The sequence below is a fragment of the Enoplosus armatus genome, chromosome 14, assembly GCF_043641665.1.
Source record: "Enoplosus armatus isolate fEnoArm2 chromosome 14, fEnoArm2.hap1, whole genome shotgun sequence".
In the NCBI taxonomy this organism is placed as follows: domain Eukaryota; kingdom Metazoa; phylum Chordata; class Actinopteri; order Centrarchiformes; family Enoplosidae; genus Enoplosus; species Enoplosus armatus.
In genome coordinates, this window is record NC_092193.1 from 6,054,744 (window position 1) to 6,307,132 (window position 252,389).

A 252,389-nucleotide genomic window follows, 5' to 3' on the forward strand; every position below is an offset into this window, starting at 1 on the left:
ACACTTTTATGAGTTATAAACTGGTGTTTTCTACTATTTACTGATGAAAAACCACAACAATTGCAGTCATATTATTAACAATTGAGGACAAAGTTGCTGGTGCTGTATTTATCTCGCGAAATCTGGTTCAGTTTGGCGTCTAGTGGATAAAACAAGCAGCTGGTGTTCAGTTGGAGACGGAGAAATCTTTTAGGACAAATTTCCTAAGTTATACAAAGTGCTATCCCTAATATAAAGGTAGGTTTTTAAACACAAATGCAAAAGAATCCTCACTGCTCTTCACGCCTGCCTCTGACATGTTCACAGTAGAGAGAAGCTCAAACTGAATGCAACATTAATCTTTAAGGGCTTCCCACCAACAAGTTAAGTGCACAATGACGACCACGTGAGCACAATCTCGTATTTTCTCCAACTGGAACGCTTGGACTGTGGGACTGTGCAATATTGAGCTCTTGTTCCTTCAAGTTTTCAGAGGATGTGGACCGAGGAAAAACTGACAAATAAACATGAACACAAAGAACCACCTTTTCTTTTTTGTTTTTTAAACGTCAGAGGCCACATGGGCAGAAAACATTATCAGACAATCTTTACTTGCCTTATTTTGTTTGTATGAGAAAAACTGAAACTCTTATCAACTACATATCTTTCTCAGGAAGAGCTGTTTTCACAGATATTCATCGTATGAGTTATATGTTACAATATGTAGGCTTTGTTGGATGTAAAAGAATATGAGATTGTAGAAAAGAAGAAAACTATTTAAATGGCATGAAATTTAACGTGGATATTGTTCCGACGGACTGATACCGAGTACTGTATGTTTACTGCACAGGGAAACAGTTGAAGGCTGCATTAAGAAAGTTAATGCATCGCTGTGGACTGTTTTCCTCACAGAGAAGGAGATTAATTGCCAATCATTCATGTTCCGAATCATCTACAGGTTGGCTAGAGTCGAGACCAGCAGAGGGCTGTTTCTGAATCAGGGTAACTTGCATTAGGTGGCAGAATCATGCGCATCACTTGCGAGCCTCTCGCTGTTTTTAACATTCATACTCATGAACACATTCAGTCGTCAAGGAGGGAACGAGCAGACACAAAAAAAAGATTCCTCACGTGAAGGGCTGAAACACGAAGCCCTTTGGTCCAAACTATGCATTAGAGGACATTGTAGCATGATAGAAAAACTTCATTATTGTCATGATTAATTTTCAGTACATGTACATACAAGTTTAAGGGGACGGGTCAGGGTGGAATGAAATGAAAATGAAATGTGAAATTGTACCTGTATGTTAAGACCATGTGGTATGATAGAGGTCCAGAGATCTGCAAATAAAACGTCTGGAAAGGTGTCGAGTTTTTGCATTCAGCTGCTGTTTGCTTGTGGAAGAGAACGGCGAGTGAGCAGGTGGAGAATCTGTGTGTCGGTCGGAAGAGTTTCAACTGGATTTTGATGGAAAACATCTGCAGCTGACTGAACCAGGAAGATGGCCTCCACCACCAACCAAACCTACTGCATCAACCCCACCTCTTTAACTTAGATTTTATTTTGATTTTAGCATCTTATACAATGTAGTACAATTTTATTTTTTCACATGAGAAAGACCTGAGAAAGGTGTGAATGGGTGAGAAAGGAGGAGAGTAAAAGAAAGACCAAGTGAATTAGGAAAATTAATAAAATAACTATTTATAATAAAAGGAATAAAAGTAAGGATAATTGTAATGGACTAATCACAAATATTGAGTGTCAATGAATGTGGCTTTAGGGCTGCAAATCTCCATCATCGATCAATCTGTCAATAGACCTTTTTCGCAGCAGACATTTTTGTTTGTCGTAACAGGAAAAGCTCAGTGTTTGATCTCAATATTAGGAAACATCTGGCATGTACGCGGTTTAAGAGAGTGAAGAAGGGGATGTATTGCATTGACAGGATGATTACAGAACTCCTTTGTGCATTATGTTTTTGCTCCGTCTCATTAAGTTCTTATACTTTGTGAATCCATATGTTGTATGAGGAAGGGTCAGGTTTCCGCCACCTAACTGACACCATTAATAGAGGCCACTAAAAGGAATTGTAACAAATAGATTTTCCACTCAAGGCCTTCGAGAAAGGACGCCTCAGCTCTATTTTTATCATATTATTATGAACTATTATAAAGTACTGCACAATGTCAGCTGCCCCCCCCCCCCCCCCCCCATTTAATGAAGTGTTAATAATCATACAAGGAAGTTTTGATTTTGCTTATGCACATATGCATCTGCAGTGTCATTAGCAAAAGGAGGGCATCACAACAGTAGCAGGAATGTGTCCGCATTAAATACCGCATTCGCCTCATCAAAGATAAAGAGGTCTTAGGAAGCTACACGCTCATTACACGTCTGTCAGGAGCCATTTTGGTGCAGACGTCTGCGGACTCCGTTAGTCTCACTGATGTGGAAAACTGCCTGATAACTTATTTAAGAAAATATACAAAGACCATAAAATGCCACACAATGGAAATGTTTATTGATGCATGTGCAAACTCCGGAAATATGCTTTTTTTTTTTAGGAATATACAATAAGTGGGCAACAGCATAAATAAAAAAAATTGTAAACAATCCCTTTATCACCTTTAGTTATGTGGTATCAGAATAATTTGAATTGGCATGTAAATGATCTTGTCCTAATATAAAGGGTTTCTGACATTTACAGTATGAGCAATAAGCTAAATCACAAGTACACAAATTCAGCCTGAAGAAGGAAATCAATGGGGAAAATGCAGAGAGCATCACTGCATGGTCCCTTTTTTCATGTTTTAGTGGCTTTAATTCGAGGATTGTACTGTGGAAATTGGAATAAAGACACACTACATTTTAGTTTAAGGTGGAAGATAACACACACCTCGAGGTAGACAAATAAAAACAGTCTACAAGTGGCAACAACCTGCGCCATCAGGAGCTGTACTGCTCTATTAAGTTTCTTTAATAACTTGAATAAGCACATATGCTGAAGACATTAGTGCCAATCATTTTAAAGCATCAATATTCACAAATTCATAGCTTTGATTTTGACATTGCATTATTCCAAACATGCATTAACAAACTGACTGCATGTTGTTCTGCTAACAGGCCGGAGCCACGAATACTGAATAAATTAACTCTGTACAAATGAACACCTATACATTGATTAACCCATTAGATATATTTAGAGTGTTTCTGATTAGAATATACCTATAGCAATCTTAAGACTCTACGCTACAAACAATAACAGCAGAATTTACAGCTCCACAGATACAAGAAATAATAGAACATTTACATACAACAGGCTTTCATACATTATTGAACATTGAAGGTTTTTCATTACACTGAAGATCCACCTCAAAGAAACAAATTAAAAGGCTGCTAAAACTCGACTCTTCTCCAACACCTGCTGTAACTGCTGGGGTTTTCTTATCTTTTCAAAATAAAAAGGTCAAACAGCCACACATCTGGGCTTCAGAGCTGAAGGGGGTTTGTCAAGGTTTTTAACTTGCACACAGAGGGTGTAGTGGTGGAGCGGCAGATGGGAAGAGTCGGCACTCTGGAGGCTGAAGGCTAACACAGCCCTCCCTCATAGTCATCCTCGTCCTCTGCGGCAGCTGGCGGCCCACTAGCGCCGCCTTGTGGAGCGGCAGCAGCCTTCTTCTTCTTTCCTCCTCCTCCAGGTACCCTCAGGGAAATGGACAGCTTGGCATACTGAGAGGCAGCGGGGAATAAAACGTGTCATCAGACCTGAGAAAACTTTATCAATCAGCTTCTTACTGTGATCGATGGGGTCCTGCATGAAGTTAGAACTGTTTGGGTTATTTCGTATGAGAGATTTCTGTTGGTTTGAAACAGGCGGGTCTCTGTTGAAAAAAGGAGACGGCAGATTTCTGCGCACCCATCACGTCACCAGTTGAGTTAAAAAACGCTTGAATCAAAATGTGATGACAGGCGTGGAGTCGTTTGTTTATGTTACCAAGCCACTGTTGATCTGACCGAGCCACAACCACACAGTCCTGATGAAGCAGATTAGTTTCTGGCTGTTAAACCCTTAATATATAATAACTAAAGCCGTGTTCGGACTGGATACATTTCTCTGGGGTGATTACCTGCGCTGGTATGTGGAAGAGGAAGAGCAGCGTTTACTTCTGCTTTATTTATAAACTCAGTGTGAAATTTGTTTTCGGGGACTTGCTCTCTAAAAAAGTAGATGCACAAGATAATAAATTGTTATTGCCATTGTTTTTGGTGTTATTTTTGCACTCAAATACTAAGTATCATAACACAAAAGGACAAAAGCAGACACAGCTTGCTCAAAGAAGTCCAATTCAGCAAATCATAAATAAAAGACAGTCAATACTGTCAAAGCAAAAAATACAGCTTTAAATAAAATACCACAGGATTCTACTGAGGCTGGAAGTCAAAGAACATAAACTTTAGTGCATCATCAAACTGAAACTAAAGGACTGAGATGCTGTTGGCTGAATAAGAAGCACACGAGTATATATTTATATATATCTTCACATATATGTGTAATTATGTATCAATAGTACTCACATCATTGTCCATGTACTTCAGTAAAGGTGAGTTGCACACGCGGTAGACCTGGTCCTCGTCCTGCTCGTCATAGCCCTGCAGTAGCGTCTCCATGGCAATGCTATCTTCACTTCCACTGTAGCCGGGCAGACTGGTGGAGACCAAGCAGCACTTCATGTAATGATCCTTAAGTTTAAGTGTTAAATGTGAGGTAATGCCAAGGGTAAGTAAGAGTCAAGAGAGCCCTCCCAACTTCTGACTGTGAAACAGGAAGGTTTCCTGTTTGACTACAAGAACTTAATTGTCAGCTGGGGGAGTTTTAATGCCTTGCTGAAGGACACCTTGTCTCCTTGTAGTTCCAGCGGACCACAGATTAGAGAAACGACAGAATGTGATAAAACATACCTGTAACTTTCTCTGACACATTTATCAGCGGCCACGTAGTCTCCTCTATGAAGATGAACCAGCACTTGAGCAGTTGTTTTCTAAAGAATGAAAAGCACAGACCAACATGCATGATTAATAGGCACTTAATAAATAATATGTTCTATTGTATTTTGATGAGTTTCCATTCATAGGAGGTCAGGGGTCAGGGTGAGATACAGAACATCTGGAAGGGACTGCTGCTCATTTTTACTGTTATCAAATATTCCCCTTAAGAGACCACACCAACAATGAATATATCCTACGAACAACTACAGCCACATAATATGTTCAATTTATTTAGTTTATACTGAAACAACAGTTTTGTGTTTACGCTGCTGTGGTATATTGATCCTGCAGAGACACCACAACATATATAACCTATGCTGGAAATTAAATTCTACAGACTGTGGTGATATATTAAGTTTGATTAAGGTGCAACCTTGAAGCACATGGGGAAGTTCTCAATCTCTTTGTACATGTTCTTCTCTTTCTGCAGAGCGACTGCTGCTTCATCCAACCTGGTTAGAAGGACGAGAACAGAGTGAGGAATGATGAGGAGCAGGTACTGTAGTTTAACCTTAGTTATAGAAACAGATAAACAGCTTTGGGGTTGTTGTGTCCATTTGTCGCAGTGGCAGAATCCAAATATGTGAATGCATTATTACTGATTGGAATAGAAATCTATAGCGATGACATGAACACAGCCATCAGGTTTAACACCTTTATTTATGGGAGAAATCTAAGTGAGTTTTCTGAATCAAAGTTCTGTGGTAAGTCCATCTCTTTCTACATCAGCATTTGCAAAGGACAGCTATAACTGATCCTGTGTGTTATCAAAAACCACCACCTACAATTCAGTGGCACAGGTGATTAGTGTCCACCTTCAACATCATGTCCTTTACCTTTTTAACCTGACCAGAAGTCTCGAGGCTTTTCCCAGCAGTTCAACTGCCTGACGCAGGCGGTCCTCATTCTACAGAGAGAAAACATGTAAGTGAAAAGACATAAAATAGAGCATCAATCAAGTTATTCACTCAGGTTCAGTTTCACCTCAAACACGCCAGCTGCCTTCTGATACAGGTCCACAGCTTTCTCTAGGTTTATAGGCTCTATCAGTCTGGGAATAATGAAAGAAAATGTTTTTAGATTAAAGACATATCTACATTTTTGTTCCCTTTTTAGTCGCAGGATTTTCATTAGAACTAAGAGGTACAGTGCCAGATAATAACAGGGCTGATTAACAAACACATTAATAAGCAATATATGGATAAGAACATGTGAGAAAATAAGGTGATATTTTTACTTTCCAGCCCGGTCCAGAGCCATGGCAGCAGTGTCAGGAGTCCCATTCTCCATGTACATCATACAGGCTTTCTCGATGTACTGGATGGCCTCCGGCATCTTCTTTTGTTCCTGTTGCAGAGCAAAAACAGCAAAGTTACACACCTGCTGCAGCACTTTCTGCACTTACATGAGTTTAACATTTAAACCATGGCTGCACTCACCTTCATCATCATACCCGCCTGTTCAATAGCCCTGAGGAAAAGGAGGGGAGGTTGAAATAAGACATGTGGGTTTTTATGTTTGCTGCTGACTCATTACTGGCGTTATAACGCAAGATACTTACTTTGCAGCATGGAAAAGCCTGTAGGACAAGTTAAGGAAATTACACAATAGCAGTAAACGACAGCAGTGTCGTGTCATGTCATGCTACTCTGGACAGAGTACAGAGAGGATACGTCTTGTTTTCTGTGTGATATTCAGCTTCCTTCAGATAAGCATCCTTTGCTTGGTCATACTGCTTCGCATTCTTGAAGCACACAGCTGGAAACAGGTCGCAGGCAGTCAGTTAGCAGCAAAATGTAGGACATCTGTTAGTGACTTAAGATATATCAAGGAAATAATGTTGACTTTAGGTTACCTGCTTTGGCGTACTCTGATGCAGCACTGTCATAATCAGGCTTCCACTTTGTCAGACTTGTCTTTAAGCTACAAAAAAACACGATGACGAGCAAATTATAAACGGCTGAAGCGAGCAGAATCAGCTAAAATCATCAGTTTATTGACAATTACAGCACAAGAAAGAATCACGGATCATTTATTGTCTATTAAATCCAGCTATAATGAATTGACGATATATATATATACTGTCTATTTATGTCGCATAACCCCTGGAGAAAATGCCACAGTGGCCTTCATAGCTAGCTTCCCTCAGTAGTAAAACAAACTGTTTCCTGGGCAGAGAAGAGACGAGATTTTTTTTATCGTAACTCACCATTTTTCAGCTTTCGCTATGTGCTCATGAGCTTCGTTTATCTTCTGAGCAGCCATGTTGTTAATTAACTGATGAGGTATAATGAATTTGTTATCGATAAATTGCTATGGTTGTTTCGTCGATGTTTGGATTAACAGGAACTCCTCCTCGGGCGCAACGTCATCTGGTGTCGCAGGCTACGGGTGCCGTCGAGGACAAAAGAGACGTGCAATGCGAAGCAGCGGCTGCAGTGCAAGTGCAGTGGGAAGTAGTGTTTGTGTTTTAGTGTACATAAATAAAACTTACTTGACAGAATAGTGGTACTGTTTCAAGACAAAGCGGCCAAAGTGGTTTGAAATCATTTATTTATTATTTTATAAATTTTACGTTTATCGGTTTGGGAATTTGCAGCACTAAAATCACACCATCAGAATCAAGTTTATTGCCAAGTAGACTTCACCATAGACTTTGATTTTCACATACAAGGACTTTCCCTTGGTACGTTGGTGCATGTCAATAAACATAGTAAGTAGAACATATAAAGATAGATAAAGCAAGTACTGCAAGTCAAGAAGCATACATTTAAAATATAAAACTGACAATAACGTACCATAAAAAATGCACAATATACCATAGCAACTGACATAACTGACATGATGAGGGCCTTAATGTTAGTCCTGCTGTGTTGCCTGTGTCAAAAGCTAACTTCAAAAGCTTAATTTTTTTCAGTTTTGTGGTTACATGTTGCATTGTCTTAAATAAATTACCACAAATTACTAAACGGCAAGAATATGAAGATATAAACAGGTAAATCAAAGATGTGATTAATCTGCACAGATGGATGGGGGGGTGATGTGCAGTCATTATAGTGGCTGGTATTGAGTTTAATAGCTCCTCGCAGCTCATTGGTTCCAAAATCACTGCAAACCACAAATCTTTGTTTTAGAAAAAAATGAAAAGTTAGAAAATTATAGAGAAGCGACGGAACCGGAAATGTGTTGCAGTGTGGTTAATGACGTCATCAAGGCTGCGGTCTCTAATGGCTGAACAACAACAACTGTCGGCGAGTGACAAACTTTCCAAAACTTCTACAGAGACAAAAGAAAGTTGGAAATAGCTAATTGTTTCGGTTGTATAACAGTTTAGTCGCGTTTGTTTGTTTGTCTTGTAATTACAAATGTGGAATTACTGATGGATCTGAGATATGACATACCGCGGAGGGCCGCCGGTGGCGGCGGGGGCTCCGCGAACTCGTCCCCCGCTCTGGGGGCGCAGTCGCGCCGCAGGAAGATGCCTCCCAGGCCCGCTGATTTTAAACTTCAAATTATCATTATTGGCTCCCGTGGTGTTGGTAAAACGAGCATCATGGAGAGATTTACCGACGACACTTTCTGCGAAGCTTGCAAGTCGACCGTAGGTGAGGACAGGAGGCGTTTACGGGACTCGTTTTTGTCAACTTTTTATTGACAGCATTTAGCCGGGCTCTGTCTATTTACTGGAACAAATATACTGACACTGCCGTGGGCTGGACGATGTAAACATATTGTCTCCTACTTTACTGTGTAATGGGATTGAACAGAGGTTACACTACTGGCTGTAGCTAGCTAACCTAAGCTAACGGTAACAACAACACAGTTCTAGCTAACTTATGTTGCTAGGAAGTAAGTAGACAAACACACGTTAGAGGCTTGGGACAGTGTTTTGGATGGCTGTTGCAGCATGGATTTCATTGCCCAACACAGTAAGGAAAAGACTGGGTGACTTATTACCTCGATAGCATTGATCTTCAGCAATCCTGTAATTAATTACTTTAATTGATTTATTACTGGTAAGCCTGTTTTGTTTATTTACACGAGGCTATAGTGTTATTCCATCGAGTTTGATCTCAATATCTGAACAGCAGTTTTTCATATTTCTACATAAAGAACTGACACATTATACATTTATACATAAAAACACAATCAACATCAAAACTGAGGGATCACTGGTATTTTATCGGGAATAAAAGCAACTTGTGACACATTGTTGTACCATGTTTTTAGATGCTGCCAACTCAGAATTGGGTAAACAGTCCTGTGACCAATACAACAGTCAGCCATAGTGTCCAATTCCCAAAATAGTCGCACACAAGCAGCTGCTATGGCAGAGCTCCATTTTGTACCCTGTGACACAGCTTGTCACTAATGTTATGTTTGATCACAGAGACTGACACAGAGGAGTTTGACACTCAAGTGTGGCTGAAGATTTGATTTTCTAATCTCACAATTTCTTTGTTGTCCGAAGATTACTATGACCGTGCACAGTTTTTAAAAGTATGACAGATATAACCACCTTACTCATTGTTTTGCAGCTATCATCCAAGGAAACCTGCTATTAAATAGAAATATTATTTAACCAGACATAATCAGACCATTTTTTTTATCCAGCTTGTTCAAAAACCAACCAACCAACTAACTGAAATTATAACTACATAAAGCCAAAACATCTCTGGATATTCTGGTATTTGTACATGTCCATATGTGTGTTTCTCATTCCCCTTGTAGGAGTTGACTTCAAAATCAAGACAGTGGAGCTGAGAGGGAAGAAGATCAGACTACAGATCTGGTGAGTAACTGGACAGAAGTTTCCAGTTCCTTTAGTCCTCTGCATGGTGCATTTCCTGTCTGTGCTGTTACCCTGCAGGCTGCTCTAACAAAAACCACTGGTGGCTTACTGGGTGCGTCTCAGCTTTTCTGCAAATAAGATTTCCTAAAAATGACGCTATTGCATGTTTTGGATTGCCAAAACATGGTTTGTCAACCATTAACATGCCATGAAGTATTTTTTTATCCAAAGTCACATATTAAAAATCTGTGGCTCCAGTGGGAATATAACTTTTAACTTCATGTGGAGCAGCACATGATCTTACTCACCATGTTGTTGTCAAAGTTGGCAATCCCTTTATTTCTTGGCAAAATCAGGTATTATTGCTGTTACCTTTACATTTTGTATTTTCCCCTTCTTTGTATTAATGACTTACAAGTACACGCATATATATATGAACACACAGAATAATAGAAAAAGACTTTTACACGGTTCACCAAACCACACACCTGATCCCTGCTCTGATTTCAAGGTTTAACACTTTTATTCTAATACAGTTAAACCTTTAAAAGTAAAACCGAGGCAAAGGGTCAAAACATTTTGGTAACATTGCAGAGACCCTGTTCAAACTCCGGCAGTGGCACTTGCGACTTGGTTGGGCGTTTGAGCCACTGCAGTTTTTAGTGCTGTTTGCGAGTGGGAAGTCATTGCGGGATCATGTCCTTGTTGCTGCTCTAGCAGCTGCTACTGGTTGGTCACGACAGCGTGAACCTCTGTATGCGATATGACCTCCTGATGAAGCTCCTTGCTGGCAGTTATCATTGTATGTATAAGTGTACACCCAAATTTGAATATTCACTTATATTTACGTATTTTTGGAAACTACACTGTGCATCAAAGCCAACCCCATTTTTACCAACCCTCTGCAGAATTGATTGTCACGTCCAAAATTAGCACTAACACCCTTCACATAGTCTTTTTGAAGTACTAATATGTAGTCGTAGTTTGATTTTGGTTTTGTTGGATTTAATATCAGATTCCTCTAAAAATCGTGTTGCTGTAACACTAACAAGAAGATACCCTAAGAGAAATATCCATCTTTTGTTACAGTGCCCTTATCAATTAGTTAGTGATACGTTTGATACTTTAAAATGTCACTGAATAGCTGAGTGTATAGCAACTTTCCACTGGAGACATACAATGTTATTGTAGCTTGATAATCAGACTGAATTGCCATTTTGTTTCACTTCATTATTCTGGCATATTATTTGAATTATTGTAAAAATGTGACGTGGGAAGTGATTCAGAGGTCTTGAACCACAAGTGTTATTGCTCAAATAGACCACCAGTGACAGGGAGGAAGTTATTTCAGTGGTTTGATTGTATTATGAGCTTTTGTACATACTGAGTATATTACTGCATTGATTGTGTGTGACGCTAAAATGTGGGAACTCCATCGCTTATATCATTAAACGCATCTGTCCTGTTCACTAACACCCCATCCACCCTCCCACCTCCACATCACAGCTACCCTTTATCACGTCCCGTTTTATCCCCGTTCCTCTGCCCGCCCTCGTCCTGTCCGTTGGGGATGGCCGTCCTCAGTGTGTCTCGTCTCTCATGTTGAACCGCTCACATCAAGCCGTCATTGCTGCGCCCGGCCTTACCTAACCCCGCCATTGTGCTGCTGTGTCTCTGTCCGCTCTTCTGCTCATAAGCCTGACTGTGACTCACATGGGGAACAGGGAGAGACTAGCTGGCTGAAGGTACAGTAACTCTGCACTGTGAGTGGAGCTCAAACTGCTTATCATGATGCTAACCCAGACTCAGATCAGCTGGATCATAACCTAAAGTGAATCCACACGTGCATCTGAAAATAACTTTTACAATGAAGAGTTAATTTCCAAAATGCAATGTCTGTTGTTCTTATTGATCGACCTGTAATAGCTGCTATATCTTTAAAAAGACTATAATTTAAAGTTTGAGTTAATGGTGCACTTTTAGCATTTATAAGCAGTATATATCATTTAATAAATAAATACAGTACTGTAGTTGTAAGCAGATATAAGGACTGATTTAAAGTATTCCTTAATTATAACTTCTCCTCTGAAGACATATTTTACATTATTACAACATTGTTATACTATATTGTCTTTCATTATCTGTTTGTACAGCAACCTCTGTTTATGGGTGCCCACAGGAGGAGTTGACACCTATATTAGTAAATACTTATATCTGCTTACAACTACATTATAGTGTGTTATATGCTGCTTATGAAAGCTAAATGGCTAAAGTAAAGTAGAGAGTTAACATTAACTGAATAACTGTTACCTTTCCTGAAATTGTACAAAACTCTTCAGATGTCAATTTGTTTTAGCTAGATACTAGATGATGACGTGGATACCATATTTAGAGATTTGCCCACACAGAGAGTAATTCAGTGTTTTAAAGTGAATGATATACTAATTATTTGAATGTAGTGTTTTCATTATTGATTAATGACATTGAATTGATTATGAAACTGATTCTTCCGAACCCAGTTCTTTGATCTTAGTTTTTCTTTTTTTAAACTTTGCCCTATTAGTCATGGTCATCTTGGAATGATAAGTACCTTGGATCAAATCAATCAGCTGTTTGGTATTCTGACAAGTCTTTGTGACCCCCTACTCACTGCACAGACATTTGATTATACAGAGTTTCATTAATCTCATCCAGGGACACTGCTGGCCAGGAGAGGTTCAACAGCATCACGTCAGCCTACTACAGAAGTGCCAAGGGAATAGTGCTAGTGTACGACATCACAAAGCAGGAGACCTTTGACGACCTGCCCAAATGGATGAAAATGATAGACAAGGTAAACAAACTGACTGGAACCGATTAGATTACATTTTCCGTGTGTTCTTCTGCTATTATTATTTACCAGACAGGTCAGAAAGTGTGTTACAACTCTTTTATCTTGTACAGTGATGGAACAGTTCTGTGGATTCTGTCATTCATCTGGCAGTAAGGTCTACATAACAATTTAATCCAATAAAACTGCCAAACCAGGCTTACCTCCCCTGATAGTCACTCCTCAGTTCCACTGTTGTCTTTAAGCTCACTGGCTCTGGCAGCAGTTAGTGGTGTTTTTGAAGGTGTCATTTTGCAGAAACACAATTAGATTATTAATTATATTATTGTTGATTATAGCTGATGTTGATGTTTGAGGGTTTAAAGAGTCTGATTATGATATATCGACCAATATTAATTTTCTTTAATCAACCCATGACGTAGTGTTCCCTTGTCAAATTCATTTTATAAACAATTGCAACCAAGAAATGTACTTGGAAGGGCATTTTATAGCAGAATGGTGACACTCAAAACATATCTTTGGCATTTCTGTACTTCAGTTTCTTTTTATTTAGTGGCTGATATACAGACTTATCTACAATGAGCTATTATAGGCCCGCTCCAGTTTCAATTGGCAGAACTTATATTCCCAGGTGGCTTGAATTCATTCATTTTGAAGGTACATGTACATGTGTGTGGTAGATGTGATGACTCCTAACTCTGTGACAGCCATTTATATGTTTATATTAATATTCTATATTTATTGCAGGACCCACCTTAGCAGAACAAACAGTGAAGCACATCATAGCCCTTTCACTGTAGCTTTATAAGTAAATTCACCAGAGACGTTCCCAAAAAAAGAGCACTGCAAAAATCACATTGTATAGAATAGCTGACAAACCTCGTGTAAGAAGATGTAGTTTTTTAAGAAAAACCTCCTCAATGTGTCATTTTCGTGAAGTTCGTATTAAATTGCTGTACTACAGAACCACTTTTCATGGTGACAGTGTGCGTAACAGATTTCCTTGCAGCAATCTGGTTTGACATTCTGTGAAATGGGAGGCTGGTGATGTCCTGATGTGTCTCCTCTCTGCTCTCTGTTTTGTGTCAGTACGCCTCAGAAGAAGCTGAGCTTCTCCTGGTCGGGAACAAGCTGGACTGTGAGACTGATCGGATCATCTCCAGACAGCAGGGAGAGAGGGTGGGTCCAACACACAAGTGCTCCCATTCACATCACACCACAAAACCACGTCTTCAGTTTCTAGAAATCTGAACAGATCAAAGCCTCTGAAAGAAGATGCAGTGGTACAAACAGTAGATGCACTGATGTGTATTATGAGCAGAACATCTTGAAAGTTCAGTCACAAACAATAGCAGGGAAATTTGAAAAGAAATCCTAAATAATGCAGAAAGTAGTGCAGATGGATACTTTCAATATGCCAGTGGATTGTCTTTGAACATCAGACACACTGATAACACTGATGCACTCCTCCAGAAACTGACGTTATGTGTAGCATAGCAGCATTTTCATGAAGTTTCCAGTTGTTGATGAAGTTCAGCTTCATTTCTCCTCCTGTGGAATGAATCAGTTGTTCTTTGCTGACTATCAGCTAATTTAACTCTGTTTGTGTTGCAGTTTGCCTCTCGAATAAGTGGAATGCGCTTCTGCGAAGCTAGTGCTAAGGATAATTTCAATGTCGACGAGATCTTCCTGAAGCTTGTGGATGACATCCTGAGCAAGGTTGGTGTGTTGTCGGTAGATCCTGACCAAAACTGTTGAAAACCTTTAAGTACTTCCTGGTGGACAAACTACGAAATGCCGACACTGTTTGTAAATGACTGCAAACATATTTTTGGCATTTCTGTGCTGCAGTTTCTTGTCACTTCGGCTGACATATGTATTGATACTGATATATATGTGATAAGCTAATATCAGCCGATAATACTGACATTTACTCACGTTGTGTGGTCAAAAGCAGGCGGGGCAGGCAGTGAATTTAAATGTTTTTAATATTTCTTTTCAGAGCATTTCTCTGTTTCATAAACCTCATACAGTCACAGGTTTCATTCCCTGTTATCTTTCTTTTCCACAAATGGAGTCTTATTCACTCACACTGCCTAAATGTTAAATGCATTAACTGCGTGTTTTCTGACGTGTCTTTTGTTCCTGATGCAACAGATGCCGCTGGAAGTTCCCAACAATGAGCTTTCCAACAGTGTCCTGTCTTTGCAGCCTGAACCGGAAGTGCCTCCGGAGTTGCCGCCTCCCCGCATGCGCTGTTGCTGAGAGTCAGAGTGGCCCCCCCATCTCACACACACACACACACACTCACACACGCACACATGCAGAGTACCAATTTGGCCACCAGGGGGCAGCAAACAGCAGCAGTTTGAAGTTACTGACTGCTGATGTGAGACGTGTGGACTCTCTCAATAAGCAGTATTATCCTCCCCTGTTTCTTCTCCTGTTCTGTAACTGTACACTATGACATGTACTACACTAACACTTAGGCCGGTGAATCACCCACTTCCTACCACCCGTCTGTCTACACTTGACCCGGACTACCTCATTCCTCCGACCGTTAGGCTAGCCGTGCCCCGCAGGTGCCTTCGAGGTAGAGAGCCCTCTGGTAGCAGTTGCAGATTTACAAGGAGGGGGATTATTGAGGGCCTTACAGCTTGTTCTCTTCCTGTTTTCTTTTAAAAAAAGAAAGAAAAAAGTTTGACATTGTCTGAGTTGCCCCCGACGGTCTGTTATCTCTGCATCGTCAAGCTTACAGAAAAGGGATAACAATATCTCACATCTCTTCAGAGTAGTTTCACTTCTGGGTCTAGGTACAGTAGTTTTCTATTCTTATTAATAGGTATTATTACCAAGCGACGAGTTGACTTGAGGTAAACATAAAAGCACATGATGTAAATATGGTGTTTTGCTGTAATGACTGGACAAGGTGCAGGGTTTTTGTGGCCAGCAGTAGGTGGTTGTGTGGTGGAGATCATATCAGTTTGTATTCCTTTGCCTTTAGGCATTAAAGCAGCTGGAACGGCTCATTTCACATTTGTATAAATTGTAATGTTTTGCACTACAATCCATCTGAACTAGTGACACTGACATGCAGAAAGAAAAAGTACACAACTTGTAGTTTAGCCCTAGTGAAGATCAGCGTAGCCTCTGTAGTGGCCGCACTGAGCCCTTCCACACCCTGTTAAAGTGGGACGGAGATGCAAGGAGAGATGGGTAATGTAGGCTTTGAGGGATTGGTGTTTTCACAAGGGCATTCTCCATGTGTGTTGCTGGCTTTTTTTTCGAGGAGCTAGAGACATTAGGTAGCTAGTGCACAAACGCACACACATGGTTTTAGCCTTTGTTTTGGTTTTGTTACTAATATTGCAAAGTGTTTTCTTGTCGATGTTTTTCCTCTGAATTCAGATGCGGCTTACAGAAGAATGTTTGAGTCTCTCTCTTTTATGGGGGGGAAAAGTGCAGGAAAGTTTGTGTAGTATTTGAGTGACTCAGGAAACTTTGATCGGCTCATAACGGCTCATTCTGACAGGCTTTTAATGCAGACGTAGAGTTTTATAGCAAATAAATAAACATCTTCAAAAAAGTCCTGCTTGAAGGGGACGTATGTTTTTTTTTTAGAGGAGGTCTGCTGTTAGTTACAGATCAGTATGGGGGATATCCCGTTACTTGCACATTTAAAAAAAAAAAAACTAGGCTATGCATGTTAAGCCCTCCTGCGTTCATAGACATTAATAATCATTTAATTCTTCCGTCTTTTTTTGGTAAATTAATGCAATATTAGCGATGTAGCACTGTGGGTGTTTCTGTTTTGTTTTTTTATGTTGAATGAAGTAAAAGTCTGAGGAAGGACGAGCCCATTCAAAAGACCTGATTTTAAAATGACTTAAACTGATTTGCTGTTGGTTAATTTTCTTTTTTTGTTTGAAGTTTTATGTTGAGGTCGAGCTTTTGTGGACTTTTAACGGCACATTATGTATTCTAACAAATGAATAGTTTCATACCAAAACAAAAAAATGTTGAAAATGTGAGACCTTTGCTAACAAGACAGTCACTGACATCCAAGCACATCTTATCTCGCAATAAGATCATCAGCCAGGAAACCACCTGCTCATACAAATTACCTGCAACTTTCTCACCTGTGTTTTGAAATGACAAACCTTTCATTTCCCCCCCTGACTTTTAGCATTTGGCACTAACCCTGTGGTCTTTCGTTTTAATAGCCAAGCCTTATACTACTCAGTGTTTTAAATATGCATTTTAAACAATGATTTTATTTGAAATGTGTATCCTTTAAGATGGAAGACTGTACTTTGTATTAAACCTGTTATAAGTCTTTGAAAAGTTTTGGCATGTTTAAAGCTGATTTGTGGTATTTATAACTTGTGGCATTCTTGAACTAATGAAATGCAATTAAAGATATCTATATTTATTACCAGATTATAGTCTTGATTTTAGTGTGTGACTGCGTTTGTGTCTTTCCATAAGGAGGATCTGTGGCGTCCCAGAGGTCCTTGAGTGGATTCCAGGAACACCAAAATGAGCATTTGCTCAATTTCAGCTGCATTTCTTTCACTGCAGAGGTTCAAGTCATTGAAAGATGCTGTAGAAGTGTTGTGTTTACTTCATAGTGCAGATCAGACATTTTAGATTGCGGTCTTGGGGATAATAAAACCTTGACTTGAGGATGTGATTTGGATGGACTGACGTGTAAGATTTTCCACAGGAAGAGGTGATATCTCCTGCATCCATCTTTGCACCTCATGTGGAGGTGTTCAGTATTCAGTAGTGTGTGTGTGTGTGTGTGTGTGTGTGTGTGTGTGTGTGTGTGTGTGTGTGTGTGTGTGTGTGTGTGTGTGTGTGTGTGTGTGTGTGTGTGTGTGTGTGTGTGTGTCATTAGGGCATGCGCACCAAGGCGTGTCAGCCCCGGTCCCAGAGAAAATAAGGGGTGTGCTTTGCTGCTCGTGAGGCAACAGCGCATGCGCCCCGCAGAAAATCACGGGCGTCGAGCCTCGCACCGCAGCGATTGCAGATCTTACATGACAGATAGGAGGGAGTGGGAAGGGGTACGAGACACGGGGCCCCCCAACACTCACAGCCCGGTGTAACAGTGGGATGAAGACCCGATCTGAAGAAGAAGAGGGGCTGATGTGACTCCGAGTGACTCTTTGCTTTACAACTTGAGCCTTACGAGCCCTGTCTGCAGATGCAACCTGTCTGTCATCCCACCCGTCCCAGTAATCCCGTTTTTATTGCAGCGTTTCCTCCAAGGGGGCGACAGGCAGAGGGGACTACAATGACAACCTGGTGAATGCAGACGAGATGGAGTACAACATCTAGCACAACGCAGGATGCGCATCTCCAGCCCGACAAGGAAGAAGGTAGAGAAGCCTGGCTGTTTTTCTGGTGTCGCATGTCAGAGATTTTCCGCGGTGTTGTGGGTTGATCGTTTGCTTCATCGCCCTCCTGCTGCCGGTGTCGGTGTATAATGGAGAGCTCCAATGGCTCTGGCAGCGACACCAAACCGCAGAACCACCAGTTGGAGAAGAAGAGACTGAACCGAGCGCCTTCCCCGGCCAGACCTTTCCTCAAGGATGTGCACTCCCGCTCCACCAAACCGCCTCCCATCGTACCTAAATCCCCCAAACTCAACAAGCAGCAGCAGTCCGCCACACTGCCCTTGGCCCATCCGAACCGCAGCTCCAGACGCAGCCCAGCCGGGGCGAAGGAGAAACCAGCCGCGGCCAAAAGTAACACCAAGTCTGCGGCGAAGAAGCCGTCAAAGGTGCCCCAGCATGCAGCAGCAGAGCCCAAAGCCGCCAGCATCAAACCGGACAGCACCAGCAGTCCGATCCTCGCCAAAAGCAAGAAAGGGAAACTAGCTTCGGGGTCCCCTGGCCCTCCCAGTCATGGATCCCCGATCCGGGTACCGACCGGAGCGCCTCTCGGGCGGGTCAGCCAGACCGACAGCAGCTCAGACCTGTCAGACTGCCCGTCAGAGCCGCTGTCAGACGAGCAGAGGCTGGCGGCGGCCGCTAGTAGCGACGCCGAGTCCGGTACCGGCTCCAGTGACCGGGATCAGCTGGGAGGCGATAATCCGCTGCGGGCAGAAGCGACCGGAGCGGCTGCTCCGTTGCGCACAACCGAGGCTTCCGCCGCCAAGGGAAGCATGTCTCAGGCTCAGCCCGCTCCGGGGGCGCACGGAGAGAAACACAAGCAGGAGAAACCCTCATCCAGCGCACAATTCAGACTGCCAGGCACCAAGGACGTGACTGAGGAGGACCTGCTGCGGGAGGTGGAGGATTTGAGATCCGAAAACGACTACCTCAAGGTATGGCGGTGTTATCTCAACAAGTCCCAGAGCAGACAAACGTGGCTACTATGTTTACGTGTTGCATATGCTTTATAGAAACACCCAATTCAAAAGGTGTATTTATAAAGCCCACATTTTATTGCTGGATCATTTAATCTGCAGTCCAGAAGCAGCTGATTCCCAAAGAGGATCCGGTCCTGTCTCTTTACAGGACGTCACGGGTTCGATCCCCGCCATCACCTGCCTTTTTTTTTTAAGTGTCCTTGAGCAACTTCCACCTGCTCACTAATTGAAACATAATCTAAATGTATAAATTATTATAATCTTTTCCTTTAATGGCCAGCTGTCTCCCTCATGAAGCCCCTCTGTCTGCTCTCCATCCATCATGTAGTCTTTTTAACCTTCCCAGGTTTCCCTGGGGATTTGACCTTTATTGGTGGGAGTTATATTCATAGTGGCTTCATTCTAGTGCATCCATAGACTTTCAGTTTTTTATGTTGTTGCTGTCAACTTTCAGTTTCTTATGTTGTTGCCTCAACTGATTCTGATTTTGTCTCCCTCTCTGGACACACAGAGTGACATCGTCTACATGCAATCATGTGAACAGATTGTCCTCAGGGATGCCCAGTAGTTTTTTAATCAGGGTTTTGTTTTGCCAACGTTTCAGCGTTTTTGCATGAGGATCCTGCTCCTCATACAGATATCATACAGGATCCCCCTCCCCCCCTTCTTTAAGTAGGCTATCCCCGTAAGTTGGGGAGGGGAGGCAAACAGATAATGCGGCAAACAATCTTGCAGTTTTTTTTATTTTTTAGATGTGAGGAGACAGGTTTATTTGCATGTTACTCGGAGTACTGTGTCTCTCTCTCTCTGGCTCGGTGGAAACACAAGAGAGTTAATCAGCTTTACTGGCTCGGGCTGTAATGGCTTTATCCCACAGGACTTGATAACAGTCAGATGTCCCATGTGTGTGGGGTTCAAACGCCCTCCTGCCTGGCTGTCAGTCTGCCAGCTGGGACTCTGAGGTGAACTCTTCTACCTCCCCCACCACAAAATGTCTGGGAGTCCCCGCCACTGGCAAAACACGTTCATCACGTTTGTTTTATTTTGACGCCTCTCAGTTTTACTCTAGATTATATTTCACGTGTTTTTGCTTATTTTGATTGCATGGAGAGAAAAGGGAGAGGGACTTCAACATGGATACAGCAGGATAACACCAAGAAACTGAGTTTTAGAGCTGCAATGATCAGTCAATTAATCAATCAGTCCATTGAGTCATTGTTCAAGTAGAAATGCAAAACATTTGCTTCTCAAATGTAACAATTTGCTTCTATTCTCTATTTGATGTCATTGTAAATTGAAGGTCTTTGGGTTTTAGACTGTTGGTCTGACAAAACAAGACATTTCAATATGTCACTCTCACATCTGGGAGCTTGTGATGAGCATTTTTAACGTTTTATAGAAAACAATTAATCGATGAATCGAGAAAAGAATAGTCAGATCGATAATGAAAGTAATCGTTAGTTGCTGCCCAAATTGTGTAAATTGTTGAAGCTTGGATTTTCTCTAAATCTAGAGACTTACCGTTTCATTTCTGATGGTTTTTAAAAGTCTGTGTCTACAGTTTAGTTAATTATTAATTAGTTGATTGACAGAAAATGTATTTGCATATATTTTGATAAGTGATTAATTGTTGCATTTTTGCATGAACATCTGCTGAGTCCAGCCTCTCAAACGTGAGGATTTGCAGCTTCTCTTTGTTCAAATTGATGATCTTTGTTTTGTACTGTTGGTTGGTTAAAACAGCGTATATGAAGAAGTCTTCTTGGGTTGTGAGAAATTGTGACTAAAAGAAAGACAAATCAATAATTCAAATAATCATGAGCTGCAGGTCTACCTATGTCCTGCTACGAATTAAGTCGGAGTTCAGGAGCAAAAATGTACATTTTCTAATTAATTTCAGCAGCTGCTCAGTACAGATTAAGTACTGGTGAAGACTCTCCATGAACATCAGTGATGTTCTGTAAATACACCTGCTCCCAGGATGCTGTTCTGCCTCTGGCTCTGCTTTTAACCTGGCCATCGATTGGGCCGAGGTCATTAGTTCCCTCCTGCAGGGTCCTCCTCAGATAACAATGGGCTCCCTGTTTTTCCAAATGAGGATAGATTTAGTTTTCATTAATTGACACACTCTTCCCTGACCCCCCCCTTCAGTATCCAATTGACTTTCCATCAGGTACCAGTCAAAACCTTGGACTATCCATCCCAGGGGAAATCTACTGAGCAAACTGATTCCTCAGGATGGAGACAAACACATACCCTCGAGGTTACCAAACAAACTATCTCAGTACTACAGATACATCTTCCTCTTTTTTCCTGCTATTGAAGTCCGGGATGTTTCATGTTGATAGGAATCTGATGGGCAGTGTGAATACATCCAGTCCAAGAGATAAGATGCTTAGAGCCAGCTCGTGAAGTTACATCATCAGCACAAAGAGTACTTGCACTACTACAACTCACATGTAATCATATGAAAGTATTAGCATATACCAAAGGTACATTGTCCTTCTTTATAATGAAACGCCTAAAAGTCCTTGTTGTTGCATTGGAAAAATGTAAGCACCTTACGTAGTCCCTCTGCTATTATTGAAAATGTGTATATCAGTGTTTGAGCAGACTGTAAACAGTGCCCGAGTGCTTCTGCAATGTCCCCAGTTTTGTCTGTCCTCTTACTTTATGAAAGTCACTGTCAATAAAGGCTAAAAATGGCAAAGAAATATGTTATATCAGTATTTCTGACATATCCATGGCCATTCTTAGACCCCAGCGGTTGTTACATCAGTTAGCCTGTCTGTTCTTCCAACAGAAAGATATACTACAATCATTTATTGTCCAGCATCACTGTCAGGTCAGATTTTCCTCTTAACTCTCTCTTGCTCGCCTATAAAACTAACGGCTGGATTCCCATGCTGTATATTTGAGGATATTTGGTGACACCCTGGCCTTTCCTCTAAAGGCACCTCAAGTCAAAACATCAGCTTGTGCAGAGGACATATTAAAATCTAATGGGCAGATTGCCATGAAATGGTAATGAGCACATTCATACTCTTTAGAAGCTGGACATTTGGGACACTCCATTAGCTTTCCTCTTGCAACAACGTCAAATACATCAAATACATTTTTTAATGCATAAAGCAAATACGAAGACATCCTTTCTATCCTTTTATCCCTTTTGAAGTTGTTGAACCTGTGGCCTTTTCTGTAACCCCCCCCTCTTTTTGACCCACTTCTGGTTTGGCTCTGGGAATATCAGCATCATCAGTCTGTTAAAACATCGTCAGTCAGTCTGCTTAAGACATTTGGTTCTCTTTTATTCCAAAACTGCTTCACAAATACAAAGATTTTGGAGCAGCTAAACAATATTTGTCTTGTGTACCAACAAGTATTGTTGCTGTAGAATTGGACAGTACATCATTCACAGTGATAGCATTTAAAGGTATATTTCCTGTAAACATAAAGCCAAGTCATTACCTTTGACCTTTACACACAAAAAGTACTTGCAGAATGAAAACATTAAAACAGCACAATAATGAGAGTCAACACAACTTTCATTGGTGTTAAAAAAGAAAACATGAACCAACACAGATGTTGGATATCAACATTATTATGGATTATCGTAGTGTGGAAGTGATCTGTATCTGTATTCCTCTGTGTGTCTCTCAGGATGAAGTGGACGAGCTGCGGGCGGAGATGGAGGAGATACGAGACAGCTACCTGGAGGAGGAGGTCTACCAGCTGCAGGAGCTGCGGAGGGAACTGGACCGCTCCAACAAGAACTGCCGCATCCTGCAGTACCGCCTGCGGAAGGCCGAGCAGAAGAGCCTGCGGGTCGCGCAGACCGGCCACGTGGACGGAGAGCTGCTCCGTAGTCTGGAGCAGGACCTGAAGGTCTGTGAGAATCTGTATTTGTGTTAAGCTTTGATCAACACTGCCAGCTGCTTTGTGCTTTCATTCAGTGTTTTTTTTTTATTTGTCCTTCAGTCCATAAAATGCCAAAAATAAAGAAAATTGTTTTTATTACAAGTTTTACAATTATTGACGAATCATTTCAGCACTACACTGTTTTAGTATAGGAATCAAATCAGCTGTGGATGACAGGATTGTGATTTCGTGCTTCACACATATCTGCTTGATATATTGGTCTAATCCTGGCGTGTGTGTATGTGTGTTGGTGTTCAGACGTGAGCCCAGATATAAATATATAAGTGGTGTATCGTGTGTGTGAGTGTGAGTGTGTTAAAGGCACATATTATAAAATATGAACGTACCCGTTTTGTCTTATCTGTTTGAATTGTCTGTCGGATCGCAGGTGGCCAAAGACGTGTCGGTGCGTTTGCACAACGAGTTGGAGAGCGTGGAGGACAAACGCAGCAGAGCTGAGGACGAGAACGAGCTGCTCCGACAGAAGATCATCGAGGTGGAGATCTCCAAACAGGCGCTGCACAACGAGCTGGAGAGGACCAAAGAGGTGAGAGGATAATACTGGAGAGGCTTTTTGATTTTGGGAGAACATTTGCTTTCACGCGCACAAAGCTGTACTTTTATCTCAATTGATGCTAATTGTCTATTACACTTATTACACACTGAGATATACACAGAAATAAGATCATCTTGAGAATCTGTTTGGGCCTGGTGATGAATGAGTGATGATACCATCAGACAGTATTGAGAGTGAGTTGTGGTCGTCATCAGAAAAGCGGTGAAAATGAATAAAACGTGGTGGATGTGATGTTGGTGGCTAAGCTGTTGTGGCCTCTTAACCACCTGCATATAAACGAGAAATCCCAGTTAACGTGATGCTGTTTCAGATCAGTGGCGATCGCTGGCCTGATCAGCAGGGTCGCTGCAGTGAATTAATTTCATCAATCACTAAACAGCTCCCGTTCAAAACAAGTGCTTTGTGGAATGATGCACAAACTATCTGAGCGACTTTATGCATCCACACTTCGAAGCTCCTGAATACTACAAGAATACTACTGATATTCAGATAGAGCTACAGTACTACTCAGTACTACCTGAGGGTGCAATCATTCCCTTTATTTACAGGCTTATAGCATTACCAGTACATGTCTCAGCCACTGTAGACATGTCATATATTGTTATTTTCAGAGTAAGGCTGCTAAGAAATCAATTGACCATTAATTAGTATCTCAGTGGTATGAAGTAAAGATCCATGCAGTTTAAAATTGTTTGGGTTTTTTGTCTGTAAGTCAAACAGACAACACGCAGCAAATTAATTTAATGGACAGAAGGGAATGTCAGTGTTTCTGAGATATAAGAACCATTTTGATGGGACATTTTCTTGGATTTCTTCACTTTTATTGTATTTATTTTTTTCAGTTTCCAATTTTGATGAATGTGTTTTGAGTTTCGGGACTACAGCTCCCATCCTGCTTTGGGTGATGTTAACAGGAAGTATAATGTTACTGTAGAGTCATAAAGTTAGCTATGGGATACACCTGAGCACCATTTTTAGTCTTATTTGTTTATTTGTTTACATTTTCATCATAGAAAGTCATCAGCTACTAGCAGTTTCACTGTAACTATGGATGTAAGGACACACTTCCAATTCATGTAGTTTTTAATCAGCCAAACATTTCAGATTTGTTCAGTTGGCATTAGAATCTCCACTACATGCATCATGAGGTATTTGCAGTCCTATTTTACTATTGTAGCTATAGAATTCAGACTTTTGTCTATGAAGTTTTGTATCATTGTTAGTCTCATGTTGCTCAGTGGGGAGAGTATTTGTTTTGATAGCAGTGCAGTAAGGCTCTTCTTGCAGGTAATAAGATGAGCGGAGGCTATTCTCAGTGCTGCTTCGGTTCAGCTGCTTAGACTAATCGATTTTGACAACAGCAGGTAACATGCCGTCTGGCAGCAAAGAGAAAGTAGGCTAATGCCAGACCAGTCAGTGTGGAGATGTGACTTTCTTTTGGCAACTGGATGACACTTTCTCTTTTACTGTCGTCACGTGAGCTGCTGGTTTGATTCCCAGCTTGTGCCAAAATGACTCTGTCTGTTTCCTCTGTAGGACTTCCACTGGTTGAAAATCTATATTCTCAAGCAGTGTATGACCTTAACTATCTGTGTTTGCAACGCTGTTGTTTTTAAAGGCAAGTTATCCGCTCTTCACTGAGCTGCATGTGCTTGGACGAAGACAGAAAATCCATGTCTAGTGTGGATTAATGCAAACTCCAGTTTTAGTTTGACGTTGTTTGACTCTGGTAACCTTTTGGAAGAAAATGATTGGTGAACAGTGAGAGAGAAGCGAGAGGATGCGCCACATGAGGAGTTTTTTAAATTGGCACAGCAGTTACATTGTTGGTGGTGGCTCCATACCCTAAACTCTGAGCTGTATTGCGACCACAGGATGACACAGACTGACTTGTACACAGAGAAAAAGGCGAAGGAGTAGGAGAGAAGCTGAGACAGCGGCCGCTCCAAATTATTGCAGATTTTTTTTTTGAGTTCCCCCGAGGTTTGTCCCAGAAAAACACAAGCCGTCTCTGGATCTGCACTTTTACATCACGTGACGCCATGCCCCCCCCCCCCCCCCCCCCCCCCACCTGAGGCGTGCGTTTACAATGCAGCACCCCGATATTTCCACAGAAAGTCTTTAATTCTCGTGAAATTCATGAAGCACAGCGGGTGACCCATTTATTCTTTTTATTGTTGATAGCAGGGGATAATGAGAGTGTCTACAAACATTTAGTTCGTGATGGATTTAAATGAATGAAGTGAAGAATCTGCGCTCTGCTCTTGGAGTTGCAGAGATAAATCTCAGTGACAGAGGAGCCCTCTTTACTGGTAAGAATGTGGTTCGACTGGACTGAAAGTTTGTTCCTTTCCCTGTCTGCTGTCATTAGACACAGGTGTAATGTAACGCAGTGAAAAGCTATGCTGGTTTTTAGAAACAGAGGCACCTGTTTCTTCTTCTTAAATCTTCAATTATATTTTGTTTTATTTCTTTTACTACTAAAGTGAAGTGGTAACATACTTTTAGAATACAAACAAAGCTGCGTCAGTTACTTTTCCTGTCAGACTTTCTCACCCCAGTGGTAAAAGGGCAACTGACCCCAGATAGTTTGGGCGTCTCTGGCCTTTGAAGCCCGTCTTCTATTTTCGCTGTGCCCATTCTCTGCTATCAGAGGCTACACAGTGTGACTCTGGCCCAGAGATTGGCACCCCTGCATGGATTAATCCAACAAGAAGGCCTGTTATAAAACAGCCTGGCGTGTTTCGGTACACTGATAGGAGGGGAGAGCGAGAGAGAAAAAGACAAAGAGACAGAGAGGCAGAGAATGGCTGTAATCAGATGGCTGTAGGTCCTGTCTGCCTGCGATACGACCACAGCTCCACAGACCTGATATTAAACCGTTTAGGGGGCTGGTTGACGGGACTGCTCTGTTGTTACAGTATTGGCCCGAGGAGCAAATCGCTGCTGCTGCTTCTGTGTGGTCAATATGAAGGCGAACAGCGATTGGTCGGGAGATTTTTCATTCCTCTGACATTTGAAGAAAGGCCCACTGATACGTGTAATGAAATGGAACTAATGAAATGTCAATGTGCATAACAGGAGTGTCAGGTGATTTATTAGGTGTTCTGCCCCCCCCCCCCCCCCCTTACGATAAGTTCATCTTTCATTACGCCAAAATGATAATCTTTTGTGCTGCGCTTTTCCTCCTCAGTGAGCACCAGCTATGTCTCATGTCAGATTGGTTGACACACAGAAGCACTGACTTGACATCAGATCTCACGAGGACAGCACACAATGAAAAAAATCTACATATTTTAACACATTTTGGAGGCACTCTCCCGCAATGGAGGTGTTGGAAGTATTTTATTGCGTTAACCCATTTTAACACCACACTCTGATTATACAAGTGAGATAATGCTCCTCTTTGGAGTTGGTGTAATTGGGTTATTACATATGGAGTACCCTCATTTTGCACTCAGAACGTGTTTACATTCAAATTCAATTTTTTCATGTACCTCTTGTGGTGTCTAGCCGTGCAGCTTTCATAGCGACAATTTCTTCTGTAAAAAGTAGTGCCAATGAAAACCTCAGAGTCTGCGGATTATTGAGTAACGAAGACTTTGTCTCTGGAAACCCACTTTATTAATTTAATGGCTTATAAATTATTTTTATAACTTTTTGTGCAGAATAATTTCCAGATCCACCTTCCCAAAACAGGTTTGTTGCTTTTCTTATTTTAATGGCTTTGGGATAATCGGACAAAATGAGCAATTTCAAGATTCCACCTTGGGCTCTGACATTTTTTAGACTAAACGATAATCATAATTGATCATTGAAAATATCATTGATAGATTAATCAATAATGGAAATGTTGCTGCCCTAAAACAGAAAAGCATGAAATCATCACATTTGAGAAGCTTGAACCCGGGAATGGGTTTTTAAAAAACGTTTAATTGATTTTAAACAAATTAGTTGCCAATTTATATTCTGTCGATCGATTAATTGATTAATCAACTAATCGTTGCAGCTTTAATCGATACCATTCTCATGTCTGTACAGTAAACATAAAGCCTCACCTAGCAGCTTGTTAGCCTCTCTAGTTAGCACCTGTAGTGTGAAGTAGCCATCCTGTAAACGTGAAACATCAACGAGCACTCTTGTCTTAATCAGTTGTATTGTGTTGGCAGTATTTGCATTTTTTTTTGCATGCATATAAAAACAGGAATCTCCAAGAGTTGCTCCAACCTTGATTCTTTTGTTGCTGTGTTTCATTACTACAAAGGAACGAGAGGGGAATGCCTGCATTCTTAACAAGTCGCATCAACAACGTCTGAGTGAAAGTCACTGCAGACTTTATTTGTTTCATGTCGGCAGCCGCCTCGTGGCTTTGAAGACTCTCCTGATTCTCCTCTTCTCATCTCTGCTTCTCGCTTCTCCATCATGTCTTCCCCTCTCCTCCCCTCTGCTGTGGTTCCTGTTGGAAGAGTGTGAGGGAATCTCATTGACCCAGTTAATATCTTGTGTCTGACTCCACCAATGGGAAGGAGAGCAGGCGTGAGGAGAGGAGTAGTGTAGGGACTCTGCTGTAAGTCGAAATCTGCTGCAGTGACACGCGTCCATATAAAGCTCACCGTCTCACCGCGGCTGTGCAGCTTTCTCGATTTCACCATTTCCATATTTGACAGGAGAAGGTTTACTTACAGGCTTCACGTATAAGCTATTACTGTAATTCAGGTAGAGATCTCTAAAATTCAAAGTTTAAAAGGTCACACCTGTGCTGTAAAAATGAGGCTGTTCTTGATTCACGAAAAGGGTTTGAACTTGATGACAGTAATGTATATGTTTATCTCAAATTTAACGACATTGGAAGTCGCCTGAACCCGCACGGTGAGTCGCAAAGCAGTTTAAAAGCAGTGACACTGGTACCCTAAAGGCAAACTACCACCGACACAAAGCAAATAGGGAAATCATGAATTCTGCATGAAACCCTGGAGTGATGTGTTATAATTCTGACGCGCTGTCCTTTGAAGTCTAAAAGCCTTGAAAAATGAAATTCCTCCTCCGTTATGAACGTGTTTCGCAAGTGTTTTAATTTACAGAAGTATCAAGGCTGCCACTTCATAATCATAAACCATCCTGAAGCATTCGCTGTGGCAGCCACCAGAAAGTGTCTTTAAATGACACATCAAGGGCATTTCTAAAACACGTTTCTCACAAACTATCTTCAGAAAATCTAGAGACATGACTCGTCTTTCACATTTAATTTTAAAACACCAGTTAAAGCTTCTAAAAAACTTCTATGCCCGTTAGACTTTTTGTAGAAAACCAGTCAGGATATTTGTCTTTAAGTAGTAATAATATGATAACATGCTAAATGCTGCCTGACCCCATAGATATTTCGGAGATACATATTTGCTGCGGGAAGATGAAACATATTTGAAAAGAAAAATTCAAAAACTAATTTATCGTGGAAACCTCTCCAAACAGAGATGTTGCAACAGACACCTCGTCAAAATACAGGTGTGGTGATCAAATGTAGTAAGAAAACAGTCTGAATCAGTCAGAGTCAGCTTTATTGGCCAGGTACGTGTATACATACAAGGAATCTTTTCGTTGAACAGGACGAAGAGTCTACAGCCATGCTCGCGGCTCTGTGAGGCTCTACTTTGACACAGTGGTGCTTTGAGCCAAATGACAGTGCTAACATACAGATGGTAAGCAGGTATAATGTTCACCATGTTCACCGTCTTTGTTTAGCGTGTTAGCATGCTAACCCTAAACATTAGCACTAAACACAAAGTCATCAAAGTCCTCATTTGTGGCGCTAGATGAGAAATTGGGATTAAAATTCCACCGTCTGGATAAAATTTCATGGCAATTTATCCAGTAGTTGTTGAGATGTTTCAGTCTGGACCAACGTGGTGGACCAACCGACAGACAGACAGACACTGCTAACATGGCTGAAAAGCATTATCTCATCATCCTGCAGTACACTGCTCAGCTTAACCCAGATCTGCAAACAGCAGAACATACACAGTGCCCATCCAGGGTTGGTTTCTTGGATGCTTCTCCCCTCCACTGTAACAAATGGTATTAGCAGTTATATTTAGGGAGGCTGACAGCAGCTTGGCAGGCTGTAAGTCAGACTGAGTCATTGTGTTTCTCACCTCTCCTCCAAACACAAGGAACAGACAGGCCATCAGGGAAATAGAGCTCCCAATAGTATGTTGGGGGCCGTAGCCCTGAGTGAAATATAGTCTTCAACAGAACAGGTTTTGGCCTCGTCCAAAGGCTGCAGAGAGTGAAGACGTCGGTTTTGATCTGAGTTATGCAGCTGAGTTTTATACAGTATGAGGAACGATTGTGGAATCACTTGTGGGCTCTTTCTACGAATGGGGGGAAAAGGGGAAATATGTTAGGGGGGACCCATCCCTAATAAAGCTCTGTTATTAATATTTTTAGTTTAACAATGGATCAGATTACTTTGTGTAATGTGGAAAGGGTCACTTGTAGACAAACCCACCGAGAATTATCACCCAACTCTCTCAAATGGCAGACAGACAAAGTTAGCAACTATAGCTGGTGAACATTTAGCAGCTAAAGAGAGAGATCTTGTTTCTCAGGAGTTGGTGGAGTGAATATTGGACTTAAATTCATCAGGTGGACACACAGCTGACTCTAGTAAGTGTTGAAATTGGAATTAGTAAATACTTTCATTATTAAATAATCTGCTGAAATGTTTGGCGATTTATTGAATAATTAGTAGTTAATAGTTATATTAAAATGTCAGAAAATACTGAAAAATGCCGACAGAAGAGCTCAAGGTAACTTGTTTAAACTGATTGTTTTATACGAACAAATGATCAAAAACCAAAGAAATTCAATTTACCATAATTTAAGACAAAGTAAACAGGTAATATTTGCATTTGAGGGGCAAAAAGGAAATTTTGGGCATCTCTTTTTGTAAGAATTGTATGTCAGATGCGATGATGACCAAGTGTTTCATCTTGTCTGGAGGCCTCGGAACTAAAAGCAGCACTCCTTTAAATCAAAACTACGATGATGAAAGCTCCAGTTCTCATTTGTTTTACTCTCTAAATAATCCAAGTCCGATCACATGTTCAGTGTGCACCCACGGCTCTCCGTGTCAAAAACTGTGGGTACCCCTGTTTATAGATGAGACCACAGGGCGTGTGTGGAGTCAGTGAGGTCCACTGTGGTCTGATGGACTAAAAGAGTTCATTTGATGTGGCAGGGGTCAGAGACTGTCTGAGTCGCAGAGGGTTGTCACCACGTTCAGGCCAACAGCAGCAGGGTGATACAGGGCTGCGTCAACAGGCTGCCTAGTTCGGAAGAATATCACATCCTCTGTCATGAGAAAGACTTGGAAACAAGACATCAGACGTTCAGTCGGGGCGGATTTCAAACCTCAAAACCTTTTTTGTACAAAGCAAAATGTGTATTAAAAAAGTATTAAAAAACGGTACCGAGCTGCCAATCATCAGGAGGAACACGCACATCCGTACAGTCTTTGCAGGTTCTGGTTAAGAAATCAAAAATACCCACACACTGCTTTCTCATTCCCAATAAGTTCCAGAAAACTGACGTTGAATGCTTCCACATATTCAACTGTTCTTAGTTTGATCCGACACTTTTATATTTAAATTGAGTCAACTTCAGACTGTATTTCGTTCTCAAGCAATAACACTGGCGTATTATCAAGTCATAAAATGTACCCATCCAGCAGACACGTCACAAAGAAACATCAGCATTCATTCATTGGCATCATTGTTTCCGGCCTCTTATTTCTGGTCTCTACCAACCCCTGAAGGCAATATGTGGCTCTTTAGCTGCTAAACCAGCTAGTTTCTAACATTGTCATCTTTTGCAGTGGGTTTTTAGAGCTTTCTTGCTGAGAAGAGGTTGATGAGAAAGGTGACGGTGAACCAAAACAGTAAAGTTGCGAGCCAGAAAACCAAAACAATGAGCTGAAAGACGCTAAAATCGATCGATTCTGATCATGTCAACTTTTCACCAAGCAGAACTATTTATTTTCAACAACAACTCATCATGCTTTTGACTTTCTTACAATCCAAGAACACATAAGCTCCCCAGAAAAGTACAGAGCTGTGCTTGGTCAAGCTTGCAGTATCCCTGTGAGTCCTCCATCATGTTCAAAGTGCTCTATTTTGGGAAACACACTGGTCTTGGAAGCTGCATTGGCAAAAGCCCCTGAGCATTTTCTCCATAGAAGTAGATGTAGCCGTATGTATCTGAGCATCGAGTGGAAACCTATAGATTCGTGCCTTCGTTTGAAGTGAAGTGCGCTCGTTATAGAAGATGAGAGGAAGTGGAAGACCGGGGAGGCAGACAGATGCTGACACTCCCATCCCTCTGGGGTTGTATGTAGCATGCAGTCATGATTAAATGATGACTTCAGCAATAAAGACAGAGACCTGCCTACGTGGCTTGTTACACTCCAGGGCAAGACTTCATCAAAAGCTGTGACATCTCAGTGAATCTTATCCTCCATCCACCTCTTATACTTGCTCTCAATAGCTCTTCTTTTGAAAAATAACCCCCTCTTCCTGTCTTTCTGCTATACTATTATACAATTTATAAAAAAAAAAATCCCTTGTCCTGCCACTTCTCACTGAAGCGATCATTCATCGGTCACATGGGAGTTTATTAGTGTAGCTTTCGTCCTGCGTCTCATTATGACACTAAGCAGTAGAATTTCATCTAAATTAAAAACATAGTTTGCATTATGCAGACATGTAAAACTCCTGAAATTAATATTAAAACTTTTTTGTTTTATGTTTTGCAGACATGAGCTGTGTCCTCTCCTCATCATCACCAGTTTTTCAATAATGTAGAATTCCTGCTACTTCCGACAGGATTTGTGTAATCCCCATTCCTTACCGTGGCTAATAACACATGTCAGAATGCTGTAAAATACATATAATCATGATACAGAATTACTAGCTTGAGGTTTTGCATGTTGAACTGCATTAACACAGAAATTGATAAAAAGGTTGTCACTCCATAAAACCGTATATGTACGTACATATAGTTTCATAAAATCCTCCATATCTATACTGTTTATCCATCTAACGTAAAACACCTGATTAGCAAACATTTCTGTGAACATTTCACTGATTATTATAGTAAACTGGAATACTATAATTCTCTTTTGCCTTTAAAAATGTCTTTCACCTTTAAAGTAACAGTTTAGTGGACGATTTTATCTAAATCAATCTATAGTACTGAAAGTATGACCCGCAGAGAATCAAACCCTGGCATTGATCCATAAATGATTGGTTCTTTTATTTTGAAACATTTTTTATTGAAACTTGGTACATTAGACATATGTCAAGTATTTAAAAAACTAAAAACCTGGAGAGAGAGGACTGAACAAAAACATTTCCAAAAGTAATATAAAAAGGTGTTGTTTTTCATGATGTACCAAATATAAAAACAAAACAATAGCTTATATAGTGAAGCACACAGCACAAAAAAAGATAAAGTGACATAATAGAGAACATCCAACTCACTTAAAGATCCTGCATTAGCATAAAGATTGACATTTAAATTCCAAGGGCAGACTACATCTATTGACTCTGAAGTTTTTTTGTCCAAATGTTAAGTTCCAGGAAAACATTTCAATCTGATTATTCTAAAGGTATTTTCTTCTTCTCTCTGTTTCCATTGAACTGAACCACCTTTCCATGTTGGATTCGTCCTTATATTTTCCTAATGATAATCAGTTCTGCAGCAAGAAGGTCAACCGTGGCTGCAATCTCCTGAGATTCCTCTCGAGAATTGTGAGAAAAACTGAACAACAAGCTCAGCTGAGGGAGGAAAACCTCCATAGCTTCAGAAAAACGTAATAACTCCACTTTAGCTGGTAGCTGCCGCACCTACAGACACAAACCCTATGATATGAACCTGAATCTGGGTTGATAACAAGTCCAGGACCCTCTAGATTACTGTGGGCCTCTGCTGCCACCTGAGCTCCGAGTTCGTTATCTTTTACAATGTTGTGTGGTGGCTCGGTGGTCCGCTGGGATTTGGTTATAACACTCACTTTCCTCCTTTATTGGCTCCCCTCCTACCAGTTTCAAGCCACAAAGACAGCATGTGTGCAGAAGTGAAGGCCCCTCCCTCTTATTACCAAACTATTGTGAACCTTTTGACACGCACAAGGGGGACAGTGAAGTACTGGGTGGCGGAAAGTGGCGCGGGGGTGAGGACGACCTCATTATCAGCCAGCTGGACAAACCCTCCGGCCACTCATGCCCCCCCCCCTTTTAACCCTCCAACCCTCCTCCCATCCAAGCTCCTGTCACAAATGAGAATAACGCTCTGTTGTCTGCTTCCCATTAGTGAGCAGAAGAAACATGGCTGGAGCCCAGAGGGACAGACAGAGACAGAGTCCCAGATAGACCGATAGGAGTTCATGATCGTACGGTCATAAGGTTTTATATAGATATATATATCTGTGCCTTATTACCATAGACACACACGTGATGATCACTGAATGAAGACCTAGACTACTGAAAAACAGCTTGGCTCATGCTAATTATGAATAGTAGATGATCTTAGAAATGGCTCCAGTCCCTTGCTAGATGATAATCACGGGCTGAAGGATAATAAGCTGCTGATAGAGGCTTAATTAAAGCCCGGCAGCCATCTTAATGAGGCTGTTTACAGAAACAATCAGATATAGCACCAACTAAATAGGCTTATTGTGTTTTTCACCGTTACACTGGAACAAGATTTGATGCAGTGAATTCAATTGTCTGATTGTCTTTGTGTTCCTATCAAGGTATTTTCTATTAGTTGGTTGGTTGGTTTTTTGGCATTTTTTGACAATAATAAAAAACATAAAACACCAATAAATATATAAACATAAATAAGCAAATGAGGATGCTACTGTTCTGCAATGCCACTTGGAAATGTTCAAAATCAATCTGCTATGTTCAAAGTGGGTCGGCGGAGAAAGGCAATGCAACAGGCTACCAATGATCACTCGGATTCTATTATACTGATCGAATTTAAATCTTCAAATTATATTCATGGTTGTTGGGTTTTTTTGTGGGATTTGTTGATAGCAACAAAGAGAATCGAGATACAAAGAGATTTGTATGTCGCTTTGGACAAATCGTCTGTCAAGCGAGTAACTTTGAAGATAGAATAACAGCAGATTTATCCTTAAAGTCTCCTTTTGAAAGAGACATTCCTAACCGCAGCCGAACCTACTGGTTCAAGACAGGTTACATAAAAAAGTGTAAGAGTTGATCCCTTTTCTTTACATGTCTGAGCCGGTGATATTTGTTATGGCAGGAACAGCATGGGAAATGCAGTATCTCTTTCCGCTTGTGATTAGTCAGCATTATTTTGCCTGGGGGCTCCAGGCGAGGCTAACTCTCCCGTCTTATCCGTCTCCTCCGCACATCATGATGAAGGCAGAGCGACGTTCGCCTCCCCTGCCCTCTCCACATGGCTCTCTCTATCTCTGCACATTACACACCGCTGGCACGCTGCCAGTCTGCCGTCCCAGAATACTCTGCGGACCTGCTGAGGAGTTTGCAGGCGGACGACATGGCAGCTCCTCCCTCCTCCTGGCCTGCCTGAGCCACAGTGTCATTTATAGCTGTTAGTGTTGCTCCACAAACGGGATGACTCTTGTGACACTTTGAATTTGTTTTTTTTATAGCCTCTGCTTAAAGTCATGGTTGTAAACTGTTGAGTTTTTTTTTTTTTTTTTACATCAGATGTGCTTTAGATGACCTCCAGTCAGAGCAGTTAATGCCTTTCAGATATATTGGTCTCTTTTCGTCACCTGCGTCTCCCTTGGGAAGGGTTTTTGCTTAGTCTGCATGCTCTTTTAAAGCACCGACCTGCAGCTCATTCATAGTTACACACATTCCCACCTGGGAGCAGCCCACTACAGTCCCATGGCTTCACCAGGGGCTTGATTTCATCATTCTTTTACCTTTAGTCTATTGTTGCCACCTACACTTTGCTTTTATCGTTATTTTGAACTCGTAAAATGACTCGACTAGTAAAATGAATGACAATACCACACCTTTGTCTGATGGGGTTAATCTTTCTTGTTTTTGTTTATCTAACTTGAGAGCCAGACAAACAGGATTTTCCAGCCAAGAAATAGCTCCAGCATGTCTATCCCCATGAAACAACACATTTAGTTTTTACATGTGTCAATTAGTGAGATTTAGAGGTGTCGGTAGCCGTATTTTTCAGAAAAGCCAGGCTAGTTGTTTCCACCTGCTTTCAGTCTTTATGCTAAGCTAGGCTAATTGGCTTAATCTCTTTATCTCTATATAGACATAAAAATTATATTGATCTTTTTATCTAAATCTTGGCAAGAAAGCAAATAAGCTTCTTTCTAGTCTGTTACACCTGCTTCAGCCTGCAAAACCCTCCTTAAAGAAGTTTTTTGTGTTTGTTTTGGTTTTATCTGGTTTTCTCAGCGCTGTTACAGATGCTTTTCCATCCTGTAAATAGCTAAATTCTAGGCGAAACGTATGTTTTAGATTTTTTTTTGCCATGAAAATTCAAATCAATTCAAATATTTAAAAGTTCTCCAAACATGTTCAGCAGTTTAACAGTTTATAGGACATTTATCTTCAAACACCCATAGAAATCAGTTTACTTCATCCCTTTTTGAAGATGTATTCAGTGCTAGTAGTATTTAAAAGTCCATTTAGTCTGATTTTCTGTCACAGTACAGGAAACTCCACCTATGCAATACAACAAACACTTATACAAATATAATAAGAGCTGTTTGGAAATACTTCTTGTCTCAGGGCTGAAAATCTGTTCAAAATGTACTTGTTCACTGATGTCGGTTCCCGACTGTCTCTTCCTGTCCCTTTTATAACAGAAATATCAATCACCACTTCCCCCTTCTGGCCTCTAGCAGTCGGGGACCTGTCTCCCTGTTAGACTCCACCACCAGCCAGCTCTCTCGCACAGCCACGGGGGGTTGGGGTGGTGGTGGTGGGGGGGTTAGGGTCCACATCAGCGAAAGGGCTAAATCAGGCCTACAACAGCTCACTGTTTATCACGGCTGCATCTAGTCTGTCACTTTGTTCTTTAAAGCCACAGTGTTTGATGAAAAATTCAAGGCATCCCACCGTCTAAAGATTCCATTTTATGGGACAATATATTGCATACAGTTAAAAGATGATGAATAATAGCACAAACAGGGATTGATTAGATTCTAATTAAATTGTCTGAGTAGTGATCACAACCTGCCAAAAGTCAGGTCTGAGATCTAATTGCCTAAAACAGAAGGCCATGGATTACAAAAGAAGTTTCAAAATAATTTTGTGTAAAGCTACAGTGTATTATTTGATGTACTCCAATATTAATTTATTGCTTTTTTTTAGCCTTTTTGAAACCAAAAAAACAGGAGCAAAAGTATGAGGAATGGATTCGACAGTGTGTTTATCGGGTCTAACGTAAGCTGCAATAGTTAGCATGTCCAACTAATTAGCTTACTACATACAGTTGTAACCAAGAATGACTTCCAAGGCCAAGGACGATCATCAACATTAGACTGTGGGTTTACAGGTTACTTTAAAATAAAGTCCAGTTCATGACTAGTACATCCAATGTGTAGTATTTCTCCACTGTGAGGGTAGGCTAACGTTAGCAGCCCCGTCCTGCTCTTTAAAGTATTTGGGGAAGTTAACGCTCCGGCAACACCGGCGAACGTTACTCTACATAGAGTTATGTTTGGCAAACACATCAGTCAGCCCTCATCCTAAAAGCTTTTTCTCTTGTAACGTTACCAGTGAAAACATACTGTTTGAAAATAGGAACGAGTATATAAGCTAAGCAGCCAAATCAAAAGCATATTTAAGATACAGGATTCTCATTTTAAAATGAGTCAAATGGAAGCCTTAAAAACAAAAGCGTTTTCAGCCAACCGTTTAATTAGCTAGCTCGCTAAAGCTGATAAAATCTGCCAGCGACAGTTGTCATTTCATCCGGCATACATTTCCTGCCAGAAATGAGAAGCCTGTTTTTATCTACCTCTGAAACTAAAGACTGTTTCTAAAATTACTGAGAATTCTGCCGTCGTTATCTTTGCAAACTGCCGAGCGAGAACTGAAAGCTCGACTAGCTGAGCGAAGTGGTAAACAGTTTTTTGGTGTGAAATTGGTTGTTCTGGTGTTCTTTACTCCCACTTAACAGACAACATCTGTCAATCAAAGTGCTGTAGAATTGTTTTTCCTCGGATTTTCTGCAAATTAAGTTGTAGTTGAGTTCTGTGTCTGTTTAACCACAATTGGTCCTTCTGTTCATCGCAAACACACGAATGTGGCTGCTGCAGGCATGAAAACTTCCCCCCAAGATATATTTATTTGTAGAATATCAAGAGCAGTAAGTGTTAATGTCGTTGTAACACTTCAAATTGAACTGTATCCATTATATTGAATCAATTCTCTGTGTTAAAGAAGCCCCCCGTTCCTCGTCTCAGTCCTTCTATTTCCAGGTCGGATTTTTCGATTTGCCCATCTTAAACCATCCATTACCATGGCAGCCAGAGACGGACAGCGCAGCCAGGCGATGGGTCATTAATTACTGTGAGAAGATTTCCCGGCTTTACTACTGTTCACAAGGCAACCAACCAGTGTAGCTTCTGACTGAGAGCCAGCAGAGACATCGTTACCATTAATTATTAGAGTTCAAAGAGTTCAAAAGCATTTGTATTTAATTAATACACAGTTTTCTTTTGGATAATATACAGTAGTCTACTTAATTGGTGTTAAAGTACACACAGCATCCTGTACGACTGAACACGAAGAAAGCAAGAAAACAATAGAAGTAAACAATAGTGAGAAGTGCAAATGTCAAGGGATTGCAAGAAGATGAAGGAGAAAAATCTGACGAAAAGAAAACCTGAGGGTTATGATTATAAGAGGCTTGTCACACATTTCTTTTCCTTACAGGTGTAGGCTCAGTTATATGTACAGGTCGCACCTTCAAGAGGTTGATATAAGAAGGCTCTACATGCCCTCCCTCTTATCTGTCTTCCCCTGGCCTAATATACTGTTATCTTGACAAAGATAACACCGGATCTTCACTGCCTCTCTCTTTTTTCTTTATTTAATCCCTTTTTTTTCTACCGCTTATCATTAAAGGGTCCCAAATATATCGCTAAAGCGCTGTGATGCAGAGCTGCTGCTTTCCTCTTCATTTGCTTACGTACAGCATATGCAGATCACTTTACTGTACGAGCTTCAGCTTAAAAGACAGAATAAGAATGAAGCTGGCCAGTCTGTGTGTCATGAAGGGACCTTGAGGTGGAGCTGATTGTAATTACACATTTCAGAGAAGCTCAACCTGCTAATGGGAGCGCTCACTGAAGTGTAGCCTCTCCTCTCCCCTTGCTCCCTCCTTACCGTGGGATCTGCTGATTCAGCAACTCGAGGCATTTGAGAACCAGTTCTCCAGCAAGTCAATGTGTCAAGCATGCAACACACACACACACACATAATGACTAATCACAAGGCTGATCTTGTGTTATGTTGTTAAACGAGGAACACATTTAGCTTGTGCTAAATTGTTTAGTCCTCATCATCTAATCAAGAAATTATTATTGGCAGCTAATTACCGTATCCTGTCGTTTTGTTTCAAATCAGCACGAAACAACAGCACTGCTCTGTTCTCCACAAGGGATTAGTAGAAAAACTCACTACTTATTTCTCCTAAAAGTTGTCTCAACCTTGTGTCTTTGGTTTGCGCCAGTTGGCATCACGTCTTCTGCGAGCAGCATGCCAGGCTGTCGGGTTGCTCTGGGAGGTTTGTAAAGCGTGAGTGAAAGCGGAGTGACACGCCCCATAAAAGCTCTATTGTGCTGCTCTTTAATGCATGTCGGGTCTCAGACTGAGGTCAGGGCCGGCTTAGTGGAGAGGAGCAGTATGGGAGTGACCCTCCGCTGCTCACACGCGACCTCCTGCAGACACACACATACACAAACATTAAATTACACACACACACACACAGGTCGGCATATTGTGCTCATGTTGCACCACAGGATGATATATGCCCTGTCAGCATAGGTCGCTATAGCTACCAGTGTCGATTCCTAGGAGCATTCGTGTTTTCTCAGTCTGGTGTAGGACCTACGTCTCTAGTGGGAAACCAGGAATAGCAGCCCTGTTGACACCTCATATAACACGCCTTTATTGCCACAGGTTTATTGCAAAAGCAGCAGTAAGCTGTGTTGGAAATTACAATGCAAATGTGCTTCTTACCGCAGGTCTCGTTTTTATGTTCATCAACAAGGTTAGGCAGTTCTGTTTTCACCCCTCTTCGTGTGTTATCAAGATATCTTCAAAAAGTAATAATTCAGTTTGTTTGAAATATGGTTGACAGATCCAATAATCAGTTAATTTGATTTCCGCCATGATACGGATCAGGGATTTCCTGTATCATCCGATTATCACATTTCAGCCATAAATATTGTGCTGCATTCAAGGACTAGAAGAACGAGCTGACATCTTCTTCTTAATCAGCGGCTAAATATCATCAAACTATTTCTTTTCATCAGAAATATTAATCTGAACAACAAATGATAAAAAGGTTGTTCAACAGCGCAGATTTGGGCTCTACTGAGAGTGCATTAAGTTTTCTAAATGTATAAAACTTTATGTGGTTGAGTATCTTAAAACACATAAGCCAGCACATTCACCATGGCTGGGAACACTCTCCACACTCTGCTATTGAGAAATGTTGAAATGGAATTCATAAATAGACTGTAGACAGCAGGCCGAGTTCGTTTCACGGTCTACCTGCTGAATGGCAGAGATGTGTTTCCATGTTCCCGCTCAACTCGAAAATCCTTCGTTTTTGTTATTTGAAAAGAACTAAATAACAATATGAAGGTTTTTGAAAACAGAATCACAATATATCTATCAACCAAAAGTCAGAAATATGCTTCAACTTTCTGCTGTCTCCCCCAAAAAAATGAATGAGCACTTCAGATGCTGCAAGGCACACTGTGGTGGACACTTAAACATAGCTATGATGTCTTTACTTAGAGCATATTATCACCATATTAAGTTGATATGGCGAACGTGTTACTTATCTACACAGCCAACAGACACAGAGCAACATTAGTATTCACTTGGAGTTGTGTTTGTGTCCATCTGACAAATGTGAGTCCAATATTCAGCTCTGTCTTTGGTCTTCACCAACTCCTGAGGGAAATATCTATCTCTTGAGCTGCTCTATGTTCTGCACTATGTCCACCAGCTGTTTGGTGCTGAGCAGGTAGTGTACAGTGGGTTGTAGAGCTGAGGGGGACCGCAGCGTTGGATGATAATTCTCAGTGATTTTGTGACTACAAGTGACCCCCTTTCACATTACATATAGTCATTTGATCCATTGTTATATATAAACAACCTTTATGCCAAAACACGCCTGTTTTGAATGTCACCAAATAAACAACATTTTGTAATGTTCTTAAATTTGATGTGTGGGAAGTGAGATGTGCAGTCTCATGCCTGGCATCCTCTCCAAAGCTCTGCTCCTGCATGCAAAAGTGTAATTCTCTTGGTTCTGACATTAAGGATTTCACATTCACCACAGTGGTGGAGAGCAACCTCTTGGCAGCTATTGATGTTGAGATGCAAGGACCGATAGTGAGGCCGGAGTCTGTTTACAAGATGCTCACATCCGCTGGGGATGGCCTGACATTGGAATGACCTCAGTGAGTGCTGCAGTCAGCCTGTCTCGCTGCCAAACATACGCACACACTGGCAGATGTATATAAACCCACAGTCCTGCTCGGCCTCATACACACACGCAGCAGGAAAGATAAAACAGGCGCGCACTGACAGAAGCACAAAAACATGCACCCACACGTTCTCAGACACATGTGGGAGACTGATGACTGCAGATATACACGCGTGTGCAGAGAAGCACACGTGTGCACATCGGCAGAGCAGCGCACTCTACTGGATTACCTTAATTCAGTTAGCTTTGATTGGTTTAGGGCTTTTTGAAATATCACTGCCACAGATATTCACAGTAGCCTCACTGTAGCCACTGTTTGTGCCCCATTTTCAACGGCACATTGAATTCCAATGGGCTGCATGGTTCATATTTAGCTGATGGAGCATATCCAGATGCCGTATATTTAGACTGTATAGGCCTACTGCAGGTGCTACAAGCCACAGATTGATCGTCCTTATAAAAATAACACAGCGCTGTAAATCACGGTGTAGCAGGAGCTTTAAAACACTTGAGCGTCAGAATGTGTCCTTGGATGGAGAAAAATTAAATTAAACGATAAAACCAGAACATGTCCATGCATTCATTCAAGTGTGTGCGCTGTATTAATTAATTTATTGAAACGGATTACAGTCCAGATTGAGCGCTCATTCATCCAGATCTCACTAATATAATCTGCCTCCAAACATTTCATAGCGACTTATCTCTCTGAGCTCTCCCGCCGGGTGAGCGATATTTATTCTGTTGTGTTGGAGTCTTAGGCTCCTCTGTCAGGCCTGAGAAGGGGGTTTATCTGCATCCAGAGGCCGTCGCAGCTCCTTTTGTGCTCGACTCCCCCACTCCCCCTGCCAGCCCGCCATCCCGCCCCGTTTCGCTGGTCACACCACACTTCCTGTTAAATCCCATTACCAGAGCCAGACGCCGCACTCTGCACTGTGTTACAGTCTTTGAGCAAAATCATAAATAGGCCAAGCTGTTGAGTACAGATGCTGCTGAAAATACACTTGCTGTGTTCCCATTCTTACTCATCCTCCACCCCCAAAATATCTTCTCCTCCTTACACTGGGATTTTTTGGTGATGTCACCACAGAGCTCCTCTTCCAAAAACTGCCTCGGTGTCTTACGCAAACAGGCGTGTCGGAGTACACAATATTCTGCTTTTCCCTTGTGAACACACCAGTTTTTCCAGGATTATGTAGTAAGATTGTCGCTTCACTGAGCAAATGTTACCTAGTGAACGATGTTGAATATTTCCCCCTGAGACCTGGAGTGACACTAATGGATGCCAGAATTACTCCCACATCTACAAACACACACTGTACAGTAATAGCGACTTGTGACCCTTCAGTAATTGTGGAGTGCAGCAATGCTGGAAGTAATTGTTGAACATAAACACACTGTCACACACATGCAGGCATACACATACATCTGTGTAACTGGCTTTCTGGGGACCAACAAGTATTGTTCAAGCTTTAACCCCAAACTCAAAGCTGGACCTTCATCCTGACGTGCCTCAACTCAATCCTTGTGTCGTCTTTAACCTAACCCAACCTCTTACCTTCAATTTAAAGACAAGTCCTTACCCTGATTTTACCTTAAATGCAACCCTACTCCAACAAAATCCTAATTCAGAGAGATGGGGAACGACATACTGTGCCACAAAAGCCGCGAACTTGTCACATCATGATAAAACCACCACCAGGATGACCCCCTTTGCAGGTTTTGTTTTTAATGCAGTGCTGTTTTTGGTCTGACCCCTAACTAACTTAAATGTTCACCATTGAATGCCTACACTTAAACCATACTCTGACCTAAACCTTGTCCTAACTTTAGCATTCATCTTAAAATCAAATCCAAAGCTTAAATATACCTCACCCTCAACCCTGCTTTAAACTTAATCAAATCTTAACCCTCAACCATCCTTACCACAAATGAGGCCTTTGAAGATGGGGTTTTTTTTTCGGTGGCTGCAATGAGCTCACTTTGATGTTCATAACTGTCTCTCAGAAGGATAGAACAACACACTAGTGAGCGCTCACACACACAAACACACACACATCATTAGTCACCCCCCCTCTACGTTTCAGATGTCCGTCACGGTGACATGTGCAAGGCCAGAACTAGTCAGCATGGGGATGTAAACAGCGAGGGGGGGGGGTAAGACCAAGTAGAAAGGGTCCAGGACGGAGGTACAGGACAGTCAGTCAGTCAGTCAGTCAGTCAGTCTGTCAGGGCCCACAGCGCCTGGTTCATTCAGTCCCAGCAGGGTAACGACTGTGTAACTACAATTGCTAATCCTGCAGGCTGGCAGGGGCCCAGGGGAGTAAAACCAGCCGCACCAGTACTACAGCCAGCTCCCACACCAGCTGGAGCTGCCTGCCAGCCTGCATGACTGCATGACTGGCTGCCTCTAACCCATGCTAACAGGCTTGTGAGAGCAGTGCATTCAGATGATGATGAAGAGGGATGTCTGTGTGTTTGTGTCTGTGGTGTGCAGAGGTGCAGTTGTGTGTTTAAGTGGAAGAAATGCGGTCACACAAAGAACAAGGAAGTGTGTGTGTGTGTGTGTGTGTGTGTGTGTGTGTGTGTGTGTGTGTGTATTGCAGATTTGGGTTTTGCAACAAACACTCAGAGGCAGGGCTGCTCAGGAGGCAAAAATAATTTCTGGTTGAGTCAAATTTCAATATGCGGAGCAGAAGTCGTGCACAATGTTTTGAAATTAGGGCTGCAACTGACGAGTATACAATTATCTTCATCTAATTTTTATATTTTATTTATTTTATCACTTGGGTAATGTCTGAATGGCCATCACAATTACCCATAATTACCATAATTTATACCACAATTAATTAGTTATTAAAAATAAAAAAGAAGTAAAAGGAGAGGAAGGAAACAATACAAATGGATATATCATAGAGCAAAGTCAGAGAGTGGTGGTGACTCAGGAGGAGGTTTAGTGTTTATCTCTCAGGTACTTCAGTATGAAGAGATGCACCATCTGTAACCCTGCACTTATGACCTCTCTGTCGCACCTCTGTATCTCCTATAGCTCTGTTTATCTGACCCGGCTTCGTGAAGTGCTAATCTTGTCGATCCTGTACTGCACGATTAGGATTGTGGGTGTATAAGTGGGTTACTCTACTAAACCTCAAGTCTTTTACATTCATCACCAAACCCATTGAAGGACCGTGAGAAATATGATCCCAGTAGCATAACTGACAGTGCTAGCAGCTTGCTTTCAACAACTTGTCTAATTTGAAGTTTTTAGGTGTAGCCATAGCTGATGCTTAAGACCATTAGGAGAGAACATGATATGCTTGGCGTTCAAGCGGTTTAAGTTGGGACAATACTGTTGCAAAGTGGCTGACAACAGAAATTGGCGTTACCTTGTTCTATTTTCAACTATGTCCAAGGATTTTGTGTGTTTTCTGAATATTAGTGTGTTTCAAAAAACAACAAAAGGGGGAGACAACAGACGTAATTAAAAAAAAACATTAAGAAGGTAACTTCCATGAGCTTCCTGTAAATTCAAATCATATTTCTAACATAATAAGAATATTAAACAGATATTCATTGGCATTTGATAATGAATAGTAACCCATATTTAAAGGTCAGACTGAGTTTACGCTGTTACTTTTACAAGTAATCGGCTCAGACAAACTGTTTGATCAGAGTTCTTTACTCTCTGATCACACTGTTGTTTCCCCGAGCCTCAAACTGACTTCTGCATACAGTAAACAGGGATCCCTGGTTGTCTGCGGTTCTGAGGAGCTTTGCACAAGATGCCGTCTAATCCGCTGTCTCCCCGGAGAGATTAGCTCTGTCACCAGGGCTGGGAATTAAACCACAACTGGTGTTGGAGATACTGACACAGACACAAAGCTGAGACTGGACCAGGGGGGAGGGGAGGGGAGCAGAGCTGCGACGGGCGTGGATTCACACGTAAATAAATAACTAGAGTAAACCATGAATTACAGTCTGTCATCGTCAAATAAAAACAATTATAGTCTTGAAGGGGATTCCTGAGGCTGAAGTGGGTTAAATGGACCAATCTGGATGGGGAGGATTATAGGAAAAGATGAGCAGAGGTGCAGTTTGCTGTGAGGTAAACAACGGCAGGGTGTCATCACTCCCTGTCATTTTGACATGTAACTATTCGGGACACCTAGAAAATTGAATTTGACAAGTTAAATATGGGAATAAACAAATCTGTTTACCTTCCTTTGAAGGGAAAACCAGACAGTTTGAGCCGTGACAAGATCAAACAACATGTCTAACACATCATGTAATTGATGCCAGGCAAGGGTTGCCCCAACAATCTCCACGTACGATCAGGACGGAGTGCACCAGCACAGAGGTTGAGTTTAGATCAGACGCAGAAACTTCAAAAGAGACTGTGAAGGCAACAACAGGGCACACGGAGAAGCTTGAAACTTTTGTGTCAGAAATTCAGTGACATGTTGATGAAAGACTTAAAATATGCACAAAATATTGATCAGGAAACCCAGCTTAGCAGAGAACTATGTGGTGGAGGTCTTTTGAGCAGCAAAAGAAAGCCGTCTTCAATCTGTCTCATTTAAATCGTACGCATACAGTACATTTGGTTCAGTGCTTCAGGGAATTCATCATCAAACAATCCAAGGTCAAATATGCTACAGGACTAGGCACAATGTTCAGTTCACAAAACATACACAAAGTATGAGGCAGAAATGTCTTTCTGTAACTATGGCTGCCCACACTATGATTATGTTCATGTTTTGGTGCTGTTTCTAAGTGGGCGCTCCCTTCCTGTCGCAGAGCCAGCGACTGAGTCAAGGTCCGTCCCTGCTCCGGGCAAAACAGGTTCACCCTCACACTTTCCATCCGTCTGGCCATGAATGATTCATACTGTCCTACTGGTCTATTTAGGCTGGCAACAGAGCTCGTACAGTCAAGGGTTTGCTTTATATAAAGTAAAAATGAGAGAGAAGTAGAAGAGGGCCATTGTATACTTATACAGCAGCCGCTGAAACACTGATGAATAATTTTCTGTTCACTGACTTCGGTCTTAACTGGGGAAAATTTTCAGTTCATTCACACGAATAAAAACAGGCGAAATAAAGTCTTAAAGTACAAAATATGATTATGTAAAAAAGAAGAAATACACAAGGGTTAATGGCTGTGGCCAATCTATAGCTGGCCAGCAGTATCCAACACCCCAAAGGCACATTATGTCAAAAGTGTAAGTGCATTTATCAATCAATACAGTAAACAGACCATGTCTTGTACCACAGCAGTTTACACGTCCTCCATCTGGCATGTGTCGAGTCATTAGCCCCTTTCAAAGGCTCCCCTTTATGGGAATCTGATGGCAATTTAACATGTAGGTCTCATGTCTTGAGTCAGGAGGGCCATCTTACAAGGTCAGACCTTGTAACATTTCTATAACGCTTCAAACATGACAAACCAATCACGATGTCATAACAATCATGTGCCTTTTTGAGGACTTCAGAATTAATCTCTTCAAGGGATCTCTGGGGTTAACGACACCTTGCAGTTATTTTTCCTCTTGACAAAGGGACATAAACCAGCTAAAAAATGAAAATACTTTAAATAAAAGAGATGTAAAACGTTGTTAATATTCGCTGATCTTCACATTCACTGCTTCTGGCTCCTCAAATGTGATGATTTGCGGATTTTCTCTGTTTTATATCAATGTAAATTAAATACATGTGTGTTTTGGACTGTTGGTCAAACATAACAAGACATCTGAAGACGTCAACATTTATGTTGTAGACTAAACAATTAATCCAAAAACATTATATATAAGAAATAATCATTCACTGCAGCCTTAGTGAAATTTATCACAAATGATTTGTGGCTGTTCTGCGTGACTTAAGTAGGAGAACACTGAAATATGATTGCGACCCTGAGATCGGAAATATTAATATCAAGTTATGCTTCCTAGAAAGGAGCCTAGCTTAACTGATCACCAGAGCCTTTAAATAACTCTGCCGGGGCTGCAATCTGTTCCTGGAAAAAAGAAAAGGTTCACACTTGATAGCTCTGCACTCTGCATGTATAGAGGGGGTTTCTTCCTCTCCCTCCGTCTTCATTTCCTCTGTCTTTCCTTTCTCTCTGTGTTTGTCGATCTTGTCTGATGGAGCTGCAGGAGTACAGATTTGATAAAAAAAAAGAATGATTTTATTAGTCGGTAAGGCTAAGCTGGCGTGCAGAAGGCCCTGTTTTTATCCAGGCTTTGCGTGCGATGCCTAGTATTAGCTACAGGACAGATTTCACCACTGGACAGGCAGATGCTTTCCCCCACAGCGTTGTGGAAGCGCCATGTGTCGCTGAATCTGAGCCGGGATAAGACGTCTGTCACACTGAGCTCTGTACGGGATCTGCAGCACCCTGGCGCATCAAAAGACACGACAGAACATCCTTATCATCTGTACTTTGGAGTTTTTTCTGAGCTTAATACTGAGCAGAATTGTCTGAAGTGACGATTTACTTTACAGCATGTAGCGTCCACTCACTCGCTCACAGTGAGACTGACATGGTCACCAGATGTTGGCCTTTGATATTACCGTTTCTATGTGCGTGAATCACGACACAGTAATCATGTCATGTGATCTGCAGTCTGCGTTAGAGTAAATACTTTCTTATTAGACTTAGCTCTGACCTGATGATGGAAATGTTATGTAAGATGACCACATAGTTAATGTTCTTCTGGCCTTCTGCAGAGTCTGCTTCACATTAGGGGAGTTGGCGTACATGTTAGCAAACACATTCGTTCCACTGCATTGATGTTATGCAGCGCCATCATTACTGTGAGTGTCAGTTATTGCGCATGTCTGCATAAACACTGGATATATGGAAATATCAATAGCATCTTAAAACTGCAGAGATCCTCACTATCGAATTCACAAAGCCTCTTTTATTGCTTTTTTTCTATGTGCTGTGTTGATTTATATAATGTTCTGTTTCCCTCTTGCAGCACCGCTCAATGTTGGAGGAATATTTTAATATTGGTTCGTTGTATATGATTACACATTTTACATCCATCTTCTTTGTTCTTTTACAGACTGCACTGAGGAGACGAGGAAGCAGGGAAACATTTAAAGACAAGAAATCCACCAGTCAGGTAAAAAAAACAACAGCAAAAAAAAACCAATCAAAATATGTTATAGGCATTAAAGGATACGTTTGGTTATATTCTAGTTTTCTTATTGTGAACACATCTCATGAAAAGACCAAAACCAACAATACATTGATCCTACTAACAAGTATTACCTGTGTAGCCAAAGCCTGATATGTCTTATTCCTCTGTGCCATAAAGCATCATTGTTGTCCAACACACATCAATGAGCCAAATCATTGCACTGGGTGACATCTTCATTCATTACAATGAACAGACACACTGAAGTTTATTTTGAGTGAACTGCACACACACCATTCTGCTGCTGTAAATACTCACGAGAGCACCAAATGATGCTGAAAATAGTCCCCAACAAATGCACTTTTTACACCTGTTTGAAAAATGTTTGCTTAAAAACTACAGTGACCAGCTGTTTTAGTAAATGATTTAGCCTTTTTTAAAAATGAAGCTATATCGTCATGACCTGTTTCTGAAGATTTATATCTTCATTAATGTGCCACAGACAGGGTAGGGAAAGTTTTTAGAGATAGACTAACGCATTGCTGGTTTTGGTCTTTTCAGGGGATTTGTTGATAACAAACAAAAGCTTTATCCTTTAAAATTGTTAAAATTTCCTCATCCTTGTCACTCTGCTAGGAGGACAGTGCAGACCTCAGGTGCCAGCTCCAGTTTTCCAAGGAGGAGTCCAGCCTGATGAGAAAAAAGATGGCAAAGCTGGGCCGGGAGAAGGACGAACTGGAGCAAGAGCTGCAGAAGTACAAGTCGGTTTACGGAGACGTGGACAGTCCCCTTCCCCTGGCCGAGTGCTCCGGTGGTGGTCCTCACACCACTCGAGAGGCTGAGCTGCGATTACGGCTCAAGCTGGTGGAGGAGGAGGCTAACATTCTGGGCAGAAAGATTGTGGAGCTGGAAGTGGAGAACCGCAGCCTGCGGGCAGAAAACGAAGACATCCGCTGTCAGTATGAAAGAGACTGCTTCGGGCGGGAACCCTTCTCCAGCATGCCCTCGTCGCCATACGGTGGTGATGCGCTGGAGTCGGCAAGTGAGCTGCGTCGCCATCTACAATTTGTGGAAGAGGAGGCTGAGCTGCTGCGCCGCTCCATCTCAGAGATTGAGGACCACAACAGGCAGCTGACATCTGAACTCAATCGCTTCAAGTTCGGCCCCAGCAGCAGCTCTGGGCCTGTTGGCGAGGAGGGTAGTGAGGGAGGATTATTTAAACCTGGTAATGGGGGGAACGGTAATGGCTCCAGCAGCGGGATGATGATGGAGGAACTTAAATCAGCCAGGATGCAGATCAATGAGCTGAGTGGAAAGGTGATGAAGCTGCAGTACGAGAACCGAGTCCTCATGTCCAACGTCCAGCGCTGCGACCTGGCTGCACACCTGGGTATGCGCACCGGCAGCCCTCGAGACAGCGATGCAGAGAGTGACGCAGGCCGGCGAGAAGCCGCTGAGGACGAGGAGGCAGGGCGACTTCTTCTCCTCCACCCCAAGAGGGAGGGCCCTATTGGGGGCGAGAGCGACTCTGAAGACCTGTTTGAGAAAACAACCACCTCAGGGTTCGGAAGCATGAAACCCTCAGATGGCAGTGAGCTCAGCGCCACTGAACTGGCCAACCGCAGGAGGGAAGAACGGGAGTCATTCACTAACGTGAAACGTGAGGCGGAAAGGCTCGGGAAGACCGTGGACCGTCTGATCACGGACACTGACAGTCTGATCTTTGAGGGCAGGCTGCTGGTGACGACAGGAGAGAGCCTGGAAGGAGGGGAGGCGTCTGGTAACAAGCCAGACACCCAAGTCCTGGACACCATCAACACTCGCATGAAGGCTTTCCGCACTGAGCTGCACATCTTCGTGGAGAAGCTGGACCATATAGGGGAGGGGCTGAGAGAAAGGACAGACGATCTGTCACCCATGCCAAACCTCACAGAGTCCAGCAGCTTCCTGTCCACAGTCACCTCCATGTCCCGTGACTCTCCCATTGGCACCTTTGGAAGAGACCTGGTGACGGACTTCCAGGTAAGTTCAGTGGACAGACTTCCTGCGACCTCTCCTACTGTTTTTAAGGTGACATCTCTCAGCACATTTAGATGTTTTTTTTTCTGTGGCTGCTTTGTTCTTTTGCAAAAAGAGAAATAGCAATAATAAGGGGGAAGGTAGTCACGATAGGGAAAAAGTCAATACTTTAGATTTTCTTAAGACTGTTGCAAACAAAAAGCTCTTTTAAAATCTTGCATAGGAACATTGATTAGCATCCCACCTGGTTGTCGCAGGGAAGAAAGGCTGACGACGAGATCACACCAGATGGCTTCATTGCTTTAAAACAGCAGTAGACAAAAATATTCAGTCTGCAAAATCACGTCGAATAGCTGACAGAATCCAGATATAAAGATATCCATGAGACAACCCACTGGTGTGTGAGAATTCATTTAGGTTTGATTTAAGTGGCCCTAAGTGTGCAGTCATTAGTAGAGCATTTAAGGCCAAAATAAACTAAATGAGATCCTAAGTCAGCACAGTGTGCAAAAGAAATCAGCTCTAATTAACGACAGTGGTAGTGCCGTACATCTTTGGCAGAACCAATACTATCCACAGCCATGCCTGTCAATGGGAATCTCATTAAGTTGTTGGCAAACATAGATTTGAGGGTAGGTTTGGATTTTTTCAAGTCTATCTTAATGCAATATTCACATGCACATATGTACATTGAGAGAGTTATGGGTCACTGTAATCATTCCTTTTCTCCATAGTGGCAGAAGTGCGACTCCACTGTAAGAAATAGGGGAGAAAACAGTCCACAGTCCTCTTTCCATGCAAAAATATATGTATGTATGTTTCTCTAAATGTGCGCCAATTTTACACATCTGTTAAGAGGTCTTGGAGAGTACTACTTTTTTGTGTACTCCAGAGGGAGCTGCATGAAGTCTGATAGATTGTTTCAAGTGATGTCATTTGAGTCAGTGTCGGTTGGACTACAAGTTTGAAAATGAAAATAATTTGGGTTTGTGGAGTTAGAAAGAAGTGAGCTTAGCTCTGTAGTCTGCTCCTAAGCTAATACATGGCTTTAGCAGTCTGAGTTAACTGAACTGAGTGGGTATCTTCCAAAACTCATGGTCTTTTTGTATAAAATTCCCTGTTTGTCTTTCCCTGGACAGTGTTTCCTTGCTGACATGTGGTGGAGGGATATGTCTTACCAGGACAAAGTTGCCGACTTAATTTGACTAACTCAGACTGCTGAAGTCACACGTTAAGCTTGGCTGAATTTAAGAATGCATTTTTGCAAGCACTGTGGATTTTGTCTCCTGTCTCTTACTGTGGAGACGCGCTACAACAGGTGGGGAGTTTGACTTGGGTGGTGCAATTATCAAATGGTAACACAGCAGAAGGGCAAAAGCTGGCTCGTGGTGGACAAGCGTTGGATTGGGAAAGTGAGCTGAGATTAGATCATCATGAGACAGTTTAGATAGACTTGACAAAATCCGAGCCTATCATTTAAAACCTCAAGAGGAAATAGACGTTTAGAGACTCTTTAGACCCCCTCAGACCTCCGGTGCCAGCACAAGGGGACATAAAAGGACCCCTGCTCCAACATGAGCCACCCAGCTCTACCACACTGGCACCACCGCCACCGCCACCCCTCCCCTGACCCACCGCCACCACCATCGCTTCCTGCTGCTGCCACATTCACATCTGCATCTTCATGCACATCCTCATAGCCAGTAGCCCTGCCTGCCTCTTTCTCCCTGCACTCACTGTCTGCAGCTGCCCTGCTTCCAGTCAGCCAGGGCCAAGGGTGCTTAGGAGGGTGCTTGAAAGGGTGCTTGGTATGAATGGAGTAAGTACTAAAGGAGTTGTGGCAGCTTCTTCCATTTGGCTCAATTCTAAGCTTTTCCTGACATAGTGAATTGTTGCATGATGTTTAGTTTAGTAAATATTTTTCTCTCTACAGCTTTGCTACACCATGCTATCATTTGTATGACTCATTATGACAAATAAATGGTGTAGCTATTATGTTTGCACAACATATCATCACACACACACATACAGACACACGTGGGATTGGTTACTCCATGGTGTTGCCAAGGAGACGAATCATAAAAATGTGTGCACTGTCTAAAATAACCTCTGTTCAATAAAAAAAAGAAGAGTAAAGCAGGGTTGCATGGCGGTGTGTGAGTTGCCTGTGGAAGAACCTCGCTGGCTGGCATCCTGCTTTCTGTCCTTGTCTTATTGCAGCTCAGTCAACATGTCAACATACTGTGTACTCTTCCAAAGCAGGTTCATTATCTCTGTGCTGCATGATCAGGCAGACATCTTGAATGTCTTTTCTAATCAGCCAGACTGTCGTATGGTACAAAACAAACAGCTCTTCAAATATTTCTCACTTCGAGGACCCAATCTGCTTCGTAGAGATAATAGACTGAAGCTGCCTCCATACTCATTCTGTCCAATGACTTGTTTCTGCTTTGCTCCTCTGCCTGTAGGACTCGCTGGTTAGTCTGGGTGAAGCTGGGTGGTTTAGTCAAAGCTAACCACTGTTCTAACAACTCGCACCTGTTCAGAGCAATAAGGCCTTCGTCCACTGAGAGTTGTTCAAGATGATCAAAGTTGTAGAATTGAGGAGTTTTAAATGTAATAGACAACGGAGCAAAAAATGGTCACTGCAGCAGCAAAGAGTCAGGAATACTGTGAATGTATATATAGTACATTTTAGAAATTAGATACAGGTACAATAGTGCATTCACCAGAGAAACAAAATGGAGATGTTTTCTTACGATTATTGCTTCCTATAATTTTATTAAGTTTATCTCATAAGATCCATGTGTTGTAATTACATGAATTATCATTATTATAATTATCTTGTTGGAAATGTTTTCTTGTAAGTATGACATTCGTATCTCTTGCACTCACTTTAATGATGTTTCAGCGCCCAGACCTTCAGACCATCAAGTAAAATCAGGATATTGTGATTATGAGATCTTTACAATATAATTATGAGATACACAAGATCATAGTTTCTCACAAGTACAAGATGTTTATCTCTGAATCTTGTTCGTCTTGTAATTATCTTCTAAAGTGTTGGAAATGTGTTCTGGTAATTATGACTTCTGTCCCGTGTAATTATGACAAAACTCATTGCATAATTACAAAATGCTGATCGTGAAGAAACCAAAGAATCTCGCACACTTAATACAATTGCAATTATGACTTCTGTATCTCATAAATATGACGTAGCATCTCGTGAATCGTAACAAAACTCATGAACCTGTCGAACACTTGTACTCACGTTATTTTTTATTATTATGAGATAACAGTGTTGTAAACACGGGATAGTCATAATTACAAGAAATGGAAGTCATAATTATGAGAATATGTCTCCTATTTTTTCCTTTGGTGAATGCTTCTGGTGAAACACTTCTGTAGATACCGATTTGGTACCATAGTATGAAGTTCCTGCTTGCTAGGAATAATCCCCACTTACAGAAATAAAATGTGGGCTCTGCTACAAAAGGGGGCAACTAGCATGGCACTGCCTTAAAGCTCAACTGAAGCCTCAAATGCCTCCAGTGTATTTTAAATGCTGTAATGTATGAAAACAATGTGCATCATACAGGCTCAAGACGCAACTTTCCTTAGCTGACTGCTTCTACAACACACTCGGCTGTGCACTGACCGGCATGTGTTGAAAACCTTTAGCGTGCTAGCTCTCGCTCTGCAGTTTGCCGTGGTATCTCTCAGCTGTTGGTTTGGACTCATGTATCCCTCATTGCATGCGCTTCATAACAAGTGTTTTGCATTCTTTTCCCCCCCGACTCCCTCTCTTTGTTCCTCTTTGTGTTCCCGCCAGATGTTTCAGCCCATGATTTTGTTCATCCTCATTCTCGTTCTCTTCTCATCTCTCTCATACGCCGTCATCTTTAAGTTGGTCTTTCTCTTTGCGCTTTTCTTCGTACTCTAGTCCGTTTGTTTTTCTCCACACCGTGTAGTCTGTTAGTTAATTTCCCCCCTCTGCTTATATTCTTTACCCATTTTCTGTTTTATTTTTGTTTGTTTTCCCCTCCCGCTTTCTTTCCTCGTCCCCTCACCCCGCTTGTTGTCTTCTGTCTGTTTTTGTCCACAATCCACCTCACACATCTCCCCCAATACCACCACCTCCACTACCTGCACCCCTGTATCCTGCACCTGTCACCCATCCCCCTAACCCCTTACACCCACCGTCCACACCCCCTTTCCCTCCCCTTCCCCACCCCACGTCACTCACAGTCCGGTCAGAGGGATGAGCTGGAGTGGCGTCTAGGACAGGAGCGAGGCGTGGAGCCCCAGAGCCAGAGCCAGGGTGGGGGCCAGGCCCAGAGCAGGGGAGCCACGGGACTCACTAGGTACCACAGGTCCCTGGCTTTAAGAGCAGAGGTCAGTGCCTCCTCCCTCCTCCATCTCCCTTCCACCTGTGGGACTGAGTTGACACTGGCTCCACCATGAGCCCCGTACACGGGCCTTCTGTCGACCTGGATCTGGTTTAAATTGATTCAAAGACAAATCTGGTTTGGTTTCTTATCTGTAAAGTGACTAGATCTTTCTTTCCCATGGTGAGCTGTTGTGAAACACGGCTCTGCAGGGCCTGTAGATGCTCCAAAACTACCCAAAGCATGTCATTTTTATTTGTATTTAATATTTTTATTTTGCATAACTGACATAGGAGACATGCAGGCAAATATAAGAACGAAAATAATCTATAGTCATGACATCATGGTCAAACCTAAAATGAAATAGAGTGAATGCTGGTTCAGACTATATATATATATATATATATATATATATATATATATATATATATATATATATGTCACTATATAGAAAAATACATGGTTTGGGTGCTTCTGGGTGTCTGCTGGTCTGAGAAGCAGTGCACCATGGCAATAAAGACTTAATTGATTTGCCCTACAGTAAAGCACTTCATAACATTTTACAGGTACAGGCCAATTCTGAGGAGTTTTACTTCTTTACTGAAGACAGAAAAACTGAAAAAAGACCAAACATGTCCAATTACTTCACCAAAGTATAACAAGTTTATCTACTGTACTTCCATATATATATATATATATATATATATATATATATATTTAAAGTCAATTCTGAAAATGACATTCTCGCCATAAGGAGCGTTCTCACATAACAACTAAAATATATAAAGTGTTTCCGAGCACTATAAACTATACATTTGGCTGATTTTGAATTACAGGGGGATCAAATTTTCACAAATGGCTTGTTATGATCAGAAGGCCGCTCAGTCCAGCATGTCTAGTGACACTCCAGCCACAGTCAACGTTTTGATGCTGAACACGATTTCACTTCATTCACTCACTCAACTTTCACACTAAATATTCACTCCTACAGCCACTGATCTTTATTCTTTCTTTGTTCTTACTCTTTCTGTTTGGCATTTTCTTATTGCTTTTTAAATTCTTACCATTTGCCCCTGGACATTTTGTGACACACATAGTACTCAAAAGTTAACTTTAATTTATTGCACCACATTTGTAGATTGTGCTCTAAAAAGTGTATCTGCTGGTGGACAGTTTGTTGCCCTCTAAATCAGTGTAGACAGCAGCCATGCACAGCTACACTACATTGACTTGTTAGGCGTATGTATGCACTCAGTGTATCACGGCTGAGTCTGCACACAGGGCACTCTGCGGTGACCGGTTCATCACTACCGGCTGCACTGTCATGACTCAACTCAGCAAATTAAACGTATGTAAAAGTGCAGCCTACACAGAAGTGTCACAATACACTTTAAACACACACACACACTGAGAAAATCAAAAAGCGCAATCAAAGAGGCGAGCGGTAACGTTGCATCAGCTCAGGATCTGTTAAATCCTTCAGTGACTCGGCTGTTCAATAAACCGGCTGAGTAATCGCAGGACACTGGGAGTCATAATCGCTGCCTCATGCTTGCGTTCATAGAGAAATTGCCCGTTGTTATGTAATGCAGAGTACTGGCAGCGCTGATGTGACACATTACTATTACAGTCACAGTTATAGCACATTCGTGTGGATTTCTTTGTGTCCCTGTGCTTTCTGCCGCAGTGTAATCTGTGAGGTGGAATGAATGAATGGGAAAGCGGCTTGGATATGGCAGGATTAGCACTGCACTGTCGGCCTGTGTGATTTGCATTTGACATTGGGCTGACAGGGAGGTGATCCAGGGTCAGTACACACTGAACAGCTCAACTTACTGTCGGAGGGTGCAGCCAACGCCCGCGCACAGAATAGAAGAAAGAAATCACATTATAAACCACTGCAATTTCCAAATTGTCAGTCTTTTTTTTTTTTTAAGAAGGACAGACAGACAAGGATGTCTCGCAAACGAGTTTAAGACTGAAGAAGAATCATTACATTCAAAACCATAAACATAAGCATCTCATTTCCCTATGAGCATTTTTCCACCTGTAGTTAAAAAAAATCAAACCTCACACGCATTCAGTTTCTATTGTGTTTGCTGTGTTTGGCATATAAGATTTTAGAGGTTTTAAGAAGTGCATTTTTAATACCCTAATAACACTTTAGTAATGTTTTATTTAGGTAATAGGAACCATGACTTAGATGAAGCTATGTTTTCGAGCGACAGTGAACTGATGTTTTGTCAGTGTCATGCAGAGGACATTCACTGTGTTAATATACAGTATTTATACAGTGAGTATCATATTCTATTAAGTCTAAAGTAATTTTTTGATAATGGCCTGTGAGTTAGAAATTGTTCAACATTTTGGGAAATGGCTTTATTGCCGAGAGTTGGACGAGAAGATCGATATCACTCTCATATCTCTACGGTAGATATGAAGTTAAAGCTAGCAGCTCAGCTTTAGCTTAGCATAAAGACTGGAACCCGGGTGAAACAGGTAGCTTAGCATGAAACAGCTAACGTAGCTCTGTCCTGTAGCTCTTATGTGGGGGTTACGTGCCGGACTATTTCTTTGCGGGGAGCAGTGACTTCCTGGATGACTTTACTGGTTGCCTGGCAACCTCACAGTGGCGTCAAACCTACGAAAGTTGACTTTTACACTTTGGTTTTTAGAGGTGCTGGTAGGCTGTTTTTTTTTTTAGCTTTTGACAGATCCAGGCTTACTGTTCCCCCCTGTTTTCAGTCTTTATGCTAAGCTAAGCTAAGCAGCTGCCAGATGTTCATATTTACCGGACAGACGTGAGAGTGCTATCGATCTTCTCATCTAACTTTCAGCAAGAAAGTGAATAAGCATATTTCCCCAAATGTGGGACTATTACTTCAAGATTTATACACTTCCGTTTGAGGTTTTTATCAAAAAGCTTTGATGTTGCTAGATGAAGAAATATGTAGTCCAGCTCAAAGTGTGCAGCATTAAATTATAATAATTTCCTGAGACGTTGCTGAAGAAGCTTTTATGATTTTCTACTTGTGTGAAAGTCAGATCTCATTTGAGGTTTTTCAGTTTCAGATCTGCTCAGTGAATTTTTGTTTTGCAGTGGAAACTGAAGAGAGAGCAAATATAATCAAGCGTAATTATCTCAAATATAGCTTTACAAACAGAATGATAGTGAGATATCAATATGTGATGTGGTTTATCCAAAGTGTTGGTAAAGTAAACTGTGTGCTGTGCTGTTGTGGGTTCAGCTCCGGGACACGCCTGCTTCTGACATCCAGTTTCGTCTGGATCATGAACGAAGGCTGAGAGCCGCGACGGAGGAACGGGAGGCCGTCGTCTGTCTGCCTCAGGTACAATGATGCAGTCAGTCACGCCACGTTTGAATGCCTTTAGATGATGAACATGAACATAAGAACACCGGTATCACACTTCACTTGCTCTGCTATCTTTGCTGAAATTTGAACATCATATTAATTAAACGTGTCCACTGGAGAGGGAAGAAAGTTTTAGATCTCAATATCTGTACCTGCATTTTGTTTTAGACTGAGATTGACGTGACGCTGTCTTCAGTGTGAAACATGCAATTTCCACTAAATCCCTTTTTTGTACTTGTAACATGTCAACCTGACTTCATTCACAAAGACATGACATCTACTCGAACAAAATGATCTTTTTAATCAAACTTTTTTTTTAAAAATACAAAAATGGAGGCATCTATGTTTTAAAATAGAAGCTTTTTATTATTTTAACAAAAACATACAGCATCATTTAGAGCTGAAACTATTAGTCCATTAAGTCATTTTTTAAGATGAAAATGCCAAAAATTCTCTGCTTCTTGCTTCTCAAATGTAAATATTTTCCTAGTTTTCTTAATCCTCTGACATTAAACTAAATATCTTTGAGTTTTGTACGGTTGGTCGGCCAAAAAAATCTATTTGAATATCTCAACTTGGACATTTGGAATTGTGATTGCATTTTTTGGACCAATTTTTTATAAAATATATTTATTTTTGAAATGAAAACGGATAAATATCTGGCAAAGTCCCTCTCAAACCGATTGATAAAATGATGGAGAAAAATGACTGGATACTCACATGTCACTTACTCACTTACCATTAAAAAGTATTGAATGTGATTTGATTTGTGTATTTTTAGTCAATTGACATTGACTATGTGAATCAATCTTTTCCCTGATTTCTTCTACTGCAGGAAGATGAGCGCTTGCGTCTGGAGGCCCAGCGTGGAGGTCTGGAGCTGCAGGGACTTCAGAGCCACGAGGTGCCCTGGACTCAGGAGAGAGCCATGCTGCAACAAGAGGTCCGCCTCTTCAGACGCAACACCATCGTCTTCTACATGAAGCTCAGGTGGATCCTTATGCACTGGAGGCTCGGCCGCAAGGACGACTCCGAAGAGGAGACGGTGCACCCAGAGGTGAGTCAGAGGTTTGATACGTTGGGTTGGAGGCACATTTAGGCTTTTCCTAATTACCTGATTGTGTGCTGTGTTTTCCTGCATCTTTCCTCTTACTTTCCATTTTATACTACGTTATGCTTGTTCTCCACTACAGTTCAGAGGGAAATATTGTACTTTTTACTCCACTACATTTATCTGATGTCTTTAGTTGCTAGTTCCTTCGCAGATTCAGACATATAATTAAGGTTATGACCCTTAAAACCAAAGATGTTGCAGACACAGTACATGGTACAGTACAGTTCTTAATCCACAAAGCACTAAAGCATACCAGGTTGTGGTTCGAGTCGATCATTCAGAACGAGACGGTGAAAATGGCAACAAACAAGTGACTCATCCTGAATCACTTTCAGTCCTGTACCACTCTGAGGTGCGTACTTCCCACCAGGATGCAGGTACTCCTGCAGGACTGATTGATAGTCTGGTTAATTGGTTGCCCGGCTGATCGAACGGACTCCATTTGTTGTTCAGCTTGTTGATTCGCCGGTCGATGCTTTACTTTTTCTTGTTATCGTCTCGGGCTCCTGGCTGATTAAACTCGTAATTTGTGAGATTCACGTTTTTGCTGTTTTTGTTTTGTTTTTCGTTTGAAAGTTCACGTGACGAGCATTCATAGCTCTGCGCCGCACTTCCCCCAGAGATCACAGAGCAGTCTGGCCAGCACTCTGAAGACTTTTTCCATACATTTTCATTTGATAGAGATTCTTCCAATTACTGATTTTTTTCTCAGCTGTGCTGCTTACATTGTCCACCCAGTTCCTCCTGTTTATACTGAACAAACTATATTTGTGGTCGTCATTAACATAATACACATCACTTTGCTTTGTTGTGTAATATTTCTTACGTTTTATTCTATCTTGGGTTGGGTACTTTTTATGTAATTCTACATAAATGAATTTAATTTCTCTTGACTATCCTGACTCATCAGTTCATTCATGCAGCACCTTGCCATGAAACCTAATTTGCGCCTACAGATGGTGCAGCAGTGAGGAGCCAACATGTACCTTACTGTTTACCTCCTTGACTCAACACTGAGTCCCGACAGAACATTTTCTCAAGTCAAGCTTATTTTTAAAGCCCTTAATCACGGTTACAGTTTCAAAGTGCTTCACAGTGCTCACAATAGTAAAAATATATTGCAAACCAGGTGGAAACAAGAAGGAATGGCCCAGTTTCAATCCCTTATAGACTCACAGACTTTGATGCTTGTTCCAGATTAGTCATCAAGGGTTCAGGACTGTCCCACTGTGTTATGGACGCTCTTGAAGTCTTGAAACTTTTCTTCACTCTTGCCACAAATCTGCTGAGGAATTACCAGCGTGTTCTGATGTGAAACGCGGTGGCAGAGGAAATCCAAAATCATAAAAAACACACACAGAAAAAAGGTGAAAAAAGCCGCCAAGAACAAGTTTACTTTCATTCACTCAACCTTAATTTATTAGATAACACTAAAACTTTCACAGCCGCAGATAAAAGATACGGATAAATTGGTGAAATGGTCAACAAAAAGTGAATCAATATGGGTAATATAAGATAAAACCATTGCAGGTACTGGAATAAGTCAATGGGTGACGTGATCCAACTTTAATGCCTGCTGCAGTTTATTCTATCATAGTGGAGAAAAACATTTAAAAGCCTCGTAAATCAGGGAGTTTGCTTATACTACAGAAGAGATGCAAGATATAGAGGCTGTTTTCGTACAGCGTGGCTTACCAGTGTCTCTTTAAAGACATATTAGGAGCAACTTTATTGTCTCACAGGGAGTATCCAGTTATCCAGTTTTGTATCAAGACCTAACTGTGGGTTAGTTTATCCTTAAGAAACACAAACTAAATAAAATGTGGCTGTAATTGTCCACAGGTATGAATGTGAATGTGATGTATTAGGCCTGTGATGGACCGGTGAAAGTTTCTCTGCCTTCTACTCATTGCATGCTGGCAAAGCCTCAGCGACCGTGAGCCTCAAACAGAATGTGTTGGTACAGAAAAATTAGTGGCTTTTCATGGCTGCATCATCTGTTCCAGTTTGAGAAGTTGGAGGGCGTCCCAGAGTTGGGAGTGATAATGGAGCAGTCGGAGGGGGAGTCAGATCGAGACGACAGACTGTGTTTACAGCAAACTCCAGGGGACGTCCTCGACCCCCCGACCGCCATCCCTCTGCTGTCACCTGATCGACACCTGCAGCATCAAAGACAGGTACTCAGGCACATTTACACCTCCTTCACTGGTTTTTATTGTGACAAAATTAGGAGAAACTCCAGCGACTCCACTGTCTACTTTTGTTTGGGGAATGGGGAACTTAACTTTAATTAAGTTTTGAGTTCATCAGTGATCTAGAAGCCTTCAGGCAGATAAACTCATAATAACCTGATGGTGAAAAATAAAACACAGCGGAGATAAGAGGGTTCATATAATTTTCTAACAGCTTCAAATTAGCTCAGTAATTTCCTGAACCAGTCAAGTTAAAGTCCAGCCTGCCCCCATGTGAGTGCTGCCATTGCTTTAGAAACAAAGATATTTGATTTATTTGATTGAGTCGACGCATCAGTTCTTGGCTGACCTAAATTCAAAGGGATGCCCATAAATTTGCATTACTGTACTGACTGAGGGCATCCCCCCAAAATGTCATACAAATCTAGCATTACATTTAAATCGTTTTTAAAGATTTGGCCAATCCAGTGCCCCTGGATATGTAGGACCCCTGTGCATTAGTCCACGCCAGAATACATGGCTATTTACACCCCCGTTTCTGGTCTTTGGCTGAAGTGGATTTGACCGAATTAGAAAACTACAACTCGGTGAGTTGGAGAATGTAGAAATTGATAGATAGATAGATGATTCTTTAACATGTAAATCATCAAATTAAAGTGAAAACATTAGACTCAATCAAAAACCTCATATTCATTTAACTTTTAAAGTATTTGTCTCTAACTGCGATGTTATGGTAACTAACAACATTAGTTAAAGGTTTATTATTGAACTTTATTGCACAGTTGCAGAATGCAGTTGTAGCTCCTCCGTACTCCACACATGGAAAATGTATAAATAAGATCTAAAAATATATTAAAATAGAAAAGAAATTGTAAAATATAATAGCAATAGTTCAGCAATAGTAGCATGGAAGTATACTATACTATAGAAGATATGATAACAAGTTACATATATACATATATGAACACACTGAACAATATAACTGTAAAGTTGTAGTGCAAAGAAATGAACTAGAAGGACTTATTTTCTCTAGTAAATTTGTTTTTGGACATTTGTTGCAGCCTTTTATTATTTTTCTCATTCATTTTTAATTGTGTTCAGATGAATGTTTGGCAGCCGTTCATTAGAGCTGTTTGGCATGGTATGCAGATGAGAAATTTGGCCTAGATAGACTAGTTGGAGGCAGTAATTATTTTGAGTACACCCAGTTTTAGGCGAATTGTTCAAACAAAAACATGGACTCTCAGTTACATGCTTGGGAGACAAAAGGAGCTGTGTTCTTCAGGCTGACGAATATTTCGGAGGAGAACATTTTACCCAAACATAGCGTGTGTTGAGATCTGCTTTCAGTACGTCTGTCGACCACTCTGCCCCTCTGTAAAAGCAAAGAAAGTACGTTTTAGGCTGGATGCATTATTAAGCAGCCCTAAGTGCTCTACTTTGTCCTGCGTTTTGATTTTTCCACAACATCATAAAAATGGTTCGTACAGTGATCTGACTTTGTTGCTTTTCTCTGTGAGCGTTTAGTTGTCCAGTTTTAACAAGCGTGCCCAGAAGACCATATTAAGCTTCACGCATGAGAGCAGAAATGCAGGTTTGCTTTAGTAAGCATCTGCACACACAGCTACTACAGCAGAGCAGAGCGGATGATAAGCAGCCAGAGTGAGATAATAGCATGTTGAGCCGTAAAGAGGTCATTGAAAGTTTTCAGTGAAGACTTTGACATAATTTAGGCAGCTTGGTGAGGGAAAAATCCTGATTCATTCATTCCTCTGGCACTGCTAATGTCTGATACTGTTGAAGTACTTAAGGATATATAAATACTGTGAATACTGTAGATGACAGTAGTAGCATGTATTGCTGTGTGTCTTTTCTGATGCCACCAATGGGTGCCAAAATTGTAAATCTTCAAACTCTGCATGTAATGGCTTTGAATTAAAGGTTCCCAGTGGACCCTTTGACCACTAGTGGTGCTAATAAGCAATGTTGTACAATAATGTAACACTCACAGAAGAAGCCTGCTCGCTGGTTGGGGCATCCTGCTGGTCCAAGTGGTTAAGACTCGTACCATAATGTAAACTGGTTCAGTTCTCTCCCCACTTCCACTCTCCTTGCTCTTGTCATCTGTAAAGTAATAAAGGCGGAACACCTTTGCTACTGCTAGCTAGCAAACATGGATGTAAACAGTGTAGGTCGTAAAAAAAATATTTGGAAATCTGCTTAGCAAATGATTCATGAAGAAGGAAACGTGTTTGTCAGGCCTCAAAGATACACCCAAGTGCATTCTGGTGAGAAATACTGTAAACTTAACTGTGTTTATTTAAAAGTAAACTCCACGGGGTACATTTAACTTGAAATAAGCTAAATAGCTTGTAAGCTTCCTAGCTACCAAGCTAAACTACTGGTAGCAAGCTGTTAGCTGCTAGAGTATAAGCGTCTATAATTTTTTTAGATCTTTTCTTCAAATATGTTTTCATCAGGAAATCCATTAAATGAAAATGTTTTTCTGTTGCTCGTATGTTAGGTATTTAGATACACAACAGTTGAACAATAAGAGTAATAAAGTCTGTTGAGGTTGGAATAATTCATGTGAGTTCCACTTTTTTCCCGGTTATTCTTAGACTGGATTTAAGTGCAGTGGCCTTTTATCACCTGAGCTCATATCGTGTTCTCAGCCGCGGCTGGCAGAGCCGGCGGTGCTGTAGCGATACCTCCAGTTGATGTTTTACTCACACAGTCCTTTGTGCTTCGCTGCCTCCTGCCAAGACCCGAAGACTCTCCACAGCAAGACCACCAGAGGCAAACAGCTCTCTGAGCAGACACTTCAGGAATAGCATGCTGTTCTCTTCACCGTGACCCAGTGGATGTCATTGCTCATATAGCCTGAGGTCCTTCTAATCCCAAAAGCAGATTTTAAATGGGACTGTCTAAACTTTCTCAAAGCTCCTGCATCATATTTGGACTAAAGTAAATCAGCATTGTTCTGTAATTGTCCAACAGGTTTTTGTTGCAGCTTTAATTACTGCGCTAATCAGAGGTTCCTAAGGATTTCACTTAACTTAAATTGATCAGTTAGTAGGATTTTTTGAGTGCAACCTTATTTTTACACATATCCGTGTGTACAAATTTTAGTTCTTTAACAGCGGGAGTCAAGAAAGGAAAGATGTGAAAGGACAAAGACTAAAAAATATATATAAAAAAAGAAGAGGACAAGGAGACAGATGGAGAAGTTCAAGTCAAATTAATTTAGAAAGCACTTACAAAGCAAGCTTGTCCCAAAGTGCTTTAAAGAGAAACAAAAGGACACAGGCTCAGATAAAAGACAAGAGACGGATAAAGACGGAACTTGCTGAACTTGCCATCTTCATGTGTGTCTGAGTGTGCTGGATTAACCTTTTCTAAATGTGTGTTTTTGCTGACTGCTTTATCCGAATTCCCTCTGCGCAGTTTGGGGAGAACCGGCAAGTCCTGCAGGCCCTGCGGACGCTGCTGGAGGAGTTTCGAGAGGAGCTGCGGGAGGAGGAGACGCGGCGATGCCAACTGCAGCAGTCCTACGCCAATGACAAAGCCGCCTGGGAGGTCAAGTGGGCAGAGATGAAGTGCCAGGTCGCCCAGGTACAGATGGCGTCTCAGCGCCCACCTTAAAGGGACAGGACACAATCTGGTGTAGAAAACTAGTGGTGCATTCAATAAGCTGCAAGGCGACAGTAAACATGTTGTCTTCTCCACGGATGAAATCCCACTCGGGGTGAACCGTTAACAAGACGAAAAACAACAAATCTTTTTATTCTTTGACCTGTCATTTTAGCCACCTCCCCTTGAGCCAATCAGTGCCATTTTGAAAGTGCAGCAGTGAAATGAATAATAGCCCAAAGTTGTGTCATAAGCCATATCACAAATGGACAGAATCCAATTCATAAGCACCCGTCAACAATTAAATTAAAACAGGGAGGACAGCTTCCAATAAGATGTGTAGAAAATGATGAGTCACTTGCTTGGCACTATGTAATGAGTATACTCTGTCATTGTGCAAACTAATTCATTCAGCATTGAGCCTAATTGTTTGATGTGCCTCTAAGCATTTCTTACTGAACTCAAGACAGCTGTTAAAGTGCTGTCATATATTCCTAATGGGAGTGTAAATACTTTGAGGAACAGACTGATTTGAGCACATGAAAGCTGGCATCAGTCATTTTGTACGGAGGCTGCTGATACATGATTTTTTTTGTCAATATCAAAAATATTCAAATTTGAAATTACAGCAAAGGCCTCCAGGATTGCAATTGTTCTTTGTTTCTTCCAAACTGTGCTTATAAAACAGTATTTACAACGATGTAGGACATTAAATCTCTTCACTGACACCCAAAAATAATATTTCTTAAGGTGTTTCCATTAAAAACACACACAAGGGGCTGAGATAATGAAATACAGTTTCAGTTGGAGGATTTATCAGATGCCTGAAACGCTACAACTCTAAACTAAACAGTTGAATAACCCTGTTACAAATTAAGCTACCTGTTTGCAGAAATATGAGACAATCCTGGTGAAAATTGGTGCAGTGTATATTTTGCTTTCAGCCCATCTCAGGTCAGATTCGTGGGGGGACCGGGGTGTTAGCAGTGTGCATTCCCATCTGCCACTGTGTCTCTTTTGACTTAAGATTTGAATGCCATTGCAGGTATAGACTGTTTCTAGGCAGTTGTGTTCAGGACCACATGTTATCTGTGTTGCGTTTGAATGTCTTCTTAGATCAGTGAGAGGAAGTGAATTCGTTGTTAAGGTGCAACAGTGTGGCACAGAGGGATGTTGTTTTGAAGAGTGTGTTTCGTGGTACAGATGGGCTGCGCGGTCGGAGCCTCGTTGTCTGCTGTGTCCGGTTTACACTCGAGATTTTCTTTCCCTTTGAGAGGCAGAGCACGACCAAAGCCAACAGTGTGGTGGGGGGAAGAAAAAAAACCCAGTTTCTGATCAATTTGAGGATATTGAATATGTTGTTTCTTGACCACTGTGTTGCAAGATTTGAAACGAACAGTGTCTTTTCTCTGCTATCTATCTATCTGATAAAGAAAGTCAACTGCAGCTTTGGGAGCCAATTAAGCCGTTTGAGTTATAGGAGGGAGATTATCTTTTTTAAACTCTGTACAGCTGTTACATGGTTTATATCCGTCCACAGAGCAGAGGTCGCTGAGGGCCTCAACGAGAACTAATTTACTTAGTTTCCTCTGATAACACCATGTTGAGCTCTTTTCTTGCTCCACTGTGCTTCGCCCTGATTAAGACTTCAGAAATATCCCCCTAAACTGCTTTTTTTTATTCATGATTATTACACAGCCCAGCAGAGCAGAGCAGAATTGGAAATTACCCTCATCTGTGCATTTATATGTGGATGTAGGTATTTTTACAGCCACTGTTACTAGATATTAATGTGGTTGCTCCGGCTGGCTCAGGTTTCATACTCTGGTTTGGTCACCGGCACAGTATGAAGCCTCCCAAATAACTGTCTATATTTACAACGTCTTACATCTTGGCTCTTAGCATTCAGTCGGCTGCTATTACTGTCCACGATATCCTCTCCAGTTTGTAATCAGACCGTTTTAAAACGGCAATATAAAAGTATACAAGACAAATATTTGTGAATGGGAGTTATGTAAGCTGGTGATTGAAGGCAGCCTTGACTCGCTCTTCACACAGCTCCAGTGCTGGTTTGTACCAATACGTTGCGGGATCAAAGCCCGTCTGAAGATTACAAAGCTCTGTTCAGCCCAGAGAAGAGAAGCTTCCAGTCGCTCTGCAGCTTTGAAGATTTCTGCAGTACATCTGAATCCTCAGTTCATGGCCCCCCCCCCGACCAGCGAGTGGTTTGAAATATAAATTTGGGAGTGCAGCCGGCGCTCAAGTTTTGAACAGTGCGTCCTTGTGGTGCTTTGTGATACTTTGTTGTTATGTCATTGCGTTTCTTTTTGAAAAGGAGAAATTTAGGTTCAGTGGTTTATTCTGTATTAGTGTCCATTCAGACTGAACGCAGGGGAAGATCCAGGAAGTCCAGTTTAAGTAACAGATCCAGACATTTGAGGGTGGCTCATCCATCGCCAAAACAGTGCACAAGACAGAATATTTTTACAGCTCAAGAAAGTTTTCACAGTGGCAATTATTTTATCTTTTCTCGCAATAATTGCGAAGTTAACAGAAGAAATACGCCTACTTACAATAAAAGCTGATCCTGGTTAAACCTCTTTACCGGACGACCCTGCGTTGACACTGTGAATGAGGTTTTTCCACGCGGAGTCGGTCTGAAGGCAGCCGAAGCATTTCATTTTGTTCTCTTTGTAATTTGAAATCATGAGAAGGCTACACATTTTTGGCTTTGACACTAATTTAATATTTTGTAGCTGTGTGAGAATCATTGTTTTATTTTGTTAAACTCAAAGACTAAAAAAAGATCAAGAAGTAAAGATCAAGAAGTAAAGATCAAAAGAGCAAAAGATTGTTCGTCCGTATGTCATGTACAATATCTCAGACACAACTGATTTTTACAAACCTTTGAGAAACGATGCATCTCACCACTTTGAAAACGTATTGATCCATGAGTGTGTGTGTGTGGGGGGGCAACAACAACGCATCAAAAGCAGTTTGGTAGAGGCTTTTTTTATCGTCCGTAAAATTCGTCATCTTTTTTCTTTCTTTTGAAAGTTTTTGTGCCTTCAAATTAAAGCAGAGGTTCAACCAACAAACATATTTCCTCACATACCTCCAGCGTCACGCAGATAGTTTTGGTTTTATTTGCCCACGTCTTGAGAATGAATATGTCATTTGGGTGAATTACTGGTCCAGATTATATGTTCATTATTGTGGTATTTCCTAATAAGACTGCTCTTCATTATTTCTTTGCATACATACTGTACAGCTTAATAATGACTTAATAATGACTAATCAACCCTGTGTCTTTGCTCTTTGACCAGCTGGAGGAGGAGGCACAAGGCAAGGTGCGAGGCGAAGCTCAGGGAGGTGAAGGGGGACCCGATGGAGACCCAGAGTGGGTCTTGACGCAGGAGCGCGAGGAGCACAGGCGTCTGCTGGCCGAGAGCCACAGCACCTCCCTGGACCTCCGCTGGAAGCTACAGCACGGAGAGAAGAGGTGGGGCCGCGAGAGGACCGAACTGCTGGAGCACTTCGACCGGGAGCGGCAGGAGTGGAGCGGCAGCATGAGGGAGCTCCACCGCAAGATGGAGAGGGTGAGAGGAGGGAGGAGGTGGAAGGGGACGGAGGGAAGAAGAGTTATAATACAACAAAAGAGAGAGGGAAAAGACAAGGTTGGGATAAAGAGGTGGAGTTTGCCCAGTTGTCATGGAGTTGTAAATGTTCAAATTTCCATTTTCTGAGCACTTTTAAGGACTTCTCGTCTATGTTGGCTTAAAAGGTGAGACTGAAAATTGATTCTTAAACCTTGGAAACAGCAGTTGACAAAACAAACCTTGCACATGGTCCATTAAGTAGCTATATCGATCATATCCGTTTCCAAGGTCAAGAATCAACTTTTGGGCCAACGTCGACAAGAAGTGTTCAGAAACTATTGAGATTTGAACATTTACGCTTCCATGACAACCTGGCGACTCCATCTGCTGAGGAGGATTGTGTCGTGACGTACGACCAGAAGCTCCAGTCAACTGTTTCCAAGGTCAAGAATGAACTTTCACTCGCAACAGCATTGTTGATAATCAAGCAAAAATGCCTAACGATTTTTATTACCAATGATCTATCTAATATACCTTTTCCTATTAATAGATTAAAACTGTGCTCATCACAATTTCTCATCTCGGTCTTCATGGTACTTGTTATGTCTGATTAACAGCCTGAAACCCAAAGATATTCATTTTACAATCACATATTAACTTAATAGAAAAAGCAGAAAATCTTGACATACGAGAAGCTGAAACCAGCAAATGTTTGTCTTTTTTGCTTGTAAATAGTCTTTTTTTCAGTATTTTCACATCTTATCGAAAAATAATCAACAAAATAATGGATAATAACGAATAATCTGTAGTTGCATCCCCTAAAACCACTTTAAACTTCACAAACTTTACAGATGGAGCTGGAAAAACACACCACAACTTGAGGATCTGAAGCCGTTGCTTGTTAAGGAATGTGTGAGTGTAGATACGAGAGGGAGCAGCAGTGACGAAGCACCCAAGGCGATTATCTTCTCTGTTGTTTGGTGCTGTAGAAGAGTCAAAGCTAGATACAAGAAATACTGGGGATCACTGAATAATTGATGTCCTTTGTGAGATTTAATTAGACGAAGCGAGTGTGAGCATATTAACATATAAAGCAGGGACTGGAATAATAACAACAGGAACACACTCTGAAAACAGCTCACTTTTACCGGCTCAAAAAAAAAACAAACTGCTGATGCACCGCTGAATAGAGACACAGAGCAGGAAGCTGAGATGCATTATTCAGCGATGTTGCAGCAAACTATAAAGCACAGGTCAACTGAACTGCTCGGACTGGCAGCGTGAAAGTGAATGAGCGACGGGGCCGTTCGTCTTTAACCTCGAGCCTGAAGAAAAGCACTTAACCCCAAATGTTGCAGGTGGATTACTCAGTGGATTACAGTGGAGGAACACACACAAACTTACTGTAAATTTAAAGGACTATACCAGCTACACTGATAAATCACCTGGATCAATATATCAGGTGATATTTCTTCATTGTAGATATATCTGTATCTCTCTCCCCTATTTCATGTCCCTCTGCAGGCTATCACTATCCAATAAAGGCAAAAATTCCCTCGATAATATTTTTATATAAAAAAAAGAAATGCACTTTTTGTCGAGAGTTATGTAAGACGATTGACACCACTTTTTCACTAAATATGAAGCTACAGCCAGCAGCTGATTAGCCTAGCTTAGCACAAAGGCTGGAAGCAGCCGGCCTGGCTAGCTGTTTCCCCCTGTTTTGCCCGTCTTTATGCTAAGCTAAGCTCTTTGGCAGCTCTCAATAGGTTTATATTTAGCATCAATCTTCTCCTCTACAATCTACAACAATAGAAGATGGAAGAAAGCGAATAAGCCAGTCAGAATCAAGTAAAATATCACACCCAGAGACGATCTAAAGTGGCATCTTGAAGACGGCCTCAGAGCAGTCCAAAAACGTCAAATAAATAAATAAATGTTACCTTAAACTATCAAATAATAAATGAATAAGACCACCACTCAGTTTTTGAACTCTGAATATATTCCTAACATGGGCAGTTAGAGGAATAAGCATAAAACATAGAGACATGTATTTCTGCAATTTTAAACCTTTTAAAATCAGACTTGTTACATTTTTGTATGTTCTAAAGTTAGTTTCCTCTGATTATAACACATCTACGCTCCCGTCTTTAAATACCATCAGACTGATCACCTCATACTTGTATGTCATTCTGTGTGCAGATGCAGAGAGAGCTGAACACCCAGCGAGGCGAGGGCATAGACGTGAATGATGGCGGCTCGGGACACAGAGGTGTGTTCTCCCCTCAGGACAGTCCCTGCAACGCCCCCCGGTCACCTCGCTCCCCACGCTCCCCCCGTACATCCACCACACCTGTCCCTGTCACCCCCATGCGCTCCCACTCTGACTCTGAGGCCATGCTCGAGGAGCAGGGGGCTGCGATGAGGCTGAAAGGCCCGACGGAGAACCTGTTCCTGGACGCGCTGTCTCTGGACCCCCTCAGTGGCCTGGAGGTCCCACCGCCCTCCAGACTGGAAAGTGAGAAGAAGTTCCCCTGCATGAAGGAGGTAACACACACACCAGTCAAGTCAAGAAACGTCAAGAGGGGCGCCCCGGTAGCGTACCATGTATCAAGGCTGAGTCCTTACCGCAGGCCCTTTGCTGCATGCCATCCCCTCTCTCTCCCCTGCTTTTCCTGTTTCTCTCCAGCTATCACTATCACAATGAAGCACTTTATTAATGTAGCACGAAAATTTGGGTGTGATGGAAATAAGAGTGCAGTTAAAACTAGAGCTGAAATGATTGACCAACAGATGGCATCGTCGATCACTTTGGTCCGGACTGAAATATTATATATATATATAATATTATAACTATTAAATGGATTGAAAATGTTTGTACAGACATTCATGATCCTCAAATTAATAACTTTCCCATCAGCCTCAGCTTTACGTTGTGTTTACTGCCAGTTAGCAAATATTAGCATGCTAACAATCTAATCTAAGTTGGTGAACATGGTTAACATTATAGCTGCTAAACAGCAGCATGTTATCATTGTCATTGTGAGAATGTTAGCTTGTTGACATTAGCATTTAGCTCAAAGCACAGCTGTGCCTAGATGGTAAATTCAAACCAAATTTGCCGTTTCCAGTTTCTCAAATGTAAGAATTTGATGCTCTTCTTTGTCATTCATGAAAGAAAACGCACTATCTTTGGGTTTTGGACTGTTGTGCAGATAAAAAGAGCATTTTGAAAGCATCACTTGGGCTCTGTTCGTTGTCCATTGTCCGATGGCCACTAGACCAAGTGTTTTGTATCCAAACAGTTCAGAGTACTAGCTGCTCACGTGGAAGACTCTTATTCTTAATAGAAATTCATCCAAATCATCTTTGGAACAAACCCCTTGTACCATGTTTTAATTTTAGCTGAGAGACATATCTTCATTACTGATTGTGGAGGTAATATATATAACTGGTTAATTTCTCCTCTTTTTATTTTCATTATACTTTATTGCACCTAAAACATTTACTAGAATCTATTAACATCAAGTAAGACTTTAAGTAGTTATATTAAAAAGTTTAAAATCTGGGCCACATAATAATCAATCTCTCAAATTAATTATTCAGTATCTGTATGCTATTAACATCCAAAAGAAAATGTATATTTAGCATTTTGTATGTAAATTACTTCTAAATTCCTGACAGATATTCACTAATTTTAGAATATATTACCACCTACTGCTACTTTCTATAAATCATCTCACACTGAACCGTTTTGCACACGATTTCATTGTGTTTCAGGCTCTGAATGAGATTTCGGAGAGAGAAGGTGATCCCGAGTACGCAGAGGAGGAGATGGGCGGTGGGAGTCTGCTCAGGTAACCCTCGTGACAAAGCTCAAAGAGTGTTTTAACGGGCAAACTGTTCTTTAAAAGCTGATGCATTTTCATAGACGTCAACAGTAAATACATCAACAAGAGCTGGTGAGACCGGCTGCAGATTATTATTCAGCCTCCTGCTGCATTTTTGTCGCTCATACATACGCATGGATCGGTGGTTGATTCTATTAACTGTTACTTGAAGTGACAGTGAGTTTCCCCCTGGTGATCTTTCTGTGAAAGTTTCTCTTATGGCGAGGAAGTGATCCAGCTCACTATGCTGTTAAATAATTCAGACAGTTTTAAAACATTGAAAGATATTAAGTTTCTTTTTAAAAAAAAAACATACACACATATTTAGGATTTGTTTTCTGCAGCGGGAATTTAAAGGAGATGAGATCATGATGTTTGTTGTGATGTTTGGTTTCAGTGTCCCAGCTGAAGTTAATGTTAATGAACTCTGTGTGTGTGTGTGTGTGTGTGTGTGTGTCCTGTCCAGAGCCAAGTCTGTGTGCTCCATGAGTGACTTCCAGCGGTTAATGGACAGCTCGCCGTTCCTCCCCGACAAGACTCGCCACGGTGATCAGGGCGAAGACGACGTCACCCCGCCTCTGTCCCCGGACGACCTCAAGTACATTGAGGAGTTCAACAATAAGGGCTGGGACTTCCCATCATCCACCTCTGGCCCGGGTCCTGCCCTGGAAGTATGGACAGACAAACCCCCCGAGGCCCGGGGAGGGGAGTCCGTTCTTGATCCATTCCAGCCAGCCTCCTGGTTCCTCACCACCAGCGCCACTCTGACCACCAGCACCCTGAGCAGCCCTGAGCACTGCCACAAGTCCCCGCTGAGGGGCAACGGAGCAGGGGCGGCAGGGGTGGGAGTGGATCACTGTGGGGTTCACATCCTCCACAGCCCCACCAGATCCGGGGCAGCTGAGCGCCTTACTGCCCAAGACCCGGACTTCCTGTACGCCAAAGGGACCAAAGCCGGGGGCGGAGGAGAGGCGGCGATGGGAGCCAGCGGGCCAGATGAGGTCTTCGGCAGTGGAAGGTGGCCATGTGGGCTTCTGGAGGGTGGGGGGTTGAGGACTTCTCCTAACCAGTCTCCTATCTGCCCCACAGTGGGCTACACCTCCTCTCTGGAGCTTCAGCTCTCCAGAAACATGAGTGATGACATGAAGGAGGTGGCCATCTCTGTGAGGAACGCCATCCGCTCTCCGCCAGGGCCAATCGTCCGGGACACCGCCTGCCAGACCAACGGATACACCACCCGAGGCACTCAGACCACCCAGACCATCAGTGTGGGTCTACAAACGGACCTGCTGAGGAACCTGACCAGCAGCCCCCACCGCTGCCTCACCCCGAAAGGTGGCAGCACGCCTATTTCTTCCCCGTCACGCAGCCTGAGGAAGGTGCAGTACTCTCCTGTCGTCCAGAGCAAGTTTGAGCGACCCTGCTGCTCACCAAAGTACGGCTCACCCAAGCTTCAGCGCAAACTGTCCACATCCAACAAGGCCGATCTACCCAACACCAGCCGTGCTCCCACCCCCACCACCCCGCAGAAGGGCAACAACGAGTCGGCGTGGGCCCGCTCCACCACCACTCGCGACAGCCCCGTCCACACCACCATCAACGACGGCCTCTCCAGCCTCTTCAACATCATCGACCACACCCCCGTCGTCTACGACTCCATGCAGAAGTTCAACAAGTCCCCTAGTCGCTCCCGCCCCACCCCTCCCTCCACCGCCGAGCCCAACCCTGCGCAAGGGGCTCTCGCCTCGGACCCCAGGAACGCGCAGGAGTGCTTGCGGACTGCTCGTGGGCGCTCGCCCAGCCCCGTGCAGCTGATAGTGGAGACACAGGGAGACAAAAACCTGGAGGTGGTGAGCATACGGCAAGACCTCTCAGCCCCGCCGGGCTACACGCTGGCTGAAAACGCTGCCCGCATCCTTAATAAGAAGCTGCAGGAGCAGAGCTTTAGAGAGGAGAGGAGGCTGCAGGCTGGAGGACAGAGCAGCCACAGCAAAGACAGCAGCAGGCAGGCCGACTCAGACAGAGGACAGTCTGGATGTATGGAGGTAAATATACAGACGCACTGGATTCATCGCTTCATCACTCATTTGATCTGGGGCCCATGTTTTATGATGCAAAGATATTTATGACTTTGCCTTGGATTTTCCTTGTAATGATTGAAGACAAACTTTAAGGCATCTGTGGTTAATGAGAGAAAAAGATAATCGACCACGTTATAATATCACTAAAAATATTAATGTTTTTTTCTCAGATCGAAAGCACAGACTGATGCAATGGTAATGTCAAAATATTTGACCCTCTTCAGTAATACATTGATGTATGTAGACACTCTTTAAGGTTTCTTCCTCTTCTGTACTTTCTTCTTCACTGTAGTCACTTTCTTGTAGTGTGGCTTTTATTTCTTTGCTTTAACTATCACTGAGGCCCGACCGAAACCTGATTAATGTGTCTGATAACTGGAGATAAGTGAAATTAATGATCTCACAGTAATGATCTAAGTGGGATCATAGTTAGAAAGTTACATAATTAATCTTTATCAGCACTCTCCAATTAAACGTTCAACCAGAATCACTTTTTGGAGCGATTTGATCTTCCCTATGCCAAACTAAACCAAGAAAAGCGCTGATTTTACTCCATGAAATCAGCGCTCTGACACGTCGGTCGGGCCCTTTTCACCACCCATTCAGCTGGAAAAAATAAATAACAGACAGAAAACCATCGTTCTCGTCATGTTTAAATGATGAAACAGAAAGAAAAAAATGCATTAAGTTTACTATATGTACTGGCACGCCTCTCACTTAGCTCTGCATAGATTAAAAAAAACGTCAGATAAGTAGATCACGCTGTATTAAAGATGTACATTAAAACAATGTACCAAAGACAAACTGTATATTTGAAACCATAACATGAACAGTGAGCAACATAATCCCACATAAGGTTTCACCAGCTGTTTCACAGACGATTAGAGTCTGATACGTGATGTTATGGATGATAGAGGAGAGTGTGTTTTCCTGCAGTCATTCACTAAGTGATGCCGTGACTTCTGTGGATGGCGGTCACAGCTCCAACAGAGCTGTGTAATAATGGGATTGCGACGGTACTTAAAGCACGCAGTATGTCAATATTGTAATATAGACCTGGATATGAATCATATGTTGCTGGGGGGGTTTTCTGTGCTTCAAATGGATAGACAAAGAGAAGTGGGGGGGAAGGGAAATATTTATATTTACATTTAAAATATCCACCTGTAAACCAAATTGAAACGTCAGTGTGGGGATGGACGATACAGATACAATTCACAATTCATGGTACAATTTAATATTGTGATAGTTATATGTGTCGAGAAATTGTGAATTCACTGAAAAAGTACGTTTTCTATTTTAAAATGTTTGCTTTTAGCTGATTAGGACTGCAAGTAATGAGTGTTTTCAATTAATTGTTTAATAGTTTAGTCTATAAAGTCTTCAAGTCCTCAAACAGCTTGTTTTGTGTAACCAACATTCAAAAACTGAAACATATTCAGTGATATAAAACAGAGACAGTAACCAGCAAATCATTTTTGCTTGATAAATGACAACATTGATCCTGGATGTGTATCATATATGACATTTAGATGATATTAGATGAAATAACCAGACTTGAATTTTTGCCTTTAGCTAACCCGATGAATTACGGCTGCAACAATTATTTTAGATTATTTATTAATCATCTAATAAATAATGAGAACAGTCCATCAAAATGTCCCAGAGCCCAAGGTGTAGATATTCAATATACAACGATAGAATATAAAACTGAGAAAAACAGCAAATTCTCACAATTTGAGAAGCTGAAATTCTCAAAAGTTTCATATAGTTTATTTATCAGTCGGTCGATTCTGTCAATCGACTGATAAATTGACTGAACGTTTCAGCCATACTGTGACTGAAATACCTGTCAGATGAAGTTAATTCATCACATTGAGGGGAAAAGTCCTTAAATCCAATATTGCTACAAAGCATTCCTGCTCATTGATTTGCAGCCATGCCTGCAGTGGTCTAATATAACCAGAATTATTAGAGTTAGCGATGTTGGAAAATCTCTCCCGATAGACCAAAACCTTATCGCCTCGCGGTGTGTGTTGTCACTCAGCCCCAGTTTGTTTTATTGTTGAATGTTTGGTTATTCCCAGCTCCCTGTGTGTTTTTTCCAGGTCTAAAGTGAATGGGTGTGTGTTCACTGCTGTCTGTGTGGTCTGCAGGCTGAAATCAGCCACCTTGTTTCTCCTGGTCGACCTCTCTGTCTTTGATATGCCAAACTTATCGTGTATCTCCTTTTCCTCTTTGCCTCGATTTTACCGATTAACATTTCCCGCTCTATCTTCCCCCCTCCTCCTCCTCCTCCTCCTCCCCCCTCTCTCTCCTCCCCCTCTGGGTTTTTATCTCTCCCTCCTCCTCCCTGTCCACTGTGCTCTGATCCAGAACCACCCTGTCATACTAACAACTCCTTGGGGACTCTAACTCTGCTTGTCTCCGTGATGTAAGTTCCTCTTCCTCCTCCTCTTCCTCTACAACCTTTGGCGGTGGGTTCACCGGCCACACGGACCTCTCACCTCACGCCCTGTGCTGACCTCCCCCTCCTCACCCTCTTCATTAATGCATGCTTCACAGGACAGCAGAGTGACAGTGTGTGAAGCCATCGCAGTGGTGACGAAAGTTGTGCGACGGCCATCCATCTGTTTCTTCGTCTTAATGCACGCATGCTCGGTTTCTTTGGTATAGATCATCTGTTTTTTTAAAGGACCATAATGGTGTTTTTGCATGTTTTAGTCCATTAACCATAAATCACATGTACTGTTTTCCAAAACCATACTACCATACATTTTTAGATTATTAGATTTAAATACATTTTTCTGCCAGTACGGTATGAAAATCAACTTTAGGAGACTTGCATGAGATATCAATTACAGCGAACGTTTATTAAGCTGTATTTGTATCTGTGAAATCCATCGCAGCCGAGAGCAACTGATCTGATAAATCTACTTGTTGCTGACAGGACAGCTTCATAATGCTACCTGTTGACACAAAGGATATTAGCTGTGTCTGAAATCCATTCACTTCTCACGACTCACAATACAGAAAGTCACGTTAAAAAACATAGCTAACTTTGACATTAGCCAGCATGCGTTAGCTGAGCTGACCACTTGCTAACGTAGGCCGCTGACATTAGCTAAGGCTACTTCTTAGAGACAAATCTGGAAGACAATAATATGCAAACATCAATACAGAAGAAAATTGTCTTGTATTGTTTTTTTGCGTTCACAACGCATGGTGCAGTCTAAATCCTGGTTAGTGACTTTCAATGATGAACCTCTTTTTACGCTGCATTTTGGGATAATTTCAGTCCACTAAAGGGATTAACAATTCTCACTAAGCGACACTACAGAACGGGAAACACACTATAGTTTACTAAATTTCAGTCTGTTTATAGAAATTATTCCAAGTAAACACTCACATCTAGTGAGCTAGCATTGACCTAGCCCAGAAACTGAAAGTCGCACACAATTTTAAAAAGAATATTTGGACAAATGTGCGGTAACATTAACATTAGCTCCTGTTATTGTCAAATACTGGCACATAGGCCGCTTGCTTGCTTGCTTGCTTAGGTTAGTTAAACTAATACTCAGGGTAAATAAATTAATGTGGGTAGACAGATGATCAAAAAAAAACATAGCTAACGTTGACGCTAGCCAGCTAGTGTTACCTGAGCTGGCGTGTAAATGTTAACTACCAGCTAACGTTGGTTCTTAGAGACAAACGAACAACAATAATGTGAATCTGAGTTTCATGTAATCAAAGACATTTTCCAGATTTTTCAGTACAGTTCCTGCTCTCTGCACCAGATTAGTATGTGATGGCAACATTACTTGTATCTAAATCAGCTTTTAAGTTTCAGAGAGTTGATTGTCATACCATACAGATAAGAAATTAAATGTAAATTATGTATGATTTGCCATTAAACGGATAAATCCTGCAAAACCGCCGGTATGGTCCTTTAAAGCAAACTCACAGACTCAGTCCACGTGACTCAAAGTGTCATCAGATTGTGTCTTGATTACTGATCACACAAAGTTTTGGTAAATTTTGTGTGAATCACTAAACATGACATACACAAAAACAAGACGACTCTTTCACACATTCCTCAGCGCAGGTTGTTTCTTGTCTTTTGGGACCCTTTACGGCTTTATCTGGATTATTCTAACATTGTGTTTCTACCAGGTCCTCCTCCTCTTTGTGTCACCATGTGTGCGACTGGATGGACTGTGATGTTTTCTCGTGATGTTTTACTTTTTTCACCCTTTTGTCCATACAGTGTTTTCTTTCCCTCCTTCCCTCTTACAGTTCCCCCAGCCATCTCCTCTCACACTAACAAATCCTCCAAAGACTAACTGAAGAAGGCAGCTGCTAACACTCGTCGCTCTCTGTACTCGCATCGCCTGTCGGGTTTGTGTTTTGATGCCCGCTGGATATTAACCGGTTACTCTGATCCATTTTGCATGCTTAAAGGAAAGATCCACCATCAGATAATCTTACGCTGTTATTCAATATATTATCAGCCCGTTTTTTTTATGATGAAATTTAGTTTCCCCACTTTTCCTCAACCTCCTTTGCCCACTTGTTATTCAGTTAGTGATGTCCTACATTACACAAACTAGCTCTGAAAAACAAAATATGCGTTTAGAGGTGGTGGGTGGCTGCAGCAAAGAGTTTTTCTGGACTCTTGACATCTCTCCTCGTTGATGAGCTCAAGTGTTGGAAGAAGCTTTGAGCATTAAAACTTGTTAAAGCTGTCAGGAAGACAAACTTCAGAGACAAACAGTATGAAATAGCATGGATAATGTAAATGTCAACAAAAATAAAAAGACAACATTTGGTTCTGTTGCTATCGAAGTCTCGTGATGTACTCGCTTGCTTGTAATAGTTTGTACGCGCAATGCAGGCGTCTTTGTTCACATACTTCCCTTCCTAATTTGTGTGTACCTGGAGAGAAAGTACATCCATTAGCCTGCAAATGAACGAATAATCCCTTGTCAACAGAATATAATCGAATATCTTCCTTGAGAACTGTAGATTCTGCACAATGTAAGCATAACTGAACATGGTGACACTGAAAGAGTTTATTTGACTGTTGATGTGATCACAGCAGAAAAAGCATCAGCGGCTCTTTTAGTTTCTCTAAAACTTTCTGTCATTGTTGTCTTTACTTCACATCCTGATATTCTGACCGTTTATGTGCTTAATTGGCAGCTAGCAGACGCTTATAACAGTTGATGCAAAGTGGTCAGTCCAGAAGGAAACTCTTTGTCTCAGACTCACCAAACCTGACATTTAACAGTGACTTTCCTTTATTTTATTTTATTCTATTTGTTTATTCGACAGGGACGAAGCTCCTTGATCAACAGAAAAAAAAGGATTGTAAATTTTCATCTGTTCATCTTTGGCCAAAAGTATTCAGATGTTTTCGAAAGCCGGAATATTTTCCACTGTAGCTGCAGTAAAATCTTGCTCTCTACATTAAGTATCCATGGTGACAAACATAATTCAGTCACATCATCTGTTTTTAACAGTGTCAAAGTGTTTTAAGGTGGATTTCTCCTTTAAGGTTGAAGCATCTACTGAGAAGTCAGGGCTGATGTGAAGTTGCTCACGTTGCTGTTTTCAGTAGCCACTGATCTACGCTGACTTCCTGTTCACATCACTGGTGCATGATCTGTCGTGTGATCTGGTGTATTAGCATCACGTAGGAAATCTTGTATTAACCCACAAGCCGCTCACAAAACAACGGCTTGTCTTGTATTTCCGGTGTGTCCACAATCCATCAGATATATATTCATGAACAAATTATTCATTGATGGAGACATCTATTTGCTGCCTGTCCATCTCTGTGACTTGTTTTCCCGCCTGTTCATCAGGACTTCCTGCAGGTTGTGTAACACATCATCACTCTCTGGGCGGATCTATCTTTTCATCCATCTGACTTATTTTTCCTTCAGTTCATCCTCTCACGCCACCGCAGCCTCACTGTATTTTTAGCAGAACTAGATTGTTGCTTAGCGGGCTCGATGTCCCGCCATCCTTCAGCTGAAATCTTAACGCCTGGAGATGAGCTATATATAAACCAGGCCAGTGGTGTGATGTCCCGGTGTGATCATTCACCCAATCACACCCTGACATCATTCTGAGGGGGAGAAGAACTCACCCACAGTCTCTTTTCTCTCTTCTTATTTCCTCACCTCTTCTTTGTCGTCCAGGGGACAGATGCATAAAAGTTTTGTCTTTCACATGACTCCAGCAGTGTCCTTTAACAGCACTAAAGCAGCTTGTGTGTCCCTGCACACCTGTATGTGAGCACGTCGACAGAAAAGTGTTGCTGTAGTTCAGGTATTATATCATGAACAGGCAGCTTCCTTCACGTTTCAGTGAGGGCACAAACATGATCCACGCAAGTATGTGAATGCAGGCGCTTCGAGCTACGCAAGATCAGCTCTCAAGTGAGCCGCCTGGAAATTTTTAACGCAACGGTCTTAGCGTTGCAGCTAGGGGGCGCTAGAGCGTGAAACAACGAGAGAAAGCTGAGCTCCTTGTTTGGAGTCAGTTAGGTGAGGCTGTGGACTTCACTTTTCTTCAGTTGCATCACATCATCCCTTCATATGGGCTATCAGCACCGTCTCTAATCTTTTGTCCCTCATTCACATACATGAGGGCAGCAGAACATTAGACATACGTCCGACCATCATTCACTGCAGCCCCTGAAGTTACCGCTAAATGTTGATTTGAAGGTCAAAAGGTGTAACTGTAAATATGTGAATATGATAAAACGGGGATCAATTTGTTTGCTTGTTCCTTCCTAAAAACCTTTAATTAATATAATAACCTTTAATTTATCAGTTAAACACACTGAAACCTAGTTGATGTAGACAGTTTCCTCCTTCCTTGACCTTGGAAACAGCAGCTGACAAAACAGTCTCAACTCAAGGTCCACTTACTCGTTTGTTGTGGAGCTTTCGGCCATATGACACAACCCTCATCGGGATCTACTGCAGGATTAGATTGTACAGGTGTACCTAATAAACTGGTCTTCCACTGATGCTTTTAGAAAGAGTGGAAACACACAAACAGCAGAAATATAAAGACAATGATCGCCTGAAAAAATAACGGTTCCTAATAAAATGGCATTAATCATCTTTGTGACACATCCTCCTTTTTTTGTTTAAAGTGAAACATTCATCACTTTATTTTTTTGTAAACATTTATACATCTGCCCCCTCCTCACTCTTCTCTCACTTTATTTATGTTTCTCAGTTTAAATCTGTTCACTTCCTGTTTCTTTCGGCGCCGACGAGCCGCAGACGCCTCGTTGCTCTCCCCCCTCTCTGACAGCTCCTTGTCATTGGCAGGACCTGCCTCGCTCTCCGGTGGCTCCACCCCTGGACTCCTGCTTTCTGAGACCGGCCCGCCCGGCCAACCGCCGACCCCCCTCGCGCTGGGCCGCCCGCTCCCCCTCCTCCTCCCCCAAGTGGAGCGAGGGCTCGAAGAGGAGGTTCACCTTCCCGCCGCCGGGACACCGGACAACCATCCTGGAGGGCGAGGAGCCAGCATGAGGCCGTCCTCTACCTCCTCTCACCCTCCTCCACCTCAGCCTAAAAGACCCAGTACCTCAGAAACCCCCCCAAATCTAGAGACTCCCAAAACACGGAGCTTGAAGGGGGGGTTGGATCCACCCAGTAGCACCAGCTGACCATCGAGGAACCAGAACTTCTTTTTAGAAGAACCTGGAGTGTACTGTAATATCATCAAAAAAGAGACCTAAAACTACATTTCCATAAGAGGTGCCTGCACACACTTGAGTTACTCATCACCCCACATGTGTGTATATATGTATTTAATACATATATGTAATTTTAGTCACAATTCTGAACCTTTTTTTCAGGTGAAAGTCAGCTGTTGCATTTGTATGAAGTTTACGCCATTTTTTCTCATCAGTTTACACTTTTCTTCTTTCTTTTTTTTTTTACATGAAAATGTCTTTTTACGTTGTCCTGCACCAATTCTTGTTCAAACTGTCTTTTCAATAAGAGCGTACCTTCATTTTGTTTTCTGTTGCCAACCTTTGAAGCTTGACTTTTCTGCTTAGTTTCAAGGAGAGGAAAAACAACACAAGCAAACAAACAAACAAAAAAAAACACCTTCTGCTTCATCGGGTCTGAAGCAGAGACACATGATGTCATTTCTGATGCTAATGTATTTATTTATTTTTACGTTGGGATGAATGTTTGGCTCTGTAAACATGTAGAAGAGGGGTGACGACAAACTGAATAACCTTATGCATATTTGGAAGGCAGTTGTACAAATATCAGTCAAATATTTGCATGCCTTTTGAACACTAGCACTTTAGTGCATGTACATACGAGCTCTAGTCATTTGTGATCACTCGGCTCCGCTGTGGGGAAAAAGAAAAAAATGTCGTGATGGGAACTTCTTGAGCTGTAGTTTTTTTTTTGTTGTCACATGATTTGCATTGACTAAAATAAGAAGAATTTTTAAGTGAATTATTGTACCTACAAGGCTGTCTTTGTACAGTTGTTACTATTGGATATGAATTACTTTTTCTTTTGACAGGAAAAAGGGATTGTGAAAAAAAAATATGAATGTTTTAAATGAAAAAGTCTATGTCAAAAAGTCTAACGATCTATAGTCTTATGTAAATAATAAATGGTAATAAACATGAATGTGTATTTACAAGACCTCCTCCTCTGCGTTTGCTCATGTTTTATATATTTATCTCTCCATGATAAAGGTTAGACACAGCTCATGATAGATTATACGCTCTTTCATTAGACCTGAGTTTGTGCTCTTGGCAGAGACTCATCCTGAACTCTGTGTGTGTGTGTGTGTGTGTGTGTGTGTGTGTGTGTGTGTGTGTGTGTGTGTGTGTGTGTGTGTGTGTGTGTGTGTGTGTGTGTGTGTGTGTGTGTGTGTGTGTGTGGATTACAGTTGCAGACCACAGGATTACAGTGGGTCAGGGGGGACAGACACACACACACACACACACACAGAATGTGAATAAGAAGATTGTGTCCTCCCAGAAGTCAAATCCTCTTGCATCACGGTCATACATGTGCCACCTTACTCATGTTACTCAGCTTGTCACGCAAGATAAAGACCAGTAATGTGAACCTGGACTATATACAAATTATATTTTATATAATATTTTTGGTTTTATATGCCTATATTTTGAGGTATCTGCCTCTGAAATAGTCATTTTGGCTCTGTTGTATTCAGGTGTCCCAGTAAGTCATGACAGCGAGCCAGCATGCACAATACCAGTACCCTGAAACTGGAGCAGCTAAATGGAATTCAGCCGTCATTCATTTTACATTATATCTTTTATATCATAGTTTTATTTTTATTTTGTGAAAAGCTGAAAGTAATTGCGTTTGTGCTCAAGCCCCTCAGAAACAATTTCTTTTTCATTTGCACAACCACAAGTTGTTTGGAAAACGTAAAGTTCAAAAAACGACCAGCGCTATCGTTTTTCTGGTGACGACAGACTGAAAGACTGAAAAACTTGACATTCAAAGAGCTCTACAGCAACATGTCTTTCTGGAAACAGCATCCAGGAATATCACAGACGTCACGGACCGGAAATAAAAGTTGCTGTTGAGTTTTTCAGATGCAATGAGTCAACACTTCACAACCTCACAAACAACATTGTGTTTACTTCCACAAATCTCATGTTTTTTGTACAAACTGACTTTAATTTTAGGTCCATAACCTGATAATTTTGAATTTTGTTTTACTTTACAACTACAGGAAAAAAGCATAACTATAGATCCTTTTCATCAGAATCAGAATCAGAATCAGAAATACTTTATTGATCCCTGGGGGGAAATTTTACAGTACTGGTGCTCCCATTCAAGATTCATCTCTTTTCCCAGTATATGTCATTACTGTGCGTGCAATCTGTCTGTTACAATGATGTGTTTTAGGCAGTTTTAGATTTGTTTTTACAGCCTCCATTGGCTCTGCAGGGCTGTATTTATAAAAGGTTGGTATGGTCGAGAACCTGGACCAGGTTGACCACCTTGAGTTTGAATCAACTTTAAATCAAAGAGGTTTGTCAACTCAGTCCAAAAGGTATCTCAATACCTGGACGAATAAAACCCAAAACCAATCTTTTCATGTCTGAGCAGAAAATACGGCACAAGAATTAAACCTGTAAATTAAAAAAAAAAAAAAAAAAAAAAAGGGCTGGCTTTTACTGGAGATCTCCAAGATTTTATTGGCTCCGAGGGAGAGCAGCTGATTGTAGGAGAGAGTAGAACAGGGAGTGATAAAGAGGGAGAGGCAGAGAGCTGAAGGCCTCCGTATACCTTTCACAGAGTGATAACGATGAATAATTAATGCGGCCCAGCTGCACTCTGGGAGCTGCTGATGGCACCGAGCGGGTCAGCGGAGGGAAGAAGAAGACGCTCTGCTTTTACTTCCATCCGCCCTGAGAGAAACCCACCACTGCTGAATAATTTACTGCAGCCCTGAAGTCCCTGCACACACACACACACACACACACACACAAACACTGGACTCTGCTTTAATGTGTAATGTCAGCTGCAGCAAGAAGGGTGTGACCTCTGTGAAACAGAAGTCGCACCCAAGTACAGTAGATATCCTGAGGCAAATATGGAGAAGGACGAGTTTTAAAGTACTTTAAACTGAATTTTCATAAAGTGAAGTTTGAGTTTCTGTAGGTGGCACTCAGGTCCTCACATACGCAGCTCATTACAAACAAACCTCTGCAGCTGTTTCTGACTAAAACCTTCCAGCTTTCAATCTTTCATGTGTTGAAACAGCCTGCTGGAGGACCAGAGGGGAGCTGAAAGTGTTTACATTTTTTTAAATTAAACTTGTGTTTTGTGGCCAGCATTGGATTTTTGTCTTTTATTGGATCTCTTTTGTTTTAAAAATAAGGCTGGCATTATTCTATGTTTTTGTTTTTGTAAACAAATCCTATGAAAAGAAACCAGCAATGAAAAAGTCTTTCTATCAATGCTTTTGAGCTTTGCAACAATATTTGTGGCACTTCAAGTCCATTCATTCCCACTGAAGACGTACATCTTTACAAACAAATATTTGGGGTTTTATTTCCAAAAGAAACTCAGTAATTCCCTGAAACAGCTGGGCTCTGTAGCTTTTAGCAAACGTTACTCAAACTGGTGTAAATGGAGCATTTGGTGCTCTGGAGAGTATTTCCAGCAGCAGGACAGCGTGTGTGTGAGATTGACTCAAAATAAACTACAGTGTGTGTGTGTGTGTGATCATGGTAATGTAGAAATATGTCACCCAGGGCAACAGTATGGCTCATTAATGTGTTTTTGGACAAAAATAGAGCACAGAGGAATAAGAGCACAGTATACAGTAGGATGATCAATTTAATGTCGGTTTCTTATGGGATTTGTTCACGATAAGAAAACTCTCCAGAAGTACTTTTTCATTGTTTGTATTTGATTTTAGTCATCATTTTCAAATTTTAAATCTCGTGCGCAAATGTGCAAGTTCAGTTTTTTCATGCTGTTGTTCGGTCGGTCCTTTTCCCCAAACTTATTATACATCTCACAATATGTGCTGCTTGAATAAAGGATCAATACAAAATAAAGTATTGACATCTTTGTTGAACTGGTTTTCAGCTTAAAGCCATCCTCTTCATTATGTACATATCTTGTTTCTGAATTGAGATATTACACAGTGGCACAAAAGAAGGATCGTGTTCGTGATTTTAACGTCTGACATCGGCTCACAGTTTATTCTCTGAAATGACAAACTACTTTACAAAGTCACTGATCCAATTAACTGATAAGAAAAATAAATGAGGCATCAGGAAGGCCACTGGATGTTTGTCAGGACATTCAGCGACAAACATCTGCTGATATTGTGTCTTTGACAGGACACACCAGCTATCTAAATGACAAAAGTCCCATCGTCTTATGAAAGACTTTCAGACCTGTAAACACTTTCTGATGGGTCGCTGTGTTCTTTACCGCCTTGATCATGTGGAGCCAAAAGCTTGAAATCCCCAAAAAATGCTGACCCATGAATAAATCAAACCTGCGGGACAAGATCTGATTTCATTGGTGGGAAAACTTCTGACAGAATAATCACTATGACAGACAGTTCAGGTGGGCTTTTGAAGTATACTGTGAGTGTCTACCACCACGTCTTTAAATGAAGCTGCTTTTGAATATTTGCTCTGACATTTGACTGTGATTGAAAAAGATAAAAAAGAGCGATGTCTTCCTCTCCGGCCGTGATGAATAATGCAGCGGCGGCTGTCTGCACGTCTCTGTCAGATTGTTTAGAGCAGTTTCCCCCTCGTGTTCCCAAATCTTTGTGTCTTTGACTAAACAGATGAGACGAGCCTCTCGTTTTCCTCTTGCGCCTTGTTTTGTGGAGTTTGCAGCTGCTGTCTGAGGACTCAGCTGACAGTTAAATCTGATCACTGGGGATCAATGTGTGGGGTTGAAGTCCGGTGGACGTCACGCAGATGTAAAAGTAGACAGATGTGCTTCTTTTTCAGATAAATGTGTTTGTTTAAAAGCTGCAGAAAGAAGGATTCTTATGTAGATTAAACTAACCACAAAGTGAGACTGCAGCTGAGAAGAGTGTCCCATCAAGTCTTATTAGGACTTCCTGACACCAAAATATCTGGTTGGAGATTTTCACCACAAACATTTTGGTCTTGAACAGCAGAACCCTCCACACCAAACACAAAGACAGTCACCCAGCTGTGTAACTGTGTCATGTCCACACTGACTCCCCCGACGCCAAACTCTACATTTTCATGGACCACACCTGTCAACCCGTCACCCTCACAGATTTTCCCGCCTTTGCGAGTCACCTGACGCTGTTCCTCCCTTCACACCTGCTCCTCATCGCCCCATTAGCCCCACATTACACATACAGGTGCCTGGTTACTCTGGTCACTGGTCAGATTGTCAGTATTGCTTTACTGCCATTGTGTCCCAGCTCCTGTCTGTTCCTGTGTTTTTGACCTGTTTTAGTCTGTGACCTACTTGGCCCTTGTGGATTTGTTCTCTTAGGACTGCCCGCATGCTGCCGAACTGTAAAGGTACGGTCATGTTCATTTCATTTCATTTGCTCTGCACTCCAATCTGAAACAGGATGTAATATCATAGTTCTGGTGTGGTAACAACATTGACATGTCATCACCTTTGAAGTTGATGTGGTGAACTTGTTAGCAAACAGTTGCTTATTTACCCAACCAGCAGTTACGGAGCAACTTTATAATTCACTGGGAGTCGTGTTTGTGACCCCCTTGATGAATTTAAGTCCAATATTCACTCCATTAGTTCTGTTTTTGGTCCATCTTTTAGAGCTTTATTGCTGAAAAAAAACGCTATGAGGGCGTTAAAAGTGATCCAGAACAGTAAACGGCTAAACAGTGAGCCGAGACTCACTTTAAAGCCCCATTAAGCTGATCAAAATATTGATTATAGCTGCTTTGACCCTGTTTTTTGACCATAGTTTCAAGTAGAGTACCTTTTAACTAAAGTGTCTGAGCCCTAAGAAATTGCCTTGGTGCTCTCTTAATTACAACGGCACCATTTGAATTAGTTTGGCCAAATCTTGAGACTTAAAAATTGCTGCTCTGTTTAAGACAATTGGTAGGTTTTTAAGTTGTAACAGCTTTATTAATGTTGATAAATCATTTACTAATGCTTTGTAGATCAGTAATATTTGTACGTAAGGGTTTGGGGTTGCCAGGTTGTGAAAGCTTTGTCTTTATATTTAGCTCTTTAATTCAACCGGAGGAGGATTTTCACAACCAAAGCTTATTAATGGCTTTTTCTAAAGCGCTGTGCTGTAAACATTAATACATATTTATTGACCATTTATAAACAATGGTAACAACTCGTACACCCTTTATAATGTATACCTTCCTAGAAAATTTTACCAAAATATCAAGATTACTCTCTGAATAGTGAATGAATCAGTGCCTTTATTCACAGTTTAAATGTATTTAAAATATGGTGTGACCTGCTGTCCAGGCAGTTAAATAGCAGCATGTAGAATCTGACATGGATAAAGACGCATTTTAATCAATTTTACTAAACTGCCGTCGTCCTCCATGTGTCCTGCTGACAGAATTAACCTTTCTGAGGCTCCACGCTGCCTCGTTCAGCATGCAATCTGTCAAAAATTGGACCCCAAATTGCACATGCCTGCAGCTGTGTGTGAAGGCCTTAAACAGACAATGAGCGGCACAATGGGCCTGGCTTGTGCCATTAGGCGAGAGGTTGTCATGCCAACGCTACAAAAAAGCCCCATGCTCGACGCAGGCAAAAGGTTTGGCCCTGAGGAGAACTCATATTGAGCGAGAGCTTTGCCTGGAGGCCCTTCACTTCTCCTCACTTTCTGTTACATCATTATTCATGTGAGCTCCAGTCGAGGCCCCGCAGACCACAGCGACGGCAGCTACCAGTGTGTTCAAGCTGGGGAAACAGCGTGGCGGAGGCTGGGTGTCAAGTTTTGTTGAGGGGGATTTTAGCTCCACAAGAAATGCACTATTGTACGAGTGAACAGACCGTCCCATTGTGCTGAAGAGTGTGACAGCCGCTTGAACCCTGAGCTAAACCGGCAGGACCGTCGCTCAGGCTGGCCTGGAATCAGAAACAATATGTCCAGCAAGGAAAACATTTCAAGAAAACAAGAAAAGCAGCTGAACAAGAGACGAGAAACATGGCAGAATACATTTATGACTGAATAGTGGAGTACTCAGATCCTTGAGTAAAACTTCCAACACAACAGTCTAGAAAATACTCCATGACAAGTAAAAGTCCTGCATTTAGAATTCTAAAAGTACAGTATTATCAGTAAAATGTACTTAAAAATCTGATTTGTTTACAGGTCTTGGGGAGAACTACTGCATATGTGAAGAGTTGCATAAAGTGTTTTGTTGCTGAAGACTACATCATTGTGGGTAATGTAGGCACAAGGAAGCTGAATGAATGGCTTTTATTTTGCTTTTTTAAACTGCCCATCATGACACAATGTTTTAGGAGTGTAGTGTTAGATCAGTGGAGTACTATTTTAAAGTATTCACAGTAAAAGTAAATAACTGACTAATATACTATTATGTGGTTTGGCCCCTCGTAAGATAAATCTAAGGGGTCGTGAGATTCTGCTCCACAAACTCTTTTTCAGCTTTTAACTCTTGGGGCCTCGAACAGAAACCATCACAAGTTTAAACTCCACAGATTTAGCTTTGCACTCTTATAACATAGTCAGACTCACAATAGACCATTAAAAAAAAATAAAAAAATAAAAAAAATAAAAATCGATGCAGCAGAACCAGAGATATTCTTTGTTTTTTTTATTCCACACATTTTTCTCCCTTGTCAAAAGTTGTTGCCTACATTACCCACAATGCAACTTGATCACTGACAGTTCTGCTAGAGATCCGGGTGTGTTTTTTCTAGTAGCAGCTAATGTAGCCTCCAGCAGGCTACAGAGGTCTGGTAAACTCACTTCTTTCTAACTCCACACCTTCAGACTTTGTTTTATTTTCAAACTCGTAGTCTTCGGGCCCAACCAGCGCTGACTCAAGTGACATCACTTCATTTATCAAGCTTGGCACAGCTCTAACTGGAGCCACAAAAGGCTTTATACAACTTTTTTTAACATATGCATTAGTAATCCCCAAAACCCGTAAACACACTTTGAAGTGTGAAATTGGTGGAGTTCCCCCTTTAGAGGCAAAATGTCTCTTTGGTGGAACTGCTAACAACTAATGGACATCTGAAATGTGACAAGGGGCCCCACCAGACACTGCTTGTTTGTAAGGGGTTTGAGAGCCAAAAAGGTTGGCAGCCACTGGTTTAGTCTTTACAATGCATTGTATTTTATATCTTATAAACTCATATTTTGTTATGTAACTATAGGTGCCAAATAAATATAGAGTAAAAAGTACAGTGTTTCCTTTTTGAAATGTAGTGGAAAAGAAGTAGCATAGAATGTAAAAAAAAAAAATATATATATATATATATATAGACGTATACAAGAAATGTGCCATGTGCATTTGTTGCACTCTGTTCAGTATTAAAACTTGCACACTTTAACCAGTACAAGCTCTGGCAGATCTTTGACCTGCGATTGACCTCCACCAGGTTACCTCAAAGCCTCCTCTTCAACATACAGTTCCATTTCAAAATAAGAAATGTCCAGCAGGCTTCAAGTTCAGTTAGACCATCTGTCTGTCTTTTGAAGAGCAAAAACAAAAAGACGCCATTCATTTGGTGCCTCCCTGTTTCCTCTTTTGTCTGTGTAATTTGCTTTGGACGTGTCCAGTCTCTCTCTCTCACACACACACACACCGAGCTCACATCTTTGTGCCACTCACAGTGGGGCACTGCCACTGCACAGGCCGGGATGTGTAGTGGTGAAACCTCCCGGGTCCCACAACATCTGAGGCTGAGTCTCTCTCTGAGCCAGCGTGATACCACATCAAAAACAATGACGAGGGATTGTGGGCCGTAATCCTCCAGCGGCTCGGGGTTGAGGAAGGTTGGCGAGAAGTTACAGTGGCTCACACACAATACATGTGAATTTGTTCTCCATATGTATTGTTGTATGTTACATAGAATGTGTTCCAACACTCTTGTGCTAAAATGGTCATTAAAAAAGAATCTTGTTAATGTCATTGCTCGCGCTCACACTTTTGTAGGCACTAGCGAGCATCCTGGGCATTGGCCAAAACAGTGAAGTGACACACACCAGACTGATTTACTGTGATTAACAGTCATATTTAGAATAACGTTACTATCTGTAATGTTGCTATATTTTATTTGGCTATTAGCTCTATGAAACTAGCTTGCCATTTGTAAATTATTTTATCAGCTAACACAACAAAGCAACGCCAGATCCATGCAGCGTAGCTAAGTTACAGCTAGCTGGCTAACCTTACCTTAGCTTAAGTTACAGTTAGCTAGTTGTCCACCCTGCCTTGCATCGCTCTTGGCTAGTAGAAAGCGATCGTTAGTTATACACCTTTGCTTTGTACTGTTACATCACTTATTGTTGGCTAAAATCTTTTTTTTTTGTTTGTCATACATCAGTTAGTATCATGGATCACGTTAGCTGGTGAAGTAATTTGGCAAGCTAGCTAACTAACAGATCCACTCAGATAGTATTTTGCAATCAATAATGTTCGTGAACAAGCAAGCTTAGCCAGCTATTCGTCTGGCAATGGTTGCTTCATAACGTTTGCTGATAAAGTAATTTGCAAATGGCAAGCTAGCCAATTAACCAGCAAACCACCATTATCCACAAAAGGCAGTATTTTGCTACATTAGCTAGCTAGCAATTCATCTGCGTTAGCAAGCTATGTGGACTATTAGCGTTAGCAAACAAGCTACATGGTTTTTGTGTTGGACTGTATGTTTCGGAGGGGTGCCGATCATTTGTTGTCATTAGCTGGCTCCATTTCTAAGCTAACGTTAGCTAGTGTCGCACACAGGCTGCTATAGGCAACCGAGAAAGTCAGGGTAGGTCACAAGTTATGTTCCAATTTGTTAACACATTGAACAATAACAGGTGATTAATACATGTAAATTGTTACATCTCATAGCATCTTTACTGCACCATTTTATTAAGTTTGCTAATCTAAAACTCATCTATAAATGACTACATAACCAGGCTTCCCAGGCGCTCAGTGACCTTGTAGTTCCACTCAGAGCTTCAGGCTCAGTAATGTAGTCATGAATGATCTGGTGCTTCTTGTTTTATGGTGCTTTACTGTATTAGTTTGTCTTGTGAAGTCTTTTGTCTGTATTTGTTTTTAATGTAAGCACCTATTTTTGAGTTTGTTTTGTTTTGTAGTATTTTAAAGGCCCATCTAGGGATGGGACATAAATCACACATTTACATTGTGGGGACTCGCCTTCTTCGCCAAAACACAGGTTCCCATAATGTAAATTCTACATTAATGTAAACCCAGGTCATCCTCGTCAGGTTACAGAACATCTGCAGACTGCTGTTGTGGTCAGAGGAGGAAGAAGTGGGGCTGGGGGGTGGGGGCCTGAAGAAGTGGAGGGTTGAAGAGGTTGTCATGGTAACCACTCCTCTGCTGCTGGGGGTGATGATGTAATATCGCCCATTGCTGTGTTTCTGGGCTCCTTTATTATCCTCGTCCTCCACACACACACACACACACACACACACAGCATGTGAGATGGAGTGGTGTAGAGGAGACAACAAAGGAAGTCCACAGACTGTACATGACCCAACATTAACAGTAAGATAAGAGAGTCCCTCTGAGCTACTTTCATAACAACCTGCTGCAATCTAATCTCTTAAAATAACAGATTATCGTTTTTTTCTTTTTTTGAGACCACCGATGCTTGTAATTTCCAAAGAAACCACTTAGAATAAAACAGCCCTCTCTTGTCTTCTTCCCTCCATCCGTCAATCTTTCTGTCCCCCCCCCCCATAATCGCTGCTCCCTGCTGCACTTCACATCATCAAAGCCGTGTGTGTGTGTGTGTGTGTGTGTTGCTCCGTGCATCATTAAACTACAAAAGGAGTAGTAAGCCTTGGCAGGAGAGTGAAAAGGCTTTTACGGTGGACCATCAGATTGCAGCTGTAGAGGACGATTCCTGCCACATGAGGGCATCAATCAGCTGCTGAGCTCAAAGGTAAAAGGACAAAGGGAACAAACCTGTTAAACACTTTATTCTAAAGTCATAGAAATATATCACAGATTGAAAATATACATCAGTCGTCAGTCAAAAACAAGCTGTGCAAAGCTGACTTTTCTATTGTTATGTTACGGAACTAAAAGACTTTTAGGAAAATATAAAACTAGTAATTCTGTGTCCAGTTTGTTTGACATTTTGGCCCAAACGCAAAGCAACAAAACCCCCGTATTAGTACTTCTACATAATAGCACCAATGACATTTCACTTTTCCAATTGTTTTCTATTTTCTTTTGCTCCACATAAAACAACAATTTAAAAGCGTCTCAATGTAAGCGGTGTAAATTTTCTGACCCCAGCCCCTTCATTCAGTCCCAAAGAGTGCACGCAAACACCCAGACGCTGATCTAGAACCAGCAGTTTGTGATTGTCTTCATCTGCTCCGATGCACAGCATGAAGACAGAGAGGGAGGCATTTGTTCAGGCTGCAGCTTCACATCTCTGGCTAAACAGCACCTCCACCACCTTCGGGTCGGCCAGGGTCGAAAGGTCGCCCAGGTCCTTCTCGTTGCGGGCGATCTGCCGGAGGATTCGCCTCATGATCTTCCCTAAATGGATCGGAGTCAGAGGAAGAGGAGACAAATGTTACAAAGGAGGAGGGTGGAGGAGGAGCAGGAGGAGGATTTTGATTTAAAGAGGTGTTACCTGAGCGAGTTTTCGGGAGCGCTGGAGCATTTTGGATGAAGTCTGGCGTGGCGATTGGTCCGATTTTCTCTCTCACTGACAAAAAGAATACAGAAAAGGAATCAGTGCAGTGCAGAATAAAGCTTGTCTGGACTCAAATATAAAAAATACATATAAAAAAAAATCTTTTAACTGCCTTGTGGACTTTATTTTGTACATTATTTATACATATTTCTCACTCAAAAAGCCAAAAACTGACCTTCTTTTAAAGGTGTTTGTATGGGCATGTCGGCTAGTTTGTGAACAATCTGTAAACTTTATTTTGCACAAATTACATTTTTTAAATTGTGTATAGTTACACATTTACAAAGCATTTACATATAAATGTGTCAAAGATACTATAATATAAGATGTAGGTTGTAAATGAGATAAAGTGATATTCCCTCTATATATATATAATATTTCCCACTTGGGATCAATGAAGTTTTATCTTATGTTGTCTTATCAAAAACATCTGAAGAAAAACAGAAACATCCAAAACACAGGAAGGGTCTACTGTACGTACACACAAGAAGTTAAAAAGATAAATAAATAAAACAAGATAAAACAAAACATTAAGCCAGAGAGAGAGAGAAATGAGAAAACAGGGAATGAGGGGATGAGGATAACTGAAAGGGAAAATCATTTACCACCATTTATTCAAAACGTATCAATAACGGCCCATAGTATTATCATAGTATTACATTTTTGTGAGAATAAGAAAACACACCTTAAAGCACCTTATTTGAATTGAAATACTTATGGATCTACAAGTCATATTTGATGGAAGGGTTTGTTCAAAGAAAGAACACAACATTTGGCACTAATACTATTTAAAACCCAAATTTACATCATTTTGAGTGGATTTTTCCTCTCATGTAGCCTCACCCAGTCTCTTGAGCTCCTCCGCCAGCGTGTGGTTGAACTCCCTGCTGCCTTTGAGGGTGACGAAGCAGTAGAGACACTCGCCCTTCACCTTGTGAGGCCGACTCACCACAGCGGCCTCCGCCACGGCCGGGTGCTCCGTCAGAGCCGCCTCCACCTCCGCTGTGCTCATCAGGTGGCCTGAAAGACACCAAAAAAATACAGAACTCATCAGTTACAAAACATACAGCGTAAGGTTTCTGGAGAGGAAAATGAAAATGCTCCCAAAAGGCTGCAACGTGTTTAAGATCATCATTTGAAGTTATTGTCATAATGTGTGATTTTGATGTTGTAATAACCTTTTTTGAAGGTTCTGAGAAGCAGCTGTGTTATCAGAGAGTGACACCTCGCAGTACAGTACCTGACACATTCAGCATGTCGTCTATTCTTCCTGTGATCCAGTAATAGCCGTCTTTATCTCGCCTGCAGCCTGAGAGAGGAGGAAACAAGTTGCATAACCCCCAAAAGAGTTTTTACAGCATATTTTTTTCTCCCTCAAGAGGCTTTCTGGTATTTCAGTGAGAAATCAAGACATACATTTTTGATATTTAGACTTTTGCTGAATCCAGGGTGACATACAATCTTTTTTTGTGACAGTCAGAGCGCCCCGACAGGCGATGTAATATCTTTTTTTTTTGTGGCTCACCGTCACCGGTTACATAGAAGCCTGGGAATTTCTTGAAGTAGGTGTTCTCAAAGCGTTCGTGGTTTCTGTACACGGTGCGCATTATTCCAGGCCAGGGCCTCCTGAATACCTGTGACAAAACACAGAAGATACATATAAAACATGAGAGAGGTATGACTGTTACTATTGCTACCAATTGACCAATTAATCAATCAATTTATCGTTATCCCGGAGGTCTAACGATAGAGGGTGTCGCATGCTGTGCTGATAAAATAAAATTGACTTGACGGCACATTTTAAAACAAAGTTACAGAGTGCTGAGCATCAGGCAACTACAGACGACGCAATAAAATAAAATACACCAAAACAAAATAACATAATGAGAGCAAAAAAATCTAAAAAGTATATAAAACAGATAAGAATTACTACTTATAGTAGTGCAATCGCATTAATAATTAGTATTAAAGTGAATATAATACAAATACTTCTTAAAACTGTTTTAAAAGTGCTTCAAACTGACAAACTACTAATAAAACTCACAAGAAAAGAACAAAGTAAAAAATGCAAAGATACTCAGGCAACAAAACTAATGGTTGACGAGCCAATAATAACTGAAACTGTGGTGTTACGGTGAATTTATCATTTATAGTTAATTATTAATGTATTACCAGTTCCACATCTAGCACATATAGTTGGAATGATTTGTGATTAACAGTATTGTTCATTCCTTCCTATCTACTGTCTGTGTATCTGTTGATCTGGACGCAGAGCTGCTGCATACAATCGCCCTTGCAGGGATAAATGAAGTCGTACAGAATTGAATCGAAACTTACCAGATAACCCTCAGCCTCACCTTCCAGTTCCTCCCCGTGTTCGTTGAGGATTGTGGGCTCTACCCCGAAGAAAGGAAAGGTCTGAAATACGAAATACATTCATTAAACGTCTCCTGTGTGGCTACAGATCATAATCTGGATCATAATCTACACGTGGAAAAGCCAAATATGAAATTTAAATGGAAAAAAAGGTGCTTTGGTTTAGCAAAAAACACTGATTGATCTATTCTCACATACAGAGGTCCAACCCTTCCTTATCAGCATGATTTGTATTGATGAAACTCGCCGCATGTGTTTTAAGATTTACATAAAAATGTCAGAGACAACTGGTGTCAAAAGGCGTGTTGTCACTTACAGCAGAGCCTGGTTTCAGCGGTGTGGCAGCAGGCAGAGGAGTCAGAACATGACCTCCCTGTAGAGATAAGTGATGTTTAAAGGCGCAGGAAACTAAAAGTCGTAAATTTGCAGCTTACAAGGTGTTAATTATATATGTTGTCTTGCCATCAACTCTTAGAAATGACACAATTTGCTGTAAATCAGTTGCAGGGTTTTAAGCCTGTTTGGCTCTGTTTGGTCACATATATTTGTTGCCTACCTAATAATGAGTGCAATGCACAGAGTGTTTTGTCATTTTTGGGGGGTTGTTGAGTGAATTTGTGTATTGATATCCGGGTTATTGATAATCTGTCTTTGGTTTGTGAATTGTGAGAATAAAATAAAAATCAATGGTGACTTTTACAGATGTCCGGCACTTACAGTCTCGGTCTGCCAGAAAGTGTCGACCACGGGACATCTGCCCTGACCGACCGCCTCGTGGTACCACAGCCACGCCTCCGGGTTGATCGGCTCGCCTACAGTACCCAGAATCCTCAGGCTGGAGAGGTCATACCTGGCAGAGGCGAGTGAGAAAATGTCCCTCAGATATATTCCATCATTATGTGGTACAGATCACTGCTCTAGATGTTTATCTATTTGTTGTTTGAGTGGATTGTTAGCTGCCAACACATCAGTACAAAATGATGCTCTTTTATTCATTTATTATCACTCCTTGACCGGTGATGTTTTATATGCTTAGTGGTGATGTTTTAGCTTAGCTCTCAACAAAATTCCTTCTACCAGCACCTTTTAAAGCCCAGTAGTTTACACTTTATACCCCGTAATCTGTACAAAACTGTGCCGAACTACTTCTTGGCCGGGTGCAGTGACTTCCTGGCGTCTTGTCGGAGAACCAGGCCAGCTGTTTTCCCCTGTTTCCAGTTTCTATGCTAAGTTAAGCTAACTAAGCTGCTGACTCCAGGTTCATATTTAGCGTACAGGCATGAGAGTGGTATCAATCTGCTCATCTGACGCTCGGCAAGAAAGAGAGTGAGCATGTTTCCCAAAATGTCAAACTGTTCCTTTCAGTTTTCTGCCATAAAACTAAGAAATATAAACTGGAAAATAAGCACAACAGATTCAGAAAAGGAAGATAAACAATCAGTGTCTGTTTTAAAGCTGTGTTAAAGTGTTTCAGGGTTGTTTTCTTCTTCTTTCTTCTTCTCACGTTTGGAGTGAGTGTTTACAGATCAAGAAATTTAATCTTTTTTGACGCATAACACTATGTTGGGTTTCGGGATTCCTGGGACTTTAGTGTTAAAAAACTGCATGAAAAAGGCTTGTTCACACAGTGTCACTTGCATCATTATTCATACAGATTTGCTTTGTTCGCCTCACCACTGAGGGGTCTGTCACAAAAGAGACAGACCCCGTGAGAAGAGAGAAGGGGGTCTTTCAAAGTTAAAAGGTGGAAATTTTCATATGAAAGCTGGGAAACACTGTTGCAAAAATACACTCGGACCATCCGTCAGGTCAAGCTGTGGTTTGAAAGACTCCTGCTGTAGCTTCTGGAAAATATGTTTTTTAAAAAATCAGGATTTTTCTGAGCTGCTGTGACATTCAGAGGACGCAGGCTCTTACTTCTGCAGCGGCTCGCGTCCGTACTTCATCAGCAGGCGGATGGCTGTAGGAGCTGTGTAGAACTTGGTCACTTTGTACTTCTCAATAATCTCCCAGAACCGGCCCACATGAGGGTGAACTGGAATACCTTCAAACTGGAGGAAACGCACACCATGGTTTGGTTTTTTAGCTCCTATTAGGGGCCTCTATGCTGAAATGTGTCTTCTGATTTTTGGTAAAAATAAAAGGAACAAAGTCTCTTTCAGACTCACCAGAACACTTGTAGCGCCGTTGGCGAGGGGGCCGTAGGTGATGTAGGAGTGGCCGGTGATCCAGCCGATGTCGGCGGTGCACCAGTACACGTCGTCATGGTGATGATCGAACACGTACTTGAAGGTCAGCGACGTGTAGAGCAGATACCCGGCGACAGTGTGGAGAACACCCTGTAGCGTACACGAGGACAGAAACACGAATGAAGAGATAATTGGTCACCACAGAAACAGCAGACTGTAAAAACAAGGGGGTTCTCGATGCTGGCAGAAGAGACATGTATGCAGGTGTGTGTGTGTGTGTGTGTGTTTTGTGTAATAATGACACACGAAACACTTCCTAGGGTTGCATTTATGCCTCTCAGCATTAGAAAACCAGCATTTCTCACTATTTCACAGCAGAGATAGCAGATGTAAAGACGTAAAAGCCAGCAAGGTTAACACCATTACAGGCTTATTAAAGTAGAAAATAGATGCTGTGTGTGTTTTCTCAGAAGCAGAAAATGAGCAGCTACTCTGTGTTTCTACTATAAAACTGGCTTCCACATACACCTGTGTCTCACCTTGGGTTTGCCGGTGGAGCCGCTGGTGTAGAGGATAAACAGCGGGTCCTCGGCGTCCAGCCACTCGGGTTCACACTCTTCGGGAGAGTCTCTCATCGCCTCGTCCCACCACACATCGCACTCTGAGTCCCAGGGGGTCTGAGCGCACCAGAACAACAGGGAACAAATGCAACATATAAAAACTCCTCATTACATCTGCTCAACAACGTGCACCAAGAGCACAGGCAGCGACGCACCGTGTCAATTTTGAACCGAGTGTAATTTACTGGGCTCCTTGGAGGCATATCCTGAATCCTAAATTGGAAGAGAACATGTTTTTTTTGTTTTAGCCTCGGGTGAAAGATCACATGATTCTTTGTGGGTGGTGGAGTTATGGGAAAATCTGGGCCTCGTACATATGCAGCTTCAGTGGGCCCCGTTTTTTAATTCATGCTTTGTCACACCTGCACAAATAACTAGTTCAGCCATCTTCCCTCCATGTCCTGTAATTACTGTGTGACGCTTTCACTGTGGGGTTTTTAGATCTTCATTGGCTGTTTCTCAAACTGAAAGCTAAGCTGTTTCATTTTCTCAAGAGACACGTTAAATACGATATTAAACCTTCTGAAAAGCTGCTAGCAAAGTGTGTTTACAAGAATTTCTTCATCAGCTGCTTTCCCTCTGTTGTTTTTCGTCTTTTGTCTTCGGGTAGTCTGATTTTACTGATTTCTTTTCTTTATGACATGATGGCTTCAAAGTTCACCTGATCTCTTCAGCAAGATGTAAAATTTTAAAAATCCCAGACTTTTTGAGGGCCCTCCCCAGAGCCCTGGTAGAAATGAAGGTATTTTCTGAGTTATTACACCTTCATCTCAACGTTATGTCACACTACTCGTCACAGATACAGTCACCCTTTTTGTCACAGCTTAGTTTGAAGAATACATCAGTTCACCAAAACATTAGGTGGTAAAGTTTTAAAACATATCTACCTGCATTTTTATTTTTTCATTATTTAGATTTTTTTTTTCCGAAACATTTCAGTACAAAACATACTTTTCAGGAGGTAGTCTACAGGTGACAAAATACCTGTAGTTTGTTGCATGTAGCGCCGCTTTTTGTCCTGAGTGCTTGGTGCTTGACGACAAGGCATTTAGTGACACTAGATGACGCTCTGTGAGGAAGTAAAAGGCATCTCGTGAAAGTTTTCACATGTGAACATTTCAATTTGCATTGTTTTATTTCTCCATCTCATCTTTTTCCATATGTTTCACCCACACTTGTTAATTTCATTATATAGACGAAATATTTGTCTCAAAACAGGACACCCTCTATCCTTTGACCCTTGATTCATATAAGATAAAACCTCAGGAAGAGGATCCCTCTTAAAACAGACAGTAGCAGAAGTGCAATATGGAGTTGATAAATAATTAAGTACATACAAGGTCATAATATGATAGAATGTTACTAGAAAATATAATTAGAGTTGAGGTAAATTCGGCAAACTCTCTGTTTCGTATGAAAAATCTGAGATTTTGAGTCAAAATGAGTTCAAATTTTGTTTTGACACAAGGCTTTGGTAAAACCAACAATATCACTATACATTTTATTTAGAAATGATACCCCTAAACACGTCTGCACACTGATACCCCCCCCACACACCAAATAGCCATTCCCAGCATGCTGTGTTTCTCAGCTCTCATCCCTCCCAGGTCATGTTGCCATGGAGGGGACGAGCAGCTTGGACCTCCCTGATGAATCTCAGCGATGTTGCCCGGCAACCTTGTAATGTGGAAACCAGGCAGTGTGTTTCCTCAACGTCCCTGATAACAGCTGATAGGGCTGAGTCCCATCACCAGCAGCTAGTGTAAATAAGGGCGGTTGCTGAGAACAGAGGAACAGTTGGCCTCGTCAGCAGCACTTACTTTTCCCTGCACTTCTCCAGAGCCTCGTCCGCAATCTGTTTCAGGTTGATCAGCTTCTCTCCTCTGTAAACACCATCTGCATATTACAAAGGGATGGAAATTGAGGGAGAGGTAGGTGGAGAGACAGATGATGAAGTGTATGAACCAGCAGGGAGAAGATATTTAAACACAGAGTCACTTTACAACTTGATAACCATCTTTACAGTCCCTGAGTGCCACCACAGATCACATCCTGGTGCTGCCATGTTGGCTGCCGGACCTACCTGCTGTCACCAGGATGCTGCTCTGGGCGTCCATAATCCTCTCACACAGAGACTCAGAGGAGAAACCTGCAAACTGCACATGCGAAGAGAAAGACAAGACAGAGAGGTGGGGAAAGCTGAAAGGAGGAGATGTTGTAGCATGACGTCTTAATGGATACTTCTGGTTTACTACAATGTGGGTCTTATTATCATAGTTATGTCCATCATTTCTGTTGGTCATGATAACGTTGTACTCATCAAAGTATTTGCAGAGATCTGGGAACACGACAACATGGGCGACACACAACAAAATCCAACGGCGGAAGAAACATGAGAGCTTGTGACCATCCAACAGTCTATCCAAATGATCTAAACCACTTTATTTGGAGATCAAACCAAAAGTGAAAGCTGCCAATAATCCCTCATTGCACAGGAAACACGTGGGCACACAATCAGAAAATCAGTCTGTAAACTGTGATGAATGTTCACAACGGATAGTTTGGGTAATTTTATCATTTGATCTTCAAAAAAAATTTAACTAACATGTTGTGAAAAAAAAAACCCTGTTTGATCCTCTAACTTCTCATGTTTCTCGTCATTTTTTGCAGCGCTGTTGCATTCCTGGATCTCTGCCATTAACTTTGTTAGTACAATGTTGTATTATTAATGACAGGAATGATGGCCAGAACTACAAAACAGAGCCCCAAGTTGTAATTGACTTTAAAAGTTTTAAATGTTCACACTTGAGTAAAGCAACCTTACTTGGTCTGGTATGACCAGTAGCATATGGTGGTTTATATTAGCTAATGTTAGCAAACTTCAGGTAGCTATTGATGTGTAAGACATGTATGACATTACCAAACCAGCTCACAGACTTCATGGCTCTGCTTGTGCTTTTGTTACACTATGTTTTAGCTTTTAGTAATATTCCTTAATTGTTACTTGAGGCCACAAATACATAAATACGTATTAAAGTGCAACAGACAGTCTGATGCATGCTGTTCCCTCTCGTTACCATGTATAGAGGGGTCACCTTGTTCAATCTTACATAATGAACCAGACATTTATAATTATTCTTTAATATGATTGTCATTTGTGGCGTCCCCCGCCAGACGCTCGTGTTCTGGCCAAGGTTAATAGTTCACAGAGTATAATGTTTCAGTGTTGATGACAGCATTATGAATCAGCTCACTGAGGACTCTGGACTCAGCAAAATGTCACTGCATGAGTGGTGCTGGCTGTGCTGGCTGTGCTGTCTGGCTCCATCTATGATTGAATTTTATGCCAAGCTAATTTGTGATTAACATTAACAGTCACATGAGAATCCAAGGTGCTGGCACCATCGCAAACATCCTTATGTTGCTATGTGATGTTTATATAAAATAAGATGAAAGAGTTGGAAAATGTACAACAATGACCAAGCACAGACAAGGTCACTTACACTCGAGTCTGCCAAAAACAGGCTTTTGCAAGTCATGAAATGAACCCACTTTGGAGCAGCCTGGAGATATTTTTAACAAGGCTACTAACCTTTGCACAGATGGGGAGGGTTGAAAAACTAAAATAGAGTTGGCTTGCTTGCAAAATTGGGAAGACTCTGATGCCTTCCCAAGGTGGATACAGCCGGTAAATGTCTGACCCATATGTTGAGCGCAGGTGCTGCCAGTGTTGTGTTCACACAGAGAATAGCTGATAACTACAGGGGCAGGGCTGGACCAATAGAAGCAAGTGATGCTTAATCGTGGAAATGTGGTCAAAGCAGCAAACCCTGCTAACCTAAATGTTGACTGTCTACAAAAACGACTTCATTTGAACTGAGATGAAATGAGGAGAAACTTTCCTTCACACAGATTGGAACTCGTGCATGCAACATTTATGTTAGATAATACCATAAAATGGTTACTGACATCTGCTTGGAGCACCAGAGAAGGTGAACGATCTCACAGATGTGGAGCGTCAGAAGATAAAATCTTGTATACTTTGTTAAAATGCTGACATTAAATGACGCTACATCTTTATTTAGCAAACCTCACTCATTTGCTTCTCCAAAATGGGTGAAACCAAGGCCAAACATCCATCATACTACTTACCACAATGGAGTGAACAGCGCCTATCCTTGCACAGGCCAACATAGTGTAGACCAGCTCTGGGATCATGGGAAGGTAGATAGACACCCTGTCTCCCTTTTTTACACCTTGAACAAAGAAACACGCAGACGTGAGGTTTTGGATAACACAAATCACATCTGGGCCTGATCTGGGCTACTTGTTAACTCAAAACAGCAATGGCAAAGTGGCTTTAGGGTGAGTTTCAGCATGTTGGGTATGGACCACATAATGTACTGTATGTCAGATATGCAACAAGTGCATTGGGCATACCGCATGGAGCCATATCTGGTGAGCTGCGGCATGCCGGTTATGGGCCAAATGACAATGCCAACATTGTCCCTGTTAGCAATATTGTTTGGATGTAAGATACAATTTTAGTTTCTCACCCATTTGCTTGAGGACGTTAGCACAGCGGCAGACCTGGCTCAGCAGCTGGCGGTAGGTGATGGTCATTTGGTGGTCAGGTGAGTTCCCCTCCCTGAGAGGACCACATACAAGAGTAGAAACACAACCCAGATCTGTTAGTGTAATGCACAACCTGTCTCAGATTGCACGAAGCTCTGTCTGCATGTGATGATTACATGGAGCTTCGTGATGGACACAAAACCCCTCCAGATCCACAGTTTCCTCCAAAAGTACCTTCTCAGACAACATGACGTTGTCCTGTGAGTTCTGTGAGTTCACAGAGGAGATAACCTGTTCCCGTTGTTGCTGGGTCTATATTGGGTTTGGACGTTTGTCAGTTGGAAAACTATGTGGCACAATGTTTCACAGGCCTGCAGACAGCATGGTGGCAAGCCTCTGGTGCGGGACAGAAGCCAAAACACTGCAACAACCTAACATCAGCCTTTCGCCAGGCTGACGACAGTGAAATAATTGATTACAGTGATGAAACTCTGCAATGATAAATGCAACAGCTATTGATAAAGTGACCTGAACTCTGTTCTGTTCTGGATAATTTTGGATCATCTCAGCATGAAAAAAAGCCCACATATTTGATTTGATTGTCTACTTTGTGCCTATTGGCAAATACGCATCAGAGCAAACCAAATCTAATGTGGAGTTCCACAGGGGTTAATCAATGGATCTCTTTAATTCAACTACTAAATGCTCCTGTTAGCTCTGAATGTGCACTGAGCAAAGCAAGAATTGGATGTGTCAAAAACTCATTACATTTAAATAAGGATAAAACTGCATTTCTATTTTTTTGTGCTGAAGATGTCTGAAAGTCGTGTTCATCATTATTGCTGCTGAAAACTAAAGTGAGTAATCTTGGTGTGGGCAAGGAATCAGACCTAAATTTTAATGGCCATGTCAGGACAATAACAAAATAGCCTATTACCACCTTAAAATGTAGCATGAATTAGAGAATTCATTGGAAACCTAATCCACGCCTTTATCTCTGGTCGGCTGGGCTGCTGTAATAGGATTTTCCCAGGTCTAAAAAAGCTCTTTGACTGCCGTCGCTTGTTCACAATGCTGCCACTTAAGATTTAACAAAGACCAAGGTTGAGCACATTACTCCAGTTCTCAAATCTCTGCACTGTCAGATCATTTCTAACTAATGCTACTCTTTTATAAATCACCAAATGATTTATGAGCAAAATACTTCTGCTAAAGTATTGACCCACCTCTCTGAGGTCGTCAGCTATAAAATCCAAACATGGTGAGAATACACTGTATGTTTACCACTTGGTTCAGTTGCCAATTCTGTTTTAGTCTCAAGGTCTTATGTAATGCGCTTGTCCTCAGTATACTTTCAGAGAAAAAAGAAAATGACACTGAGACAAACCTGACATTGAGATATCTCATTTTGTCTGCAACTTACAGTTAGAAGCTGAAACCGTTTCTTACAAACACTTGAAAGGGTTAAGAAACTCCCTCTTTGTTAAAAACAATGTTTGTTCAAAGGGCAACACCTCAGCCACTGGGAACCTGTCATCACAGAGCATTGACACTGTTGGTGCCTTTAATTGTTGATATGATTGGGTAAATACTGTAAGCGTAACGTTTGTGCTTTTGAAATGCAAACACTGATCCGATGGTATCAGCTTGTGTTATCTAGTAGACTCTAGTAGCTATAAATAATAGATGCAGTAACAAGTAAAGTCAAATAAAAGGACACACGTTTGACTTTTAAATACTTTTTGATGTCTAATTTTTTGCAGTGTCCTACCATTTGAGTTCGTTTTGCGAATGCTGCTTGGACAAGGTGTGAGTGAAGGTCATGTAAGTGTTTAACAGGTCAAAACAAACCATCTGGTCGCTGCTCAAATATAAACACGGTAATAACAAAGCTGGTGCACTGTATCCTCCTCATATGGTGTGCTGAAACTGGCATGGCAAACACTCGAGCAGATATATTACATAAGTCCTTTGATGTAGTGCAAACAGTGTTAAGACACTTGTGTGGGTGATGGCTGGTCTTCACTGTGCCCAGTTCCACTGAACCCCTATCACTGCTGAGCTTGCACCACTATTTATTGTTTGTTAAGCCTCTTCTGTTGACAGAGCAAATATGTGCCATAGCATAAAGTCAAAACAACATAAAGTCTTTATGGTGAGGCTTTACTGTAAGCAGCAAGTTACTGTAAGTTAAAAAGTAATTTAAAGAGTTTAGTGGAAGTCAGGAGCTTGAAAGAGTTTATGAGTTTACATGTAAAAACCTGAAAACCAGCGTATTCTGAAAACAATCCATTAGATTCTTACTGGAGTTTTCTTTTTGGACGATTCTGAACAAAACACCTAAAACACCACAAACTCGTCTTACAGGACTCTACTGTAACGCTAGATTGCACAATGTGTTTTTACCAAAATAAGATGAAATCTGGAACACTTCTGCAACAAATCCTATTAAACGTTCACTGTTGATTCAGAGGGTTGAATCACTGAAGCACTGACACTGAGTTGTACTAGCTGAGGTTTGCTTTGGTGCACTGGGGTCGGCACAGGGGACACAGCAGTTGCTTTTGACTGGAATACCTGACATAACTCCGGGCAGTATTTCCCATCAAAGCCGTCATTCATCCCAGACAGACACTGTTGCTTACCAGTAATAGGCAACCTTTTCACCAAGATTCCTCTCCCTCACAAGCCTGTCCAGGACATTATAGCACATGTTGGTTTTGGCCCCTTCCACACATTTGACATAAATGTTCCCTTTTGTCACATCAAAGTTGTACTGCATCATTGGTCCTGTTGCCGGCTTCTTCCAAAAGAACTCGTCAGCTATCTCCTTCCAGAAAGCTGAAACAAAGTGATACTTTCTGTCAGTGCTACAGGCTGCAGACAGGGCAGATAAACACAGTGAGATACTGTGTGCAGACAGGCTCAGATGGAGGTGAAATGCAAGGAAACACTGCAAGCACTGCACTAAAAATACAGACACGTTTGACCTACCTTCGGGATTCTCAAGAGATTTCCTGTACAGTGCTAGATAGGAGTTAAAATCAGGCACATGAGCGTCCCTCTTCATGTCATCGGGAGCGTGGTACATTTTGTCCTGAGATTCAGGAACAACCATTGTGCACTGACAGATGCAGACGGGCCTTTAGCATCAGAGGGTGAGTCAGAAAATGGGTTAATCTGGAGTCACTGCTGATCTGTCTGGATCCTCCTGGGTAAGGTAAGAACACTACCAGGCTTCCTGTTCTGAAGCAACACAATTCAACATGCATAAGACCAACCTCTAATCCCTGAGCTGCAAGCACTCTCCCAGTCTGCTTAGGGCCAGGGCAGCCAATCGGCTCACAGGGTTCGGCACTCCCACTTTTTCATTGGATGAGCCCCCCCTGGCCTGTCTATGGCATTATTTTTCCAAGCAAGGAGGAGGAGGAGGTGTGCTGCAGGATGAATGCTGAGGATTCAGGCAGGCACAGGGAGGTTTGATTTGACAGGGAGGATGATGGGAACTCTGACAAAAGAGAGAGAGAGTGAGTGAGTGAATGACATTTTGTTCACTGACAGCCAGTAAACAAAATCCCAGATCCTCAAGGCATTGTCACTAAATGCTCTTGGAATAGTAATATAATAGTATTTTTTAGGTTCATATTTATTTGCATGATATTCAGCAGGTTTTATTCTTTGACCTACCTATGTCACTTTTGTTGTTGTTTTTTATCTTTTACCTTTTTTTGTGTGTGTGACAGATTTTGGTTTTGTCACATTGTGTTTCACCAATAACAAAAAAAATGCATGACAGAAATGAGAACATTTAATTGCACTGACAAAACTAGACTAACTAAACTCAAATATATACTGCCTCAGTCTATGAAGTCAATAAATAAATTGTTTACATTTAATGCAATTTTATGTCCACTAAATATCCACATATCAATATTCTCCTCACTGATTGCAATATGCTGTATTTATGTTAATTAGCATCTAGTTTTTAGCTTTTACAATTTGGATTTTATCCTTGCTTTACTAAGAAGAACTTTGTAGCATTGTTACATGTTGTTCAAAGTGTTAAATAAAAGTTATTATTATTTCATGTTCATTTGGAATATTTGTCCCCAGTAAACATGCAACGTGAACTATCATTCAGGTTACATAACTTAGCTCAGATGAAATATCCAAATGGCCCGTTGGCATCATTTGTTTTTGATCTCAAATTTCAATCTGGGATCGATTCAGTTGCGCCTCGACCTCACCGACGTAGCGTCTGACGCTAGACCCTCTTAATCGAGGCAGAGCGCTTCTGTTGATGTCGGCCGCTGCTGTCCCGTCCATTTGCTAACGCACCGGGACCAAACTTCAAGCTACAAGATGTTTTTGTCTGCTGCTGTTCGCTCTGCAGTATCGCAGACGGTATGGTTGTGATATTCTTTATTGTTCTGGGTAATAATTTAAGTGCCCCTTACGATAATTTGGAGAGAAGGTTCTGTGACTTCTCACAAGGGCAAGCAGTGGAGGCCGCTAAGCTAACTGACGTTGGGTAACATTAGCATGCTAGCTAATTTAGCTTTCTGCTGTCAAACGTTTACAAGGTGATCTTTGGACAAAATTAGCAATGCAAAGAAACGTGTACTCTGGACATGAGCAATCACGTATTTGATTTTATTTTGCACGACATTTGATTTCAGATAAAACAAATGAAAGTGTGAGTTCGCTTGAAACACGTAACTCACCTTAATGTTAGCTGTGTGTGTGTGTGTGTGTGTGTGTGTGTGTGCGCTGATATTGTAGTTGTACAACATGGAAAAGCACTGGTTTGACTGAGACCCCCAAGCCTTCTAAACATTTAAGTCAATACACTAAAGATCTCACTTCTTTTAATGTACGACCTGTATTTATACCCATGAAATGTGGAAATTGTGTGGCTCATTTATTTAGGCATATATACATTTTGAAGTCAAATACAACTAGTGCTCGATTTTGTGATGACATCCCATGTTGTGATGGTTTAAGCTTTTTACGGTTAAATAGTTGACCATGAGGACAACAGTCAGATTTCTATCTTTTTAACTGACCTGGCAATTATGATATGATTCATCAGAAGAATTTAGAGAATGTTGATTTTTCTGTCTGTATCTTTTAAGAATTATGGAAAGTGAAGGACTTTACACAGCTTGTTTCTGTGACAGACAATGATAACATCACCAGTTTCTTTTTAACTTTTCCATTTACTAGTCCTTTCTGATAGTTTCTTGTCTGGAGCAAGACATACTAAAGTGTCTCTCTTAGGAAGATACATTACCAGGTTTCTTATCTGTCTTTTTTCTCTCTGTATTTGCAGGCCAGACAGGTCAGGAGTCTACATCAGTCTGCTGCCCGCGCTGGAGCTGGTGGCATCTTTGTGGTGAGTTACAGTTTCTTTGCCAAAGTGAGGAGATGTGCAGAAGAAGTTGGATACAGAGTAGCCATCAGGCTTAATTGTTTGTTTGTTGTACACCTCACAATAAGCTTTCATTGTTGAGCTGGACAAAGTGGGTTACATGTGAATTACTGCAAGAATTGATTGTCATGTTGCTTTAGCCAGAATATGTGAGATGAATGGCCTGACAGTTTGAAAGATTACTTTCAAAGATTAAAGACCAGGTAGAACAGAAATCAACACAGAAGGACCACTGAAATACACAATCAGATTTTTCTTGGTGGTGCTCAAAACATTCAAAATAATCGTCAATATTGTCTAGATCTGTGTCACGGTTAATTGTTCGCATTACTGACATCTATGGCCTTGTATCACTGTGGTCAGTGCGGCTGTAATAGAGTCCATGCACATAATAATGGACACCAATACTTTGTATTATATCAAAGCATCAGTCCATTAGTACTTTATTTTTATGACCTTACAGTGTGGGGTATGTTCATATACTTTGTTGCAACATTTCATATATGGTTTGCAAATAAATTATTTACATTTATTTTAATTAATTGTTAGTTAATTATTTAAGTTAATGCATTATAAATTAGTAAAGAAAACAGATGTGGGGCTGGGATCTCATGAAACAGGATTAAAAAACAAGAGTAAATCAAAATCTGTGTACTTTCCTTCATTCCGTGTTCCACATTTAGGAGATCTTAATTGTCCATCTGACTTAATTATTTTTTATAAATAGGCCTGTTTTACTCAAGTGTTTACACATAGTACCACTATAAACAATACAAGTCTGTTGAGTGTCTTTATAAACTGTATTTACAGGTGGTCATATTATTTGTATCTGTTTCTAAATTAATTAAATATAACTAATGTGAAAATGTGATCAATGCATAACACATATGTACAATATGTGTATGCTTCCATTTTTGCTGAAATAATCCCAAAGGAATCAGTTTTCCAAAAGCTCTTAATTTATCCAGGGACCTGCCTTGAGAGCCAACCAGAGCCACGCTTTGCAACAAAAACATCCCACGTGATATTCGCATGTAATGGAAACATACCATGGTTTCAAGGTCCCTTGATGTTAAAGATGTTCTTGGTCTGTGATTGGGGATAATTCGGTTTGGATGAATTGTCTTTGAACCTTTCCTCTTCAATCAGGAATGTTGTTTTTGACATCTTTAACGTCAAACACCATTAAATTTTAAGTGTTTCTTTTTCTTAATTGTACAAAGGGCATTTGCTGCTCACAAGGGGGCAGTGTGTGCAGAGGCTGAAATAATTTTTAACTGTGTTGAGTCTTTTCTATGGTCTGGTAGCAGCACCTGTTTCCCCCTCTGGGCTTAGATGATATGTTATTCATATTTTATCAGATACTGTTAGATACTGCTCATAAGCGTGTTACTCACAGGAAAGTGGTAGTTGACGAATAACCGATTTCATATAAATTGGCTATAAATTTGATTTTAAGATGAGTAAGGATAATTTGGTGAAAACAATGTTAGCTGTCCTTTAACACTGTGGTCTTTCTCTTTTAGCACAGAGATACTCCTGACAACAACCCTGATACTCCTTTTGAGTTCACTGAGGAGAACAAAAGGGTAAGGTTGACATCTGTGTGGAGCAGTACTTTTAGGGGATGCACTGATGTTTTGTTTGTTTTTTCAGTTGAAGTCAGTACGTATATCTGATATTTTCCCACCTGTATTGGCCAGTTCTGATGTGTATTTTTGTTCAAGTCTTTAATACAAATGCAGACAAACAAGTTAAGCTTTTCAGACATGCCTATCTTTAGTTTTTTTTTTTAATGATCATGATGGTGTTAATCTGTATTGAATTGTATGGAAATCTCACCCCCCTTTTAAACCAGCCTAACTAGTTTCAGCCAGACAAAGTTTTTTAAATCTGTTTTTTATATTTTTCTAAAAACCTGAAATCTGATGCAGGAGTTTTCTATCCATATCTTGATAAATGGATATTTACTACGGTAATGGACAGTAAAATGTGAGCACCTTATCATTATCACCAAGATAAAACAAAGATAATTTTTTCATTCAAATTAATATTATTTTATTTTTTTTAAGTTGATGTCAGTCCATATACCTGTATCAGTGTATCTCTTGTAAATATCTGGGCTTTTGTATGAGCCTCATTTGATTGCTTAAATTGGTCTAATTGTTGAAGTGCAAAAGAGGAATGCAATGATTCTTATTCTGAGCGAAATGTCTTTTTTTCTCCCTCTTGTAGAGGATTGATGCGATCATTTCAATGTACCCTGTTGGACACAAGCAAGCAGCCACCATCCCAGTGTTGGATGTAGCCCAGAGGCAACATGGATGGCTCCCTATCTCTGCCATGAACAAGGCACAGTGATTCTTCTGGAATTAGCTTTACAGCTGTGTGATGCCAATTAAGAGTTTTGTAATCCTTTAGAAAAATCTGTTGGACAACATTTTTATGAAACACCATACAACACCACGTCTTATGTGTCATGTCATTGTTTTCATTCAGGTCGCTGAGGTGCTGGAAGTCGCTCCAATGAGAGTGTATGAAGTAGCGACATTCTATACAATGTTCCTGCGTCAGCCCGTGGGAAAATACTTCATTCAGATCTGCACAACAACGCCCTGTATGCTCTGCAACTCAGACAGCATCCTGGAGGCCATCCAAAACAAACTGGGTAAGAGAGTCATTTTCCATTTTACGATGGGACACCAATGAAGAGATGAAAACGCAGATGAAAACAATCTTTTCTTTCTTTTTTATTGTGTACATTTGAGGTAAACAGAGATTGGGAACAAACATGTAAATATACAGTTGTCTCTGCAATTCAAACAACAGCGAGCTGTAGCAGCAAACAAGAAGACATACAAGACTGAAATCAAGCCAGGCGACTGCTAACCTACTTAATTCTGTGTGGCATTTAATAGAGCACCCTCAAATTTGTTTGTTCTTTCAGTCAACCAAACAGTGAGTTTATAGTTTTTGTTATAACTCACATAGTGTTATAGCTGTGTAATACAGCTTAAATTAGAAAGATTCCGTTTCAGTAACATAATCTGCAGCTTGACAGAGGAGATTAGCTAACTATAAAGCATGTCTTTATTTGTTTTTCCACAGGTATCAAGGTTGGAGAGACTACTGCAGACAAGATGTTCACGCTAATAGAAGTGGAATGCCTGGGTGCCTGTGTGAATGCTCCAATGGTCCAGATCAATGACAACTATTATGTGAGTGCTTGACTTCTCTGTGCAGATGGCTTCCTCACTGAACATTATAACTAAATTAACAAAATTAGGTTAAAACCTGAAATGAGTTTTGCAAAGAATGTCCTATTTCAGGAGGGCTACCTTCGTTTTTTTTTCCTCCACTGGAAGCCAATGCAGGTGTGGTACAGTCTACACTTGTAAGGCTCGAAACAAATGAACAGGGGGGAAATGGAAACGGTGACAGAAAAATAATCAATTTTATGTTAATAATAATATGGCTGGAATATCGACGTTGTCTCGTCCATGACCTCAGTTTGGAAAAAGATTAACTTTATGAGCCAGATGTGATATGAAAAGCTTGCTTTTTGGATTTGTGGTTAACATTATCTGAAACTAATTCTGCACTCAATTGCCATGGGGAAGTTAGTAAATGGTAAATGATCTCACTTATATAGCGCTTTTCAACCTTCACGGTTCCCAAAGTGCTTTACAGCGTGCTAACCACTGCGCCACCATGCCACCCAAAGTAGTTATTGCAAGCTGAGCACAAGGGAATGACCCAATTAAAATTAAATGCAACTGAGAAAGGAAGAACTTCCTGTAACACCTCAAATTGCTGAGGTGTGATCATTAGAGGCAGAAAAGTTACAATGTGTTAACACCAAGATTAAGGTTGTACTGAGTTTAGAATTTTATGTGAATAATTAGCCCTCAGTAATGCATGCAGTCTTTGGTTATTAGATTAATTCAGTCATCAATTACACACTTAATTTGATTCAAGATGGTACTGTTTGTAAGCAAACACGTGTGAGGTTGTTTTGGGCTTCTAAACCTGGAAAGCAGAAGCTATTGAAATGCCTGATTCAGTCTTTATGCACATTAACACAGTTGATTATGAAATACAAAATAGCTGAGCTATTTGAATAACAACACATTCATCAGTGGCTGTAAAACACTACCTTGTGTGATTTGGTTGTGTATAAAGGTAATGCGTCATAACCAACCCTGCTTTGGTTGCCTGGGTTAAAAACAAATTTAAAGTCATTAAGTTTTAGCCTCTTTAGCACTGACTGTAGGAAAACCATCACGTTATTTAATGAAGTGGATTTGACAGTTTCATTATCTTTTATAGCATGTTGTTAACATTTAGCCCATTATTACTGGTTAATACGTTTTTCCAGGCACAACAAAGGGCAACATATTATCTGGTTTGGAAGCAAAGAGCATCACAGGGCAGAATTATTCTGCATGTCCTGTTATCCCTGACAACACTTAACAACAATGTTATTTTAAAATTTGAAAAGGGTTATTGTTTAGGACATCTGATCATTTTTACTGGCAGTGTAAAACCTTCTTTCACATGATGACTGAAAAAATTATTGCTTTTTTGTAGAATTAGCTATAATCATCATAAGCTCCTTGTAAAAGTATTATTTTGAGTATTGCCTCCTAAGCCTCCCCTCTCTCTCTCTTTAGGATTGAATTTAATAGGGATGAGAAGGTGCTCATACAGGTTAAAGGATGTGTAAAAGTGTTAAGACCTTTATAATCCAGCATGAGACCACGAGCAATGAAAAGCAGTGCACAATTCTGCTTTCTTATTTATTCTCCTTTTGTCTTGTTTCCAGGAGGACCTCACACCTAAGGACATTGAGGACATTATTGATGAACTTAAAGCAGGCAAAGTCCCACCACCTGGGCCCAGGTACATTAAAAATACCATCATATATTGGTTATTTTCTTGCTGATCATCATCAAAACATTGAACACTGATTGCATGTTAAGACATATTTTCTTTTCCAATTTCTACAGGAACGGGCGTTTCTCCTGTGAGCCTGCAGGTGGGTTGACTTCTCTGACAGAGCCTCCGAAAGGACCAGGCTTTGGTGTAAGAGCGGACCTGTAGACATTTACGGCCACCATTTTCAAAAGCAACTTGTCCCTGAAGCTGATATTATGTTTATCTTAAACATACTGTGTAAATAAACTGTTCGTGTACCTATGCTCTAGGTGTCAGTGTGTCACTTACAGGATTCCAACAATGGAATGGTAATATAACTGAAAACAGGTCTAATGATAGATTCTACATTTATAATTTAGGCTCTGGTGACAACTACAGCATCTATTAGGCACACATGTATCAACACATAGACCTGACACTAGTTATTTTATAGATATTTCTGGAATCATTAATAATCAGGTATTTTATGCTATTATATTATAATTATCACCTAGCTTTACCACATGATGCTGTGCTGTAAAAGACAAGACGTTTATGTCAGTTTCCATTGTCAATGCTACTTAAGTGACAGACTTCTCTGACAAGCTTAATAAGGGTTTCACTTGACAATCAATCACAGTGTATATACAAATGCATTGACTCAAATGCATGAGTCATTCACATTTATCATGTGCAACTGTACCACATTAAATGTTTGCATATCAGTCAATCCGCCAGGAGTAATTTAATACAAATTTGATCACATATCCAAATACATATTCAGTCAGAATTCCTAATGTAAAGATGTCAGAGATTACATTAAGTCAGTTTGACTGAATTCATATTACAGATGGGCTTTCTGCAATTCATTTTTTTTTTATCATCCTCGTTTCAAATACCTAATTAAACAGTATGTAATTGTGAATAATTAGATGTTTCTAATTGAATGTATCACTAGTCAGAACTAAATTGGAGATATCTTGAATTTGTGTTTCAACTAGTCTTGATTTAAATGAAGATATAGTGAATTCACTTACTCAAAACTAAAATGTGTGTCATTAATTGGAAGCTACAACATAATGGCAACAGTAACTAAAGTCTTGGTAATCAGCATGTAATTACAGGTATCTTAAATGAGCACTTTGACAAGTCATCGTGTAATTATAGCCTTCTTAAATTCAGATTTTGACTTATACGTGAATTCCAGATAATCCTGTCAAGCTGTTATATGACAAATCCTCTTGCCATAGCCTTCAACACACAGCCCCCTTCCTACAACTGCTCCTGTCATTTCCATCACGCCCCGGTGGCGTTTTCGTGTCTAGCCGGTGCCCCTCCCCCACTCCGGTTTCCTCTTGCGACTTTCAAGCCTGCTCTGCAACATGCAATATTATGCATCATGACGCATGCGCGTAGAATACACCATGATGCAAATGTCACTGCGCAACCAATTCAAAGCGGGCTGATACAATGGGGTTGGCGGGCTAAAGGGGCGAATTAACGCGATCAATGTATTAATAAAATTGTGGCCAAACTGTGTAGCCATGCTCACAAGAAAGAAAGGAGCCGCCATTCCATTGTTAACCTCAGCCGTGATCTTCGAGAAAGTTCCCACTGCCCGCAACACAGCAGCGGAAAAGATGACGTCAAGTGCCCATTACTGTTCTCCCTCTCCAGTCCTTTCAGTCAAAATTCACACGCTAATAGCCATCAACAGACGTTATAAACGCCACTAGCTGACACAACGTGACAGCAAAGATAACTATCTTAACATTAAAGGTGCGTATTTACTCTCGGCATGGATAAAATAAGAGTTAAATCGTTTGACACATACCCATCTCAGTCTATCCAGCAGACGGAGACCTTATAAGCTCGGTGGGGCTCAAGCGGTCACATGACTCCTCTCGACCAATGAGAACGACGCTTGCATGTTTTGCCAGGCTTTTCTCCGAGAGGACGGGCGACGAACGGCTGGGTTGTTTTCAAAACCAGCGATGAACGTCACACAGCCGTAGGCTACGGTTAACGTCCAATATTTAGGAAATAACTGTTTATATTGCGCAATATTCACATATAGCTGAACCTGAATGAGTCGGTGGGAACGCGTAAGCCAGTGTAAAGGTAAGCGCAAAACAAGGTTTGTTGTTTCATTGCCGCGTATCATAAGGGGTAGAAATCCTAGTCAACGTTAGCCATCTGGCTAAGTTCTACAGCGAGCAAGCTAACGTTAAGCTAACGTGAAGTAAACTGCGTGCGAAAATGGAATGTTATGTGTCTGCGTGGGCTTGGTATAGTTGTGTGCCACGTGCGTTACTCACATTGAGTGCTCTCTCTTCGCTAACTGAAATTTCACCCGTATCTGCTTTTTATAACCCGCTCCCTTTTTGAAGCGAGAGTACAGAAAGGCGATAGGAAAATGTCGGGGCGAAACAGAGCGAGCTGGGTTAGCCCCAGTCAGCCAGCCAGCGAGGCTGTGTAGGGCTTGAAGAGGTTGCTAGCTAGCTAGATTAAGCGCTGGGGAGGGGGAACGTTGTGAGGGCAGTGAAGGGGCTGCAGTGGGCTTTTGTCTCAGGCTCTGCTGTGCTCTCGTGTTGAATATTGTCATTAAAACCTGAAACGCGAACTTGAATATTATTTATGTTGGCCGCAGAGTGGCATTACACAATATATTTACTTGTGCAACGCATTTCAGGACATAACGTCAACGATACCGTAGCTCGTTGTGTTTACTAACCATATGCAAGTTGAACATTTTTAGCGCTCAGCAACATATTGCTGGCTGTGCATTGAAGGCAAAGCACCAGCGACATTACCGTGAGATGGGTGGTGTTGTCTGCAATGATCTCGCCAATGCCACCGTTTATTTACACCCAGCACAGTTGTAGTGATAATAGCTATCAAATCTAGCGCAAAATATAGTTATGATTTGCTAATTCATACAAGGAAGTAGCATAGCTTGAATAACCAGGAGCTTGCGCCTCCCAGCCAGTGACTGTGACATCTTGGGGGTGTGTTGCCTGATACAAAAGCTGCCTGTTTTTAGATGGCTGTTCCTGCAACGACCGCTCTGAACCAACAAAACGTCAACCTTAAATTTAAAATACCTAAAGTTAAAGAGCTGTTTTGTAGAGACGGAACTTTTGTGCATGCTTAAATTAAGCTTATAAAGACCTCCCATACACCACAAGCAGTACCAGATCGTTGTATTGCCAGAAAAATAAGAAAAATTGCCAGTATTTGAAATGCTATTAATGTCATACGTGTATATCCGTGTACTGTTAATATAAGGAAGGGGAGTTATGTGGAGCTGTAATACATTTGACATAAATATGAATACAGCAACAATATAATAATTGAAAGGAAAACAGAAAAGATAGATTATTCTAACAGCATAAACACTTTATTCACCTAGGACTCTAAATACAGCAGCATTTGCCAGATATGAAATATATTTCATGTCTTGTGTAAGACATGGATAGAGAAAGCCTAAAAGTGTAATACCATGCCTGTATTGTCAGGAAAAAAGAAGTAATATTTTCTTGTATTTACAAAATAATTATTTTCTGATTAACTTTTACAACGTTTTTTCCTTTTGTGATCACAAGAGAACAGTTTGCCTGTCTGTTGCTCAGCACTACCTGTGAACACAAAACAATTGCGCTCAAGAAGAAAAAGACTTATGTTAATAATACATAGGAAAACATGCCATGACTGCTAAATGGTTATTTCATTACCTCAATGATCTCAAGAGAACAAACTTGACATCAATCAAAAATATAACCTTTATTAGAATTTATGTAAAATTAATATTTGACCAGTCACTAAAGGCATTATTAGAGCCACAGGATGTGTTTGAATACAACAGATATACTAGATGCCTCCAAAATTGACACTCGTCAATGCCAACCAATATTTGACCATTTGCTATCGTTAAATTCACCTTGTACATTGGGGCTGGATTGGGTGGTGGCATCAGTCTGTGTGTTTTGTCTAATTAGTCACCACATATTCTCACATGGTTTTACATAAACTAATTTATAAAGTTGTATGGCAGGGTTGTCCAACAAAGTACCATGGAAGACGGAGTCATTTCACTCATTCTCACCTTAAATCAGAGAGGTGGAACTGATCGATACAAATGCCTTTGGTAATGTACTGAGGATTGAATGACAACCTGCACACTTTCAGTCTTGACACACCACATTTTCACATTACTAATCTAAAGCACAGGACTTACTACCTGTCTAGTTTAGTCCTTGATGACTTGGAAATGCCCTGGTGCTATAATTACAAAGTGCTTTAGAATGAATCTTGTTAATTTGATATTTATTTACTATTTTTTAAACGTTTTAGGAATTCCGATATTCAAGGAGATCAAAGCTTCAATTTATGTGTTCCCAATTTTAATTTAATTTATGACATAGTAATACATAATATATGTTAAAGTGATAATTTTGATGTCTTTTTATAGAGGTCCTACAATAAACACAAATGTTGCTAGTCATAGCCCTGGTAGTGCAGAGACTATAGAGACTATGAATATCATTCTTTTCATTATCATAATAGTGTATCAGGTCAGGTGTAAGCATGGTGTCTGCTGTCATTGTTTATGGTCTGCATAGCCAGTTTGTAGTTGATTGTATGTGGTGGGATTAGCAAGCTTTTTGTTAATGTGCCAGTGTAATCAGATTCACTTTGCCAAACATGTTTTTTGTTTATATTCTTTTAGTGTCCACGGTGGGTTTGTACTAATATCTCAATACCCAACTGCAGGTCCAAAACAAGAAGGACATGAGAATGGATAAAGATCCTACAAGTGTACTTGGCAAGTGAGGATGCATCAGATGGTGATTTGGCTGAGAGTTAATGGCTGTTAAGTGAGAATAGGGTTAAGACACATTGCAATATATCACCATACAGTTTCTCGCAAAGCGTTATGGCCACTCTGGCATCAGGACTGCAGTGCCTCTTTGTTGCGTCATTGGGGCTGAGGTATATCCTTTTATTTTCTGCAGTCACTCTGAAATGTTGTGCTTTCTGACAGTTCAATCTTTTGCCAGCTTAGAGGTGTTAGACATTGAAATGACGGCGCATGTGTTTATTTTGCCTTGTGTGTTGAAAAGGCTGCATCTGTATTCCTCAATATAAACCTCTGGGGAAGTGAAACCTCTTCTGAATGCAGTGAAAAACAGTATGGCATTAATTCCTACTTCATTTTGTATTTTTAGGGGTATATTTCACTCTTAAGTCCCACTATTATTGTGATACGTCTTACACCTTATGTATGTATAAGCTTTTCTTCTCTCTTTGTTGCAGATTAATCAAACTCTTAGCCAGCCAGGCATTGCCAGACCACTTAGCAATTGTGAATCAGTTCAGTTCATTTCCAAGGGGCAATATCAATAGCGCAGACCAAAATGCTTTTGGACGCTATTGGATAGACCTGTAACCAATCGGAACATTGAAACGTGTGACGTAGCGCTGAGCGTCCTGTCGGAAGTACGGCAAACATCATTTTCTTATCAACAAATCATCAAAGTGCAGTTGTTTGTTCTTCTTTTAGCGAAACCATACCTTCCAGCTTTTGTACTGTGCGTGTGGTTAAAAACATTGCTCACTTTTTTATGGCAACCACTTGAAATTGATGATTTGGAATACACAGCTCACCGAGAGCCAGTTGGAGGCTGTGCCCAAAGCATTGAAGCCTTGTCCAGTTAATTTGGGAGGCTGCCACTGTCTGTCATCACGGACACAATTAATTTTTCTCCTCCAAACTCCAACAGGTGACTCTGTGCCGTTTTAATGGCCTTGATAACTTTATCATATTGTATTTTAAAGTGACATTACAACAAGCACTGCCATGTGGTGCTGAAACTACTGCAAAAACATTGCTTTCAAAGTGTGTGCCGTTGACTGTCATGGCCAACACCACCATTAAATCTGTATGCGCACCACATGTATCGGGTGAATTTAACAACAGCGATTGGCCAAATATTGGTTGACCTTGACTGACGAATATGACCAGTTCTGTGAGAGTGCATTATGTTGTCATTCACAGAACTGGTGTTGAATATGTTAATTTCCTCTTCCTTGTAATTTCTAGGAGGGTTTCCTTGACTGACTCATTTTGATCTTCTTGTTGCTCCTCCAAAGCTTTTTCTTTCACTATTACCCATCCTTCTTTCCCACAGACATTAGATTTGTTTTTATTGCTTACCCACAGTGCCTTTGCACAGTCTCGCATTGGCGTAACACAGTCTTGTCATTTGTTGGTGCAACTTGGAGAGAATTAAGAGCATTTGGTTTGATGGAAGGATCATCCCACTAACGCTAATGCACTGTAATTGTCATATACAAACGAGATTGCATCGATGCATGATCGAAATCGAGATTTTAATATATATAGAAAGTTAACCAGCTACTCTGCCGTGACATGTTCTCCTCCAAAATCAAGTTGCTCCAGGTCTGGGTTTCTTCTTGCTATCTAACTATTCACGTTTCTTTAAGTTATGAAGTGGTATGATGTCGTATAGTCTGTGGTGCAGTGCACAAATTAATAATTCATTAATTAGTTTGTTCTACAGAAAATCAGTCAATTCAAAGTAATCATTTACCAAGTAAAAATTGACTATTTGCAGGTTACAGCGTCACAGAGATTAGTAATTAAAGTAATTTTGAGAGCATTCTATTTGTGTTTGACATAGTAAAAGTATTTTAGTTTGAAATGTTATTTTCTCCGTCTGTCTTGGCAACATCCAATGCCAGCATTCATCCTCTGATCTCACCCGGATGCATTGAGTGACGGGTCTGGATGCACAAAAATCAGATTTTCCCCAAATTTCTGCCAGATCATGAAAATCGGATGAGGGAGGGTCTGCAGTCACACCAATTTTACATGTGCAGTTCAGGCAAATGTTGATACAAGCAGAGAGAGGGTGAAAAAGCAATGCAGGCGCATCTTAAGAAAAACAACCTCAAGAGGCACACAATGGACAGTTTGATGTTAAGTATGTACCCTGAACACAACCTCTTTACATTCTCACTTAAATGACAAATTATTTCTGAACCTTTTCAAGATTTCCTGGCTTGGTAAACACTGACACTGAAAGAACCTACTGTATGTGTAACCATACCGTGGCTACTATAGCCTTTCCAGACAGACTTTAAGCCTCTTAGCTAGAGAATAGGATATTGACCAAGGTGCTGTAAAGCAGGAACAATTATGTAAGGGCATACTGTATCCCCTAGTGTACTGCTTGAGGAGGTGTGTCTTTTTCATCGGGATTTATTTGTTTTTTAGTTTTCTGGATGGATAAGACACCACATGCTTTGCTATCTTATTTTTTATTTTCATTAATTTGCTTTTGTGTCCAACATGACACCAGTTTAAACACCTTTTTATAATTTGTAGCGTACCTAAACAGACCGATGTATAAGGTCATTTTTAAAAAAGGAGAATAAGAGATGGCAGGGCAGGAATGTGACCTTCACATTGAGGTAGGGGTGATGGGGTATAAATGCATATCAGGTGAAAAAAGATGGTCAATAACACAAATTAAGGTTTGTAATGACAGACAAACGAAAGTCCTCCAGTATGAGCCTCAGCTCGCTGAATGTTTGGTCTTTTTTCATGTGAACCATAAGAGGAGTCAGAATGACTACAAAAGGTGCTTCTCTTCGTACTAAAGACATGAGAGGCTTAGTCTAGCTGTCTATGAGATGTTTGGATTTATATTTTGTCTTCTAGGTCTAATCCTTCACCAGCAACACATGCCTGTTATCAGTTCTGGATGTAATAAAGCTATGAAAGTATTGACCTTTTACATAATACTACAATATAGTATAACGCATAATACTGTGCGGTTCCTCTTTTTTTGTTTTGAGCAATATCACCAGGGTAGTATCTTCACGGAAACCCCCCTAACAACGGTCAGAGTTTTTTGTTTTGCTCTTCTTGCCCCTCAGCAAAGTGAAGACCCCTTCCATGTTACTGTGGCCTGTGTAGCTAATGGTTCAGGTGTTTGTCTAGAAATCCTTCTAACTTGGTCATGTTCAAAGTTAGTGCAGCATTTGGAAAGGTTGTAATAAATTTAAAAAATCCCACAAACAGAGAGCCAAAGGCAGAAATGATCTGTTTCCTCTATTCCAGGGCAGCTTAAAATTCTGCTCCGTATCACTTTCGCTTCAAGCTGTAGACCACATTTATTGTGTAGCAGTTCAAACAAGACTGTGAAAGCACTAGTGCCGTTTATGATATGAAGTGCCCCTAGCCAGGCCTGAGCCCATCTGCAGTTGGCTCCATCAGCCGTGTTTCTGCGTCTTCGAGAGGCCCAGCAAGTGTGCGCGTGTGTGTGCGCGCGCGTGTGTGTGTGTGTCTATCTTTTGTGTGAGGAGGGTGGAGCGTCCTGATTACACAACATGTGCTAGCCTTTGCCAGCAGCTGAATGTGTGCAGAGCGTTGTTTTTGTTTGGTACTTTGAGTGCGGTATCTCGGTGTGTAACGGCTGATGTTGCCTTGATAATCCACCATGTGCTTTTAAAGACAGATAATTTGAAAGCCTGTGACCTTCCTACAGGAGAATACAGCATGACAATGCGGAAAAGGAGGAGGATGGAAAAGCTGGGTTGTGATATTACAACATTGTAGGTTTTTAATTATTAATGAGCCCTTAAAGTTTCCTTTTCATGAATGAGGAGGGAGAGAGATAAAAGTGTGCGTTGATAGTTTAGTGGGGGAAAGGACAATTTGACAATGTGTGTGTGGTTTGCTTTCTTCATTGCTTGGCTGCCTTCACTTAACTGATGCCTAAGAAAGCAGTCATATCCTGTTTACTCTGGCTCTTACAGTGACCATGCTTTCTGAGGGCCAAGGACCCTCCTGCTGCAAAATAGGTTAATGAGTATTTCATTCACAGGATGTCTTTTGATTTGGATTTGTTGCACCTCTCTTTCTGTGTGGAATTAAACATAGTATAGCTCTGACCTCCTTTACTTTTTTTTTTGGAAATGTGGTCAAATTTGGTTAATCATTGACAGTGGTCTGGTTTACTTTTCATGCTGCTTCAGTACTATGCATGTCTGTGCTTGTTTCCATTTATATGGGCTTAAACTGGAGCTAAAAACAGCACGACCACATCTATGAATAGTTTTCAGATCAGTCACTATCAAGAAAGCGACATTTAGTGTGCTTTAACAAAATGCCTGCTTTCATGAAAGTTAAACTTGTTAAGAATAGATTTTAAATTGGTTGCTTTTAGGCTCAGTGTCTTTAGGACAACAGAGTTTGACATTTGACATTACAGCATTATGTTTTGTTCACTGAAATGTTATTATGTTAAGATGTACAAGGCAAGGCAAATTTATTCACGTAGCACAATTCATACACCAGGCAGCTTCAAAGTGTTTTTCTTTAATAAGAATTGTGTGTTTAATTTGTTCACAGTGTATTCACGTATACAGTGCCTTGTTCATATTATTATTATTATTATTATTATACAGTTTTTAGAGGACCGCGAGTATGTTTACAATTAGACGTGTTAGGTTCAAATTTGCACAACATAATGACTAATGTTGAATATAATGAATACAGAACTCATCAACATTGTCAAGTTCAGAGAGAAAGGAGTTAAAAAGACTCTGTTTTGTGGATAGTGTTCACAGATCTCAGCTAGCTTAAAAACATTCTTAAGCAGTAGTTTCACTGTCATTGCAGTACAAAAAGCAGCGGTTGAAAAAGATGACAACACCTTAAGTGAAGATTGTATGATATTAGTATTAACAGGATGATGAAACATCATTTGGTATCATTGACTATGTCTTAATGTATAACGTAAGAGTAATTGTTTCACAACCTACGTTTTCTCATTTCCAGATAAGAACATACCTCTCTTTTTGGCCTCTTCCAACCTTAAGTGAGTTAGCTCATAGTGGCTATGTTTAACTTAACAATTTGTTATTTGTGTCATGACTGCAGCTGTGTAGCAGTGAACAGTTTTATTGTTTTTGGCCATATATTTATACCAGGGTTAGAATACTTGGAAAGGTTATTTTATGTCCATACCAACCACCTCTGTATCTCTCTGAATCTGAAATCACAATAAAGTAGGAGGTTACCTTCGTATCTGAAGTGGTGTTTATTGTGTCATTATACACTTTGTGAGTGCACTTGAGTGTTAAAATGTGAGGTACTTGGACCAGCTTTCCACATTCTGTAATACTTTATGTATGTGTTAAGATTATTGATAGCAGTTGGAATAAATGATGCCCAAGGTCTCATGTTTAAAATGCAGGTACTGTAAAATGGCGAAAGTCAGGTAAAGGCTCAAGCAAATATTCACAGGACTTAAGTGTTAAATTTGCCTCTTTGACTGTATCTGTAGGACTGTAGGGAGAAGTTCAACCTGTGTGTTGACTTGTTCAGTATTAATGGGCACAATAAAGTAGTTGTGGTTAACCTGCTGAGTGTGTTCTGTAAACAGTATGACTTCTTTATCTGCACCATCTTAAAAGCCCAGTGGTGAAGACACTGATATGAAACTGCTGCTAATCTTCATGCTGCAAGAGTGTTGATCAAAGACTTTGTTTGCTCAGTAGTCTGTATGTTCGTCCCAGTCTGAAGATGGAGATGCTGTGTCAACCTTTGCATGCTGGCCTCGCCGAGGCTTACTCTGGTACTGCAAAGCTGTGGTTTTGGCACAGCTCGGGCAGCCATGTGTCGAGCCTGTGATCGGATCGACATCTCATCAAGCCTAATAGGATGTGGCAGGTGTAGATGGAGTCATGTCTTGACTGTCATAATGAAAAGTGACAGGGCATTTCCCTCATGGTTTATTTTTCAGACTGAGGCCTGCTAGTTGCTCATATGGATCCCAATAGATGTGCATTCCTTGTGCTTGTGAGACCTTGTTGGGGATGTGTTTTGTTTTATAGTCGTGTAGATGGGTTCAGTGACAAAGATGACAAAGCAATTTTATTCATTCGCTTGGTGCAAAAGATCTGAAATCACTGTTTTCAGTTAATACATCGTGTTTTATTTGCTTGTCTTCTTGTCACCCCGTGAGTTGAGAAGTGACCAGTCTTTAAGAAATTGAACTTTTTGTTTAGATGAAATAAGTATGCTGTTCATGGCCATTTGTGAATTTTGAATTTAGGTTTTCAATCTCCATTTCAGCTGTTGATATTGAAGTTTCCTTGTCAGTTGAGCAGCAACAGTTCTCCAGTGTTTAGTTCAGTCATGTGAGCTTGACCCACGAATAGGTCCTAACCTTTGCTCTAATCCCTCCCCCATTCCCTCTCCCCTCCTTTTTAACCCATAATCGGCAGTAAAGGCTTCATTGTTCTTGTCTGCTGCTTGAGTATCTGATCGTTAACCTACATTCAGAGCAGTGGCGGTAGGCTTCTTAAGGCTCTCAGGCTCTCTCGGACCAATTTAATGGGCGTGTTTCAGTGGGCTGAGCCTTATTCTCTTGCCAGTAAAGTTAACCCTATTTACGCCTCTCTCATGCAAACATTAGGCTATTTTATGAGGCTTTTGATTTGTGTGTGAGCCATGCCCAGAGCCTCTCCCTTGTAAATTTAGGGCTATTCCTGTTTTTATGGAAGCTTTTAAGTGATGGATAAGGCTGCGAAACAGTTCAGCACTCAATCTTACATAAGAATACACATTCAGGACACATAAAGTACATTATGTCTGGGTCTTACAACAGCTTAATGCTTGGATTATTATGAATTAAGCCACAAAATTTGGTGTCCTGAAAGTATTTTTGCCAAACTAACATGATTCGTCCTTAGTTAAATTGAAGAGTATGCTTGTTGTACTGTAGATTGGGCAGAAAGTAACCATTTGGTCCACTTGAGCGACAACAGAAATGACTATTTTGACAGTTTTACCAGGCGGTTTACTATTGACCACCAAATGGCAACATCTTAATCTGTAAGGGTGGCTGGCACCTTTTTTATAAAATGTAACAGCGTCTGTGAAGTTTTGGCAGCAGTTGACTTGTGCCTGTTCATACATTTACTCACCACTTTTGGCAACGGTAGCCCACACTTTTCCCATGTGGGAGAGGTTGAACCAGAGCTCTCCACCTCTTCCCAGGAACATGGCTGGCTCATTTATGCAACCAAACAACCACTGGAACGAAGGCCAGACACTCTGGTTGTAGGAGGCGTGTTTGGTCTGTCTGGGGGTTAGGGTAGTGAGAGGTGAACGGACGCCTTGAGGCATCCAGTGTCACTTGCTGTTTGTTTGTCCATGTCGAAATATGCCTTCAGTTCAGACGACGGGAGGAGGGAAGCTACACTGATTTTGTGCATGTAATTTTATGCTTTTTGAATTTGGTGACAGTTTAGGCAGAATGATTGCATGAATGTGGCTAAATAACACAAATAGGTCAGGCTTATGTATGTTTATTTTTGTTAATTTTTTTAAGTAATTTGCAGGTATTGTGATCACTTCACTCGTGTAATCGGGTACATGCCATGCACAGTGCAATAACTGGCCTGCCCTACATATTACTACAGGGTTATTGCTGGAACTAACTATTTTCACCAGTAATTAATCCAGTATTCTTTTATAAAATTAATGTTTTCCTAAAAACACTACAAGTTACCAGATCTGTAATTTCACGTTTTAAAATTTCTTACTTGGTATGACAGCCACAAACCCATTGTTCAGACTATAAAGACATTAAGAATAAACTCAAACAGCAGATGTTTTATAGTGTTACATGATAGATCAACTGAATGAATAATAAATCCATGTTTTTTTTATGATTACTAACATGTTGAAGAATAGGATTTTCCTTTGTTTTGTCAACAGGAAAATAATTGGACTGGACATTTCTAGGGCACATAACAGATTTGGCATGTACAGTGTGAGGTATTACTATATTGCAGGCACATAAATTGGTTAATAATGTCAGAACATATGCTGTTAGTCTATGTGTGTGATCATGTTAAGGATGGCTGGCTCTTTGCTGGGTATTGTTGCCTCTTTTGCTCCTCTCCTGTAGTCTCAGTAATCGGGCGTTTGCGCCTGGCTTTGTCCTGCTACTCATTAGGGAGTCGGAGGAGGACGAGGAGGAGGAGGAGGAGGAGACGAAGGCGGGGAGTGGATGCGCAGCTGAGAGAGACCTCCCCCATCATTTAGCCTGATGGCATACAGGACCACAACCACGTGACCGGCTGTTTACTGTCGCAGCAAGCGTAGTGCGTCTCCTTGAGTGCGTTAGAGCATTTGCCTGCCTCCTATTGTAGGAGAAAAAAATGGACTCCAGCTTCAATGTAGATTTCAACTATTCTTCCTAATGATTATTTCTACCGCTGTATAACATTTCAAAGACGGTGATACATTCAGAGCTTGTTTTCCAGTACGTTTCTTTGTGTGTGCAGCCGTAAGTGCAGCCACATGGGAGACCAGGGGAAAATCACATGCATTTTCCACATGGTGTGTGTGAGAGCGCACAGCAGGCAGTACTCTGGAAGCTGTAGTGGAGTAATGTTGCTGCTGCTGCTGCTGTTTCTGCTGCTGCTGCTGCTGCTGCTGCTGCTGCTGCTGCTGCTGCTGCTGCTGGTGGTGGTGGTGGTGGTGGTGGCGTACTCTGCGCTGTGTGTCAGGCTCAGTGCTATTCTTAGCCCTCTTCCCTCCCTGTCCCATCCTGCAGTCTGTGGATCAGGTTACCGTACTGTGTGTGCTCTTCATCTATCCCAGCTACACCAGCACACTCTTCACCACCCCCCCCAGCACACATCTCCGCACCAACTCCTCAAACCGCTACACTTGCGCAAGGACACACACTGAAGCAGTCGCTCTGCTGTCAGGGCCGACATGCTGCAGCACGACAGGTTGTTATTGTTGTTAGTCAGGAACCAGTGGAGTTAAAGTACAGGAACACCAGGTTATAAATAAATACAGAGACATCTGCTTCTCAGAAGGACCAGCGCTGCAGCCAGCACACTTAACTTGGGATTTCACTGACTTAGTTCAGTCAGGGCAAGTTCACATTTAGATTTTGAAAAATTCAGACCCATATTTTTCATTACAAGTGGGCTGTCATGTTCAGGCTTAAAGAGGATAATTTAGAAACTGTGTTATATTTATAATTCACATAATCTGAAAAGTAAATTGACCTCAAGGCCTTGTGGCCATCATATTTTGGTCATCCACTAAAGCTGTTACAATAATGTGGCTGCATAGCAAACAGAGCCTACAGCACATGATATCAGTGACCTGCACAGAAGGATGTTTATATCACAGCTGGAACTATTAGTCTATTAATTAGTGCTGCAAGTAATGATTATTTTAATTATCGATTTAATCCGTTGATCATTTTCTCGATTATCTGTTAATTGTTTGGTCTTCAAAACATGAGAAAATACATTTTCCTAAAGCCCTATGTGGCTTCTTTTTAAATGTCTTGTTTTGTCCAATCAACTGTATAAAACCCAAATATATTTATTAACTATCACAAAAGACAAAGAAAAGCAGAAAATTCTTGCAATTGAGAAACCTGAACTAAGGAATTTGGGAATTGTTTCAGGTCTACTGTTAATCGATCAGTCGATTGACAGAAAATGTATCAAACTATTCGGATAATAGATTAATTGTTTCAGTCAATTTTTTAAAGCAAAAATGTTTCTTTCTCTCTAGTGTAGAGGTTTGCTGCTTTTCCCTGTTTTTATTTCATTGTAAACTGAATATCTTTGGGTATCTCTATATCTTTGGATAAAATAAGAGGTTTGAAGGTGTCACCTTGGGCTCTGGGAAATTATAATTTTCACTCTTTTCTGACATTTTATAGACAAAATGTTTAGTTGAGAAAATAATTGTCAGAAGAATCAATAATGAAAATAATCAGTTGCAGCACTGGTATATTTTGTTTTGTCTCGTCAGTGTCTTCTCCGTGGCAGCTGAATTATTTACCACATCGCTGATGTTGTTGAGGCCAAGGGAACCAGCCAACCAGAGTGTCTCTCGTGTCACATCTCTCTGTAGTACGCCTTTCACTCTTTTGCAGTCGTGATTTTGCAGTTTTGATAGTCTATTTTATTGGATTTAAGCGGGTTAGGTAATTGTTGCTATCAGTGTTTTCACTGTATGGGATCCCATGTCAAACTAATCTCAGCTTTAGTCTCTGTGAACTGTAGTAGTTATCAAGGCAGGGTTAGATCTAGACTTGAAACAGCCCAAGGTTAATGGCAGAGCTTGCAGGGGCTTATGCAGCCCTGAGCTGCTCATGAAATGCAGCGAATGCGAATGCCAAACTGGCGAGTTCCCAAATACCTCTGTAATTATAGTCACACCCTCCTCGCCTCGTCTCTGGGCCAGATTGGAGTCCTGTCAGCGTTTGTTTTCTGGTCTGGTCCCGGACTGTCCATACCGCTTTAATACCCTCGATACACTGGCCTCTTTACACCAACGTGTTCACCGTGGGCTACTCAATTCTCCCTTTCAGCCGCCTGAATGACGGTGCTGCTGCATACTGGCTATCTGCTGACTAATGATGGGCCTCTCACTGGCCTCGGCTGAGCAGCAGGGCTGTGTGTTGGAAAAAACGATACCTGTCAACATTGTGCTATTACTCAGGATCAGCAGAGGTTGTAAAGGTATCTGAAGAAACAAAATGTTGGATTCCTTTTGAGTAGTGTAGTCTTCTTATTTGTAATTATAATTTAGTGCTGAAAACAAGCAAGTTTCAGTCTGGCAAAGCTAATGACATGTGCAACTGTTTGAATGTGCCCTGCTGTCTAATAAAGATTACATTTGTTTTATATGTTTTAATCCCAAAAACTTGATTAATGATGATTGATTGCATATTTAGTCACACAGAATAAAATTACATGAAAAAACACTCAACTAACTTATTTTCTTAATAGATTAATTACAGCTTATGTTTTTTTTCTTGATTAATTTTGTTCAATAAATTATCAGAAAAGCTCAAGGTGACCTCTTCAAATCACTTTCACCCAACTAACAGTCCAAACCTCCAAGCTATTTAGTTTAGATTGATATAAAGCAGAGACAATCGGCAAATCCTCACAATTTAAGAAACTGGAAATGGGAGAAAGTTTGGAGTTTTTGCCATAAAAGACATCATCACTTATGAAAATAGTTGCTTATTTTCTGTTGATCGACTAATCAATTGATGGACTAATCATTTCAGCTCTAAAAAAACCATACACTTTATCAAAAACTTATATATTACAAATCTGAGTAGTAAGGCAGTACGTATATTTATAAATGTCAACCCCCAACAACAGCAGTTTCCTGCTCTTTTGTGTGCAGCAGAACGGTCGCTCTGTTAATGCCTCTGTCTTAAAGTGCTTTTGCTGCTTAAACTTCTAAGACTTGTGGCTTTCACATAAATCCTCGATACGCCACATAATTGTTGCATGTGCAGGTGATGTGTATGAAAAGCAGAGCGTGCTTGTTATCTTGGTGACATCTTGTGATTGAAGGCCTGCAGTCTGTTATGATCCATTTAGCTGCAGTGGTTGTATGTTTTTGATTCTGTTTTTTATATATATATATATGCATGGATCCATTGTATTGTCATGGCAGTGTAGTGTGTCACTGTTGGCTCTGTGCTGTTTATAGGACGATCGTGTTTGATTATCAAGTTATGAGCTCCACATTTTAGATCAGTGACTGCTTGCAACACTACTTCTGTCCTTTTGAGCCTTTCTGCCTTAGTTGTAATTGAAAAGCAACCACTTATGTTTGTGTTTTTTCCAGGCATAGTTTACATCTTAGGTTGGTTAGCATAGCAAACCTCTTACTAACTGTACATGTGCTGCACATAAGATAGTGTGGTGTGTAGCTTAACCTCACATGATAATTGTTTTGCAGTCCCTGCCGTAGCCACAAACACCTAAACGACAGGATGCCTACGTAGATAAAAACTGTACATGTACGCCGGATGTTTCTGGAGACCTGGCAAGGTGAAACAGGTCGTGAGATTGATATGTTTTTAAAAAAGTTTAGCAAAAAAGCTTAATATTTGATGGTTCCAGCTTCTTAAATGTGGAAATGTGCTGCTTTCTTTTAAATTATATTTAATTGAGTGTCTTTGAATTTTGGACGTCTGATCAGACAAAACAAAACATACGAAGATGCCACCTTGGACTTGGGAAATGATTGTTGATTACAGGCTTACTACTGAAGGACACTTCACTGATATTGGTTTAGCAATGAGGTTTGTCATTTGGACATTGTGGCTGTTGTCCTGTCAGTTTAGACCCCTTACATGTTTACTGACCCACAGAAACACAAAAGCTGTGGATGACGGGGCTGATCAATTGCATACTGATTTTGACTTCATAAAGAAGGCTAAAAGAAAAAAAGAAATCATCTGATTAAAAACCCTGAAAGTTTCAAGAGTTACTTTTACATAAATATTACTATGGTGGAAACAAACAATTGTCTTCATTATTGGTTAATCTTCCAATTATATCCTTGATTTGTCTACACATTTTTTGGTCTATTAAATGTTAGGAAATTGTTAAAAGTCCAAGTTGACTCATTCTGACTGCTTGTTTTGTCTGACCAACAGTTCAAAACCCCAAAAGTTATACCATTTACTGTCATGAAAGGCTAACAAACCAGCAAATATTCACATGTGAGAAGTTGGAACCAGTGAAACAAAAGGATTAATCAATGTCTTTAATTATCAGCCCTGATAGAGAACACTTGCTTCTGAAGAAATCCCCCCCATTTTTAGGAAAATCTGTCCTGTACTCTTTAGTAAGGTGGGTCACCCCCAGTAGGAGTCCTGTTTCAAGTGCAATGGTAGGTCTTTCCTTGGTAAACTAAATGTTCACTATAGAGATTCTAGTTAAGATGTAATTGGATGCGTATTGAGTAATGGGGCTGTCCCATTCATTTTGGAGGCTGCTTCAAAACTTATCAGTGGCTCTCAGGTTTCCTAATATAGATTTTACTGATTGCGGTACATTCATAGTGCCAAGAGCTGTTATTTCTGTAAAATCAGAAGCAGTGCTGTTTGTGAGAGAGCGTGTTTTTAAAAAAAAAAAAAAAAAAAAGAAAAAACATGAAGAAGAAGCAGCAGCAGGGAAAGTTCATTGCAAGTACATGAGAAGAAGGTCTTGTGACTGACAACGGCGATCCTCATGTGACAAGATAACTGACAGATGCCATGTCGGCTTCATGCGCATGTTCAGCTGAGTGTTATACTTTCTCCAGTGACTGTGGGCGCCCCCACTGACTCTGCTGCATGTGTTACTACACTGACACAAACCACATCAGAGAGGAGCTTGGTTATACTGATGAGTAGACCGTAGTGACAACATGCAAGGGTGGGCGTTTTCCTCTCAGAACTTTTAAGAGTCCCTGAAGCTGTGATTCATGCTGTACTTGTTTCCTGCCTGTTTTCTAAGGTCAGTCTGAAGAAGTGGAATGGAAATTTCAATAAAAATCCCAGATTACAGATCCACTCAACCTACATCCTGAAACACAGCCGAGTTACACTTTGTAGCATTGCTGTTTCATATGCCACCACTCCGCTCCTCTCTGGGTTTAAATGACTTTACTTAGCTCTTGTTTCCTCTGTGATACAGACGTTTGCTGAAAGCCTAGCTTGTAAACAGTCTCAGTGGAGAATTGTCATTTAATTGTACCTGTATTCAAACATGTCTCTTGCTCTTGCCAGTGTCTGGTGCAAACACTGCCTGTTTACACCAAGTCTAAAGAGGCCAGTCATCAGCTCGGATTGTGACTGTGACAATGTTGAAATCCTGCTCATTGCTGTTGCTTTCTGTCTCCAGGTGCATGATGAACCTACTGTGCTGTAGCTGTCACAGCTAGTCAGGTGCCGCACCATGGCCAAACCTGGGAGCGACCGAGATGGAGCCATGGTGGATAAGCAGGCGGGGAAGAAGGTATGTGAGCGCAGAATGGCACTGAAGACAACATTTGAGCAAAAAGTGAATCAAATTTATTTTTGAAGTGTTACTCGATAGAGCTCCGTGAAATATTTTGCTTATTTTCTTTTAATTCTGATCCAAACCACACAGATATGAAGCACAAAATTAAATCCCAAGTTGAGGCTCGAAATTCACTCTTAATCTTGAATCCAGCAGTTGGCAAAATAATCTTACCTCACAGATGAAGATCATGTAACATAATCTTCATCAGCAGGTGGAGTTTGCCCAGTTGTCATGAAATTGTAGATTTCCAATTTTTCAGAGCACTTCAGGGACGTCTTGTCCATGTTGGTATATTCATGCATGACCTTGGAAACAATCTCACCTCAAAGTCCTTTTAGTTGCTGTTCTGGATCCAAAGTCATCTTAGTGCGACTTGTATTTGAGTACTTTTAGTTGTGATTTGTTAACAGTGACAGAGCACACTCTCACACAGATATTTCAGCACTGAGGGAAATTCTGACTCAACAGAGGCATCTTAATAAAGAGTCAATCTGCTTGACCTTTTTGCATCTTGTAGCCCTCCATGCTAACAGTGACTAAGCCAGACTTCTAAAATTATGACATCTGTCTCAGGTAATTTACCTGAGACAGATGTAATTTTAGAAGTCTGGCTTAGTCAAAATTTCCCTCAGTGCTGAAATGTGTCTTGGCATATTTTAGCACCTGGTCACTTCTTATTTTGTCATGGTGATAATTCTCTATTCATAGACATTTGTATAAATGCCTCTGCTACATGTATCATTACCCACACTTGTAGTTCAGGGAGCACATCTAACCTCCTAGCTACACCACTCTCTCTACCTATCTGCATTATAAAGTACACTTTGTTCTGAGAGCCATACATGTACATGTTGACATTGATACTAATGTTTGATCAGATGTGATTCACCAGAAATCTAACAATATAAATTTGAATGGGATGGATTAGAAGTTCACCGACACAGCTAGTATTCTGAGAACCAGTGAATATTTATTCATGCTGCACTCTGCTTGTCTATCATAAAACAATGATGCACATGTGTTTAAGTACAAGGTACTAAATGGAATATGTAGTATGTAAGTGAGAAACTGCAGTGAGTTTCTTTTTGAGTCCTATCCCCCCGTATTGTTATACCAACACTACTTATTTATAACTTTCTCCATAAATGAGACAATTCATGTCTGCATTTATTTTTAAGGCAGAAGTGCTTCTCATGCTAACTCCCTTCTACTTTTAACACTGCCAGACACTTCAGCTTTGCACAGCTGGCACATTGCTTCACTGAGATCAAAGAAGCACCACACTGCAGACATTTTCCTCTTGCCAGAAATGTATTTTACTGCACCAAAGTGCAGCTCACTAAAGTACTGGTACTGAAAAAGCTTTGTCTGCAGATCAGAGTGCAAGAACGGTGACTGGAATTGTAAGACATTTTAGGTAAAACAGATATTACTGGTGTAATGTTTTAGTGCTATCGCTGGTTGGATATGATGCACTGGAGTATTTTCCTCCTCACCACCCCAATCATAAGTTTAGTATTTTCTGAAGAGTACAGATAGCCTCTCCATGCACATGAAAAACTATTTTTAATTGATGCAGTGGTAATCAAAGTCCTATCCATGAAGACAAATAGCAGCTGCAAGTTGGAGGGATCAATTTTAACATTTTCTTGATTGTCTTGTGAAGTGTGAGTTGTTGAGTTTTTAGCTTAACCAGACTTTGGTCACCCAAAACATTTAACTAACTCTGCATGGCTGTACTATTTTATAATGAAGCTGTAGAAATTTCTGTTTTATTTTTAAATCTTCAAGATGTTGTTAGCTATATTTTCTGCATTCTTTTTTGCACGATAATGTCCAATGTAGGTGTGTTTCAGCATGAAATATTAAAACATGAGTGTAAACGGCAGCTTGTCTGTCAGTCATTATGACTTAAGGGAGCCATTAATCTAATAAGTCTATTAGTATTTAACAGCCTTGTGTGAGTTTTACTTTCAACAAGCCTAGTACCATTAGAATAGACTTCTGTCTCTTCTGTATTTTTATTTCTGTGTGTAAACAAAGAAATAAAAAAACTAGTCACTCCTGATATTTTACTCCTCACTTGGCAGATACCCTGCCTTGGGAATAAGATTTTGGTGAGTCATGCAGGCAAACCTGCCGCCTGCATGACCCAAACAATATGTCGCAGAGACACAACACAGCCTGTAATATAATCATCTGCACTTTGTTATGTTAGTGTCATGTTTTAGCGAGCTTTAGTCCCATCTGAAACACTACCTGAACACTAAGCTCAACCCTTTTGTTGTCAAGCTAGTTAACAGAGCTTTTTAAATAGGGCTGCCTCGCTTTATTTACTGTCATGGTCGTATTGTTTACACACACACACACACACAAACACCAGTCACAAATGTGGCCACGTCTTTGCTGTATTTGACATGCCTGATTTTTTTTATTTTGTATGTCCTCCTCACCTCTGACAGAGCAAAGACAAGTTGTCCCCTTTCACCAAAACTCCGAAGCTGGACCGGAGTGAATTGCTGGGGAAGGAAGGGAAAGCCAAGTCTTCCATGAAGCGCAAGCTCTCCTTCACTACCAGTCCGCTCCGGACAGAGGAGCGAGACTCTGACACCGGTAAGAGCTGTTGCTGCTCCTCCCTTCTCCTCTTTCACCAGCCATGCTGCTGGCTGGCTGCCATGTCCTCACACTGCCCCCTGCTGGTCTGTTATTGAACATTCTGTTTAGGCACTGACTGTAGGTCAATGGGTTTGGACTTGTTTGGCAACAGGATCCAGAGCTGACGGTGCTGAGGAAGATGTGACCTGTTGAATAAGAAGATAAACCATAAGAATGTAATAAGATTCAAACACATATGTAGCTCTAAATGTAGTCATGTTTTGAGTATTAACTTTCTTATGAAAATTAAAATTAAGGCCTCCAACCCTTCTGTAACATAAAACTAGATTGCCCTATAGTTCATGATATGTCGTCTTGTTTTTTAAGTTTAAAGAAAGGCTGGTTATATTCTGTATTTTTCTCATTGTCAACAAATCCCATGAAAGGATCAAAAACAACAATGGACTGATCTTACTAACAAGGGTAGCCAAAGGCTGATATATTGTATTCCTCTGTGTCATTGCTCTGGGTGACAACTTTCTCCAGTACCATGAACATTGGCACTGTAGTTTATTCTGAGTCAATTCCACAAACACTGTCCTGCTGCTGTAAGTACCTAGTGCACTAAATGTGTATTTATCCACTGCTGAAAATAGTTCCCAAGAAATCCACAATTTACTCCTGTGAAAGCAACATTAGCTAAAAACTACAGTGTCCAGCTGAGACTTAAATATATATATATAGACTATATTTGTGACCTGTTCTTCAAGATGTGCGTCTTCAGTAGGAACCAATGGGCTTCAGGCTGAGAGCCGCAAGCAGGGTAGAAAAGCCTGTGAGGCGGACTGACACAATTTATTTTGGTCTTTTTTTTTATGGAATTTGTTGGCATAAATACAAAAATATAGAATGTCAGCCCTGTCCTTTAAGACCTGGTATTGTCCATGCAGTTGTAAGAAGATGTGCGATGATAACTGGTTCATCTTTACTGCCATCATGCTGAAGATAAAGTGCTTCACTCGACTGCACAGCTTCACACTGGAGACATTGTGAACTCGACGTCTTAATCTTACCTCTCTTACTTGTGTAAACAGACTGCTCCTATCATTTAGGTTAACTGCACGTTCACATCAGATTATAGCACTAAAAAAAGGTTAGTGTCTCATACAGCCATAATTACAGTAAATGAAGTACAGTAATGCGTTTTACAGACTGCTTGAGGTCCGGTAGGTTTGCCTTCATCTCCTCCGTAGAGCAAAGTAATGATTTTCATTGTGTGGTCCTGCGTCATTCTAACAGACGAGAACCGTCAATTTTGAATTCACCCAGTTTGATTTATGTTGCACAGGTTGTAAAGATAAACTAGCATGGAGGGCAGCTTTTCCTTCCAGCAGCCTTTCCCTAGCGCCTCTCAGCTCCTGTGTTGAGCAGCTGTAGGAATGAGGGAAGTAACGACTCCGCTGACCGCCTCGGATCGGATCTTCTCTCCCGTCTCCTGTGTTGCCATGACTCATAATCTGTGCGTGGAGTGCGAGTCTGCCTTGTGTGTCTGTATTTGAGTACATGTGAGATGAGGAGGGTGAGAGAGAGTGAGCGTTAATGCAGTGCTTTCCCACCCTTCCTCCACCCACCCCCTCCTTGCTCTCCCCTCCCCTCCCCATCCCCATCCTCTCTGCTTTGCACTGTAGATGACTCAGACCCAGGCCAGTCGAGTGAGACCTGGGGAGAGAGATTAGTGCCTCCCTGCAGGATATACGCAGGTAATCGCTGCAGCCCGATCCTCGGCCCCCGTGTCCTCTACAAAGTCACATCACCCACTTTGAGCCTCTATGCTGCTGTAAACACACATACACACATGCACGTGTGTGTGTTTTCGCCCTGCATCTGCCCCTGTTACAGCTCACGCATGTCTGTGTTTAGTAACAACTGACCGACGGTGACTGGGGGGGCTCGAGGAGTGCTGTCTGCACTTGGCTGGCTTAAGAGAATGCTGTCTTTTTTTTTGTACCCTTTTTTTTTTTTCTTTTTCTTTCTTCCAAACCTCATGCTTGTCATCTGTTTCTCCGCGTGCTCAACAGATACAAGGGAAGGAGGATGTGACGGTGACACTGACGATGACATTGCTGCTTGGACTTTGGACTGTTCTCTAAAATCTCTCTTGGTTTTGTTGCAGATAAAGATGGACCAGACAAGAAGAAGGTGAAAAAGGAGGCCGGGGGCAAGAAGTCCCAGGCCAACCTTTTGTTTGGGTATCCTCTGTCGGAGCGCAAACAGATGGCTCTCCTAATGCAGATGACTGCCAACAGTCCAGGTTTGTGTGCCTGCCCTCTCACCTTAACCACATCCTCAACATGGCTCGGACTATATTTACTGTCGGATGAGTCATGCTTCTGAGTGTTTTGACGAATATGCTCTCTAATATTTGAAGGTTGTTTGAGAATACGGCAGTGTCTCATTTTTAATGTACTAATGGGGGACAAATTAAAGGACAAACCAACATGTGTCTTTTAGTATGAAATCCGGCAACCACGAGCCTCCAGAACAGCTGGATGAACACCATTCTTCCACAAGATATTCCCTCATTTATATGTGCAGACTTTATTTGATCAGATATTCTCATTGAGATCAAGATCTCTTTTGCAAGAGAGACCCGAGTACAGCAGATAGAAAAGAAAAACAAACGTGGCCAGACATAACACAAGGACATAAAACATCAGAGACGGTCACAGACATCACTAAATAGATTCGAAGATGAAGGTTTATATTGTATCATTTGGTCTTATGGAGATGGTGGTGGGGAACTGGGTTGAGATCTGATGAGTGCAAAGGCCGCAGCATTTTATTCACATAATTTTCACACTCACCAAACCATTCAGTGAGCCCCGGTGCATGGAAGCATCTGCATTTGGTATTTCTCCACTCCTCAGGTTTTTCCGTTTCATTTCTCCCCTGTCTTGTAGCTGCTCAACCACAGAGAAAGCTGTTCTGTATACTTTCCCAGTGATATTGTGTTATATTATGTAACTGGAGAAGCGGATACCTGATGAAAATGCGCACACAGACACAAGTAAGCACAGGTTTCCAGTAAAACCAGTGTCACCGCGGTTGCTCAATCGAATGCCTTGCTCATTAAAGGAACAGTTTGACATTGTGGGAATTAAGGTCATTCGCTTACGCCATAAATTAGATTGGAAGATTTAAATTACTCATGTCTGTCGGTTCAATATTAAGCTGGAGCCAGCAGCTGGTCAGCTTAGCTTAGCATAGCATAAAGACGGGAAACAGGGGGAGCAGCCAGCCTGGCTCTGTCAGAAGCTAACAGCACCTACCTACCAGCACCTCTAAAGCTCACTAGTTAAAACATTAAAGTGTTAAAATGACAATTTGTGGTGTTACAGTTTTGACTATTTCTATTTTGTTACCTTTGGACAGCATGGCTAGCTGTTTCCTCTTGCTTCCTGTCTTTATGCTAAGCTAAGGTAACAAGCTGCTGGTTGTAGCTGCAAATTTACTGTACAGATATGCGAATGGTATTGATCATCTCATCTAACACAGCAAGACAGCAAATAAGCATACATCCCAAAAGGTTGAACTATTCCTTTTAAGAAATACCTACTGAAACACACAGACATACAAGCACAGTCTTCTAGTAAAACCTGTGTAACTGTGGTTGCTCAATCCAGTACCTTGCACATTAATGCAGGTAGTTATCTCAACCTGTGACAGGCTTTTGCTTCAAGCATCAATTAAGTACTTTTCTCTGTGCCTGTGTCCAGACTCGACTCCCAGTCACCCCTCACAAACGACCCCTGTGCAGAAGAAAGTCCCCAGCAGCGCCTCGTCTCGACAGAAGGACAAGGTCAACAAGAGGAACGAGCGAGGGGAGACTCCCCTTCACATGGCTGCCATCCGGGGAGACGCCAAGCAAGTTAAAGAGCTCATTAGCCTGGGAGCTGATGTCAATGTCAAAGACTTTGCAGGTACGATGCCCCGGGAGGTGATCATTTAACAGCTTTCATCATGTCTGCGTGGTAGCTCTTAATAACATGAAGCTGACTAACGGCTGCTTATTCAGAGGTGATATCTTATGATGAGAAGACATGTTGTGTTTTACCATTTTGTCTCTCCACCTGGCTGATCTCCAAACAGAAATATATGAAACATTTCCTGTTATGTAAATTTGAGAAAATGGCTGGTAGAATTTGAGATTGATTGCAACCGTAACCTACTGACAAAAACGTCCTTTTCAATTCTGAAAACTCTCCAGGTTGGACTCCTCTCCATGAAGCCTGTAATCTTGGTTACTACGATGTGGCCAAGGTGTTAATAGCAGCAGGTGCAGAGGTGAACACGCAGGGTCTGGATGACGACACGCCCCTCCACGATGCCTCAAGCAGTGGGCATAAAGATGTAAGAGCTTCACTTGAAGTTTGTCCTACCACAGTAATCTAGGCCTTGAAAGTAAATTACACATTTAAAAATTCTGATTAAGGTCTTTACACGAGTCTGAAATTGTTACAGAAGGGACACAAACATGTCTTGCTGTACATATGTCAAAATGTAATGTAGTCATATAATGTTAATGATCATTTGGCCTTACATTACAGTTAAGGCAAGAAAGTTAACGGTTAATTTGGAATTGAAAAATATCTTCAGCTGTTGTGCGTAAGATCAGAAATCTTGTGCTGAGCCGATCAATGATCTTAAGTTGTGTTTAGAAACAATATTGAGGGTCACACTGTAGTAGAAACATTTGTTTGAATTGAGTTGTTATAAAGGACAGCAGTTTTTAAATCAAACTTTTAAGTCTGTTTAAGGAATTTAGTTGTTTTTCACAGTTTTTACTTCTGACAATCACTGTTGTGTATGTCTGTCGTGAGACTCAATGTCAATTCTTGTTATGTTTTATATAGATTGTGAAACTGCTACTACGGCACGGTGGTAACGCTTTCCAGGCCAACAAGCGTGGGGAGCGCCCGGTGGACGTGGCAGATTCTCAGGAGCTGGAACAGCTACTAAAGGGAGAGGTGCCACTGTCGGACCAAGACGACACCTCTTCAGGTATGCAGAGATGTGATGCTCAAGTGTTTGGCTGACCTCTCGTTTAAAGTCACATTTTAACAAACTAACTAGTATTACTGGACATTCTTATCCACTGCACTTCACAGCACGATGTGTTTTTACTATAGATGGACCAGATCAAATGTCAAGTGTGTGTTCAGGGCTTCACTTTACCTTTTATTCATGGAACTATATGAAGTCAAGGTTTTGGAAGTTTTATACACACTACTAAACATTTTATTGTCTGTTTAAAACATTTTTAATCGCCTGCGATAGTCATGGCCAGGGGTATTTTGTTTTCGGGTTGTCCGTCCTATTCTCGTGAATGCGATATTCAGAGCCTTCAGGGAATTTCCTCAAATTTGACGCAAATATTCACTTGGACTCGAGGACGAACTGATTAGAATTTGGTTGTCAAAGGTCACTTTGACCTCACAAAACACATTTTTAACTCAAGAATTGATGACCATATTTTACAGTTGATGATTTGGTGACATTTTTGACTCAAAGGTCACTGTGACCTCAAAATGGGTTTTTTAATTTAAGAATGATTTGGGCGATTCCAAATTTCACACACAATGAGTGAACAATAACTAGCACAGTATAGGCTCCGTCCATTCTGCCTTTCACTTCCTGCCTCATTCTGAATTTCGTGACTCAAATTTCTTAATCTTCAGCAACTGCTCGTGTTCGTATGATGGTATACTGCTTTATTGACTTTCATTTTATAATTTTAACATTGATCTTCTCTTCTCTGCAGAGTCTGAAGACCCACCGTCTGTCAATCCATCCAGTGTGGATGACAACATGGAAGACTCTGATACTGAGAAGGACTCGGACGGCAAACCGGCCACGAAAGCCTCATCGTCGATGCAGGGGCTGGATGAGTATGAGTTCAAGGACGAGGAAGAGGAGGAGGATCTCAGTAAAGCCCTAAACGACAGACACATCCTCCGGAGGGAACTACGGCAGCGGGAGAAGGAGGACAAAGAAAGAAATCATGTGGCAGGAAAGCAGAGTGGCAAAGGGGACTCGTCCTCCAAGTCCAAAAAACAGAAGACTTCTCGCGTCCACTGCAGCTCGGATACCTCCAGCGATGAAATGGAGAGCCTTCCAGAGAAAAGGAATTCCCCCACCTGCTCTCAGAGCTCAGAGAGCCTCAAGGCAGACACAAGGTCTAAAAAGGAGAATGCTGAGCAAAAGGACAAGGGCAAAGTCAAGAGGAAGAGCAAAAGCCAGAATAAAAACAAAGAAAACCAAGAGGACGGGAAAGAGAACAGCAAAACTTTGGTCCTCTCTCTGGCAACAGTGTCCGAGAGCACAGAAAAGGGTCGGGAGGAAGACTCCTTCAAGATGTCTTTCAGTCCGAAAGATGACTCATCCGTCCACCTCTTCCATTTGTCATCCATAAAATCTCCAAAGCTGAACCACAGCCTGACAGATAAACAAACACCACTCAAACAGGAAAATACTAAGATGTGCTTTTCCATCAGTGACAGCTCATGTCCGGTGGACGGTGTCAAATACAACCACTACACAGATGCAGACTACTGCACTGAAGGCTCCAGCACAAAGGGCTGTAAGCACAAGGAAAAGAGCAAACATCAACAGAAAGACTCCAGTGTAGACGGGGACGACGGTCGTTCGAGTCCTTACAAAGACGGCAGCATAGGAAACAGTGTAGACAGCACTGAAGGTGCCTTACGGAAGACCGACTTAGAAGGCAAAGTGGTAAAGAAGCATAAACTTAAACACAAGGAGAAAGACAAACACAGGAGGGAATATGAAGCAGAGCGGAGCCGCCACAGGCAGAAGGAGGCCAGGAAAGATAGCCACAGGAATTTGGAGTTTGACAGAGAGTTCTGGAAAGAGAATTTTTTCAAAAGTGATGAGACAGATGAACCTCTGCCAGTGAAAAAGGAAGGTGAAGACAATAGTTCACTTCAGAAGACCTCTGATTCCTCTCCTGTCAAAGATGAGAGAAACGCAAAGGAGAAACACTCCAGCAAGGAAAAGAGGCCGAGAGAGGAGCGAGAAAAAGACAAGGCTGTGAAAAAAGAGCGGAAGGAGGCTGCTGGTAAAGAGGAGAAGGTAAAGGATTCAAAGCCGAGTGAGCGTGACGAGAAAGTGGACTGCCACGGCTCAGGGCGGATTCCTGAGGAGTCGCTGCAGAGCAACAGCATGAAAGAAGAGACAGAAGAGAAACCCATAAGTGGGATCACAGCTGATCAAGAACAGCTGGAGCCCTCTGAAAAAGGCTCACGCGAGAAAACTGACAAGAGGCTCCCAGGAAAGGAGAAGGATTCAGAAAAAATGGAGAAAAGGCATCCTGACAAGGAAAAAAAGGTTAAAACGGAGCACTCTGACAAAGCTGAACCACAGAATTCAGTGGATCGTTGGAAGGAAAAAGAGAGAACAGGAGCAATTTCTTCCCACTCGCCTGGAGATAAAAACTATAAAGAGAATGAAAAACTGAAATCTTTATCCACAACAAAAAAGCATGAGGAGAGCAGAAAAAATAAAGATAAGTTTGACAAACGGTCTGATAGGGAGAGGCAGGACAGAGAATATAGTGCTGGGGATCACAGAGAAAAGGAACGCACAAATTCTGATAAGAAAGGAAAACCTCTGGAGAAGACCACAGATCATAGTAAATCTGACCGTTCAAAAGAGAAGGACTGTGACAGGAAAAAGAGAGATAAAATTAAAGATGGGACCTCCTCAAGCTCCAACCTGAAGTTACTTTTAGAAGAGAAGAAGAGCTATCTGTCCGAGAGCAGCAAGTCCTTATCTACAAAATCTAAGGAGGAAGTTGTGAGAACACCAGAGAAGGATCGTGACCGGAGAGACCGGGACAGAGACTCAGATAAACACAAGGACAAAGATAAGGACCGGCACAAAGACCGCTCCCAGCAGGCCAGAATCAGCAAGGCCAAACCCAACGAGACGGATGCAGACAAGGCCAAATCCAAGGCCTCGCCAGCAACACGAGACACCAAGCCCAAAGAGAAAAGGCTGGTGAATGATGACTTGATGCAGACAAGCTTTGAGCGCATGCTCAGTCTAAAGGACCAGGAGATTGAGCAGTGGCATCGCAAACACCTGGAGAAAATCAAACAAAAAGAGCGGGAAAGGCTTAAACAGCGGCCTCTGGCAGATCCAGGGAAGTCCAAGCCTAAAGACAGGACGAAGAATGAAGCGTGCTTGAGTAAAGAGCTCATGCGCTCAAAAAGCTCTGAAGCCTCTGATGTCCACAGCAGAGATAAACCCCTGAAGGACGGCACCAGCCCCAGAACAATGTCGCTTGATGGAAAGAGTCTCCCCTCTATCAGCGCAAAGGTCATGTCAGCTGTGGAAAACTGTCTGACCAGATCCCCCCGACCAGAGAGTGAGCGCTGCGGCCTCATGTCCAGGTCCGTGTCCTTGGTTTCTGTTGCTAGCTCAGAGGATTCGTGTCAGGCGACAACATTAACGCCCAAACATGTTGAATACGACTCTGACATGAACCTGGAAACCTCCGACTCTCAGCCTGCATTCCTCCAGTCTTCCCTCGTCATTCAAGCCACCAGATCGCCGTCTGTTCACGATAAAGATTGCAATAGTCTTCCAGACGTGCCACAAAGTAATCGGACGCTGCAGTCCGGCAGACATGAATCTCCGTACCTGAGGGCTATTCTGGACGAGGATGCCAACTCATCGACTGACGGTAAAGCGGTTGAAAATCTGCCAAAACCCAGCCCGCCCACTGAGGAGCTGAGAACAAGAGAGACCTCAGCAGAAACAGAGGAGAGCCTCGGTAGTCAACAATATATGAATTCAGTTGCAGATTCAGTCACAGAGAGAGAAGGGAGCACTCCTGGTGGTTTAACACCACAGATGTTAAACAAAGACCCTGAGAGCAAAAACCTGACACTTCCAGAGTGTAGTGGCTCTCAAACGGGGTCAACGGAGCAGAAAGCTCTTGCCTCCTCTGATCCTCCCGTTGCGAGGGACGTCCAGAGTCTGACCGAGAGTTCACAGGCAGAATGTAGCAACAAGGATTCTGATCAACCATCGACACCTACAGCTTGTCTATCTGATGAGCCGTCGGTGCTCGCAGACACAAAAACCTTCCAGCAGAGGGAACCCCTCACTGTTTCTGGTGTGGAGAGCTTGCAGCAGACAGAATCAGGTACCGCACATGTTTCTGACCCTAACGACAAACCTCTTGAGAGTGCTGACAGAGCAGAACAAGAGAGTATGGACACAGTTTCAGAAAGCATTAGAACAGAGGGTATAGGAAGTCCTGTACCGTCCACCAGTTCGCACATTCCCAGCTCCACTGCAGGGGAGTCCTTGCCAGGCTTTAGCAAAACAAGCTCAGAGTCTGAAGGTTCTCAAGAGGATATGGATGTAAATAACCAAGACTGCAAGAACTCAAGACCTTCCGGTGACGATGCAGGATCATGTCACGATGCTCAGATGGAGAAGGATAGCATGCCCCCAGCGTTGTCATATAATGCGAGCCCTGAACACAGGTCTGAAGAGACGATGGACGTCCCTCAGAGCTCAGAGAACAACGGTAGTGCTGCAGATTCTGTTACAACAGAGAGTCCGTCAGTCGAGGGCGGCCTGACTACAGAGGGCCCTTCTGAATCTAAAGCAGAGGACAGCTCAGAGCCGATGGAGGTGACCCCTGCCGATGAGAAACCGGAGTCATCTTCATCTGGAGAAGAGCAGTCTCAAAGCATCAGCCAGTCGGCATCTCAGACCGACTTCAGCAGCAGCGCCTCAGGGAGCTCCTCCCCACAATCTGGAGACCGGGATTCTGATTCTTCGGGGGCTAAGGTCAAGGTTCGCTCCGCAGACGAGGAAGTGGACGTCCACGTTCCCCATCCACGCAAGAGAAAGATGCCCAAAGTGTCCACCTCCCAGTCATGCTCCACGACTCAGCAGGAGAAGGAGAGTGGCCAGCAGTCTCTGGCTGCTATCGTGGACTCTGTAAAGCTGGAGGAGATCCAACCCTACCAGACAGAGAGGGCAAACCCTTACTACGAGTTCCTGCACATCCGGAAGAAGATCGAGGAGAAGCGCAAAGTGTTGTGCAGCGTCACCCCTCAGCCACCACAGTATTATGATGAATATGTGACCTTCAATGGATCCTACCTCTTAGATGGGAACCCACTCAGCAAGCTCTGTATACCAACAGTGAGTTCTTCTTCTTATTTTTCAAATTCTTAGTTGTTGCTGAACTATATCTTGACTAGTTCAGGAAATTACTGGTATAGTCATAATTCAGGTATCAACAACATTAGCTGTTTAGATAGTGTCGAGTAAATATTCAAAGAAAAGTCAACTAAACGGACATAATACATTTATATCTGCATGCATTGATGAAGTGTTTTGAACCGTCTCCCTCTGCATCGTTTGGACAGATAACTCCACCTCCATCACTACCTGAGCAGCTGAAAGAGATGTTCAAACAGCAGGAGGTCGTCCGTATGAAACTACGACTACAGCACAGCATTGAACGGGTACGTACTTCTACTATTGGAGCTTTTTATTTTTGGTTGGGTTGAGCACCTCTAGACGACAGTTTAGAAGCTGAAATGAAAGAAATTGTAAAAGAAATACCTTTTTTGGAAAGCATCTTGACATTTTGAAGTTGCTGCCACAGATGTTTTAATTCCACATATAAGATTGGATTTGCAGTATTAATTGAACTTATTTTCTTCCTTCCCATCAGGAAAAGTTGATTGTGTCAAATGAACAGGAAGTCTTACGAGTCCATTACCGGGCAGCAAGAACACTGGCCAATCAGACTCTGCCTTTCAGTGCCTGTACAGTTTTATTGGATGCTGAAGTGTACAACATGCCTCAAGATGTCCAGGTAAGTGGCACGGAGTAGTGGTCATAGCTTACACTACAATGTGCAGTCAGTTCTTCATGATAATGTGTAGAAATGCAGTATGTTTGATAAGTTGTTGTGTGTTTGGATCACAGGTGGATGATGGCAAAACGTCAGTGAGGGACCGATTCAACGCCAGGCAGTTTATGTCCTGGTTACAAGATGTTGATGACAAGTTTGATAAACTGAAGGTGAGATCGCTGTGACTGTTTGTCCGGTCTGTTTTCACTGCCCACCTCCATTTAACATAAGGTCCAGATCAAGTCCCAGTTTTGTATATTTCCCATGAAAGATTGCAAACTGACAAAATGGTGCTGAAATGTATTTTTGCTTTGCTGTTTAAATTTCCTAAGGGTGCATCCCAGTGGCCATTTTTGGCACACATCATTCTGGGGGAAAAATGCGCAGTCATTGAACCTGCGTTTACCTGCACTGATTAGTTTTGCTTTTGGCCTTGCACTCCAGCTGAGTTCATATTCAAGCTGTTTATTTGAACCTTGAAATAGTCTGGCTGAACAGGGATCCAGGGTGCATTTCTTTTACTGAGCAAACATTGGTTTCCTTTTTAATAAGCAGAAGCTAAATAGTTGCTGATAAACAACTTGATTTTGCATGTAGTTATTTTACTTCCTACTTTACTACCTAGTTGTAAATTAACTCAGCAGCAGGAAACACCCGACAGTTATGGATAAAACGTTTGCAAGTCAGGACTGGTGGCAGAGGAGGGTTTGGACTACAGACAGTAACAACCAAAATTGCATGTTTTATATGCATCAACAACTCATTAAAAAGGGACAGATGGACGTCTTAACTGGGTCACAGTTGAAGAATAAAAAAAGGCTTGTTTTGACAAACATATGAACTGAAAACAAGGTTACAAAACTTAGCTTCTGCCAGAGTTAAGTGCTAAAAACACTCTGGATACAAGTGTTCACTAAATACCACAGGTTATTGGGTTATCCCGTCATGTTTCTCTAATTTTATCACATTATGGTCGTTACCTGAAGTTGGCATCAGAAATGTGGAGATCTCCATGATCTCGGACGAAGAACAATTGATAAGATTCTGCCGTGGTCTGGCTCAGAGGTTCCCAACTTTAATTGCGATAAGTCTCACCCAGTTTTCAGTAGCAGATCAAGTTTTTTTTTCCTTGTTCTTTCCATGTTTGTCACTTTTTATTTGTAACAATTCAAATATGTTTTATAAAAAGGGGAAAAACAAACCTGAACAAAGCATGGCAACCAAGTGTTACATGTCAAGTTAGTTAGTTCTAGGATTTACTCACATCCAGATAGGACACCGCTCCCATTGCTTGCAATGAAGTTGATTCATTTCTCCCATTTTCTGGGAAAGTTTTCCTCCTCATTCCTCAGGGAAAACCTCCATCACATATCCTTTACTTTGTCCACCCATTGTTTACGACTGGGAGGTCCCTTTTTAAACAAACTTTTAGTTATTGCTTTTTTGCAGACAAAGGACAGGTTCACAATTTTCAAAATCTGTCTTTAGGCAATAATTGAATGGATGAAATGATGACGTGCCTTTTCCCTCCGCAGACGTGTCTTCTGATGAGGCAGCAACACGAGGCGGCGGCCCTGAACGCCGTGCAGCGTCTGGAGTGGCAGCTCAAACTGCAGGAGCTGGACCCGGCCACCTACAAGTCCACCAGTATCTTCGAGATCCCCGAGTTCTACATCCCGCTCGTGGAGGTCAACGACGACTTTGACCTCACCCCGATATGAGCTGTAGGACAGACGTGCTTTGCCACAGCGGTGGCCACATTACGGACACGAGAGGCAGCCCGCACTATCGAAGAAAAGGAAAGAAAAATGTGAAGCACTTAGGATGTGGCGGTAAGACAAAAGAGCAATTACAAAAGAGACGATTTTAATCCAGAGCTCTTGCGGTCCAAACCGGCACACCCACCACAGGGACGGGGAACGGGGACTGACTGTTCCTCGTACAGGAAAAGGGGGGTCCAGGCCACAGATGAAGCCCAGAGAGCAGAGACCAAAAGCTGGACTGGGCGGTGTAGGGAGCTGCAGCAAGAAGCAACCACCTGCTACTGCTCCTCATCAAGCAGGGTCACACAACTGAAACATTTAAATTGTTTTCAAAGTGAGTGTTCATACATTGTGTACAGACTGTGCTCTTAATTTTTTAACTTATTTTATACATAAACAATTGTGCATTTGTAAATAGTCATGTAATTATTGTTTTAAACTTGTAAAAACAAAAAATAATAGATATTTTGATTGTAAACTTGTTCTGTCTCATGTTTTAATGGACCAAAGTTGGTTTTTATATCGAGTGTCCTCTTCGTCCGTGATGTTCTTGTTGTTGTTGGCTTAAAATCTTAAGCATGTGTTGGCTTCTGTTGTGTTTTTTGTTTCTTCCTCATCTGGAGTTCCACGCCACAGCTGGTGTTTTTTGACTTTGGCAATTTAATGCTGTGCATGCGTTGCGTTGTTTGTACTTTTTTCCTAAAGAGCTGTACTGTGGACTTAATTGTGAGGTTTACTGAAGTGTTCCAGCTTTTATTTTTTTTGCGCCATTGTGTTATGTCCTTTTTTGCGGCCTCACTCCTCATGTGTTGTCCATTGTGTCTCGCGCACATTAAAGTCTGTTGTGGCTTCCAAGGAAAAAAAAACAACTTACTTTTACAGTTTCAATGTGAGATCACAACAAAACCTATTTTTTCAACATAATGCCTTTTGAACGATAGTTCTAAAAAATGTCTATTTTAATATTTACTTGTTACATGACTTGTACATATTTGTAATATATAATTGAATAAATTTTATTTGTTGTGAAATTAAAAGTGTTGCTTTTGGTGTCATTCATTTTAGAAATTAGAGCTGAAGCAATTAATCAATCGACACATATTGGCACCAAGTTTGATTATCGAACAACAATGTCAAACATTTACAGCTTCTTAAATGTGAGGATTTGCTGCTTTTCTCTGCGTTTCTTTAATTAATGTAAATGGAATATTTTGGGGAATTCTAATGTTGGTCAGACAAAACAAGTAATTTCAAAACTGCAATGGGCATTCTTCAGACTTTTATAGACTAATCAATAGATTAATAATGAAAATAATAAGTTGTAGCCCTGAAGATTGACTGATGATTTTAACATTTCAGATTCATCTTTAGTCATTCCCTTGTAGCAGTTTCATCCTCAGCCAGTAGATGTCGCTGTACTCAGAGCTGCACATCCAGTCAACTTAAAGTGCTGCAGTGACGTTAACTGCGACAAGGTGATTGTGAATATCAAACAAGTGCAACTCTGCCGTTTCACTCAGAGTTGGAAACTGTTCGAGTTTGTTTAGTTGACATGATGATGAATATTTTTATGGTGCTGATGATGTAAAATGAAAATAAGTCACTGTAACTGCTGCATTCATGCAGGTCAAACATTTTCAGTAGCCAATGACCTATAAATATATATAAATATATCATTTTTCAACCAAACTACTATGTCTACTACACTCTCATATATATGTAAAGGTTTCACTCCAGACATGTTTTAAGACGTATAAAAAGACGCTGCTTGGAATAATAATTTATGTCTGATATGGTTTTCCACAAAAATACTTTTAATCATGTCTGCGCCGTCCTCGTGGAAATATCCAGAAGCTATAAATATGCAAATAGGGTTCATATCAAAAGTTTGTAAAGGAGTATTACACAACTGTATTGCTACTTAGTATTAATCTTAATACGAAGCCCAACACTGGTAAAGTGAGAGACACTACCACTGACACAAACAGCTAATTACAGATGTATGCACTGAATACTGTGGTGCATTCAGGGAGATCAGACTTTTGAGAGAGCCCTTACATCTTTTCAAGTGTGTCAGCTTTTATTTTGTAGTTCTCTGTCTCTGGCCTCAGCGATCTGCAGGGAGAGGGACTATTGATCATTTCACTCATAAATTACACAATAAATTACATGTGTGCACTTAAACACTGAATGTTATTGTTTTTTATTCCCATTTACATCAACAAGGTCAGACAAAATATTAGAAACACCTCTCAAACGAAAACATTTTTAACAAATGTCTCCATCCTCTTAACTTCATAAGTAGATTTCCTTATGATAATTAGACACTGTTGCCTTGTCTTAAATTCTCTTTTCTGAAATGAGTCACTCCTCTTAAATCCGATTGAAATTTAAATGGCCCTGCCCTGATTGAAGGTGTGTCTGTCTCTCACTGACCTTCCTCCTTTGCAGACTGGAAGTTGGGCCTGTTGCGGTTTTGGGAAAACACGTGTAAACACCTGTGGAGCTAAATGGCTCATCAGAGCGTTTCTGCGGCGGCAGAGCTGCTACAAATGAGCGCGGGGACGCATCTCAGCGGGAAGTCTGCTCAACTTCACAGCTTCCGAATCGCCCCTTTCTCACCTAATGAGCGCACTCACAAGGCCGCTGATAAGGCCGGAGACAAAGGACTGTTTAATGGAGTGGGGGTGGCCTGGAAAGAAAAGATTTGCTTGTGTAAAAAGAGGCCAAACAGAGCCCATCTGGGCAGCCAACCAGTGACCAGAGTTTGGGCTAAAAGGAGATAAACTGAGATTTTACGCACAAGACTTTTACGCACACAACTGCAGCGCGGCGCGGCTGTAAATGCTGCCCTTCGCTGGTATTTATGGTGCGGTGAGGCGGATCATTCATGTCCGTCACCCCGAAGACACGCGGCCGGTATATGTGTGACCTGAGGCCCGGTGTTTTCCTGCACAGACGGTGGGTAGAAAATGGAGTGTGTGCCTTTAAGGCGCCCGACTGCCTGTCGCTTTTTGCTGCGGAGAGACTGACGCCCTCTGGACACAGTGGACACTTGAGCGGCGGCAGAACACCATCCTGGAGAAGTTCAAAGAGAAAACAGCCACTCTCCCTCTTAAAAAGAAAAGTCGCGAACTTGTAAACGGCGTTGTGGTAAGTTTTAAACTCCTTCTGTCTTTATTATTCCGCTGTTTTCTGCGCTCGATTCTCGTGTAGCTGCGTGCGAGTGGAACAAAGTTGTGGTGTTCGCGATGAGCAGAAAAGAGGTGAAGAAACGCGTTCATGACTGAGGGAGCTAATGTCCCTCACATGTTTTCTCCCCGTCATGTGAAGTGGAACAATGTGCAGCAAAGTGGTGAAGTGTAAAAGCAGAGCGACGCGATTAGACGGTGTGTTAACGCGCTACACTTGGGGGGGAAAAAATAGGTGAAGGAAGCTGATGTTGGCAGATGTGTGTTTGTGTGTGTGTGTGTGTGTGTGTTGTTATTCCACCGTAACGTGAGTGTGTTCTGGCTTTGAATGAAATGTGACGCAGGCCTTTTTAGAAATGTGATGCTTACATGTCAGAGTTTGTGCTGGTTCTGCATGACAAAGCTGTGATTTTCACTATGTATTATTTTTATTTTTATTTTTATTTTTTACACATTTTTATCTTTTTGCTTCACTATTCAGCTCAGATGTGTGAGTTTTAGCACTAAAATGTAGATTTCAGGTATCACAGTGTGATTATGAAATATCTTATTCTGTGTGAAGCACACAAATAGACGGATTGGAGGTAAAATCACATTATTTATTACTGTTTTTTTTATTTAAAACCTACTCATTGATCAGGAGTAGATGGATACATTTTACTTTTGAACTGTGTCTCCAGCTCAGTATGAGGAAACTCTCTCTGCTGTTTAACATCATATTTCTGTCCTGTTATCTTTTGTGCACCGACTGCAGCTCCTCACTTTTCCTTTTGTGGAATGTCAGTGATGAAGTTTTGTTTATTTGTCTTCGCCCTCCGTCCCTGGTCTGTGAGGTCCTGTCCTGTGTCTCGTGTTGACGTAGGTGTTTCCAGTGCCGTGCTGGTGAGCCGTCAGGATGAGGCCTGGTCAGCTGATCCTCCCCGCCGCCGCCGCTCTCCTCTTCCTCCTATCAGGGCTGTCTCTGACCTCCGGCTGCAACAAAGCCCTCTGCGCGAGCGACGTCAGCAAGTGTCTCATCCAGGTAAAGGACACTGAAGGTTTCCACTCTCTAAACACACTTTCTCTGAGAGCGTTGGATGCTGAGTGTTGGATTTACACAACAATGGTGCCATGAACAACTCCTCCTTCCCCTCCTGAAGCATGGCTGCGATAATGTTCTGACTCACGATCAAAGCACTCAACCAAAACCCCTCTGATCTCTAAGGTTTCGTTTCATACTTTAAATTTAGAATATAATCCATGGAGTTATGTTTGTTGGTGTCAGACGGCTGTGAAACTACATGAAAATGAGGTTTGCGTCTTCAAAAATCCCATATGATTTTTTTTAAAAATGCCTTCACTGTGACTTTTTTAATTCTCTTCATCACTGCTGAACTTCACTCATGGATTTGATGAGCTTTTCTGTTGATGTAAAGTGGGAAATTTCTCTCAGTGCAGCCAAGTTCAGGCTTTTCATCCTACAGTGTTACAGCTGTTTTGTGTAAACGCAGACTGTTGTTTTCTCTTGACAAGAACACAAATTAAATGTCGTCTGCAGCCGGAGTCGAGTTCAAGTTAAGAGCGGCTGCAGAGCAGTCGAAACCTTGTTTTAATGAAACATTAAAACTGGCAGGACAGGCTCAAAACTGCGCGGTAGCTGCAGAAAATATGTCTCAGTGTCTTTACGTAACTCTGCCAGTTTTGTGCAAATACTTCACATTAAATAAAAATATCCAGCCGTAGCCAAAGTCCAGTTAAAATGTGCCCGTGTCCCGACCGAGATCCGGACCGGAGAACAAAGATGGAATCTGTTGCGAAGAATGCAGATACATTCCTTCGATAAGCCTAGTGAAGTCTGGGAGGAAGGTTTTTTCCCAGAGCGAGCAGCAGAGGAGCAGAGATGTGATCTAACTGTGCAGCTTCATGCACACCTGCTCTCTACCTGTGAGACAGACTGCATGCTGTTTTAGAGCAGGGCATTGTGGGTGAAACGGCTCAGAAGTTCTTTGATGTACGTGAGGTTTCCCTTGTTATTTTCACATCAGCCCCTCTTGACTTTTGACTTTTGTTGACTTTCTGGCATCACTTCCTTTGTGTCACTGTTTCCCTCACGTCTGAAGCCCGGAGGGTGACGGGTGGAGGGGTGGTACCCCCTCGTTTACACATATTCTGTCATGCATTCTTGTTATTTTGAGGGGAAAACATGAAGAGAAGTGTTGGCCGGTCTTTCCACCACCTGTCAAGTCAAATTTGAGCCGCTGCTTGTCCTCTGTCCTTTGCGTGCGTGCGTGCGTGCGTGCGTGCGTGCGTGCGTGCGTGCGTGCGTGCGTGCGTGTGTGTGTTTAGTGACCCTGCCTCTCCCATTAACATCTGTAAAGTACTGTATTTAACCTCAGTGGCCATTTCACCTGTGTGACCTCAGCCACTGTGTGAGTGAGCTACAGGTATTTTTCTTGCAGGTATTTGAGGTAGGCCGGGTTCTCGGCACAGGAAGCTGAGCTTTGTTTGCAAATAAAGACTTTTTGTTTGGAAATGAGATCTTGGAAAAGACGACTAGATGGCACACATTTTAACCAGAGCTGAAACAGTTGATCGATTAACTGAATCAATTGACAGAAGAAATAATTATTCTTTTCCCCTGTTTCTCATGTTCTGGTTAACCTGTTAGGTTATTTTGTTTTTTTGGTTAAACGCCACTTTATTTAGGAATATGTACCATGTACGCACAGGGCCCCTCTGCAAGACAGGGCCACAAAGTGATCTAATACTGCAGGGCTGTCTTAGTTTAGTGGCTCACATTCCTTAACAAATGTGCAATTAATGAAATTACCAAAAACCAATTGGGAGGCAGTGAATCTGGGCTCTTAAGGGTCTAGGGCCCCTGGGTCGTCGCCCACTTTGCCCGGTTGGTAATCCGGCCTTGTTCCTGTCCCAAAGTAAACCTGACCTTTACTAAATTATATGTTGCTTCAAGGGAAACTCACCTTGTGGCAGCGATTAAACAATATAACAGAAGACATGCAGTACATAAATATTTATATTACATACAGTTAAACAGTCAAACTCTTAAAGTGCCAACCACCAAAAACAAACCAAAGACCAAACAATATATCAATATATTAAATTTGCAACTTTAGAAACGCAATTGTTGTATTTGCTGCTTTAAATTTTATGCAACTTACCTTCACCTCCAGGGTTAAAACTAAAAACTGACTGCCCATAATGCACCTGGCTTTACGTAGCACCTGTTGCTCAAAGACGACATGCAGAGGACCAGAGCTGCAACTCAGTGATTCATTTAATTATCGATTTAATCTGTCAATTCTCCTAATAATTAATCGATCAATTTCCCTGAGCCAGATAATGAATTTTCTGTCAGTCGACTAATAAATAAATAGTTTGTTTCGGTGCTACAGTTTTATCTCGCATGTTTCAAATATGGCAGTCTGCCTGTCCCACACATTTGAATTTCTGAACCAAAAGATTTAAGAAAAATACACAACTTTGCCGTAACTTTCCTGTCTTCTTAAAATAATATCAATATTCATAGGAAATAAAATGTTTCTTTTACTGATTGCAGTGTTTTTCAGCATTTTTTGGCACAAACTTGTTGCTACCAAACAGCCTCGCAGAGTTCAGTCTCCTGCGACCATCGTTCTGTCTTTACTTCCAGGTGGCTTATTTCGCCTGATGAATCATTGCTCAGGACAATGAGCTCTGCAGCCTCCGTAACCCCGCCGACACCAACTCGCTAGCTGTCAGAGGCGAGAGCGATGGTGCGTGTGCCGTGAAGGAGAAACTTTTCCGCCTCTTGCCCCTCTGTAGAAGCTCCATGTTGCTAGTGATTAGTGGGATCTGCTGTCTGACGCTCGCTTTTACGCTCTGCTGCCATCTCAAGTCATTTGTCTGAATTCCCCAAAACCCCTGAGGGTGGGAGAACATGAGAGGAGGTGGGAGGGGAGGGGAGGCTAAGGTCAGGAGGAGGTGTGTGTGTCTGTGGGGGGAAGGCTGGTTGAGGGAAATATACAGTTGTGGAGAGATTCACAAGCCACAACTCTGTCCAGACCGGGCTGTTTAGCAGGGTGGGGCAGCAGATTTCAAAGTTAACACACAGCAGCGGCCGCTCGGCAGGACAAGGCAGCACATGTTCACTTTCTCTCCAGAGTCCCTTTGTCTCCCCGCAGCTGAGTTTTGACTGATTACAGCAGTTTCCGCTCGAGAGGCGAGGGTAGCCTAATAAGAGCTCTTAAAGTTGTCGAGATAACCTCATCCATTTCGGTGAGGAAACTGTTGTTAGTGGGGTTACAACTACCGGTTGTTGCGATTAATCTGTCCTTTTTAGTTTTTATGATTGTGTAATTCTGTAAAATGTCAAAAAGGTGATGTCTTCTAAATGCTTCTTTTGTCCAACCAACAGTCCAAAACCCAAAGAAATTTAATTTACTGGCTTTATAAGACTAGAACTGGAGATGTTGTTCTGCACCTTAACCATTTGTCCACCACCACTAGTTGTTTTAAGGCTCGAGCAGACAATGCCTTTTTGTCCTTCTGCATGTCAGTTCTGGCTGTTTTCATGCTTTTACATCAGTCGTTTATAATTTTCTCTATGTGTGCTATTTAGATCCATGACTTTATGACTGTTGTCAAATCATTAGCTTTGTGTGAAAACAAAATCCATAGAATTCACAAGTAAGTACGGAGAGCACCCGCAAATTTACTTCTTGAAATGTGCTAATTCGCTTTCTTGACGAGAGTTAGATGAGAAAGTCGATGCCACTCTCATGTCTGTGTGCTAAATATGAAGCAGGAGCTGGGAGACAGTTAGCTTAGCTAGCATTAACTGGCAGCAGGGTCAAACAGCTAGCATGGCTCTGTCCAAAGTTCAAAAATACACCTACAAGCATCTCTAAAACTCAGTTATTAGCACGTTATATGTTGTTTGTTTAACCCGTGCACAGAATTGTAAACATTTATAGTTTTAAAAGGTAACTATTTCTTGATATGAAACTGTTTATTTGCTAAGACAAGGAAGTCAGTGCGCCCGGCTGTTGTTCGCTAAGAAATAACCCCGCAAATTATCATTATTTATGTTTGTGCATCAATTAAACAAAACAAGCTATAGCATGTTTATTAAGTGAACTTTAGATGTGTTAATAGGCTAGCTGTTTCCCCCTGCTTCAAGTATTTATGCTAAACAAAGCTAACCGCCTCTTAGCTCTCCCTCTAAAACCACAAATTGTAGTTTTTACATTTTTGCTTGAGTTTGTATTAAACAAATGAGTACAATGAGTATAACGTGTTAATTAGCGAGCTTTAAAGATGCTGGTTTGGACAGAGCCAGACTACCTGCTCCCAGTCTTTATGCTAAGTTAAGCTAATCACCTCCTAGCTCTAGCTTACTTAAAGACATGAGAGGTATCAATCATCTCATCTGTTGTGAATGAGTATATTTCCCAAAACTATTTATTTAGAGGGTTAGATATCCGAGCTAGCTGTTTCCTTCTGCTCCCAGTCGTTACGCTAAGCTAAGCTAAGCTAACTGCCTCCTCCAGCTCCATGTCTGTTAAAGCCTCTTCTATTTCCATGAAATGGTTTTAAAAAGTAATTTTCTTTCAATGTTTTGTGAAATATGAGATGCATGTTTCCCCCCCCGGGCAGCTGTTTAGTTTTATTATAATTCCACCTTATGAGAGTCATAATTACTCCTGGGATCAGATCTTGATCAGAGGTTTGGGGATCGAGAGGCTGGTGATTAAGTGAACTGTGTGTGGTTTTGCAATCCCTCACTGGTGAGTCATTGGAGAGTCTTTTATCATCGCTGAGACTGTTTACGTGTAGGAGGTGGCTTCTGCGAAGATATAATGGAGGAGCGGGGGAGAAAAAGAGTTTAAAGAAAATGGAAAAGAAAGCAAAAGGGGGGAGAGAGAGCGAGAGAGGGAACATGACGGGGAGTATAAAAAGGCTGAGCAGAGGCAAGGGAGAAAGGGAGGGAAGGAGGGGGAAAGTGTGTTTTTGGGAGGAGGGGGGGCAGCCATGTTCTGTTCCCCAGGTGTTTTCTCCCCCCCCCTCGTCGCGGTGACCTTGACTTGGAGGAATGTGCTCCCTGTTCTGTGTCAGGAGAGAACAGGGGGGGGGGAGAAAGAGGAACTCCTCTGGCAGTCTCACCCACATTTCAATCCCACCTACACGTTTGAGTTTAGTTCCCTTCACTGTCTCCACCTCCCCGGAGACGAGCCGAGGTTGAGGAATGGAGCTCTTTTTGTGGTTTAAGTGTTTCGTAGAAGAGTTATGGGATCAGCAGAGGTTTCATGTTTTTGGAGAAGCTCTTGTAATAATATTACCTTCCTTCTATAAAAAGCAACAGGAGAAATTCTCTGGAAGAATTTTTTCTGTTTTTTTTTTTCCTGTGTCGACAAGCCCGTGTGTGAAGCATGTTACAGAAATGAACCCAGCGAACCAGATTTATATTATAAAAGTATTATTATTTCAGTGTAAAAGGCTGCTATAGGTGCATCTTTTCATAACGAAGCACCCTGTAAACCTGCAGTTTGTGGAAATTACAACTTTTTATCCTATGTCTGACCTGAGACTTGGACTTATTGTATTTATATTGATTCAGATTCCTGAACTCAGTGTATTTACCAAGAACTGATCTCATACCAGCCCTCTCTTTTCTTCAAATTTAAAATATGCATACCATACTGCATGAAACATATGTTGGAATAATTGGTGATGGCATAAACACTGAATTTTATAATGACACTGACAAAGTATTTAATGTGGATACCCGATCAGTTTGATCAGCTCCGTATCTGTTGCAGATACCGATTCAGGGTATCAGTGCATCCCTGACGAAAAGGATAATTCTGGTTCACAACAACTTGGGTCTTATTTCTGTAGTTTTGGCCATAATTGCTGCCAGCTAAGTAAATGTTAACATCTGGGAACACGGCCACATCGCTATAACAAGGAGCAGTCAGGCCAAATTATTTAAATCACTTTATTCTCAGGCAAAACTGAAAGTTGCTGCTAATAATCTATTTACTGTAACCAGGAATTTGGTCTGTAAACTGGTAATTATTTTACAGTCCGTCTTTGTTTTCCCCTCGAAATAATTTTTGGGGTAACCTGGGGGTTTGTTTAAAACCTGTCTGATAGAAGATTCCAGCAATTCAACTTGATTGAATAAAATAGTCACAAGTTGTAGTAATACCAGAATTGTCCTTTTTAAGTCTCAAAAATGAGGACTTGAGACTTGATTTGGATGTGATTAGTATGAGACTGTACTTTAATATCCAGAAACAAAATGGATAAAAAGATAAACAAGGTCATCAACATCGGTGTTGCATAGCCGCACATGTTGAATATATGGTTATTAGGCCTCTTCACTTGAACCAATGGAAAAAAAACTATACAGTTTTAAAAGGAAAGTTCAATGTAAAATAAATTGGCACAAAATGGAAATACAAAGTAAAGTACAAAGACCTCAAATTTGTACTTAAGTGCAGTACTTGTCACCGTACGGTCCACTGAGTGTGAAACCATTTAAGAAAATGATTTGAATGCTGTGAACTTTGACACGTCACAGCCTGCTCTCTGTGTGACGTAAATACTTTGACCTGGATCTTTTATTTTGAAAATTACCCTTCATTTGATTTTAATGTGTGATGGACAGCTACGTTTTCCAGTTTTCTGAAATTTGCCGTGATTAGCGGGAACCGTTTTTTTTTTACCAAAGTTTTTGTAGATATAGATCGATGAAGCATTTTGAAACACAGAATTATGTTTAAAAAAACAAATAAAAAAAACACAGATTGGACTTCTTGACTGGTTTCAATTAAAGGTTCAATAAATCTCAAAATGTAATAATTAGAAATCCATAAATATTATACCTGCATATGCACAGAGGATGCATCTTGTTGCTGTTTGGTTCAGGTGCTCTCTGCCGATTTCCTTGTTTGTATTCACCTTACTGTTTAACTCGGTAACGCTTTAGATTACGTAACATAACGTACAGCAGAACTCTTCCCAATTCACACCGCACTAAACAGAGTACCATTACAGAACGTAGCAGTACTTACACGTAGGTACAAGGTACGGGAAGTTGGGGAATAAGTGAGTAACAATCTGGGAACTCAAAAATAATTTATACTGTAGGTATTTTGTTAACTAACTAACCTATTATTATGAGTACTAAAAATGACACTGTAAATTGGGAAGAGTTCTGTCGCACGTTGCGGGCTGTAACTCTTAATATTTAACTGTTCAAAAAATGCACTTAATTGTTTTATCACCTTGATACTACTCCTAATTTTTGTGATAATTTGCTTGTTAACAGGATTTTGAGCTGATGACTTGTTTCAGTCCCCTTCAAAAAAAATGACGCATCACTTCCGTTGCTCAGCTGTAAAACTTCAACCCGAATTTAGAGCCTAAATAGGCTAAAATATACCAAGAAAGAATCATGTCCATTATCTGCTGCTCAAATCCCTGTTTTTATCAGCAACTCAAATAGTGAAACTTAATTCATTATCAGGCCTCCACACAGCATGAGCCACAATATTTTGGGAACAGAAGTGTTGAGGATCAGTGATGATGAGTCGGTTTTGTTTTATGTGTTACTGTTTTGCTGACGCATGTTTTTGTGTGTGTCCTGCAGGAGCTGTGCCAGTGTCGCCCGTCTGATGGGAACTGTTCGTGCTGTAAAGAGTGCATGCTGTGTCTGGGGAACCTTTGGGAAGAGTGCTGCGACTGCGTGGGTGAGTGCAGCGTCTCATTCGTTAGCAACACATATTTTAAAGCTGACAGCAAGTTAGTCAGCATATTATTTTTGGATTTTTAAACTTTACTGCTCGGCCCACGCTCCTGTCTCACGTGGACTCACAGTGGCTGAGCAGGTTCAAACAGGCAACTCAGTAAAACACACAACTGATGAGGACTGATGTTGAGCTGAACATCTGTTAAAGAGATCAGTGCCAGATTGAGTTGCATAAATGTGACTGTTGCATTTAAAAATTAACGTGTGAGGCACAATTTAAAGTGAAACCACAGCAGAGGAATTGAATTTGATGTTAATTTTCAGTTTCCTCAGTTCATCCCACATTTAAGACTTCATCATCTGGTCATCCACCTGCCACTGTGGCCAGATGGAGTCTCACTTTTTCCATCATAGCTTCCACCAAATTGGTAGCTGGTGGCAGTAGAGAGAACTGAAACAAGGACTCAGGTCTTGGGCTCAGCAGTGGCGGTAGAACCAGGACCCTGGATGTGTTTTTGTTTTTTCAGAAATTGACAAAGACAAAATTTGATCAACTTATTTCAGTTTCAAGATACTATATACATGTTTTGATTTATTCAACACCAGCGTCTTTAGAGTTCATGGCTGTGACAGATTTTCTTAATTGTCATCCATTTCGTGTATCAAGTTCATTTCATAGCTAAAATTAGATTTGGTTGGATTCAATTTTATTGTGCATGTAGATTTATATAAAGATGAATAGTCGTCCTCCCTATTTATCATTTATGAGCGCTATATACACATTTAATAAAAGGTTTATAACACTTTATAAGCAGATTTAAGGACATTTTTCAAGTGTTCATTAATGTACAGTATCTATTAACAATTATAACTTCTGTGAAGACATATTTTATTTTCCTATATTGTCATTCACTATCTGTTTATATGCCTTCACTTATTAGTGCCTACAGGATGTTGACAAATACATTAATAAACTCTTATATCTGCTTACAGCTACATGTGTGTTATAAACCATCTGTAAAATGTATATTTGTACACTTCTAATGAATGCTACATGGAGGGGGTTTAAAGTAAAGCGTTACCAAATGGATGAAAGTACTGCAAAAAGAACATAAAACCAATATACAACATGTATGTGCAGTATGGAGCCAGTATATACAGTAGAATGAGTCTGGTTAAGTGACAGTATATTAAGTATAAACAACAAGTAATATGAACTTTGTTAAATGAAGCGATTATGTGCAGCTGAATAAAGTTAAATACAGATGACAGGAATTGAAAATACAGCAGGTAATGATCCCTATAATTGATCACACTGTGATTGTAACGTATTTAAAATGATTCTGGCACTAATCTCTTTCCGTACATGTGACACTTGAGTTGCGTCTCAGTCTTGTTAACCTCTCAGTCGCCCCGCCGCCGAGCACTTTCTCCCTGTAAGACGGCTGTGAAGAATGAGATTGTGGCTGAAATGCACTTGGCAGTCGAGAAGCTTGCAGGTTTAAAAGGGAGCCGGTTTGTTCAGAGTGTTTCTGCTCTGATACGAGATGAGTGTGAGGTGAGGGAAGCCAGATATCGAAGGTGCCTCTGAGAGGTGACAGTGTGGAGGTTAATGCAAAGCAGAGCCAAGAGGAGCGCTGCGGATCAGAGTGTAGGAAATTAAAGGAATATTGTCACTACTAAGTGGCAGCTACGCACGTGGACAGGAAGTCTTGAGGTTTTCCAGAAGATCAAAGCATGAAGAGGCCGGAAGAGAGAGGGGACGAGGAGGTCGACCCGCTCAAATGAACTTTGACTTTCAGCCCCTCCTGCTGAGGGCCGGCGGGGGTGTAAATCCCAGCGAGATCCAAAACAACCAGATTTGTGAAATGAGTAAACATTTGGCCGGTTAGCTCCTGTCTTCATCTGTAACCCGCTTCAAACCAGCAGAGGTGGGGTTACAAACCTTTGAATGGGTCAAATTTAAAGACCTGGTTCCTAGATTATGAGACGATGGGCCCCTGGACACAGACATGTAAGAAGCCCCCCACCCCTGCATGACGTTTCTTATTTTTAGTTGTTTTGTTTCTCTTTGTGGTGATTTTTCATCAATTTTTTCGTGCGTCATTTTGAGCGTTCTGCGTCTCGTTTTGCATCTCTGTAGTCATCTTTCATTTGTGGTCATTCTGCGTGTGGTTTTGCATCTGTTTTGAGTGTCTTTGTGGTTGCTTTGCATCTTTATGGTCAATTTGCATCAATTAATTTTTTTTTTGTCTCGTTTTGCGCATCATTTTGCTTTTCACTTTGTGTCTCTGTGGTCGTTTTGTTTCCCTTTGTGGTTGTTCTACATCTCTTTGTGGTCGTGTTGCATCAGTTTTTAGTTTTACACGTCGTTTTCTGTCGCTTTGTGGTAATTTTGCGTTACTCTGTTGTCATTTTGCACATCTTTCTGGTCGTTTTATTAACTTCCCAACAAGAAATGTTAACAGCGAGTTCATACAGAGGTTCTGGTCCAGGGGCCATCAGGTAGGGGGGCACCAGTGGGGGCCTGTGCCACCCTTGGTTACCCCTCTGGCCCAGCCCCTGCAAACCAGTAGGCTCTCAGATCAGCTTTGACAGACAGATATTGCTGTATGTGCTGACAGGGAGGCTTTATTAAAGCTCTTTCATGTGGAACACAAATACAAGTATCTGACACTGAGCGCTGAACTCACTGCTGCTGCAGCACAGATGTTGTGGTGGTGGAGTTTTCCTACCAGGACAGGCCTTTTACAAGACACAGAGGATCGCCTGTAGCTTTAAGCAAGTATTTATTTCTCATTTATACGTTTTTATTTTTTCCTTACAGCGCTAGCCTTATGACCACGTTAAGTAAGTTTCCACTCTAAACATGTTATCTGTGCCAAACGCTGGCTACTTTGAAGTGTGTATCTGCGAGTGGTTAGAGCGGCAGCCCAGTGGAGGAGCGGTGGGGAGAGGACAGTTTGTATTTTAAAGGAAGGGAGGACACGGAGGGAGGACCCATGTGTGCGCTTTATCTAAAACAGCTGCTCTGGCTCTGCTTTTAGCATTGGTCTGTAATCCAATTCCTCTGTCAAACTCCATTCCCCATTAAATGATTTACCCATTAGCTATAATTCACTTTGACTCATTTAAAGGGTTAGGAAGATCATATCTGAGGATGTGGGGACTTGGTCAAGTGATTACTACTGTATTTGGAAATTAAATGAAGTGTTAAAAGGATCTTAATTGAGACGAGATACTCTTGACAGCGGTGTGGTTTTACAAAAGTGCCCTTGTGAGCTGAAATCATGTGTGAAACCACTGAACTGTTAAACGTGTGTTCACGTGTTTTGAGTAAAAGGGTCAGTTCACCCTAATCACACAAGAAAAACATCACTTTTAGTGGTATCTAGACATGCAGATGGGAGACATATAGACAGATAGTTTGGGGTTTATTCGCCCAGGTTTTAAGATCTGAGATTTCTGCGTCTATCCCAGTCAAGGCTGTAGCTAGCACCGAGGACTAGCATCATGTCCTTGCTAATATATGTGTGTGAATTTCGGGGGTTTAGGAGTTTACGTTCGATAATGAAACACATATTACACGTAGGGTTTTTAAAGGCTGATTATGATATTTTTCAGACAAAATTTGACAATATAAGATAAAGATTCAGTGTAGAGAAGGTTTTGAAACAACATTTAGACCATAATGTACCAAGATATAATTTACAGAAAATACAACAGAGTTTGGTTGGTGGCATGTCAGCAGCACATCTTACAGTAGGTAGTTGAATTTGTGCTCATGACTCATGTATTTCTTAAATCTTTGCTATAGCCCTGACACCAATGCAAGGGAGGTAAACTTGGTTTGTTGTACTCACTGTGTTGAAAATTACATAAAAACATTGTATAGAACTGAATAATAATTCAATAGTGTCTTTGCAAGCACAGTATCGCCGTTACTCTGGTTAATCCATTTTAAGAGTACTATTTTTCTACTATTTCTTTGTTAGAAAGTAATGACATGAAGCAGTAACAGGGACAGTATCTCTGTGGTGCTCACAGCATTGAATAATGTATTTATTTTTTAAATTACCAAACTAAATCCCATTCACTTCCATTGTTTTGGAGGGCGGCTGAAAAAAAGAGACGAACACTCTATCTCAAATCCTGTACAAATAAACTAAAACTATCTGCATGGTTAAAAAAAAGAGATAAAAGATGTTGTTAAATTGTCATGAACTGAACTGACCCTGTAATGTCTTCCTCCATCTCTTTTACGTCAGGTATGTGTAACCCCAAGAACTACAGTGACTCTCCAGCCACGTCGAAGAGCACCGTGGAGGAGCTGCACCGTCCGATCCCCTCGCTGTTCCGCGCCCTCACAGAAGGCGATGCTCCGATCAACATGATGGTGGTGTCCTTCCCCGTCGCCGAGGAGCTCTCCCATCACGAGAACCTGGTGTCCTTCCTGGAGTCCCTCGACAACCAGCCCCAGAACGTGTCCATGCCTGGCAACAGCATCCACGCCAGCTACGACACTCAAGGTACCGCTTCAGCAATTAAAACTACTTCACTAGCTTCTCAAATCCATATCCTATCCATGTTAATCCCTATTAATGTTAGTCCCTCATCATAGGAAGTTTGAGATTCAGATTTTCAGTGTAAAATAACAAAAGATGTGAATGTGTCCACTCAAGTAACTTTACTTACTATAGATATAATTTTACTTAAGTATTTCCATATATTATGCCACTTTATACCTCCATTTTACTACATTTCAGAGGGAAATATTATACTTTTTACCACATTTGTCTGACAGCTATTGTTAATAATTAATTTGCAGATAATGATTTGACATGTGAAACACATGAGTTTATAAAATATGAAGCATTGTCATGGATTAAACGACCCAACGATATATAAAGCAGTTTAAACAAAGCAAAACATGACCCAAAGCCCTGATGTCTCCTGAGAAAATGGGACAAAATTCTGAAGGAGCCTTTTGAAATAAAAAACAATCAAGTAATAAAAAAATAATAAAGTCAAACATTTGCTTGTTGCAGCTTCTCAAAGGTGAGAGCTGCTTTTCTGTGTTTTATCTTTGAGTTTTAGACTATTGGCCACCTTCGGCTGTAGGAAATTTTGTTGGACATTTCGAAAAACATAAACAATTATAAATAATCAACAGATAATTTAACTATAAAACAACAATGATCAACAGTAGTTTCTAGTTGCAGCCCTATTGGAGAGAAGCCATGTGCTTCTGATGGACCTGAATCAAGAGTATTTACTTGCAGTTTGAACACGTGCGGCCTCTCATTGGTTTTAAGCTCCTGTACAGAACTTACATCACATCCACATCACTCGTAAAGGTCCTGAATAAGTTACACGGCATGAGAAAAAGAAGCCTGCTTTGCTCACACGCTTTGTTATTACATAGTGTTCTGGTCCTGTCAGGTCCAGTCAGATTTTTCATTTGCATTTATGCACACTCACTAAGACCCATGGTAATAAAATCAGGCCCGACCCAGAGCTGAAGTAGACTACAAAGTCTTGAACTAAGACCAGTTCGGGCTGGGTCGGGTTTTCTAGTTTAGGAAATTGTAACTGGGTTGAAAGTGTTGTTCCGCTGCCATTTTTTTTTCTTTTCATTTGCGGCTGTTTTGGCTGTCTTCCTCCTCAGCCGGTGCTATTTGCTATAAAGACACACTCATAATAGGAGCGTTCCCACAGAGCTGAGCAGTTAACTCATTAAGCTCACCAGAACATATGGTCACACTTAGTTGCAGCAAATTCATTTCACCCCTGAAGTAAAAGTAGGAACATTGAGGGTTAAATGTAATTACTTCTAAAATGGTGCTTGCTTTTCATAAACCACGTTTTACTGGATTTGTGACTCACGTCTTTCTTTTTTTTACATTTCAGAAAACATGTGCACAGTGGTGTACTTTGACGACTGCGTGTCTATCCGTCAGTGTAAAATATACTGTGAGTCAATGGGAGGATCCAAGTACCGCTGGTTTCACAACGCCTGCTGCCAATGCATCGGACCTGAGTGCGTGGACTACGGCAGCAAGGCTGTGAAGTGCATGAACTGTCTTTTCTGAAGTGCGGGCACATATTGGTACCAAATGTGTGGGCCATACCAGAGGACTGAGGGCAGAGGAAACTATGACTGTTATGTGTTAGCATTCCTCAGTTACCTTGTAAAATACCCCCTACACCCCTCCTCCTACCCCTGCAAATTGTTTTTATTCTGCTGTTATGTGTCACTGTATATTTTTAGATATGTTTTCAATAGTGTTTTTTACTAGAGGTGTATATGAATAATGTATTTTTACAACTATGGTCTGCTAAATCCCAGTCTCATGCCAAATAAAGAAAAGTTTGGTGACATGGACAGTTTTGTCTCACAGAAATGTGCCTGGTTATAAAATATCTTTTCTTCCTGTACTATATTTTCTTTAACAAAAAAAAGATGTGTAAAAAGTGCATAGCATGAGTGGAATAGTAAATGTTTGTCCTCACAGTTGCCTGTCTCCTGCTCTAATCTTAGCCTAGTGTTGCCTGAGTCAGGAAACGCATCATTTCCTGGGGAAACAAAGTTGTTATTATACCATTCTGGTCCACAGGTGTTCCAGTGCTCACTGACCGTCTCATGCAAGCGGAGGGGAAAAGGGAACGTTTACTGATGCCAATCTCTCACTGCCACACACAAATGCTCTTTGTAATGCCAGCGCATTTTCAAAAGGCAGCAGGGTGCCCTATCACTGATTCTGTTCCCAATTGGCATGCAACAGCAGTTTGCACAGACTAATGTACCAGGCGCACAATGAGACCTTGTTTGTCTTTTTTTTTTTTTTATGATATTGAATCACGACCTCGTTTCGTCGTTGCAGCTGTGGGTTTTGGAGCAGACGGTGCCAACAAAGATCAGAGGACTAATGTGTTTCATATGTCAGGATGACCACCGGTCCTCTGAGTCCAACCACAGCGTTTGGGAAAGTACACATTCAGAATAGCAAGTGGTTTCACCAAATTTAGATTATAGTTGCTATTCAAAACATTGACAGTTTCTCTTGTACACAGGCTTGTATAACAGCAGACTTGTGGTTAAGAACAAAATGATACCACAACCTAAACATTCTTCATTAATTCCAGATCATTCTCAGCCAAGAAACCTACATAGACTATACATCTGTGGTGAACGCTCCAAGCAGTTGAAGCATTCGCTTTCGAACTACATTTCCCAGTATGCTCTTGGGCTACCGCGCAAGCGCAGATGGATTTATTTAGAATACAGACATCCGGAAGCTCCACTCTGAAATTGACCGAACGGGATAGTACTTGGTAAAGTTTCTTGTCTTTTGTGCTTTGCCTGTTCAACGACAGTACAGCTGCTGCAGAATAGAGTTTAGCACATGTAGCTAACTATATATCTCACGTTGGTTTTGTGTGGACGAAACAGCGGCTTTAATCGTGACGAATAGGCTGGCTAATCAGCTAGCTTAGCAGGTTGGCAGCTAGCTCAACTAACGTTAGCATATGGGCCCCTCCATTCAGAAGAGAGCTTCTACTTTCTGGCTGTTTTTAATGTAAATATGCTGAAATTCATTAGTACAGAAGCTAACCCGAGTATTTTAACAGCAAGTTGATGATATGCGACTGGTTGTGTTTGATTAGTTGTCCTCTGGAAACAGGACAGAGCAGCAAAATAGTGAGGATAATCTGCCCACAGCGAGGAAAGATTAAGATGTCAGACAGACAGACAGGCTTTATTCATAGTTTTGTGTCCAGAGTTCAATTGAGACAGTGTTAGTGGACGTATAGCTGTTGTGTTACATCATTTATCACGTTTGTCTTCTCTGTACTGCGGTATCTTTTCTTGGAGAAGTTGATAATACACCACATTAACCACTTTAACTTAACGTTGGTTCTAGTATCATTATAACAGGAGATCTTCAACCTGCTGTCAGTGTGAGAAACATCTTAAAGTGATAAGTGGGGTTAACTGAAGTTTATGTTTTTTTGTAAATTGATCTACTTCCTAAAACACGTACAACCTGAGTTCCGTTTTGTGCTAAATATAACAAACAATGCAGACAGCCATACTGTTGTTTCACATGGCTGTCTAAACATGCAGCTCATCAGACGAACTAATATCTGCTGATCTGCAGTCTTCAGGGCTGTGTTTCTGATAAACCACTGTTTCTATGGTTGATGAAGTGGACTCTAGTTTTGATTTTGCTGACTCTGGATTCTCAGGACATGGAAGATGTGATTGTTCGTACAGCAGAGCCCCATCTGGTGGGTGGACATTACTGTTGCAGTTGTTCTGTTCATACGGACACCATTAAAATATTCAGGAAATAAAGAAAGAGAGAAGAAGAAGCAGGAAAGGGCGGCAGCTTGTTTTATTCTGCTTTCTGTGTACAAAATGTTCGAGTTTGGTTTATAGATCAATACATCTGATAGGTCTTGATGGAAAATAAGATTCTATACACATTATCACAGCTTGCCTGAATGTTAATCGTATGTTGGCTTTTAATGGTTAGTTGTTTAAATTGTGTTACAGGTGTGTTCTTAACTGTGTACACTTGGTCTAACATGGTTTCTGTGCATTCAAATTTCCCTCTCCAGAGCCAAAACTGTGACTTGTCATTTAGATGTCCATCTGGTGGTGCACACACTGCTGAGACAAGAGGACTTTGTTCTGATTTTCTTGTTATTGCTGTTAATGTACATTTGTGTTGCTATAATGTGCTCTTACATAGTTGTAAGCTATATTGGAAAAAGGAGGTTGCGCTTCAACAATTCTCAGTGCTAGACCCAAAATCTAATAATCCCAAAAAATGTATGAAAAGGTAGCACATCTCAATTTTCAAGTGGGACAAAGTACTCACATTTCATTTGTTTATTTGGCTCACATCACAATAGAAAAACACGTTTTAACACAGAGCGTTTGGAGTATACTGGTTTAATTTTGTAATATACACAGACTTAAGACACAGCTGGGTGTGGGCCCCATTATTTAAGATCAATCACTTGGGATGGGATAAGAAAAGTGATTGGTTCCTAAATAATTGGGTCCAACTCTCAGCTGTGTATTAACCCTTCCCTTGTGTATATTACCAAATTAAACCTGTATACTCCAAACGCTCTGATGAAGGCTCTTCTTCATTGCATAAGCATTTTTCTGTTGTGATATGAGCCAAATAAACAAGTGAAATGTGAGAACTTTGTCCTCCTTGAAATTTGACATGTGTTACCTTTTCATATATTTTTTGGAATAGTTATAAGCTATTTTTAGGAGTAACTGTTTTGCTCTGGCAAAAATATTTTTTTTAACCTTTATGTAATAATCATTCATTGTGATTGAGATCTCCCTGAGTACAGCAGAGGAAACATGTACACTGCAACATAGTTCAGTCATACATATGACTGTAGCGTACACTCAAACTGCTTCAAAAACAATCGCAAATATTTCTAAACAGGTCAAAGTTGAAGGTTTTATATCATCCAATGAAATGAGACATTCAAGTTTAAAATCCTTTAGAAATTCATTCCATCTATATGGTGAAAGGTACTGTAATGAAGGTTTCAGTTCATTATATAATTTTAGTCATGAAATATGATATATATGATTATATAATTTCAAATATGATCTGTTTTACTACAAGTCAACACAGAAATAGATAGAAAAAAATACAATTAAATCCTTGAAAAACTCACAGACCTGGCCACTGCCTGTCACATAAATAAGGGACGGATAACAAGGAGAAGGAATAATTGTTACATTGTGTTAGTATCTTGTATTTCTGCTCGCTGCAGGTGTGATGGAGAGGTGATGTGCCAGTCAAAGGAGTGATAAGGCCAGAGCAGCCATGACTGAGTGCTTCCTGCCCCCCAGCAGCAGCCCTGCAGAGCAGCGCAGGACTGAGCACCCCGGGGGCGTGGCCCGCACCCCCAGCTCTGAGGAGATCAGTCCGACCAAGTTCCCCGGCTTGTACCGCACCGGGGAACCATCGCCGCCGCATGATGGCCATCACCACCACGAGGCACCTGACGCATACGTTTCAGACGATGACAAGGAGCACAACAAGAAGAAGAACAAGTTCAAGAAGAAGGAGAAACGGAGTAAGAAATGATCCTGTAATTTGAGCTTGAAGTTTATTATTGACCTTGGAAACAGCAGTTTGATAACATTTTGTTAGCACAAGGTAGCTTCCTTGACATTTTGTGGATCTTTCAGCCACTTTCCAAGCTTTGTCAAAGCTACAAGAAATGTTATAGTTGAAAATGAGTTACGGGATAAATCCCTCTCTGGGATATATATATGTTTTTTTGTCAGATTGCTCACCATTAAATGATTGTTTCTGCTGTCATATATGTATATGTCATATGTCATATATGTATATGTCGGAACACCTTAATTATGAGGTAATATCTCATAATTATGAAATAGCATTTTGACAACCTTGCATCCAACTGGTATACTTGGTCAGTATACAAATTAGTACAAATTAAAATGTGCAGCACCTGAAGAAAGCATTAGAAAGTTAAGGAGCTTGAAATTAAGGTTAAGAGTTTTAGGGGTTTTCGGTTACACCATCCTTATCCTTCAACATCTGGGAGTTGCCAAGTACTTACAGATCTACTTCAGGTCACTCAGCTTCAGCTTTAGAGCAGTTTAGGACTGAATATCATTGTAATGTTGCTGAGTTCCTCAGTAGTAGTAGTTGTTGAGTAAAGACAGAGAGCTTCCCACTTTTCCATCCTGTTGGCTGTTGCTGCCTGTAGCGGTGAGAAATGTTCTTTTACTGAGAATGTTTTTCACTACGTGGTTGTCAGGCTCATTGTCCACTTTGTATCAGGATTTTTCCATGTCTGTATTTAGCTCGTACACCAGGGTATAATGGGAGAGAGGAAGAGATGGACAGTTTCAGAGCACACCCAGAGAGCCCAGTGAAGGTGTGTCTCAGGCAGCGGTGTGATAAACAGGGTCTGTTCAAGGGGAAACCCAGAGTTGAGATAATTAGAGACAAAAACTGTGAAGATGCCTCTTAACGGTCTTTAACACCATCTTGTAGCTGTTTGCTCTGAGGAAACATATTTTAACTGAGCCCGTTCTAGAGAGGAGAGATGTAAGGTGCAGTGGGAGCTATGCTAAATCGGTGGCTGACCTCTTTTCTAAGTCCCCATTCTCCCCCTCCTTTGCTGTCTTCTCTCTCTCTCTCACACATCTCTCTTCCTGTTTCTATTTCACTGCTATCATGGTTCTGTCGTAGAAGGAGGATAAGAAAACGGGTGTTTCTCCCCTCAGATCTAACCCTCTCCCTACTCTTTCTTTACTTTCACAGCGGAAGGCTACGCTGCCTTCCAGGAGGACAGTTCAGCAGACGAAGCTGAGAGCCCGTCCAAGATGAAGCGCTCCAAGGGAATCCATGTGTTCAAGAAGCCCAGCTTCTCCAAGAAGAAGGAGAAGGACTTCAAGGTGAAGGAGAAGGGTCCCAAAGAAGACAAGGCCAAGGATAAGAAATCGAAGGACCTGACAGCAGCAGACGTGGTTAAACAATGGAAGGAGAAGAAGAAGAAGAAGAAACCGACAACAGAGGCAGAGCCGGTCCCAGTGGAGACCCCCACCTTCAGGCCCATCTTTGGAGCACCTCTGGCTGAAGCTGTCAAGAGGACAGCTCTGTATGATGGTATCCAGCTGCCAGCCGTTTTCAGAGAATGTGTGGACTACATTGAAAATTACGGCATGAAGTGTGAAGGCATCTACCGGGTCTCAGGTATAGAAACTTTTGGAGGCTGTTGATTTTTTTTTTTTTTTTATCCATTCAATTGCAAAAACAACATATAAAGAGATATAACTATATTATAAATATTATATATGTTTGATTGATACTCACATCAGCTTCTCTCCCTCTCAGGTATGAAGTCCAAGGTGGATGAATTGAAAGCAGCATATGACCGTGAGGAGTGCCCCTGCCTGGAGGAGTATGACCCCCACACGGTTGCCAGCCTACTGAAGCAGTACCTACGCGAGCTGCCAGAGAACCTGTTGGTCCGGGACCTGGCCCAGCGCTTCGAGGACGCCTGTGGACGGCAGGTGGAGGCCGAGAAGGTGACGGAGTTCCAGAGGCTGCTGGCCGAGGTGTCGCCGGACAGCAGGCTTGTTCTCTCCTGGCTCATCACGCACATGGACCACGTCATCGTCAGGGAGGCGGACACCAAGATGAATATTCAGAACATCTCCATCGTCCTCAACCCAACCATACAGGTCAGAGAGGAAGGGTAGCTCTAGCTGAGTAAATGGAATTTGAGATTAATGGGAAAAGATAACAAAGGAAGGAGAAATGTTGTAGAGCGCAGCAATTCAACAGCAACAGGCAAAGTAAACATCAAATAGAAAAATGGGTCTTGGGCTCAGGCAGAAGTGTACCTCGAAGATAAGAAACCTCCCCTTAGCAACAAACCAACCGAGTTTTTATTGGATCAAACAGTTCAGTCAGTTCATCTCTAAACCCTGGCCCAGTTTAGTGAAGCTAATTTATTCCCATAGGGGACGTCTCTGTGGCTGCTCCACTTATTCTGAACCAACAGCAGCAGCAGCCACAACACTGTTAAATAAACACTTCTTTCAATTAATGAGTGGAGTCCAGGGTCAGTTTAATCAGGCTAAATAAACATGCAGGAATTTGTGTTGTGTAGAAGGTGAGGGGATTCAGGTTCATACCACAGTCTGACACACATGATGCAAACACTGTCTCACATACACTGCAAGACTAGATGCAGTTTGTTCACTGATGTGTTTACCTTGTGTTCAGATTGGGAACCGTGTTCTTTACATGTTCTTCACACACGTGAGGGAGCTGTTTGGAGACGTGGTCCTGAAGCCGGTGGTGCGGCCACTCCGCTGGTCCAACATGGCAACGATGCCGGCGCTGCCTGAGACCCAGGAGAGCATCAAAGAGGAGATCCGCCGACAGGTGGGTTGAGTCCCGCTGCAGCCAGTTTGTTCATTTCAGTCAGTGGAAGATTAAAGGAATAGTTGCACATTTTGGGGAAAAAAATACTCTCGTTCTATTTTTTGCAGAGAGAGAGATACTCCTCATGTCTGTTTAATATCAAGCTGGAACCAGAGACAAGACGGGAAATAGTCCTCATAGTCCACATAGCCCTCCGTAAAACTGCAACTTGATGTTTTTACACTGTGGTTTTTGTATAGATTAAACAAACCAGATATAACATGTTAATTAGTAAGCTTTAGAGGTGCTGGTAGGCAGGTTTTATATATATATTATAGGTTCAAATATTAAATTCCTAAAAATAAATTCCTACTTTCCTCTGGTTTATGTCATTGTAAGTTGAATATCTTTGTGTTTTTTTAAGCTATTTGAGAACATCACTTTTTTCATTTCTTTTTTTTTTTTCAGACATTTTATAGACAAATTGGTTAATCAATTAATTTAAGTAATGTTTTACAGATTAATGGATAGTAGTCGATAAAGAGTCTTTTAAGTAAGCAGATGATAAACTGTTATCACTGTAAGTAGGGATTAAAGTGTTACAGAGCAGATACTTAATACAGCAGGAATTTAGTAAAGTCAGCTGCTTCTGTTTACATTACATTGTCTTGTCAGCAGTGCACATCTTCATCTGTGCCTCTGTTTCTCAGTGTGCCAGGACTTGATATTTTGTCACCAAGTGCCAGAAGTTCCTGCCATTTCATTGATATGCCGGTGCATGCATCACACTGCAAAATAAACAAAAGCTGGAGACACTTGACCTTGTTGCAGACATCTTTTAACTTTACATTAGCAACTTTGTGAAAGTCAGCGTTAGAAACTACCATACGTGGCTCTTAAATGTCCTCCCGGGGAAAAGGTTTCCGTTTCCACAACCTTTCATAGGAAATAATGATTGGGAAATGAGATGTTTGCATATGTTTCCAGTAATGAGGAAGTCTGTAAAGTTTAAGGCAGATGTGCTGACTGTGTTGTCAAAAGAAAGCTGATTTCTGTACCTTTATTCTTTTAATGATCGTTCAAGGACCACAAGTTTCACTGATTGCTATAATTGAGAAATTGAAACTTTGAGACTGTTGAACTAATTTTGAGTTGTTCTGGAGTGTCAACTACATTTTGACATGTAATAAAAATGTGTTTTGTGATTTTAGGAGTTCCTGCTGAACTGCCTGCACAGGGACCTGCAGGCGGGGGTGAAGGACTTGTCTAAAGAGGAGCGACTCTGGGAGGTTCAGCGAATCCTGACCGCTCTGAAACGCAAACTGAGGGAGGCCAAACGTCAGGTAAGTTTTGTCCAGATATCATGTCATGTTATTTTATATAATAAGGATAACAGCAATCATACAAACATATGGCGAGCTGTTGCCTGTTCAGTTACAGCACTAATGTAAACTTCCAGTGCTTTTACTGAATTTTAAGCCGGCTAATGCACATAAACATGATAGGTAGCTGCTCATATTCAGGAGTACTGAACTATTTTTGAATTTTTGTACTGATACACATGGGGACAAAATATTACTTAATAATATATACATAATAATTATTTCTGTATCTTTCCTGCTTTGACCTTTTAGGAGTGTGAGAGTAAGATAGCCCAGGAGATAGCAAGCCTCTCAAAGGAAGATGTGTCAAAAGAGGAAATGACCGAGAATGAAGAGGAAGTCATCAACCTCCTCTTAGCACAGGTGAGAAAAAAACACACGTTTATAAAGAACTTAAGTCTCCACTCGCGTTGCGCTCTTACAAAGCTCCATGTGTGCCAATCTGAGATAGAATAATTGTGTTTTCCTCTCAATAATCAGGAAAATGAGATCCTAACAGAGCAGGAGGAGCTGATCTCTCTTGAGCAGGTGCTTCGTAGACAGATTGCTACCGAGAAGGAAGAAATCGAGAGACTGCGAGCAGAGATCGCAGACATACAGAGGTAAGGGAAGACTGAAACCATTTTGTTGTAATAAAAGTCATTACATACAATACTTACGGTCTCAACTATAACCCAGCACTGTGCTCCTTAGTCGGCAGCAGGGTCGTAGTGAGACAGAGGAATATTCTTCAGATAGTGAAAGTGAGAGTGAAGATGAGGAAGAGCTGCAGATGATTCTTGAAGACCTGCAGAAGCAAAATGAGGAACTGGAGGTGAGAAAAACTTTGAGCACACACTGTTATTATTTACCTTATAAAGTTTGACTTACATGTGTTGAGTTCTGACTGTCAGAACAGACAGTCTGAAAGTGCACTTTAAAATATTTATATATATATATATTACCAGAGATTAACTAGTTTGTTTCTCAAGGGCTGTCTGTGTTTTATTGCCCTGCAGAACAAAAACACCCACCTGAATCAGGCCATCCACGAGGAGCAGGAAGCCATCTTGGAGCTCCGCGTCCAGCTTCGCCTCCTGCAGAGCCACAAACTGCAGCAGGAACAGACCGTCCAGCCGTCGGCTGAGCAGGCCCCGCCCGCGCAGCCGAGCCCGGAGCCCCGCAGCGAGGAGCAAACCAAACGCTCAGTTGCTGCTGCTGTGGCCGCCGGGGCAGACGCCGCTGCCGCCGCCGCCGCCTCCGCCAATGGCAAGGCAGCTAAGGATCCTTCGAAACCCTCACCGAACAAAGACAGGAGAGACACCAACATGTGAGATGCTGTACGTCTCTACCGCTGGTCAGTTGTCCTGTAGTGTCACTCGTTATCCACTGGAGACTTCACTTTGCTGGATCCATGAGTTCGTAAGTAATTGTGTCCAGCCATGGAAAAGTTATACCATCTCTCTTTTAACAGAAATAAAATCCCTTGTTTCCCATTTTCCCATGCAAAACACAAACACAAAAAAATAGAAATAGAGTAGCTGCTGTAGCGGACAACTGGCTACTACTGTAAGAGACCAGATGGACCATATTATCAAATTCACAGTGCCAAGCCTGCATGAAGGAGGGAAAGGAGACATGAATGGATTTATAAAGCAAGTAAGGGGATGGAGGAGAGAGTAAGAGGTAGGCGCCCTGCCAGTATATGACGTAACGTTTATTTTTCACTGGTAAGGGATCAAGAAATGAACATAGACCAGAAATAATCTCAATCCCTGTATCTCACTATGTCTCTTGCCTAGAGGAAAGTTTGACATGTTAGGATAGAGACCACTGTGCCATAACTGAAGATGCCAGACTGGACACGTTTCCCCTGAGAACCACTAATACAAAAGCTCTTTGAGTAATGAAGAATTTATGATCGGTCTATCTATATATTATATATTTAAGTAGTATTCTGAAGAATACGGATGACTATTCAAGAAATACATTGATTTTAAATTACAGCTTTTTAGTAATATATGAATATATGTATAAATATATTGTAGATGCTTTCTTTTCTTTGGACAGCAGATGCACATAAACACAGTGGCGTTGTACCTCGCAACTGACCAGTGGATGAAAACATGAACGGACAACAAATGCGCAACAAAAAGTCTATTCATCACTGCAAAATGTAGACAAACAGCGGGAGGCAGCGTTGTTGTTGCAGTCGCTCTGTGAAACAACACTTTGCTCCGTAGTGCAATCATCTTCTCTGTTATCTCTGCCTCTATTGCACAAACAAGGAAATGTGGAAAATGGCATTTCTCCAGTTTTAATAACAAATCTGAAGTGATGATTATTGTCGCCAAAATGTGTGCAGAGACACGCAGGAAGCTTGTTTAGGTTTGTTGTGTATTTGATTGTGTTTTTTTTGTTGTTGTTTTTTTAACTCTTGATGTGTGGAGTTATTGTTCATGGCATCAGTTGGAAGTGAGTAAAAAAAAAGAAAAAAAAAGTCAAGATTACAAGTCAATCATTTCATTTCACAACTGATCCATGAAAAGTACTGTCATTGCTCGGTGACATTTAAAACAAAGGCATGGCCTGACTTACTTACAGTTCGTGTATATTATTGTAAAATTGCAAACATACTGTATTTTCAGCTCTTATGTTTTGTCATATGTTCTTTTTTTATTATTATTAATGACCTGTATGGAGTATGCTAGTGACTGCCTCTGCTTTGGTCACGGGCAAATCGAAGCAATCTCATCTGGACTCATGATTCAAGGCGTTATTAATCCTGTGACTGAAACAGATAAATGATAGATTGGGCTCAGTTGCTTCTCATAACGTTATTTTTCATATTGTTCCAAGCTTTTGTAGCTTATTGTTGCAGACAGAATAATGCTGTGAAGAATAAAGTGTCGATCCGAATAATTTATCTGGATCTCTGTCTCTTTCTCTGACACACAGCCTACAATGTTTACCTTTTTACTCAACTATGTTGGCTGCAAGTGTGGCCCATATTTAGTACTTCCTATTTTCCATGACACATTCTCCGAATACTTTTCCCAATTCCCAGCCTAATGAGGTCATAAATAAAACCTTTGCAGCCATTCTGGGGAAGTGAAGCTTGTAATTGTTGGGTTCTCACACAGAATCAAATCTTTAGCACCTAAGAGATAGTGGAACCACCCGACTTTTTTTTTAGTCATTGCTTTAACTGGTTTCCGACTTGGAAAGTATCCGCGTCAAGTAGAATAAACACCAGCCAGAAAAAGACCGGATATAAGCAAAATTGGTTTCAAAATTAAAGTACCTTTAATTTTAGTTTATTTCGTGTGATAGAATTACACTAGCTGATTGGAAATTAGTGTATTTATGGATGAATAAATTCAAATCTAGTTTCAAAACGTCTTTATTGAAACACTAACATACAATACCTCTGTCCATGAAGATTGCTTTTATCCTTATTTGTAACATGAACCGGTTTATTATTACTATTACTATTATTATTATTAATAATATAAAGTCCACCTCCATTCAAAAACGCGTTTTGCCTATTATCACTTCACTTGGATGTTTGACCTGAGAAGATTGATATATGTGCAGAGTTTGACACTGGAAGGCTGGACATGTTCCTTGTGCTCACCTTAAAGGTGCGTTTATGGCACAATATGTGCAAGTTTGATTTGGTGAATCACAACTAGTTTGAAAGCAAATAGAGGTCCAATATGTAACTTAAAAAAGTGTGTGTGACTTGAAGCGTCCAGTGCACATACACTAAGAAAGGAATTGTGTCTACAAGTTACATTTTTAAATTTATGTTAGATCCTTTGGGAAGGAGTAGATGTGATTTTAAGAATGTTTAGCATAGTTGTAGTTTTTAATAATAGTTTTATCATTCCAGGCAGAGTATTTATCAATATGGAGTATCTTGGTTTATGGGGGTCTTATTTCGAAAGTCACCACCGGAAGTTCTGTTTGTCATTTACCCAACTTGACACTGGTCTAGAGGAGATGGTCAGACTGTCTGTTTCAGGGGCTGGGTTTCTCTTTTATCCAAGAAGAGGGGGGAAAAAAACAGAGTTACAAGTATGACGAGACAAAGACACTGAGTGAACACTGACAAATAATGATTTAAAAACTTTCACAACTTACCATGGCCATAAGGGAGCTCAAAGTTTGCCTTTTAGGGGTAAGTGACAGATGTTTTTGTTGATCCACTTTGGGGGAAATTCCTTCTGTCTGCTGCGAGTGTGTTAAGTAACCGACATACTAACATTTTGACGTTAACAACACATTAACAGGAGTTAGCTGCTCCAACTGACGCGAACACTCTGTAAATGTCGGTTCTTTTTTCAAACGGTTTTGACTTTGTCGTGTTGCTCTTCGTCAGAAAACTTGATAGTTACCGTTAGTTGACTGAAACCCAGTAGCTGCTCGGCCGGTGGGCGCAGCAAGTCATTTTACATTTGGTTCCTCGTCGTGTAGGTCTGTTTTTCGTGTTTAAATCGATTGCCTGAACTTCACTGCGCGTTTTAGTCTTTAATTTTCTAACGGCTCTGACTGTTTATCAACCATTACGTCATCGTCAGACCAACCGCTGCAGGCAAGCCGTTAGATTTCCTGCAGCGTTAGCAAAAACACAGAAGTCCCTGTTTATAGACGGTGACAGAGACGTTTGGGCGACAAAGTGTTAGTTTATCAATGAAGTAACGTTAAAGGGGAACTGGGAACTTGTACGAGCTACATAAACGTTTACCAGGCCCGTGCATTCCTGCCCTAAGGCCAGTGACATGCTTACCAAGCATTTTAATAGCCAACCTAAGTTAACCATAAACTGTCCTTACCAACCTTTTGTTAGCTTGGATATGAAGCAGGTTTTATTCATACTTTAACTATGTAATGTCAGGATAAGAGCTGTCAGTGTGCCTGGATCACCAAACAGGCATGGAGCATAAATGACATGCAGCCAAAAGGCCCTTTAAAGCCCTGAGTTCTTATGTTAATTTACTTGTTATTTGGGTGATTGGGAGATGCAGTATGTTATCTTGCACAAATAAGTAATATTGACTATAAATGCAGAGCTAGGTGTAGAACTCGTGGACTAACAGGAGCCTATCTGATGGGGTGGGCATGTGACCAGACAGCAGCCCAGTCAATAGGGGTCATTAGTGACCTGTGACTCTGTGCTGAGTGCTGTGATTGATGTGCGACCTTCTGTTTGCAGGACACTGGAGTTGGGAAATCCAGCATTGTTTGCCGATTTGTTCAGGATCATTTTGACCACAACATAAGTCCTACAATAGGGTAAGAGCACTGCAGTACAAATCACAAAAGACACTGTGACAGCAGGAAACAAATCAATCAGACAGAGAGACACTGCGCTTGATATCTCTGCTTGTGCCAGCTTTGCTCAACACTTTTTGTGGTCCCAAATTAAGCCATGGTTTGATGATAAAATCAAGTCTGTTGATTGTCTTTTGATTTGACCATGTCAGGTGTCAAGTCAAGCGACTTATTCACAATAAACAGAAATTTCAAGTCAAATCTTCAATACTAATGATTAAGCCAGCTGACATATTGATACTAGTATAACTGTATAAAAAAAATAGAATATGTCTCAGTCCCTTTGGCTCATTATCCCCAAATTAATGGTTTATGCAGATTTTTTTTTAATTTGATTTTTTTTGAAGTAATGGTTCTGGTCACAATTAACACATGTTTAAAGCATAATACCTAGCCTTTTAAAGAACATGCTTAGAAGCATTGTTGTGAAATGCTCTTTATCATCCACAGAGCATCATTCCTAACCAAAACAGTGCCAAGTGGAAATGAACTACACAAATTTCTGATCTGGGATACGGCGGGACAGGAAAGGGTGAGTGCATTCACAGCATAAATTCCTCATTAACTTACTATTAGCTTTAAGTTTACACACATGACTATGAATCACGTTTTTCTTTCTTTCTTTTTTTTTAAAATAAATTTTCCGTTACATTTTGCATCAGGAAGCTAGAAGTGACACAATCACTTCACTGTCAGTGGTCCTCATGACATGGAGTTATTATTAGGCGTGAAATAGGATGATTCACAAAGGGTTCAAAGGTCACCAGACTTTGGCATCATCCCAGTGATTCATTTTATGGAGGGGGGATGGTGTGTGGACTGGAAGCTTGCAGACATGCTTACAGCACAGAAAAACCAGTGCAAGTATTTTCTGCTTGTGTGTGAAAATGATACCCAGAAACCTGTTACCTAAACTTCTCTTTTTCTGTGGGTCTAACATTAAAATCATCACACTTGATTGTCTGTGTGATCTATCTTCTTGGTAAACAACACAACACACAGTCAAAAATCAGAATATAGTACCGGAAGAAAGTGTGAAATAAAAACACAGTGTGTTGACGAGTGGGCCCCCTCATTGTTTGTATTGCATGTGTTGCCACGAGCTCAGGGGTGATGTGATGAACATTTCAGCTGACAGCAGTCGGTGGTGGTGATGTACTATAAAGGTAGCAGTGCGCTAGTAAAAGAGAAGAAGACTGTAAGGTGATGCAAACAATGCAGGTTGTGAAACATTAAAATAAAGATTTGGATGTTTCTTGGGGAAGGAAATGCATTTTGCGTGGTTGTTAAGGCCTTAAGGATACAAATATTTTGGTCTAATGTAAACAAAACAGTTCTCAATAAAAGGTACACTTTAGTACACTTGTATTTTAATTTCTAGTTTATGAAGAGGCTGTAAACAGTTCCTCCAAACTGGAGCAACCTTCATAGGGAGGTAAAACTTGTAAGGAGGTTTTCCACTCATCACTTAAGAATGCAAGGGCATAGTCCACTCACATTACAGTTTACTGTGTTAGTGTTAGTCTTTTATGGGTTAACACAACATTTCTAATGTTATGATCCAGCTTGTGTTCAGTTTCAATGGCCATAGACTGTCTCTGAAGTCATCTTTATGAAGCACTTTGAGTCACATTTCTGTATTAACTGTGCGATACAAATACGATTTGATTTGATATACTGACTGTGCTAACTGCTATAAACATGTTGTCTTTTTTAGTTTCACTCATTAGCTCCTATGTACTACAGAGGATCGGCTGCTGCTGTCATTGTCTATGACATTACTAAACTGGTAAGAGTAACAGCACACATATCGCCTTTAAGTGACAGTAAATAAACGTGGGTTGGGTCGTGACATGGTTTCAAATCCCCAGACCAGGTGACAAAATCCCCGTAACAAAAATTAATAACTAACCACCCTTTTGGCCTCGCCTGTCAACTGTTGAGGGGCGCAAGCAATGCCCTTCACCCCTAACTGTAACATTGCAACTGCTGCTCTGTCCAGTAACTCCCTGGTGTATTAAATGTGTGCAACAGAAGCTGGTTTCACACTAAGAGCCTGATGTAAAATTCAATTACTTTTCCATCACTCTGGGATGCCTTGCTTCCACGACCTACAAATGTCATTCTTTCCTGGTCTGTTAATGGAAACTTGTCTGCGAAACACTAATGCAATGAATATGTGACGCAAGTTGTAGAAAAACGTTGGGCATATTCTCATAAGGAACCCATCCCAGAGTTGACCGTGATGTGTTCTCGTTGTTCAGGACTCTTTCCAGACATTGAAGAAGTGGGTGAAGGAGCTGAAAGAACACGGCCCAGAGGACATTGTTGTAGCCATAGCAGGGAACAAGAATGATTTAGGGGACATCAGGTGAGCAAAGGGTCCTTTCCTTAGACTGTCACAGCTGTAAAGACACTGCTTCTCAGGGATATTATGGTGATAATATTCAAGTTAAAGTGACACTATGCAAATACTAACTACCAGACACTAGAAGGCTCATTTTTAATAGTTCTAAAAGCCGTCGTGCCGTGCATCAGCACTTTATTATAAAACATGAGCTTCTTTCCTGCTCAGCAAAAATGTCCTTTTCCTTTGTTTCTTCATCATTTGCCCCCAAAGAGTCACTGTAGTCTCGGTTATGACTCTTGTTTTACTTCATCACTTCTTTCCTGCTCAGCAAAAATGTCCTTTTCCTTTGTTTCTTCATCATTTGCCCCCAAAGAGTCACTGTAGTCTCGGTTATGACTCTTGTTTTACTTCATCACTTCTTTCTGCACAGCAAACACTTACAGGTTTAGCAAACGCAGTGTTTGTGTTTTTGTTCACAACAAAGCCTCATTGCTGTGCACAAAACAAAGCAATTTTCTTGTTATACCTGTTATGTAACTCATGTCAAGTCCACTGTGTCAAGAAAATCATTCCTCAGTAATTGTCATCATGATCTTCAGTCGTCTTGCGACTGTAAGGAGACTGTAGAAAATAGTCACTTGACTGCCATCGGATACAATTTGTTCTGTACACCCTCTAGAGCATAACACATATATTGTTCTTTGACATTGATAAAGGTGGCCCGAGACACTTGAGAGTATCTTTTTAAGACAACTGTCTTTGAGTGTGTTGGCTAAGGAGTCTTTTTTTCTTTACCATTTTAAAATATTGTCCCTGCTGGCCGTTGTAACTTCTCTGTCTTTAACTCTGAGTTAAATCAAAAACACAGCAGCGGGACACAGGTTCCTGTTTGGACATATTTTTTTTATGATTGCTTGCTCTGTGGAACCACGCTAATATAGGACAGGGGACTGTCAGAGCACGGCATGTATAGTTTCATATGTATCATAAAAACCTCTTCCATGTATTGTTTTCTCCAGCAGTCTTCTAGAGCAAACTAGTTAGAGATGGAATGGGTGAAAGTCATTGATGAAAATGTTGATTTGCCATGGTAACTGTGAACCGACTTGCACACTTACTTTAGTGTCCTTCTCTTTTACAGGGAAGTTCCTATGAAGGAAGCTAAGGAGTTTGCTGAATCAATTGCAGCTATTTTCATCGAGACTAGTGCCAGAAATGCTGTCAATGTTGAGGAGCTCTTTCAGAAAATCAGTAGGTGTCATGTCTTTACTGTATGTGGTGTTTTTTCGTGTGTATATATACTGTATTATTTTGGAAGTTAGCAGTAAAGAGGAAGATATAAGATGAGATGGAACTTTATTGATACCGTGGGAAATTGTTGTGCAGCAGTTGCAGTAAAAAGTAGGAAAGAGTCCAAGTATAAACATATCAATATCATATATCCAAAATATACACAATGCCAAAAATATAAACGAGGTTAATGGTAAAGATCTTAATTTGCTCACATCTCAAGTTGCATATGTATGAGAAGTGGCATATGGATCAATCTCGAGCACGTGTGCATGTATATGTGCTGTTAAAAGTTTTTTGGGGGGAGTTTTTTACTCATTTTAATCAAGAATGTAAGACAGAGGGTGTTGTATATTATATAGATTGTAAAGCCCCATGAGGCAAATTGTGATTTGTGATATTGGGCTGTATAAATAAAAAAGAGAGAAATAAATGATTCAAGAAAAGGCAAGAGAAGCCTTTCAGTATTCAGCCTTTCAATAACGCTGGAAGCTGCTATTTTTATGTTGTTTTGCACTGCCAAATACATGATCGCAGTAGTAATAATATGTATATTTATATGGTTAAAATGGTTAAATCTGCCATGGCATGACCTTGTGCTGTGTGTTTAGGTAAACAGATTCCACCCCTGGAAAACCCTGAGGTGGAAAGCAATGAGTCCTTTAAACTCACCCGGCAGCCCCCTCCATCCGCCAGGAGGTGCTGCTAGTACCAACAGTGTCCGATGAGATCACTTCCCTCAGCACCTCGGACCCCATCAGCACAGTCCACAATGCACACAGTGTCTTACTCCTGGAAAAGACAAGACAGTGGACAGACAGAGGTCAGCTTGCACGTGTGGTCAACTGCAACATGAAACAGAAAAAAGGTCAGGAAGCAGGACACCTTCAGTTTGTCCCCCTCAGCTGGTGTTTTGCCTGAATTACATTTTAAGATTTCTGTCTGTGTGGTAGCCCATTACAAAGAGGCGGTTTTATCCCATTTTCCATAGTAACTTTTAAAATTCAGCACAAATTAATAACAAGTGATCCAGCTGATGTGCTTTTTAATGCTGTGTTTTGGCTGTTGACAAGTACATTTTCACTTAAAGAGTCAACTGCTTTAGGTTTTCATTGCACTGTGGCTCTTAAATGGCACACATTAAATGAAGTTTTTTTTACATACATTTTTAAAAGGCTACACTTTTCTTCTTGTGGAGCTTTTGTGTTCATGTATCATGTCAATTTAATTAGAATATTTGAATAAGAGGTTGTCGAGATCAAACCTTAGACAAGCATTCAGTTCTGTTGCTCAAATGCAGCGGCTTTACATTCCACTTCATCATGTGTTTTCACACACATTTGTTGTACGGGGGTTTAACTGTAATGCTGCAGAATGAACAGCTTAGAGGCCTAAATCGTAATTACAGTATGACACCCCCTGTTGAAACACTGTGACCAATACTAGAATTGTTTACATAGTGATTTGTTAAAGATGTTTTCTACATGCTGAAATGTATTGTCTGAGGTTTCACTACAGGGAATGACTGTGTACGACTGCCAAACATGAGTTTTTCATGTATTTTTTTTACCTGAAAAAGGGTTTGTACTGTTAAGAAGAGAAAAGACCTGCATGTATTTCTGAAGCTGTTAAAGTTCCAACTGGGTTGTGCTCTATATACTAATCAAACTGTAAAAGACGTTATGGGAATATAGCCCTAAACCAATCAATTTTAGCTTTCAAAAAAAGTGGAAACAGGGTAACAATGAAAATAGTCCTTAGCCCAGTTGTGTAAACTAAGATTACAGTTTGTAAATTGTTTGCTGCTGTTTCTTTGGCAGTAGTGCCCTTGGATTTGACCACTTGAGAAATTTACATTAACAGCATATTTGCATACATTTAACACAGTTTTAACTTGGAGTTACTTTTTTGGTAACTTCACATAAAACACTGAAATGAAATGAAAGTTGACTTAGATACAACATGGTTTCCTAAGTAGCAGTATTTCTGGTTCTACATTTCCATAGCTTAAAAAAAACATGTTTACATTTGTGCTCAAGTTAGTCAGTCCAAATTAAAAAGTAATTTAAAAATGTACCATTTTTACCAACATGTATGACGGGATAAGTCATAAGGGTTAAATTTGTAGTTTTTAATACAATTATAGTCTAATTTTGCCAATATGTATCATTCTCTTTAATGGAAAGTCACACCAAACTCCTTTCAAAAATCTGCCTATTAATGTGGCTTTACTTACTGGAAAAAAACACATACAGTACATACCTCCCAGAAAGGGATGTGACCTGACTCGTTCTGAATCCTGAGTTTCCATGGGTAAATGTGTGTGTCACAGCAAGGATATTTAACTTGCAGCAAATGTCAGACATGTGACTACAATCTTCCACTAAAATGTAACACAGTGATGAGCTGAAACTGAATTGGGAGCTACTTTGTGGGCCAGATGTACAGATTTACAGTATGTCAAATTTACCAGCAGATTGATAAAAAAAATCATCATAAAACGCAGATTTTTCAGTGTAGTTTGGCATGATTTTACCTCCATACAAGAGATAATGACACAATGAGCAAAGACATTTTACAAGAGGTTACATGTTGACATTATGATGAGATTTCCAACAAGTACTTTATTCGTCGCCATACAAGTGCCTTTTTTTATGTTTTTCTAAACAAATGTATGACATGGCTAAAGAGTGCATACTGCTAGAATAATGCATGAATTACTTGACTAAATCAATTGTACGCATAACAGTCATCTTCCAATTATCTGCAGCCATCCTTATACTGTATGCCGAAGTCATGCTTCCCTGTATCCTCTGTAGGTCAGATTTACTTTTGTATATTAACCAATGTAATAAAGTAGTGATTATTCTATTTTTCTGTTTTGTATTTGTATTACTTTTACCAACTGTAAGAATAAAATATGTTTTGAAATGTCAAAGGCACCAGAACACTCTTAAAGGATTACAATATAGCCTCTCTGATTTTAAGTTTTGTTGATAAAGACCAGAAAGATGAGCGAGAGAAGATGGGACTCGTTAACAAAAGGTCATGACTTGGATTAATCTTTTGATGTCATGAGGACATGGTATGCATCTCAACTGAGCCACCTTGACACCTCAGAAAACCTAAACTCCAAGTGGAAATGAAACTATTAGCTATATATAGGAATATGGGAGAACAGTGTAGTGCTTTTGCTCTCTTCTTAACTCTTATGTAAGAAACCACAACATCAGAAGTGTTTTTTCTCTCCCACAACCTATTAGTTTCAGCCCCAAAATAAGAAACACTTCACAAGTTAGTCTTTCTGCACATATATGGTTCATGTGACCTTTTGAAAAAGCTGTAAACAGCACACAAATTATATGCAGATTGGAGCATTCCACAGAGTCCTATTCACAGTACACTGCAGTGGATTACCCCTTCAGCAGCTTACAGTGGGGAGGTCTACACTTCATGTCACGGAGATGGATTTAACCGTAGCCACAGTTGTCAATGGTGTCTAAGAAAGGGGATATTAATAGTTCAAACTGAGCAAACACACGGTATGAAACATCAGGACTCTGAACGTCTTAAACAACAACAGGACTCACATTGTCAGTATCACAAGTTGTGGAGGAAAAAGTTGGGAATTTTTCTCTCACTTCACCTCAGTCAGTTTTCTTGCAGCCAGCCTCTTGAACCGATTAAATGAACTGCATTTTGATGCTTTTCTGCACTGGCTTTAGCATTCAGACATGGCAGTCAGTAATTGTTACTGACTGATTGTCGATTGATTGTTGACTTATGAGAGGGTGAACTGAGTTAATAATAGTTAAGTGTGGGACACAGTGGGAAAGAAGAAGAATAAAACCTACTCCAAACTAAACATAATAGCTTTAACAACTGAGAAAATGGATAAATTGCGTTAAGATAGACACATTTATGGCACTGTCAGTCAGTTTAGGTAAATATGATAAAAATATGCCTTTACTACTGAAATTTTGAAGTTTATTTACAGAAAAGTTTTAATCATCTTGACTATGAAGTAGAGCCTGACTGATACATTGGCAGGCTAATATTATTACCACAGATGTATTAGTATCAGCATAGATGTCAGCCGATATGTCACAAGACATTGTAGCACAGAAATGTCAAAGATATGTTCATTTAGAAACAGTGTTAGTGTATACAGTTTATCCACCAGAGAGCATATTATTTAACTGTAGAGTATCCCGCTCAGTACATATCTTGGTCACAATCATTTAATAACTAAAGTTAAGGGATCTTTATTAAAAATGTTTACTTAAGCAATTATATTTAAAAAAATGATTATTGGCCAACATATTCAGATATTTCTAAACCCTCAAATATCGCGATTAGCTGATATCAGTCAGGCATTACTGCGAGAATAGACTATGACCCATAATCCCTCATAAAATGCTGTAATTCTGCCAGGAGTGGCGCTACTGCAAGACAGGAAATAATCAAGAATATATTAACTTTTGATATATAACTGATATATTTTGAAGTTTAATTTTTATTGTATGAATTGTATACACAATGAACAGTTTTAAGGCTGCCCAATATAGGATAGTTGCCAAGTGTTGACAACATGTGATTTTTAGTGTAAGGAGTGAAAGGAGAAAAGTCCCTCATGTTTGGCCCAAGTGCATTTTCTTGTGTACAAAACAGCCTCATGGTGTGTATTTAAACCTCCAACACAGACCGTGCAACTTACATTTAACTGGGTATGAGCCAAGTCAGGACTCGCCTCATTTTATAATGTATTTTTCCTCCCAAGTTTTTCAGTATACACGCACTGCAGTATAACTAGTTTACAGCCATAATCACTTCAGTTGCTGAGCCACGAGGACGCGCAACAGGGTTGTGCGCTCGCGCGTTCAAGTATTTGTACCCACATGCTCGTTCGCAGAGCTCAGTCAGCATTTGACTCAGTAGTGGCAGGGGATCTAGGATTTCCACTTGTCAGTTACTCCCAGATACCGAAATCAAGTGCATCCCCTCAGCTAAAATGTCAAAGTTGGATCAGATCCTTGTTCTTGACCCCCCCCACGACCTCAAATTTAAAGGTAGGTAAATCAAAATGTCTTGACGCGTGAAATGTCCAGCGAGTAGTGGTGGAGAATTACCTGACTGAAAAGATTTCACACTCCCTGAAGCGAATTTCGTTGCTAGCAAGCTAGCTAGCATTCACCGCCATTTTAAGTTAGCCAGGGACAAGACGGGCCGCTGTATCATCGCACTGTAGTGACGTGGATAGCCGGCGTGGCGTGCATCTTGACCGCCTGCCATTCATGACCAGCTAACTGACAACACCTAGCAAAGATGTGAAAGAATGTGGGGCAACTGCCAGTGGTTGTAAATCGGAATTAAAGTATTCACCATTTTGCCCTGACTTTAGTAGCAACAAGAGCTACTAACGTTATGCTGTTGCTAGTAGTGTTAGCAACAGCAAACTGTTGTTTCCTTCCTTGGGGCTCAGCCTATTACTTGAAATGCTTACCGCTCACAACCCGGACGTAATATGGAAGGAAATTAACTTTTTTAGCGACAAACGTAGCGTCCAAACTGACACACCTCTGGCAGACAATTTGCCATGTCAAGCTGGTAAAGTGGCTGACTGTTGGAATGACAAAACTTAGCTAACTACCGTGAACTGTAACGTTAACAACCTACGGGCACAGTTTTGCCAGCAACATTTGGCTCACGTTAGTTCGTTTCTCCTAACGCCATTAACCAGTTAGCTACAGCGTTATATACTCAGTAAAATATGTTAACGGGAATCATTGTTTTCACAACCCATTCAAATCAAACGAAAGTAATCCTCATATTAGATTACCACTGATAGCTTACCTGGTAGTGATAACGTTCAATGATGTGTCATTTAACCGTTGGCTAATGATAGCTAGGCTAGCTTGCTAATGCAAAAGTTGATATCTAGCTACATTGTTAGCTGCTTTCCAACAACAAACTGTCTTGCATTTTGCAGAGCTATCAACCTTGTCTCATCGCTCCAGAAGCTCGTAGATGCCGTTTTAAGTTTGTGACATTTGTAACTGTTGCTCTTGTTATTAAGTGGCCATTACAAGTAGTTGAGGTAACGTAAGCTAACAATAACACTGTATTGTGCTGATGTAAGTACAAGTTTCAGTGTAGCTAGTCTGCCAAGGCCATGGTATTGTAAAACAATCCCAGCTGTTGAACTGTTTGTCATGACTATTATTCATTTTGACCCAGAATTCTTCTCTGCATTTCTTGTATTTGGCCCAGTTAGTAGTCTCTGTCTCTGCTGCAGGCACTATTGTCAATGAGGCACTGTTTTATTGTTGCTGAATGTACCACTGTCATAGAACCAAGAATCCCTCCGCCTATTGTCTTGCTTAGTTAGGTATGAGTGGATACTGATTGTTGCCTGGGCTTGACAGGATTGTTAGAAAGGTCACTAGTTCAAATCCCAGACACACAGGAAAGCTTTGGGTGAGGAATGGAGACTGATATTTTGGTGATGAGTTGTCCTATGTGAAACTGGTTTGTCACGTATTTATACACTATTGCAAAGTTCAGATCCTACAACTGATGATACCCAAGGCCGAGAAGAAGCAAAAAGCTTCATGTTGACCCCAAAACTCCTAATCATTCTCTGAACTTTAATTGGTCAACTTTATTTTTCAAATCGGTAAAAGTGGTTTTGCTACTGTTAGGCCTGTGACTGCATCATTAGGTGCAAGACTTATGGTGAATAGAGCCTTCAACATCTGCAGTTTTGCAAAGCACAGATTAAAAACTAGCTAGTTAAAATGTAACAATTAGTAGTATTGACTTTAATCTTGAGCATCTGATCAATCCTGCATTTAACTAGTTTCTGCAACAGGTTACTGGTGCTTTAACGGACAAATAGTTAAAAGTCTGAGAGTAGTGTCTGGTTGTGCTGGTCAGCTCAGTCAGTTTGTTTTGGACACATAAAGGTTTGAAAAAGAGTTAAACCCCTAAACATAAATGAATGTTTGTCCTTCAGCTGAACCTTAAATTGATATTGATATTTAGTCTGATGGCAGAGACATGGTCCACCATAATCTGATCATGGACCTAATTTTACCTGATTAAGAAATTCTACTCTAATTAGACTTATTGTGTTTACAGATCAGTCACACGGTTTACGTTTTCTCTCATCGGATTAAACTTTTACCCTTTTTATATACTGGAATAGATGCCTGGCCAAAAGTTCTGACAAAGGTGATGTTGATACTGATAATCCTTATTTGATAATCATTAATCAAACCCACCCATTCTTTTCTATTGCACTGAGAACTAAATGTGTAATCTAAGGCAGGAGAAAGAAATGTAAATCAAAATGCAAAACAGTTGCAAATATATTGGTATTTCTGCTTAGTAGGAGGACAACTAGCAAGCTGACTTGAAGCTACACCAGTACTGCATCTGCTCTAGTACAATTTGAATAGAATAGATTTTTAACCACTTGTCTATGCAGGCTTGAGTCTGAATACAAAGTGTTGTGCAAACAGTGTGTGTTTTGTGCCTTGGCCCAGACTAGTTGTTTACCCCCGCAATGAAATTAGATGAACCAGCATGAAATTAAATGTTAGATCAAATCAATCCTAACTGCTAAATTGAAAGAGAGAGGATCACTCAGTTTGGGAGGTTTTCTGAATTTAAGGAGGAACACGGAGGAAAATGAAATGGTTCCTTTTCTGTCTTCGAGAAGCAACATGAGGAGAAGGATGATGACCACAGCTCCTTTACTGTCACAGAGGCCGAGCTAAATCGGTCTGCGTGTATCTGTGAGCTGGTCTGTTTTAGAGCCTCTGCTGGGATTCCTCCAGCAAGCTAGAGGGGGCAGCCCTCCTTTCCTTGGCTGGTATTTTTAGAATAGGACTGGCCTGGGGGACCCTAACTCAGCATACATGCAACGAGATGAGAGAGACGGTGATAACGCTGCTTGAGCAAAGGTGGCATCTCGGAGTTAGGCAATGGATGCAGGCTATGTGGGTGTATATCTGATGCGCACAACTGCTTTCCAGTGTTTTATCTGTTTCAGTTTTGGTTTTAGTGCTCACAGTGTATAAAACACACACAGTGTAGAAATGTATCTTTGTCGACCTCATTTTCCTTTTTGCAGAAGCAATTACTCGGTTGTCTCAGGTCTGCGTGTTGACAGAAGAGGGTTTGATAATTGAATTGAGTCAGGGTTTTTTACCTCCTCTTCTTATTTCAAGAGCAGGTGCTGCTCTAGATAATTTCATATGTATGGTGCATTAGCCAAAAGTGTGTGTTTCCTTTTTGTCCCAACACCAGGTACAGGACATTAGAAAGGCTTCAGCCATGTCCAATGACAGGAGGAATGGTTGAGAAGCTGTAATTATCATGCCTGCCGTGTACTTTTGAATTGCGCCAAATCACATTTACTTATCTTCATTCTTCACTCATTCAAAACTTAGAAAAGATCATTATTTCAGTCAGCCTCAACCTCATGAACATTAATATACTATCCATCAACATTATTGCCAGTTATATGATAATGGGTAATCACACTTCCAAGTGTATAATATTGCAGTAACCATCTTTTGTTACTGTAACCCACAGAAGGAAGCATATTCTCTGCCACTTGCTTCTAAAAAGCTGTGTAGGAAAAACTAAGAAGTTGGAGGCAGGGATTGTACAGAGAAATATCAGATGTTACAGACACAGTGCCAGTGACAAGGTTTTTCAGGTTTGTAAGAATGCCTTTGTGACACACCTGTGTTGAAAACAACGCCTCACTCATCACCATAACTCTACATGTTAGCTTTAGCTAGGTGGAGCCACTCCAATCTGGTCATACATTGCCTCTTATCTCTGTGAGCACTGGGTGTGAAGGAAGGCTGAATGTAGGCTTTGTGAACAGAGCTACAACAAAGCTGTAAAAAACTTTGGAAAATAGAATGAATATTTGAATATTTTTATTTCTTGGACATTTTCCATGTTTTTTAATGCAAATATTCAACGCAAAGGAGTCCAAACTAGGCACATCGCCATCGTATTATGAATCAGTTGACCCTGAAGAAAATTGAATGCATTATGTGTTAATACTTTTTATAACTAGTCCTATAAATCAGTACACAAAAGACACCTGAAGAGTTTATTTTGAAATATTGTACTATTGGCTTAAATGAGACATTGATTAAATGCATTTTAAACATTTGAACCCCATCTGAAGGCAAAGCTGAACCTGCGCTTACTCTCCAAAATGAGATGGTCTGCCCTCACAGACACAAAAACAAATTTTGCATTAGTGCGCTACCTTGAAGTTCAAGGGCCAACACTTTCTAGTTTATCAATTTATCATCAAGAGGTTGCCTTCAAACGCCCGACAATTTGTAAATACCACTGGTACCCTGAGACAAGTTCTATGAAACAAGGGCTGGGCAAAATAGCTGAAAATTCTATCACAATAAAAATTTTATTTCACTTGATCAATAATTATTGATCACTTTTAATTACATCTTTTTGATAAAGACCAGGAGAGAAATTAACTGAATTGAATTTAACCACCATTTGAATTAGTTAATGAATTTTACAAACCATTTAAAATTGAACCACCTTAGTTTTAATTTGCCATACTCGCAAGCTGACCTTTCTTATTAACGATTTCCTCACCGTCTGCACTCATCTTCTCACTTTGCGTGTCACTCATAGCACACTCCGTTATCAAGGGATACGATAGGCTGTTTATGAGCCAAGGTGGGAGCACGCTTGGGGTTTGTCTGTTAAATGATTGGCTGTTTGCGTGTCACTCATAGCACGCTCCGTTATCAAGGGATACGATAGGCTGTTTATGAGCCAGGGCGTATTCGTTCACTATCAAACATTTTATTGAACAATTTTCTTATCGCTATTGATGAAGAATCGCCGGTACATATCGCTATGGTTTTATCGCCAAGGCCTATGTGAGACCCAATTTTATATTTGAATTCGTGACGTGAAAATAAACACTTGATGGGTGACTGGCAAATAGTGTAGCTGGTAAAATCAGTAGACCTCACCAATAACACATGCTATAATGTCAGTTAACCAAGCATCATGGGACATGTTCTTTTCTACACTCCCAGGCTAATTGTGCTGATCGAGTTTTGGGTACCACTGACTTGGCATCAAGTTGTGTTTTCGACATGACATGGCTCATCAAAGCTGGATGGTGCTGTCCATGGTTAAGGACCTAATTTGAACCAAGCTCTGTCACAAGATGGAGGGCTAACTATTGATCTCCTGATCAGAGTAGTGGGGGACATTAGCTGTCTGGGGGAAAATAACATAATTGATTCAGGTGGTTTGGCTTGTTGCGTCTGTAGACATGCAAGAAGTGTGGGTAGTTTTGCCTTGCATTTGTAAATAGTTATACCTCTCCATCAGGGATGTATCGTTGATCAAATATTTTAAGATACAGTTTTAATATTGCAAACAGCAACACTTTTAAAGGAGGACAAGCATCTCCTAGCTCTGTTTTGGTGCAACAAGTGCATGATGTACTGCCAGGAAAATGTTCTTTCAGCGGTTAATCATAGCAAAAACATGACTGTTAAAGCAGAGGACAGCACTGCTTTGTATATATGTATTTTTATTTTAGAGAAATATGGCTATAAGAATATCTTCTGTTGCTTTTATTTTCCATTTGTAGTTGTGCTGTGATGACACAGGGGAAGAGTGTACTCCAAAATACAGAAATAATAATGCACTTGTGTTTGTCATTCTGTGTCCATCAGGTCCTTTCACAGATGTAGTCACCACCAACCTCAAACTGAAGAACCCCTCTGACAGAAAAGTGTGTTTCAAAGTGAAGACGACTGCGCCGCGCAGGTACTGTGTACGGCCAAACAGTGGTGTCATCGATCCCGGAGCAACTGTCATTATCTCTGGTAAGTTCCTCAGTGTTTTGATCATTTTTTTCCCTTTACGTTCAGTGAACAAACCTTCCTTTAGCCCAGACAATGTTGTTGCTAATTGAGAATATTTAGCAATAATGGATATTAATTTTTAGAACCCAAGGCTGATGAAATACATGCTGCATAATGCACCTTGCAAAGAGACAAGGCTCATTTCCAAAAAGGACATACTGAAGAGGAAGATATCTTAAAGTCTTACAATAGACTTTACAGGAATTATCTCTGCTTAAACAAAACAAATTAGACGCTTATGATTGGAGGGTGACTGGCTACCTTTTTAAACGCACAGCAGTAATCCAGCCATAACGCAATCAATGAAGGCAGTAAATCAAAACCTCAATGTGTTGATTGGCTGCTGATAAGGGTCAGCTAGAGCCAACAGTACAGGACACGCCGCCTAAACTACAGGTTACGGTGTCCTACAGCCAACTGTCGGCTTGGTTTGTTGGGCCCTGAAAAGAATAGCTCAATTACAGCTTTACTGCAATAGTTAAATATAACCGTTGCATGTGAACTATAACTTGAAAACAGGAATATCAATGGCACAGTACTGAAAGAAACTCTAAAATAAAAAAATTAGAGCTGCTGGCAAAATTAGGTTTTCATTTTGCATTTTAAGGTCAAATTAGCCTCAATATTCCTACTGTAACTCAGTTGGTTCATCATGGAGTCTCAGAGACAGTTGCCTTGCCCAAATTGTCTGTGGCAATGTTTCAAGCTACTAAATTAAAGTTGTTGTTGTTGTTGTTGTTGTTGTTGTTTTTTTTAAATGGTGACTCATAAATGTCAGGTTTCCTCCAGCGACTGTAGCCATCTTGAATTCATCTTGTTTGCCTTGTACTTCAATGATAACATTCACAGTGGGGAAAATGTCCAGAGAAACCTCCTAAATCACTCCTGCAGCGTGATCCACTTCTCCTCTGTCTGAATGCTCAGCATGTTCCAAATAATCAGAATATAGTATTATAGTGTAGTGATTTTAGTGATTTGTAGTGAGATTTATTCAAAGTGACTCAGTGTGGATCAAATGTACTAACTTGAGATTGCCACACTTCGTAAAGAACATTAAAAAAAATAAATAAACATGGGTAGTGTGTTGCCATTTGGAATAGATGTCTGAGGTTTATTATGCTGAATATTTAGGTAATTATGTTTGTGTTGATGTCTTTGCTCAAAAGTTTTAACATTGTTCATCTTTCATTTACAGTCATGCTACAGCCGTTTGACTATGATCCCAACGAGAAAAGTAAACACAAATTCATGGTGCAGACGATTTTTGCCCCGCAAAATGTTTCTGACATGGATTCATTGGTGAGTGATTTTTATTTACTTTTAGCAAAGATGTTGTTTAAAATGTGTATACCAAACACCCTTTAGCACCTACCTTTCACTTCATAACAGTTAGTCGTTGAGTCACAAGCCATTTTAACGTTTGGAAATCTACACACCACCAGAAATCAGGAGGCATTGAAGTTGAAGCTCGACAAACGTTTGCTTCCATGCCTGTTACACTGTGTAAAACAAACTAATACTCTTCCTTGTGTAAACCCGTTTCCTTTGGATTATCTGTGTGCATCCCCACAGTGTTTGCCCCCACAAAAATTATCAACCCAAAACAAACCAGTCGCAATTTTAACCGTTTTAACAACTTTTTATTTGAAGGATTTTTATCAGATTATTTAAGAGCGGATAAGTCAACCGATTTCCTCGTGGATTCGTTCTCATGTAACCAAAAGCCACTGTTCACCACAGTTTACAGTAAACTAGGTCGTCTTGAGGCTAGGACAACTCAGAATATGCTCCACATTATAGAAAGTGAACAGCAAAATGGCAGAGAAGGCAAATACGCTCTTGACTATATTCTGGAGTTCTCATAATAATAATTAAGACAATAACTGGTTAAACTACTACTGAAAATGCTATTTTTAAAACCCTAAATTCAACAGGACTTCTTTGTTTTTATGACTTAATTAATCATTTTAATATTTGAGATAAATACAGATTACTGTGGGCTTCCCTATCCATACATAATAACGCCTCAGAATCAAATGATTCACTCATTGATATTTTATTATTATTTTTTTTTTGATAATCAGGAGTCCACCACTCAATTCTGGTTGCCGAATTTGGTGATCAGTTATGGGTAATTGACATTCTGCCGAGTTACTTTCTATGCACAGCTCTCTACTCTTGGACAAGGCTATTGTGGCAAAACATCAGACACATTGAGATGCATTCTCCAGGTGTCCACCAGAGGACAGCAAAGGCTTAATCAGTCACTAAAACATGCACACACCCTTCAGTCTTGTTCATGAACTGGCTTGTCTTTAATGAGAAGCAAGATCCAGGAAGTGTAGTGGAACAAAGGTCTGACTGGTTCTGATAAGTAAACTGGAACCTGATAAGGTTAATATCTTATCAGAATTGGTTCCTTGGAATTACTCGAGCCCTTTGCAATTCTGTGCTATACCTTTCACTCATGACGCAGATTCATTATTTTACTCAACCATAAAGCAATTATAATTCTAATAAATCACTTTTGATTACAAGCACCTTTTGTTGTTGTATAAAATCAGTTGGAGTTAAGGAGCTGACTTTATGGAAATTTGTCATAAAAGTACAGAAAACCAATGGAAACAGGGGTTATAGCTGTTTTTTAAATGAAGCTGTGCATGTTTTATGTTAAAGTAATGTCCATAGATTCAAGGCTGCATTGCATGTTAATAGTATGAAGTAGGTTGAAGTGTGTGTGTGTGTGTGTGTGTGTGTGTGTGTGTGGATAGAGTCCAGCTGCTAGCAGTTTAAGTTGATGAATAACATGCCCATTTTTCATCTCCACCAGTGGAAAGATGCAAAACCCGATGATCTCATGGATTCCAAGCTGAGATGTGTCTTCGAGCTGCCTTCTGAAAACGATAAAGTGGTAAGTCGCTGCTGCACATTAAAAACAGCTTATTTCCACATAACTTAAATCATAACCTGAAGTATGAAGATTTTGACTTATGTTGAATGCTCAACTTTGAAAATTTCCAGAAAACCATAGCTTTCCAAGAAAGCAAAAACGTCCACTGCTGTAATGTCAAATAAGCAGAAAGTGCTGTTACAGTGGAAAAACTCGCCAAGGCATCCTGTTCCAGGTGCAAAAAAAAAAGTTTTCTTCTCCCCTGTTATGTGCGTTTCTCTTTTCTTACTGTCCACACTCAATGACATATGGCATATGTCAGTTTTTCAGATGATGAAAATGTCTTTTTTTTTTTTTGGCGGGCGAAAAAAAGGTGGATCGACTTTTAATTCCAATTGCTCTACGCTGAAGCTTGACACTTGATATTAAAAACTGCGTGCGCCCGTTGACCCGCTCCAACCTGGCGGCAAAAATAAGCACAGAAAAACAAAATAAAAGCACAGTACAATGACAAGTAACAACAAAGACAGCCCCACAGAGAAAGATGCACCTATAAACACATATAATTATGTTCAATAGTTACACCACACACAGCTGCTCAAGTAAAAATTGTCCTCCACGTAATTGAAATTCACACTGTTCAGTATGTAAATGTTCTGTTGTGGGACGCATTCTTTGCATGCATCAAATTGTTGAGGAGCACAAGAACCGCAGCGGGTCGGTGCCCTGTGCACAGCGTTTTGCATTTTAGCAGCTAATGTCGCCGCCTACATCAAGCCCGAATGCAGCTGCTGTCAAACTATTTTAAGGTGAGAGAAGAGCTTTGAAAGATGAATGTGTGAATGATGTGGGTGTTTACTTAGTTTGTTGCTCCAACCACTAGTTGAGTCAGGCATCAAACATTGTAATGTCGAAACATTAAAATAGCTAGGACTAGTTTAAACTCCAGACCTCAACATGGATCTCAATATGACAAGTGGTTGTATTGGATAGATTTATTACAGGGCTATTGTCATAGATAGCATTAGTTTGTACTCAATAAACTGGTGACTGTGAACACCTGGAGACTGTATTAATGGGCTCTCAGTGTTCACAGAAGTGTAATCTGGATTTAGATAAGCGGTGCTGCTGGACAGCTCAGCAGGCCCTCACTGTTCAGTTGAAAACGCCACCAAGGCCAGCTGGATTAAGCTTACGCTAAGAAGCTCCAGAGTGGATCTGAGGACTGCTGAGTCAGCACGGTATCTGCTCTCTGCTTTGCCACGTGTAGCATATATGTAATGTGCAACATGTAAAGTATGTAACTCTGTAGGATGGAGATGTGTTGTAGGGTGTGATGTTAATATGCATGTTTAGGAGCAGCTTTTTTGTAGTGTGTAAGAAGAGCTGGGTATCAAACCTTGCTTCTGTTTTTAGTACCTATGTGAGTTTAGCACCAAGTATCAAAAACTGTTAAGTACTCAAAGCTGGTAAGAATTACTACGAAGCTCTTGCAGCGAGCAAGTTTTTGTTTTGGTTCTATCACATTGAAGTGACATTAAATATCTAGTAAGAATGGTAATCTTGTTTACCTCTTCTTAGATTAGATAGTTCTCTGTTTTAATTTAACGTTTGCCAGTTTTGGAGTATTTTATTTAGTTCCAGTGTGGCTGCTCATGTTTTTGACGACATTTAACATCTGAGAACTTTGAATAAAATAAAAAGGGACATGTAGAAAAACATGTTAAGATTCCTATTGTTTGGTATCGGTACAGAAAATCAGGTATTGTGCTAGCATTAGTATTAGTATAGAAGACACACAGCCCTATGTCTACGTGTCCAGTCACAGCCTCATTCATCCACTCTTTCGTACACAGACAGAAAAGCATAATTTGTTTGCTGTGGATTGTGGCACAAGGGATAATAACATCATATCCTTTCTGTGTATTGATTGTCAACCTTCATCTACAATACAGTTGTTGTATTTCCTTTATAAAGCCCTTCATTTCCCCATGCCGTCATGTTGTCTGTCCCACCAAACAAAGCCACATCAAACATGACTTCTGGAGGGACGCATTTCCTCCCTGGTCTCTTTGATCTGGCACTGCGAGCTTCTGGGTCTCGGACAAGGCTGCCTTTCTTTGGCAGAGGCTCCCGTCTAGAGGCTAACCTCCCTACTTAGCTCAGGGCATGCTGGATTTCACTTCAGTGGTTCTCTCCCTCTCTCCCGTGTCGAGCAGAATGACGTGGAGGCGACCAAAGCAGCCCCGGTGATGAACTCTGCGAAGGCCGACCCATCAGCAGCCACGGTGCCCGTCACTGGCTCACTGGACGATACAGAGATGAAGAAAGTGCTGGAGAAGTGCAAGAGGCTGCAAGCTGAGATGAACAAGCTGGCTGAGGAGAACCGGCAATTAAAGGTTAGATGTGTTGATAAATAACATTCATAACATGATTGAAACATCATGGTTACATGGTGCTTTTCATTCTAATGCTACACAGGACAAAACTAAAACCAAATGTGAGTCAGTGGACCATGTTGTAAAGCAGAATGAAACCCAAAGAGAAAATAATAGACTTGGAGCGAATCCCCTCTGAATCACAGTGGTCAAAAAGCTGATGTCATACTGCTCACTGTTGGTTTTGCCTGTTGTGCTAATCTACAGGGGTTGAATTTGGTGACCTTTCAACATGTAGACTAAAATGTACAGATTGCATTTATACCTGGCTGAGATCGGATTACAATGTGAGCCAGACCACCCAGTGTGATTGTAATGCTTTCTGTGTGTATTCAATTCTACATTTTTCCTTATCCAGATAAGAGGAACACATAGCACATTATTACTGTGTGCAGATGGGCTCTTTATGTGCGCTCATCGACTTTACAATTTAAATTAATGGCAGCAAAATCAGTTTAGTTGCCATTAAGGCACCTTTTTGCTTAACGCAGGCTTTCTTAAACAATGTGTCCTGACCTAAAGTGGGTCCAAGACCTTGTATGAGTGCATCGCAACATATCTTGATATCACCCGGGGTAATCTTGCTCTATGCACGCATAGTGTGTCAGTCAATCTCCTTTCCTCAAGATCCCTCCACAACTACTTCTTCATCCCTAACTCTTCCAAAGCATCGGCATTGGACGAATTGGGAATGAGAACGGGTTGCCCTCCACCACCTGAGTGGGAAATGAATGATGTTGTTACGCTGTCACTCAGATTCTGACTACCCACAACCTAGCATCATCCTCAGAGACCAAATCATGTCAAAACGTATAAAAAAAATAAAAAAAATCGATTATAATTCATGTGTTTTTTGTTAGAGCACTCGAACAACAAGGAGTCCCTGCGGCGTGTTTTGTGTTAAGTACTGATTAATTGATAAAACAAGCTAAATAAATCTTAATGCCCACAGAAAAATGTCTTTCTGTTGTAGCTGGTTAGTTAGCTAGCTCAGTCAATAAAAGGTAATGTTAGCTAGATCTTTCATTAACGCTCCCTTGCTGATACATTTTTTTTAAATTTATGACCGCTATATGAATATTATTATTATTTTTGATTGTAATGACTACTCACATCCAGCAGGCATTCAAAGGGAACAGAGCTGCACTGGAGGCATCCTGTCTAGTCAGTCTCTACGTTGCCAAGGCAAAGAAGCCTCACTCTGTTGGAAAAGAACTGATTTAAACCATGCTTAGAGGATGTGCGCCTCTCTCAGTACCCCTCTCAAATGACACAGTTGCCAAAAGAATACAACAGATGTCAGAAGACATTAAAAAAATCAGTTGTAGGAAAAATGTTGGAATGCCAAAAATTTGCATTGCAATTAGATGAAACAGAAGATGTAGCTGGAGTTCCTCGGTTAATACTTTATGCCAGATACATTTGTGACGACATTGATGAGGAATTTCTTCTCTTTGATCAGCCACAAAGGGAGATGACGTTTTTTTTAGGGTGTCACACACTCGTTTGAAAGATTTAATACTTGATTATCCAATTGTGTTGGAGCAAAGAGTATGACGGGATGTGGATCTGGGTTTGTAGCTCATGTTATTTAAGGTGGTGGCCGATGTGATTTACACACTGTTCTTCAGAGAAACTTGGGTGAGGTTTTTGACTCTGGTGGATCTGATGAAGAAGAGACCTGTATTGCACCGATCTGCTGACTGTTTTGACTTCCTCTGTTACAGGATGATGGCATTAGAATGAGAAAGGTACCCCGCTCAGACCACATGACATCAAACTCAACTAGCCTCCTCGGCCGAGAAGCCAGCACCGCCTCCCTGCCCTCCCTCCTCGTCGTCATAGCAGCCATCTTCATCGGATTCTTCCTAGGGAAGTTCATCTTGTAGACTGGGAGATGCATGCCAGCCGTATCCCCCGCCCTGGCTCCGGAATGAAACAGGCCTGGAAAAACCGTGAAGTCTTTCTGTTGACTTTGCCATATCATTGGTAGTGTGGCCTAAAGTGAACACATCTGTACAGCATCATTCGAAGGCGTCGCCTTTTTACAATCTCACACGGTTAGTACACGCAGAGAGCTGAGAAAAGAAAGGCGACAAAAAAGTGATTGCTCCCTTTTTTGTTTTCTGTTTTTTGATGGCTGGATTATACAGGTAATGTGCCCGGACAATGAAAGTTGTATACTATCAGTCAACATGGGAGATGCACCTAGAGTGAACCATGGGCAAGAGGCAGTCAAAAGATTAGATTATTATTATTTTCTCTCTCTTTCTCTCTCTCTCCGTTGTTTTTAATAGGAATTGAATGGAATGTTAGGTGTCTTGTAAATGTTGTTTTAAATCCTTTTAAACAAAAAAGGAAAGAACTTCCATCAAAAAGACCTTGCTACCTGTTGCTGGATTGCCTCTGAAGTAAATTTGTTCAGTTTGTAATTTCTACTTCTTGTCTTGGAACGTTCAGGTCCAGCTGGGGATATAGGTGCCTCCTTCTTGTACATTTCTGTCCTTTTCCTTTTCCTCACAACACCAATGCAGACTTTTTATTATTATTATTATTATTATTATTATTATTATTATAATACAAATGATATATTCCTTCTGAGGCAAATATTGACTGAAATAAGGTCTCCATTCTTAAAATCCTGTCCCATGGTATTAAAAATAAAAATGAAAAAATGTGGTTTCCAAAGCCGTCTTTTTCCGTGTCTCTGCCTTCAATGATGCACTCTCAAACATTCATAATTTGATGCCAAAAAATGAGCACTGCATTTTTGTGTCAGTTTTCCGTCAGTCATTATTGGATATTGAATTCTTTTCTTAGTACAAAGTACAATATATGAGTTAACCATGAGTTTTAATTGCGCTTGACATTTCAGCTTGAAAATCAGTCTCAGCCTCAGACATCTGCTATGTTATGAGCTGCTTCAGTGTAAAGTTATGTTTTCCTACATACTTTTATTTACTGACCGAACAAGGTGGAAGTTTGGATCTCTTGGATTCAGCTACTTTTAAATTGAGTTAGACAGGGAGGAGTTTCTTGTGCATTTTAGTGGTTTCATCTTGCACAAAATAGGTGCTGTTACTCCGTTTTTTTGAGGTTGTCCTGCCAGGCTAATTTGGTGCATTTTTGGTACGTTATGACATTCTGGATGACAAAATCTACAGTGGGCATTTGGCCCCAAACACCACTCGCTTCAGCTTGATGGTTAAAATACAGAACCGTCTTTACAAGATGCTTATTTTCCCCCCAAGTGAAACCTGCAATCATTATATTAAAGCGTAAAGTAATATGATTCATACTGACTCCTGGAGGGCTGGGTAGCGTGGGAAAAGACCACTGGATTTTTACTTTTTTCCCCCACTTGGAAGTAGAGCGAGGGAGAATAACATGTTACAAGCTTTACTGTGACTATATTGTGATGGTCTGAGACAAGCTGATTGTAACATGATTGTAATTATAATCTTACAGTAATGTCCACCACAGAGCACAGACAAGTTTTATTTAGGAAAATTACATTGAAATTCTATGTGCTGTTATTTAATTTATAGACCTGTTTGTGTTGCTTCCTGTGCATAACTGGCCAGACTTTCAGCCAAAATCCATACTATACTAATTGTCTTAGTGTAGAGTTTTAGAGGTAAAAAAATAAACATACCATGCGACTTTGAAATGTTGCTGCCAATTAAACTTAAGAGTTAGCAAAATGTCGTAAGATGTATTACTTTGAAGTAGCAGCTCCTTAATATCCTCTAATATCCTCTGTCACACTCAAAAAACGTCTGATCTCCCTCATACTTTGTTGCTTCAAAACGTATCTAATTTATTCATTTATTTTTGCTTGTTTTTCGGTTTGTGATTGTAAAACCACCTGGTTTTCTGTCTTCTCCTGCACGGCTGTTTATTTTACAGCTTCTGTGCTCATAATCACATGGGGAGAAATCCATAATGCAAGAGACAGATTTCAGTTTATCTACCAATAGTAGTCTCACAATGGAAACATCCCCATCTATTAGTTTAGCGGGATGCAGTGTTGGTACTCATATCTTTTACTTTAGCAATACAACAATGCCGAAATACTCTTACAAGTAATATGATTCAATTTTGTTTATATATTGCCAAATCATAAAAGAAAAAGAGCAGGTCTAGACCGTACTCTTTATAGTATTAATAATAAAAGTCAAAAGTATTAGAATCAAAACATACTTATAAATATACCAAAAGTAAAAGTACTCTATGCAGAATGGCTCCTTTCTGAATAATATATATTATGTAATTGGATTATAATTATTGATGCATCACTTTAATGTTGCAGCTGGTTGAGGTGGAGTTCATTTTAACAAATCCATATACAGCCGGGTAACTTCATCTATGATAATACACCATAATTCATTTCTTAATTATATTTTTTACTACTAATCTGAATGTGCAAGGTAACTACAGCGGTCAAATAAATGCAGTGGAGTAGAAGTATAAAGTAGCATAAAATAAAGTACAGAACAGTGAGTAAATGTACTTGTACTGGTTGTACTTGGCAGCTCCTATGTATCACTCCCTCTTCACACATCTACTCCCCAAATACATGAAAAAAAATCAGGCGTTTTACATGCTCCATTGGGCACCATAAAATCTTATACAGGATTATATAGAAATATGTTCTCTGTTGGATGTTCAGTATGGGTAATATACAAATACCTGCCAGACTGATGTAACCGCTCCATACCAAGAAAATATTAACACGATAGATCAACACTGAAGAGTATCAAACCTTTAATCTTATACATGTATCCAGTTACAAAGACATTTCTTGGAGACTAATACAGGTTCTTTAGTTTGGGAACAAGATTCAATGATAATAAACTGGCTGTAAGAAAAGAGTCATTTAGTTTGCAGACACGAGAGCCTGCTGTGGTAGTTTTTCTGATGAACACAGTCTGAAGGTTCTGGTATGGTGGCTGCTAAGTTCCCAAACAGGTAGTCCGCGATCCAGAGGCTGATGGAAGTGACGACGTTGCTGTGACCTTCACTAAGAGTGTAGTCGAGATCCCAGTGGGGGACTGACGGGCGGCGATACTGTGCCACACATGATCCCATAGAAGGTATGTGAATTTATTTATTTGTTCTTCATGGAGCTGCACTATCCGGACAGGTAACATGTGGCCTACTGTACACTTCGTAACCAGAATCTATCCTTTGTTGCAACTACACAAATGTCCAGCTGTTTCATTTTGAGAAAACACCAGGCATGAATAACTCCCTCAAATCTTTGAAAACAATCACCCAAAAAATACTTAAATTCCTGATCAGACTTCAGTCAGCACCAACTTATATAGTAAAGACACTTTGGTACAACGTTATTTAACATAAAAAAAACTAACATAAGCAGATTGTAATGCTGTAACTCTTGTAAAACCCAAAGTTATTGTTATTATTATTATTAAAACAAATGAGAACTTAGGATGACTTCCTGTTTGAAAGATATGATGTCCGCAGGTCCAATCCCGGCTTCTTTTCATGTCAGCACAACATTTTCAGTATTGAAACAGTAGAATTCTTGCACTGACTGCTCGTTGACTATGAAAATGAATGACAGTATCTTTAATCAAGGATTTAAGCTACAACCCGAATGTATTTATTTAGGTCCAAAAGAAAAACGGAGGCAGTCAAAGTGCCATATTTTGATCAATCTTAAACAAAAACCCATTTTTATAAAAACTGCACTTCAGACTGGGCAACAATCCTACATTCTCATGTATAGGTATGTATTGGAATCATATTGTGATGATATGATCACACTGTTTCGCAAAATTCTGCTGTTTATTTATTGATTTGAAGCCAATTGCAATTAAAAATGAACATAAGAAGCAGTGGAACACAATTCTGTGCAATAATTTGAATATTTTGTGATTTCTGCGTACATTTACAATACTGATATTCAGCAGAATATATTCTCATAAATGTAACGCATAAACTTTAACCATATTGCCCAGTCCCAATGCAAATTTTACAGTGTATCTAAAGTTTAATTGCAGAGAAAAAGCTAGTTTATATGCCAGTTTTCCAATCTGAGCATGACATCATTTCAAAATAGATCCAATGGCAACAAGGTCAAGTGTCGGCCTGTAAAGATGCAGCTATCTGATCAGTGAGGGATTAAAAATGTCTCCCTTCAGAGTGCATGGAAGGTAATTGCCTGCAGATGAAAGAGTTTTTATTGTATCCTAAAATCAAACGGTGGAACATCTTAATGTGGAAAAGATGACAGATTTCGTACTGTAAGGCAATATTATTATAATACATGTCTTTAATATAAGTAGTGTAGTTCCCTTTGACTGTAAACAGTGACTCTATCCTCCAGACAAGGAGCTTCTTGTCAAGAGTTCATTGTAGAAAAAGTTTCCACACATCAAATCAAGTCTTTTTGCAGTACCAAGAAATGACTTAAAGGTTGTATTGTAAGTAAATACACTGTATAAAACATACTCTCAGGTCTGTGTGGGTATATAGACATCTTTGTATAGTTGTGGAAACACAGACAGGTTGGTCTTTGGTTCCACTCTAAAGTGCAGTTTCTGTGGTGCAGCAGTGTCAAGTCTTTGGTTGCTGGTTTCAGAGGATCAGGGGCACCAGTTTTCATCCTCTTTCACATCAGAAAAGTAAAAAAAAAAAAGTTTAAATGTCTGCTCTTGTAATCCACACTCTTGTCTTGTTGTGTCTTTTTTTACGTAGAAAAAGCCCAAACAGCTCTCTAGCTTTGCCAGCAGAGAAGCAGACACGTGACGAATGCGACGAGAGCCACCACGACGTGTTTATGGCTGCCTCTGTGCCATCCTGTGCAGTCATTGTGGTGCAGCAGAGGCCTGTCCTCCGCCCCGCTGTAGTCGGACTGGCTGCTTGCCGAGCACTGCACCAGGGGCATCTGGTAGGAGGTGGCCCGCTTCTCCGGTCGGTCCGGGCTGGAGCCGTCGCTGGGACGCTGGCCGTTGTAGAGCAGGTAGCGGCCGTGGGCGTCCTGCTCCATGCGGAAAAGCTCGTACTCTGTGTGGGGGAGCCGGATGCCCAGCGCCACGCAGCCGTTGGTGAGGGTGACATCCTGCTCCACCCCGGCCTGCCAGGACCCCTGCACTCCACACTCGTTACCGTTGAAGACGTTGAGCAGGGAGGTGGTGGCCAAGTCCATGGGAGTTACTCTCATGTGGTTCACTAGGGGAGGAAAGACACAAGAGGACCTGTTGGCTCCAAACGCTTCTTAAAGGGTTACCAAGAGAAACACCAGCAATCCTGAACATCCTGTTTGTGATGACCTCCAGAGTAGTGATGTAGTGCTCAGAGTACACAACATAACATTATATTCAAGAAGTCAGACAACCCGTTAACAACAAGCCAGATAATCTAAACCATTTTATTTCAACTGAACTTGAAGTGAGTGCACCTGAACTGTTGGTAATGACCCCTCACGGCACAGGCAAACTCAGCGCACAACTACAGTGAGTACAACAGGTCAAAAGTTGAACCAGAACATCTTTCTGTGAACTATGATGGACTAAATTTTATTCATCCTTCATCTTCTCCTCCACATCGTCTTTCTTGCCCCGTCTGACTTCTTTTTAGTAATGTCACCATGTTCCAAGATCTCAGCAATTAAGTATACTTAAACCAAAACTAGATAGGAGTAAACAGCTAGCATGGCTCTACCAGCACCTCTACAGTCATACATTAATATCACGTTTTATTTAATCTGAACAAAAACCAACTTGTTAAAACGACTTGTCGTGGATTGTCCGCTGGTTGCCTGGCATCCTAATGGTGAAGACAAGACTCTAGGAAGTCATTGCCCCGTCCCCCAAATTGCTGTTTTTTACACTTTAGTTTATGCAGCACAGATTAAACAAACAACGTGTTAATTATCGAGCTTCAGAGGTGCTGGTAGGCAGATTTGACATATTTACTGTACAGACTTCTCATCTACCGCTTGGCAAGAAAGTGAATAAACATATTCCCCAAAATGTCGAAGTAATTCTTGAACTTATCACGGTTACAAATAGTTGAGCAGAAATAGTTACATCTTCCATAAAAAGACAGGTAGAGACATAGTTAAAGAAACTGCACTATAATGGGGAAAATGGTTGCCATTAGGAAGAATTGGGTATATAGTTTACTTCTGAATGCATACGTGTGCCGAAAGTCTATATAGTATAATCCTATGGTTACTCTATTTTGTGTTGGAAATGATGGAAATCAAACTGGTGAAACGGAAATGCACCAATTATTTCTTACATCTGAAAGACAAGAAAATATCAGCCAGCTACCTTTGAAGACAAAGTCTGTCCCGCCCATGACGCGGGTGGAGTGAAGCCCTCGGCTGTAGCGTCCGCGGGCGTAGATGGTGAAGGTGGGGTGTTTACAGACGGGGTCAGAGTAGTGGTAGTAGTGGCCCTCCCAGGTGTGGTTGTTGTCATGGAAGATGAAGTGACGGGTGAGGAAGAGGACCTCGGGGCGGACTTCGCAGCGCTGGCTCACCCACTGACCGTACAGCCCGACAGTCAGGTCGGCCCGCGGCGGCAGGATGGGGGGGTGGAACTCATCCGATCGGTAGATGATACGACAGGCGATGCAGCCATGGTCATGGTTCTGAAGAGAAGAGAGGGGAGCGGTGTGAAATACGGCCAAATTGAGAGACAGCTCATTGCAGTAATTTAAAGTACTTACTTTTCAAAATGTAATAAAGTGTTATTTGATGTACTTTTAAAAAGAATAAAAACTTTTTGTTAAAAGTAAAAAAAAAAAACACAAACCACTACTATGACAAACAGTTGAGTTACAGATTAAACTCCATCAGGAAATTGATTATTTTGTTTGGAGAAATTAAAATGGGTAAGATTTGAAATTTTTAACAACACACAAGTGTCCATCATCAGCATGATTTAACATTTGGTGAGTGGGGAGTGAGTTTTGAGGCAAATACTAGTATTGATATTTGAGATTTAAAAAAATCAGATACTTTTTTTCATTAACACACATACAAAACCCTTAAATTTGCACCAAACTAGGTAAATTTTACGGTTAAAAATAAACTTGTCAGTGCTCTCTGGTGGACCAACTATGTTATCTTTGGCATTTCTGTACTGCAATTTCTCGTTACGTTGGCTTACAAATACACTTTGATACATCTGCAATAAGCTAATATGAGCTAACGATTGTTTGGGTTCCAATAGACAGCAGTGTAAAAGCTAATTTTTACACGTGATGTAACAATAACGCAAAATACTTTAGCGATTTTATATGATAACATCAAATCAGCTGTTAATTATTTACAAACTCTGAAGTTCCAAACTGAGCGTCACTGTATGAAAATCCAGTCATGTGAAATCTGTCAGTGCTGAAAGCTTTTTAAATCCGTCTCCAGTATATTGTACCATGAAATCCACATAAAGGACTTCTGGCGTCTGTTCCGAGGTGAAGGAGGAAAAACTATTTCCTTCAGTCTGAACCTCTTGAGTGTTGGAAGCCAGACAAGGTTCCAGCATTTTCTCAGGGTGATCACATCATTTTACTGTAAAAAGACAGATGTCTGGTCGAACTAAAGCCGTGACAACAGGAAGTCACACAGCGAACAGCGAGCTGAACTTTCATGCTACTTACAAACAACAGGGGGATGTCTTTTATTCACCCTCATATTGACAAACTAACTGTAACTGTATAAATGACCATTAATCATATTCAATTCATATCACGTCTGGTTTAGCAGCATGTGATCATAGCATCCACAGACGGGACAGCTGCGGGTCTCTGGCTGGAGAAAAGACCCGAGGGCCGGAGCTGGAAGCCCTCATATACTGTATTCCACAAGATCTCCTCCAAAGACCAAACTCCAGGGAGGCGGTGGAGTTTTTGTTATTTGAGGGTGGTCAGAATTTAAGACCTAACCTCCCCAACCCAATCACTCTTTTCCCAGACAGCATTATGTCCGCATGAGATTTATGGGGAGTAAAATAAATTTAAAAAAAAGAGAGAATGCGGAAAGAAGGAGGAAAAAACAGGAGTATCACTACATCCTACAGATGAGATAATCCCAGTGCAGCTCCATAACCGCCTCAGAGTGAGAGGTTAATGGGACGACTGGAAGGGAGGCCTCCTGTGAATCCAGCCCTGCACGTATGAGAGCATGGTGTGTTTTTACGGGTGTGTGTCTTAGTGTGTAGTAGTAAGAAATATATATGTGGCAGGGAAAAGGAACTAAATACAGTATGCAGAGAGAAAAATGTGTACATATACACAGTATATACTGAATATATATATAGATGTGGATACAAGAAAAAGAGCAGACGGTGGGACAGTTTCTGATGCAGGTGAGGAAAACATGTTCCAGATCTGCAGGAACTTTGAGCCCATAAAACTCTCAGCTCTCACCTTTTTCAGTGTACCACTGCTCATCTAAGGCAATGGATAGTTCAAGCAAAGGCGTAGGTTTGGTTTCAGAAGTGGGGGGATGCAAAGTAAAGTTTAAAAAAATGATGGTGATTAGTTATTGTGCTTTCCATGATAACCATATAACAAAAAAAATGTTTAAAGCTCTGATGTAAAAGGTTTTTCAAATGTTTTGTTTCCTTAACAGATACCTGATATCTTCTGATCAATAATGTTGTTTTTTGTATCTTTACTAAAAAGAGCATCTTCACTATCGTACCTAATGTCTTTCATAAGAATATTAACTGTAAATAAAAACATAGATTCAGCGATTTCTAGTCCAAAAAACAACACTGCCAGGACTATTTTTGTAGCCCCGGGTTGTGTAGCCCCGGGTTGTGTCTGCAAGGTGCCCCAACAAGCTCCAGCAATAAGGCAAGGCAGCCTGTGTGTAGCCAGAGAGGGAAAACCAAAGAAAGGCAAAGAAAGTCTGAAAAGCACTCACTGTTGCTTGTCAAGCTTTTTGCTCTGAGCGCCGTAATAACTGAAGGTGACTCAGACGAGCATGCCAACATTTTTATCAACTTCTCTGCTCTCATCCGGACTGATGGCCGCTGCGCAGTAAGAGAACAATGTTCAGAGAGATTTTACTGAGAAAATCAACCAGAAACCCCCCCATCTCCAGTGCAGCATATAAAAGGTTAATATGTTGGTTTGTAATCAAGCAGTTGTCACCACAGCCAAGTGTTGAAGCCAATTCAGAGGTGCCTCAGGCAGCTTTACACAACCCAGTATTTATTTGTGCAATTATTTGCACGTTGCAAATAAAAGTTTTACTGTTGTTGTGACACCTCACGTATCTCGAACATTCAAAATAATGATTCAAAACCATTTCGTGGTTTTTACTGGTTCTTCAACTGGGAACATTTTCACAGACCTGGAGTCAAACAATGTCAAACAAAACTAAGACTAAAATGGAAAGAATACTGACTTCTATCAAGAAATATACATGTAATACATTTGCTTAACAGTGTTTGAGTCTAAACATCATGTATATATTAAGGTTATTATAGTTACTGAGAAATCGTATTCACTTTCTTGCGGAGAATTAGATGAGAAGGTCGCTCTCTTGTCTGTACAAATACAAGGAAGCACAGCCAACAGCTGGTTAGCTTAGCTTAGCACAAAGACTAGAAATGGGGGGAAACTGCTAGCCTGGCTCTATCGAAAGGTAACAAAATCTGCCTACCAGCACCTCTTAAGCTCACTCATTAACACGTTATAAACTTTGAATCTTGTCGTCTGTGAGGTAGCCATGTACAGTAACTCCCAGTAAAGACACAAATTGATGTTTTTTGCTTCATATTTACATGTGAGAGTGGTATCAACGTTCTCATCCAACTCCCAGCAAGAAAGCGAATATTTCATTTGACATATATATGTTAAAAAGGTTTCACTCGGGTGTGTTTAGCCAAGAGTTTAAGCCTGAGAGACTTGTTAACAAGGCAAAAACGCACCCATAGTGGTTGCCATTTGCTCGTCTCGCCTCAGCTCCAACTCATTGTCCAAATTCGGGTTTTGGGGCTTTAACAACTGGTTGTAAGCACTAAACTGAACTTTGAGCACATCGCCTTCCCTCTATGTCTTTCCTTCAGGGAGCCCTTTAGTGATCACATCTTATTATTTTATGTATCGTTTCTACAAAATGTCAGAAAATTACGAAACATCATCGTTTTCGTTTTTGGTTGTTTTCTGAATCCAGGCTAGGACAAAGAAAAACAGCCAATAATTTTTAATCCAATAAAAAAAAAAAAGTGATGCTATAACAAACTATTATCAATTTGAGAGGGTGAAGGTGTGTAGAAGCCCTTAACTGACAATGAAAGACAAAGGTTCACAAACATTAACTTCAAATAACAAAATACATTTGTAAGTAGACGTCTCTGCCATACCATACAATGTCCAACTTGTACAAGCTTGTGTTGCAACAAATTGTTGGCTCTTCATGCTGGAAGCAAAGCATTTATACCCTTACTGGAACTGAAGAAAAATGGAGGAAATGAGGAAGGATATTACTGCCCTCGCTTCACATAAATGACATTTATTCATTTCATTTTTTACTACAACATTTGGCGGGCACTTTTGTCTGAACCGACGTACAAACGAGGTTCAATCCAAACCACAGTAGATCAAGGAGAATTAGAACTGAATTTCAGTTTGTTTGGCAGCCATCTTTCATTTGGGCATTTTGGGGATTACCACCACAGTTCAGGGGAAGATGATGTCCAGAAGAAACGTTTTACGAGGAACAGAAACTACGTCAGGCTTTGAAAAACGCTTTAAAAACCTACTGGTGATATCAAAAGACACTACACCCATGTTTTTCTATGATGGTGTCCTTCTCATCTCTCCTGTAAGACGACCTCCCGGGAATTCATAAAAGGAGTCTTATCTTAGACTAGCTTCATTGCTGAAGTTTTAAATGTATTTTGAGGGCTTATAAGCTCAAAACAAAAGTAGCAAAAGGACAACAACATGATCCAAACTCAGGAAAGAATAACACAACATCACAAATGAGTCTCTGCATGAGGGATACATGTAAAAACATGACGACCACCGCAACACTTCACCAACAACAACAATATAAAAAACATAGATCATTATCAAGCGGTCGTTGCTTTGCCTCAATGACGCGGCAGCGAACCAGGCGACAGAAAACAGAAGAAACAAACTATAAAACAAAGTCTGCTGCCTTGCTCTTGCATCACCACTGAGATCCACCCAATAACCACAAATGAACACGCTGGCACCAGCAAATGTTCTGGACTGGGACCAGCGCTGGGTACACCGCTCAAGATTAATGGATTGGATAGTCACCATGGCAATAAAAATCCCTGAAAAGAAACCATTACAACCTCAAGGGACGGTCGGATTTAGAGTTTTTTCTTTCGTGTAGGAAGGAGTGAGGTATTTTCAACCGCTGCCCCCCCCCCCAAAAACCTAATTTACTGTATGTGTACAGTTGATGACCAATGGGGCCCAAAATTGACCAAAGCTATAAAATTAGTGAACATTTATGATGTTCAGAAATGCAGGCTTGTATTATTATAGAAGCATATTACCAAGCTTAAAGGGTTAGTTCACCCAAATTATAAAATAAAATATGTCCTCACTTCTCTCTACAGGTGTATTAAATAGCCAAGCAGATAGTTTTGGGTCTCTGTGCTGAAGTTTGGAGAAAACTGCTGTTGAGATTTCCGCTTCTACCCAGATACAATGGAGGTGAATGAATGAATGAATGAATTTCAATTTCATTGCTCAAAACATTAAAAAAAAATTATAATAATAACACAGTTGATGATACATTCATGTTAGCAAACAGTTGCCTATTTACACATCCAGTGTTTCTGGTGACTTTATGAATTTAAAAAGGGGAATTCCACTGATTTTATGCATCAAAGTCTGTTTTACAGGTCTTGGGTACTACAGAATATGTTTAAAAAAAAGCTCCAGCTGATGAACTATGTGTCTGTCAGGTACTTAGCGTTAAGCAGGTTGATCTGAACCTTTTTGCTGAGAAAAAAAAGAGGTTGATGAGAGCCTTGAGAGTGAATTAAAAGAGTAAAGCTGCTCGCCGTTAAACCAAAACAACGAGCTGAAAGACAATAAAACGATAATTCTACAAGAAAATCTTTCAATATTTTTGTTTTATATAAACAATGGTCAAATAACTGTGTTCAATGCGAAAGATTTCAACAGCTTCATGTGTCCAGAAACAATGTCCGGGTGATTCTGGATAATCCAAAGAACACACTGTGAACTGTTTATATTGGAACGACTTTCTGCAGGGAAAAATAGCCCCAATGAAATCTTCTGTTCTGTGGATTATCCACATGGAAAGGTGTGTTGCTCTCTTATGTAAATGTAATGTTTCAATGCTGTAAACACCACAATCAGAATCCCATATAATGGACGTCCATTATGTTGAGGTGGCAGCAGAAAAACAGATCTGTCTAAAACTTGGCAGGTAAAAACAAAACAATCTGCATGGCTGCATACTTTTTAAAGGAAGTGAGAAAATATGTTTGTCATTTTGGTTAACTGACCCTTTAAGGCAATGCTGCAATTACGTTGGACTCTTAACTGCAACTTCGCAAGTGCACCTGAAAGTGAATCACACCCCGTCTCTCCTCTTTATTCATAAAAACACTGAGGAGAAATGGAGCACATGCAATACTTTGATTTGAGCCTCAGGCATGCATGAAATCAGACCTGGTATGCGCTCACTGGAATAATTCATATGGCTGCATGATTCCAAATTCTAGGAATACCACATGTTGATCGCTTCCAGAGATAGGCCGGGTTTCACATTGCGCCTCTGCGGGCCAGCGGGGCTTAAGGAGAGCAGCTCTGGTCATTACTGCACCGCAGGGGAGCTCGTCTGATCACAGCTCTCTGTTTACATTCTGATCAGCAACACCGAGCCCAATCATCCCCTCGACAAATGGATGTTTATTTAGACAGCGGACCCGAACAGGATTTCATTGTAATCTCTGTAGAGGGTGACAGTGAAAACATCACTCTAGGGTTTCACCCAGCGGGGAAACTGCTGCTCAGCAGTGTAAATAGAGAAATTACATCCCGTCAGCACAGCGGAGGAAAGAAAGGGCTCTTTCTTAACACGATGATATCAGTATGTACATAGTGTCTGGTTTCTACCTGCGCAAATGTTGAGTGTGTAAGATTGTTGACATACACACTGATCCTTAATCAGATTTATATTAAACAGTGTTTCAATAAATATTGGATGTTTGTTTGCACACACACAGGTGGAGTTTACTGCCTCAGAACAAGTTGTCGATCGCAGAAAATGACAGGAACTGGTCCAGCATCCATTGTTGTTTCTGATCAGTCCGCCACTCTGACACCTTATAAACGAAACGTAGAGACTTACTTTAACATGCTATTTTACCCAGGTCTCCCCACAGCCTTGCGTAGGCTACGCTTCAGATAAACTCCCGTACTGCTCTTAAGGTCAGTTCATGCTGTTTCCGGTGTGTGTGGTCTTTGTGGTGTGTGGAGGGTCGACTCAGTGGGAGTCGAGTTCAGCAGGGGTTGTGCACGAAGCTTCGTGCTCAGGACAGAAAACAAGACTCTAGCTCCGGCTCGGTCATGCATTCCAACAAACACAAAACGCAGTGTTTACGGACTTCTCACCCTGGTTGCTGCACTAGTGGCTCCTCCTGGTGAGTCTGTCTGCAACTCTCCCCGGATTAATAGTGACAAGGACTGCAGTGTATGGGGTCTATAGGGACAAACTCTACTAAGGCCTCTACAGCAGCTACTATTACTTCATGGAGCTAAATGCAGCTGTCCGCATGCTAACATGTCCACAATGACAATGCTAACATGCTGATGTTAAGCCGGTATAATGTTCACCATGTTCAGCATGCTAATGTTTGCACAAAACACTAAATACAGCTGAAAATTCCTCCTGTCTGGGACATGAATGTAAGAATTTCATGGCAATCCATCCAAGAGTTGTTGAGATGTTTCAGTCGTGGACTGACCGACAGACAGCCATGGAAGGGCCATGGTGGCGTTGTGGCTCCAAGGATGGCAAAGACCAGAAAAGCCTAAAAAGTCAACATATTTTTGTGTTGCAGAATTCACTTTCCCTACTCTGGGAATCACCTCTCGATCCCCATAGAGTCATCTTGTGATCCCTCAGGAGAGGAACTAGTAACTAGTAAGCCACATTTCCCCCTCGTCCCTCTTAACTCTAATTGAGAGGCGATCATTAGGGACTTACCTTGGCGTTTTGCAGGGCGGTCTGGTAGCTGGACGGCTTATAGTACAACCTCTGGGACGGCTCGGTGTGGATGTCTCCCAGAAACAGCTCTTCCACCAGGTGATCCAGGTTGTGATGCAGGTACTGCTTCTCTACCCTCAGCAGCTGCAGCTCATGCATGGCAAAGTTAAGCTCCCTGGAGCAGTCGAAGCCGCCCTCCTCGCTCCACAGCTCGTAGATCACATTGGGCTCCCAGGGGCCCTTCACGGCCCCTCTGCAGCTGCGGTTGAGCCTCTGGCTGAGCTCTTTGGCCACGGTGGCTGTGTGACAAACCATCTGGACGCGGTGGAGGTGGTACTCCGCCTCCGTGCCGCCGCGGATGATCCAGGAGGCCTGGCGTAAGCGCAGACGACCCCGGATCACCAGAGTGTAGGTGGGCTTGGTGCAGTGGTTGTCCTCGTAGTAGAACTGGTGAGCCTGGAAGGTGTTGTTGGGAAAGAAACTGTAGGAGCGCGTCAGGAACTCCGGGCCTGGTCTCACCTCACAGCTGCAGCACAAAACAAAGATAAACACACACGTTTTATGTGGAGCAAGCACTTTCCTTATTTTTTGGGGCTTTTTTTATATTACCTGCAGTTGCACAGTATATTTCAGTCAAGCTGCTGTTTAAAGGGCCTTCTGACTTTCTTATCACAAGTGCATGTTCCTTCCATAACATGAACATGTGATACTCTTTTGTCAAAGCCGGCATGAAATTATGAATGCATTATAGCGGAGAGAAGATCGACTGTGAACGGGGAGTGATGTCTGAATTCTCTATTGAGCCTACTTTCTGACGTAACGTAGCTACAGCGTGATTCTGGTGGATTTGTGGACTTTGCATTACCATAGACCACAGTATAACATTAGCCTCCACAAGAATTAATGTTTGTGTTTCCACCTTCCAGGCAGCCGTTTTAGTTAATTCCAGAATAACAGAAACATCAATTTGTAAAGACTTGAAAACATGCTTGAGATCACTGTAATCCATTACAGTAAACTCTTAATGCACTTAAGTGGGGTCAACGTTGAGTAATGCAGAAAGCCAGCAGGGAATTAACTGAAAACTCTCAGTGTTGCATTCAAGGAAAGTCAGAAATTCAATATTTATGATTTGGCTGATGCAAAGCATTACTTTTACAAGCTATGTATTTAAATAAAAAAAAGGAAGACAAAAAGGTAACATGAATATTGTGAAAGGGTTCATGTGAACTTGGTCATTAAAAACCTTGTAAAAACCAAATGACCATGACGTACCACAACTGCACCAACAAAGGATTTCAGAGCACTTTCAAAAACAGCCCTGGCTCATAAAAAGATGACAATAAACCTTATATAATAAAGTTTATTTTCTTACTGTACGGGCATGAAGTAACAGCAATCACTGTATGAAAAAGCATAAGAAATCACTCTACAAACTCATAGTACATTTTAATAAATGTCACAAATACTACAGTATATGCAGCCTACAGCTGATGGGCTAGAACATGCAAAACCACCAGGATGGTCTTTGACAGGAAGTGCCACAATAACACATCATCTATCACCTAAACGATTTCAGGCGACATGCCATGTTTTACTGACATGCAGGGTGATTTTCCTGCAGTCATATAAAACATGCACAGAAGACACGAACCCATGAGTCCACGGTGGTTTACCTGGTGGACACCCAGTGACCCTCTACGTTGGGAGGCATCTGCACGGTGATTCGGGCTCCATTGTGAAGGTGCTTCAGCATGTGTTGGCACTGGGAGTCTTTGACCAACCGGCCGAAGGTTTTCTCCAGGGAGAGGCGGCTGGACCGACCGTCTGAGGGGTGAAGAGAGGAACCTTCAGCCCAGCCTGGGGGAACAATGAGGACACCGAGGTCATTGTTGTTATTCATGAAGAAAATAAAAAACATCAAAGTTTTATGTTACATGAGGATTCAAATGTTCAATTGTTAAAACTTCAAGTGTATTAGTATGTTTGAATAATAATGTTGTGTCATGACCTGAATAAACACCCACAAAGAATAGATTTAAACACAATATTGATGTTTGAAGACGTTGGTCTCATTGAGGTTGAAATGTTGAATAAATCACTAAAGAATGAGTTTAGTTTGGCAGAGCTTTCTCTCTTTTAGATCTTTACATCCTAATGAATGAACATGAAACACAACTGCTTTTAAAAAAAGGAAACTAATAAGAAAGTTCATTACACTTAGATCAAACAGAAAAAAGAAGTTGTCTTGTTAGTTTGAAGTTTGGCTCTCATGTTTTCACTCTGCTTATTCAATCAGTCAGGCCTCTTTGAAGTCTTTAGAGGGTTTTATTTAGCCATCTTAACTCATGTCATCACTCAGGGATTACAGGGCTTTACCGGTGACCTGCAACACCTGGTATGAGTGGAGCCTTTATAGGTTAATATCAGCTGAACATGTGATGAAAAGGCAAAGCGGAGATGCACAAGTTGAAGGACTGATAGGTGGCTTTTTTGGCCACCACAGCAGACTTTATCAAACTCTGAAATTAAGCTTCAAACAAAAGTTAAAAAGCACGACACCAGCATTGAAAAGCTCTCAGTTCCCACCCTGTCCGCGTACCCTCAATGCACCTCATGAAATAACAATACCTTCAACAATGGGCTGAGCTTAAGGGGATAAAATATCGGAAATGAAAGCATTTTTAAAGCCTGCAGCCAAAGAAAAGCCTTGAAGCTCACATTCCAGCGAGGATTTATTCCATATAATACTCTAATATCACCACAATCTACCTTGAAATATGAAGACTTTGCCTTAAATTCTTTCTATTTGGGCCCAACTTGCCTGGCAATATCATTTAACGCCTTGGAATGCCGCTGCGGTCGCCTCTGTGCTTTTAATTTGAGACCAATAACACAGTGGGAGGAACGAAAACATGTGATTAAAAGCAGCCAAAAGCTCCATGAAGAACAAAAGCTCCATCCAGTTGTTTTACACCGCAGCTCCTATGTGTGTTAGCTGATCACCACATCACAGCGCTGCTCAGTGGAAACCCCCCTCCCTGACTCAGCTGGTGGCATTAGTAACGCTGCTCTGCTGGCTGGTAAAAATCAAAGAAAAGGCTCCACAGTTTGTGTGCGTGAGGCCTTTTTTCTTGCACCTGCAGTCAGGCCTGGACCCGGGCAAAGACCTCGAGTGGCTGCAAACAGCTTGTTTTCACAATGAGGAGAGCAGAAACAAGCAGTAACTGTGTGTGAATTTAAAAGAGTAAACGTGGTGAAATGTGTAATGCAAACACACTCGCCTCAGGTTTAATGACAGGTGAATTTCAGGGTAGGACACACAAACGTGCCTGTATGTATGTAACAGACACACATAAACACAAGGCAAAGTATTAGTACAAACATAAACACAACTGACTGGAAAACAAACATTATTCATTGACTTACCGACATTATGAATCTCTTACTGACATAAATTTGTTTGTTCAGTTTTCTAAAGCTGAAATGATGAGTCCATTAATGAATTAGTCCATCAATCAGCAGACATTTTGATAATTTATTAATCATTTGACATTTTAAGAAGTAAAAACACCAAAAGCTCACTAGCTCCAGCTTCTCAAATGTGGATGTTAACTAGTTTTCTTTGTCTTCTATGATTGAAGACCGTTGATCTTCGGTTCTCTTTGGACTCTTTGTCAGACAATGACAAATGTTTTACCATTTTCTGACACTTTATGGCCAAAAACAGTTGCTTAAGATTAATTAAGAGAGCAATTGAGTTGCTTTGCAATGAAAACAACTTTTATTTCAATAAATTTGTTATTTTAAACTCAACCAACCAATCAACAGAAACATGTCAGAAGTGAAAAAGAAAATATAAATGTGCTGACATTGAGCACGAAAATGAATCCCTTGAAGGTGTGTAGTTCTGATTGGAGCTCCGCAGAACTGTTTGGTCCGAATACGCCTGAACGCATCACGTACAACCATAAGTGTGGACTGATTTTGGGGATTCTGGTGTAGATTTACACGACAATGGGAAGATGAGAAGAGCTGAGAAGAAGCTAAACACCACTTGATATCAGCGCTACAACAGATACTGCGGAGATGTAATATAAAAAAAACACAGGAAGAAACTGACGCGCTTTCTAAGGATTCTGGGTAATGTATGCCCTCGACATCTTGAGGAATACTTTTCCAAAATGCTTTATATGAATCCAAACGCACACCTGCTTCCAAACAAATCTGGGACTTCCCACTTTCTCCTCACTTGAAGACACGCAATGTTGAAAAGGAAAGCGGATTTAGACTCTAATCTGTGAATAACCAGCATCAAACTAAAAAGAAATGTTTAGCTTGCATCTTATTTCACTGTCTTTGCTAACCAATGTGGGTAAATGAAGTGTTGCTGTATCCGATGTTGAGCTGTTTGATTCGATGTGTGCGGCAGCGACACACCTGATCCAGAGTCAGCTCCATCAGAGACCAAGACTTGTTTAACATTCATGTGTGGTTTCGTGAAAAATATCATAATTATAATGAAACATGAGCTTTAGAGTAATTTTAAACATAAATCTTTTAAGAGTTTTTATTACTTCAAAGTCAAGCGAGAACTCAAAATGGAAAACAGGCTCACGGGGTAATAAAGGAGGAAATGATTAAAAAGAAGTCTTGTGAAGCCTGTTTGTAAAATTACTTTTTTTTTTTTTTAAAAAGGAGGAAGCGTCATACGACTTCTTCTCTACATGTTTAATGAGTATTGAATGTGTGAGTGGTGGGAGTTTCTTCCAATAGCTTTCTTTAAGAAAGAAAAACTCTCCCCTCATTAAGGCAATAATCAGAGGGCTGGACTCGAAGCCTCTCCGGTCCCTCGCTGCCCCCGCTTTCCCAAACTGCTGCTCTCTATCTAAATCAAAGCGCCCACAAAACTCCCAGAGTCCCAAACCACAGAGAACATTTCCAGTTGGCCTGATCCCACTGGTGAGGTAACAGCACTGGGACCCCTGACAAGCAGAGAGACTCCACATCGTTTATGGGAAGAGAAAAATCCAGAAGTGCCAGAGAGCGGAGACCAGACAAAGGACTGTTCTTTGTGTTATCTCAGCATTTGGCAGTGACCATGTAGGACTTGAAGTGGGTAGAGAAAATAACACAACACTTAAACACTTTAAAAGGGACTAAACGCAGAAGTGGGAAGTAACGAAGTACAGTGGAACAATTTTAAAAGAGGAATGTTTTTATTTTGGAAGACTTTCTACTTCACTGGATTTCAGAGGGATATGTTGTCCTTTTTTAATCCATTACACATTCATCCGACAGCTGAGTCTACAGCCATGCTAGCCATGCTCAGTTAGACTGTACACATAGGCACAGCAGAGCTTTGAGCTCAATGCTAACATGCAACAGTCAAAGATAAGAGCAGATAAGAGACCGGACACATATCAGACAGGCCAGTGTTGTGGTGTTCGAGTTGGACTGTAGTCCCAGTTTTTGAAGATTTATCTTAGATTTTTTCTATTTGTACACTGATGATAAGAGGGATGAAGAAACTGAGGAGTCTATGGCCATGTACAGCTGAGGCTGATGGGAATGTCATTCATTTTGAAGGTACTCAGTCCAAGTATTGGACAAACGAAAAACTTTGATCTGATGATGACACTACATGGAAAGTTAAGAAGTCACCGACGTTATTACAATTCATCCTGGGAGCCAAATTTCATGGCAATCCATTCAGCTGTGGCGGCGCTAAAGGAGAAGCCAGAGGATCACTGAAGTCTGAGGATTATCTGGGATCAATGAATGTCTCTACAAAATGTTGTAGATGTTGAGATATTTTTTGAGGAGACCCTCCTGCCACTCATATATAATATAAATATAATATCTGTATGCATCCAAGAGGAAGCATTGAATGTGATGTTTACAAACCGCAACCGACAAATCCTCCTCATTCTGCCTGTTGATGAAGATCATGTGATATAACTGAAAGATCTAGAACAGCTAGTAAGTGGACCTTGAGGTGAGATTGTTGTGCCAACTGTTGTGTGTACCGGTTATTGTTCACCGTCAGCATTTCTCCTGCTGGGATGAAGAATATTCTCCTTCTCTTGTGTTGCTGCTGTTTTCAAAAACAAACAGGACTTCTTCCTCCACCACTGAAGCACCACTGATACAGGAGGTGGGACACGCTGCGCTGCATCTCCTACGTCTGTCTGTCCTCCATCTTTCCCTGTTGGTTTGTCCGAACTTGTGAACGCACTTTTTTTTTTTCCTGCTGCTGTCGAACTTATCCCGACATGATTTAGAAGAATGTTTCCCTCGATGTGAAACGATTTTCTGACTGACGCCTCTGCACTCACGGCACTCTTCGTTAGTTAGTCGTCTCGTGTTTCTTTTGCTCACACGTCAAACTGTTGATCGCTGGACAACCGAGACGTGCAAGAGCTTGTGTTTGTAACGCAGTCTGACTGATAAATTAGAAGGCTGACGTCACATTTCTTATATCGGCATTGGAGCATGTTGGAGTTATTTCCTCTGCAGAGACGCCTTTATAAGCCCATTTATTATTATTTTCAATCTCACTAGTACAGTCCTTTTTAAAAATCCTGTTATTACTGTATATATTTTGTGTTTTGTTAGCTATATGTATGCAACATATATGCATATAAAGTATATATCGCTGCATATATGTATGTATATATAGTATGTATACAAATAAGCAACTCTGAGTACATAAATGTTTTATCGAGTGCATTTTTATATATTTTTCTACTCTTATTTCTCTGAATTCAAGTTTAAATTTTCCTGTATTTGTGTTACCGGAATCAACATTTATTTACAAAGATGAATTAATTCAAGTGTACTTTTCAAAACGTACAGTAATCTTATATTCACCGTTACTTTCGACAGTAAAGTTGAATTATTTAACTGTCAAATATCGAGTCAAATTATTCAGACTTTACTCAAACATTGATATCGGTGTGCAACATCAGTCGAGTTCTAGATTGTAATTGTGATTAAAGCTGTTAAATGGCTTGTTTTATGAACTGCTTTCTCTTTTATTGTTGTTACAGTTTTATCTACTTCCTGTGCTGGCAATGACCAAACTTTGAGAGAGACTCACACAAAATCTTCATGTCTGTGCAATCCAACTCTGACACCAACAGGAAAAAGAAAACAAATCCAAACATCAAGATGAATATAAAAAAAGTTATTACTTGAGCAAACAGTTCAGTCAATTACTGAATATTTACAGATGTAATAAAACTTAAAGAGCGTATTGAGGCACAGCAGAAGTCTCGTTACATTCATATCAGTAAAAAGGTGAAGTGCAAGCAGCTGTTGTTTGTCTCTGTCTTTTTAAAAACTTTGCTGTTTAACTCTCCGAAGGCTCACTGAGGTTTCCCCCCCCCCCCCTCCAGTAAATTTACAGCACACACTAATCCAGGCTGACAATGCATTTTCATTGCCACTACGAAAGGCTGCAATAACACACCACTTAATTGAACGTTAGATTCACTTAAACGCACTTAAGGATAAGTGGACTCCAAAATATCGTTTTATCTCAACCCGGTCATTTGAAGTTGCAGCCAAATGTTGCCTGCCACTGTCACTGGCAGCAGATGGATTGGGTCAACTGCAGTCCCATAATCCTCTGCTGCTCAGACAGGGTTTTCATCAGGAAGGGATGTTTTAAGTGGCTCTTAACTCTCCCAGTGCTTTCATCTGCCCAGCAGCCCCGGGGAAGCTTTTTATTGCCCTTTAGCCTTCAAAACGTGTTCATCCCTGTGGCATCAAGGGATAACTTAGCCAGAAAATATTATTATTATTATTATTACTACTACTCCTGTTAGACTCACAGCCATGATGTAAACAGGTGTGCAGATGTGCAGAGGTGCATGTCAGGTTCCTATCTGACATTTAAACTTCACTAAAGAACAACAAAACATTTAAAAAATGACATACATCAAAGCTCATCCTTTTGTACAGACTGTACTGTTTGTTTTCATGCACACGTGGAGTAAAACATGTCTCTTTTTTTTTTTTTTTAACTCATTTTGGAAACAGTCCCTCGAACCTGCACACCTGCTGCACAATATGGAAAAAGTTTCTTACCCAAAAAAGCAACGAGAAGCAGCGCAGATGACGGCCCCATTTCGCTCTCTGAGGGGCTTGAAACGAGCTTCACTGGTCTCACTGGGGACTTCTGGGATTCCTTTACGCTGCGTCCTTGTTTATTCCGACGCAAATCCTCACATGATGTATCCAAAGCGTGGAGCAAACACTGCTGTGATATCCGAGCATCATAGGAAACACACCTCCGGTTCTCTGGAGAGAATAAAGCCCCGCTGCACCTGAGGCTCAAAGCGACGAATCGCACCTAGAAAACGAAGGAGAGTCCAAACTTCACGACGAGACGCTGCGGAGGAGTTCAGCGTTGTCGTTCACTGCTGAAATGAAGCCGCTCGGTTGCTTTTTACGCGCGTCCTCCGAGCGTCCTGCGTCCTGGAGGAGTGTTTGTACGTGTGTTCAGAGGCTGGACTGCCCCCCACCCCCCTCCTCTGCCTCCTCTGCCTCTGCAGAGATGTTATGGGCGGGGGTTGTGTGTTGAAGTTTTCTCCCGTTAGGTGCACACTGCAAAAAATCGCCCATGTAGAAGGTGTATTAGTCAACTGTTAAACCTGGAGATGTTTTGAGTCTTAAAAAACTTGAAATAAATTCAAAAAAAAAACTTTTACTATTACCTAGCAGTAGAGCAGCATCAACATCATAGTGCTAAATCTATATATTAACATTCATTTTCAATAAACTCCTTAAAATTAAACTTTACAAACAAATTCTCCACAACTGAATTGAAACTACATTCTGTCACCACATGCGAAACCTTTTCCACTTGATCTGAAGAAAACCAGGTTTTAACACCTTTGACAGGATAAAAAGTCTCTTTGTGCTTCAGAAAGATCTTCTTTCCTCCTAAAAGTTATCGAAGAAATGTTACAATAATAGTAGGACTATACCTTAACCTTAAAATGGGACTTAAACCTTGAGCACCACAAATATGTCCCAATGAATCAGACTATAAAAAGTCTTGTGTCATTTGAGATTAATCAGCGGTAAAGTTGTCCTTTAGGACCAAACGGAGTCTCTCCAGTCGTTTCCTTTGTGTCCGACATCCTGCTTGTTATCGTTCATGATGGATGCTGCACATTTTTCTTGACCGTGGCTCTCAAATTATACACCTTCTCATCAAAGCCTGCACGCCCGGAGGGAGGAATGACAACAAAGCCTTTTCCACCCAAACACCTGTGTGTCTGTGTGTGTGTGTGTGTGTGTGTGTGTGTGAGAGAGAGAGAGAGAGACCTTGGCCTTGAGTTTCTAACTCTCTGTCTCTTTTCAACTTGTGGTTCTTTGCTGTCGTCTCTCTGATCTTTTGACCCTGAGGCGAGAGTCTCCAGCTCCTCTTCATTCATCCACTCAGCCACTCAGACACTGAGCCAACTGCCTTATACCGGCCTTTAAACACTGTATCTGCACAGCATGCTATATTTTCTGTCAATTTCCAACACACGATTGCTGATTATCAGCTTCACAACAAACGGCTTTTATGAGATGTTTTAACTTCTTGGAAGTTTTACTGCGGTAGAACAACTAGTACCTCTTAAAGGAGTACTCCACAGATTCAGCATTGCACTCCTATAACACTGTCGGACTCACAATGTATGCACTCTTCCTCGTCCAAACGCAGAGACTACATTACCCACAATGCAATTTGACTTCCAGCAGTTTGGTCGGAGCGGCTAATGTAAGTTTAAGCCACTAGCCTCAAAAATAGATGGTCTGGTAAGCTTCTAACTCCTCACCTCCAGATTATTTTTTCAGTCTCAAACTTGTAGTCTTCTGCACCAACTGACAGCGACTCAACTAATTTATCAGATTTCGCACAGCTCCCTCTGGAGCCACAGACGCCTTTATAAAAGTACTTTCACCGAAGCAGTAGTACTCTCCAAGGCCTGCAAACAGACTTTGATGTGTAAATGACCCATCAGTAGGTCAGTCAGCACAAACACACGCTGCCAAACATTGTTCAAATTCACAAATTCATTCATTTCAAATTCTAGCACAGATCTTGACATTTCCAATAATTATTTATCAATAATATTTCAGGCTGAGTTGTGGGAAAATGGAGTGTGAAAGTGAAGAAAACACAAGGTCTTGGATTTGAATATTTCCCTCAGAAACGTATAAACGTAATATAACTTTAATGAAGACCTGGAACCAAGTGAAACAAAAGGGGAAAAGTGGATTAAAAGGGATAAATAGACTTTTACTAGTATTAAGTTCTGTTTCAGTGAACTTAAAAAGGCACCAAGCAAACTTGTGTCTCAAAGTGCAACATTTCTTTTGGCAGTGTAAAGCGTACATCTTTCACATAAAGAGAGGAATGATAGTGAAGGAGTCCCCACCGTACATAAAAACAGTATTTCACATGCTTATCCAATAATCCTCCAATCCTTAATCAGTAGAGCAATGCTCCATGAGGGAGTTCTAATTAATTTCTATTGTCTGGAGTCTTAACCCTCACGGCTGCCTCCCTCTATACGCTCCATGGTATTTGCTCTTTTTCCTCTAATCCTGGATCCACGCTCTGGGAGAGTGACTCCAGCCCTCCTCTCGCTCTCAATTCCTTCTTTTCTCAGGATCCAGAAAAGCCGCAGAGCGAGATCCGGACAAACAGACTGATGGGATTTGCAAGAAGGCCGGAAGGGGCATTAATAAGGAGGCTGTATAGAGGAGAGGCTGGAGGCAGGGAGGTGAAACTGGGAGGCTTGTTCTGGTGTGTTGACCCTTGCGTTGTCCTGTGTGGCTAATCAAAGCATCGCTGCGTCCTCTTTGTGTCGCTGCAGGAATGTGATCTATGAGAGGTGGAAATAAGGCTGCTTTGATTGTCAAAAGGCACAATGGGACAGTAAAAAAAACACTGTTTTGCCACCACATTTCCTTCAGGGAGTGTTGATATCATCGAATAAAACTCTGTCATACTGCAATGTGATTACGATTTTGCTGAAACTTGTTATTCTCTTTTCAAACCATCCATCAGGGATCTCTCTAACACGTTTTTTGCATTAAGCCTTTGTCATCAGTGTCCCTAAACATGTCAGAGCAGATGAATGTGAGCGGGGACATTTCAAAGTTTCTGTCTCTCTGTTTCTGATTAAAGTCGTGTTCTGAAGAACTGTTTTCTGTTTGCCTCTTTTTCTTCATGTCTCCCCGTAGATGTTTGTGTCATTTCTGGAGGGTGTTGTAAAAGGCGGAATGAGAAGGGAGTGGCGCACAATGAACATAAAACTCACACTGAGTTATGGGATGTTAATTTGTTAACGGTTGATTGTTTGTTACTGTGTATCAGGCCAGGGGAGTTACTGACTTAGATTACTGACAATGTGTGTTCAGTGAGTTTAACCTCTCCAACCCTGACGACTTAGTGGTGCGTCAGTCACGCTGTGCAGCCAAACTTTTCTCAAACACCACAGGATCTCATCTTAAATACAATTCAAAGCATCTAAATTCAAAGCATCTTTTCAGTTGGTATGGTGACACTTGTTAGTAAACAGATGCTTATTTACACATCCAGCCGTTACGGAGCAACATTATCATTCACTTGGAGTCGTGTTTCTGTCCACCTGATGAATGTAAGTCCAATAATAACTCTTGTTGTATCTCTGTTTTTGGTTTCCACCACCTCCTGAAGGAAATGTCTGGCTCTTTAGCTGCCAAATGGATACCTAGGTGCTAACTTTGTCTATCAGCTGTTCAGTGCTGGGGAGGTAGCTTCAAGCGACGAGAGGGAACCAAAACAATGAACTGGCGAGCCGTAAAACCAAAACAATGAGCTGAAAGACGCTAAAACTCTCTGTAGAGCTGAAGGGAACAGCCGAGTCAGGTGATAAAACTCAACAACCCCAGTTTATAATGTGATCTTTATGTGAAAAGTCTTCAAGTCGAAGTTGGAAAGGAGTTTTAAGTGAGATGAAACATATAAAATATATCCGCAAACACTTCACCCACGTTTGCCTCCAAATGCAGAAGGACGACTGTGATACTAAAAAGTCAAACGATGCGTCAAACACGTGAGGCCGTCCTGAGCCCAGTCGAGAAGGCCCGGGTCCAAGTTCAGTTTCAATATGGCCGACATCTGCTGCTGCAGAGACAATTGAAACAGTACAGTTAAATCAATCCAGACTGGGAGCGGGAAACAGAGAGAGGGGGGTGGGGGGTCTTTTCATCTGTGTTGCGTTGGTAAATACTCCCATGTGCAATGAGAGATCCCATTGTGTAGAACTTCTCTGAAATGAAGCGGCCCGCGGGGTCAAGGTGAAATCGTCCCTGAAAAAAGAAAAGAATGCCAGAGACAAGGGAGAAAATAAGCGTCTGAAGACACACACTTCCTGCCGTCTTCATTTTATTTTCTCTCAATCATTTAGCTCATTTTTTTTTAGAATCATTTACAAACCTTTCATGTCCACCTTACAGTAGCCACAGGAAGACCCAGATGTTACACTATCGTTTGTAAGGCAACAAGCCTTTGACTGATTGCTTCCTGCAGGAGACCTCCAGGTCTTCCTGCGGGTGTCAGCTGATTGACAGTAAGCAGAGCGTAACGTAATGCGGAGCTGATATGAAAACGCTCCGCTCGGCTGCAGAGGAATAGTGATAAAACTGAAACACTGACAGACCACATAAGCTGTCGTGTTTTCTGTGATGGATTGTTTACCTGAGGCGATTTTCAGGACGGCTGAGGTTGTTTTTCATAGAGGACAAGAATGAGCTGCAGCAAAAGGCTCCTTCTGAAGGAAGAAAAACAACAACGTGATAAAAATGGAAACAAGGGGAGAAACTTAATTTCTGGCACAAGCCAAGAAAAATATAATCCTGGAAATTCGCAGAAGTCCATGACGAAGCGCGACCCTTTCTCCTTCTGAAGTACAGTTAAAGAGGCCTAAGCTGGTGCTCTGCGATGCCAGAGTCAGGATTCTTGTGGTTTTTGTGGCCCCTGGCCTTCTCTGACGGGCCCTTGTTTGTCCTCCGTGGTGCCGGCTGCTCGGTGAAGACACGGGCTGACCCAGCACCATGACACAGGCCGAGGAAGCTGAGGTCTTCAGCCGACTGAAGCGGCAGTGATTTATAACTAGATATACATGATGAGTTCTTCTGGTGATCAGCTTTGTGTTTGAAAAGAGGGGATACAAGAAAAAAAACACCTAGAAAAAGTAAAGCTGATGGTATGCTTCTTCAGCACTGCACCATGGATGGTCAAATAACTTCCCGATGTTCCTAAACCTGCCAGCTGTGTGGAGGTAGGAAGGTCAGCTGGGTTTGAACTTCTCTCTCAAACTCTCTTTTTTATTTGCAAGAAACAAATCGTGAACAACCGACTGCAACACTATGAATGTCTTCCAGGAGAGACTGCACTATGAGCCAAAATGCAAAGTGCTTAAATGGCACGACTGGTAACTTGTATGAATATATCAAGCAGATATCCAGGTGACCCCTCTGTACCAATGATTACCAGTCATTAAATCGCAGAGTTATGACACTTTATAGATAACCCTTTCAAGATTTTGTTAAGCAATCACAGAAAAACGGTGGTTGAAACAAAAGTATGTTTTGTCTTTGTGGTCATCCAGATATGGCATGTCATCAAGTTTAGTAAAAACTGGAGGAAATATGAAGGATCAGAAGAAAAAAAGTGCCAAATAACTCAAGTTCAAAGCTCCTGAGTCATTAGCCAAAAAGTCAAATTGAGTTCCTTTTTATTAATATGCTGTGCTCTGAGGTTTTAGACAAAAAGGCCCAAGCGTCGACATTTTCTTTTGATTCCTATAGAAAAAGCTTTCCGTGATTTGTACAAAGATTATTTCTGATTGCGACTAAAAGTCGGAGCACACTGATGAATTGGATCCACTTATTTAATATTTTGTGTTCAAGGATTTGATGGCACAAAATGTTCACACAGTTTTCAAAACATCTGTCCAACAAGTCCTAATTTCCCCAAAAGACAGAGATAGCAGATGTTGTCCCAGCTTTCATTCTGGTGCTGTATAATAACACGTGTTTATTACCATTTGTTCAACACATTAATGTTTGCAGGCAGCATCGCACCAGTTGGCAACTTGTAAACAAAACTTGAAAAAGGAATCAAACAATCAACAACAGTTCTTGTTGAAGGTTTGCCACAAAGTCAGATATAGAGATTTCAATTTATTTCTGTCCAAGTGGTTTCCCCCGGGGTGTGACAGGCAGCTGCACGCATCAAAGGCTCTGGCAGCCAGAGTCTGAGGAGGAGGAGGAGGAGGAGGAACAGAAAGCTGTGAAATGCTTCCTGACCATCCAGCTGCTCACAGGTGGCAGAAAGATGGCGGGAGAGCGGCCTCGCAAATCAGACATCTCACTGTGGACTCCGAAGTACTCACAGAGGTTTATCGTCGGCATTTAAAGTCATGCCATCACTTTTGAATCGGTCGAACCTGTTTTAGACCTCGTTTTCAAAAAGAGTTTAAGTTGATGACAATCTTATTCACGGTAGGGCTTTGGGGAGGTGGAAGTTTGAAGTTTTCATACAGCTGAATGCATGTTTTGACAGCTAGTGCCACTTAATAAAGGTTTTATGTTTGCATGCTGGGGAACATTTTAAAGTGATGCTGGAAGCTGCAAGTAATGCATCACCAATGTTTAGAAGCTGTTCTGGAGCTTTAGATTGCATCAAATGATCTTCATCAGCAGATGGAGTTGCCTGGTTGTCATTGAATTGCAGATGTTCAAATAAACGCTAGGACTGTGTTTATTGTTGGCTTAAAAGCTGAGACTGAAAGTTCATTCTCGACATCTGACGCAGAAGTTTAACTCCTCTTTTGAACTATTGTCTGAAGTCAAGAGTCAACTTTCAGTCTTGTGTTCACTGAAGTTGTTGCTGAATTGAAGCCGAACATGAATCATGCCAATTATTATTTCTTAATTTGAGGATGTAACAGAGGCTAAAGTTTTAAGAAGTTATATCTTGTTAAAAATTACAAAGTATGATTAAACTAATCTGGACTTTTAAGGGAACAAATAAGTCATCAGATATTCGTGCTTTACTGAAAATACTAATTTGTATTGTTGTATTGGTAGCTGTTGACAGCATTGACTGGAGGTGACAGTTTATTAACCATGTTGTGTGTCATGCTATAGGCCACCTAAAGAGTAGCTGTTGTGTGATTGTAAAGTGTGTCTCAGTCACTTTTCTTGTGGTAATCCACTTGCCTTGACGTAATTTATACCACATTTATGCAAAACATTTATAATAACCAACCCACAGCTGTTTCTACATTATAGTTCCTAAGGTAACGTGAGCTCTGCTTTTGGCATTCATGGGATTTTTATTTCTATGTTCGTCAGGTTCAGCTTCAGCTCCTCCCTCTCTCTGTGGACTGACAGGTGGGTTTGACCTCCGCACTCACAGTTTCTCTTGCTAGCCCCGGAGCTGGAGGGATTTTGACCCTTCATTGGATTTTCAGAGTGATGAGGCGTCGGCGTCTGCACTGGTGTTGTGCGGTCGGTGTGTTTATTTCACACCACAGCGCTGCAGCTGGGCTTTGCCTTTATCATGTTACTACGTTATTGGTCTTTCAACTTTTATCCAGTTCAAGTCTCTTATCTGGAGGTTGTCAAAGGGCGTTCTGGGAGGAAATAACTAAATGATAAAAAGAAGAAAAAGATGAGGCGAGTTAGAGGAAGGCAGTTAGAAGACACTTCATCACAATACAGCAACTGGAAAACATTTAGTTTTATCATATAAAACAGAGTAATTGATCTTTTTAGGAGGAAAAACAACTTATCATCAGGAATGGTGAACATGATGCAGATCGCACTTTACAATTAATTAATGTTACATTATTCTATATTTTCTTGTTAGCACAAGACCGAAAGTATAAAGTTGTTCAAATTTTAAAGTGACTGTGATAATTATTCACTTTACTCTGAGATTCCCCACTCAACCCAGACAAACTGTTCACTGTGTGAACGTGCTGAGCCTCACAGTATCAAAAACTACATTTCTTAATGGTCAAATAAAAATCTCAGTCAAAAAAGTCATTTGTTCTCCTGTAAATCTTGTTAAACATCACTTGTTCTAATTCACTAATTCTGACTTTTTTTTCATATAATAAATTCCTGTCAGAAGAGACCAGGATCATCACTGTAATCAAAAGGATCAGGGAGCTTTTTATTATGTCATCTTGGAGCTTCTACACAATAAAAGGGAGTGTAAAAGCTTGTTAAGGGGTTGAAATGCTCGTCTATGTTGGCACATGGAAAATGTGCAGGTGTCTTTGTCTGGCAGCACTGGAGGGTCTGAACTGATCACCTTTCCATCACTAGCCCGCCTTGCTAACTAACGCTCCACCCTCCTGGCCCATGTCACTTTCATCTGGTACTAATTTAGATGCTTTAGAGCTGAGACGAAATGTAATTTAATAGTAATTCATTACCTTTCACATCAATTGTCTAAAACGTGTCTGTGCAGAGTGAAAATTGCTCTTTGAGTTTTCAGCTGTCGAACACAGAGAGCGGCAGGAAGCGGCAGGTACACTCATGTTTGTGTTTTGGTGCCTCTGAGTGACGGGGAAATTGCTAGAGAGTCACATTTCAAAATGTACCATCACACCCCTCAACATTTGATCTTCTTTCTGTGTGTGTCTACGTGCCCGAGCCTGAAGACAGGAAAGGCATTATGAGGGTTTTTGATCCCAGCAATCTTTTTTTTCACAGTGCGGATTTGTTTTCCAAGCACACACACACACACACACACACACAGCTTCATTGACATAATTGTATAAAAATGATGTAACACTAATACAATAGGAAGTGACAACAAACTTTAGAGCTTAAAAAAACGTCTTGCCAAAGCCTCTAAAGCAGTAAAAAGATGAGCGTGGGAGCCAAAGTCAGACTATCTGTGCGAGTGAAGCGGTCAGAGCGCGGAGATTGATGGATTCTCAACGCAACACCACAGATGTGCGCTGCAATCTTTCCATGAGCAAAGACAGATTTGCGGTGTGTGTGTGAAACAGAATTTGTCCCAGATTTTCTCTCTTCTTCTTCCTCCGTCTTTGCTCTCCTCTCTTCTCTGCGGGCTGGATGGAGGGAGCTTTGATGTGGCACTCTCTCAGTGTTGTGACCGCAGGCCCAAGAGGAACCAGATGCTCTTTGGACTGGCTTGTGGTGAAGAGGCATATATATATATATATATATATATATATAAATTTAAAAAGAAGAAGCAAGAGAGAGAGAAGATGGGTGCAGGGCTACGGGGGGCTGCCTCCATGCCAGCTGAGTTTACTGTAAAAGTTTCCTGCACCAAAGCAGACAGAGCTGGGTGTCTTGGTGGAGGAACTGCACAGATGAGCTAAGAATGTTCTCTCAATTACGGCTTGTGTAGACAAACAAAACGGCAACCATCATTTAAAGTGGACCTATTATGCTCATTTCCAGCTCTATATTTTCATTCTGGGACTCCACTAGAGTAGCTTTGCATGATTCACAGTTTTGAAAAAATCCTTAATTATCTTATACTGGCCTGTTATGCAGCCCATCGGTTCATCCTCTGTCTGAAACAAGCCGTTTTAATCCTGTCTCTTTAATGATCCCCTCCCTAAAAGCCCACTTTCTTCTGATTGGCCAACTTCCAGGAAGCCACCCAGTGCTTGCGAGCACCTCCTCGTCCTCTTGCCGGTGTGGAGGTTTTAAACATGTTGGAGCCTGAATCTGATCCGGAATATGAGAGTGGATAGCACGAACATCCGCAGCAGCAAAGTTTGCAGCATTTTATTCACAGGAATTACTTTTACATACGTGTACCTCCTTATTTGAAGATTTGGCCACGTTAAATATGAACATCCGACATTGTAACATATGATAATTATTCTGTTATATATATATATATATATATATATATATATATAACAGAAAATAAGAAAAAGCATAATTGGTCCCAGGAAAAGCAGGAAAACATCAAGTCGTCAGCATACATGGGTGTATATAGATTTGGGTTCAAGCCCAAGAACAGCACTAGGCCGAGAGCACAGTGGCCAGAGTTGAAATTGCATGTCACATGATGCACTTAAGCCCAGAAAGACTTTTTCTTATACTGAGCAAAAGAAAAAAATGTTAAAAAACAAGATAAAAACTGTAATCTATCGTCACGAGGAAAATGTAGCAGAGCAAAGCTACTGAGCATCACAAACATGGAATTATTCTTTATATTATCAAAACCCTGAACCTTTAGAGTAATCTTCGTGTTACGGGGGCGGGCTCAGCCAGGTAAGGCATCTAATGCGGATTCTCAAAAAAACAAAAAACGTGGAAACCTGAAGGAACTATTGGCGTGCCCATGGGAGGTTCTTACAACGAGGTTTAGACTGATAATGCATTTTTAAATCTGACTTTTTATACTAACGCAGACAAAAGGCAATAATTGATGGTATTCAGTATCATTTTTTATTTCTAAACAGACTGAAAAAAGCCTCTAAAACAACATTTCGACCATAACTCATGGAATGACCATAACTCACTAATCTCAAAAGTATATTGCTGAAATTAATTATAAAATGCGTATATGCGCAAATAAAATGTAACGTGATTGTAGTATTTATAGACTGTTTTATGTATCAAAACAGTGGAAGAAATGACTTACTGATGCTACGTTTGTTTTTTCAAGAAATAGCTGGACTATAAAAAGCAGATAGTATCTCTCACCACCGAAACATGTGAGTCAGATTCATACAACTTTTATTGAGGAAAACTGCTCAATTTAATATCCTGGATTGTGATTTAATGAGGAAGATAAAATCCAGATCCTGATGAAAAGCCAGAATCACAAGACTATGACATTTACACTTTCATTGAAACACTTTAAGCAACTGGTTAAAGTTCATTTGGGTTGTATTTAATTGACTTTATTTGTATTGATCTGCCTCGTGTTCTTCTGCTTCAGTTTTCCTACATTTCCCAGAATGACTTGTGACAACACCCAAAGGACATGTCTGAACTTGCTCCTTTCAGCTTCAGTGGGTTTTCTGTGTAGGTGGAGGGAGTGATGGTGGCAGTAAAAGCAAGACAGCGAGAGTTATTCTCGTCCCAAAAAAGGGGGAAAGAAAAAAAGCGTTGAGGCTGTTACACAAAATGTAGCATGTTTAGTTGTTTGTTGTTGCTATACTGCAACAAGAGACCACAGTCCACGGAGGAACTGGTCTCTTTGCCTGTTATGAAATGGAATTTCTAGAGAGGAAGAAGTTTATATGTTTGCGTTTAAGATCATCAAAAATAATTCTTATTTAAACTCATTGTTTGTGGCCATCTTATCTACGTCTGTTACCAGAATAAGAGAAATACCCAGCGAAACAATAAAATAAACTTAAAAATCTACTGTACATCTCCGACAGTTGCTAAAAAAAAAATGTTTTTCCAGGTTAACTTTTCCTTCAAGGACACTTCAGCAGGCTGAATATTTGCTGACACAGCGGGCTTGTACCCCGGGTCCTGTGTTTGAAGGACAGTCCGTCTGACCACCAGGCCACCAACAACCACGCCAGCATCAGCAGGATGACAGAACACAAGCTGAATCGAATCCGTCTCCCCCACGGCTCTCCATAACCGCTAGTACTGTACCATTACACAAACCTCATAATAGTTTTGATTTATGACCCTCATGTGACACTGTAGAGTTTGGCAGGAAGCCTACGCAGCTCCATCTTTGGGCTTTGACCACAAAAAACATAAAGGCGTACATTAAGGATTTCCCTCGGGTTGCCGGTCACCGGGGACATTAATGTAGCTGAGAAGAAAAGCAATGAAAGCCTCAGACAGTGAGATTAAACTGACCTCTTTAAACTGATGCTTTTCCATCTCTGTCTGGGAGGAAGGGTTACGGTGAAAATAAAGTCAGTCTTTCCACCGTCTTCCTCTCCCTTCTTCATTTGTTTCTTTCTTTCTCCGTCTCTCTGTGAGGCAGACATGACATGAAGTGTTTATCTTATATGTCAAATAACTGTTTATGCAGTAAACCAACGCAGGGCCATACAATGGCAGGGTAACGGATGATAGACGCTAAGTACAATGGAAGGATCCAACTGTTTTGATTGGAGGGCAATCGAAACCGGCAGAGCATAAACACAAACAACTAAGAGCTGATTTTGTTTATTAAATGTGTGAGTGACGGCGTTTGAGCCTGCTGCCGGGCAAATTTCAAGAGGTTTTAAATGAGCTGCAGGATCAGAATCACTTTAATCGTCAAGCGCAATAAACATAAGCAGAGTTTGTCTTGTTGACGTTGGTGCAGAGGCGTATTGACAACTCAATTTACATTACAAACGACTTACTGGTACAAAGACCACATGACATGCAGTTCAACTGGAGAGTGTAGGAAATGGAGAGAGACATGCAACAAATGTGCCTGGCCAGAACCAAACTATGGATGTTGTGATGAAGACATAATGATTAACATACAAATTGAACGTTGTGTTCGACTATGAGAAGACTACTTTTTAAATAATGTAAAGAGTATTTGTAGTGTGGTGCAGTCTAGCCCTATGAAGACTGGAATTACGCTTCTACAAACATACACGTCTCTGTGGACTTGCTTAAGTAACCTACGTTAGAAAGTTAGCCTAGCTGACCTTTCATGTTCAACTAGCCACACGTGCCTGTAGTGTTGGTGTAGAGATCGTTGGCTCTAATATGTCCCTTTAAAGAGTGCCTCTCATATTTACCTCGTCCAATTTGCCTCAGACAAATCGTTGTGTTACCAAACCTACAAGATGGTGGTTTAAGAGTTTTAAGATGCAGATTTCTCCAGCGAGCATCGAGTCAGACGAAAGGTTGTTGACAGAAAAACTCCAAAACTATGCCAGTGGTTTATTTTATGTGGAAAAGTGGTGCCAATTTAAGGATCCTCTTTGGTTTCCTTCTTAAAGATCAAAGGATCCGGGCTAATCTATTTGACTGGGCTCTGCTGTCTCCACGACAACAAGATCACAGGGAGGAAGCCTGTCCTTCCTTCACGGGCCCTTGTCATCAACAATGCAACCGCTCAGCAGCGTCTGACTCTCCCATAACTCACTGTGTGCCTGTTTGCATTTTTGGGTGCATGTGTGTGTAATTCAACTCCACAAAGTCCGAAACCTTTATCATTTTTCCGTGTGTGTGTGTGTGTGTGTGTGTGTTTGTGCATGAGGGCATGTTTGTAGAAATATTTTTCGCTTTGGAGTGATACACAATCTCCGCTACCCCTCTTTTTATCTTCAGTTGTGTGTGTGATGTAAGTGAGAGAGTGTCGAGTTCTGCTTCACTGACCCAGAAAACATCTTTAAACGCTGCGCTCTCAGGTCACTATGGAGCCCCCTGTGTTTGCTCAACACATGATTAGAAACTAAGACGAAGTTTTTTTCCTCTGGCTCAGAGAAGGGACAAAGCATTATCACATTATATTCACAAAGTCCTTCTTTTGGAAAAAAATCTAGATATTTCTATGATGGGAATCTTGAGTAAAGCTTTTATTTTTGATACACACTCTGTGTGCGTTTATAGCTTTTAAGTCGTGAAAACAAAAATCCTTCCAATCTAAAGGGTTCAGTATGCTTCAAATGAACCAATTGTGCAAAGTCTGGAAAACCAATAGTTGTCAAACTGATTCAAAATTAAACTGGATGGAAAGCTTCTGTAGTTAACTATCCAAACGTTTCCAAAGATCTCACGTTATTCTCTCAGGGTATATTTATATCCAACCAAAGATCACAATTAAATTTCCTTCCCCAACTCTTTTGTGCTTCTTAGGCTTCATAGTTAACAGTGGAGCTGTGAGCACAATGTGCAGATCATCACCTCACTCGCCTCCCGGCCACTGCCTGACGAGAACAGTGTGTGTGTTTGTGTGTGTGTCACAGATTTTTTTGTCATCTTCAGAGTCTTTCAAGCTGAATGTGAACAATATGATTTGGATGCCTGAAGGCCTTTACGGACTCGGGGAATGTGGAGTCTGCGTCCCATTAAGAATCTGTTATAATCTTATGATTGAAAGATGGAATGAGGCTGTGAAAGCTGGAGGGATCAGCTGCAGTACATTAGGACTTAAAGCCTGACAGATCTCGCTATTCTGGGTTTAAGAAATAGATTCCATGGTGTCCAACTAATCGGATTTTTTCCCTCTCCTCTCCATCTTGTTTGCATAACATCAAGGGCTGGGTAAATTGAAAAGATAATCCCCCATTCTTTTATGTGTTACTGTGGGGTATGTGATGCTTTGTGCATAAAACACTGAATGTGAAGCAGAAGCAGTGTGTGTGTGTGTGTGTGTGTGTGTGTGTGTGTGTGTGTGTGTAGAGGACATAAATATGAGCCCCATTTGTGAGCTGGATTCACAATTTTTTTACGATTTAGCGGTGCCGCTTTAAGTCATACTTTATAAAAGGTTTATAAGTTGGTAGTAATGGCTTTAAAAATTATGTTTTACAGATCAGTCATTAATAAAAACAACATTTGGGTTGCCAGGTTGTAATAGAATCCGTTTGGCTGGTATATCCTCCTTTAACATAATAGCACTATCGTTTTAGCTAGCACTTCATCATTCATCTTGACTGTAGATTAGAAAGTGAAACTCATATTCCTTCATTATTGAATGTGTTAATGTAAAACCATCTTGATTAATTAGCTCAAACGAGCTAGCTAAAGCAGGTTATGTTAGAGAGGGAGTCTCAGCAGAGAAATTACATCATTGGTTGTTTGTTCAAACACGTAAATCAACATATACTTCTCTAACAAGCAGTGTCTTGTGCTTGTGCAAATAATGACTCTTATAATGGCTGTTGAAGCAAAGAGGGAATTAGCGCGACATCATTAGCACCGCAAAACCTCTTAAAGAAGTGGGACATTAAACATTACATCTCCCAATCTCTTCGACTGAAGCCTGTATGACTGACGAATTCAAGGATGTGTTCACTTTTTTGGTGCAATCTGGTTGGCTCCGGCAGTCTCGTGGGTCAGAGTAATTCCTATGTTTTGCCAACAGTGATTCTCTTCGTTTGGGGATGGAGAAGGCATTATTTTAGCTATGTGCCATCACCTTGTTTTGTACAACATTACACTACGAGACTACAAACTGCAGCATTGACCATACACTGTTCACAGTTTATTTCACTCTACTCAATATTTATTTATTATCCAGGAGACCATGTGACTGGAGCTCCAGGGAAGAGGCCAGGGCAGATTGTTTAGGCATACAGAGTGTCTGACTTTGAGACCAGAGACCGCAGTCCGCATCACATCCCCTTCCAACAGCAACCTAACACTATCCACCCATCAGGGAGTCCAGATGTGATTCCCTCACCGTCACCATCTAAAGAGAAATATTGAGTAAAGTCTCACCGTCAGTTCAGAAGACACCGCTTAAGAAAAGTGTCTGAGACTCGAGTTTATTAATGGCCGGGCCAAAGTGTTGCGTGACTCCTTCAGTCATTAGAAACCTGCAGTGGATTTGTCACAGAGCCTGAAACCATCTCATGCCTCCCCTCCTCCTCTCAAACCCGCACTGTTTCAAACACTTCATTACTGATGAGTTGCGAGGCAATGGATTTTCAAACATTTCACTGACTCCATCTCTTGGCAGGGCCGTTTTTTGTCTGGTCCGCGCAGCAGGTTGGAAAGAGATGGGAGGAGTGACCGAGGAAAATGTCGTACAATATCTAAACTATCTCGAACACTTGCCTCATAATCTGTCAAAGTGCCTGCGATCTTGAGTTTGAAAAGTAACAGTGCAGCTGCAGATTTTAGTAAATATTCTTCTATTACCATGTATCTCTTTGAAATGTATATTTTTTTCAGCTTAATTCTTCTGTTTCACTTCTATTAAATGATTGAATCTATTTTTTGGAGGAAAACTGTGTATTCTGGTTTAAAATAACTAAGAACGATTATTCAGAATAATGCATTTCCAGCTCTGTTAACCCACATAATTATTACTGTAAAGCAAAAACAATCCTCTCACAATTTTTCTATTAACCACTATTAGTAGAAGGCTCCTCGAAAGTAGTCGGCAACAGCAGAAAATCCCTTTTGGCTGCTTTAGATGGATGCAGTCATGTTTTCATCAGGTGTTATTATCTTCATGTGGCGTTCCATCATTATCCCTCACCCTTTAATTTATGAGGCTTATCCAGTACCGTGCCGATCAAGACGTAACTGCTTGCTGCTTTGTACTGTTTTTTTTTTTTCTCTTTTTGTTACGTGCAGTGTTTCTTGCACAGCGCTGGAGAAGAAACACATTCTGTCACACATATGCTAGTGGATTAAGCCAAGTAATTCATCATTTATAAACATTTGGCTTTCATTTTAGAAAAGCATATCAGATATTTACATGAAAGGACCAATGAGTCCCAAACAATTGTGAACAGTGACTGTTTCTCCAAGGCAAGCTCGTTCTTCTGCATGCGTGCTTTGTGAATCAAGAACACGATGCAATATGGGCTCCAAACTGTGTTCCTCAGTCTGTATGTCAGACATTTTTCTTCATATTCATTTGCAGAGCTACAGTTTGGAGTTTCAACTTAGTGTGAAAAGTATTTCAAAACCTTTGTCAAATATTTTCTTCAAATGAGTGCAAACTCTGAAATACAGTTTATACACTCTCTCTATACTATATTGTTGATAGGAATGAAGTGAAAGTGACAGGATTAATTGACAATAGCATGAATTGAAGAAGCCTTTTTCCCCAGTTTCATCACATTAAACAGTTTGCTGAACCATCTGATGACAGTTAGAGGAAAATCAGTTTTAAAAAAGGAAATGGCAACTTCCCCGCAAGTTAAGATCTACACCTGCCTATCAGAGAAAAACGTACATGTAGGATACACACGAATCCTCTAACTACTGTGTCCGTCATGTACTGCTTCAGTGTCACTGATCACAGCACCGGAACCTCCTGCTCTGTTGGTGTTGTAATAAGCTTCATCACATCATCTGTGTAGATAATAATAATCTGGAAGGACGTGACAGCATAGTATGTTTTATGTCTTGAGGTTGTAAAAAGCTTGTTTACATTAACGTACAGTATATATTAAGATTTATGGACATTGTAAAGATTATGAATTAAAGCTTTTGTAAACTCCTTAAAAGTTTTTAAGCCTGATTCTTGAGACATGCTTTTTATGGCATTCATCCAATCTGGGAATTTTTGAATATAATGATGTGAGTTGAATGTAATTAACAATTAACGATCTTGAGAGAAATGACCCTCCACTTGTAGCACAGCTAATGATATCCTACTGTTGCTTACTACCGTACATATAGTATCATACAGTGTCACCACAGTAATATAAATTAATGGAGTAAGGTAGTCATTGTTTTTCATTAAAAAGGATATTAGAGCTTTAAGAGAAGTATATGGGTGATTGATTGCTAAAAATCTTATTCAGCACATTCAACCTCTCCTCAGCTAAACTGGATTTAATCTAAGAAATATTATGCAGCCCTGCTCCTTGACCATTAACAGTGCTGCAGACATCCTAATCACTGTGCTCTAGATATACTGCACAGCCACTCAGGCCTGTGGAAACACACCCTGACTGCTGCACGGCTTCACATGCGGACCCAAAGTCGGACCAGCATTCAACCTGTCATCATGCTGTATTTCAGGGGTGTTTGACAACAACATATGTCGTGTTCCTCCGTAAAAGAAGAGGCAAGTGAAATGGTTAATCTGGGGCAAAGGGCATGTAAAGGTCTGCATCCACTAAAGCCAAAGCACAAGTTTTTATATTTAAAAACGCACAATAAAACTGATTTCCACCTGTAATTCCCAAATCAGTATTTACAAAATAAAACCATACCAATAGTGTTGATATTATGTGAGCAACGTCCATCCATCAGGTGGAGATGGTAACATTAGAGAAGATCCAGAACAAAGTAAAAAGGACTTTACTTTAATCTGCTGTTCAGTCATTGACACGGATAATGCCATCACATGAACATACAAAAAAAAACCCCACGAACAGATAAACAATATTTTACATTTCAAGCAGTTTAACAGTTACGGCCTCGTGGCCAATGCCTGCGTTTTTACTCATTTACAGAAAACCGATTTTTCAAATCATGATGATTCAATAAAGTGAAAAAGTGTTGCTTCTGTGCGACTAACTGTGTCTCCCTCACTATTACTTAAAAAAAAAAGTAAACAAAAGCCTAATAAATCCTTTATCTGTTTAAAAATGTGCTTTAAACCTTTTTAAAAGGTCATTTTTCCAGAATATTCCCCTTGATCTTCTTTTTGCAAACAACACTGAAAATAGATGGAGGATTGTAAATTAAGGACAAGCCCTGGTATCTATTCACAATATTAAATCATTCATTTTCCTACAGCTAGAAGGCCCGACATGCATGTTTGGTGAGGTTTGGGTTTTGAAGGCCAAATCAGACACTGAGCGACAGAGCAATCTGTATGACCTCAAAGGCATACTCTCAGCATTCCTCATTCTGGGGCGGACCACCCAAAAAGAACCCCACGCCGCCTCCCCCTCTTCTCTCCCAGCTCACCCAACCCTCCCCTCTGTCTCGGGTTACAAGGCATCGCTGGTCTCCAAAAGAAAATGTCACAAAAAAGGAACTTGAACTTCAAAAGGCGACTAATCTGAAGTAGCCTGAGTTAATCGTGTGCATCTGTTCCACAGCTCTGAGGCTTCTGACCTGCAGGAGTCTCGCTCTGCCGGCTGCCTCACCATGCAGTGAGCACCGCACACCAACCCAAAGACTGTTAAAATGATCCCTACTCAGTGTTTGGACCAAGAGCCTCTCTGGTACATTTTGTTGACAAAGCCACACGGAGAGATAGACTGTCATTTGGAGGTTGTGGAGGCTGATGTTCCTTCCGAAAGGTCTGATTTTATGAGACTGTTATCAAGCTGATGTCATGACCTCAGCAGAGTACTTCACTTTAACCCTGATGAACGATTCCTTTTCCAAAAAGTCAGTCATCAAGGAGGAAAATCAAACCTAAAGTCTTCTTTTATTGTCAAACGTGAAGTATACTGTTTCTTATTTTTCTGTGTGTTTCAAACAGTTGCTCTCTCCGTTGAACACAAAACAAAGTTATTTTGCAGTTCCAACTTAAAGCTGCACTAGTTATTATTTCTGTATTAACAGTAGATTCAATCAGATCAGGAATGACAATATGACAGGGGTCACTTGTACTCAATTCCCTTCAGCTCTACAAAGCATTTTACCGTCTTTCAGCTCATTGTTTTGGTTTTACTGGTTGCTTTTACTGTTTTGGTTTACACTGTTCTCATGAGCTTTGTTTTCAGATGCTGCAGGCAGTTGTTTTCATTGAAAAAGCTCTATAAACCCACTGCACTTTACCTGCCCATCAGCAAACAGCACACAGACAAACTAGCTGGTGAACATAATGGAGCATTTAGCAGCTGAAGCCAGATATTTCTATCAGGAGCGGGTGGAGACTAAACTAAAAAGGAGAGTAAATATTGGACTTGAATTCTGCAGGTGGCCAGAAACACGACTCCAAATAAATGCTAATGTTGCTCCCTGTCTGTTGCATGTGTAAATAGACAACTGCCATATCAACTTTATGAGGTGATACATGTTCAGTGTAGTGTTTACAGCTTGTTCCGGTGACCCCCAGCGGCCCAAACAATTGAGTTAACACTACTTTAAGTTTTAATGCCTCTACAGAGTTCATACTACAATGTCAAAATTGCAGGTGAAAAGTTCAATGCATTTGTTCAAACACAACCACACACACAAACTTAAAAAAAAAAAGAAGTTCAGGCTTGAAATGCTTCAATGCCTAATGCCTTAATCTTGGCAAACAACACAGAGGCACAGACAAACATTTGCATGAAGTCAGGCCGCAAAATATCTTTTCGGCTGCCAAATATTCCAGATCTAATGAGATCTGTCCCGATTTCTCTTTCTCTACAGGTTGATGCTGAACAAGTGAGCCCGGATGTTTCTTTCTAGACAGTGTTGGGCAGGTAGACTACTTTTACTATGCTGCTACGCCGACACGAAAACAAATAAAAGACGGCAATGTCAGTGTTTATGACTTCTTCAGATGACAGAGGCAATTCTGTGATGCCTTTTTATCTTATATCTACGCAAAACAGCCGAATGAAGACAGTGTGGAAATGTTTTCTTTGCACCTACAATCAGCATGAAGTGTTTAATCGTTCTGAAAACAGCAGATTTTGGTGTCAGTCCCTCAGAATCAGCAGGTGCGTCTTTAAAGACTCAACATTTTGTCATGAACATTAAGCAGCTGCACAAAACGACTGTAGAAGAGAGACTTTACCGTAATGCAGCGCAGCCACAAGATGTGAACACAACATGTCGTGGTTTGAGTTCCTCTGACATGACTTGATTGGAAAACCTCTCAAAACACCTGTCGGCCACAGCTGAGTGGAACGAATTTGGGCACAATGCATTCTGGGAAATGTAGGATGAACAGCTCATCAGAGAATGACTTCTAAAATGTACAACAAATTGCATGCTGATATCACGATACTTTGTGTGTTAACAAGACATTTTGCCTTACACACATATATATATATATTTCCTGACAACTGCATTATTGGCACTGAAGGTGACTTATGTATTTTGTGCTAATCAGGAAACATTTTATTCAGAGTATAGATTTTATCAGTTAGACTTTGAAATTGCTACATGAACACTTGCTACAAACTCAACAGAAATTAAGCTTATATTCTAGTGGAGATCGCAAAGTTTCCAAAGATACCACATATGTCAGACTAAATTACAGGATATGTGCATAAAATGATGCACGAGACGTCTGGTGCAGCCATGAAAACACTCGGATTAAGTGTTGGAAGAAGCAGACAGGATTTTTTGTAAACTTTTAAACTACTTGAGGGAAACTTTAAGAGGGGAAATTATGGATCAAGAGGTTAAATCACATAAAACATGACTCCTATGCATTTGGATGACAGGATCCTTTGCCTTGTATGTCATTAACAATATGGAAACATCCTTGTTTAGCTATTTTCATGTGTCTCCGTACCAATATCACCAGGAAAAGGCTTTCATATTTATTTTACCTGTTGATCTTATTCCGACTCTGGTTGCCTTTTGAAGTTGCAAGGCTCAGAAAAGTCTTTTTAATGTCACCAGATGTTCTCTGCACTGGATCGACCCGTCTGCGATCGTGTGATGTGTCACACAGGAGCCAGACGTCACTGACGTCAGTGAAGGCAACGCTAGATTTCTCTTGTAGAGTAATGACAGACCCCCAACCAAACTGTCTGCATTCCTCGCTGTGGGACGGAGGCAGAAAAAACACCTCCTATCACATTTCATCCTCAGCACCACCTTTGCCAAGCAGATAGCAACTCCAGTAACATGTGGCCTGCCCTTGAAGACTACCCAAAACCACATGTGTGAATCCCCCATCCCCTCTTACACACACACATGCATACACAGGCGACCTGGTGTCGTTGGAGTGGGGTGATTAGGGGGAAGCCAAAATCAAAGGAACAAATCTTGAAAATGAAAGGACTTGCAGACCGGCCATCTTTTCCTCTCTCAGGCAGGAATGCTTCTCATTAGACGGCTGCCTCGATGTGAACCAGCAACCCGCAGATGCAGATCGGAGTGGGCGTTTGCTTTTTCGAAGCCTCTTCAGAAAACTGAAAGAAAAAAAAAAGAAGGGCCCTCAAACCCTTAATGTTTTCAGTGTGTCTGAATGGGTTTAGATCTGAGCGTAACAGGATGTGTTACAGGATTTAAATCAAATTGATCGTTGTTGCACAGTGAGAGCAAGTTGAAGATAAATGAAATCAATCAATTAAAGGGTGAGTTCACCTAAACTACTAAAACAAAAACATATTCTCACGTAACACTAGTGGTTTCTAGCCATGCAAATTATTTCTTTTGTTTTATTTGCCAACGTTTTGAGAACTTCTGCAGCCATCCAAATACAATGTAAGTGAATGGAATAAACTGTGGAAAATTCAACAATAATGTGTTTTTTCAGAATGTCCAAGGCTCAGACCAAAGTTGCCAATTTAGAGCTTTACTTCAAAAGACTGAATATGTCAGAAACTTAGGACACAATATTCAGATTGCATTTGAGGTACAGTGTTTAAGGAATAAAAAGGTTGTCAGGGCCAAAGCTGTTCTTTTTTGTTTTTCTACATTTTCAAAACAACAGAGCTCTGCAGATGGATGACGTGATTTGATGACATGTCTCTGCTTGTGTTTTTTTCCCCCACCGCTACGATTCACCAGACATTCATCACACAATGTGGCATTTCTCAAAATTGATCTCATACAGGCTGACAGGTTGTGGCCGAGATTTTGTTGGACCCATCTTGCAACGTGCGTCATGCAATGAACATGCAGAATTGCTGTCAAAAGCTTTCATAGGGACTATTTCATTGGTAGAGAGCGGATCTTCCCACATAAAAACATGTATAGCTCAAAACCTCAGCAGATAAGACCAAAAGCACCTGCATGATGAGACACCACTAGGACTAAATGTTAAAGTTTTAACTTTTTGTAATTTGCATGAACTCGTCCTCTAAAAGACCTGTAAGGAGATGTAGATATACATACATCTTAATATTATTATTATTAACTGAGTTCAGCTCAACAATAGTTAGACCAAAACACATTGTCAAAATGAATTACAATTAATTCAATGTCCCCATAGGAAGTGCAACAGTCATGAGACCACAGGAGTAAAAGTACAAAGAGTAAAAAAATACATAACAGTTAGCCCAACAGTAAATTAGAATGTTGTGTTAGCAACACATTAGCCTCAGACAGCTAGCATAATGGCTAGCTTGGTCAACAATAAACTGCATGATAAAAAACTAAATTAACAAATCAGAAATCAACAATCAAAATACAGCTACAGGTAATGCTGCAACAAGAGTATTTGGTAACCAGATAAAACATACTTGTCTACGCTTTTTGCTTGGTCACAGATTCCACAAAATGGCGGATGTAACAAGGTCAGTTAAACTGCTACGGTGGTTGCTACGAGCAACATAATGTCCAACTGAAAGCAACTGCGGGTGACAGAACGCAGGAAATGGACAGTAATGGATGAGAGTAGGTCGACGGAAGAGCTAATAACATAATAAGTGATAACATAATTAATCATTGACCAGCCTCCTCTCGTGACAGGAACAAATGTGTCAGTGTCAAAGTTAAAAAGATAACGCACATTCATCTCTGGAGTGGCATTTTCCTTTACCTTACGTTGGGAAAACATCTGAACAAGTGAAGGTATGGAGAGTCATAAAGTCATAAATCACCCCCCCCCCCCCCCCCCCCTCCGTGCTCTTCATCCCTCTGTGTCCATGACATGATGGATAGGAAACACTTGAGATCACGTGTTTATGTTTAAAATGCCTCAGATATTAGATCCGTTTGCCCAACACCTATGCACATGTTTAACTCATGTGAGTGTGCATTTGTGTCTTTGTGTGTGGAAGGCAGCGGTGACGGGTGAGCAGGAAGTCCACGTACAAAGTATATCCACTTTCCTTCACCACTTGCCTCGAGTTTTGAGCCCTTAACTCGCATCAACTCCATCGAGCCGGTGAATTATTCACCGCGGGAGCCATTTAATCATCCGAGTTTATTTAACCTTTCAGAAAGCCTGCCCAACAGCCAACAGGGCCGTGTCATAGGTGTGTGTACACTACAGGGAAAGGCATGCGCTAAGTGAGTGTGTGTATAGAATTAAGAGTCAGCGCTGTTTCCTGTTTACATTCACACGCTCTACCCCCATAAGCCGTTACAGGTTTGTAGTCAGGTATAAGTCTTTCTTTTGTTGCGCTTCAGCAGCATTATCTTTAGCTTTAGTGTCTCGCAGATGTGCAGAGAAATAGGTCATCACTCTTCAGCACATGGCATCCCATTTTAGCCTCTTGTAACGCTATCGTCATCGTCACCCCACCTGTTCCCTGCACAGTGCGTCCATTTTGTGCCGAAACAGCAACTGTTGGGCTGGAGGGGGTTGAAATCCCCTCTGAAAGCGGCCCGCCGACCTTCTCCCTATGAGGTGTTTATGGCAGCAGGTTGGATTTTTAGGCACTTGAGTTATGTGACCCCCCCCCCCCTTGATCCCACACTTGAATGTAAAAACTGTCCCTTCATTCCTTGGCTGGAGCCCCGACCGTTGCTAAGCCACGGTTTGAAATCTTAGATTGTGGGAATATGGCAGAGAAATGTCCACCTTTCATCCTCGTTTGAGTCTTTAAGTGTAAAGATCTCAAAGGCACTTCTGGTCCGATGGTGATGAACGTGACTTCAGACGATTTCCCAGGAAGTATGTGCACGTAACAGCTGCTCATCTCTTTCCATTACTCTCTTTGTTCTATTTCAATCATTCAGCGGGCTGGCAGACGCTACCTGGAAAATTAAGAGATTTCCTTTGAAAATGTGAGCCACGACATTGGTCTGATTGAATAAGTGCTTAACCGCCTCTACTGAACCACCACATTACATTACGTCAGGTGGTTGTTGCCAGATAGTGAGTTCAAAACCTTTGGCTTTGGCGTTGTTGACCACTTGTGATGGTTGGGAGACAAGGCCTCCACTGTTCATGGAGCAGCTCTCTGTGGATGAGAGCAGACTGAGGACCCTACAGCTGCTGATAACGCCGGCTCCGGACTGATTCGAGTCATGTGTGACAGGATGAAAGCAGACGCTTTGAGGGTGAAGTTTAAAGTGGTAATCTCCGGATTCGTGTCGCTTTGATTTTGGTGACATCTGTGGCCATAAGTGGTCATTGTTATGTCACAGAGACTTTATTTCCTGTGAAGATTGAATGTTTTTGATGTTGACAGGAAAAGTATGGCAATGTTTTATGAGCTCTAATGTTCTTTAATCTCTTGATTTGTATTTGCAGAACAAGCAGAGGTTGCAAAACGTGGCAGTGAGACAATAGATGAACAACGTCAACTGCATGTCATCTTTGAGCAACAGGTGTGATGTAGAAACCAGGTGTATTATGAACAGATCAAAAAAACTCGCCCTTTAAAGCTGCGCTACATCAATATTTTTATATCAACAATGGATCAAATGATGTGTAAAGTGAAAGATGTTGCTCATAGTGACAAACTCACATGGCTCAACGTGGCTCCCCTTAGCTCCACAAAGGTTTTTAGCCTCTTCTAGCTGTGTGCCACCTGCTCAGCACCAAATGTTGAGCATGTTAGCTTAAAGAAGTGTGAATATTGGATTTACATTTATCGAGTGGACAGAAAAACATCTCCAAGTGGATTCTAATGATGCTGCTGTTGTCTGCTGGATGTGTAAATAGGTAACTGTTTGCTAACACGTTCACCGCAACAACTTTATAAGCTGCTAAGATGTCAGCTGCTGTGGTTTCAGCTTGTTCTGCTGCCCCTAAGTGGCCAAAAAAAAGACTATTTTAACCTTTGAGACAGAGGCTTCGCATAGTTACGTAAAATAAAAGCATCAGATACAAGAATTCCTCTGTACATTTCTAAAATTAAGTTTGAATTCAAGGTATTAATCTAAATTTTGGTCTCCTGCCTCTAGAGCTTAAGGAGTTTCTCAGAAGGGACAATAAAAGTGAAGTGAAGCTGGCACTGCGTCGTCCTCTTCCTCTGATTTTGCTGTTGAACAGGTTTGAGTTCTCTCTTCTTCCCCTGTTCACACATAACTACTCAGTTTTTGTAATTAATTCCAAACAAGGGATAAATAATGAACAAGGAAAGACATTTTTCTTTCTCCTGGCATGGCCAACCAGACACCAGACGGTCAAATCAAATCACTATTGTTTTATGCTAATCAGTTATAGAGAGTAGCATCAAAATGGAAATGTATTCAAATGAAAATTACATGGAGCTTTCTTTACACTTATTGACTTTCATGCTTTAGAAAGATGAAACAGCAATTTGCGGCGGCGGTGTGCACAGACTCCGTAGGGCCACCTCTACTTCAAGGGTTGGGGTTATGTTTTGGGTTAAAGTTTACATTCCTATCTCGTGAAACATTCGGGCAAAAATGGAGAGGGGAGGTGTTGCTTTGTTGCGAGACTGTATATTTGAAAGATGAAATAACATGTTCTTCCCCTTAGAAATAAAAAGTTGAATTAATACACTATAAAATACACTTACTTGGTCCGGTGTGACCAGCAGCTTATGTGTGGCTATTGTTAGCTAATGCTAGCAAACTTTAGATAGATATTGTCGGGACGTTACTGAGTCGGTTCAAGGATGTTATGACTCTTTTCTACTTGTGCTTCTGATAGAACAGGTTTAAGCACAGGCTCACTTTAAAACACAAACATTCTGGTTGAATGAAGGCCGCTGTTCACAGAAAGTGAGTAAAACTGGACCTAATGCACATAAAGAAGTTATGGTTTATTTGTATTTGTTGTACATGTTTTATATTTGATTGTAAAAATTTTGTAATTGATTTTCTATTCAATTCTATATAAAAAAAACACATGTAACACACATGTTTTCATTATCAGATTCCCCAGAAGCGTGCCTCTAGTGATAGATCAATGTTTTCAGGGACTCCCTCTAACCTTGTGCGTTGCCCAGTGAGGGTCCGGCGGTCTGAGTGTCTGGCAGATAAAAACAGAGGCCCCCCTCATGAACACCAGACCCCAACACGGCTGGTCGTCATCAAAGTTCCCCTCCACGCTCAGACACAGACGAGACAGGGAGAGGCCAAGCAGACAGAAAATCGAAGCCATACCTTTTATCATTTATTTTTCCCTCAGCGGGGACATCCTTAGATTAAACACCATAATAAAAGAAACTCCTGGAGACACAGACTGAAGAAACAACCAGTGATAATTGATATCTGGACGCCTGCTGAGGAAAAAGGGACAGCGAGGCTCTGGACTTCAAGCCAACTCACATACATCAAAGTTTAAACACAGCTATTGTTCTCTGTTCCTCAACCACAGACACTTAATATTCAGCTGAAAGAGATGTTTGCTTCACCTCCATCTCTGCTTTGACAGGCCTTTAGGATGAAACTGTCGAGGTGGTTCGTGTTGACGTACCGTTCCAAAACGGCGAGACACACTTCTGAATCACAAGCAGAGGTTGACTTCTCTTTAAAGACCCGGTGCCCTCTTCCCTTCAGGGAGAAACCACAGAGTAACTTGTGATGGTGGAGCCATGATGTGGGAGGTGGGAGAAGACAGGAAAGTGGGCTGTCTTTCTCCCGAGTTACGTCTGGAGATGATTATAAAGCAGATTTGGAAATAGATCTGACTCTTCCAAGAAGCTTTTAAGTGAAGTGCAATTTGTATCATTTCTTCTGTCATGTAAGTAAATCAACGTTGTCTACACAGAGCACGGGAATCTTTCACAGCTGACTACAGTGTGAGGTCGAAGGGCCAATCACTCAAGTCCTATCACTGCTTAAACTCACCGTGTTTATGTGTCGGGTTAAACGCTCTACTGAGGATTCATCACTGATTCTTTTTAAGCTTCAGTTCAAATATTTTTGACAGCTTTAGTCTAACCCTCGAAGCTAAGAGAAATTAATTAAATGGTAACTTTATCTCTAAGATGTGTGCCACCTGCTCTAAGAGGTCTGTGTAAACGTGGGATCAAACGTGGGATCGGAAAATATTTAAATATGCAGTTTTTTGTGTGGAGGAAAATCAGAATTCCTGTTTGAATTGACCTGAATTTGAACTGACACTAATCTTGATATAGTATCGTGGTTGCGACACAATTGTAAGACAGGAATCTGTCTTAAAACAACACAATCTGATTACATCGACATCTGCTGTGTTCATGTGCAAGGGTGAAGTTGGGAAATATGCAGGCAGGCGTAACTTGAAAAACACTTTCACCTCAACAAGACTTTCTTTGGGTTAAATAAAGGAAAATGGAAAAAGAAAATGTGTATGTTAAGCTCTGTACGTGTCATATTTTGTAAATATTCGTCTGCGATTTAAAAGGACTGTCTGCTGTATTTTATGTGTACTTTTTGCACAAACTGTCTCAGTAGCTTAACTATCTCATACAGTAAACCCCAACCCCATGCTACCCCTGCATCTTAAAACAACTCGAAACATGATTTAACCTGATATTTAAATCTGGAATCTGTAATG

The 252,389-nt window shown here is 41.0% G+C and overlaps 11 protein-coding genes across 16 annotated transcripts; 8 read left to right on the forward strand and 3 right to left on the reverse strand.

The window, feature by feature from the left end:
• Positions 1–2,487: 2,487 nt before the first annotated feature.
• On the reverse strand, positions 2,488–7,380 carry napgb (N-ethylmaleimide-sensitive factor attachment protein, gamma b). The gene is made up of 12 exons (XM_070919064.1): positions 7,236–7,380; positions 6,882–6,949; positions 6,700–6,784; positions 6,588–6,605; positions 6,466–6,496; positions 6,264–6,373; positions 6,011–6,077; positions 5,863–5,933; positions 5,400–5,478; positions 4,940–5,019; positions 4,556–4,685; positions 2,488–3,709 (listed from the first exon to the last, which is right to left on the reverse strand). Exons 1-12 carry the CDS (start codon positions 7,289–7,291, stop codon positions 3,569–3,571), a joined length of 936 nt encoding a protein of 311 aa, XP_070775165.1. The 5' UTR covers positions 7,292–7,380; the 3' UTR covers positions 2,488–3,568.
• A 901-nt stretch (positions 7,381–8,281) lies between these two features.
• rab12 (RAB12, member RAS oncogene family) lies at positions 8,282–17,080 on the forward strand. Its single transcript, XM_070918914.1, has 6 exons — positions 8,282–8,631; positions 9,758–9,818; positions 12,513–12,651; positions 13,738–13,827; positions 14,263–14,367; positions 14,806–17,080. The coding sequence occupies exons 1-6, from the start codon at positions 8,406–8,408 to the stop codon at positions 14,911–14,913; spliced, it is 729 nt and encodes a 242-aa protein (XP_070775015.1). The 5' UTR covers positions 8,282–8,405; the 3' UTR covers positions 14,914–17,080.
• Positions 17,081–18,843: 1,763 nt separating this feature from the next.
• Positions 18,844–83,346, forward strand: LOC139296187 (microtubule cross-linking factor 1). The gene is made up of 15 exons (XM_070918528.1): positions 18,844–18,979; positions 22,685–22,909; positions 23,331–23,489; positions 48,343–48,402; positions 49,054–50,439; positions 54,685–54,831; positions 58,073–58,174; positions 59,034–59,255; positions 61,319–61,489; positions 64,952–65,119; positions 68,464–68,736; positions 70,939–71,283; positions 72,517–72,593; positions 73,093–74,671; positions 82,060–83,346. Exons 2-15 carry the CDS (start codon positions 22,712–22,714, stop codon positions 82,261–82,263), a joined length of 5,091 nt encoding a protein of 1,696 aa, XP_070774629.1. The 5' UTR covers positions 18,844–18,979; positions 22,685–22,711; the 3' UTR covers positions 82,264–83,346.
• A 10,052-nt stretch (positions 83,347–93,398) lies between these two features.
• Positions 93,399–107,169, reverse strand: acss2l (acyl-CoA synthetase short chain family member 2 like). Its single transcript, XM_070918406.1, is given in 19 exon segments — positions 93,399–93,977; positions 94,075–94,149; positions 94,981–95,157; positions 95,378–95,446; positions 95,663–95,771; positions 96,475–96,555; positions 96,830–96,886; positions 97,231–97,363; positions 98,431–98,564; positions 98,682–98,852; positions 99,242–99,379; positions 100,307–100,391; positions 101,143–101,218; positions 101,406–101,478; positions 103,475–103,578; positions 103,879–103,970; positions 106,543–106,738; positions 106,892–107,060; positions 107,062–107,169. Coding segments are annotated over 19 exon segments (2,175 nt in total). The 3' UTR covers positions 93,399–93,849.
• A 1,029-nt stretch (positions 107,170–108,198) lies between these two features.
• Positions 108,199–114,528, forward strand: ndufv2 (NADH:ubiquinone oxidoreductase core subunit V2). Its single transcript, XM_070918661.1, has 8 exons — positions 108,199–108,301; positions 109,230–109,292; positions 110,855–110,917; positions 111,564–111,680; positions 111,828–111,996; positions 112,437–112,546; positions 114,154–114,230; positions 114,338–114,528. The coding sequence occupies exons 1-8, from the start codon at positions 108,260–108,262 to the stop codon at positions 114,429–114,431; spliced, it is 735 nt and encodes a 244-aa protein (XP_070774762.1). The 5' UTR covers positions 108,199–108,259; the 3' UTR covers positions 114,432–114,528.
• A 1,714-nt stretch (positions 114,529–116,242) lies between these two features.
• ankrd12 (ankyrin repeat domain 12) lies at positions 116,243–149,488 on the forward strand. Its single transcript, XM_070918591.1, has 13 exons — positions 116,243–116,366; positions 133,029–133,142; positions 135,653–135,803; positions 137,474–137,545; positions 137,959–138,096; positions 139,562–139,765; positions 140,053–140,195; positions 140,699–140,846; positions 141,607–146,033; positions 146,261–146,359; positions 146,572–146,715; positions 146,829–146,924; positions 148,290–149,488. Exons 2-13 carry the CDS (start codon positions 133,083–133,085, stop codon positions 148,473–148,475), a joined length of 5,868 nt encoding a protein of 1,955 aa, XP_070774692.1. The 5' UTR covers positions 116,243–116,366; positions 133,029–133,082; the 3' UTR covers positions 148,476–149,488.
• A 2,079-nt stretch (positions 149,489–151,567) lies between these two features.
• Positions 151,568–166,959, forward strand: twsg1a (twisted gastrulation BMP signaling modulator 1a). Of its 3 annotated transcripts, none has more exons than XM_070918592.1 (5): positions 151,568–151,670; positions 152,571–152,729; positions 160,347–160,446; positions 164,714–164,974; positions 166,356–166,959. In XM_070918592.1, the coding sequence occupies exons 2-5, from the start codon at positions 152,604–152,606 to the stop codon at positions 166,535–166,537; spliced, it is 669 nt and encodes a 222-aa protein (XP_070774693.1). In that variant the 5' UTR covers positions 151,568–151,670; positions 152,571–152,603; the 3' UTR covers positions 166,538–166,959. The 3 variants fall into 3 exon arrangements, with proteins under 3 accessions (XP_070774693.1, XP_070774694.1, XP_070774695.1); XM_070918593.1 differs by having other exon boundaries at positions 151,578–151,670; positions 152,463–152,729; XM_070918594.1 differs by having other exon boundaries at positions 151,578–151,670; positions 152,542–152,729.
• A 773-nt stretch (positions 166,960–167,732) lies between these two features.
• On the forward strand, positions 167,733–177,688 carry ralbp1 (ralA binding protein 1). The gene is made up of 11 exons (XM_070918917.1): positions 167,733–167,780; positions 170,262–170,567; positions 171,791–172,222; positions 172,364–172,713; positions 173,261–173,422; positions 174,613–174,744; positions 175,036–175,146; positions 175,264–175,385; positions 175,477–175,597; positions 175,782–176,184; positions 176,833–177,688. The coding sequence occupies exons 2-10, from the start codon at positions 170,315–170,317 to the stop codon at positions 176,094–176,096; spliced, it is 1,998 nt and encodes a 665-aa protein (XP_070775018.1). The 5' UTR covers positions 167,733–167,780; positions 170,262–170,314; the 3' UTR covers positions 176,097–176,184; positions 176,833–177,688.
• Positions 177,689–178,824: 1,136 nt separating this feature from the next.
• Positions 178,825–184,767, forward strand: rab31 (RAB31, member RAS oncogene family). Its single transcript, XM_070918195.1, has 7 exons — positions 178,825–178,945; positions 179,981–180,060; positions 180,550–180,631; positions 181,817–181,888; positions 182,364–182,470; positions 183,591–183,700; positions 184,351–184,767. Exons 1-7 carry the CDS (start codon positions 178,910–178,912, stop codon positions 184,446–184,448), a joined length of 585 nt encoding a protein of 194 aa, XP_070774296.1. The 5' UTR covers positions 178,825–178,909; the 3' UTR covers positions 184,449–184,767.
• A 3,892-nt stretch (positions 184,768–188,659) lies between these two features.
• Positions 188,660–202,667, forward strand: vapal (VAMP (vesicle-associated membrane protein)-associated protein A, like). 4 transcript variants are annotated; one of them, XM_070918192.1, is made up of 6 exons: positions 188,660–188,808; positions 194,497–194,649; positions 195,884–195,987; positions 197,519–197,599; positions 199,795–199,977; positions 201,744–202,667. In XM_070918192.1, exons 1-6 carry the CDS (start codon positions 188,751–188,753, stop codon positions 201,903–201,905), a joined length of 741 nt encoding a protein of 246 aa, XP_070774293.1. In that variant the 5' UTR covers positions 188,660–188,750; the 3' UTR covers positions 201,906–202,667. The 4 variants fall into 4 exon arrangements, with proteins under 4 accessions (XP_070774293.1, XP_070774292.1, XP_070774294.1 ...); XM_070918191.1 differs by having other exon boundaries at positions 199,798–199,977; XM_070918193.1 differs by having other exon boundaries at positions 197,519–197,596.
• Positions 202,668–206,761: 4,094 nt separating this feature from the next.
• LOC139296949 (protein APCDD1) lies at positions 206,762–224,366 on the reverse strand. The gene is made up of 5 exons (XM_070919522.1): positions 224,327–224,366; positions 217,909–218,092; positions 216,233–216,758; positions 208,323–208,644; positions 206,762–207,216 (listed from the first exon to the last, which is right to left on the reverse strand). The coding sequence occupies exons 1-5, from the start codon at positions 224,364–224,366 to the stop codon at positions 206,762–206,764; spliced, it is 1,527 nt and encodes a 508-aa protein (XP_070775623.1).
• Positions 224,367–252,389: the final 28,023 nt, after the last annotated feature.

What these genes read in the sequence shown, in the direction of transcription:
- napgb (XM_070919064.1), bottom strand. Translation starts at nt 7,291, where the DNA reads ATGGCTGCTCAGAAGATAAACGAAGCTCATGAGCACATAGCGAAAGCT. An exon ending in GCTCTGGACCGGGCTGGAAA is followed by an intron (nt 6,078 to 6,263) that starts GTAAAAATATCA and finishes CATTATTCCCAG; the next exon opens with ACTGATAGAGCCTATAAACC. An exon ending in TGTGTCAGAGAAAGTTACAG is followed by an intron (nt 4,686 to 4,939) that starts GTATGTTTTATC and finishes GGTCTCCACCAG; the next exon opens with TCTGCCCGGCTACAGTGGAA.
- rab12 (XM_070918914.1), top strand. Translation starts at nt 8,406, where the DNA reads ATGGATCTGAGATATGACATACCGCGGAGGGCCGCCGGTGGCGGCGGG. An exon ending in GGATGAAAATGATAGACAAG is followed by an intron (nt 12,652 to 13,737) that starts GTAAACAAACTG and finishes GTTTTGTGTCAG; the next exon opens with TACGCCTCAGAAGAAGCTGA. An exon ending in TGGATGACATCCTGAGCAAG is followed by an intron (nt 14,368 to 14,805) that starts GTTGGTGTGTTG and finishes CTGATGCAACAG; the next exon opens with ATGCCGCTGGAAGTTCCCAA.
- LOC139296187 (XM_070918528.1), top strand. Translation starts at nt 22,712, where the DNA reads ATGGAGGAGATACGAGACAGCTACCTGGAGGAGGAGGTCTACCAGCTG. An exon ending in ACCTGGTGACGGACTTCCAG is followed by an intron (nt 50,440 to 54,684) that starts GTAAGTTCAGTG and finishes CGTCACTCACAG; the next exon opens with TCCGGTCAGAGGGATGAGCT. An exon ending in AGTTCCCCTGCATGAAGGAG is followed by an intron (nt 71,284 to 72,516) that starts GTAACACACACA and finishes ATTGTGTTTCAG; the next exon opens with GCTCTGAATGAGATTTCGGA.
- ndufv2 (XM_070918661.1), top strand. Translation starts at nt 108,260, where the DNA reads ATGTTTTTGTCTGCTGCTGTTCGCTCTGCAGTATCGCAGACG. An exon ending in GAGCTGGTGGCATCTTTGTG is followed by an intron (nt 109,293 to 110,854) that starts GTGAGTTACAGT and finishes TTTCTCTTTTAG; the next exon opens with CACAGAGATACTCCTGACAA. An exon ending in CTATCTCTGCCATGAACAAG is followed by an intron (nt 111,681 to 111,827) that starts GCACAGTGATTC and finishes GTTTTCATTCAG; the next exon opens with GTCGCTGAGGTGCTGGAAGT.
- ankrd12 (XM_070918591.1), top strand. Translation starts at nt 133,083, where the DNA reads ATGGCCAAACCTGGGAGCGACCGAGATGGAGCCATGGTGGATAAGCAG. An exon ending in TCCCTGCAGGATATACGCAG is followed by an intron (nt 137,546 to 137,958) that starts GTAATCGCTGCA and finishes GTTTTGTTGCAG; the next exon opens with ATAAAGATGGACCAGACAAG. An exon ending in ACATGCCTCAAGATGTCCAG is followed by an intron (nt 146,716 to 146,828) that starts GTAAGTGGCACG and finishes TTTGGATCACAG; the next exon opens with GTGGATGATGGCAAAACGTC.
- twsg1a (XM_070918592.1), top strand. Translation starts at nt 152,604, where the DNA reads ATGAGGCCTGGTCAGCTGATCCTCCCCGCCGCCGCCGCTCTCCTCTTC. An exon ending in TCAGCAAGTGTCTCATCCAG is followed by an intron (nt 152,730 to 160,346) that starts GTAAAGGACACT and finishes TGTGTCCTGCAG; the next exon opens with GAGCTGTGCCAGTGTCGCCC. An exon ending in CGCCAGCTACGACACTCAAG is followed by an intron (nt 164,975 to 166,355) that starts GTACCGCTTCAG and finishes TTTACATTTCAG; the next exon opens with AAAACATGTGCACAGTGGTG.
- ralbp1 (XM_070918917.1), top strand. Translation starts at nt 170,315, where the DNA reads ATGACTGAGTGCTTCCTGCCCCCCAGCAGCAGCCCTGCAGAGCAGCGC. An exon ending in AGGCATCTACCGGGTCTCAG is followed by an intron (nt 172,223 to 172,363) that starts GTATAGAAACTT and finishes TCTCCCTCTCAG; the next exon opens with GTATGAAGTCCAAGGTGGAT. An exon ending in AGCAAAATGAGGAACTGGAG is followed by an intron (nt 175,598 to 175,781) that starts GTGAGAAAAACT and finishes ATTGCCCTGCAG; the next exon opens with AACAAAAACACCCACCTGAA.
- rab31 (XM_070918195.1), top strand. Translation starts at nt 178,910, where the DNA reads ATGGCCATAAGGGAGCTCAAAGTTTGCCTTTTAGGG. An exon ending in ATACGGCGGGACAGGAAAGG is followed by an intron (nt 180,632 to 181,816) that starts GTGAGTGCATTC and finishes TGTCTTTTTTAG; the next exon opens with TTTCACTCATTAGCTCCTAT. An exon ending in GGAGCTCTTTCAGAAAATCA is followed by an intron (nt 183,701 to 184,350) that starts GTAGGTGTCATG and finishes CTGTGTGTTTAG; the next exon opens with GTAAACAGATTCCACCCCTG.
- vapal (XM_070918192.1), top strand. Translation starts at nt 188,751, where the DNA reads ATGTCAAAGTTGGATCAGATCCTTGTTCTTGACCCCCCCCACGACCTC. An exon ending in TTTCTGACATGGATTCATTG is followed by an intron (nt 195,988 to 197,518) that starts GTGAGTGATTTT and finishes CATCTCCACCAG; the next exon opens with TGGAAAGATGCAAAACCCGA. An exon ending in CTTCTGAAAACGATAAAGTG is followed by an intron (nt 197,600 to 199,794) that starts GTAAGTCGCTGC and finishes TCCCGTGTCGAG; the next exon opens with CAGAATGACGTGGAGGCGAC.
- LOC139296949 (XM_070919522.1), bottom strand. Translation starts at nt 224,366, where the DNA reads ATGGGGCCGTCATCTGCGCTGCTTCTCGTTGCTTTTTTGG. An exon ending in GGTCACTGGGTGTCCACCAG is followed by an intron (nt 216,759 to 217,908) that starts GTAAACCACCGT and finishes TTTGTGCTGCAG; the next exon opens with CTGTGAGGTGAGACCAGGCC. An exon ending in CCGCCCTGCAAAACGCCAAG is followed by an intron (nt 208,645 to 216,232) that starts GTAAGTCCCTAA and finishes TCTTCTCTTCAG; the next exon opens with AACCATGACCATGGCTGCAT.